Genomic DNA, 258,938 nt, shown 5'->3' on the forward strand with positions numbered 1-258,938 from the left:
AGGTCACGGTCAAAAGCATGCGCATTGTAAGTTCTATAGGGAGTTTGTAAAGTTATAAATTATTTGTTTTCAACCTCATTTGAGAATATTTTACTCATATTGAATTGAAACCAGATCCAAAAAAAACTTGAATTTTTCAAAGCCATTAATTACCGGTAAACTATGCATGACTGACCTTGAAATATTGGGAGGTCAGTCTGTAAGGCCCATAACTCTCACTTTTCATCTTTTATGTCAGTGGTGTCTTTTATGGATGAAAGGCAAACACTTAAAATGGTAACTAAATTCATTCTTATAATCATGTATATGTATCAACTTTTTACATGTACTATTTTGTACATGTGTAAAAAAATATTTGACTTGTAGGAGACTACAACTGTGTTTACTTGATTTACTCTATAATGATATTACATGTACTTCACAAAATATAATGAAATTACTGATAAATGATTTTTATAAAATTATAAAAATTATATAGATTTCACCAAAAATGATTTTGGTGAAATTTCCGCAGTTGAAAATATGTTCCTGTAGAACTAATAAATTATTTGTAAAATTGGTCTGTAATGAATTGAATTAAGCTATGGTTTATGTTTTTAGCAGATGTAAAGTTTAGCATATTTGCTTGCTCAAGGGTTAGGTCAGTAGTCAAAAAATTGAATGAATTTCGTTTGGCCATTACAGAGTTCCATAATTGCAAGCCAGTGAGTTCAGGGGCTTTTTTACACAAGAATTGAAAAGTTATAATGAACATTTGCCAAAGTGACAGAATATGCCAAAATAAGCACTTCAGAAAAAAAAGTTTTAATGTTATATTCATTTTGAGAGGAAGGGACATTCTAGTGAAGAGTTCTGGTGCACATAGGTCAATAACCTGTCTGATTGTCTTATTCTTTGAATAAAGGAAGTAAACCTGACCCCACTTATTTATACCTAAGATCGTAAAATATAAAGTTGATATGATATTACCAAATTACTACAAGTGCATATTAGATTAACGGTAACTTTTCAAAATAGATTCTTTACAAATTTGTAAAGTATGACACATTTGCAAATACAGTCAAACTTTGTTATCTCGAACTAGATGGGACTTTTTAAAAATTCGATATATCCCAGTTATTAAGATATCGAGGATAAAATACTTTTAAAAAATAAGTAGTTGGGACTTACAAATCACTTCGACATATCCACTGTATTCTAGATGTGCAAGATATCGAAGTTCAACTGAAAGTTCAAATTTCAAAGTCTGATTCATTTAGAGACACTTTACAGTACCGGTACTTCATCATCTGGCTTATAAAGATTTGCATGGACACGTATTCTGATTCATTCTTATTTCAAGTACTCACAGTTTGAATCATACAGGTACACATGTTTTACAGATATGTCATATGCATTATCAAAATACATGTACAGTGTACTATATTTGCTTACAAATATCTACTATATAAATATTTTGAATTTTATGAAAACAGATACATATTCTGACTAATTTTCAAAAGTGCAAGCACTTTTTGCAGTATTTGAATCATAAAAGATATATGGTTGTAAAATCTACCAAATAGTGTTATTTGCTCTGTTGTTTTGCTACACCTTGGTATAATTTTGTTGAAGTGCATGCTGGAGAACTCTATTACCCCTTATCAAGGTAGGGACTCAGAATATATGATTGATTTGTTCGGATGAAGGATAGGAAAGGAAAGAAAAAAAAAACATGGAATCCACATATGACATGAGTTGGCAAACACTAATAAAAGGGTGATTTCTGGCCTGTCAAGGCTTCCTGCTCAGATTTCATTTAATGAAATTTTTCGTGATGGATTGGTACCCGGTTCGTACTGCTGTCAGGAGGATTTCCTTTACACAAGCGCTGAGTAATATCTGCCGGTAATAAATCACTCAAGGAGGTGACAGTTTCTGTTTGATATGAAAAGATTTAAATAATACTTCCCCCCATGGACAGTGTAGAGTTCTCCAGCAAATTCGCAGGTTCATACAGCATCTGTCTTTTATTTTTTTTGTTCTTTATAGGCAGTGACCAATATTGGCAAATACATGTAATAAATTATTTTGACATGTTCTCAAAATATTGAAGGGGGGTAAACCAAGGGACTGGCAAAGCAAGATTGGAATGTTTGCAGACAGGGAAAAAAAATAGGATGAGCATAATCACAAAACAGAAATCCTTCCTTCTAATATCATGCAGGTGTCAGACAATTTGACATCAAGGAAGAAATATTAAATATGTAAATATTGAATTAAGTATTTTTACTCAATTTTGACAATTTTTACCCCCATGACACAGTAACAACTGCGTAGTGACTAGGCCTTCGACTGTTTTATATAGTACTGAACATGTACAATGTACTAGTATGAGTATTCAAATTTTTATTATATTTACCGATTCAACCTGCAAAATAGCTTTTGGTACAAGTTTTTCCAAGATTTCGTACTTAAAATTTTTCAAACTTTGCAATGACAAAAGATTTACAAAGATTTGCGGCATGCATTTCTATCTTATATTTAGATATTGTTTCAAAGTTACATACCATATTGTTTGCTTTACTAAGGTCTTTCTTCTTATGAAATTCAAATAATTTTGCCGGAACTGTTATAATTTAACTTTAAAAAGTCCAAGTTGATGATTTCAAACTGTCATTCTGTTAAAACCACATGTTGTGGGCTTAATTTTTTGTGGAAACTGATAAAATGCTTCTGTTGTTACTTTTAAATGGTAAACTTCAAAACCCCACAAAATAAAAAACTAACGTGAATTAATGTGTCATAAAAATCATGACGCCATATCTGAAATAAAGGGAAGCTGGTGTTATATTACCATATATTCATGAATACTGTATGCAGGAACATTTGCCCCCCCCCCTTTTATTTTCACTCCTTTTGCACTCATTGTCAGTGGGTGAATTTAAGAGTTGGCAAATTCCAAGGTCTCAAATCTTCTCTCTTTAAACACAACTGTGTCAGGGCAAATTCAAGAAGGGGTGAAACTGTTTGCCTGTGTAGAAGGGCAAAAATTACACAGGGCAAAAATAATCCTGTATACAGTGTGTACATTTTCACTGTTTATACTGCCTGCAGGCCACCTTTAAAAATTGTTTGTTTCTCCTCTCCCATATCAGTACCTTATCATTGTTTAGACATTTTGGTAGGAAAAGAAGTGTTAATTTTTTTTTTTTAATCATTAATAACAAAAGATAATGTTCTGTAGAATATTGATAAAAATGTCAGAGCCAGATATGTTTTTTTTATTTAGTCGGGATATGGCAAACAAACAGTTCTTAAAAATTTCAGGCCTTATATTTAAGCATGACACAAGGTTTAATGCTTAAAGTACCTGGAATGCACAACATGTATTATAAGACTTAAAACACAATGACGTTTTAAGATTGAAAGACTTCCCATCAATCAAAGTGTAAATACGTATTGCGTCAGTGGTGGCCAGGATGTAGCTTGATGCTATTTTAAAGAGTTTGTCACAGTGTCGAGGGCAGTGATTATTTACTGTAAAATACTGATGGATGGCGAGAACTTTTACGTGGAAATTCTGTCCTCCCACCTCTTCCGTGTATTTTTATTTCATTACGTTTTTTATTTTTCGCCAAAACTGTAAGACTGAAACTCATATAAAGTACATGGTAATCATGTCAGAATAATCTCTTTTTAAGAAATGAATTATTTGAACTGGGTTTTTTTAATATCAGGTTTATTTTAAAATGTCATCAGGAACTGTGTCAACAGGTTTTTTTTTAAGGAGGTATTGAGCTGCAAAATCTTCAGTGCAAGTGAAAGATGAAAATGCCCCCCAGTGTCCTGTGCACCAATGATTCATCTACTGTCAGAACTGTTACCAAATACATTTTAAGAACAGTACCTGGGTATTAATGAAATCACCTAATGTGTGATATTGTACTTTAAAAATGTGTATTTTGATTCGCATTCACATATTTACTGTTAAGTTTCAGGCTAGTCTCTGTCAATGGATTAAGTTATGTTTTTTTTAAATAAACATGAAGTCATCGATTCCCATTATTTCATTGAAATTTGAATGCTGTGTCGTAAAGAATACCATTTTTTTTTAATGTCATTTGCACTTTTACCTTGCTTACCTGATAATGAATTTAGGTACACCAGATTTATTTGAATTCCTGTAATTTATAAGAAAACTTTCAACTTAATCCAATTGATCAAAGAATCGTCAAGTGGTAATGAAATGCAATTAGATTTGGAAGCAGTAAATTTTCTCTCTGTCTCTTTGTCTCTCTGACATTGTGTGAATTTTCATTGAAGATAAATGCAAGAGTATATGCAAATTTATGGAAGATTTGACCTTGAATATCTTATAAATTACATGAAAGGTTCATTGAATATATCATAGGATGCTGCCTTTATTTTCTTTTGCTTTAATATATGCCGCATACAGAAAGTTGTTACTTATATTAGGGATAATAGCAACATGTACCGTAATTATCATAAAATACCAGATTTTACCAAAGACCATTATGTTTCCTAAGTACATGTAAGTGCAGAGCTGGTCATTTCTTTGAAATATCACTAAAATTTAATGGGAAGATAGATGGAATGTACTTTTTTCCTGTATATTCTTGAAATACAAAAAGCAGTAATGATTGCTTGAAGGAGGAAATTCTCATTATCTTTATTTATTTGTTAAGTCATATACCGGTAGCCATGCATTATAAGTAAAAATTTATGAAAACCAAACATAACCGTTTGGAAATTCCCTTTCTATTTTTAGAGCAGTGTATATTCTCCTAGAAAGTGAATTAGTAACATTTTATGATTTAATTGTTGAATGTTTGATATCAGCCAATCAGAGAGCTAGGAATGAATTACATAATAAAAGGCTTTATGTGTGGATATCAGGAAGCTAGAAATTAACTATCATTTAATATGATAATGGAAAACAACTTGATTTTCTTTTTCAAACTGCTATTTTGACAAGGATACAGTTATCATAAAACTCTAGACTCTCCATTTTCTGCAAGTAAAGCGACATTAATTTTTATTCTAAGAAAAGGATATCTCTACCTGTACATCCAAAACTCAAGGATAGTGATTGTTTTTTGGAGATTTCGGTCCTACCTTTCTAAACACTATAGATTGTATCTTTAACCCCCCAAGGTGTTACAAAGATTTTGAAAAAGTTTAACTTAATACCGTACCCTTCAAATGTCTTTGGCACCTTTGATGCAGACCGGAAATATGGAGCCATTATGTCAGCTCACCTGTCGCACAGGTTCAGTGTCGGCTTTATCTCATTAAAGGTGAATGAAAGTATATCTCCCGAGGTGAAACAATTCCATCAATGTTTCAACAATACAACAAATCAGATTATTTTAATTGTCTTCTATGGTACATTTGCTAGCTAGTTCAGTTTTCAACTCTTTATTTACTCACGACGACAAAAAGAGAAATCAGAAATCTCTTTAAGGAGTTTCTGTGACAAATAGAAGGACCTTTTTTTTTCTCTCTTTCCGGAACCCAGTGAGCATTTATTGACATGTAAGTTTCCTTGTTTGGCTTTGCGGACCCGCGGAACACTCCTTTTTCCGTCCCGCGGCCTGACACCTACTTGACGCTTTGATAGACAGCCGAGTTTACGCCAAATCAATATATCCCCGCTCATGGTCAATTTCTGTCAACCTGACTAATATGTCAAACTCTAAAGGCTTGAAGTTTATAACAGGTTGACAGGTGAAAATTGGAGAGAATTTAAACAAAGCTCTTCAGCCCTTGTCTCGCGGGTCCCAGGAGAGGACTCGCTGATTGACAGACCTTCTGTTCCTACATTCTTTTTCTACTCAGGCTCATTCTATGCAATCAAGTGCTAACTTATCAATTCTCCCACTTCTTTTTTTTTTTTAATAAAATCTACTCCTTCTTTAAATTTCATCTGCTGACAGTTTGAATTTTTAATTTACTTCTTAACATAGATCACTTGTACACTTCATTAGAAAATGGATTACATTACATCTATGTGGACTAGAAAATCTAAGTCTCACTTAACTTGAGAGAAATTTTGAAATCTAACCATTTAACTTGAATTCCATGAATGACAGATTATCTCTAAACACATTTTAAAATCAAATAAATTTTGAAGCCCTGTCAAAGAGGATTGATAAAAGGTTCAGTAGGATGTAATTAATTAAACCTGTTTATCAAATATCAGTCATGCCGTAATGAAAATATTTTTATATTTTGAAAATTCCACACCTAGCACAATAATTTATTGCTGGAAGCCGTGTTGGTTTTCTTATTATCCAGTGATTTATTTAGGTGACACATCATGTATTTAGATCTTATCCTTGAAGGGAATGGAGAGAGATGGCAAGTTAATGTTTCTCCTCCTATCTAATATTGTCTCTTTGAGAAGGGTGACTTCATCATTTTCCAAACAGGAGACCGTCTGTGCCATTTGGATGTTGAAGATTGTCATAAAAAAAAAAAAAAATTTCCTGTATAACATCTGCCTATCTTTGGCCCAAACAGACAAAAAATTAGTTTCACCGATGTAATGGTGCATACATTGTTTGCTTCGCAATCATTTATCTCTGGTTGATGAGTGGAGGGGCCCATCGCCTTGGATGTCTGGTGTGTAACTGGAGTCGTCTGTATCAGAGGGCCGGTCATACCTGGAACTCGGTACTACACCTGTCTATAGCAGTCGATCAATATTTCCTCATCAAATTTAAAAAACCTGTCGAACAAACGAGCTGGCTTGTCAGTTGCACAACAGTGATGCAGACGGAAAGCTAAGTGACAGCAGGCAGTAAGCTGAGACTCGTGTCGAGATCGTCTCGAGATGTGGTGGACTCTCACTTGAGATTGCACCTGAGGTTAGGGACACTCGCTGAATCGAGATACATTTTATTGTTGTGTGCATTGAGAGGCCTGTTAATGGTGTTTAAATTTATTCCTCTTCGGAGTTAGTGAGTGACTGCAGCTGTTTGGAGTGTCATCTTTTGGATTACACTAGGTGTATAAATTGTGACATCTCTTGAATTTTAACTGGAATAGTTCACAGGAAGTTTATGAATGGTGAGGGTCAAACAAACCATGCAGCTGAAAATTGTACAAGGTAAATATCATACACATGTGCTCTGAAGAATAAGGCCCTAGTAAATGGTAGGGCCAGAGTACTACTTACTTATTTTACTACATTTATAATTTACACCCCATCAGTTCATCACTGTGTCTATGAGATGTGTGTCTTATTAATCAATTTATCTGTTATTTTTTCCCTTAAATGTACTGGTAATAGAATTTTTAAATACGAGCAGGATGTAATTTCTGATGAGCAGACAAATGGAGGTTGGGGGCCACAATACTGAGTTGTCTTTATGTCAGGTCTGATTACTGGCTGTTCGTTCGTGTAGTGTTGACAGATTATTTCTGTAATGAAACGGTACGTCTGTCAGACTCGATCAAGACCAACGACCACTGCTGAAACCAGTGTGTCAGCCTCTGCAGTAGGCACACACTACTGTCAGACATCACCAACGATGTAAAGAAGATTTACCCCTGTGATGGATGTCAAAACATGCTCTGGTGGAGCACAGAAGTCAGGGAATGGAAGTTGGGTAATGTTTTGTTTGGGGGTTTTTTTGTTGTGAAAAAATGTAAATTTGCAGAGTGGGAGCACAGTCTGTTTGGTTAGAGTTTCGATGAAGTCCATCTGTGCATTCATTAGTGCCTGGATTAGTTAATTTTTCATATTGTCTATTGTGTAAAGAGTAATTGATTGTTGACATAGAGCCATCATTAATATCAGGAGGAGGGTGTCATCGCAAGGACTCTGGGCTGAAACATTTCTTTCTCTAGCTACTGTGGTAGTGGGTGAGGAATGATGGTGGGGTCAAAGGGACACATAAACAGTGAGCTACAGCTGGACACGGGGTGTCTTTGACGCTTCACTGTCACCTGTCAACTAACGCTCGTCAACAGACGCAGGTGTACATGCTAAAGGAGTCTTATCTCACAGCTCAAGGGGAATAACTCTTGCTTTTGTCTGATGGTCCAGTATTTTAATTGTTGCTGGTCGCCGGGGGAGGAAGGGACATGTTTATTAATAAGTTTGACAGGTGGACAGCGTTTTCATGTGTGTTTTATGTTCCAAAGACAAATGTGTAATCATTTGTGGTGCGTGGTGGGAGAGACACTCAAACGCATTACTTACCTGGTGTATAACTTCAGAATTAGGCTACCTTGTTAACTGAGTTTAAGTGAAAGTGTGAAATCTTTTAATGTAGGAGGTTGGATTGCATAATGATTTCATTGGTGACAGTTTATTTACATGCTGCCTACAATTCCACATCATATCGTAGTGTAAAATTGACATTTGTGCTAATTGGACCAACGCGAGACGTTTCAAAACAAATTTATTGTCATCTGTCTCGATGACGGATTCACCTATCACTCATTTAAATCTCTTGGTCTCAACCAGGGTAAACACTTTCTCTATTCAGACCTGGGCTTATGAAACAACACCATCATTTCTGTGGGAACTTTTATACTTGATTTGTCAAAGGATTTTTTTCTATATTTTTCTTTAATTCAAGGTAATTATTGATATATTAGAAGAAATGTTTTTTTTTATTTAAATAGTGTGGATATTCCTAATCATTTCAGATAAAACTTCCTGCTAAAAATTATTAATGATTGGAAATGAATTAAAATGTCCTTGTTTTAATATCCCCTTATTCCATGTTAATTGACATATTTTTTTTTCAGGAAACTATTTTACCAGGATGATCTGGAATAAGGAAGTAAATGCAATATCAATTGGGGAAATTACTGCCTTGTCAGAATTTTACCTCACTGCCGTCAATAAAACTATAATTCGTTGCTATTATCAGTGAGAGAAATTGGATGGTATTTGTTGTTTGTTTTTTTAAAGGAAATTTCTTTTTGATTACAGCCTCTGACGACGATCAAGGATCTGAAGGGGACAATGAGGATGAGGCATCAGATAATGACGGAAAGTTAGAAAACTTGAGACCCAATCAAGAGCCCACGTTTACATCGGAGGACGCAAGCGTATCCTCAGAAAGAGAACAAGATTCACCAGTCGTATTCAAGGAGGAGAGTTGTGATAGTTTTGTGAACAAGGAAAATTCATCAGAAAATACTCTGGATCTTAAGGAAAATTCAGAGCAGACGACATTTGAAAATTTGAGTGAAAATTCAAATGGTGATAAAATGACTCTCAAAAAGGAAGAGGGTTGCAAGAGTGATTCCGAAAAACGTTCGGAAACTCCACCATTAAAACGACTAATGAGGCAAGATCCTTTGCCATTGTTTATGAGTGAGAAAGGACCATCACCACCCAAAAAAATTTACAGAGACGAACTCTATTACAAAAAACTAGCCGTCCCGTACTTTGCAACACCATCCATGGTCAAACATGCACCCACCCATCCAAGACAAGCCATTCTGAAATCCAAACATTATTCCAACAAATTTCCAAAATATTTCAATCCATCTGTTCCATGTTCATTCCAGAAAAATCATTCAGAGGATCAGCCATTGGACTTGTCTACTAAAGGATCCAACAAATCCAGTCTGTTTGTGGACACAAAGAAATCGGCCGGGAAGTACACCAACGGATTCCTCTCCAACAGTTCTAGTCTTCAAAGTCTTCAGAGGCGATTTGGTGGGATGGCTGGATTCCGCTCCAGTCGCAGACCCATGAGTGGAATTCTCACTGGAATACCTCCCACGTTTTCTCAGAAATCTCATTCAAATTCTCACAAACATTTCAACATAGATTTTGCGGGAGGTGAAAGTCTTAAAACTGAAAGTAAATCCAAAGACTCAAAGAACGCAGACTCAAAGGAGAAAATTAAAAGTGAGGAAGAGTTGAAATCTTCAACTGAGAAAGATCAGAATTCAAACTTTACCAAGAAAACAAAAGAAAGCTCGGAGTATTTGGAGAAAGACGAAAATAACAGATATACTGTTCACAAGTGTTCATGTCAGAAGACCTTCAGCACTCTCTATGGTTTGAGTCTTCACCTTCAGGAATCAGGGCATTTACCTGCAGGGACGAAACAAACCAACTTAATGGAGTACCCAAAGTTGGTCAGGGGACAGGATATGTGGCTAAACCAGGAATCGGAGCAAACCAAAAAGATCCTGAGATGCATACAGTGCGGTGAGTCTTTTAAGTCCCTACCCATGCTAACTGTTCATATGATGCAGACACAGCATTACACCAAGATCGTCACATCCGAACATGGAAGGAGATCTCACAAATGCTCTGTGTATTGTGATCGGGATTTGGACAGGGAGTGTATTTTTAAGTGTAAAGTGTGTAATAGTGCTTACAGCGATATGGAAGGCTTGGCAAACCATATGGTGCTCTCTGGGCATCACAAAAAGAAAATGCACCAAAACTCGCCGTATTCTGATTTCAAATTGAAACTGCCGCAGAAAAGATATTTGCGTGAGGAATTCATGGATAGCTGTGTGTCACCCTTAGGGAGCACACAGGAGGAATCTCGGGCAAAAATATGCAGACAGAGTTCACCTTTGAGCGATCAGTCCAAGAGTCCCAGTTCACAGGGAACAACTGAGGATAGCAGAATCACGTGTGAAAACTGTACCGATAAGATAGAGACTGGGAAATTTGTTGATCATGTCCGAGTCTGTTTACTGTTGTCAAAATATGATGCAAACTTTAAAACTTCAGTCAAGAAAGAGACAGTAGAAAGAAAAGAAGATGGGAGTGTCGAGGAAGGCATTGAAAAATCGTTGCATAGCAACAAAGATTCAGAGAATGAATCCAAAGAAATGTCTGCAGATGAAAATGCTGAAGTGAAAGTGAAACTAGAGGTAGATGATGGTGACGAAAGTGCAAAAGAAGACGACAACAAAGAAGAAAAAACCGACTCTTCTTGTTTGGTGAAAAACGATGATGATTGCAGAGAATGCAAAAAGTTGGACATTATAGACCCAAACCATGGGAGTGGTGATGAAAATAAAGAGCAAAGTTCGGCATTATCCGCAATGGAGAGTTTTATTCAGAGGAGCTTCAAATCAGAGTTTAATTACAGAAGAGGCTCCATAAAAATGAGCTCTTTACCTAAGGCTCAATCAGCCCAAACAGCCCATTTGAAACCCTTGGAACGATCTAGTCCATCCATAAGACTGGAAAGATATCAGAAATATTTCCAGTACCTCTACCCCAATGAGCCAGATCAAAAAGTCTCTTCCTCAGAGGAGAAATTGTCTGGAGATATTGGAAAGCTGGAGAAAATGTGTGAGGAGGTGCACGGGGCAAAAAGTCCAAACCCCGAACAATCAAGAAAGTCTCAGAGCACCCCCAAACCAGAGATCAGTGGTGAAATCCTCAGTAGCAAATATCTCAATTTGGACGAGGAAGAGAAAAGCAAAGACTCCTCCCCTCCCTCCTCCTCCTCAAAATCCTCAGCCTTAGATTCTCTTAGCAGTTTTGTGTATAGCCAGTCGTTGACCAGTGAGCACCCCTTAGATAGTCTACAGAAACTCTTAACCAATAGTAACATTCCTAGAATCCTCCCCTCCAGTTCATTGAAACACTTTGATCCAGTCGAATCTCCCATGCCAACTGCTCCGTTGAATCTCTCCATAAGAAGGGAAACAAATGACGAGGACTTGGACATGTCCGATGGCAAAGACAGTTTCTCTGATCAAGAGAGCAGCCACAGCAGTGATAGTGAGGCTAACATGGACTACCGCTGCGCTGCCTGCAGTCGCCACTTTGCCTCCAAAGGCTCTTACAGATACCACCTTAGTCGTTGCCATCTCTCCTCGGTCAAAAAGTATGGAATCAAAGAAGCCTTCAATATGAGCCCTTACATCTACCTCCCTCTGGATCACACTGCCAAATTCTCCAAGTATTATGAAATGGCTCAGGAGCTCGCTAACAAAGGGAAGTAATAATAATAAGGGAGATTATCTGTCAAACGACTCTAAAATACAACCTCTTGGAAACCATAGATTCTCATAACTGTAACTGCATTTCCTTAAAGGCAGCACTGTAAATCAGATAGCCCTTCACTTAAAACTCGTTATGTGATAACTTTGACAAAAAGTAGATTTAACATTCCAGAAATGTTGTGTCATATTATCTGAAATCCCAAAGATGTACCGTAGATGTGGCCTGAATGTTTTGTTATGAACTGTTTTTGTTCTTGATCTTTGAGAAATATTTAATATTATAGCTTTTAAAGTACTCTTTGACATGACTATTAGCAGATATGGTCTGAATGTGAATGATAATTTTTTTTTTTTAACTTTAATTTCTTTGTCAAGTGAGTAAATTCTTGATTTAACATTTTTCTTTAGATATATGTACATGTGCAATGTAGAAAATAGTTTTTTGTTTGAATTTTTGTTTCTGTTGATTTAGGTAAAAATCATGTTAAAACCGTGAAATCCACCCAGAGAGAAAAGCTTTAATTTAATTAATGACTTTGTTTAGTTATTCATGATGTATCTCGTTAGCTAGTATGTTTATGATTCTCCCACGTCCCTTCTAGGTGAAGAAGAACTTTATAATATTTACTGCATAATATCATCGTTAAGATTGGGCAATTTTGGAATAGCATTCGAATTATTCCTCGTGTAATATTTTAGATACATAATTTACAAAATAGTTGGTGTAAATGTTTGTGCTCTGGGCAAGCAGCAATATAAATGAAGTCATTTTTTTTGTTCTCCAGTCAGACAAAGGGTTGCTTGAATTTTTGGGCTGTAATTTCGGTTGACAAGACATGGTGTTTTATGTGCAAAGATTAGGTAAATTGTAATCATTATCTATATCCAACTCCCTCGTTACTTGATGCGTCAAATCACGTAGCTGATGCCTTTTCTCCCCCCGATTTCTCTCGATTTCTCTCGCATGGAAAATAAAACGCCTAATCATTTCAGTGTCAAGTTCCTCAAACGCGGACAATAAACATTCCGTTATCTATCATGCTAAACAAAAATTCTCGCAAGGAGAAATTGATAAATTCGTGTAAGAACAGCCATCATACAAACCCAATTACTCAAGATTTATTTAAACAAATTGTATTTGTCTGCTACCAAATTACTGCTTTTTCTTGGTAGGTAATATGTATCTATTTGTTAAATATGTTTAGTTTTTACATTAATATTTTTTTTTTCATATTAGAAATAAGTCAAAATGACAATGCTGTAATCTAAAATTATAATACTTTGTTTTCTTTTCCTATGACGTGCAAGAACAAATTATCTATCAAAATTTGATGTGTTATTTGTACACACATTTCAACACAGTATTAAATATTACAGCGGAATCAAATTTTTTTGTATTAACATAGTAATTACAGGTATTTAGCAAAATATGAATGGCTTGACAACATTATACATTTTACAAGTGGACACAAATATTCTAGGTTCCGTTTAAGCGACCCACCTATAGTCCGGCTGGGTCTTGGATAAATTAACCAAATTTGCAAGCAATTCAGAACACATGACACAAACATCCATCAAACTGGGCAATCCTTGTTTATGCATTAAGGAGTGTTATTGAAAAGTTTTATCTAAAAGCACTATGATTGATAGCATGAAAAGTACAAGTGTGATTACACATATGCACGGCAGGTTTTTAGTTTTTTTTAACTTCTTATTAACGGCAATTTGCTCTTCCTCTCAAAGATTTATGGGATTGTTAACGTGCTTACTCATTTTTCTCCCATAGAAACATGTTAAAGCTTATTAAGCTGTGGTGCATATTTTTCTTTTTTTTTTTAATTTCCTATTTATGATAATTTCAGTCTTTGAAATCCATATTCTATTTAATAGAAATAATCTTATAAGGTTATGATTGTACATACATGTACCAAAGGTTTTTTTTATTCCTCTTTTTTATAGTGTTTTGCTTTAAACATATCATTGTTTTGTTATATAGTGCTCTTAATTTAAATCATGTTTTATATCCCTATTCCAAGTGCCAGCTTGTGCGTAGTTAGTATTTTATTACCCAATATAAAAACATTCAAAGGAAAAGCTACAAGTTATCTCATCTTTTAACTCTCTTTCATTGGTTGCATACTTTCAACAATATGATACAGGGTGTGCCCAAAAAGACAGGCATCACAAAATGTCTAATGTCACAAAACTTTGCCATTATTTACAAGTAACTTTGAAAAATCATCAGATTCAACACCCAAATAAAAATTGGGGGGGGGGGGGGGTTGGAAGGCTAAATTAAAAAAAAAAAAGATTTTTTGAAAATTCATCCAATATATGTAGAAAATGTTGTATATTTTGATGACATTTTAATTTGACAGCTCTTGTAAAACTGATGACATGATCATAAAAATGGCAGTTAAAGTCATGTATGTCAAATCAAGTGATTTGTGGTTACTCTTGTAGGCTGTCATTTCATCTAATTTATTGTACTTCCATCTTGATAGGTTCTCATCAGTCAGTGTTCATTACATATATGCATCTGTATATTTATGTTTTACCCATTGAAGGAATCAATTTATTTGAGAACACAAAACTTTTCATCCAATAAAACATGCTATAATAATAACTTGTGTTGTTTTGTTTCCCATGTAGACCATTTTAAAAGGACTTTATTTGATAAGGTCAAATATCTGCTCCCAATTTTGACCAATTTTTAAATGGTATCGTATCAAAATCAAATCTTCATCAACATTATACAGAGGATTACCATCAGGGGTAATCTTGATATTTGTCATCGTTCAATAGCTGTTTATCTATGAATGACGTCACAAAAATGGGCTAATTCTTGCATTTTCGCAAACATATGAAAATATTGTCAATATTTCTTCATATTTTTAAATTACCTTTGATAGTATAGAGTGCAGGTCTGTTCATGTACGATTTTAACATATTTTTTTGTTTATATCATTTATATACACGTCATAGTTAGAAATGATTCTTGAGCAAGTCTGTGCTTGATGTTTCCCAGTCAAAAAACTGTCGGAAAACACCTATACATGTATTTTGCTCCAAAGCATTCATTTATCACGATCTTCATGATGTCATTTCTACGCTATAATGTCTCAAGGATGATCACCTTTTCCACACTTACATTCATTAATACCATTTCAACTGTCTTTAACCTTATTTTTAAAGCTCATTATACAATGAATGAATACCGCATACTGAATATATCCAAAACTTCTTGAGAAACTGTAGGATTTTAGAAAAACTTGCTCACTAAAAAGTTGTTGCATTTGATCTGAATTCATGAGGATTTTATTTTCAAAATTACAAAATCAAAAAATTTTAATTTTTTGCACTTCAAATTCATATCCCATTTTGAATTTAATATCCCAAACAGGCTATTATATCCCATTTGGGAGATTGGTCCCTATCTAACTAATAGATTAGTTACTTTACATAAACTAAATGTATCTCGTTTTTGATCAGAAACATATGGAAGAGCCATATCACTTTTAACTGTTGACACGTCCATAATGCAGCTGGCTTAGTGAATTTAACCAAATCTAAAAGTATGACATAAATGCCTCGTGCAGTATATAGCTGTCTTAGTATTAGAAATAAAGAAAAGAGCACACATTGGATGAAAATACAGATATTACATAACCCTGTATTAAACTCAATCCATTTGTGAAGCCATCAACAGCTGATCAATCGAGCACATCAATTTTTCATTAAATAAATTCCCTACTGTCTATTTAGCAAAATTTATTTATATTTATTTACATTTTTCTTGAAAAATAAATCAATAAATCAATGTTTTTATTGTTTAGAATATATATATAAAGCATTCATAGGGTTTAATTTTCCTGCATTTGTTTGCAACATTTACTGCATAATGTTTTATATATTTAAAAATAAAATGCAGCATTCTTAATGAATTAATTTGAGATAAACTCTCACAACATTTTTTCAAATTAAATTAACCTACTTCAGTAAATTACTCCATGAAAAATCATGCTAGACGTTAAATTTGAAAATCTTAAACTGTCAAGCTTCTTAAAATTAATGAACTTCATTCAGACTGTCCTAGTTTGAGAAAAACAAGGCGACATTTGTTTGTACATAAAATTTTCATTAATGTCAGAACACAAAGCAATTTATATAAAAGAAAGATTACACATTCATCTTTTTGACTCCAGAGCATTTCAAATATTTCAAATTGTAGTTTTATCTTCTGTAAATTAATATTCATAATGTATCTTCAAGCCGTAGACGCAGCCCCATATAGATAATGGCGCAATGACTCAAAAGTGTCCTGCAACCAAAATATGTTAATTTAAGAACAAAATCTTAAAAGGGCATAGCTGTTAGCTTTGACAGGTGGTTGCAGGGATATATATAAACTACACAAAGAAGTCAAACAAAAGCTGATTCATCGGCTGATGTAAGTAAACTAATCTATTTTAACAGCCACTTAACAGGTGCACCTGGGTTTTGACCTAATTTATTGCATCTTCATCAGATGACCTTGGCCTTTCTAGTTTGACCTTTGACCCCATGTTATCTCTGTACGAGGTGGTGACAGACCCTGTATGGCATGTCTCATTATCATACGTACACACTAATTATTTTTAATTTGTTTCTGTGAAAGCTTCAGTCCTCTATGGCAACATTTCAAGTTTATTCTTGACATAAACATTTTTTCCCCCCTGAATATGTTCTGTTGAATACAGACAATAATGCTTTTCTGAATACATTATAAAATAAAATAAATAATTAATACAAATCCTCAAAATTTTGGAATTTACCAAATTCAAATTAGGGTGGCTGAGTGGTCAACAGATTAAGCATCAGATCTGATTTCAACTTTGGCATATGATATTTTTGGCCATCAACTAAAAAACAGTAAGGAATAAAAACTAAATAATTCAGTCTAAAAATATGTGCATTTTCCTATATCTTTATATAGAGCTCTTCATCACAAGGAGGTACATTTAGCCTAAAAATGGCCATGACCAGCCAGCCCTCTTAATTAATATGCTAAAAAAAAGCCAATAGTGGCAAAAGTCATCAGGGCAAAAATGTGTTTTTCTTTTTCAATGCACAGACTTCTTCGACATACTACAATTAATAAAACCTTCAATGATCAAACTGAGGAATAAAAGAATAAAATTGTTTATTTCACATGACTTTTACAATTTGTCATAAATACATCCAGAGACAAATTGTCTTTTATATGTACCAGGTATTTTATTTCAAGTATTTCAGGTGAAGCATAGCAACAAGTACATATTGCAGTTCACCTTGAAAAGAAATGAAGTCTTGCACATAAAAGACTACCTGTTTTTTTCATGAGGTAAAACTGGAAGCAAAAGCAATGGGCTAACTTTAATTAACTCTTTCTTATTTGTCATACATGATACTGATTAACAAAATCCATAAACTAGATTTGAATATTTAAACTAAGCAGCCTAAAAACTGACTTCATTTTTCCAAATTTCTCTCATTAAGAAAAGCTAGCCTATCACTTTTTTTCTCAAAAGTTCCATGATTGTTCTCTTTTCCAACATATTTGTGTACAGTGTGTGACACAAGTCACCTACACCATGAAGTTTATGCTTTTTTGCAGTTTTCCCCAGCATCTTGCATCAACTTTAAAGGCCCTGAGGACAACACGCTGTATTATTGTGGTTTGTCTATCTAAAAATCCACCAACACAATCCCTTGAAACTGACAGGTAAATAATGAATACAAAAACAATAAACACAGGCATATTATGTCAAGATTTCTGTTTTATTTTGGAAGCACATCAAATCAAGTTTGGAGTAATATTAAATATTAAGTTAAAAATTCATCATAAGACATAACAAAAACAGATCCGCTTTATACAACTTCCCTATCATTGTCCTCACACTTGTTACATTATTTCTTTTACACCTTCGAAGCAGACATTTGATAAATTAAATAATAAAAATATTTGGATGACTAGAATAACTTATTATGATCTGTCAGGCCCTCACGTCTCCACCAACCAATCACAAGATCTCTTCAATAGGAAGATCCTGGTTCTATAAAACGAATTCCCCGAGTATTTCCTAATTTCCCCTGGTTTTTAGTGGGCATAGACTGTATTGTACACAAGAACTGCCCCTTACACCCACAAAGGCCAAAAGCAACCTGAACACTGCCTTTTTCACTCACAATGGTCAACAATGACATGTAAACCCCTCACTGTGGAAACAGCTCTTGGGCCACTTGTTCAAGGTTAATTTGGTCCTCTTCTGCGGTGGACCCCTCCTCCTTGGCATTCATCTCCTCGTCCAGCCCTCCCGCTGAGGGAGGGACGTACAGTGTCTTTGGGAGGTTCATGCTGTGGACCATGTCCATGTGGTGGGCCCGCTTTATGTGGGTCTTTAGATTGCCTTTCTGAGAGAAGGACAGTTCACAGTAATCACATTTATGAGGTTTTTCACCAGTGTGTTTCTTTATGTGAATGTTCAAGGCATTTTTCTGGTTGAAAGCTTTGTTGCAGATCTGACACACAAAAGGACGCTCTCCTGAAATGCAGAAGAAAAATATTTTTATTTTTATTGTTTTATCTCCAAAAAATCTAGCTTTTACACTATCTAGGGCAGACAACCCTATATAGATAAAATCTCTCTAAGGAAATACTGGATAATTTCTTGCAAGTTTTAAGAGAATTCATTTTCAAATAACTGAAATACTGTAATGTTTTGTTTTATTCATATGAACACTTAGATCAACATTTTCTTTTCTAATCAATTTCTTTTACATAAATTCTATAGTCTGTCCAAAGATATTTATGCCGCATATTTTGACTACTTTTAATGAAAATACTCATACCTGTGAGAGAAGAGCAATTAAAAAAGATGAAAGGGAAAATATCCAAAATATCATTGTTGACTTATTATCATTCTTCCTATGAAAAATTCTTCGGAACAAAAACTGATTTTTTTATGGAGATTTATGATCATTATGGTAAATGTTTACCTCTTTTCTCCATTTGGAAACTACTCAGAATACCTTGCACAATTTTTCAACGTTATCACCCGGATAAATTTATCTCATTTGCAATGGAAAATCCCCATAAACTTTTTATTTTTAGGCTTGTATTGAAACCTGAAAAGCTAGAGGGGGCGTTTCAAAGGATAAATCTTGGGAATTTTTTGTAATACTAAATGAACATCGTTTGAACCAAGAGGTATTTATAAATATAGAATAATTTAAGAAAATGTGCGGCAAAAATATCTTGGACAGACTATAGTAATTTGAATTCCCTTTTATGTAAGATAGCAGTGCGGTTTTTATTCTTGGTTACCTGTGTGAATTCTGAAATGTCTCTCCAGCTGACTGGGTTTCTGGAAGCTTTTCTCACACTCCGTACACTTGTGTACTGAGGGCTTGGCTTGTTTGGATCCTCCACTGGGTGTTGTGTGGATACTCATGTGTTCCTTCAGATGACAAGCTCTTTTAAATCCTTTATGGCAAACCTGTTAATAAATAAATTTTCAATAAACATTTTTTCAGTGTTCTTGAAAGAACATGTTGGTTACTGCTGTATTGATTGACTCATCACTTTCCAAAATAAGTGGACACTAACTTTCATACCATGAGTTGGCAGTCATATAACACTGAATGTTTTAACTCTATACCCCACTCTACATAGAGAAAGTTAACAAAAACACAAGCAAAATATGGAATGTTACATTAATACCTTGAATAAATTTCCAACAATTACCTATGATAGCAGAGTCCTGATTAAGACAATATGAATTTATGTATTAGAGCTACCAATAAAGCAAATTCTAATCACAGAGGAGAAGGAAATATATAAATCTGGCCAACTCAAATTCCAACTGCAAATACATGTACAACTTTTATAAAATTATATTAAGATTTATAATTGAGTGTCTATGTACCAAATTAATACCAAGGCTTATAAGTGATACCTACCCCACAAATATACTGTCTGTCAGAAGAGAACTGCTTTGTTTCCTCTCCCTGCACTGCGTCGCTGAGGCTGACATTGGCCGACTCGCTCCCGTGAGTGAGAGTATCATTAGCATGACTCAGACTGTCCTGTTCATCAGTATTGCTGCCCGGATCATTCAGAAGACCAGAGTTGTCTTCATCTACTGTTCCAAGGTGATTCGCATGTTCCTCGTCTTCCTCCTCAGAATCATCCAGCCCTGAAAGGTCGTCATCATCCACCTCATCCTGCTGCATCTTCTCCTCCAAGGAGTCCGGGGGAGGGTCCATCTCTTGGTGGATTCCCGGACTGATGTTCTGGGACAGGTCTGGCGGGATCTGGGTCACCAGACCTTCCACTTGCTGCAAATCACCTTGATTTACTGTGATCTATAAAAGTTAAGAATGAGAAAAATTATGTGGAAGCCCTGATGTGTGAACTAACTTTTATAAGCAAATATACATAAAAAAACTGTACATGCAAATCTTCCATTTTTTCATTTTAATTCAAAATAACAATAAGAAGAATGCATTGAAGATTAAAACCCACAATTGACTAGCGCTACTACAATTATACCTGTTGATCTGAGGCGAGTGTCCCATCAGCAGTGACGACGAAGGCGTTGGGGGCACCATCCTGGGAGCCTGTAGGTATCTGTATAATGGACGGCTGGTTGTCCAGGCTCATACTGGCCTGGGACAGGACACCCTGGCCATTCTGGTCACCTACTGTCTGAATCTGAGGAGGAAACAGAAGTTGTGTTATTCATTACACACAGGCTTACACTAACTTCCTGACATGTTAACAGAAAAAAACATTCATTCAAGGCTTATCTGATTTCAATGCTTATATTATAAATGATGACTTTTCATGAACCTATACATTACATGAACTTCAATACTAATAGAAACATCTTAAGGTGATGAACATTACCTGTTTTTAAAGCTAAAAGTAACATCTAAACTGTACTAGTTAATTTGTTGACTTTTAATCTTAAATCTAACATGAACTTGAATACTCAAAGATCTACATTTTCAAAGTTACTGTAAACCAACTTTTATTCACATATTAGAAATATCTGCGAGGTTTGTGAGAGCCTCTTTGTCGCATATATATTTCTCGCAGGGAACTAGTCTTTGCTGCATGGGTGTTATATCAAAACAAGTGTGGATAAAGCGTGATCGCAAAAAATAGTCATCACAAAACAGTTTTTCTCCTGTGAATCGCAAACAAAAGCTGATTTACAGTAATCTAATGATCTTCAACATGGCATGTACTTTAATTCTAAAAGTAGCATCTACATTGTTCCAATGAACCCTGCATGCCAGCAGGATGACCCGGTCCTTACCTGTAGACCCTGCACCACATTGGGGTCAGCCACCTGCATGCCCTGCGTCAGCAGACTGGGGTTAATGGTGATGTTGACATTGCCCTGTTGCTGCAGCTGTTGCAGTAAGCTGGCATCGATTTGTACTGTCTGGGAGAATATACTGGGGTCCAGCCCACTGATCTGTATCCCGCCCTGCCCCATGCTCCCGGTCAGCTGAAGCTGGACATTTTCCAGCCCCTGCAGCACATGGGCTGCAAGCGTGCTCTCCTGGATCTGACCCATGCTATCGGTCAGTGACAGTGACACGGGGAGGATGTTCTGTGATTGGAACAGCGAGGGTTCGATGCTGATCACCTGACCGCTGGCTTGACTGGTGCTCATCACATTCTGGATGTCGGGGACGTTGATCATGTTGATCTGCTGTTGACTCTGGTTTGCCATGTCATCGTCCTGCAGTAGGGACCTCCTCTTCTTTGGAAGATCCGGTTTGAGGTGACCTACTATGTGGCTCTTACGATGACCTGAGGTCCTGAACCTCAAATCACAGTGTGGACACTTGAAAGGCTTGGCTCCTGTGTGAAGACGCATATGGACTTTCAGGCTTCCCTTGGTCGAAAATCGGGAGCCACAAATGTGGCAGCTGAATTTTTTCATGTCTGAAAAATAGCACATATCTTAATGAAATATATTTTCCTTGATGAGCATTCATTTCTGACACTTAAAATCAAAATCTTTACCCTTAACATGAATACTAGACATAGAAAGCACTAAAATAAATTCCAGTCTCCATCAAAATGCACCATCACAAACATGCAATCAAATCTTTGCTTGTTACAACTTACTGGCCCCATGGGTTTTCATGTGACTGTCAAGAGTGGATTTGACTGTAAAGGATCGACTGCAGATATCGCAAGCGAATGGTTTTTCCCCAGTGTGGATTCTGATATGCCGCACAAGATCGCTGGGTTTTTTGAAGGACTTGGGACAGTGAGGACACTGGTGGGCGTGCTTTCCCCCTGACGGCTCATCAGGCTCTTCTGGGGTTTTCTGTAAAATTATACAAATTATTGTAACTACATATATTCCAGTTTTAAAGTCAAACACTTATTTGATAGAAACAGTATGGTATGTTTGTAAATACCGTAATATTCCTTCATTACATACATAGTATTCCCTCTTGATATCTACCATCCTATTTAATTACATTCTGATTCACAGAGAAATAGCAATTAAAATTGTTTGGATACTCTATGGATCATCAAATAAAGGATAATGTTACAAATCAAAATAAAGAAAACTAGATACTCCTCACTGACTATTTCTTAAAAATTTATATACCAGGGTACAGAATAACTGCAAAAAAAACCCACCAATATAAACTATTCAACTGCCTCATTATTATCTACCTGCATAAAATTTTTATCATGTTTTTTTGTCATATTTAAAAACATTTCTTATACATACCTCTTCGGGGGTCTCTTTCTTGGCGGACTCCATGAGGATTTTCTCGGACAGGGACAGGTTTATCTCCGGCTCCTGGCCGCTGTTCAGACTCTCCCCTGGATCCTCGGATACCTGGATAACTGCTTTGTTCCGAGTCCTTGTAGGGAGCTGGGGCTCTTCACCGTAATCTGGATACATAGGTCAGAAATTGAAATTTTAAACCAAAGGAACTCTAAAATCAACACTTGTACATGTTATTAACTATGAAACTTTAAATTAGTGATAAAAGATGTTTCCTTAATATGACAAACCATAAACATGTCTTTATATTCCAGCTCATATTTCACTAACAAGGCAAGCAGCATTAAGATGGTGAAATATATTTGTACACATGTACATGTATGTTTTATATTATGTACTTTTATATCAATGTTGACATTCAGCATTTAGTTTAGGTTCACAGAGTTTCAATACATGATGCTAAAAAAGATTACTAACTGTATCAGATATTACATGCTTCATATTTTTAGTTTTTCTATTTACTGTACGTAAATACCTGGTCTGTGTTGCTTCTCGTGTCTCTTACACTGGCTGGCTGTACGGAACGATTGATCACACTCACTACACTTGAAGGGGCGCTTAGTGTAGGTTATGTGAACATTCATGTGGCGAGTGAGAGAGCCATTCGTCGTGAAGGCAGCATTACAAATCTCACACCGGAAATCCTTCGTTCCCATGTGAGTTTTCATGTGAGCTTTAAGTACGCCAGAAGACACGAATTCTTTTTCACAGGTGATGCATTTGTAAGGTTTTTCCCCTGTAAGAAATCAAAAAATAATTAGTCCAAGTTGGGGTTTGAAAAAAGTACAGTTAAGTTGGAAATTAAAAATCTTTCATTCTTGCAATGGAAAAGAGACCTAAGACCTAAATTGGCTGTAAAAAAGTCATTGTATTAAAGCGACTATATATTTCTATTCAGCAGATTCTCCATGTTTAAACAGGATAAACAGATTTCCTTCTAAAACACATTTTCCCTAATTTAACAACGCAATTTAGATTATCTTAATAGCAACCTGTGTGAGTCCTGTAGTGCTGTTTGAGGTGACTGAGCTTCTTGAAGACTTTGTTGACACAGACGTCACAGCGGTGGGACTTGCGGCCGTAGCCTGACATTGACTCGTACGGCTGCTCGGGCTCTATCCTCTGGCGGTGTATCACCGCGCTGGGCTGCTCAGTCTCTGACACAGACTCAGGTTCCTCCGCCTCAGGGAGAGACAACTCACTGAAATACAATGGCAAATAATAGAAGCTTGCCAATGGACATTGTGTTTAAGTTGTTACAACAGTGCTATGTGTGCACAATCAACAATAATTTACTTATTAACTTTAATTTGTGACAACTATATTTTGCAACTGACAAGTTATAAAAATATTTTGCACAGCAAATGTTCATGATACATAAATATCAAAACTATGTTTAAATTCATTAACATGTAAAAACTGTGAATGAATGTATGAAAACTGCTAATGAAAAACCCAGGGCAAGACATTGTCAAGAAGACATGCATGTCATGCTCTACAAAACAAGTTGTACAGACTGACCTTGTAGGCAGGATATTCTGCATGGATGTACTGGGGAGACTTGTGGTAAGGGAAGTAACTCCCTGAGAGCTGAATGTGGCCTGCAGATTGTTGATGTCCAGATTCCCTTGTATTGACTGGTTCTGTTTAGAGAAAAATCCACAGTCAGAGATTTTGAGTGGAAAGTAAAAATTCAAAAAGGAAAGAAAATTTATTACATTGCAAAACTTCACAGTATGTAAAATAACCATTTAATACACTTTTATACATATTTCAATAATTCTGCAGTCTTGAAAGTTTGAAAAATGGAGACGGACAGCATATTCTCAATATCTAATAATGAAATAATCACCTGCATGCTGAACTGGTTTTGGTTGAATCCTCCAATCTGTGTGTTGAGTTGAGTGGCCACCTGGGAGGTGACCTGGTTATTTAGGGGGTTAAACTGGTTCCCATTTGTCAGCTGGTTGCTGGATGCTGCGTTAATGTCATTGCTGTCCGAAGCTTGGGCGTGCATTTGGGAGTTGAGCTGGCTGAAGTTTTGCTGCCCTGATCCCAGGAGACTCTGGGTGAAAGTCTGTTGTTGTCCAAAAATCTAAAAGAAAAATAGAGTACAAGTCATTAAATCTTGATCAAAAGAGCCAGCTATCAACAACACCCTGACATGACAGAAGCTTAGTAAGTTGAAGAAAGGTTTCATAAAGGGACTTCAGTTTAGAATGAAAACAAAAGACATTAGAACCCTTTCAATAATGAAACATTCAGAACAAAACTACATACTAAATCCCCTCCCCCAATCTCAACTACATATAACTATATATACATAAGTGATCAACAAACCTGCTGATTCAAGGCTTGCTGGAAATTGTCCAGAGAATCTGCAGCTAAAATAGCCTGCTGTCCCAAATCTCCTTGTGCTCCGGATGTTGGAACGGACAACTCCTTAAATACATGTAGATCAAATTAAAGCATCCTGAAAAACCTTAACAAACAAGGATCATATTCTCAAACAAAGTAAAGTGTCAGGCCCCCTACCTGTTGGGTTAGACCCAGTTCTACCATCTGGTTCTCAATGACCAGATTCTGGTCTTGTTCTTTCTTGTGTTCAATTAGAGAGTTGTCATCCTGGTCACCAGTCTGCAGAGCCTGGATGGCGAGCTCATGTCTGAAAAAAAGATAATTTCATATTGACTGGCACTGTAGATTTATAACCTGTTTTGACTAGACTATTAAGGTTTGGAACATTATACATACTTTCCATTTCTTGAGAATAGTTAATACAATGCTAAGTTTTGTATCTTACTAGTGTGTCAGTATGACCTAAACTTCCATCAACAAGAATGTAGGATTTAGAACTTAAGCTTGATCATAAGCTATATACTCTAAATGTCTACTGATCAATATGTCCACATACCTGTGTGTCTTCATGTGTTTCTTGCAGTTGACACTGGTCTTGAATGTCTTCTGACAATATGGGCACATGAAGGGTCTGACCTCACTGTGTGTCGACATATGACGCTTCAGACTTCCATTGGTTGTAAACGTGCTGTCGCAGATCAAGCACTTGTAGGCTTTCAGACCAGTGTGTGTCCTAATGTGAGCCTTAAGAACACCACTGGATACAAAAGATCTGGTGCACTGAAGGCACTTAAAAGGTTTCTCCCCTATGAAAAAAATTTATAAAATGTCATCAAAAATGATTTTACCAACTTTTGTTGGCTTTATCAAAATCTCAGTTACAATTTCATGACATTTTGAAGAAATGTTTTTTCACAAATATAAACTCAAAGACTGAAATGATAAGGGAAAAAACTCTTATTGTTTGTTTCTCAGGCACTGGTGCATCATGTCAAATAATAATTTTTTTTTGTCAAAAGACAACTTCAATATGAAAATTGAGTATTCCCCCCTGGAAATCAAGCAATAAACATAAAAATATTTGCCTACCACACTCTATCTATAAATTCTTTGCTTGGGGAAAAACTAAAATAAAAATTGTTTAGGCCTTATCAAGAAATTTAAGACTTTACAACACTGACCAGTATGAGATCTGATGTGCTGCTTGAGGTGGCTGGACTTCTTGAAGCCCCTCTGACAGAAGCCACACTTGTAGGGCCGGTCCACACTGCCCGCCTCACCTAGGTACTGGTTAAACAAGTTGTGGCGCGAAGGCTGCTGTATGAGACCTAAAGAACCACAAAATTCATAAATATTTAACTCATAAGATCTTAATTCTAACTTAAAAAGAGTCCCTGTCATAATCCTTTGCATATTGATCAGCAGGTTGTACGTGAACATTCAAGGAATAAAGCTTTGAGCCAATGGAAAAAAATCATGGACAGTAAAACTCCAACAAAACAAAAGAGTGCAGAATTTACAACAAGTTGGGTAAATACACATGCAGATGTACATGCTTGTATAGGTACTCTTACCTGTATCAGTGATGAGTATTGGTTCCTGCAGTGGAATATCAGGCAGGTCTCCTGATTTGTGGGAGATTCGTTTGAACGCTCTCTTCTTGGACGTCCCGTCAGCGTCCTCCTGCAACTCTTTGAAGTGAGACTGGATGTGGGACTTCCTGTGTGCTGAGGTACGGAACAGCTTGTCACACTGAGGGCACTCAAAGGGCTTGGCACCTGTCAAATGTGGAGGAGTATGTCAAACAACATGAAAACCCTACAAAATCTTCATCTTTAAAATAAACATGTGAACTAATATTTAGCTTTCAGGAAAGTCTGTTTAAAATTTCAAATACCATAATATACATGTAAATGCATTCTAAGAGTCTAAGAAAAAAAATATGAATAAATTTATCTAAAATTTCCAGTGCTATTATATTTGTATATGCATGTTTACCACTTTGTGTTCAGGAAATACCGGTAAGATATTTTTTTAAAGATTTAAAAATCTCAGATCACATATTATAGTAAATATAAATGTATCATAATATTAATAGAGAATAAATTTATTTTAGTACTCTTTCTTCCCCATTATCTGAACAGCTTTATGACATCTATATTTTACCTGTGTGCATTCTAAGATGGACCTTAAGGCTTCCTTGAGTGGAGAACAACTTGTCGCAGGAGGAGCACTTGTAGTCCTTGACCCCCGTGTGGGTCTTGATGTGGGCGGTCAGCGTGCTTTTCACTGCGAAGGCTCGGAAACATTGGGTGCACTTGTAAGGCTTCTCGTGGGTGTGGATGCGAATGTGTCGCACGAGATCACTGGGCTTTTTAAACTCTTTACTGCAGTAGGTACATTGATGCCACCGAACTCCATTCACCTGTGATAAATCAGATTTACATTTTAGCAACAACAATCTCTAATTTTTTTTAAATAACTTTTAATACAGTATTATATAATACCGCTTTTATTTACATTAAAAAAATTGGAATTTTCATTAGATTTTATTAACGTCTAATCCAAAATTTTCTAAAACTTTTGGTAAAAATTTGCATATCACTTCTAATTCTCATAAAAGCAACTTGCAAAATATAGTTTGACAGATTATAAATAACTTGATAGATAATATTCATTCACTTATAAATTTACTAACAGCAAGCAAGTTTTCAAAAATGCGGCAGCCATATCTGACCTTTCTGATGACATGTCTCTTCACCATCCCTGTGGCTGTGTCATGAACTGTCATGGTTGAGAGGTTATTATGAGGATACTGAGGGGGTGGGCGGACCACGTTATCAGGCGCTATAGGAGTGGGATCTGTAGCTGCGGAGGATGAGGTGGCAGTTATTACAGGTGCCGTTGTGGTTCCAGATGCTGCCACATTCTCTACCCCAGATACCACTTCAGAACCACTTGGGAGGCCACTATTTTCGAGAGCTTGACGCAAAATGTCATCTGATGTCGCCATATCTTCAACCTGACAAAATATACAGACAATAATTTTTCACAAGTTATCTATCATTACTGCTCAACAAATCAGCATGCATATACTACTAATGTGACACACAGAGCAGATTTAATTTGTGATGTTTTCTTACACTGTTGATGTTGACAATATTGCCCAGTGGACCAGAAGGCTTGATTTCCACTTGAGTTGGAAGTGCCTGAAAATGTCAAACAATACAGTTTTATTAAAATTCATATAGATACCGGTAATTATGAATAGTTACATTACAACACTTATTTTCAGTGGGTGTACATGGAAAATTTGGTCAGTAGCTGGCAAAATAAAATCTTTATTCCCAAAAATTTTTTGATTTAGAACCCAACTTTGTATGATATCATACAGCTGTATAAAGTACTTTTTCTTCTCAATCATAATATAAAAATTGTAAAAAAAAAATGATCAGCTTCTCTCTTTACCGCTTTCTTTCTGACATCTATGATTACGCATGTACTCAAAACAAACAAAAATTGTATAAAGCTGCTATTCTCACCCCACAGTCCTGGTGGGCCCGACTGATGTGGGCATTCAGACTGCCCAGCTTCTTGAATACACAGCTACACTCCTCACACTGGTAGGTGGGCCCGTCCTCACCGTCCCTACCCAGGGTGTGCACTCGCTGTCAACCAGAGTCAGATACAGATATAGTATACTGCACAGGTCAAAGACCATTAAAAATTATTTTTTAATTAACTCGCTGCACATGTCAATATTCATTTTTAGTTTTATATTAAATGTATGACTTTCATTTTCATCATTCACACTTGTTAATACTTCTTTCATGCAAGTTGAAAATCAAATTTTGTATTCTCGTAAAAATTTACAATATGCCAATCAAAGATGAAATGCAATAAGATATATTTTTTTAACATGCATACTTTCAGTAACAGATTCATAATATGAGCATAAAACAAAAAGGCGATTAAAACTGTGTTTCACTGTACCTGTATATGAGCCCTTAGATTTCCTCTTTGGGCAAAAGACATAGGACAGAAATCACAGGGGTGGGGCTTCAGTCCTGTGTGCTTACTCATGTGAATCCTGAGAGCCCCCTTCTGATTGAATGCCCTGTCACACTCAATGCACTTGAATGGACGTTCACCTAAAAATAGGAAATTATCATGTTGGAGCGTATACCACATACAAAAATTTGATTTTACACTAGACTATTTGATAATTCAACTATTGACATATAGATGTGTACTTCTAATCAGTGAACACAGACCTGTGTGTATGAGATTATGCCTCTGTAGCTGACTGGGTTTCTGAAACGTTTTCCCGCAGTGCTGACACTTGTAATGGAAGGCCGACCTGTCCACATTTCTCTTGTATGGTCTGTGCGCTAGAGAGGATCTTTAAGACACAAAATGAATTCTGATGATGACAATATTTCAAATTTATCAATGAATCAAATTTTTGTATGCATTCACATCTTTCCTGCCCTTTTATATACACAATTGTATTGCAAAACATACAGATATGTGCATACCGGTAATATACTAAGAGCATACTAGTTGCACTCTCACTCTTCATTTCTTACAATAACCAATAACCAATGGAATTCAAAACTCCATAACACCATTGTTTACATTGTTTACATTCAAATTTCAATTGTTTACATTAAAATTTCAAAAAGTTATGCAAACACAAGTAGTAATAAACAAAATGCTTTGCTGACATACTTACTATGACATGCTGTTGCACATCATTAAATGTGCCAGAAGAACAATTACAGTTCATAAGCCATGATCATTGATCATTAAAAACAAATTTCATTGCTCAAACAAATACATACTTGATTCTGTAGTGCTGCTTCATGTGCTCCTTCAGGAAGATAGGCTTGGTGAACTCCTGTGTGCACTGCCTACAAGGATAGGTCTTCATCCCCTCCTGCTCCTGTCTGTGCTCCTGCATATGCTTGTCAAGCTGACTCTATTAAAATTCAAACACACACAATATAAAAATTTTGTAATGATTCCCAGAAGTTTAAGTTCTAGTTTTTAGTAGGTAATTTCTCAAAATAGTAGAAATCATATGTGGTTACTAGAGAATTTAAGAAAGAAATGATACAGTCAAATTGTAAATATCTTAATCAACTATAGACAAAGAAATAGAGAGTTACATGTATGAGTATAGAAATAGTCCTTGGCTCTTGACTTAATTTTTAATGACCAAAAAAAAAAAAACAGGAAAAGAAGAACCCCCTACTTGAAGACTGAATTCGTCTCCACACTCGGTGCACATTAGATTTTCCTCCTTCTCATGGAGCATGATGTGAGCCTTTAGACTGGCAATCCTGGAGAACTTCTTCCCACACTCCGGACATGTTGGCTCTCCGTCCGCAGGGACGTGGGTGGCCACATGGAGCTTCAGGTTGTCCACCACATTGAAGGACATGGCGCAGTGGGGGCACCTGAAGGGCTTGTCCTCATCGTGAGCTTTCATGTGGCGCTGATATTGGGGCCATTTGGGGAAAACCTTTTCACATGTGTCACATTTAAAAGGTCCCTAAAGTACAACATAAAGTGCTGAAAACAATATCGTGTTACCATCCAAATTTAGCAATGCAACTACATGTATTTATAATCTATAACACATTACTAACAAGACACTTCTAATATAGTAATTCAGCTCAATTAACAACAGAAATTATTTCACCTTGCCAACAGGTGGCTTGATGCTTGGTTGCCTTGGCTCCTTGGTTTTAACCTTGACCTTTGCTTGCTCTGCCTCCTGCACTTGGTCTGTGGTGATGATGTGTGTGATGGGAATGTGTTCAAACACCAACTGTTCCACAATCTGTCCATCTTCTGTCTGGATCTGCTGAACTTGGACTGTCTGCATTATAAAATTCAAGTTTGAGATCTATACACTTTATATTACTACACTGAGGTATAGTTTGCTTTAATGAAAAACTGGTCTGTTAGATGATATTAATATTCAAGTAAATAAATCATACTATATTATCATGTCATATATGGGCAAAAATACAAGTTTGAAGGCCAAAAAAATTAGGCAAATATTGAACAGGAAAATATTTGTTCCCTTTCTATTTTGAGCCAGTTTGTCTTCTTTTTCAGTAAGCAACAAAGGTGAGTTCAGCAGAGCCAGTGCTCGCAAGTGCTCACCAAAATTTGTGTTGTAGTTATTGGGAATTTCGGCAAGCGCTCGCGAGAACCCGCTCTGTTGAACATGCATCAGGACTAATAAAATAATTGAAATACAATACTAAAGAAGTGAAATTCAGTAATTTAGTTCTTGGTATCTGACCAGTTACCGTAAAAATTTCACTTGGGAGGTTAGATATTCACTAGCTGACTAGCACTAGTCGGTACTGTACCTGGGGGTCTATGTTCTCTTGCTGTGGGTCAAGGATGTGGGACTCCACCAGGGCCACGATTTCTCCCGTCTCCGTGACATGGGCAACATGGGAGATCGCCCCTGAAAACAGCTGGGCATAATCTACAATGGTCGAAGTTGAAATTTATCTCAGTGTGATCTGAAGCTTATATATCAGTAATAGACAATATAAATGTATGTGAAGTATTTAAAGCTGAAGACGTCTCGTTATAGACATTGTCCATCATGTGGAATAAAAGGGCAAAATCTAAGACAATGCGAGGAATACTGCATGTGATGTCGGCCACAAGTTTCATGTATGCAATTGGATGTAATGAAATGAAAGGGTTTATATGTGCAGGAGCCTATTAGTCGTGTTTAGGTTTAAATAGTAATTAATAGTTGTTAAATATGAATTTTCTGTAGTCAACAATATACATGGATATTAAATATGCAGATGCCTGATTTAACCAAACAAGAGTTTTGATCTTTTTACCATACAAGTGAGGTTATATTCCATGGTTTTAAGCTTACCGCGTAATTAGCATAAATTTTCCAAATGCATAAATAACCACGTTTACAGTATCATTCCTATAGGTTACTTTTAATGCATGGACACTTTCAGTCTATAGCTAAAGTCTTGAATCATTCAATCAAACATTCCATAAATTCTAAATTTAATTGAACAATTTTTTATCTCAGATTTTTGTATATTTCAATGGAATTTATGCATGAGTATAGGCTCTAAAATGAGAACCAGACTAGTATACCGTATATATTCCAGTGAATTGCAATTAATCGAATACAGGCATATGTTAACATGAATTTTAAAGCAAATTTTGTTATAAATATAACTTATAGATTTGTTACACAAGGTCATAGGTTGAATATTGACAGGACATATGTCAGATATGCTGAAAATGAACATGTTTCAGTTATTTTTGGTGTTTCAAGAAGGAATAAAAAATGTTCAATATAAATAAGAAATCAGTTAAGTAACTGTCACCACTTCGTACGTATTTATCTATGTACCTTTATATGCTGGTGTTAACAAACCAAACAAACTGACAGGATTTTACATCTGTCAGAGAATTTTTATGACAATACTTGAGTAGCCTAGACACTGTGATGTCTTGCAAGTGTCAATAATGACATCTTGCTAAGTCCTTGTATGCAAGTAAACTACCTCACAAGATATTACTACGAGGGTCTTGATGGGACTGAGAGCTCACGAACTTTACCAAGGAAACTTAGTTCTTTGAAATTAAGAAGCGATACATTTCGACATAGCAATGAAAACAACACAGGGTGATTTCTAATCATCAAAGCTTTGAATTCACTGCAAAAATAATAACAATACGCAAAGAGTATTCGAGAAATGTACATATTAACAGACTGCCAGTGTAGGAATACCACTACGAAATCAACTTGTGAATGAAAATATATCACTGCGCCCAGTACTCTTTTTGAGGAAACACGGACGCACTACACAGAAATTAGCCCGCCTGTTAGAAGTTTTCATCATAGTTTGGAAGTCAAAATGATTGTAAATTACATGTAATAGTATTCATAGATAAACAAATCTCACCAGCAACATTTTCTACTTGGAGATGAGTAGTATTTTGTCCATCAAAGGACATATTTTTCTTTGCAAAGTAATCAAAATGGCGGTGATGAGTTCGAAAATAGAAACGAGGGCATTTTTGCTTCAATACAGGTGCCCGTATGTAAGCGGAAAAAGCGCGCCATTTTCAAAATCGTTCAAGGGAAATAACTTTGACTTGGAGTTTGTCCTGATTAAGAATTATTACCTTTGAAAGTGATATGATTAATAAAGAAATATTTATTTCAGTTATGTTTTTTCCAATTTTACATATTTTCAGACAATTAATGGCAATTTAAATGCTTGTAATTTTTGGGTTTGTAAAATTTAAGGAGCTGCACTAGCTGTGCATGCATTTAAAATGAAGATAGAAACTTGATAGTAATTATTTTTCTTATGTTTTGAACTATTATTGTGTCCTGTTTAAATTTGTTGATCTACAGGTTCAAAGCTTTATAAATTCAACTGATTCACTCCAAACAATGCAAAACGACAACAACATATTGAACAACACATACAATCGTTAGATCAGCAAACCGCACTTTAAATAGACAAGTTAAATATTTCATTTAAGTGAAAAACCAGTCTCCTACATGCTGAGCTGTTTCCTGCAACAAGTTTTTGTTCTTTGCAAATGTAAATGTAATGAACATTGTTGCAGATGTGATGAGGAGCACCATGCACATGGTGCCGTTGCAGGCACCAACGGGACAGTTAGAAGTGATTCCGTTACAGGACATTTCTGATTTTTGTATCTGTGCAAGTGTACACTTCATGAGGACTTACACATCATATCAGTGCTGCCTAACAGAATTGAAAAGGAGTGAAGTCTGGCTGCAGTGGCATCACACTTGGGCAAGTCATGCAAGAAGTTCCATGTGGAAGTTTTGTAACTTTAAATTTGATGTTTTAAATCATTTATGAGGACTTTCTGCTAAAAATAACTGTTCAACCTCAGTGCTTCTGTGGACTTGCATGGACTGACCTCAGACTTCCATTTAAGGAGACTGTAGTTTCCATGGCAACCTTCACATTTATGGAAAATTGTCTGCTTGTTCTTTACAGTATATACTATACATAGTACTCCCTGTTCTTTATAAAATTTTAAAGCAATATGAGCTGTCTTTTTTAGAATTTTATTTTGCTACAAAAACCTGCTAGTATGATCAGTCTGCCTGTAACTTAAACTTTTATGATAAATAAGATTTGAAAAAATCATCAATTTTTGTCAGGAGAAAGATTTCACTTATAAGGAGTATATAGCAGATTTATTTTTGTAGAGGACGACAATAATTCAATTTTGCTCCAATTACAGGCTTCTTAATGGCTTTCCCCACAAAAGCTAACAGAAATTTTAAAACCATAATATTTTTTGTCATTTTAGTAGAAAATAACATTACAATAATTTTAATAAATTTACATACTTTTATAGGTTTTGACGAATAATTGATTAAATAATTCAAAGGTAGCTGTTAATTAATATAAACAACATGCTTTCTTTGTAGTGCTTCATTTGGGTTATAAAGGTATACATATTGCATCAAGAAAAAATTAACATAACCAATTAACATGTCCATTATGTATTTTTTCTGCTATGCATTTTTGCAACTGTTTTGCAATTATTTTGCAACATTTATGACAATGGGCACACAGCGGGTGTGACCGGTCAACAGAGGATGCTTACTCCTCCCTAAGGCACCTGATCCTACCTCTATCTATTTGGAGATCAGTGTTGCTCTGTTTTGAATTTGTATTTCGTTTTATGGATTTTTGAGATGGTTCACGGTTTGTTATTGTCATTTTTTCATTTTTTCATTTATTTGATCACATGGACTCTTTAAATCTTAGTTTATTATGTTGTTTAAGTATAATAATAAAAATATTAATATCTTCATTTATTTTGTTTATTATGGTATAATAATCTGATAAAAATAAAGTACATGTAAAAGTCACCTGTATGTTCATGTGAATTATATCATAAACAAGATAATTTGCAGTGATTTTTTTTATTTGAATCCCATTGTGTAGCATATTTTTTTAACAGATTTTATAGACATAATTTTGTGTAACTCGTCTTATACAACAAGAGTTCAAAAGCAAAATGCAAAGTTAAGTTTATTACAAGATTAAAAGTGAGTAATTGTACCAGTTGAAAAACCATATACCTAATGTATGAATTAACAATTAAGGAAAATAAGATAATACAATAGGTAAAAAAACATCAAAAAGAGCAAATGAATCTCTGCTCTAAAATTAAAAGAAAATTTAAATTACATGCAATGGTAAAGTGTACAATGGAAAAGTGTTTAATGTGAGTTGCTTTGCCTGATTTGACACAAGAATAATGAAATATTGCACATACTGTATACCGTAATACACAAATACATTAAAGATACAACTTAACCATGCAATAATATATTATATAAAAAATAAAAGACCGTATTTTTTCAGAAAAAGACTTATAATTGATTTGCACTCTGGTTGCTAAGTGATGTCACTTCCTGCCACTATAACCAATAGGCTGATGATGAAGGTTGTCAGTCATATCAGAGGGATGTTTTATCATGCAGATCTTGCAGTAGTTTCCCCTGTCTGAGGTCTCTTCCTCTGACGAACTTGCTTCACTGTCTTCTTCGGACGAAGAAATCTCTATAGGTAAACATCGCTTGTTTGCACAGTAGGACGGGCACTCGAAGGGACAACACTTTAAATCTAACTTTTTGCGTACATAATATTTTTCTTTGATGAATTCATTGTATCTAAGGTATTCTTTCATTGCATCTGGTAATTGGAGACTATCTATTTTCTTGATGCCAAATTTACCTAAATACTGAAATATACGGCCGCGACTAAGTTCCTTTAAAGATTGCACTTTCTGACATTTTTTCTCAAGCCATTCTACAATATCAGGCCTTCTATATATGGAAACTGGCCACTTTTTCTTTTGAAGCCATTTTTCATTGAGTAAAGTTGGTTTTATAGCCACCATGAATCTTACAACTTTCATTTGTTTTTCATTCACAGCCATAAAGAAATAGGATGGTCCTTTCCATTTTCCTTCAGGTACTATACTACAACCATAGTGTATCAATGTCACTGCACATTCCTCAGAATGAATGCTTATGGCATGCTGGAGAGGAGTCTCTTTCCATTTATACCTCTTGTCGATTCGGTACCCATAATCCAACAGCAGTTTCACCATGGCTGGAATTTGTTGTTCCACCGCCACAGCCATGGCCGTCACTCCTGATGGCGTTTTAGAATTAATTTTGATTCCGTTTTCCAGCAGGAGTTCACAAATTTCATACCGTCTGTATGCCACAGCATAATGTAAAGCATTCAGTCCACTAGTGGTTTTGGCCTGTAGTTTGCACAGAGAGTTTATGAGCAACTCGCAGATTTCCCTGTTATCCTTTTGAATTGCTCTGCAAAATGAAAGATGAGGAATACATTAATTGGACACATGTAGCTAATTCAAGATTTAGAAATAGAAATTTAACAAGACCATGGACTTTAAGTTTGATGGAACTCTCTATTACAACAGCAAAACAAGTTGAAATTGATGCTGATCTCAAGTGAAATATACACCATTACAGATTATGATGATCAGGATGGGTCTGAATAGAGTGGACAAATGTTGTTGATTTCTATAAGTAGCCATGCAGGAACTAAATAGTTGAACAATAAAAAGCTCATAGAAAAGTCTATAGCAATTGCTGTTAGATACAACCTACCCAAGGTTCCTAGTATTTTTAAAGTTGTTCATTGAAAATTAGTTGCTAAAATAATTTTACTAGTAAACTTATAGAGAAAAAGAGAGAGATGGAGAGACTGAGACCTATTCTTAGATTTATACTTTTTTTTTGGGGGGGGGGGGGGGGGGGGAATCTGGTAATGATAACAGAGAAAGACCTACTTGATGAGAGGTGTTTCAGCACCAACATTCAGACCCATGATCCTGAGGTTTATGTCCGCCCCGGCATGAATCAGGAGCTGGACTATATTGGCAGCATTAGACAGAATGGCTCTGTAAAGGGGAGCGCATCCTGAAACAAGAACATGTATTGTGAGTATATCTAAGAGAAACTCCAGTCTTCACTTACTGGTACTGGTACAAAGTTTTTTAGTGTTTACCTAATACAAATGTATACTGATTTTTTTGTTTTAATTCACACATTCAGTTCTTTTTCCATATGTTCTTAAAAAAACAGTATGTATTTAAGAACAAGAAAAATTGAAAACCGAAAGTGGCTAAAGCATTCCATTTACATGAATGTACATAAATATGATTATACAAAACTGATAAATCTGTTACATAGTCATCTAAAAACCTAAAGGTCAATCTATCTTCTCTTACAGAAGCAAGGTTAACCATATAAGTTGCAGAAAGTACATTTGCACTTGTCTTTGATATCATCTAACTGTTTACTAAGTAATACATATAGGGGACACATTGATAAAATAAAGACTCAGGGAATTTAAAGGTGTGATAACGGACTATAAATACATACCTGTCTCTTTGTCAACAAAGTTGACCTCGCATTTCTGTTTACTGCTGTTCAGCAGTAGATCTGTAATTTCCTCATTGGCCCATCTGGCTGCCCACCTACAGAAATGAAATCAGTACAATACATTATGATTGCATTTGAAATTACTTATGTCTAATAGCTGAATACCTGTTCAAATATTTGATATATATTTTTCTCCATAAAATTTTGTAAGACTAGCAGTATCAGTTCACACCAAATCAAACAAATTCATTGTCATTTTTTATTTACCATTTTTGGGGATATTGCATGAGCAATTCATTGACTAGCAGTTGAGCAGTTGAATATGGATGAACAAATACTTTTCAGTTTTCTCTTTTCTGATTAAGTTATTTTCAATGTAAAGTAACTACAGTACATCTAATAGCACTTGAAGTCAAAGAAACTGAATTGAAATTGAGAACATCACTCTAAGTATTCAAGTAAATGTTTACTGAATTTTAACATGAGTTACCAAATGGGTCTTCTTCCTTTGATGTTTTCATCATTTACATTGGCAGGTTTGGGTTTAGCTTTCAGTAGCAACTTCACAAGTTCCACATCGTTGAGTTCAGTAGCAATAAGTAGAGGAGTTGGGAGCAGACGGTTGTCAGTATCACGAGAGTTGACGTCAACCAGCCTCTCTTTGAGCATCTTTTTAACCTGGTCATACCTGCGCTCCACCATGAAATCAAAGAAGTCTCTTGTAGCAGGAGGAATGTCCGGGTTTTCCTTCAGAATTCGCTGTAATTCGGGGTTAGGGGGAGATTCCAGTGACACATCCGGAGGTCTGGGCTGTGATTTCAGGCTCTGTTTTTCTGGGACATGCGGTCTTGGAATGGCAAGCGGGTCCTTATTGATTGCTGGCTTGGTGGTGCCATTTGTCATTTTAGTTTTGCCCATTTTGGGTGGACCCCTCCGACTCGCTCCTGCTGACCTCACACGGCCTCCTCTACTACTCTGTGGTCTGAAATAAGAAAAGAAACTTTTTGTATTGATCAATAACATTGAATTTTTGCTTGCCTGTTTACTCTTCTTTCATCCATTTCAAGTTTCACGCATACTCAGGACCCCCCCCCCCCCCCATTCCATTGAAATAAAAATGAAACCAGAAGCTGTAGTAATTTAAAGCGTCGTTAATACAATGGAAATCTAATTTGGTTAAAATTGATTTGGACATACTGGCATTGTATTAAATGAGATTTTAATTAAACAATATTGATTTTTTCCTCTCGCTGCTGCACTGATCCAAAATTTTGTACATAATGCAATCATTAAAGGGTATCCTAAATGTTATGGGCTCTTACCGATATTTTAAAGATTCAAGCATACCAGTAAAATGACGTCTTTAGATGTTTACTAATAAAAAAATTTACCAAAGTTATATTCATACTTTTATCTCATTCAAAACATCATTCATTGAAGAAATTTTAGGGAATTAAAAAATGCATGCAGTTTACAGACACTTAAAAAGTTTCACTGTTTATATACAAAATTATATTTTCCTATATGCAAAATTAAAGATACAGGTAAAGTAAAAATATTCAATACAATGAGCATACCTTATCCACTTCCTCTAAGAATGCACAGACTAATATTTCATTAACATTGAACTCCTTTGCGAGTTATAATTTATCACCCATTCATTGTTGATTTGTAAAGAAGCCTTTATCGCCTTTCATCCTTCATTCTTAGCAGAAAGTCCCCCTATTAAAATTACAGACTTAATAATCACAAGCTTTTCTTATTCACTGTGGGATCGTGTTCATTGTGTGAATTTCAAGTCTGAGATTTCGTCACCCTGGGTAAAATTGACATTTATTGACAACGGGAATCACAGACGCCCGAGAATGTGTGTTTATGATCCTACGACCATTCAATAAAAAGATTCCCAGATTAACCATTATCCGTTCTCAATTTCAAATGCGTTCAGTAGGAAAAGGTTAATGTTTCTGGGATGAATAGCCGTAGACATGAGTATACAAAAAGGCAACACATACAGTATTGAAAATAGAGAGAAAATTTCCTAATTAAAACCATTCACATGAAATGCATACCAAATCTGCTTATAAGCACTAGAAAATTATATTCTTAATTATACTTGGTAAACGTACCGCTTGTCAATCATGTCTGCAAGCTCAAGTCAAAAGATTTCAGTTTCTCAATGTTCGTTCCTCTGCATTTGAAGCATCTACTATTCCTTGGAACAGAAGGTAATCTTTATATATGCACAAGCTAAGAACAATCTCTTTTGATTAAAGAGAGCAGTTTCATCAGATTCTGCCAAAATGACACACCCCCAAAGAGAAACACTTCTCACAGGCCCCTGAAGCCTCACCTTGAGAAAAAACTTAAAGAGTCAGAAAGCACCTTTTGCAGATTACAAAAACAATCCCATCGAGTTTTTATCAACACAAAAAATGTCCCCTGGATATTTTCACCACTCAAGGGTTTCCTTGTAACTTGTCCAATTCCATTGATTGTATTCAGATCCACTTTCAGAACTTCAGAACTTCAAAGTCTCAAACGACTGCCAAAAGCAGGGGTTTATTTCTATTCCTGTCAAAATTAAACCTCCTTTGACATTCTTTAAAGGTATAGTTTCATTTTTCCCATTGCACAGGTATTACCCATGCTGGAAGTTTAACGTGCATGGCGTCAACCTATATCCATTTACTATGATTACAACCTCAATTGGTCATCAAAATTTCCGTTGCTATGTTCTTACGAATTTTTTTTTTTGCCCTGCAGTTCGATACCGATCTACGGCTGTTAAAATGAAGGAGTAATATTGATAGAGATCCAAATAGCTCGAAAACAAATATTGACATAATATTATTTTCATAAGTTCCAAGTATTGCGTGAAGAACATTTTCGATGACGCTAAACTATCTTTTGACGCCAATATTTATTTAACACCCCATACTGGATACTTACGGGCCATTATATTCTTCCAAAGAAACTACTTGGGTAATATTTATTGTTAGTCAAAGTATTGATCTGCAATACTTGATGAAGAGTCAATATTTAGTCATGTTTTGAAATTCAAATGACAAACATAAATGAATTTGATTGTCAAGGAGGCAGTCCAAATCAATATTTTATTGAATTTAGAATACTGACCATTTTGGATAATGGATGCACAGGTAAATGCCAGGATAGTGATCAAGGTTCTAATGATAATGTATCTATTTCATGACGAAGGCGATTTTTCTGTAGCGAATTACACAGTATTCATTAAGTTCGCAGAGCGCACCCATGCAGAATACAGTTGATTTTATAATTTGAGGAGATGACACACTAGGTTATACCAAAGTCTGAGAGATTTTGCTTAAGATTCCATTTTTCAGAAATTCGAACCTTTTTGACTTTTTGTTACATGAGAGATGAGTTTTCTGCTCTTCTTAAACTTCAGTAAATTTTGCCAATACAATGGCGAGGTCCTAGATACCGAGTATATTTTATTCCTTTAACCATAAAATATAGATATAAGAGGTGGATGCATGGGTGTATTAAATTGTACAGATACTGTGAGGTCGAGGTTATATAACAGATTTTAAAAATAAATGAAGTTAATTAGTTTATAAATCAATCCCATGAAATATATAGAAACATAGAGAATATTAATTGGTTATGGTACTTTTACATTATGTAAATACACGATATTTATTTTCATTTTCATTAAAATTGCCATATTGCTTTGTTGCAAAGGCATGGTCAATGTAAAATAATATTTGTCATAAAAAGATTTGATTCGGGATAACTTTATCATGTGATTTTACTTTATACGTGTACCTGCTTAATTAGTAATATAGTTCTGGATTGGTGGATATATCTCTGGGATAAAGGACAACAATTTTTACTAATCTGACATTAAACGTTCTGGAGAAACAATCTGACATTTTTCTCCAAGGGAATATCGACCATTGTGGCTATACTAACTTTTAAATCCGATGAATTAATTTAATCTGGCAGATTAGTCAAATATTATTTTAGATTAATGGTTTAACTGTTTTGCATTTCCATTCAACAAAAAGTAAAATCTGTAAAATAGAGCTCTTAAAAACACCACATCCCATTTTTATTTCATTTATTGATTGCTTTATTCATTTTTCTTAGATAGCAATAATAATCCATATCAACTGAATATGAAATTTTTAATTGTTGATAGAAAAACTTGTGTTCTTGATAATGTGGCAGTGCTTTAAATTATCTTTGACTCGGTTTAATGACGTGCATTCCATATATTTTATTTAGAAACAATAACAGCAATTTATCATACATGTTCATGCACGATTGATATCTATGTATGAAATGACCAATTTTCAAATGAAATTGGAACTCTTTAAACGAAGGCATATAAACAACTACTACCCTATATACCGGTGTAATTTTCCCATCAATCTTGAAAGTTATATCCTATCATTGTACAGTATTTCATAGGAAGTTAGCGTTAAATTATTTATATTTACTCTCTTTTTTTCAAGGTAAGAAAAGACCCTTTAAAGAGGACAGCTTTGACGAAAATTTACTTTTTGTTGTTAATCTCATTAAGCCCTAAGCTGATTATGGGTAACCATAAATTCCACATTTTGGACAAAGATTATCGAGATAAGATTTTGTCAAGAAACAAAAACACAGAGCGGATTTCAAAAGAACTCGGAACTAGCCATTGTTGTTTTTGACTTCGGGGTTGCTATTGCAGTGTCAAGTGTTTTTAAAATGACCTGTTTTAAAGTTCTTCCCTCATGCTCATGTCCAGGGAAATAGCAACGAATATTTTTGATCATTGATTCGTGATCAGATATTATTATGATACATTCAAAGATATCCAATGACAGGCATCAAAGAAAAGATTAGATAAACGTACCAATATTCTGTGAATGAATTGTCTTGCAGATATTTACATGCTTGATCTTCAAATAGTATCATAATATTTTGACAGATTTTTTTTATAGTCAGAACTTATTTTCGTAATACAGAGATCAATATAAAATTTACAATCCTTTTGAAATTTTGGTTTTTAAAATAAGCCATTTTAAACAAACAACGCTGAAAGAATCATATACCAAGAAAGATCAATTTTCTACATTATAAAAAGTTGAAAATAACAAACCTTTTTCTTTCCATATCTCGTTGTAACAAGTGAAATTCGCCACCTGCTTCCTAGCTATATAATCCCTGCTTATATAATCCCTGCTTATCCATGTATTATCTCAAAGATTGTTCTGTCTTTTGGCAGTGTCCAAAAAACGCCAACAGTATCATCTTCACCGGTAAGAGGGTTGTCAATCATTCAAACTAACGCCGGAGTGGAACTCTTCTCAGCTGACTAGTAAATACTTATAAATACAAGGCTGACAGCCCATATATTAAATCCCCATGTCTTCTGCAGTTTTCCTATTGTTTTCCACAATGATCGTTTCTAGCGGATAAGAAATTGCCCCTCTTTTGTGTTTAGGGAAAGTCCATTGTGACAATAGATATATACACATTGCAACACCATGTTTTTTAAAAGTCCTATTTCAGCAAGCGGGCCTGTCAGGATCATAATATAGGCAAAATCAATCATCGAGAAAAGGCCTTTCTCTGCCAAGAAGACATGGAGACTCGTTAGAGAGAAAAATTTTCCTCACTGTTCGGCGATATCAAAATCAATTCAATTGATCAACTAATTTACATATTGCTTTTCAAGTTGTGATTATTTCTTTGCTGGGATTTTTTTAATGGACCTGCAGAAAGAAAAGGCGTAATGTACTTGAAGAAATCTGGGATAATTAACCAGTCCTAAATTTAAATGAATATATTAGTTCTTTTTTTCAACCACGATAAAGGGGTGTACCTCTTGTACATAATTATGCGATCGTGAATGGAAGACCCGAATGCTGCAAATGCTGTTTCCTTTAATTGCCATTTTTATCAATAGAAATATCTCGTGGGAGTTTCAGAGCAGTATAAGTAAATCGCATTAAAATATAAATGATTGTAAATAAAGTTTTGAAGATCGGATATAACATGAGAACAGATTTTGTACGTAAAATGAAATTTTAATTACGATGTTTTAAATTTGTGTACGAAATTAGTTTGAATATCACGTGTAGATGAGGTGAAACCAAGACTAAGTGAGAGTGTATTTGTATTTATGAAATAAAATAAAATTACAAATAATATTCTGTCGATGAGGAAAAAACCCACAACAGCATTATATCATACTTCAAAACAAAATCCATGCATGGCCAATGCCCGGCTAGCTCATTCACCCCCGTTCCCCAATCCCCGAGTGTTAAGTACAACCTCCGGCCCAGTTGCATCTGCATATGTGCCTGTTTCATTGGGGTTTTTCTGTTTCGTGCAGGCAAACCTTGCAAGTACATACAAAGCAAATCATTTCTTTTCATTCCAAACCCAATTATTGAAACGTAAAAAAAAATCTGTTATCTGATCTAAACTTTAATCTTTGTATATAAAACTAGAGTGAAGCTGCTCGATTCAATACGGTATTCACATTTTGCCACTTTCCGATTTTATAGGCAATGAAAGTTTTGAAAATATACTCCACTCAACGAATTATGATTAAAAGATAAAATAAAATGCTGCATGCTTGGTCTACTTTTGGGCAATTACCTACCTCTTCCTTTAAGTTATTTATTATTTATTATTTAGATTTCTAACTCATGCTCACTTTTTAATACTGTTGTGACGACTCAATATATTTTTCTACTCGTAAAAATAACATATATATTAAACGTGTTATTGTAATTGATCAGTCAAAATCTTACTCTTTTTTATAGATAAACCTGTAATTATCATTGTTTAATAAAAGGCAGCATGCAAGTTATTGCATGAAAATACAAAACTACCCCACCCCCCACAACCAACCACACCTCAAACAAATACTACATGTAGTAATCATCAAAAGAAGCTACGGGCTCTTAATCTTCCAGTAACTCAGTTTTTTTAAAAGCTATTTTCCGCATTTAGCAGTGATTTAGGATAAATTACAAACCGTTTCTTTTCATAACTTATCAGTTAGCGACTTTTCACACGTCGTTGCAGGATCGATATACCTTCTGTACAAGATGCCACCTCAGTGCTGCCATTCTACGTACCCCGTGACCCAGTCAACAAAACCCTAAAATATGAGCGTCTTGAAGTTGTCACCTGTTTAGTTCCATACTCAAGAATTACTTGGATACACATAAGTTAAGATGAAATTTTATGCCCCCCCCCCTCCCCAGTACATATTTGTGAATTGTCATGAAAGTGCAAATTTTGATTCTTAAGTATCAGCAGTATTTTGTATAAAGCGATAATTGTCAACACTTTTTTTCACTTTGTTAATTCTTGAAAATGTTGGGTTTTAATTCTATACTTGTTGGTAACTGATAGAAATATTAAATGTACATAAAATTGCATGGGATAAATTGATACCGCATAGAAATCTACTTATTTAACGAAGCCAATCTAAATCCTAATCAAAACATGGCGATAACTAACAGTTTTAAAGTGATGCATTAAAAGGTAAGTGTAAATCAAAAATGTACTTCTACCTGTGTGTGTTTTTTTACGTGTCAGGTGAAAATTCAGGTTGATTAAAGTCCCAACAGAGCGGAGATCGAGTTTTGATGTTTGAACATTAATTTTAATCCCTCGGTCGTTAAAATAAAATGTTATTTGAAACATTCAAGTTTCCAATAAAATGTTTGTACATAAATATAGTCTCCGCAAACATGTATCAATCATTTTATGAAATAGGTTTCAAAATCGTTGTTTACTTATTCTTGAACGTAAAATGTATAGGAAAGCCCTTCGGTTTCATTAAGGGAAATTAAAAGCATAACAATTGTCTTATATAAGCTTAAAGTTTGCTGATATTCGAGTCAATTTTTCTAAAACTTCGAAATATTTGCGTTTTAGAGCATATTTTATTTTTTGTGAAAATTCAATATTTAATTTGAAGCTTCTCGAGTTTTAAGTTAACCATTGTCGAAGACGTGCACTTTGAGGTGTGACTTTTTGGTCACCATCACTTTTGATCCATTGGGAAATATCCACTTACTGCATCTATTTGCTTTTATATTTTCTATGAGTTTATTCAATTAAATTTTATATCAATCTTTCAAATATTAAGGTGGGGGGGGGGGTCACATGTGACTTCTCAGACAAGTTTTATTTGGACCATAGCAGACATATGATGAAAAATAAATGCGATTCGACCAAGATTGCATTGTGAAATCACACTTAGTATTAATCATATACATGTATAACCTATTGTGTCAAATACTAAAGAAACTAGAGTTACTTATAGCAAAAGGACAGTAACCATTAGAGGCTAACTTTGACTTCGGACACCCCAATTGGACACTCTGTATCGTCCAGAATCCGTTGTCATTCGAGTGGTGCAAGTCGTATGTGAAGTTGCTGCACTAGCCGCCCTGTTTCAGCCCCTTTGAGCTTCCAAATACCCATGCAATGAACCCGATGGCACATGTTCTAGTTATGGCGAAAAGCGATATAGTTAGACGGGCCCCACTATAACAGTATGATAGCAAACGAACGCCAAAAATTGGTTTTGATCAGCTCGACTCTCCTTAATTAGCGCTGGGGACCCAATGAGGACCTCCTCTGGTGTCACCTGACTGACTAGTCCTTAGTTGTTTCGCTATGCTCCTTGTGTTTAGACCCCCTGTACTGTATGCCGAGGTCTACTCTTACATGTAGCTCATATTATCCAAAGGACTACTAGTATTCGGCGCAACAGCAATATGTGTTATTTTGGGTGAAACAAGCCTTAGCTTTTGACAAGGCGGTTTGTATAGATTAATTTGATCAAATTGACCCCACCCCTTCTTTTCATTATGACATTCATTGACGTTTGCAGGTTTCAGTGTGATAATTCCAGAGACAAGCACACTCTAGGTTTTTGCATGAATTGCAAATCATCAAGCACGAAATGAACACAACTTTTGAATATGTGAAATATTGCTTACGGAGTAATCAAAGCATAACTGTACATAAATCTGTGCAATAACGTTTGCTATATGACCAGTTTAAACGAGTCAAAAAGCGTTAACAGGGTTGATTGTTTTTATAAGGATAAGTTGTGTTCACTTCGGACTGTCAGTAGCAAAGTGAGTAGTGTGGACAGATCAACTGTACCTTTCCAGGTGAGTAGTTTCCAGTGATTTTGGTCTCATAAACCCAGTGAGTAGTGTTAATTGATCGGGATCTCCCTAGCCTAATGAGCAGTGTTCACTGATCGGGGTGTCCAAAGCCTAGTGAGCAATGTTCACCGATCGGGATCTCCCTAGCCTAGTGAGTAGTGTTCACTAATCGGGGTCTCCCTAGCCTTGTGAGTGAATGTTGTTCACCGATCGGGGTCTAGCCTAGTGAGTAGTGTTCACCGATCGGGGTCTCTCTAGCCTAGTAAGTAGTGTTCACCGATCGGGGTATCTCTAGCCTATTGAGAAGTGTTAACCGATCGGGGTATGTCTTGCCTAGTGAGTAGTGTTCACCGATCGGGATCCCTCTAGCCTAGTGAGTAGTGTTCACCGATCGGGGTATCTCTAGTCTAGTGAGTAGTGTTCACCGATCGGGTTGTCCCTAGCCTAGTGAGTAGTGTTCACCGATCGGGATCTCTCTAGCCTTGTGAGTAGTGTTCACCATTCGGGGTCTCCCTATCCTAGTGAGTAGTGTTCACCGATCGGGATCTCCCTAGCCTAGTGAGTAGTGTTCACTAACCGGGGTCTCCCTAGCCTTCTGAGTGAGCAGTGTTCACCGATCGGGATCTCCCTAGCCTAGTGAGTAGTGTTCACCGATCAGGATCTCCCTAGCCTAGTGAGTAGTGTTCACTAATCGGGATCTCCGTAGCCTTCTGAATGAGTAGTATTAACGGATCGGGATCTCTCTAGCTTAGTGAGTAATGTTCACCGATCGGGGTGTCCCTAGTCTAGTGAGTAGTGTTCACCGATCAGGGTCTCCCTAGCCATGTGAATTGTGCTCACCGATCAGGGTCTAGTCTAGTGAGTAGTGTTCACCGATCGGTATCTCTCTAGCCTTGTAAGTAGTCTTCACCGATCGGGGTGTCCGTAGCCTAGTGAGTAGTGTTCACCAAATGGGGATCTCCCTACCCATGTGAATAGTGCTTACCGACCAGGGTCTAGCCTAGTGAGTAGTATTAACCGATCGGGATCTCTCTAGCCTTGTGAGTAGTGTTCACCGATCGGGGTGTCCCTAGTCTAGTGAGTAGTATTCACGCATCTGGCTCACTCTAGGCCTAGCTGAGTAAGAAGTATCGGGTCACCTTAGCCTAATGAGTAGTACTTACAGATCAACTGTTCCTATCCAATGACTAATGTTTACCTAGCCTTGTACTTATCAGTATTGTTAATAAATTGTTATGTATCAATCTAGGCTAGCGGTGCTAGTTAAGTAAAAAAAAAATGTTTAACAGGTCCACGTTGGGTCAAATGTATTCTGGTAAATAGACACCTTAAAACAGTGAACACGTAAAGCAACTGAATAAAATGGAAAACTGATATTTATTGGTATCACGTAAGTACAAGATATTTGACGGAAGAGTAAAAAAGCTACTAGCATGTATAGTTTGGGAATAGGAACTGGCTCAACTCGTCATAAAAGAAGGATGTCTGTATTCTCATGTCTAATTGCATTGAGCAATAATCGTGTCAGCAGTCCGTGGATTGCCCCAGGTGGTGATTCTCCTTTATGAAACTTTGATGAATAAGGCATGGGTATTGATAAAGTAATATTTACATTTTCAACTGTCTTTGTCTGTGATAACATTACGAATCAATTTTGAAGCCTACATCCCAATAATTTGATAAAAGTGAGGACACAAAATGGGCGTCTTCTTGCATAACCGAACAAGAGGCCCATTGGTCACATTGCTCATTTGAACAACAATAGACATCATAAAATCTACTTTACAGAATCACATACAATAATATCTGGACAGTATATGTAGTATAACAGATCCAGTATCATTGAGCCCTTTTTGTCACAGGATGATTTTAGAGTCATTTCATATATTGAGCAGAAGATCTATAAATCAAATGGGGTATAAACCTACATCAAGCTTGTGAAGCCCAAGAATTTTTGTCCAGGGGCTAAAATCTAAACAATTTCAAAGATTCAACAATATGTCAAAATGCTTGCATAAAAGTAAAACCTTATGTTATAAAATTTGAGTTTTGGTGCAATTAAAATGTTTTTGTGAAATTGGAACCCCAAGCGTGGCCCCACCCTACTCCTGAAAAACATGATTTTGGCAACTTTGAATTTACACTATCAAAGGTTGCTTTCACAAAAGTTTGGTCTTTTTTAAGCAATTGTTTTTTTTTTTTGGATTGATAAAACTTTTAAAAGAATCCATATTTTGTAAAAAAAAAAAAAAAAAAAAAAAATAAAAAAATAAATAAATAAATATTTAAAGTAAAAGGAAAAGGATCTTTTTTGATTTATTATTCTTTTTGTTATATTGTGAAAAGTTACGCGTTAATTCTACGAAAAAGAGCTCGGATAGTATTTGTAAATATCATATTTTTTGGGAGTTGATTTTTAATCAACTCTCCTATGCAGTCACGCGGACAAACCGAAAGTGAAACAGTGTTTGGACCTCAGCACAAATCATTGCTCCTGACAAGACTTAGTTCTTGAAAATAATTGATGAATTCGATGTGATGTATGCTATTAAAGCATTGTTTTTCAAGGAAACTTATTTACAAATACCTTAAAAATAGTCAGATTTTAAATGGTACGAACAATTTAAATATTTTTTGTAGTCGTATGTATTTCTACGCCAGAGTTCAATATAGTCTCGTTCAACTCGACGCTCGGCTGTCTCCGTAAACCCTTGTCGGAGATTTACGATGTCAGCCGAGCGTTTGGTTGAACGAGACCATAGTCCAATATTGCTAGGATCCATACAATTTTCGAGAAATATTTCTACCACTGATACATACACTTTGATTTAATTAATTTTATCTTTAAATATTATTTAACACGATTCATATGGAGGTTTCTCGACATTCTAGTCGAAAAAGTTCAAAAATTCATATTATAAAAATATGCGAAATTCAAATTAGAAACTACGTATACGTGTACTTGTCATGCAAAAAAACATATCATTGATTTTAAAATAAATAAACATCGACAAAATCAACTCCCGTCAGTTCTTCAGTACTTTGATTTTTCTTTTTGGTGGGTTTTTTTTTTATCATAGAACGGTCTTTATTTTCAGGAGAGTTGAATCATGTCAATTTAGCCCCTTTAAAATATATGTGTACATTATGTATATTTAAAAATATACCTGTCAATGATTCAGATATACATGTATTCAATTTATTATAAATTGACAAAATATTCACATAATGTCTAATTTACATTAATGAGAGAATCGAATCGGAGATTGTCTATGTAGATACATCAAGGTAGACTATAGATCAACACATTGAATATCTCACCACATTACTTTTTTCTTGTATACTAGTATTCCCTTGTCACAGGCGTAGACTTGAACAAATCTTTGATGTATGTCATGTTTAAAATTATTTAATGTTTTTTTTCATCTTAGACTGATACATGTATGTGTGCATTTTTCTTTATTGGATTAAGACCGTCACTTACAAATTTGTCGTTCTGCACACAGACAACATATAATCACTCAGGATGAGGTCATCAGGTTAAAGTCAAACTAAGGTCAAAGAAAACCTTGATAAGGTCAAATGAAACCCGTCATCAAGAGGACATTTTGCCGACAAACTGAACAGAAAAAAAAACCATGCAAACCGAATCTCAATCATATAATAGCAACACACTCCCACACACTCCACAGTTCTTACAATCTCAAATCCCAAGAAGTATGATTGTGTACAATTACTCTACGCCACTATAAAGAAACAGTTGATGATGCATTTTGGGTAGAAAGGTGGGTTCTCTTATATCTGCATTTCAAATGGTTAAACGCGCTTTGAAAATTTACGCACTTTGAAAATTAAATCATTTCGTATCCAAGCCTGAGATTCCAGAGAAATTGTATGATCAGCTGTAGTTTTCAATCGTAGTGTTCGTAACAGATCGCACGACAGTGAGGACCTAACATATACCGACCAAAATTCTGGTGGCACGACCATCTGCCAAAATGTGACAAAGGAATAAGCGATCGCGAGACTGGTTGGGTTTCTAGTTATGGCAAATACTGATAACGAAAAATATTTTATTAAATTAGAGTTGGTATGTTTTTGTTCGTTACGTTAAATTTACCCTGGTCTTGGACCTGTACCATCTATAATTTTTTAATTTTGCTTGACCAGTCCCCCGAAAGTGGTTCATTTAATTCCGCACTTACGACATTTTGTATTAAATATCAAGAACATACGTAAAATCACGAGAGTTAAACTTTAAATAAAATTTGTACTTTTATTTAGTTTGTAACTGTCAGTAAAACAATAGCGAGATTTTAAAATCCCCACGGAGTTGCATTTGCAGTTCTACGAGGGTTAGTTCTGAATCCTCGCGTTTAGTCAAGAATCTACTGTACAAAGCATTGGGTAATTATTTTAATTTTAGATAAATATATGCTCAGTAGCCAGGGCATGCTAGTTATTCTAAGCACAGGCACCTGAATTTTTAAAAATGTCGTATTCATTATATAAATCTGTTTTTTGCTTAATAAGTCATATATCGAAAAATTCTACCCCTACTATATATAAATACACATATTATCGAAAAATTCTACCCCTACTTTATATAAATACACTATTTATATTTAGGCCTAGTAGGGGTAGAATTTTTCTATATATGACTTATTAAGAAACTGATTGATAAAAATTCAGGTGCCTGTGTTCTAAGTAACATTAAATCAGAGAACAGTCAAAAACCATAGTTTGCCAGACAACAACAAAATATTGACGTGGCAAGGCTGTAAGTCTCATGATTACACTGGGTTAGAATTTAAAATTACGGAAAATTGCGCGATTTTCGTACTGTGACGTCACATTACATTAAAAAACGTACGTCAATGTGGTATAACAGTAGAATAGTTTAAATACCATGTGAATGGATTACCTTTCACTTATTATAGGTAAGTCAGAAAATGATATCTATAGTCCATATAAGGTAATGACGGCACCCGTGCCTTTACGTTGTCAAGGGCGACGTAACGCTAAATCCTAGGAGCGGTTGCGTTGTGGTTACCGCGTTAGTTACTGACTTCGATCGGTGGCAGCTTGACGTGTTTTACGCACAGCGAAAAAAATCTGACAAAATCAGCATGAAACGAGAGCGATCGGACAGTAGAAAGCATGAAAGCGAGTCTAAGAGGGTACTGTCTTTCAAAATGTCTATTCATTTTAAAAGGAAAGGCTATTATTTTTATATTTACAATAGATTAAAATTTTAGCCACGGTTGCACGGGGTCTGGAGACATGCCATTTTCATAATTTTTTTAAATCACGGTTTATCTTTTTCACATTAATTTTATCCATACAAAAAACAGATTTATATAATAAATACGACATTTTTGGCTTACAAATACTATGGTATCCGCTAAAGTTATACAGTCTTTGGTATCGAATGGACGGGTGGAGGCTGATCGATGATCCTTTTATATCTTAATTCAGATTAAAATTAATGGTTATACATGTATATGTACATTAGAGCCATAATGTAATTAAAATCTAATAAGAAAATGAATTATGAAATGAAAATGATTTAAAAATGCAATTAATGTTTGTTTAATATATCCTGAACTACTAGTATATAATTTAAGGAATAAAAGCGATGAAATGCATGCATGTATCGCAACATGTTGCCTTACGAATGTTACCCTTATGAATACAATGTTGTGTTTTGTCTATACAGCGCTGTATAGAGACCTCTACAAATGAGTGTCAGTGGTATGAGGTGTTGCTGGAGCTTCATATGAAGTCTAGCGTAAGTCTCTCTCTCTCTCTCTCTCTCTCTGAGATATCATTTTTCCGTCTGTCTGTCTGTCTGTTTTTCTGTCATTACATTTTCTCATTATCTGTAACTGTGTATCTATAGCAACAGCCATCATTTGCTTCATTCCGTCACGGATGGAAAGAGCATGTGAATGACTGGGTAAGATACTCAGTACATCATGTTGGCTAATCTGGATTAATCATAATTTTAATTATGATTATAAACCATGATCGATACATAAAATAATCGTTACTTTTGCGCTGCATTCACACTTATTTTGACACAAGAACAATACACAAAATTTAAAGTTCTAAATGAAATCTATGAGGTTTATGTCAAATTTCTTAAAAGTTTGATTTTGCATTGCAGTACCGCCTGACTGGTGCCATCAACAAATCAGAAGATCGACGGGAGTTGCCCACCATCCCGCAACCCACCCACACGGTCAGTGAACAGCCTGTTTGATATTTGAAATATACTCATCAATCTCACAAATCTCTTGGAATAATGAATATTTATGTGGATTACAGATCGAATGGCTGGCTCGTACAAACGTCAAGCACCGCCCTCTCCGCCGCCATGACATCCCTCAACCCAGGAAGCACAAAGTCCCTAAGAGACACGTGCAGACTGATGACCTTAATAAGTCCTTCTACATCTACTGAAGGGGGGAAACTTTTGGGTTAGTATCTCAATCTGGAATTTATTGACTGACTGTTCACAAGGATGTAATGCAGATACAGTTTTTGTTTGTCTAAATTGTTTTTGTCAAGCGCATTTTTCCAAAGGTTTTACAAACTAAGTCGTATCAATTTTATTAAGATAGATGTTTAAAATTATAATTGATTTAAAAATGAAATTGTTTTTCTTTTTAGTGGATTGCTAGGACATTTCACAAAGAACAAGAGAAAGCATGCCAAAGCATGACTCATGTAATTTCTGTGGAAATATACAACTATGATTATCTTAGACTCCCTGAATGGACTATGCCGTGTGTAGCTTTGAGTTGGACTGCACGGAATCATTGAAGACAACGTTGATATCTTAAGAATGAGAACTGTGTGTCTGTGTCACGGACATTTGCACCATGGTGTTTGACTTAAGGTCAATAGGCGAGATTGACAATAATCCGGGACATTTATGTGCCAGCTAAGACAGTTTCTTTGACACATGGGCCAGTAACATGTGCTTCATTTCGAATCAACTAAAGTTGACTTTTAACTATTAGTTTTGTGCAGTAGCCTACATGAAAATGTGCATGAGTCATGGCGCAGATATTCCCTTTATACAACAGTTTATCGTTGTTTGGGACGTTTGTACTTCTAAGACTGAGATTTACTGAAATCACTATGCAAAGACTTTTTATGGCACACAGCGTACAACTATGCTTAACACATTTTGCATAAGTCTACAATAAGGCTTATCTCTTTTTTCACATACTGACTGAACTAAGCATAGGCTTTTTACGTCAAATCGTTTCTAAGCTTCACACTTTTTTTGCATACTGTCTAGAACTAAGCTTTTCGCCATTTTGCATCTTTAGGCTTTTAACATACTGTCTAGAACTAAGCTTAAAGCAATTTGCGAACTAAACTTTTTGGATATTGAGCTTTCTACATACTGTCTCCAGCTAAGCTTAAAGTCATTGCATACTTATCTTTTTACATACTATATACTACTAAGCTTAACACCATTTGCATACTAGTACACATGTACATAGCTTTTTCCATAAAAATTACAACTAAACTTAAAGCCATTTGCATAGTTTACCAAGTCTTTTGCATACTGTCTACAACTTAGCTTAATGCCTTTTGCATACCAAGCCTTTTTGCATACTGTCTAGAACTAAGCTTAATTCCTTTTGCATACCAAGCCTTTTGCATACTGTCTACAACTTAGCTTAATGCCTTTTGCATACCAAGCCTTTTGCATACTGTCCTGAGCTTAGCTCAATGCCTTTTGTATGCCAAGCCTTTTGCATACCGTCTAGAACTTAGCTTAATTCCTTTTGCATACCAAGCCTTTTCCATACTGTCTAAAACTTAGCTTAATGCCTTTTGCATACCAAGCCTTTTGCATACTGTCTAGAACTAAGCTTAATGCCTTTTGCATACCAAGCCTTTTGCATACTGTCTAGAACTTAGCTTAATGCCTTTTGCATACCAAGCCTTTTGCATACTGTCTAGAACATAGCTTAATGCCTTTTGCATACCAAGCCTTTTGCATACTGTCTAGAACTCAGCTTAATGCCTTTTGCATACCAAGCCTTTTGTATACTGTCTAGAACTTAGCTTAATGCCTTTTGCATATCAAGCCTTTTGCATACTGTCTGGAACTTAGCTTAATTCCTTTTGCATACCAAGCCTTTTGCACACTGTCTAGAACTTAGCTTAACGCCATTTGCACACTGTCTACAACTAAATGTGATAATGGATAGATCGATCTCTATCAGTAGAGATGCAGTATAGGCATTGTGCGAGCATTAGATTACAAATAGTGCAAGTATTTAGTTACACACGGTGTATATTGTCTTAATATACAGAAGTTTGAAATGAGTTATCACCATTTAGACACTACTTAATTAGTGTTGAAGTATTAGTTTATTTCTGACATTTCAACCGTTATGTCTATCATTAACGTATCTGTAATTAATCTAGGACGATGACTTAATCAGTCATACAAAACATTTGTAGTTCTCAGAAAAAAGAAGCTAGATTATTTGAGAGGTACACATTTTGTCTCAAAACGCAAAGAGCACTACATGCATGCCATAGTGGTTTTTTTTTTTTTTTTTTTTTTTTTTTTTACAAAACTGCATGCTCTTTTTTTATCAATTTTTTTTGCATGTAGAATTTGTTTTTTAATATGCATGTCTTTGAATAAATCATTTAAATTCACTGAATATAGGTTTATATCTAGCAAATTTCGGTATTGGAGTGACAAATAAAAAGTGGCGTTAGTTGCTTCTTGATTGATAAGAATTCAAAAGACATTTGTCGTTTATCTTCCTCCGTAGTAAAATCCGTATTTATACTTACACAATAGTAAAAGGGGGTTCAGTAATAAGTAGCACCCATCAGGTTTTTTTAGCATGGATACTACGCTAGAGGAGTGACGAATTGCAGTGGTCCACATTTGGGATATGAACGATGATGCCATCATGGAACTATCACGTCGTATCCTTAGTGAACTTCAGAGGCGAACTGGACGCGGACAAATTATATAAAGCCTGAAATTATCATTTACTTTACTGAAAAATAAACTACAAAGTGTATTACCCCCGAAAAAAGGCGTAATAATGCCTTTTCAACAGCCATAACAACGAAAAAATATTAAAGAATCGTAACACGAATAATTGCATAACGCTTTTCCAAAAGATTTTTAAAAAGGCGTTAAAATGCAAATAATGCGTTTTAACGATAATTAAATGTCATATTAATTCTCTGTAGTAGGGAACATCTTTCCAAATGACGTAATAACGCAATTTTGCCTTTGGTGAGCGTTATAAGGCGAAAAAGACTTATAAAGCAAATAAAGGCATTAAAGCGCTTTCCCCAAAAAGAAAAAGTGCAAAAAGACGATAACACACTTTCCTAAAAGACATCAGTTATAACCCAATTTTCTTGCATTATAGGACTGTGGCAACGCACTTTGAAAAAATTACGCACTTCGAATTTTTTGTTCAAAGTGCTTTAAATTTTGGACCAAGTTAACCCACTTTGAAATTTTTGTTCAAAGTGCGTTATGAAGGTACATCAACATATTTTAGTATCGACACTCTTAACGCACTTTGAAAAAATATTTTTATATCACAAATTCTGGAAATGAATTTCTAATTTGTTGATAGTTTGATGATTTGTTAACACTCGTGAATCTAATTTAACGTTTTTAGAACGGGAATAGGGGTGGGGGTTAACCAAAGACACAGGTCAAATATCAGTGCATTATTTAATTGATTACAAGAGGGTCCCCTACCCTTCATTTTTCCTTCCAAAACATGTTATTCAGCAACTTTGGGTAAACATTTAAGATCGGAAAAAGAAATATGTTTTGTATAAGTACATGCAGTTTTATTGAAAAAATGTGCTGGCCGAACAATAAAATTTTTTTTTTTCAAAGTGCGTTGACTTGGTCCCAAAAATAACGCACTTAGAAAAAAATAATTTCAAAGTGCGTAATTTTTCAAAGTGCGTTGTAACATAGCACCTTTTATCCAAGGCGTTAACACGGCTTTTTCACATCTGAATGCCTTTCGTTTTATTTTTCATATTTGATAACATAACGATACATTTGAGTTCCCAGATTACCCCGGTTAGAATCAGATTCCAATTCCAGGAAGCTGTTTACAACTTTTTCAATGCCATCTTGCGCAGATCGGGGGCACATCCTGTCCAAGCTCCACGGCTATTTTGAAGATCGCAGATCATGTGTATATTTTCGAATGATTTTGTAACTTTAATTGATGAAATGCAGGTTCAGCACTGCTCAACGTTTTATAGAGATAGGAAGGGACAGAATTTCTATCTCTCAAAAGTAAATACAAATCACAAACAAAATGTTGTCCTGGAAACGGATTTTTGTTTTAAAATAAAAAAAATCTATAAAATATCATGGTAACAGGCTTTAGTTATCATCAAATGTCTGTCAAAATATCACGAATGCTTGCATTGATTGTACAGTATGTTCTTTCAATGGCTACATGTAAATACCCCTATTTGATCCTTTAATTGGTTAAATATCACAAAATGACAGATTTTATGGCTACAGGATTCTCTCAAATGTCTGTCATAAGATTGCATCACATTGATTTCTTGTAAAATGAAAAAATAATCTACAAACTAGTTCTTCTTAATGTAAGGTTTAAGGTAGTCTGCTAAAATATCACAAAATGCTAGCTGCAGGTGAGAAATTCTGGTTTTCTCAAAAGCTGTTCCATACATGGTATCACAAAGTGCTTATCGTCATGGTTACTGGTATATGGTCAGTCACTTGGGCCAATCTGGTCACAAAGGCATATTGTTCAACTTTCTGTAATAAAATATAACATCTCTTATTAAACATACATGTATTTACCACAATATAATTGAGCATATTTTTTTTCTTCAAATTGTCATTATCAAATCTATTTTCTGTAAAAGCAACAGGCACATTACACCATCAATTTGCATATGAGGTCCATGAGTCGTTACCCTAAGAATGTCGGTCATTTTAATCACTTTATTAAAATTGTGACACTAAATTATTTATAACATACCTAAAGCACTTCTATTTCTGCGTAAAACTTTACACTGTTTTCATTATTTTTTTCATTTCATAAATAAATAAGTGGGCAGTGAAAGCACCAATGAAGCGGAGACGGCCATTTTGAAACCTGGTCCTAGAGTCGTGACGTCAGATATAAACAAAACTTTAAGGCCAAAGCAATCTAAACATTCGTTTATAATGGACAATACTAACAACAATGAATTGCACAGTATAAAAAATTATGAAAATACATTTAACAATATTTAAAACTCTATTTAATTATAACAAATTGAATAATTTAAATAAACAGTAACACAATAAATCTATAAAAATAAATTGATAACAGTTAATACATGTAAATCCATCTTTTGAATTGATATGTTCTATTTATAAAGTATAATTGACAACAGATTTAACAATGCAATATTGGATAGTTGTATTAAAACAATATGATCACTCTTCTGTACAGTGAGGACAGAAGAAGGAGTCATTCCTCCTAACAAATCTGACAGGTGAGCAGTAAATTAAATGAACCCAGTGGTTGCATCTGTCACATTGTGCCCATTTAGTAAACACTAAAGAAACACAATTTCTGATCTGTTCTGGCTGCCATCTGTGACAAATGCAACAAAGCTTTGACGGATCAATGTTCTCAGCGTCACTGTCTGAATCACTGATGGCATCATCGGAAATCAAATTTATAGCCGATGGTCCTGGTTGTTGAGTCTCGTCAACAAAAACAATTTTCTTCTTAGGTTCAGCTTTCTTCACACTAGTTGACTTTCTTTTCCCATGTGATCCTTTCTGATTTCTTTCATGCTCCACCATTTTTTCAATTACTCCATCAGAAATTTCCTTCCCTGCCACTATCTTACTCAATGTTTTTCTCTCCTTGGTAACTGGCTCACTCTTTATTTCCTTCAAGTGTTTCTCTTTGTTCACTAATTCCATTACAAAACCTCCATTATCTTCCTCATTGTCTAAATTTTCCGCATCTTCATGTGTATTCTTTTCACTTGGTGTTGTGTTTGTAATTGGGCTAATTTGTTTAAACACCTCTGCTGGAGCCAGATATTCCATTCTGATCGCTTCAGGATTCAAAGGGTAGATACCTGATTTCCTGAATCCAGACTGAATATTTTCTGGAGAAAGTGCTCTAGTGTATGCCTTGCCAGCAACCTCACATACATTGTATCTGGTAATGGTAGCAGAGGACTCCCTCATCAATTTGTGGCACAGGTTGTTGTATATTTTCTCCAAGGGACCATAGCAAGAGACATCCATGGGCTGCAAGATGTGACTAGTATGTGCAGGTAAAATGAAGATAATTATGCCCTGCTCTTTTGCCCATTCTATCAGATCAACAGAAACATGGGAGCGATGTCCATCCAAAAGTAAAAGAACCTTTTGATTGTCACTTCGTGTACAAACTTCAAGAAATGGTTTTCTAAATATTCGCGGAATATAACACCATTTGACCAACCTGTTTCACTCACAGTCCCACTGGTTCCAGGAGATGCCCCATTTAATAACTCTGGTCTCATCCGCTTCCCTGGGAAAATAAAAAATGGTGGTATGGCAACCCCACTGGCACTTCCTCCTCCAAGAATGGTAATAGTTTTCCCCCGACCAGATGTGACAGCCTGTGGGCAGTATGTTGAATCACTCACAACTGAAGGGGGTTTGTGATCAATTGATATGCCCTTTTCATCTACATTGTAAATCAAATGAGGCTTGTCATGCATGTTGTGTGTTGAAAGGGTTTTTTCAAGATTCTTAAAGTACCCAGCAACTGTTTCTTTTGATGCCATCTTCGCTCGGGCATGTTCAAGCCCTCTTGGCTTTAACACTTTTAGTTCTGGCCATCTTTTAAGGAACCCCCTCATCCATTTCATGGTAAATGGTTTATCCATAGTTCTCTTCCCAAGGTGTACAGCATACTCAGATGCAATATTTACACACTCCTGTCGGGTGTAACCATACCCATAAGCTGCCATCGTCTTAAAATGTTGAACTAGGTTTGCCTCTTCAAAGCATTCCAGCACTGGGCTCTTCCCAAAAACTGCTGTCTCAGGATCCACTTTTTGAAGAACTCTATCTCTTAGAGTGGTGTCTGGCACTTGAAATATTTTTGATGCCTTTTTCACTGACATTTGATTTTCTTTCACCATTCTATAAGCATTTGTTAGAGCTGATGGAGAATATAACCTGTATTTTTTCTTTTTTGACGTGGGATTAACCTAACAAAAACACAAAAACAAAATAAAAAGGCTATAAGGAACTTTACTTCTTGTAACTAAAAATTATCTTTGTTTGGCCTTAGACATTCCAATCAGATCACATTACTTTCATTGACTGGATGTCAACAAAGGAGACAACCCCTGTTATATTCTTAAATTTTGGGTTTAAACGTGTATTTGACCATTTTCATTTGTGACTTTATTTGGTATTAAGTGATCTTAGCAAATAGTTGAAGATAAAAATTAAAATAAAAAATATTACCTGTTTTGACCGCATTGTCGGCTGCTGTATAGTAAAAAGTGACGTCACATATCGTAGTAAATTTTTTCTCAAGAAATGCGCAGCCTCGAACCAAATCTCGCGAGATACGCGAAGAAAACAAAAGGGACACGACTCTAGGACCGTGACGAATTTAGGACCTCCGACGATACATCTGCTTATTTTTTCCAATCCTGGTCACACAAATTCATATCTATTCCATAGTAAAAACCTCCTTTGATACAGGTTAATATAGGCAGATTTAGACTGTTTTCATCATAAAATGCATCGACAGTGAACCCACTTATAGACACAGGCAAAGGATTTTGATTCAATATAAACATAGTTTGTTGCATTTAATAAGTAAAAGATACATTTTACAATTAAGGAGAAAAAAACTTGACTTCACTATAAGCATGAATTTGTTATAACAGTGTTTGCTATAACTGAGTTTTACTGTACTTACAACATTGACATCTTTGTTGTATAAGACATAGTCTATCCTGCGTTTTCCATCACGCTCCTCATTTACTTTCCCTGTTTTGGGATGAGCGTTGTACACAAGATTAGAGAGTGTGGCTACTTCAACGTCAGCATCAAGTATGTACCTTCTCCGTTTTGCAGGATTTTTTAGAGACACCTTAAATTTCTCTGGGGTTGAAACATCCGCCTCCCATAAACATGACTGTCTCATTTCTGTACCTTTTGAAAAGAAATGTTTTCGTGAACTTGATTATGAATGATTGGCTCTCACTTTTCAATCATGAATATTATAAAAAGTGTGTCTTTTGTGATGAAATAAAGATGAAGTTCCTGATAAAAACAGCGTATTGTTGAGATGAATCTGCAAAATTTTCAAAAAAAAAAATGATGCAATCCAACCACAATCTTGGTTGAAATGATCAGAATTTCAAGACACAGTTGGAAATAAATACTCTAATAGCTGCAAAACTGTTGCTCTATGGGAAATTCCAGTTGACAGACAGTAGAGCTACAGTTTCATTCCTACAAAAAAACTGTAGTGAATATTTATTACGGAAAAAAAGTTGCGTACGGTTTTGGACTTACCTATTACCTAATTATTACATTCTGTGAGAGTTTTAATAATAAAAATCCCTATGACATTTTACTTTAGATGTCATTACTTTACTTGCCTCTGAATATCTTTTCAACACCCCTGTAAAATGAAATGGTATGATTTGTTAACAGGTAAAAATGGCAGCTTTTGATCCCGTAAAGAGTTTAACATATCTTAATTTTCGAGGTCAGTTACAACGTTTAAGAAAATGTTTGACGAAAGTAAAATGTCCCCCTCATCCAAGCATTCCCCCGGATGTGATGGATGAGGGGCATTCTTGGAAGACAGCCTGAGGCTGAGGAGTATCAAGTAGCATTATTTCCTGGCTATTATGCTCGGGATCGCCCTTCAAAAAAAAAAAAAAAAAAGCTAAAAACCTACCTGGAAGTGACGTCACATACCGTATAAATAGTGCTTCCATTGTGATAAACACTCATAATTTTAAAGCAGATTTATTGTCAAATATGTATTTTTATTTGAGGTGGGATAAACAATTCTCAAAACCCATACAGGGAGGGAACCTTGATACTCCTCAGCCTCAGGCTGTCTTCCAAGAATGCCCCTCATCCATCACATCCGGGGGAATGCTTGGATGAGGGGGACATTCTTTTCATCCAGCCTTCGGCATATCGGAGTATCAAGTAGCATCTTCAAAGTATTTGACAATAAATAAAAATCCTTCCAAGTAGAGAAGATTCTCAATCAATGATTTAAATAAACATAGACCATTTTAATAAATCAACTTTGGTTTCATCATGTGGAAACACAAAATTGCTTTATCATCTTAGCCACAAAACACATCAAATGTACCCATTATTTTCCCCACCAATTTCTATAATAATTGTCCATATTGTGGCTGCATGATTAATGTTTTCTCAGAAAATAATGTTTTAAAACCATTCTGCCTCATTTCTCTGTGATATACCGTAATAAAATACATTGTTGTAAAATCCAAACTATCTAATTTTCTGTCTGTAAGATGTTAATAGAAAGAAGAATGAATTGCATTCATTGAAATGTCAGATTTTACTGTCTGATATATAGGGTACATTATAATAAACATATAGTACAGCTATAATGTAATTAAATGTATGATCTTCAAGCTTCCAATGTAGTGTAGAAAACAAATGTTTTCTTCCTTGAATATAAAGTACCGGACGGTATTATATTCATGCATGATTAAGTTTTGCAACATAACTAAGGTACAATGACCCTCTGATCAGAAAAATATTTACTCTTCATTAATTACTTATATGTCAATCATTCTTTTATAAACTAAAATCATATTTATATATGCATGTATGTCCTATTTTGTCTAGCTCATATAGCTATATATTAGGATCAGTTAAGTTTTCTTTGAAACTTAGATATTATCAGTAAAAGCAATGGTATTCACTTGTGTACAGAAGGATGTCAGGTATAATCTTGTCTGATGCCTTTGAACATCAACGTTCCTTCCTTTGAAAATTCTTAAATCAATATCTATGACTTTCCTGGTATGTGGTATTTATACAAAAATCAAAATGCTAATCTTTCATAACACATCCATTCTGATATATTCATACACTGTACAACCAAACTCTGCATGAATTAATTAGTTTTAAGAAAACTTATTTCAAAACTTGCAATCTTTTCTAAATTTGATAATTATATCTTCAATATGAAATAGGTTAATATAAATGACCTATGTTAAGATTTTAACCTCTAGCTAGGTACTGTTTTCTCTTAAAGAATATGGAATTCATATTTCATTTTCCATAAATCTAATATATGTATCATTATAAACAATCTATTATTTACATATACATGTATATTAATGGAGTATATATAACTTTTCCCTATAAAGTGGGAACATTGTATGACATTAATTTTCTGTGTATTAACAATTTATGACAAGACATGAAATCTAATATTAAGTTCTTTGTAATGTCATTTTTTGGTCGTCAATATATCTATATTCATGTAATCACAATAAGACCAACAATTGGGAACTGTAAACAGGACTATTTTTGCCCCATTTTATTTTCTTAGATATTGTAAACATTTTTGTCCCAATTAAAACTTGCCCAGACAAAGCTTTGTTTATAGAGAGACAATGTAGGACATTGTAATTCGCCTAGTCTTCATTAATACACCCACTGGCAAAGAGACAAAAAATAAAACAGGAACAAATGTGTTCCCTGTAATCGTTCTTGGAATTTATGAATGATCAGATATGTTATATCTATGGTAACATTATTTACATATATGCCAGCAGCTAAATATGAGTAAACATTTCTTCAATAGTAAATATTGTACTATAATATCTTTGTCCTTTGATCAAGTGATATGATTAAACACAATCACTATCTTGAAATAACTTATTATAATCAAATTTCATATTAAATGAAGTAAGCGAAAGTATAAATCCTGTTAATTCATATATTCAATCAATATGACACAATTAGAAAATACAGAAAAAGAACTTTCTCAATCTTTTGCAAAAGAAATTCAATCATCTTTAATATTCAAAAGTTTTTCCCATCATTTTAATTTTCTGTTGCAGCTACTACATAGCCTTGTGTTCACACAATGTCTTAACACATATATCTGTAAAGTTAATATTTTCTAATCTATTCTGATTCAAATTCTGAATAATATGTACCAGAAACGTTCTAAAATCTGTTTTAAATATACTAAACACCATTAGCAAGTAAATACATGCAACATTTGTCTTTTCATGAAGACTTTAGTTCTGATGATAAGTTCTGAAGAGATAATCAATAATTATTCACATATACTGGAAACCATTCCAATGCAACAACTAATACATATATGGTAAGTATATAATAAATGTATGAAAATCAGTTTGTTCTTTGCTTTTTCTCAATATGAACATTGTAAACATGGTGCTAGCTAGTGTATCGTAATTCCAAATTAGAGTTACTCATGTAACCCATCTTGTATAAAGAGAATCTCAAAAAATCAAATTTCAGTGTCTCTAAATATATACCCGGTAATCAAACATAATCTCATGTTTCATATCGTATATTCAATACTCTATTCAATAACTTCTAACTGTATATTGCCAATTTACCATTCAATTATATCTCTTCCATTGCAATATTCTATTACAAATGTATTTTTACATTTATAATCCTTATCACTGGATTTTACTGATCTCCATTGACAATTTGCCTTGGTATAAAATTGCTTGACATATGGTAAAAGTTTAATTCACCAAATTCTTAAGATAGAAATAAAAGATGGTCACATATAGTCTCTTTCTTTAATATATACTGTACTCTTTCATTTCAATCTAATTGAGCATGTACCATACTTTGGTAATAAGTTTTAATGTTTATTTTTATTTTTATAACAAATAGGGTTATAGTGAACATTGTATTATTTCTGGATTTTCATTCTGACCACATTGATCCTCTTTCACTCTGAACCTTTTCTTTTGGTATTATATCTCAGGATTTCAGCAATGTATCAAACAACTTCATTTCTTTATATCATACAGTGTCATAACAATATTTATCAAGCCTTAGTTTCCATGACGTCTTCATTTAAATTAGCTTAAAATAACTTCATGTATGGTGTCTGAAATCAAATCATCTAAGTCAATAAATGTTTGGTTCTTTGTTCCTCATATCATCCTCATTAATCATATAATGATGTGCAGGTTTATGACTTTTGTAATAATTATGGATGCAAAAGACAATTAAATAGTAAAACCATATTAATTATTTGACTGAATACATGTACATTAATTACCGGTGCATGTACTTATTTTAAAAGTACTTTTCAAGTCAAGTATCCTAATGTTTGTTTGATTTCTCTCTATTACAAACTTAGACATATATATGGCTTTCATTCAAATTTTTTAATCAATACTGGTACTCCTGTTTTCAACATTCACTGTCACTTCAGTCAAACTTTATAACTCTTAACTCAAACTTTATATCTGAATAAAACTGCACAAACAATTGATACAATTCAAAACACTGCATGGATTGTCTCTTGCACCCATTACAAACAGTGATCAATTTAATTCTCTAATATTTTATGAATCAGTTCGTCTTTCAAAAAATTCATGATTCTCCAAGATTTTAAGCTTCTTTCTTCCAAACTTCACAACATGCACAACTTCGACTGTACAATGTAATATAAATAAATGTAATGAAAACAATCATCTTTTCTGTGACAATAACTTGAAAACACCATATATTATGTGTTATAGAAAACATACGTATACGTAAGCTTCTCATCCCAGAATTAAAACTTTTCACAGCCAATGTATTGCTCCGAGAAGCAAAATAAGTTCCTGTTCATTGGTGAAATTTCTTGTTTGGTCTTCAATGACACCAAATAATATTACTGATATCATCATCTGTACTTATTTCAACCATGTGCAAACTGATGCCTTAAATAGGCTACTTCTTTTTTATCATGATCAATAAACCAACATTAATCACAGGGGCTCGTCACGAAGTTTTTTCAACCTTTTATATATTATAACACCTCTATACTATAAAATACACAAGGGAGGAATCAAAACTCGAAAAAATCGCTACCTCCCGATTTCGGTCGCCTCGTATTAATTCTTCTCGGACGTTAAACCCTGCACTCTTGGTATCATTAGATCGGGAAAGGACCATAGTTTTTAGGAATACCTGCAAAATTTAAACATCGGCAACAATTTTAGAAGTTTTCACGCATTTTCTTCCAGTTTACTCTCCGGTGACACTTTCTTCGATCAGATGTTGCGCACCAAATTTATTCATGCGCTCTCATTGGTTAATTTTGTTGATCAAGATAAATCGTACGTTGACTCGTATTTTAGAGGGATATTCAAATGATGAGTGAAGAAGTTCTTATTACGTGGTGAGTATATGTATTAATTTTCATATTTATGTAGAAATATTTTAACCATACCTCGGAGATTCGGTAGGACGTGACAATGTATTTCTTGCATCAAAGCAAAATTGAATATCGTTTGAAAATCCCTCTATAATACAAGTCCTCGTACGAGTTACCTTGAGCAACATTGAATTGACCAATGAGAGCGCGACATCTGATCGAAGAAAGTGTCACCGGAGAATAAACTGGAAGAAAATGCGTGAAAACTTCTAAAATTGTTGCCGATGTTTAAATTTTGCAGGTATTCCTAAAAACTATGGTCCTTTCCCGATCTAATGATACCTAGAGTGCAGGGTTTAACGTCCGAGAAGAATTAATACGAGGCGACCGAAATCGGGAGGTAGCGATTTTTTCGAGTTTTGATTCCTCCCTTGTGTATTTTATAGTATAGAGGTGTAAAATATAAAAGGTTGAAAAAACTTCGTGACGAGCCCCTGTGCATTAATTTCATGTAATGTATTGCATCAGCCTGTTCCGATGTTCTAAATTGACATCTTCTTTCACCTACGTGATTTAGTACAGTTGTATTATTAACCTGACTGTTATTTTGTTCAAACTTCAGACCTTTGGTCATATTACTATGAGCATTACATTTTGTAAATTGTGGGTCGTAAACCAATTATCTCCAGTATCAGTCAGCAGTTAAGAGAAATTCCATCTCTTGTCTCATTTATATCCCTGATATTGAGATCAATAAAACCATAAGAAAAATCTGAACACAGCGTGTTCTAATTGTACTGTACTATTTAATATATACACAGCGTGTATATTATTCAACTTGCGGTGTAAAATCTTTTATATAGTCCAAGTTCTGAACACAACGTGTTTTATAAACTTACTATCAACCAATACACAACGTGTACTGTAAAACTTGCGGTAAAATATATTCACGACAAAATTCTGAACACAGCGTGTTCTTTTCGTGTATTCAACAAATACACAACGTGTATTGTACAACTTGAGTTGTAAAACCACATGAACCATGTGTAAAACGAAATGCACGGATTATCAATCCTTTCAAACCAAGACTTCGTCATTGGTAGATTTAATTCGTTTTCAAAGGCTTTACAAACCTTGCAACTAAGACCACGTCTTAGAAAATTTATTAACACCGCAATAACCATATAACCGACAAGGGCTCATGTCCCGATGTCGCCAGAAAAAATATGAGTGTTTATCACAATGGAAGCACTATTTATACGGTATGTGACGTCACTTCCAGGTAGGTTTTTAGCTTTTTTTTTTTTTTTTTGAAGGGCGATCCCGAGCATAATAGCCAGGAAATAATGCTACTTGATACTCCGATATGCCGAAGGCTGGATGAAAAGAATGCTGAATTAGTAGTAAAATCTCACGGAAACTTTTTTTTTGGGATGTGAAAATAATTACAGAATATATTCCTGAATTAGTTTAATAAGTCTAAATGCGTGCACAACATTTTTGTGCACAATAAATATAGAGTTAATATTTGTATTGATGGAACTGTAGCTCTATGATCCAGCAACCTTAAATCCTGCACAGCTACAGTTCTGCAGCCATCTTACTTTTTAACACAGTTATATAAAAATTGTTTTATTTGCCTAGTACATGTAGTCTCAAATTTGCCAGTTGACAAAAAGAGCAATTAACGAAAATAAAACAGGGGCCTGTATACAGTACCCTTACAAATATTTCCCTGTATAGAGTACTCTAGCTAATGCCATTGCAAGTTTTTCCTTTGTTTAGCGTCCACCCAAAACTCAAAAACTTATCTTTCTATCAGGAAAAAAACCCCACAAACCTTTGAAAAAAAACACAACTTTAAAAGTTCAACAAAATAAAATTTGTTATATATTTTTAAGTATTTTCTTCACTTTGTAACAAAAATAACAAATACCTACTATATGATTGCCATTTTGAATGTTGTTCTATTTGATTTCTGATCTGGATTTAAAAATGCGATCCTGAGCCCGACATATGAAAAAGCGATCTAATTTTATGAACAAAAATTGTATTTTTTTTAATTTTTACATCTCAAAACCAATCCGTCCGCGGACGCTAAACATAGAAAAAACTTGGAATGGCCTAACCTGGTTAACTACCAGTAAATGTTGAAGTTGTTTCATTACCTACAGTCCAGTCCTGGTCCTTACCCACAGTTTTACGAGCTGGGTCGACATACATACTAAAGAGTCTATGTTCTGAGAGACACTGGTCACCTGATATATACAATATAGATGTATAAATATATCAGTACAGGTAAATCGCTGAAGTGTAAGTCACCTGAAACATACCAAATACATGTAGTAATCTCAGCGAAATTCATTGAAACTGAAAATTTTTGACTGAAGTCTCTTCCGAAGAGACGTCAGTCAAAATTTTTCAGTCTTGAAAAATCTTGCTGAGATTAAGTATATGTAATATTGGTACATAAAGATATCAGCACAGGTAAGTAAACTGTCACCTGAACCCAAAATATACCATATAGGTGTATAAGTATACAAGCAAAAGCAAATACATGTAAAGCACTGGTCCGCTGAAATATACAGTATACTTGCTATGTATATGATTATGTAAACATAAATAAATCGATCGCTGGTAAACTTCAAAGCTAATGTATATCCATGTATAAGCGCAGGTAAATAAAATAAAATAAGGTAAATCACTGATCATCTCATCAGATAACAAGCATGCATGGAGGTTTGCTTGTCAATGAAGAAAAATACACGTAAAAGCATGCTTGACGTTCACTCCTCCCTGCCCTTGTCTCAAATTTATACATACATGTACTATAAAAATATTGGCAAAGGTCAATTAGTGGTCTCATTGAATATTGTAAATTAGATAAGTGTAAAAATATACATGTATAAGCATTGGTCGGATTAGGTATATGTAAATTACCCAGTCTCCTTTTTATGGATACCTGTCGATATTAATGTGGATAAAAGTACATCAAAATCAAAATACTTTGAATTCACTGTTTTAAAATTTACAAATTTTACAAGATTTAACCAAAAATATATGTTTTTAAATTTTTTGGAAAGGTAAAAATTATGATACATAGCCCTATCGGAATTTGAACTTATGAAGTATACAGATTCGTAGTTAATGCTCTAACCCTTTGTGCTAAACTGTTAGATAACAATTACGGGAGAAAGGTTTATAAAATTATGCTTGGTTCTATTGTTTATTTTACCGGTAATAGGAAATACGTCACAATATAAAGGTGTCCCATACCACCTTAAATGTTTACAAGCAAGAGCACAAGTAAATGACTGGTCATCTGAAGCAATATTATCAAAGTATGCATAGATCTTAAGATTATACAAAGACTGGGTGATATACCTGGTGATATGTTATCAAAGTTAAAGTCCCCACACAGGATGTCAAAGGTCACTATGTCACCTTGACCACTGGTCATTGCACGGAATTCCTTTGTCCAAAGTTGCACTTCATCTAATTGTTTCTGAATGATCGGGGTTTCACCTGGAAGAAAAAGTCCTTAATTTTTCCCATAGACTTGTAGTATATTATGAAATTAATAAATGTGCAATACATTCTTACCTTGGTATGCCTGTAGGTGTGTATTGAAGATGTAACCTACTTTGGTACCTTTACTTGTTTTTTCAAGCAATACCTTCAAATAAAAGTCAATCAATTTTATAAGCATCTGATCTTCAGCTAACAAATTTCACTTGTCGTTAAATTAATTCATCTCACATTTTACAAATGTTTGAAGCATAAAGTAGATGTTAATAAATACCTTGACCATTAGGAGTCCTTTTCCAGAAAACAAACACTGTTTGCAAGAATGACTGTATGTTTTAAAGCAAGCATCAAGTATTTCATATTTACTGACAAACATCAATCCACTATTAAATAAAAAGTAATTGTTATATAGGTTCGAGTTTCCCACATCATATATGATCCAAGGGTATATCTTATGAAGCTCATTGACTAAAGATCTGCTGTAGTCTCTGTGCCATGCTTCTTGTATACAAATAAAATCCATCCCGGGAAAGTTGGTAAGAATATGCTCCCTAGAGCTTGGTGCTTTGGGTTTAATTATGGATTGATCTTGATCTGCAATAATTCGCCACCCTATATTTTGAGCTCTCCAGGAAGTGTGAGAGAGATTGTTAAATCGAGACAGAAACTCGGGCAACAGACAGATGTTCATTGTCGAGATATTGTATCTATGACATTTCTGATGACATGTTGAGGTATCTGCATCTGTTTGTCCATGATCTTTTAATCTTACTGAGAGAATGTAGGAATTTCTGTATAAATGAAGGAGACACCGCAAGAAGAAAGCAACTATTGCTGGGACTAGAAGACAAATCAGTATGCTCAGATACAGAGGTAGGAGGGACAGGTTTTGGAGGTAGTGCATTAGCCCTACTACATGATTCCGTTCATGGGTGGTTGGGATAAAAATGGACACAATTTCACTGAGCCTCAAGAGGACCGGCCTAAGGATGAATTCTGACAGATCAAAAGCCCATTGTTGGTATCTGTGAGGAAATGGCGTCTTGTGCAACATATTCCTATTTCTTTCTACTGCAACATTCTGAAACAAGTGACATTATCATTCATAAACATTTTTTAAACTTTCGTGCATAACTGCATGTGCAATCTATATTATTATTATCTGAGTATTGCTAGTCTGCGACTCTTGATCTATATACAGGGATGACATTTCTCCCTCAATTAGCTTAATTATATGTGTAGCATAAAAACCTTTTATAAATCATTTTAGATTTCTCAGAAGCCTACATTACGGACACAGGCACTTGTTTCTGAGAAAACTTTTACCCTATAGTATATATTATACTATTGGGTAAATTATTTTCTCAGAAACAAGTGCCTGTGATTACGGACACGAAGTTGCAAAAACTTGTCAAGTCTACTTTCATTTCGGTTAACGTTTTGGCTTTAGCCTGTTTTTAATGTTGCCTTTACTAACTTATTCGTTGTTTTTAATGGCATGAATATCAAGATTTTAAACCTATTAGGCTAAACATACCTTCGCTTGGTTATATCACATGCTCATATGAACGAACTACTGTACTTTCACTTTCTGTTTCGTAGCTTTCGATTTGTTCCGGTTGATGGCTGTATTTCACGAATCAACGTCTTGTGAAAAATTTGTTATGCATAAATAAGTAAACCTTTGTTTATATAAGTACTGAGACTGTCAATCGTCCATGCATTAATTCATGATTAAGATGATGATCTAGATGATGAACTGAAGATGATGTTCTAGATTTTATACGTTGAAACGTTTCAATGCTTATGAACAGGTCCAGGCATTCAAGCTTGGTACACTATCCTACAGTATGGCGACTCTTTTGGAAGGTTCAAAAATTGAAGAAAAGAAACTACAGGAAATTATAGCATCAGCTATTGATCGAGCCCTGATTAATGGTACATGTATGATTTAAAACGGTTAAACAGTGAATTTCGAGAAAATCAACAGTTGCTAAGATTATATTATCCCATAGTTTTGTTATTTCTGTATGAAATTTATTTCTGTCCTGTCTTTTTGGTTATATATTAGTAAAGCTATTATGGTAAGTGTAGACATAGGTACATGTGCATGTACCACTATATAAACAGTAAATATTTCGTTACAGGGGCATTAATGAGGACAAAAGAAAATCCTGGATCCTCCACTGTTGTCAATCATGCTCCTTTCACTCTGTATCCATCTGTCGTTCCTCAGAGTTTGTTGGAACATGCCAAGGGAATCCATAAGTCCTTTAACCTTTTGATGCATCGCGTTGCCCATGATCACCAATTTCTAGAGCAGGCTTTACAGAAGTATGAGAATGGTGCACATTAATTAAGTTTGGCAGAATGGTTACTTAAATATCTTTATTTTCTTTAACAGTCATTCCAGAAAAATGTCTAGTTAATGTTTTTATTAAGCTTTGTCCACAGTTTTATTTTAATATATTTCAGTGTAATCAAAGTGGATGACTTCACCAGACAATTGTGGGAGATTTACATCAGTGTGAGAGAGGAGGGCATTACTCAGGTACACTGTAATAGACTTGGTGAAACATTAAACAGTTCAACTCTGGCCTGCATGTCCAGTAAATATTACATCTGAAGAAATGTATCGTTTAGTTAGTCTTGTTATAAAGAAATAGAAATCAGAATCACACAGTAATATTGTCAATCTTTTGCATGTATCAGTGCATTCATAATACACTGTAGTGTGTAACGGGATGTGAGAAATAACGATCGACCAGACAGGGTACAAATGGGGGCCCTTTTAATTTCTAGTCAGGTGCTCTCCTAACTGAGCTACATGTATCTAGCGACTGTTCTCTTCTCGGATCGGTCTAACTGTCAGGAGTGTTTCCGCTCATTAATTAAAGATGTGTTTCATTGTTCTTCATCATAAATATATTTAAGTCTAGTATATATTCATTTTATGTGTTATAAACGAAAACAGAATGATATATGAAATCTATAAAATGGGGATAGTTTGAATTATAGTTGTTTTGTACAATTTCATTTTTCATCTGTAGCCAGTATCACTGGGCCTGTTTAGGAATGATTTCATGATGGACACAAAGAAGATGGAGAAGAATAATGACTGCTCCCTTTCTCAAGTGGGCGAGCATGCCAAACTCAAACAGATCGAGTTCAACACCATCGCCTCGAGCTTTGCTGGCCTGGTAGGAGCTCTGTCTGATGTACACAGGTAAACATGTAGGCTAGGGTGTAGAGTTAATAACTTATTGAACTGATATGTTTGAAAAATTAATTTTAGATTTCCTCATCATAGAATATAAAGGAATCGCACATCTCCTAAGGAATTTTCTAAACCAACATACTGTAGGTAACTGGGAATGCTTTGTAAAGAAAGGTTTAAAATTCAGGTTTTAAATTGGTAAAATGGCTTGGCTCTTGTAGTGATTGATAGTCTAATTAAATGCAATATTGCTTTTATTATTCATTACAATTTTTTTTTTATGAAATATTTATTCATTTTATAGATACACAGTGAAAAAAGCAAAGATTAAGTGCACAAAAAACCAGGTACTGTAGGAAATTAGCAGAGCCTTAAAAAAACAACATGAGTGTCTAACTGATAATAGATTTTTTTTTCAATTTCATTGATCCATTGATATGGTTTGTTTATGTATTTTCAGCTACCAAGGAATGACCCAGCTTTAGGACTTTGTCAAGGATTAGTGAAAGCGTGGCAACATTATGGGAACAAAAAGTAACTGATTGAATCATCATTTTTTTTAGTATACATGCAGTCTCATTACTGCAGCGGTGTATGCATACAAATTGAGTAACGTTTGTGACATCATAATAAAACTTGTCATTTTAACCTTTGAGTAATCAGTGATTAGTTGTTGCATTTAGAGGCATTTAAAGATCTTAATGGGAAAACACAGTAGAATGTAAATATTAGAAATTGTATTTCTCTGTCTCTCTCTCTCTCTGTCTCTCTCTCTCTGTCTCTCTCTCTCTCTCTCTCTCTCTCTCTCTCTCTCATACCTTAATTAAATGTAATCGTTACTGGGTATTATACATGTATAGTATTTATGTATACCAATTAAAGTCCATCATATATTCCAGAGCATCTCATTAGCTCACCTGAGCTGAAAGCTCAAGTGAGCTATTCTGATCACATTTTGTCTGTCGTCCTTCTGTCTGTCTGTCTGTCTGTCCGTCCATCCGTCCGTCTGTCCATCTGTCCGTCTGTCTGTAAACTTTTCACATTTTCAACATCTTCTCAAGAACCACTGGGCCAATTTCAACCAAACTTGGCACAAAGCATCCTTAGCCTAAGGGGATTTAAAGTTGTGAAAATTAAGGACCACGCCCTTTTGCAAAGGGAGATAATTAGGAATTTATGAAAATTTTCAAGAAATTTTCAAAAACCTTCTTCTCATGAACCATAAGACCAGGAAAGCTGAAACTTGTGTGGAAGCATCCTCAGGTAGTGTAGATTCTAATTTGTGAAATTCATGACCCCCGGGGGTAGGGTGGGGCCACAATGGGGGGTCAAAGTTTTACATAGGAATATATAGAGTAAATCTTTAAAAATCTTCTTCTCATGAACCATAAGACCAGGAAAGCCGAAACTTGTGTGGAAGCATCCTCAGGTAGTGTAGATTCTAATTTGTGAAATTCATGACCCCCGGGGGTAGGGTGGGGCCACAATGGGGGGTTGAAATTTAAGATAGGAATATATAGAATTCTAATTTGTGAAATTCATGACCCTCGGGGGTAGGGTTGGGCCACAATGGAAGGTCGAAGTTTTACATAGGAATATACAGAGTAAATCTTTAAAAATCTTCTTCTCATGAACCATAAGACCAGGAAAACTGAAACTTGTGTGGAAGCATCCTCAGGTAGTGTAGATTCATTGTTGTGAAAATCATGACCCCCGGGGGTAGGGTGGGGCCACAATGGGGGGTCGAAATTTAACAAAGGAATATATAGAGTAAATCTTTAAAAAACTCCTTCTCATGAACCATAAGACCAGGAAAGCTGAAACTTGTGTGGAAGCATCCTCAGGTAGTGTAGATTCATAGTTGTGAAAATCATAACCCCCGAGGGTAGGCTGGGGCCTTATTGGTTGGTTGAAGTTATACATAGGAATATATAGAGTAAATCTTTAAAAATCTTTTTCTCAGAAACTAATTAGCAAGAAAAGCTGAAACTTGACTGGAAGCATCCTCAGGTAGTGTAGATTCAAAGTTGTAAAAATCATGACCCCCAGGGGTAGGGTGGGGCCACAATGGGGGGGTCGAAGTTTTACATAGGAATATATAGAGTAAATCTTTAAAAATCTTCTTCTCAGAAACTAATCAGCCAGGAAAGCTGAAACTTGTGTGAAAGCATCCTCAGGTAGTGTAGATACAAAGTTGTGAAAATCATGATCCCCGGGGGTAGGGTGGGGCCACAATGGGGTGTCGAAGTTTTACATAGGAATATATAGAGTAAATCTTTAAAAATCTTCTTCTCAGAAACTAATCAGCCAGGAAAGCTGAAACTTGTGTGGAAGCATCCTCAGGTAGTGTAGATTCATAGTTGTGAAAATCATGATCCCCGGGGGTAGGGTGGGGCCACAATGGGGTGTCGAAGTTTTACATAGGAATATATAGAGTAAATCTTTAAAAATCTTCTTCTCAGAAACTAATCAGCCAGGAAAGCTGAAACTTGTGTGGAAGCATCCTCAGGTAGTGTAGATTCATAGTTGTGAAAATCATGATCCCTGGGAGTAGGGTGGGGCCACAATGGGGTGTCGAAGTTTTAACATAGGAATATATAAAGTAAATCTTTAAAAATCTTCTTCTCAGAAACTAATCAGCCAGGAAAGCTGAAACTTGTGTGGAAGCATCATCAGGTAGTGTAAATTCATTGTTGTGAAAATCATGACCCCCGAGGGTAGGGTGGGGCCACAATGGAAGGTCGAAGTTTTACGTAGGAATATATAGAGTAAATCTTTAAAAATCTTCTTCTCAGAAACTAATCAGCCAGGTAAGCTGAAACTTATGTGGAAGCGTCCTCAGGTAGTATAAATTCAAAGTTGTGAAAATCATGATCCCCGGGGGTGGGGTGGGGCCACAATGGGGGGGGGGTCAAAGTTTAACAAAGGAATATATATGCTAAATCTTTAAAAATCTTCTTCTCAGAAACTAATCAGCCAGATGATTCTTTATAATTGTTAAGACTTTGGCCCCAGGACAATTCTTTGGCCTCACAAGAAGGTTCAGAGTTTGATGTACGTTTATATCCCATATATAAACAATTGTTAAGGATCTTTTTGAGAACTGCAATACTCAACATATGATATGACTATAAAATCATCCTGTTAGAAAAGGGACTAATGATTATAAACATAAGAATATCCAGGGGGAAAATGGATTTTATTTATACAGGATCTACATGTATTATTGTACATTGTCCAGATAGTTTGTATTATGACTCCATTAATCTGATTTTATCATACCTATTGTTCCTCAGGTGAGCGATGTGGCCCATGGGCCTCTTGTTTTGAAATTGATATATCAGTTCACATTATTTTTAAGCACTGTATTAGTTAGAAAATAGAGCTTTACAATGTCAGCATGTAGTCAAACGGGTATTGTGGAATCATTAAATTTTGTGGTGGCTCAATTTTCATGGAATTCATGGTTACCTCTCATCCATGAATTAAAATTCTCCATGATTTAAGTAAATAAGGGACATATTTCCTTTGTACGTATTAGAGAAAACATGAAATTACGTCCCAGTGAACCTGTCAAAAATAAACAATCCATGAAAATTGCCCCCCCCCCCCCCCCCCAACAAATTTTAATGATTCCACAGTATTTAGATATACTGTAACACATCTTTGGGGTGTTTTCTTCCAGTGCAGCCATCTTGTTTGTGTCAAGCATCCCAGAGCGAAACCGATTGGATCACACGTGGATGGAGAAGAAAATCTTTGATTTGGACCAATCAATAGACGTCTTATATTGTAACTTGAAATCTCTGTCTTCACTTATGTCTCTTGGGAGAGACAAAGCACTTTTTCTGTGAGTATTGAGTGTTCTAAAAGGTAAAATAAAAAAAAAGTGATTTGTAAATGCATTCACAGTATTTACCATTATTCCGAAATAATGATAAAAAAAAAATCACAGATCATGATCCCCTCATCCCCTTATTCACAAAGATGATATTTTTCAAGTTACGTTTAGGTAGACATATATTCAGCCTGTCTATTCCAGGAACACTTTGTGTAATCAGTGATAAGCTGAACATTTCCTTTTACAGAAACAATACTGAAATAGCTGTGGTGTACTTCAGAGAAGGATACTCCCCAGATCATTATAGCAGTCAAAAGGTAAGAGTAGAATCACTTCACATACACAAATACCGTGTAGTGATGCCTTGTGTATTGATGCGCAAAATTGATCAGTTACATGATTATGAGCACACATTCTGTATGATTGTATGAACTATTTATTTTACATACAGTAAAAAGACATCAGAATTTCATATAGTAACATTTTTCAGTGTCTTTGTCTGTGGTGACACTATACAAATCGATTTTGTAATGTGGTTTACTGGGGTATACAATATGCATGTATATGTACATATACTTTCTACTACTTGTACTGTATGTATTTAATAACTTTAACATTTTTATTTTATTTTAATAGTACTGTTACTTGCATAATCTTTATCAAGTTAGTTTTGCTTCAGGAGTGGAGTGCAAGACTTGATATAGAAAGGTCCAAAGCCATCAAATGTCCCTCAATCCACTATCAACTAGCTGGAACTAAAAAAATCCAGCAGGAGCTGGCAAGAGAGGGCGCCGTAGAGCGGTTTGTCAGCGATGAGAAGGAGGCTGCCAAGATTCGATCTGTGTTTGCTGGGCAGTACAGTCTAGATCTGGTAAGCAAAGGGAGATAAATCACAATGTACATTAGGAAAAAAATGCTGGTAAGTAAAGGGAGATGAATAGTGTTGTTATCTATGGTTACGGTACATAGAAAACATATAACTTGTAAAAATAGAAAAACGAGTAACTCAAAAAAATACATATTGCATTTAAAGGAAAAGAAATTAATCAGGATATTGATTATGTGTGTTCAAGGGAGACAACTTACCATATTAAATTATTTTTGAAAGTGAAGAACAGTCCAGCTTATATGTGCTTAATATTTCTTTTGTACATAAACATATAATAATGATAAACTAAATCAGGTACATTAAACCAAATAAAGTTTACAATGAAAATAAATTCTCAAATCTGAATATTTTTAATCTTAAGCTCACCTCAACATTGACTGTTGAAACGATTGGATCTCTAGTATGTTTCATTTAATCTTATTTTAAAGTTCATTTAATAATGTAGATGCTAAAAAAGTGAATAACTTTTACTGATTAGGACCCTGATGGAGACAGAAATGCAGAGACAGCCATAAACAATCCTGGAGATTATGTGCTGAAACCTCAGAGAGAGGGTGGAGGTAAGAGAAAGGTCATCCATCTCATCTGCAAAGAATTGGAGCATTTATATAAAACTCTCAAGAAGTCCTTGAATTTTTGTTCATATAAGAATCTTACTGAGTCATTGAGATTTAGTTTCCATATTTTTGGTGCAGTATGGATGGGTGAGATTCACAAGTGTACATCAGTTAGTCGGACTGATATAAAGACTGGTGCTAGATAGTTTAGTTAGTAGAGCATCCGACTAGAGATTCAGGGGGCCTGGGTTTGAATCCCAGACAGGATATGTCATTATTTCTCCCATTCTGTTACACATGAATGCATGCAACAGCTGACTTTCATTTATATCTACTGTTTTGTTTGTGGTAGGCAACAACCATTATGATGATGAGATCAAGACCCTGCTAACAGAGCTGAAGGATGACAAGATGAGAGCGGGGTACATACTGATGGAGAAGATCTACCCGTGGGTCCAGAAGAACTACTTGATCAAGACTGGGGAGAGCATCGACCTGAGGGAGGTGGTCAGCGAGATCGGAATCTATGGGACCATCATAGGGTAACTATCGCTGTAATCTATGTGACCATATATGGTAACTACCGCAGTAATCTATGGGACCATTATAGGGTAACTACCGCAGTAATCTATGGGACCATTATAGGGTAACTACCTCAGTAATCTATGGGACCATTATAGGGTAAATACCTCAGTAATCTATGGGACCATTATAGGGTAACTACCCCTGTAATCTATGGGACCATTATAGGGTAACTACTGCTGTAATCTATGGGACCATTATAGGGTAACTACCCCTGTAATCTATGGGACCATTATAGGGTAACTACCTCAGTAATCTATGGGACCATTATAGGGTAACTACCACTGTAATCTATGGGACCATTATAGGGTAACTACCACTGTAATCTATGGAACCATTATAGGGTAACTACCACTGTAATCTATGGGACCATTATAGGGTAACTACCGCAGTAATCTATGGGACCGTTATAGGGTAACTACCCCTGTAATCTATGGGACCATTATAGGGTAACTACCGCTGTAATCTATGGGACCGTTATAGGGTAACTACCACAGTAATCTATGGGACCATATAGGGTAACTACCGCAATAATCTATGGGACCATTATAGGGTAACTACCACAGTAATCTATGGGATCATATAGGGTAACTACCGCTGTAATCTATGGGACCATTATAGGGTAACTACCGCAGTAATCTATGGGACCATTATAGGGTAACTACCACAGTAATCTATGGGACCATATAGGGTAACTACCACAGTAATCTATGGGACCATATAGGGTAACTACCACAGTAATCTATGGGACCATTATAGGGTAACTACAGCTGTAATCTATGGGACCATTATAGGGCAACTACCGCAGTAATCTATGGGACCATTATAGGGTAACTACCCCTGTAATCTATGGGACCATTATAGGGTAACTACCACAGTAATCTATGGGACCATATAGGGTAACTACCACTGTAATCTATGGGACCATTATAGGGTAACTACTGCAGTAATCTATGGGACCATTATAGGGTAACTACCCCTGTAATCTAAGGGACCATTATAGGGTAAATACCTCAGTAATCTATGGGACCATATTAGGGTAACTACCTCAGTAATCTATGGGACCATTATAGGGTAACTACCCCTGTAATCTATGGGACCATTATAGGGTAACTACCGCTGTAATCTATGGGACCATTATAGGGTAAATACCCCTGTAATCTATGGGACCATTATAGGGTAACTACCACAGTAATCTATGGGACCATTATAGGGTAACTACCCCTGTAATCTATGGGACCATATAGGGTAACTACCACAGTAATCTATGGGACCATTATAGGGTAACTACCACAGTAATCTATGGGACCATATAGGGTAACTACCACAGTAATCTATGGGACCATATAGGGTAACTAACACAGTAATCTATGGGACCATTATAGGGTAACTACCACAGTAATCTATGGGACCATTATAGGGTAACTACCACAGTAATCTATGGGACCATATAGGGTAACTACCGCTGTAATCTATAGGACCATTATAAGGTAACTACTGCAGTAATCTATGGGACCATTATAGGGTAACTACCACAGTAATCTATGGGACCATATAGGGTAACTACCGCAGTAATCTATGGGACCATTATAGGGTAACTTCCGCAGTAATCTATGGGACCATTATAGGGCAACTACCGCAGTAATCTATGGGACCATTATAGGGTAACTAACGCAGTAATCTATGGGACTATTATAAGGTAACTACTGCTGGAGCTGAATAAAATAATATGTTAGAAATCTATGGGACCACCATAGGGTAACTACTGTGGTATTTATATTCAAGGGTATCAATTGTCGTGGATGAAGTGAATATCACATTTTCAAGGATACATAAATTCGTGGCCAATGACCCTATCAATACAAGATGTCAATAGAGGTTATTTTTTACCCATGTATCTGTAATTTTCACCCTTTTACACATGTAAACAATTTGGCACCATCTTGAATTCGCCAAGACCCAGTATGTTTATTGCTGAAATTTGCCAAGTCTTAAATTTACCTGTCTGACAACAAAGGCAAAAGGAGCGAAAATAAAATGGGGGCTAATATTTCCCTGTATGCAGTATTTATTTTTTACAAAGGATTGTTTGAAATAAATTTTTCATACCATACAATTACTTGATTTTTTTGTAGAACGGCTGATGAGGTGATAGAGAACAACGAAGCAGGGCATTTGATGCGGACCAAGTACCTGGGGGTCAATGAAGGAGGGGTCAACACGGGGTTTTCCTGCCTAGACACGCCCTTCCTCATTGAGTGACCATTTACCAGTCATTTAGAGAATCTTTATATAAGTAAACAGATACCTCAAGATCTTGAATTATCCTTTCTTCATGAGAACTTATCTGCTTTAGTCAATGTTAATTTAAAGCATAGAATCTCCTTACTTTTACCTTTATATCTTTTATTGTTTTTCTCTTTAATAAGTGAATTCGATGACAATAAAGTACGGTATTTCTCTAAATCATCCCAAATATGTAGAGCAGAACTTTTGGTACATGTAAAAGAAAAAACAGGTTATAAATATGTTTTGTAAGGAAATTTATTCTGGATAAGTTTGTTGAAGAAATATCTGATAGGTGTGTGTACATTAGGGAAATGCATTGCGATAAATTGCATCATACTAGGCCAAAAGGGCATTTATTGTATTGTGTGATGGTTACCATCAGCTACAGTACATGCATTATATGTAGTGTTTATGGAGTTGATTTTTCACTACCAATTTATACGATTACACTGAATCTTGATACAGTAAAACACGGTTATAGCGAACATGCTTATAATGAATTTACACTTACAGCGAAGTGATTTTCATTCCCCTTTACTGTATTACATGTTGTAAACTTGACGGATATAACGAATTACGCTTATAACGAAGCAATTTCGCCCGTCCCTGGCGTTCGTTATAACCGTGTTTTACTGTATTGCAAAAATTTGTTGCAAGAAAACTGAATTGCATAATTTGCATAGTATGTTTGGACCATGTTTCTGCATTGATGTCGGGCCAATTCAATATTAACTGCCAATGTATATATTTTTCAAGTCTTCATTAGGTGCTTTGAATTCCTCTCCAGCAAAGAATCCTACTTGGATTTGATGGAATAAATGTTGTTTGCATTGTATGTACTATATACATATTTAGTTACATGATATTTTGATTGATGCTGATGTTACGAAAAGTAATGTTGTACCTGTGGGTTTTTTTTTCTTTGAAATTTAAACTGTTTTCTAGATTTATTTGTACTTTTATCATTTGATTTAACTTTTTTTACATAAAAAATATATGTATTGGTGAAATTTTTTTGACAATACACGTACGGTATATCATTTATTGTTTTTTAAAGCAAAAAAAAAAATTCTAAAATCAGTAAAAAGAAAATCGTGTGTATTTTTTAGTTTAATCTCATTGTCATATCTTGCAGTTTAGTAGCCTCCTCCTTTTTTTCATGAGGTACCTCAAAGTATTCAAACTAATTTTTAAAATTGCAATGTATATCAAAATACAGATTGTACTCCTGCTTGGAAGTGAACTTCAAAAAAATTGTTAACTCAACTGTTTTTTTTTACAAGCTAATAACTAATACAGTATACATATTCAATTACCATAGGTTTATATATGATGCATTATGTTCTAGCCCCTTTAAAGTGTTTATGAAGTTTGCTTTTAATTATGACAAATTTTGATGAATTAAAAATTATGATTGCCTTGTTATCATCCTTTAAACATGTATTTAAAATCAACGGCTGAAATACACTTTTTAATCATTTTAAGCATATCAGTTATTGTAATCATGATATATTTAATTTTGTAGAATCACCTACTTTCATTATTTGATACTCTGAAAAAAAAATGAGCAAGCACAAAAATTTTGAATCTAGGTTTGTGAAGTTAATGGGAACTTGGCATATACTGTATATAAATGAATTTTTCTGGCATAGATTGGGCCAACATCTTAAGTATTGAATGACATTATTTTACCCTGCATGGGTATTACCAGCAGAAAAATTATGTAATAATCTTTTTCTAATTACTTGCTATATTTGAATTACCAAAATAATGTATATGTTGTTTTTTTTTATTTTGGCATTTGAAAAAAAATATAGATATCAGAATTGTGTTCATGGCAAGATTTTTAAATCTGTATTGTATTGCTTTGATTTAATAAGAACAGTGTACATCATGCCAATGCCTGTTTTATTGATTCCCCACCCAAAGGATTTAATTTGCTTGTGTAAACATGACTGCAGGTTCTATCTGATATTAATGCTGAATGGTATTTATTTAATTTTCTGTAAACTTGCACTTTCCAATGTTTACAGAGTTGTGACACATCAGCCAGTCTGAGAAATCTATGGTTTGATGCCAGACTAAACTAATTGTTTGTCACGCACTCCACAATCATGAATACTGGGCAGCCACAACACAAGAACTATTACTTCTTCTACAAGCTCTAAAGGTGGACTTGGTAAATTACAATTTGTTGAAACTGTTTTGATAGAAAGTCAAGTATTTGTTGATGTTGTTGCTGTTACCAGTACCTCGATAATGGTTAAAAGTGCTACATATGTTTACCGGTGTGTTTTAACTTGAACCAAAATGCTAAGATTTTGATATTCTTTCATCAGAGTTTTACAGACTTTTCTTCAATCATCCTTACAATTTTGTGTGGCTTTATAACAGTCATTTGCATACAGAGTGTTTAAAGATGAGTTTTTCTCATATTGATCTTGGAGTTCACGCACTTGAACTTTGAAAACTTCTTTCATAATAACCTATCTTCCATTGTTACAGAAAGCATTGCATATAATTTATACATAATCCACAGTCTCTTATTATAAACCACAAGTTTAAATACAAAAAAAGGCAAGTTGTAGATTAATACTTTTTATTGCTTTGTAACATGCAGACAGTAGTACATTGAAATCCCACACATCTCCCCACCCTCCTTCCCGGACACAACTCAAAACCCGACGGAGATTGGTGCGTGTCGTCGGTGTAGTAACCTACATATTACATAATGACAGGTACTCTGCTAGTTTTGTACTGTGATAACAAGGTGACTGTTACAGACAAAAAAATGTTTTGGTAGTATTAATTTAGTCGAATTTTTATGTGACGAAATTACATATATATATATATACCCAATGTACATTATGTTGTAATGGAAGTATCACAGTTGTAATATGAATAGGAAAGATGATTCTGTCGGCATTTAATGAATTGAATTGAATGAATTTCTTTTTATGAGAACAACATGAGAATCTACCTGGTATAAAGAAGGCTGAACACATTAATCAATATTAATTGTACTTTGTTGTGGACTAAGGCTACTGCTTGGTTGCTTGCATATCTAATGACAGTAATGCTGAATGTGTATTATTAAGGCACATCATCTGAAACTAGTGGTGGTGATAACAAGAGTTGTTTCCCTTTGAATGCTTAGTATATATTTTTTTGGCATAGATACAAAGTGCATATAAGCTCTTCAACACAACAGCTATACATAAATAAAATATTCTACTCAAACACTTTTCAGAAGGTGTTCTTTATGGAAAGGAGATGATTTTTTTTCTGAGCACCATGTTGTACAGATGAGATCAATTGATTTACAGTGCAATATCATTTCAAAGAAGTGCTCTCAAAAGTCACACTTCATAGAAATGCTTCCCAAACACCATAGTATATAGAGCACAACCTGACATTTTGTTGGTTCATTCTCAAAATTTGCAGAACAAGACAAAAAAAAATCTTCTTTTGACATCATCAATTCTACCAACTTTAAAAAAAATTATAACCTTAACAGCAATTAATTAATAAAACCTCAACAGAGGCCAGCCAAAAAAAAATCTGAGTCGATTAACAGCCAGAGTAAAAGACATCAAAATAATAAATAATATTCAAAATATATAAAGCACTTATGGAACAATGATTTACAATGCAGATGCCTGGCCGATCACGGTTTTGAGTTCATACGCAGCGTGAGAAACGTCCACCACTCTGTCCACCATTTCCTGTACGACAGGAACGGAAGGGAACTGTAGAGCGGCCGTTTTAGTCGCTTTCACCGTCAATTTTAAGGCGTCACACAGGTGATTGGCGCAGTGCATGATTTTGGTCTTGACCTCATTGTGCATGAGATTTTTGTGAAGATTATCACCAATGTACACGAGTTTGTGAGCCGACACCACCACAAATTTACTGTGCGATATGAATATCTTTGGACCCTGTCCGCACTCTATACAGTTAAAGAAGGCATCTATTGCATTGTTTAGTAAGGTGGTATGGGTGTCTAACTGTCCAGAATAGAAATTCAACACTTGCTTGTCATTAGGATCCAGTTTGATCATGTTGGGAATACAGTTAGCAGGGTCGATCACAAAGTTTCGGTTCACTGGAGTTTTCACGCTCTCCATTTCATCACTTATATCCTGGTCCTCACTAAGGGAATTTTGAATATCTGTCAGTGATTTTAAGGGACATAACTCTGGAACAGAGGATTCTTTGACCGGTTTGTCATCCAAGTCCTCATGGATAACAGCTTTCCTTTTCTCCTGCTCCAGGTCTCTGAGGAGATTTTTCTGATGATCTTCGGCATCTTTCGCCTCCAAGGCCACATAGTCGTATTCATCCAATATGTCTTCCTCATTGCAACTTTTCTGGTCCTTCACTTCAATGTTCAGAGATTTCAAGACCTCCGACACCTGCTTAGCCTCATCTTCATTCTCTGTAACAGGTTTGGTTAGACCCTCCACGGAATGAGCAGTGGTCACTTTGAGAGGAGTTGGAGGCAGTGGCCTTTCCTTCCCTGGGGGTAGGGGTAAAGGTCTCTGTTGAACATCAGACACTCGCTCAGGGGTCAGTACTGGTTTGGGAGTACTGTTTAGTTTTTGTCTTAGTGGAGGTTTTGAGTGTGGCGTGCTGCAAGATTCTGGATGGCCATCCCGTTTTATAGGGGTGCCATCCTTCGCTCGCCTGAAAAGAAGAGATGAATTTCCGTGAATGATGGACACAAGTTTTCTGACATCAATGGTCAGGTCCTTTGAAATGTTTGCAATTTTTCCTAGGTCGTCATTTTTGGCAGGATCATCAGATACGAGTCTTGAAACCTGCCAGTTGTTCTCATCAAGATTTGTGATGCATATTTTGATTTGGAACAATGTTTGTTGTAGTGGATTTAACTGTTTATGAAGTTTATGAATTAGTTTTCGGTCTGGTAGACGGGCAGAATTTGCCAAAGTTCCTTGTGCAAAATCCAAAAACTCTTCAAAAGTCTGTTTGACACCATTACAGGCAATTTTTATCCCATAGAGTTTTGACTCCAGGTTTTCTCGTTTTCTCCAGGTACTGCTTACAAAGCTGGATAATTTGGTTGTAGATTTCTGCACATCCTGCTGAAGTTTCACCATTAGATCCATAGCAGCATCCAGATCTAAAGGAAGTTCATCATAGATCGGAATATCTGAATCTCTAGATCCAAGACTACATCCGGATACTCTCTGTCCATCAGTGCTGTCCGAGGAATCGGACCTGGAAGACAGAATTGAATCTCGTGTAACTTGTGGAGGAATGTCATACACACCACCGGATCCCTCACATTTCAGTAACTCCAGCTGATCTGGCTTTGAATTTTCCTGAATGTCACTTAATAGAGATTTATCACCTTTTTTCACAATAGCATTATTTTTAGGAACATCATACACATCGTCAATGTCATGTTCGATGGGTTTTCCATCTGGAACGTCATATGCACTTTCACCAAATTGGATAAATTTTCCGTTAGATTTTTTCGGCTTTGAAACGGGGGAGTCTGATTTTGGCACATCGTAATCAGGTAAATCCTCTAGCACTGTTCTCACCTTTGGTGGTGAATCGTAAAGATCTAATCCCGAATCGGCAGATGGCTGCTTCAGATGATACACAGCCGAAGGTTGAGATGGAGGGACATCGTAAAAGTCTTGTGGAGTTATGTCCATGCTTGATCGGGCAGAGTCGCAGGTACTGTGGGGTCCCGAATTTTTGCCTCCACGGCTTTTGTTTGAAGCACTGCTGGTTGAAACTGTCATGGTGGACTCATTTGAGAGATGAGAAATGTTCGATGCAATGCTAGATCTATTGGATGATGGTTGAGGTACATCGTAGACATCATCACCTCCAGAAGAATTGTACGACATGCTTCTTCCATCTTTTTGAGCAGACGGTGGAGTGTCATACACAGCAAACCCGGGCATGTTGTTTTCGGCGAAGTTTTTCATAGAGGGAGGAGTATCATAGTTCATCTCTGTTTCTGGTATGGTCCGATCGATGGAATTACCCCGACTGTGTCGTACAGGAGGGACGTCGTAGTCGTGCTGTGGTGGCGTATTAAACTGGAAAATATCTCCGTGCCGCACTGGAGTCACAACCTGCAAAACAAAATCAAGAGTTATAATTTTCATACATCATTTATCATCACTTTACTTCATGTAATTAAAGACACATCATGTTTCAATTGAAAATATGTGACTGACAACTTGATGGTTGCTCAGCCTCACTTTAGATCAAATTTTACAATTCCATCTGATAATCAGATTAGCTAACAATGGACACATTATGAAACTCAGGGATAATTGAAATAAAGAGAGATATTAGCTCCAAGAGGTTGCCTTCTTTTCCATTTTCTAGGTTGTATTCTTGGCAAGGAGATTCCCACTTCAATGCACAACTGAATTCAAAACAATAAACTGTCCACCCCACACATGTAGCTCCGCGACAATGAATAGAAATATGCTAATGAGGAATCTTAATGAACAAATCTATTTCCTGTAATTTTCTGCACTTTACATCAGATTACATCTGATGACTCAACTTATGGCAAAATGAAAAGGTCACAAATAGCTTGAAATCTGTGAGAAGCCTAATTCTCCAAAACACAGACAAAACACCCTACTTTTCGCCTTTGGTTTTCATGTTTTAAAACAGCTACATAAAGACTACTCCAATTCATCCTGAAGCCTCATGCAATCCGACTTTCGGACTAGCCGAGCAAATCGTCAAATCAGCAATGATGAAAAAGTTCTGTGGACTCTCTAATTTGTTTGGCTAGCAAGCAATGACTCACAAATCAAAACCCACAAAACATCAATATATACCCATATTGCAAGCTATTAATCATGTTTTATATCATTACATAATTTCAAAATTATTACAATTCAAGCTTTATCACTATCGGCACTGCACAACCATTGCATGCACATGTTTATCTTGGTCTTAAGCTCGCTCACAAAATCTATAATTACAGCAATTGTCAATGAAGCCTAAGGGGCACAGAACCTTTTGAAATTCACAACTTCAATGCGAAATTAAGTGTCGATATTGCAATATGGTCCCAAGTAAATTGTGACTATTACCACAGGCCTTTTAAAATAGCAGGCAATTGGACATTATGAATAGGCCAAAAATATTATTAAAACATTTTGAATGCAAATATTACTAATGGAATAATTCAATATGCCTGAAGTTACTGCAATTTTAACATTTCAACATTAAAAAAATGATTTTCACACAGTGGGGTGTTTGATAAGCTTTACCAAACCCTGAGTACATGTATAACTAACTCAATAATTCAGCTATGGTTTAACCGAGACTCTACGATACAATATTGTTGAATAACGACTTGTACTATGTTGTCTAAAAAATCTACCTGGATGTGTAAATCTAGATCAAGACGAACACATTTGTAAGGGTCGGAAAAGGTAACACTGCGATTTGAGAGATAGTATAATAAAGAGCAAAGTAAGCCGTTTTCTCATGCAAGCCTGTTTTGTTTAAATCTGATACAATTGTTTGCTTTAAGAATACCATCATACCCTTGGTGTCTTATCATTCGTGCCACCAAAGATAGAAAATACATGCTCAAAACAGCAAGAAATCCATTTTGTTCTCAGACACAAAACATGAATGAAGCAGCTGTGACGTCGTGCCCTATTTCGTGAGTGAGTTTTCCAGCTTAGATGCGTCTTGAGCACTACAACCTCAGAAAGAACACAATACAATATGTCGACTGTAATAATCCAACACACCATCGATGCATCCTGTCTATTCAACTGCTGATCTTGCAATCTTTTCACAATACGTCAAATACCAGGTATTTTTGATTGAATGAATATCCCCCCCCCCCCAAAATCTTTCACTGCATTGCCATATCAAAGAACTTTACAATGCCAACATTCATTTCACAAGTGCATTCATTTTGAAAATTTAGTGGAAGTTATAAAAATGAAAATTAATCTGCACTTTAAATTGAAGTTAAAAGCTAACTGACCAGTATACTTAACCTAAACCCAATGTATTTGTAATGACATTTTATATGGTAGATAGAAATAAGTTACTCTAGACCTTTTTTTTAAATTTGCAATTGACGAAGTGCTCATTTAGCCAATTAAAGTTACAAATTCAATTGATTAGAATTTTTTTTTTAATCAAATAAGTTAAACATACAAAAAATATCAGACAAGTTCATTTTGATAACTATTTCTCTGCACCGTAACTCTTATCTACAACCTCAGCTGAATTGAACAAGCACTTTATTTCATGCTACATTTGTCCAATCTCTAAATTGATTCTAAATTAAACACATGCACAGTTTGAATTTCTCATATTTAATTTGGCAGCCACTATTTTTTTTTTCCCAAGGAAGCTCAAATGCTCAAAAATAATTTTCTTTGTGAGTCATTTAAATGGTTTTATCACCGGATATGATGCTGCGTTTATCATCAGTGAACTATGGCATCTTGAAATGAATTCTCCGATTTTTTCGACCTCTAGTATCAAACTTCTACATGGTCCATCATTTAGACCATACATTATAACAGCAACTTTCAATCTTGATTACAAAATGTCTCTTCAAATCCACAATATTTTTAATTAAACATTTATTTTGAAAAATTATACCCCCGTACATATCCTTTAAATTAGAAAAGAAATTTGATATGATAAACTTGATAGAGAAGTTGCCACACCTTTAATTAAACCTATCCAGTTACAGATTTTTCTTTCATAAAGAAAAGTACAACCATCAGACACAATTAACTAATTAGTGAATGCATAATTAGGTTTGTCATTCTGGTCCAGTGCTTTTGCCAATAAACGTCTTGCACTCTGAAACTATTTGAAGTAAGTTTTAGTGTTTGTTAACGTCTCCTTAAAACTAAAATTACATAATTGCATTAAATGAAAAAGTGATTTATGATATACACAGAAAATTGCGACTTTGATGCGGAGAACTTGAAGCCTGTCTGTCTGGCTTCGAATAAAATATGCATGTCGTAACGATATCATGTGTCTTGCTCAAGAATGTTCACAAAGCATGTCTCTTTTTTTCTGTCTTTTTAGATTTAACATGTCTTCTTTTTTTTTTAGAATTTGTTTTTTGCATACAAGACTACTTTTGTCCTCGTAAAATGTCCCTTACAGTGTGAGCTGTAACATACATTATTTTACACCAATAAGTTCATATTATGATCTCGTTTTGAACTAGAAGCACTATAACTGAATGATTTTTTCTGTTTCAAATGTCAGGATGTTTTTTTTTTATATTTATCTCTATCCTGTGTCCTCACAGGGGGTCTGATATGATGAACTAATTCTATCACGATCTCTTTTTTTTTTTTTTTTTTAATCCAGTACGACTCATCAATGAATGAAATATATATGAAGTAAACACAAACTCAAGAAACATGAATGAAGCCTTCTTTCAATATTTCAAGCAATAATCAAATCAGGCATCTGTACCGATAGTCAAGGGTTGGAAAGAGCAGAACAGTTGAAAAGTAATTAATTCTGTGGAGGAAATTGAGAGGTGCGCTGGACAAGATAAACCAAATGGTGAGGAAATATAAAACATGGTTTTATGCCATACAGCTGTTTTTCTCTGAATCTGATATGTCAGAAATCTATTTTTATGAACTTCAATGGTTTCTCCTTATTTCGTTTTTATACTGACAGATCTATCTCTTTGTGAGTTTATAAATCTTTTTTCCCCTGATACAATTTAATTGCATGACATAGAACCACGGTAGTTCTGGTTTTATGTCAATAATACCCTAGTGGTTTCATGTCAATCCTGTATTACTGCAAAAAAAAACAAATCCTGAAATATGAGATGTGATACAGTTTAAAGAGGGTGGAACAATTTTACAAGGTTACAGAATATGACTATTAATTGAGTTATATACACAGACAAGTTTGTGTGATTGTTAGCATAACTGCAATATGTGTTTATAACATGTAATGAAAAAAAAGAGGCAAAAACTCTTAGAGGTCACCAAACTTATCAATGAAATTTCAAAACATATCACAGAAAAAGACAGACAAACATTGATTGAATTCTGCCTAAGTTCTCAGAGATCCGAGAGCTTATCGCAGGTATACACTGTAAACAGAAAACCAATTTGAAGACTGCCAAGCTTTAGGTTTCCTGCATTAATAAATCCAATATTTACAATGCCAGGATGTGTACAATATGGGTATATAAGTAACACTGAGATTGTTAAGTAAACTTTATCACATTTAGAAGGGTCCCACCCAGTGCATGCTAACATGCACTTGTCAGAAATGATGGTGTCCATGAACTCGTGTGTAAAGCTTCTACAATATAGTCACTTGGGAAAATTCTGCAAATTTTTCTAAAAATTGATAAGAGTGGTGCATGTTTTAAATGCAAGGTTTTTTTTTTTTTGCCTTTTCTTGAAATTTTATGCAGATCGTGAGTCAAATGACTAAGCGACTAAGTGACCAATAAAATCAATGACATTTGATCTTATTACCAATGCATTACTAGAACTTCCCGCTAATCGCCAAATAAAAAGTTTCTCTCAATCTGGCCAGAGGCTGACCAAAGGTAACAAATTACATTAAATGTCTGATTAACATCAAGACACAAGGTTATTGACAATGCTTTGTCCAAGACTCAATCAATTTCATGCACAAACAAGAGTTTATCGTGTCTCGAAAATGAAATGAACAGTTTGCTTTGGTCTGCCCATCTGTCTCTGGGGAATTAACATCACACGGTCTTCTGGCCCCTCTACACAATAGCAGTGGTCAGCTGATCGGGCCATCACTGCGGTCCAATCGCACTAATTACCTCTTCTATATGAGACTGTGGTCTGCTAAGTAACCTTTGTCACAGGGATCAAAACACTTAGCAAAACAAAGGGAAAGACAAACGGCTCTCCCTGATACAAAAGGACTTAAAAAAAGGTTGAATAAATTTGATATAATTTGGCTTTGATTGCTCATCCAGCCAAATAATACTCTGCCACTTCTTCAGATTAGAGGTGCTAGACTCTAGGTCAAAGCTTTCTACAGCCCGAACAATAGGGTATTCTTTGCCAAAACATTAGTGAACAGCCCTACTTTTTTTTTTACACATCTGGCTCTCTGAGTAACTAAGGTATTTGTAGCACAATGTCTACATAAATCTTCTACAATCAGAAGAAGTTGACATGCATTAACTTCTGTAGAAAACATTACATTTCACTCACAAAAAGCTTCATATTTCTCAAGATATGGGTCTGCTTCCCTCTTATCACATTAGCTGTCAACCTATGAACAGACATGACCCCATCTCAATGTTCCCCCTCCCATGAACTTTGGCATTCGGGGCACCTCCCAAAATCTGTAGCTCACTGCTAAAGGTATGTTGTCAATGTTACAAATACATATCAATGTAGCCCTCCCATTGATGAATTATTCATAAAACATGCAGGTTTAATGAAATAACTAACTAGCGTTTGACAGAATCTTGGTGCAAGCTCAGCACTTTGGATACAAAACCTCTAACATTAAGACCTTAAAGATAAATGACAACCCCCATGTATTCACTGAGAAAAAAAATACATTTCGAAAATGACAGATTTTATGAGCATTGTACTTGCACCATGATAGCGATTTTTCGTTCAGATTTAGAAAAAAAAATTCGAAGATCAAATTCAAGATACCTTTATCAAACCCAGGAAGGTGGAGTGTTTGTAAATGATGTAACTGTGCGAGACGATAGCCAAACGGTCTAAAAATCAGTGAGAAAAATCCAGCAGGGATGTGAAAGTTATAGAAGTATGTAACACTGTGATAAAAGACGGATATATTTTTAGAATTTTGATAAATCTGCAATCATGATCCTCCGATGATCCATTCCAAATTTTTCAAGTACAGCCTCTCATTCCCATGCTGTTTCAGAAATCTTGTAATGAATGCAAAACAACATTAACTGAAATCATTAGTAATGGACTGATATGCAAGAAAATGGCAAAATCATGAGCAAGCAGGAGAAAAAACAAGAGTTTTCTGATGTGTTCCATTAGGAAACCAGATTCGCTGTACTTCAAATCACAATACTGATAGATATCAAACTTGTTCAATTGAATTTTCTTGCTTTTTAGCCAAGTGTATGATTTTTATTGAGGGCCTGATAAAATCCCTACCGCATAAAAAATGTTTGAGGAATACGACCTAAGTTTTGTATGATTCATAGGCGAAAAGGTTTAGTCATCCCAAATCTAAATGGCCGCAAAAAATACAAGCAATTGAGAACAATTATTAGGTGTAGTAAATCCATTCGAACAAAAAAACAAAACAAATAGATTGGGTAATTCTATCAAATGTCCATAGGGACTTTCTCCCTGATCAACCAAGGGGGTTTGTAAGATAGAGGGCCGATCAATGAAGGCCTGACAAGTATTGGCGGCCTGGCATCAATCGTCTTATCAATCATCAATCTCATGCAACTGTTGCTTCTCTCCCAAACATAAAAGTCAGATCATCAGGTTGTCACAAAGAATTATAATTCATTTGGAAACAATTTCAAGAACTGGTGTCCTAGGTCAACACAGATATGGGGCAATATACCACACATCTTGCTATGTTCAAATGATCTCATAAACCGGCAGTTTATAAAAGATTCACTACATTTATCAACCAGGGAATCTGAAATATTCTTTAGGAATTTGATCATCTTGTGTTTTCTGAAGGCTTTAGGAACCATCATATGCATAGATTTTTACTACGGAATTTCATTTTATGGATCACAAGTAATGAAAAACATATAATGTTAACTAACCTGAATATTTCTACAATAAAAGGGAACAAAATTGTTACTAAGCAATAACTGATGTAGAAATTATGACACCAAGTATCCAGTAATTAATTGTACGAGAAGGCTATGATCATTTCAGTACTTTCATTTTGATCTTTATGATCACTGAATATATAGGCTGGTCTGTAACAGATGTAGGAATTAGTGTTTGCCTGATACACAAATCACTAAGGATTCAATGCCCATCTTCTGAAGCAGGTCGAACTTATAAACTGATCATCCTGTTATTTACTGCTAAAGTAAATAAACACAGTGAAAGATGGTTGCACTAAGGGTGCTAAACAGAGCACCTGTCAGTAAGAATTCTTATTACCAGATAGGGAATGCACAGAGAACCTAACAAGGGCTACACATGGGGAATACACAATTGATGGAGAGAGTGTGGGAGGCGAGAGGTGATGCCTCAAACTGACTCACATACACACCTGAGATCATCAAACAACTTGCAATACACAGATTAACATATCTGAACTGGCCAAGCCTTTGGATACCCTCTTAACAGACGAGTTTAACAAGTCTACAATGCTCTGGGGCCTGCAGGTACTTTATGACTAATGGGTATATAGACCAAACGACAACAGCCATGTGCAATATTATAATGCCTTTTGAATTTACACCTTTTAAACATTTTAAAAACATGTTATGCCAAACAGATGTTTTTAAAATGCCTCAATTGCGAGCTATTAAATCTTTTTGTCTAATGACAATGTGGAATGTCACCTAAGTCTTTCTATGGAACAATATTATTTTTTGTTTTGTAGAGGTTTATGACCCTCCCTAAGTAAAGATAACATGGTGTCAGGGTTTGTTTAAGACTGAAGAATGTTTCACGCTGTCTGCCCTTGTAATCATAAGCATGTGCTGAATTCATGCAATACATTAAAACATCAGCGTTTTTCTGGTTTAGGCTAGTTCAGATTTCATGATATATTTCTTGACATTATAAATGCGAGTGCACATTTACATATCTTTTCAATCTACATGTGTGTATTTGATAGATTTTGAGAACACAGACATTTTATGTATACCAAAGTTCAACATACATGGAAATTATTGTCTGTCTATGCACAAAAGCCATACTTCTTTCCAAAATGAAATTACTTATCAAGTTGTCATCAGTTTTTGGTACATAATTCAAAAACTGTAACACAAGAAGGACACAGATGGGCCAGAACTATAGAATGCCTATGCCGTCAACATAAAGAACCTTTTATCATTGGTAAAGGTTTTTGAGAATGTTATACTGCTGATTTAGGGGAATCGTTTAATAGAAATAGGTCAAGATTTGTCAATAGAAAGAGAGCCGATTTCCAGGTCAAGTTTGCATGATATATTTGCCTATAGACTCACGCTACCTGTATCAAGTCACAAATTCCCTGACACAGAGAAGCTCAAAGTGTCACATCTGCTATCAACACATAATATCTAGACTTTACTTCATAAAAATTTGATAAAATATCCTTTGTCAGATTCAAATCCAACAATAACATGTACAATGCCCTGTCATGATGGACTAATATACTAATTTATACATGTACACCGTTTTGTAACTGAAGGGAGATAGATATAGGACAAGTGGTCTCAAGATATAAAAAATGCACCTTCAAATTTGATGGTCTCTTGATAAGTTCTGTCAAACCATGCTACAATGCAGTTACCAGTAACCCACACAGTATCAGCTATAAGCCTACGAAGGCGTTCTATGACTAGTTCTACAGTACTGTTGGTATTTTGCCAATCCTTGCATAAAAATTCACACCTTTCGACGTTACCAATCATAATTAATTCCATACCACATTGCAATCAAAATGCCAAAAAACTATTTACATGATTTACATACAGTGTTAATTCCTAGACACTGCTTCCTCAGTATCAAGACTGCAAACTATATAGGCAAAGTGTTGCGAAATTAATTCGAAAATCATTTCACTCTAATTAGTGTCACCCTCAAGAATGATGGTCCATCAGCCACTGACATCAGAAGTTTGTTTGTGTGGTGGAGTGAACTGAAGCAAAAATAATTCATTTTTTTCCCTGATAATTCAATGTCACAACCATAATAGGGTAATCTCTACTTTATATAGTTGAACAGTAATAGATACCTGATCTAGATCTATTATCACTCTGACCAGATTACTTAGAACATCAACTTCTCAGTTAACAATAATGACACCTCCCTTAATGAGATCTGTAACAGTTTAATGAAATGGCGGAAAATTCAACAATTTTTAACAAAGAGACTCTTCAATGGACGCAACCAGCCAATCCTGGAAAGTTATTCCAAATCATTAACCACTGACTGGCATTTGGTCATCCAGAAAAACTAATTGTTTACGAAAAATAGGTGAGTCAGGAACTTTTTCAAAAGTATAAAATTGAAAAGAAATTGTAGTTCATGCAGATTTTTGAAAACCGCAGTGCAATCTAAACTTTCCTCCCAAAATATTTTGATGCTTCTCGTACATGTATTTATCGTACATGATATTAAAACTAATAAAGCATCTCTATTTTCATATCATCCAAATTAAGTGCAAAGTGAATTTGTTTGTATAGATTTTACTAAAACCACTCAGTGCAGCTTTGAATCGAATGTTTATGAACTTCTAAGCACTGAAACTTTCAGATAGCAGGATCTATTTTTATCTCATTTAACTCAGCTTTATGCAGACTCAATTAAGGCTTTGAGAGAAATACACATTTATATTATTTTGATATTCTCTACAGGAATTATTTTGAGATTGCCAAAATGCAGTGGGAATTGTTTGTAAAAAATTGTCAACCTTCCAAATAAAGGCCAAGCAAGCAGGTTTGTTTTGTTCACTGGTTACTGATAGCTGTTAACCTCTCCATGTTACAAATCTGGAGTTTATTTTGGCCTTAATTAATCGGCATTAAACATGTAATGATCCCTTATGGACTCTGATTAGCTGTTTGAGAAGTATGATCAGTAAATAGGCAACAAAAGAATTCCGATAACAAGAAGGTTTAGTAAGAAGATAATCTCAGATTAGCAGAGGATATTACAATACTAGAAACACAAAGATATACCATTCTATAGCAATTTGAAAGGAACGGCCAAGATCTACTGTACAGATGTACCAGACCCTCGCGGTGAACATTGGTAATGAACTACATGACATGGCGTATGCTTCAAATACCTGATTGCTGATGACATCCCAACTGCGGCGATGCCAGTTTTTGTTGGTCGATGGTGGCGTTTGGTACATGTTTTCTGGGTATCCATTCTCCGTCATTCCTGACAACAGCTTGAGCCGGTTTCCTGGGGCAATCCCCTGCTTCCCACGGAATGAACAGAGCCACCATCCCTCCAGACCATTAGCGTCCTGCTCCAGGATTGACAAGACATCCCCACGTTTGAATGCCAGCTCATCTGGAGTCTCCGCCACATTGTCGTACAAAGCCTTTGCCAGCAATGTCTGGAAGAGGAAAAGCAACTTTTATGTATTACATTTCAAATACACATGAAACATGCATTAACTGCTTTAACATACTTTTCTACAATTTTGTTTGAAATATGGTTTAATTACCTAAAACGACATTAAAGCACAAAAATTGTATAAAGCCTTTGCTAGCAATATCTGTAATTTCATGCGTTTTACATTAATATAATTACATAAATATATATAATAATCATAAATATAATAACCTGATGGATATCAAATTATATATGCATATTAACATCTCAAACATATCACTTTCAACTATTTCATGCTCAGTATTCATTTATATCTTCTTAGTTTTTAACAATTTTCATAAAGAACTTAACAAATCTTTGAATCAGTAATCGCATGTTTCTGCATGACAAACTATATGCATACCCCCAAAGACTTGTGTGTATTGGGCCCGCAGCACAACAGCCACTTATATTAAATACGACCCTTAGAAATATGATATCACATTCCATACATTTATTTCAGTCTCAAGCTTTATACAGTGGTTGTACCTTATTAAAAGCTGTAAAACCCTACATATATACATATAGGAGTAATAATATGTGCAAGTCAAGCCCCCCCCCCCCCCCCCCCCAATCCTATATCTTTTCCTACAAAATACGACCACGATTGCCAACTTTAACTTATAGAGAAGAGTATGTTAGCAACCAGTTCCTGAGGTCAGAGACTTGTCGAGCATGAAGTCATTGGGGTGAAGTTTTTTTTACTGCTGCTGTAACATTGACAGAATTCCAATCACTGTTTTCACTGAGATATTAGGATGGGTAGAAGAAACTGAGTCATATCTCAGAGTCGTATACTATTGCAAAACAATTATAGTTTCCCTACTTACACACAACTTTATGACTCATTGTCAAATATTATAATTGAATTTGTAGTGCTTCATAATAGCAAATAACCGAAAGAAATCAGGGACAAATATACATAAAATCAATATTCATATCAATTATTAGACAAGGCCAATAGGAAATATGAATTATCAGGTGCTAATATTTCGTAGTGATCGATTCATTTTTTACATGTAATTATCGACTTCAATGTTACAACTGATTCATCTAGAACATGTAATTATAGACTTCAGTGTAACAATCCAACACCATGCTAACTTTTTCCCTGCACAAAAATTGATTTTAACGGTTTTCTGAGATTTTGGTCATTTAATATTTGTCAGGCCCAAAATGTCAACATCTGTCACAGTATTCATGCAAATTTCTACCAAAAAAAATAACCAAACCAAAAGAAAAGTCAGAACGAGGGCTTCCTACCAAGGCCAATAACTGTATATAACAAAGTATGGAAAGTGTTTAGACTATCCACTGATAAGAAGTTGTGGCATCAGAGATATGCGATTACATGAAACAATTACACAATCATTACCTCATTGCTGTGTATAATTAATGACATTGTATATTGTCAAAGTCAGGCCAGCCCCCCATAGACCAAAGTTACAATTAACAAAGACCTCTCCCGGGACTAGCTGACTGCAGTGTCAATACTTTGATTCAATGTTTTTATCATTCTGTCATTTTATCGGCAGGTAGTCTATGGATTCCCCCGTGTAAACGAGTGGTATGAGAGAGTACACACAATCAGTCATCCACCCAATCAAAGGTCATCGTGGCCTTGTTTGATTATTGGTTAATTAGTCCCCCGTTTTTACTCATTGTATGAATCACAATTTTTCCAATACAAACACAAAACTTTCTCATTTTTTTCTATTTTTTTTCAAAAGGTAAATCTTTAAGATTTACATACCTCTGAGGATGTGGACATTTTTTTTTCAAATCCAGAAAAAAAAAATTACAACACAGTGAAATTAAAATTCCCAAAGCAAAGTTTTATATTCCCAGAGTAAAATCATTTTTCCAAGTTGGACAAAGAAAGAAGCCTCCTCCGTAGCTGATGAATTCTGAGCTAGCAGTCGACCGACCGAGGGCGCAGGCAATCTTCTTTTTCTTGTGTGATCTATATATAAATGTTTAACTCCAGACAAGACACTTCACATTCAGTCAGATAAATAATAGATAGTTCTGTGGTGCAGGTAGAGAGAGAGAGGGGTTAAGGCTCAGCACATACAGCCCTAAATCCAATTAGATCAGGTAGTATAGTCCACAATTAAATTAACATCCCTGGACAGAGTAAGTGCCCCACTATAACGGCAATCACACAAATACTGGCCACCCTAAAAAGTCTCCAGACTGATAAAATTATCTTTAACAACACCTGGATATGAGCATCAAGGTAACACCAACACAAGGTTCTTACACAGAATACTCCAGTTTAGTCTGAAATATCTCCAGCACTAACACTGCACGTATGTTAAAGTCCCACAAAAGTCTACATTCCTTGGATTGTTGAGTATTTTTTAAACAAACGTCCGATAAACACCAATGTTTGAACACAATGCTTGGCGCAATCGTCCTTCAGTAAAGATTACCCAGCCCACTCTTTGACTGAAAAGACTCTCAACAAAGATATTTAAACTTTTCACGGCAAGCTGCACACTGAGCGCTATAAATACATCCCCTAATGCTTTCTTTTCCCCTCTCCATGTGCTTTCTTACAGCTGTCATATAAGAACATATCAGCTCCCTTTCTAAGTCTGACTGTAGCTGGTCCCTTTGGTAGTACTACAAGCTGATGACAACTCACACCAACCATGTACTAGGCTGCAATCAGGGAGCTTTGTTATGAGGCCCCCTCGGGGGATAAAATCTGCTCTCAATCACCCTATTGTCAAGACCCAAAATACCAAATGGTATCTTCACATTTGTGGAAAGGCAAATGAAAAGGCAAACATTTAGTTTATCAATGCATTTTAAGATAGATTTTTTGGGGGAAATTTATAACACCATATTAGGTTAAACAATTCTCCCAAAATAAAAAGTGTTGGCTAATGTATGCATATTTGTGGTTTGAATGTTTTAGCTTGTCTATTAAAATGTATGATACCAGACTGAATATAAATGTGCAAGGCAAGGCTGTTATGCAATGCTTTTACTTTTTAAGTTCTAGAGGAAAAAAATTTATGATTTATGATATAATATGTCATGTACACAAATGCATGCAGCTTTGTCTATTTTTGAACTATGTACATGTACCACTTAAAATAAATCACGTACGGCAGTGTGGAAATACCTGTAATATAAAAGAGGAAAAGAAAGGTGTGTGAAGGATTCTCTTGGAGAGAGAGAGAGAGATAGTTTTCAAAATGCTTCTTGTTGGCTATATGTCACTTCTTATCCTTCAAATTCATCACCTTGAGTTTCAGCAATGAAAGACTTCCTTCATCTTGTTCAATTGAAAGGGGAAATTCTAGATATAAAAGTAGTTTTGCTATCTAGACTTTTGTTCCATGTCAACTGAATAAAAACAAATTAAAAACATATACAATAGAGATATGAATAGTGAGAACTTCATAGAGAATCCTGAAGAGCTCAATTTCAAAAGCCATCTATTATCATTAACTGTAGGTCTATATAAAATAACTGATATAATTAAACTACCCTTATTTCTATTGTTTTCTACCCAATAGTTGATGTTCAGCACAGTTTTTATAAGAATCAAAATAATAAGAAGTCAAGTGAACAATTTATTTGACAGTTTTATTACAAAATTCTTTCTGAAAATGTACCCAAATTAACTGATACTGCCAACTTGGTCAATGAACTTTGTAAGATAAGTTCTCTAAACATTGCTTTAGCCAAGTCATAAATGACACTTTCTACGTAGATATTTCAGAATACCTCTCTATATTCTAAAAAGATACAATACCCTCTGCCAGGCAATCATCTTGGTTGACTTTATATATACCGTACTAGTTTTTTAAAGTAATTGTTCAATTCCCCCCCCCCCCCCCTCCCCCAAATTTTATATGTATATTTTGACTTCCTCTGGATACATGTAACTCTGGTTTATAAAAGTAGTCACCCAGTGCTGTGCTAATTTTGAAGCATGTTTTAAAGTATCTAATTAACAGACACTTGGCGCCTGGAACCATTAATGGTACAGAATGAAATATAGTACATATGCCAGTATTTGTGATAATTTGACAAATTTCTGAACTGAAGTGGAAGTTAATCTTTTTAAATAAAATATTCTCTCTTCTCTCTCTCTCTGTGTTGCTAAGGTTGTGTTCTTGTATATGTACTCGGTCACTGCATGTCATTTGCTTGCAGAGGTTCCGTGACAACAACAGGAAGAGACAGAATCACAAAACAAGAGGCAGAAACACAACACCTCTCGTAGAACACCGGAAAGGAGGTACAAGGGGGCTAATTAACAGTTACAGAGGTTCAAAGACCATCTCCATCACTACTCCCTACTGTTAACTCCCCATGTCCAATGCATCTGTTCAATGGCTGGCCCTGTACATCATACACATCTTGGCTATACTCCTTTAGAATGACAAGGTAACCCTTCTGTTGATTCAGAAAAAACAGTTAAAGAAGTTAGCAGTTGTGTGTATGCCTCTCAACAAATGCTTAACAGAACCTGCCTTCTCAATTATGTCTCTGTGTGTGTAACTACTAACTAAACCCCGAAATGATTTACTGGTAAAGATGGCAATGAAGAAGAAGAATCAAGAGTCTGACTCTTCACTTCTCCTCAATGTTTTTGATGCTTGTCATTCTGATTGCAGCTTCATCTGAAGTTTTGCAACTACATTTGAAGTTCAGCAGATCTTCAATGTCTGTTGAGTTCTGGATCATCTATAGATAGCTCACTGACACAGTTACTCTATCTAAAGATCATTCTTCAACCAAACTTCAGAGATATATTTAAAGCGAATGTCTGGAGGATTCTTGAAAAACACAAAAATTATGAATAGCATATGAAAAACTGTATGGCGTTTGATACCCCAGGTGCACAAAAAGATGGTTAGATAAATAACTTCCTGGGCCATTCATAAGAAATGCCAGCCATTTAATTAGCCAAAAATGATTCAAATAGATACATCTGCATGATGGCTGTGATCATGCAAAGAGCCCGAAATATCGACTGTTACATGATTTGTACACTGTTGTCTTTACAATGGATGATCCTTCAACACTTGACGAGGAACTCTGCTTCTGATCTATATGTACATCATTTAAATAACTAAACAATATGGCATCCAGAAATCCATAAAAACATTTTATTGAAACCCCAGTGTTTGCAGTAACTGTCTTTTCTAAGGAATCGATTGACCTTTACAATATTCCTCTATCCTTGATCTTGAGCCTTTGAAGAGATATGTTGTTTTATCCCCTTACTGATAAAGCCTGTAATCAGGTTGGGCTAGTAGTATCCCCACAAATCCCTATCACTTAGCATCATCTTAAATGGTAATTATAACAACACATTTATCTCTACAGGGGAGATAAGCTGGGAGAATGATCTCAGGAAAGCCTGCAGTGATCTCCCCTGGAAGCTTACTTCTTCCTGTTTAACTAGGGGGTAATGCTCTAGGCACTGATGGAAGTGACGCAATTCTTGAAATCTTCCACAAACTCACAAATCAATACAGAGTTCTCAAAATCACAGTGTTATCAATGTTTCTTGCCTATCTTTCTTGCAAATTGACCTCAATGAGTAGCAAGTAAAACAAAGTCAGTCATAACTGACCAAAAACCCTATCTTTATGATTGAACTTTTCGAAAGTTCATTTCAACAGATGTCACTATAGATATCATCTTGAAGGGAATAGTTTCACTAAGACAAAGTCATTCCTATACAAAACACAAAAGCTGGTTATTTCTGTTATGAAGGTTGACAAATGAATTCTGACAGGGAATTTTTGTAACTTCTAAAGGCATTACTGCTTGTGTATACTTGATCCAAGCTTCCAATAAATCCCTGTCATATTACATTTGACAGAAACAATATTTAACATAGAAATAACTGTCTTTAATGCATTTCTGTAAATATCTCTGAAAAGATTAGTGTGTCTGCACAGATGGCATGAAGAACACTTTCCTATGCCTGCAGATTGAAATTCATGCATGCTCTAATGTTTTGAGCAATATAACTATAAACCTATTTTTAAAAGCAGATAGAAGATTTCTGAGTTGAGTTCCAAAAACTTGACACCATCATGTGTAAACTGACGTGATCATATATATTATTGGTAAACTAGCTGCCTTTGTACTTCTATTGTCTACTGGGGGTTCAGATTCCTTGGTCTTCTGAAAGAAGGATCTGTCAATCAATGCTCATACATGTATTTGCCTTTTATTTTATCAACCACACAAGATAACGTAACTGAGATTAATTTGCATTTCATAAATACCTCACTTTTTAAAAGTTTATTTTAGGTAGGAGTTTTCGGGTTGAAAGAGAACGCACTTTGATCAATATCAGTCTTAAAAATGCCAACCAATTCCAGGGAACCGTTTTTCTCCAAAAGACGACACTTGACGGTAAATTAATAACGAATGAACCAGATGAATTTCAAGAAGTGCTGAGTGTGATGTAGCGATGCACTTTTGATTCAAGGGGCACACATAAAATTTGTGATCCCCAAGGCTATATAGTGCTCTAAACCCCAAGTCAGAAGGAAACTGAATTACAAATACACATCCTAAAATTTATATGTGGATTTTTAGCAAAACTTGAGAGTATATTCCTTCATTTGATATCACATTTATACTAGAGACCTACATGGAAACCATAATAGAAATAAATCAAATTGGCATTGACCTGTAAATGATGCAAAGGTTTCCACATCCAACCCAAACACAATTTTAAAATACCGGTAGAGACAAAAAGAGATATTCAGCTGTTGTTTAGGGGTATTATTATTTCAAATTGATCATGAAATTGCATAACACATGTCAAAACAGCCCATTGCATTCAACGCCAAAAATAACCTCCAGAGCTCCTCATGAAAGAAAAGACGAATCAAAATGCAACAACAAGGGTCGATGAGGCACTGCAAATCAAAAACAATTGGCAAAGATACTTCAAGTGTGCCATTGTAGCATGTATGCCAAGATTTTGGAAATCTTAGAGGAAACAGGTAAAAAAAAAAACAAGCAAAAAACTCAAAATGTTACGTCCCAAGTCCGACGAGAGATACATGTACCGGTATATCCATTCTTTGATGTAATGTACATGTCTTGTTCTTCCAATTTTTAAGATGACCACAGTACATGTACTTTAAGCACGTGTAACAGAAATAAAAAGTAATGTTTATTTCTATTATCCTGTCAGGTAAAAAGGTTGCCCCACCGTGGAATGTCAGCAATGTCTTTGAAGGTTAGTGGACTAAGTGAATCACAAAGAGAAAGGTGTTAACATGGCTGTAAAACTTGCACATTGGCTGACAACAGGACAAAGCTCTAACTACACAGACTGGCCGGGTGACAAATGAAGGGGAGAGGGTTGTAAAGAATTAGTACACCTGTACATTTCTTCTACTAAAAGAACAAAAATCAGCTCTGGTTTAACTGTTATGGTGCTACAGTGTTATTTTACAACAAGAGAAAGACTGTATCTTTAGCATAAGCCTGAGCAATGGAGAGTTAGAACTATCTGCTTTTTACTTTTCAGAAAAATTACAAAACTGCTGGCTCTAAATGCATCACAGAAATTGTTCATTTTAGATACTGTGCACCATTTGGAACAAATTATCTCTGTAGAGGAGAGCGTAGAATTTTAATTGGCCTGCTATAAGTTGGTGAGGAATCTGACGGGGTCTGGGGGCACCTGCTGGGCTCTGTGTAATGGCCCCCATCATCCGTCAGACGGGGAGAGCTGTTTTATCTGTCTCAGTGCCACTCAGCCAGAAGATGTCCTGCCGCCTTCAATGCAATATGCTTCAAGCACCTGGCAACCTTCTGGCCCTGCAATCTCCAGGCCAGGACGAAGTGTCCTTGAACTGATCTAACCCAAAATAGTACCTCAAATCTGATTTTATTGAAAATCTCTAATAATTCTGTTTGCTGCAAAAAATGCAAAGACACATGACAGTGTTCTTATCAAATCTGACTCCAAAATAACACAGGTGTCCTATTTGGAAATCTTCTGAGGGTACTAGTTCACAAGGAACACTGACCCTCTTTTTTTCACAGTTCTTTGACCTCAGGTAACCTGATCCTGAGACAGGTATCTTACCCAGGTATTACGTTGTTTTTTAATTCCTTTCAACATCCAGATCAAATTGACCTGAAACATGATTGATTTAAAGTGCATTGCTCACGCTAACTTTTTTTTCGGTGTTTCTCAGTAACTTGTTTACCTGGGGCTGAACAATAGTGTAATTGATTAGTTAATCTGATAATGCTATGGATAATTCAGCAGTTCATGTCTTGAAACCCCCCTGGTTTTTGAGGGATTCATTGTACTGTGGTAGGTTTTGGAGTCCACAAGACAAAATCTACCCACCAGTGTCTGACAGGTTCCTTTGTGGGCTCTGTCAAACTGAAATTTATTATCAGGTTCGTGATCATGACTATCTCCTATAATCGTAGACATCACAATCTCAGGTTTTTCTCGCTATCTCTCTCAAAACATTTAGGATATAAAGAAAAGAAAAGATGGAAGCCACTGATTGTTGAAAAATTGATCGTTATGGATCACACAGCACCTCCACAGAAGCTGTTACAGAAACATATTTTGTTACAATTGTAAATTAATCCATGTACAACTTTAGGATTACTAAAGTTTTTGGTTTCTCAACATTATGGGATTAACGGCTATATTCCCTACACTGTTACACTGTTCAATATTGCACAGCCTTGATAACACAACAAAACAGTCAAATAAATATTTATCTTTTCAGAAGCTTCAGAAAACATTCCTAATCAATTGTTACATGGTCATTGATCACTCGTTTTGAGTTTTCCTAACTGGTTTTCACATTGCCGCTATTTACACTACAAGGGAAAGTTTAAATATTTGTCTAAGCATGTCTTGTCTGTGGCTTGTAGAGCTCCGAGCTCTCACAAAAAAAGAGAAGCCTTGAGTAAACTTTCTCGGTAAGTGAAGTGGTCAGTTTGTGGTCACTTCCCCCCCCAAATACTACCAGATTTAAATGTATGTACCATTCACTAAGTACAATGATGAACTTTGAAATAACTTGGCTATTTCCTGCAGGGATAGCACACAGCAACAAGGGGTCGTTCGATTTAACTAAACAGGCTGTGCTCCATGACGAAAAATATACCCCATATGTAAATATAAAGGTATTATTCCCAATCTAATATCACCGTGCAAATATGTCTAATCCAATTATAATTGCATTCATGACCACATTTTTGCATGGCTTATGAATTGAAAAAAAAAAGATTTAAAAAGGAAGGGTGCAGAATAGATGTGCATTAGAGGTTGAATAAGGTTTTGGGAAAATCTAGCCCTCAGTTTGAGCAAATGTGCACCTTCCTTCAACCTTTTTACGACAACAAATTCGGTCAAATATGTGTTTTACCTCTGAGAACACTTCCCTAGGTCTTGGTCCTAAATCACAATGAATTATGTAACAAAATGCCTTTACATATATATTAGAACTTTTAAAATTCCCACTTCAAACAACAGAGGAATTAAATTTGTTTTTGTGGGCCCCTTCGGGTATTATTTCGTTTAGGCCAGGTGTTAATTCGTTAGGAGGTTGTTAGCACCACCTGGTTATCAATCACAATATGTGCATATAGCTCAGCATGCAGTCCGAATACTTTGAATCATCAATTATCTTATTCTAAAACAAAATGCACCATGATAAAACAATTCTTGATTATTTACATCTGCACATTTCAAGGGATATTGAAAAGAGTTTGAATTTACCTCAGAAACTTCAATGTTTTTCTTCACACCCATCTTGCAGTTGAATTTCATCAATTATTATCACCCGACCATCCGAATCAAGTTAAAAATCAAGATCTGACTTTAGTCATTTTCTTTTAGATCTGAACAGTCATTTTTAGAGGAGGTTTTGAACCAATAACCCCACGAGAAAAAGGATCTATCCCAAGAGTCTTTATTAGGTACATGTATAAGGCTATGACATCAATGACATAGTCTGTTTGAAAACATGATATGGCGAGCAGATATGTCAACAATTTACGAGTAGATCACGATTTTTCTTATGTCTACACTGGACCACTTAACATTCATTGCCGCCTTAGTAAACTTTCTCACAACTCAGTACAGAATGCTTCCTAAATCAAGGACAATTTTCCTGTTTTGGTAAGCTCATATAAACTTGTTAGGTGTAACTGGAGAAAATTCAGCCCTTATAAATGTGCACTGATCTATATACGTGCATGATTGCAAATGATGGTAAGAGAAAATGTCAATGAATCAAAGCATGAAAATTCAAACCACAAGACTGACTAGGGTCAATCCATTCATAAATCTCAATGCTGATTCTGAGGTTTGCCAATGACGAAATTTCTGAAGATTTTTCATCATAATAAGTGGCTATTCTTTTTTGCTGTATATTGCCAAAGTTTGCCCGTCAGACATTTTTGCGGACATATAAATCTTAACATTAAACAAGTATTTTAAGTCAGTCTGGACTCTAAAATTAATTAGCATCTTGAAAATTGAATCATTCCTTTGACACATGAGATTTAAATTTATACATGCACACTCCAATATATGGGTAATTATAATGCAAGGACCACAATATTCACCACTGTGACGTCAATCATTTACATAATGGGAGTACTGATCGAAGGTTTCCACCGGAGACTCATATACCTGTGTTTACACCTGGGACGGGATATGAACAAGTAGGTTAGTGTACACAACAATGACTGTATGGTGTTTATGTCCTAGAAGTGACAAACTGCTTATTTACCATGCAATATACTTGTCCCTGAACAGGTGTGTCAAAATACCTAATCAGGTGTACTAAAGGATTACGGGATTATCTACACTGTACCTGTTGCTGTCCGTACAACGAAAGCTTTGTATACAAAATAACGCAACAGGATTCCATGGACAGAGATAAATTATGAAAAGTTAAACAAACTTAAAAGTTACCAAAGCTCTTAATCTACATCCTAAAAAACAACGAAGGCCATTTCCATACTCATGATACACATAAGCCATGGATTTCTGTCAAGATAGGGTATTCTTTTAGATGAAATCTGTACATTACATAGGCAAGTACTCTGATATATGTCACACATACTTAAACTGATCGGTATCAGTTGAAAAGTTATTTCACGGTCCATAAACTGAACTCATCATCAGTGTCATCTGTATATCTTTACTTATCTGTCAACAGGTAGTGAGGAGGAGTTGTTTGTGAAGCATATAATGCAGAAATCTAAATATTCTAAATTCCACAGAACTCAAGACCTGTTTCTATGCCCATAAATAGTTATAAACTATTCATATCTTGGATCAACCAGTGAATTAAACCTTTATAAAAGAAGATGTTTGCCAAATATCTATAAACATATTATGATTATGGTTAAGTTCAAAGACCTTTCCACCTATTTATTCGTCTTCACTACATCCTAGATATATTTTAATATGCTAGCTATAAATTTTAATAATTTTTTAAAAAGTTACCTTCATTTTCAGAATATGCACAGGTGGCACAATGAGTCTATGTTCTCTTTGACATTAAAAATCCATCATCAACTTGAGTAATACGTTTACACTACATAGGCGTCGGAAGCAAATTGAAAGTGGGGGGGCTAGACTAATCCTCAGAAATATTGAGAAAAAAGTAATTCCAAAAATCATGGAAATCCTAATCCGTGTGGGGGGGGGGGGGGGGGGGGGAGGAAGTATACCTATACTTCCAAAAAAAAAAATTACTTACCAAATTTTTTTTTCCAAAATCATGAAATTCCTAATCCGTGGGGGGGGGGGGGGGGGGGGGGGGGGGGGGGGGGGGGGGGGGGGGGAAGTATACCTATACTTCCAAAAAAAAAAATTACTTACCAAATTTTTTTTTCCAAAATCATGAAATTCCTAATCCGTGGGGGGGGGGGGGGGGGGGGGGGGGTTGTATGCTTCTGAATCTAACTTCTCAATCTTTCAAGGTAAATTTAGGAACAATAATCTTTCCTACGACAAAAAGTGGGGGGGCTGAACCCTCTATTATGCTATGTTTGTAATGGTTAGGTATAACTTAGCAAAAAAAGTGGGGGGGCTAAGCCCCCCCTAGCCCCCCCGGTTCCGACGCCTATGCACTAAAGAAGAAAAGTTTTACAGAGTTCATACAAAATGTACAGGGAGAGAGAGAAGCATTGAAAGGTCAAGGAGCCTAGCGGAGAGTGGTCACCACTGACCATTGACCACTTCCCTGCCTGTGGGGCAGGGCCTGATTAATGTGAAGGACTTGTCACGGCCTTCCACATGGCATATGCTTACAACAAAACTCATTTACAACTCTGTCACTGTCTCTGTTTGGAGATGATTTTATCAATCAGTTACAAAGCCTTGGTGGCAGTCCTAGAAAGAGTACAAGATTGACTGTATATATACAAAGATAAAAACTCCAATTCTTATTAGAAAGTTAGCACGTAATATGTTTATTGACACAAAGATTGGATTAAACATGTACTTAGAAGTTTCCTGCTCTTTCGTAATAAACTCAACTATTTTATTATTTTCATATTTGTTTAATATATTGTAGAAATATTTGCTCAGAGCTCAGCATTTGTGTTAGTGTTATTCCAGGATATAAAATTTTTGCATGCATCACTAAAACCAGGACATAATCCATATTTTCCTTATTAAGCCATTAAAGTAATGGGCAATTCCTGTGGAAGCACTGAAAGGGGACATAACTGAGCAATAAAAACTCAATCATGGTTGTCCATTTAGCATTCAGTCCTGTCCATCTAATACTGATTTATTGAAATGGTCAAATTAAACAAATGACAGCTTGTAATTGAATCTGATCACCTTTGCTAACATTATGGTCACCTTAATGCACATTAAGTGAATATCCCAAGGGGAATAACTGCAGGCACCACTGATATTCAATTTCTCTTTTCTTCATCAAATATATAGGATTACCCGTGACAGCCATTATACCTGTAATGAATTGCAATTCAGATGGAAAATGAATGATAATTAATCTTGTGAACACAAAAAAGTTTACATATACACTTCATTTTCTGAAGCAGGGTTTCCCATATCCTATTTACTCCCTGTCTTCTAATGCCGATGCAGTAATTGGTCTATACAGAACAGAAGTGTTTACTTAACCGTATTTTTATAAAACCATGTTTGATGTCACGATGAAGTACAGATGACTTCTAAATATAGGCAGTCTATTTATATGATCTATACAGAGAAATTAAAGGACAATTTTAGGAAGTGAAATGATGTCAAACCTAATCTTTCAGTGACAAAAAAGAGAGCTTTTTCATAGGTAACTTTTCTTTAAATTTTGAAAAGATTCCATAAAACAACCTGTTACAGTATTATGAACGCGCATTAAGCTATTTAGCTCTGGGAAATATGCATTAAAATAGTTAAGTTTTGTGCATTCAATTAATCAAACCAGCCAACAAAGAACTGTATTGGATAAGGTCTAATTTCTGATCCCATTTTTTATAAATTTGAAAAAAAACCCATCCTATTATATAAATATTTTAATTAAACATAAAACTCAATATGTAAGCTACAGAAATTTATAAGTTTTACAACATCGCTCATTCCTCATGCTTCTATGACGTCACGTAAATGGGCTTTTTTCTGCAATTTCTCAAAAGTATGAAGAATTCATCAGTTTTTCTTCAAATTCAATAGTAGAAAGTTTGTCAAATGTTGCTCCAATATCATTCTTTCATACATTATTGTTCATATTATTTTGCATATCATTCAAAAGTTGTGTTGGAGCAAGCACATACTCTCAATGTTTCCTTTTAAAAAAGAATGATAGAAAATACCTTAATTTTGGCTAAAACACATACTTTTTGTAATATAAGCTCATTGCTGATATATATCATTTCTATTAATATGACACTGATTAGACAATTTATTTTTACAAATTTAAATTAGATATCTTTTAATCTATATTTAAGGAAATTTCTAAAGCTCTAGCTTTCTATTCATTACTTTGAGTTTTGGGGCATAAAAACACTTTATCAGGCACATATATATAGTCCTCACGAATCAGTCCTATATATACAAAAACAGGTTTATGCAAAATGAATTCAAGAATTATTATGGAGAGATCAAAACATTTAATCATCTTGACACTTCAATTATATTTATGTAAAAATGAAAGCTGTCTGCATTACTGCAGCATGCATATACAGGTCTTGCAGGTTTTATGAATATTTAATTTTTCTATCTACTGGTATATTCTCACTACGCGTATTGTGTTAAAATAGGAAAAACGGGAATGGCTAAAATTATATAAATGATGGATTATCAAAGAATAAGAGATCTAATTTGATTTAATTATCTTAATTTCAAAGTGTGGGATTTACAAAAGAGGATTAACACTATTTTTGGCATTATATGAAATTTATGCATTGGAGGCCCGTTCATTGACAAAATGAACCTATTAAAAATGCTTTCACGTTGAATATGTCTTTAAGAAATTGTTTCTGGACACAAGTCTAAATTTAGGAAATTGTTTCATAGTATATTATTAGCAGATCCTAACTGAAAAATACAAGTATAAGTATAAAACAGTGCCATTATAACTTTTAAATTATTCTTATATCATTATGTGGAGTTACTTGGAATACCTGCAGACAATTCACAGCAAAATTTGTGAATTTCAGATTATGACATATTAATTGTTGTAAAGGTGCATGGTTTAATGCTATTTCCTTGAAACTAAGATTTTAAGAAAATTGATGGCCACCAAATAACCACATTGATTCTGACACGTGCCTTTCCAAACTGTTTCTTAATTTCTTTCAAGAAGTGCCTTAATCATAATAGCTAATGTATGAAGGCTACATGCAAAGGAGATTAGAGTCAAAAATGACATGTTTTGCAGAAGTGAAAACTTTTGTCCCCAGCTTGGAGTCAGTATAAATAACACACATGGCACTGTATATACAAACAACAGTCCCACTGGTGTTCTCACAACTGGTGGTCAAACTCCACAAACAAGCTCATTGTCAGGGTCTATCGATTCACACAAAATGATTTATATTACATTTGGTGCAGAGCTAGTAGGGTGCATATCATGCCATTCCCACCCTATGTACGCAAATGTCCCCGTGTATGGTGTATGTTATAAATACCGATTACACACCAAAACAAGCATCGGTTTGGTCCGAGCGGATCACGCTTTACCCCCAAGGGCTCTATCTATCGGAAGTGCCTCTAAGTAAACATGTCAAAGTTTACATGCAACTTTCAGGGGGAAATATATTTCACTGGTTAATGTTACATGCCCCTACAAAATAAAATTAGTTGTGTAACTGAAACCTACCTGGCGAGCTGTCATTGCGTTTTGATGATAAAAATTCTACTCAAATTGGAAGTCCTAAAAGCAGACGTTAATATCCATGTGGCAAACTTAAAACACAGGTGATCGCTTTAACTCGACATTCAACTACACACTCCCAAGAGTAGTTTTTTTTTTTCAATTGATCGGCCTGTTCGTCACAACTTATCTTAATTACGAGGTTAAACAGATTAGCTCAATCAGACCCATCTGAGTAGACCATCGTCACTGTGCCCATCCAAAAATGAAATCGTACACCTGTGTGACGTCACGACGACGAAAAAGCGCGCGAAAGTTCAAACATAAATTGCTTCGTCAAGCGACGAAGAACTGGACAGTGACAATTACTGATATATATATGATAGTGTTTAGACTTTCGGAATTTTGAATGTGATTTAATAAACTAGAAATATACATATGTATATATGATGATATGTTCCTGGTACAAAATTGCCGCCCATATACGGTTGCAAAACTTTTTTCCTGGTTCCCAACCAATTTTTGAAATTGGATAAGCCCACCAATAATAGCCGGGTGTACATGTATATATAAATGCATCTTGTCACGAGTATTCCATAACACGTACGGGATGAAATGAAATGTTTATAATGCAACAACTAGGACACGAGGAAAGTACTTGTAAAAAAACATTTTTAATTAAAAATAAATGCAGTATCTGACGGCAATATTATTCTCTCTGAAAGGAAGAATGACCCACACTAAAATGTTTCTGGCGCTCGTTTCTATTTTTTGTACAACCGGAATAGATGAGCGCCAAAAACATTTTAGAGTGGGTTGTATAAAAAAATCTGCATCCCTGTATATTTTTTTCCTGGAATGTCCAACAACGTGTATGTACAAGTACAAATTTGGTAAGACTTCATTTGTCAAACCGGTGTACGCCGAACACGCCGATTGACCCGGCTTGTTGCTTCATTTGATCCACAGGCACCTGTCTGACGTTATATATATTTTCTCATAATTATTAGGTATATATTTTTTGGTATCATGTTTGTTCGCCCTACATGTAACTTCCCGTTCGCCAAGGGTCTGGTCGCCATAATTAATGTTCGCCATACACATGTACCTTGTTGCTCCATATCCCGTTTGATTTATTGTACATATTATGTTCAAATATCGCATTGATTTTGTCACCTTTTCATTTGCTGTATTTATTTGACTGTTTTATATTTTAAGATGTACAGATACTGTTGTAATGGTTATAATTATACTAGTACAGTAAATTACATTGTGTTCACGTCATAGTTTGAAAATAAACAAATAAATAAATAAATAAATAAAAGGAAAATCAGCTCTTTTGATTTTGAGTAATATATTCAATTTTTTTTACCAGCTAAAGTATTTCATTCATCTTTTCCAAGACCATGTAGCTGGGTCAGTCTGGTCATTAGACTATGTATTGTATTCACTGTGTGCAAGTTTGTTTTTATATAAATAATTTGATACTGTATTTATAAAGACATAGCGGATTCCAATAGCTTAGGGTTAGATGATGTAATGAGATGAACAAATGTAGATATATATTTGTTAATAAATCGGCATATTCATTGATTGCAATTAGTAAACGAACGTACGTTCGTTCAAAACGTTATACATGTACAATATGACGTTTAATGAAAACAAGTCTATAGGTTTCCTGGTGTTATTTTGTCAGATTTTGAACAAAAAATATACAGATTACAGTCAGTTTGCCCTTTTTTGACCACTCATTTGTAAAATTGGTATTTCAAACACAACACTAAGATATTTTTCTCAACTATATATATATATATATATATATATATATATATATATATATATATATATATATATATATATATATATATATATATATATATATATCTTTTGCAATGTGCGAGCTGAAAAAATCGTACAATGGATTGTTAATACATGTATCAAATAATCACAGGAACGGAAGGTTGGATTTTTTAAAAAATATATACAATGCCCCCCCCCCCCCAAAAAAAAGGCTAGAAAAATTCTGAATTTATCAGTTCAAATCTCTTGAAAATTGGTCAAGGCGTTATTTTTTAACAATTCTTTGAAAAGGTTGATTTTCAATGAAATACATAGTGGAAAAAATTGTACACAACGTTTTACTTTGTCCATATATATATGCGAAGTAGACAGAGACTGCGTCTAATGCATAAATTACGTGTGGGCTATCATTCTGGCAGATTAAATTATTTGGTATTTGTTGAAAAACTACTAGTATAGTATGTCTCAAGCATTATAGTTTCTGTCACATTTGGATGAATTTTAATAAAAATTCACATAAATGTACTTTTGAAAGAAGTGGAATGGAAATCGATGAAAGGGACAAATTCCAAGATTTATTCACTGACAAAATATCATTTTTCTCAGTCGGAAAAATTCAGAGGAACTAAATCATACTTTTTATATAACAGTGATTTATTATGGGAAATGTTACACCTTTTCGCCATTCGGAACTTTAAAAAAATTGATTAACTCAACGATATATTTGAAGTTCAAGGTTTCAGGTAGTCATTATTTTTACCATTGGATATTGAAAAAGTACTAAAATATCAAATTTTTATCATGAATTACAAATTAACAAATATAATTCCATACTTTCTATTCATTTTATTCGATAAAGTAATTTAATATCAATTTTAAAAATGCATACTGTTGCCATAGTGTGGTCATTAAACAGATGTTCATCCCATAAAGAAACAGTCTAATGGGATGAATTAATTTCCTAATTAACAACATTTTCTAACACCAAATAAAAAAAATCATCAGGTATCAGGAAGGGGGGGGGTGTCATGGGAAAATTCAAATATTTGTTTATACAAATAGAAACCTTAAAATCCCTATCATTCACGGATCTTTTGAGCCGAGTTTAGTTGAAAATTGGCTCAGTGCTTCTATAGAAGTTGAAAATGCTAAAAAGTGCTTCTATAGAAGTTGAAAATGCTAAAACAGTTTACACACATGTACACATAAACTATGTTTTGTTCACAACATATAAATATTAAAATGAAGCTAATGGCCAATTCAAACGCCCTCAACATATCCATGTAGTCATTTAGTCTCGCAAACGAAATTTTCAAGTCTCCCTACCAAACGAAGTTTGGAGACTTATTTTATTTGCTCAGATTCTTCTGCTTTTTTAACCCTGAACTTGTCCATCGCGTTTTTCAAAATGACCGACTGGAATTTTACAAAGCTCTAGGATATGATAAACCTGCATACATGTATCTACTTGTGCACACTGGTGGTTTTTTTTTCATTTAGGATCGTAGGGTTAATGGCCAATCACTTTTTTGGGCAGGCACAAAGGAGGGGGGGGGGGGGGGTCATTGCAAAAAACATTGACAAGCAAAATAAAAAAAACACGGAAAAAGGAACTTCCCATGAAAATGCTAATCCCGGGTTGGGGGGGGGGGGGGGGGGTGGGTGGTGGTAGCGTAGTCTAGTTTATTTAAAACTTCATGTTTTGTCTTAATTTCGTTATTTCCTTTCAATATCTTACATACTCCCAAAAAGTGGGGGGGGGGGGCAACTCCATAATTCACATCTTTATATGTAAATTTTACAAAAAATCTTTGCTGCAACAAAAAGTGGGCTGGGGGTAGCCCCCCCCCCCAACGATGCTACGTCCCTGTGGGGTGGTCAATGGGGTGTGGGGTCTAACATAGCATCTTATATGAAAATCGTTGACTCTATTGTAAATGCTTAAAACTTGAGAACGGCCAGAGATAATGATATGGGGTCTTCAGAATCATTTATTTACTGTTACAGGCAATATAAGGGTCACATTGGATTTGACCCCTGGGTCATCCCCTACCCAAAGGATTAGGAAATGACCAAATATAAAAAAACAACCCCAAAAACGGCTAGGATCTTGACCCCTAAACAATCTATATTCTTGTTCTCTAGTTACAAGGTAGTAGGTATGTAGGTAATGAGCCCCGAGGGTGGCCCTGACCCCCCCCCCCCCCGAAACAGGAAGTGGCCCAATATCTTGAAAATGGTTGAGATCCCCACCCCAAAACTACATATATTCTTGTTCCTTGTGTCAAGGGCCATCAAATGGAACATAGGTCATGATGACCATATGGGATTGTCCCCATGTCTTGAAATAGGAAGTGCCAAAATATCTTGAAAATAGTCAAGATTCCCACCCTTAAACCATATACATTCTTGTTCCCTGTGTCAACACAATATACAGGATATGACCTCTGTGGGACATCATGATTTTCAAGAACTGGAAATAATCAGGTATTGAATCATTTTTATATGTAAAGTTTGATCCATGTGGGTCATCCCAACCCCGAATGATGACCTCGCTTTGTTTGGGAGACATAATCACCCAGATTATAATTACATCTTCTTTTAAATAAATGCATGATGTCATATAGGACAATCACAACCCAAATCAAACACATTCATTGAAATTTAACAACTTTATTTGTGAACAACTAGCTATCTGAATACAATTAAAGTAAAAAAAAAAGTTTATATTACAAATGCCATATCTTTGGCATTTGCCTTTTTGTTCATCTCAAACAAACTAAGTCACAATTCAGGTATCATATGACAAAAAAGTTTAATACAACAGAAATATAAAGATACAGACCCTGTATAAAAAAAAAAAAATTACGGTAATAAAAAACATTGAAACATCGAAACAACTTATTTAGTTCATTATAAAATAACTTGCACATGTTTGTGAAATTCTAAATAAAATGATATGCATACAAATACTATTGATCTGGACACTAAGGGGATTAGGGAGTAACAGCCTAATGTAGTTTGAAGGAAGACAACTCTGGGTGGACTTAAATCAGAAACATGGAAGCTGCTCAGAATAAAAGAGAAAATACTTTAGAACTGTTGAGACAAGAGATCAGAGCATTTTAAGGAAAGAGGGAATTCACAAAGAGTAAACGGAAAGGAGAATCTTATGACAGAAAATTCAAGAATGTTCAGGAATAAGAAGGAAAGAAATGATGAGTCTTGAAACCATGTGGCGTATCAATGTCAATGGTTAAAAAAGACACCAGAAAAACAATGAAAGAAAACTTGAAAGTGACAAATTCTTAAAAAGAATCTTGGAGAGAAAATAAGTGCAATTGCTTTCATGACTTTTGAGTCCTTACACACTTCAGGAAGTAGACTGCACATGTCTGATATACTAAGCTGGAAACGCAAGATTGGCATTGCTTACATACTTTTTTCAAAAGATCTCTGAGGTAGTTTTCAGCATATGAAGCTGGAAAAGAAACTAAGGTATTTTAGAGAATCTAAGATAGAAACTGAAATCAAGAGAGAAACAAGAGAGAATGAGAGACAAAGACAGAGAGATAGACACGATCTGGAACCAAAGGGACACAGAAGACGTTGAACAGTTACAGTTGAACAGTTAAAAGTTGATGGCACTGAGACAGGGGATAACACAATTATTTGGGATGGAGTCTTGAGAAACAGAGCACAAGATTGTAGATGAAAAAAAGTTGATGACACACAAGTAAATGACACATGTATTGAGAAATATCAATATCAGTAAAATCAGATTCGTTGATCCGCTTATGTGGATTGCTACAGTGGCAATATATGCGAGCAGATCAAGAAATCTGATTTGTAAAAATAAACTGAAGAAATATGGAGCTGACAGAAGATGAAAACATCCTAGAAAACAGACTTGAAATATTTTGAACACATTGTACCCGTAGTCTTTCTAATATGAGAACACTATATACATGTATAAAAAAAACCAACAATGGATTATTGATTTTGAAACTTTGATAACAGGCAGGATATGGCACTTAAAAATTTGTAAATTCTATCTAACCTGTATGGGCTATCTATGAAAACGAACACATGTGGCCTTTTGGTTGAAAAATTGAAAAAAAATTTGCATTACTGGGCAAAGATTATGAATTATGTCTTCTAGTTATGGAAATACCCAATCTCTTTATGACTATCCATAAACTGATGTTGAATAATATAGCTACAGCCGTTATCATACTTTTTACCTCCCATTGAAAACTATAACATGCACATGTATATATTGAACAAAAATTACAAAAATTGTACACGTGAAAAAAACCCATAAACCAATGTACATGTTATTTTGTACATTTAAATCTATAATGCCTTTATGTATTCTAACTAATACAGGTACATGAACAATGATCATGTACATTGGATTATTGCAAAAAGACAGAAAGCTAACAACCTATGACATAACATATAGAATATAATTCTATGTACATCTAGCAATATCATGAAATAGTATCAAACAATGGACTGGCCTTTCTTAATTTGTACAAAATCTTCTCGTGGCATAATCTACAGTACTCAACTGGTTAAACATTTTGCTTGTGCATCCACAATCAATTGACAAAAAAAATCCCAAGCCTCAAAAATTTCAAAAATTCGTTTTTTCTTTTTATTAAAATACAATTCAATGGCTTTTTGGATACCTCCCTTTCTTTTCACATTTAAAGATGAGTTGGAGATAATCAGAACATACTAGATTCATTAACCCTCTGTGATCAGGCATTTGTGGTGCGAAAACGAAACCATCAGTCGAGTGTTGTCTGGAAACTTGAAGTTATGCATTTCCTGTAAAGAGAACACAATAAATGGTAACTGTATGTCACCCATATAGGACAATGATAATTACAAGAGACAAAGAAGATGAATCTGAAAAATTGTCCTTAAAAATGGTAAATTTGTTAAGGGCAAATTTGTTCTCTGTTTTTAACCAACACTGCATTCATTTATTCAGTCCGAAATATCTGATGTTTTGCTGGCTTAGTTACTGATTTTGATATTTTACTTGCCAGTAAAATTATAATAATAGAATAGGATATGATTTCCCCCCGACTTAGTATCTACAGTCATTACAGCTTTGAGAACCTGTTATAAGTAGAGTGAACCTTGTTTGTCATAAAAGCATTGAAAACCTAACCCCAGGAGTATGACCTTACCATTATAGCAGTAACAGCCTACCTAACTTATAATAAGAGCATTGACAGCCTGCTCAATCGTAAACATTACTTACCATAATAGTAGAAACTGTCTGCTCCACCCTCCACAGTAAACCTTACTAACAATAATAGCAATAACAGCCTGCTCCACAGTCCATAGTAAACCTTACTTACCATTATAGCAGTAACAGCCTGATTCACACTCCACAGTAAACCTCACTTACCAAAATAGCAGTGACAGCCTGCTCCACACTCCACCGTAAACCTTACTTACCATAATAGTAGTAAATGCCTGCTCCATAGACCACAATAAACCTTTCTTACCATAATAGCAGTGACAGCCTGCACCACCCTCAACAGTAACCTTACTTACCATTATAGCAGTGACAGCCTGCACCACCCTCAACAGTAAACCTTACTTACCATTATAGCAGTGACAGTCTGCTCCACACTCCACAGTAAACCTAACTTACCATAATAGCAGTGACAGCCTGCTCCACACTTCATAGTAAACTTTACTTACCATTATAGCACTAACAGCCTGCTCCATTCTCCACAGTAAACCTTACTTACCATTATAGCATTGACAGCCTGCTCCACACTACAGTAAACCTTACTTACCATGATAGCAGTGACAGCCTGCTTCTCACTCAATAGTTAACTTTACTTACCATTATAGCACTAACAGCCTGCTCCATTCTCCATAGTAAACCTTACTTACCATAATAGCAGTGACAGTCTGCTCCACAGTAAACCTTTCTTACCATTATAGCAGTGACAGCCTGCTCCACACTACAGTAAACATTACTTACCATGATAGCAGTGACAGCCTGCTCCACAGAAGCGAACTTGAGCAGTGCTCCTTGACATCCTCTGGATCTGAAACAAAATAATGGATGAGAGTATTATAAATACATGACAGTGCAAGTCTCAATTTAGCTTAGTATAAAGAAATAAAAAAGTTCTTAGAAAGTGTTTCTTCAATATACTGTATGCATGAATGAATCTAACAGTCACCTTAGCCTAAACATCTCAAAAATAATCAGGAGTGGCAGGGCATAGAAAGGGATTGTACTATGTGCTACATGTATACTAGCACATGTGTACAGGTGAGACATGTATACTAGCACATGTATACCGGTTAGACATGTATACTAGCACATGAATACATGTGCTACATGTTCATGTATACATGTGCTACATGCAAATATGAGCTACATGTATACTAGCACATGTATACATGTCTGTGTGCTAAATGTACATGTATACTTTTGATAAATAAATGTAGTGCAATACATAATGGTGCCCTGGGTTATGCAGAGCATTTGTTTAATTCTATATGGTGACCACCAAACCAATCACCACATCAGATTCACAATTTACCATGGGTCACAACAGATCTCTTGAGTCTTCCATGAACAGAAAAAAAAGAAACAGAAAATTGAGAAAAAGCACATACTTGAAAATTTTCAGTTCCAACACATTTCCATATTCTGAGAATACATCGATGATGTCTTCTCTTTTGATGCTTTCTCTGAAAATAAAAATTTACTCATGAAGAGAAAGAACCCTGTTGAATTGCTTATACACTGTAAATATGCATGTATATGTATTGTACTTTAATTTGGAAAATACATGCAAATAAATTTTGCAATATACATGTATTTGTAGTGCACCAAGGGCTCAGGGTGATTCAAAAATCCTTTGAACCTTTTTTTTTTTAAATTAAATTTCTAAATAAATGATGATTATATGCTGTTCACTTCTTGAGTTAAGTACTAAACGTGCATCAGATACACTAAAAGACTTGTATATGGTGAAAAATATTCATGACAACTAAGTTTTTGAAAACCTTGTGAAATTTTCTTGCACCTAAATAAAAGTTCATTTAAAGGAAACACCCCACACAAAATTATAGTGTGATTTCTTACTGATGCCCAAAGGACTTCCCTTCCCCCCAAAATCAAAATTGGTTCAACAAAATACATGTACATGTATATACATTTTATGTAAACTATTTTATATGACTTTTAAAAGCAATTTGCTTTCCAATGAAATATAATTGAATCTTTGCAGTGAATGACAAACTTTCATGTTTCTGAACAAATGCTTTTGCTTAATGATTTTTGTTGCCAGATGAGTTAAGGTGGAATGGGACACCTCCATGTTGTGACGTATTGTTTATTGAAATGAATCATAAAATGAAGTGTAATTATATAAGTACCGGTAGTTTATTTCAGGATATTGTCACGTTACAGCGTAGAGCAGTGGGTTAGAGGGTTTACTACAAATTGGCAAGTTATGATTTGAACCCCGCTTGGGGTTTAACATTTTTTTACCTCTCCAAATATTTTCAAAAGCTATTTTTGTGGTTAAATATTGTAAAAGACCATTAAAAGTATTTTAATTATAATGTACTTAAATCCACATTGAAATCAACAGATATCCCGTACCACCTTAAGAATACTCATCAAGTAAGACTTACGGCAGGTGGGACATATGAATGACAGCAGATGGAGCGCAGGCCGTCATCACATAGTTGAAAGTGACCCCTCCTCTGTGTAGCTTACTTTTTCTGTAGTCGGCTGTCATCTACAATCGAGATACCTTTAAGAATACATTACCATTCCTTCAATAAAAACATTGCTGATCCTGAAACATTTACAGTGAATTTCTTATTGTGGATCGAGGCTGGCTTGCTGCATGAATATTTTTAGATTTAATGGATACTACAATTTATTTACAAGACCATGAACCTGGTACATATTTGCATTAACATATACAGACAGGCCACTTTGTGTTGCCACTAGTATTCCACAAATTTTGAACTTCATCCCCAGAGACTATTAATTGCTTGATTTCACACAAATATTGGTCTTGACAAAATAAAACAATTCCGCATTTAAATTGTCAATATTGAAACAAACCATATTGGTACATTCATCACATTTAATCATTTTTACTAAAATCATAGGTTATCAATGTGAATGCATTCAAATTATAAAAAATGATGTTAAAATTCAAAACTATCAGTTCCTTGATTGTTAATACATGTAATGATAATATTATGCAACAAATAACAATATAGTTTAATAGATCTACATCACAGGCACTTGCTTCTGAGAGAAAAATTTACCCTATAGTACAATCATAACACATGGTATTATTATACTATAGGGTAAAAAATTTTTCTTAGAAACAAGTGCCTGTGATCTACATGTATGCACTAGCTCATCCATATAAAAATCAAATCAAACTTATTGGTAAATATAAAAAGAATCAACTACATCAGCTCAAAAAATTAATTCAATTAAGCAGGCTCGGTGGACAACAAATTCACCATCAGATCTAGTTTAAAGTTTTAGAAATAATGTTTTAAGCTATAAACTTTGATTTTGTACCAAAAAAAAATCCATAAATATTAGCTTTAAATGTTGATCATTTTCCTTTATCTCTGTATAAAGCTCTTCTTCTTATTAAGGAGATCAATAGAGTCAAAAAAATAGCTACAACCATTGAGCCCTCTTAACTGATATAAATAATGTGTATACATTCAGACCAAGCATGATTACAAGTCCAAATTACATGTAAATATGTTTCTATAGTTGTCAAATCACTTACTTTGAAATTTTCATCAGTGTTGATTGACTTGACTCTAGAATATTGAATATGCAAAGTCTTGTTCTGCACAACCACCCTATCCAAATGTCCCAAGGCTGAAATAAAAAATAATAATAAATAAACATGAGTTTGATGAACACAGATGCTTTGAAAAGTGAATGATCTTAGGCCAAATCAAAATTATTGTTTGTTTGGAATTGCCTCTTGCCTCCTTGAAATATCCTCTGCTGATAAAATTTTAATAAAGAAGAACTTTTTTGATATTGAGAATTTTGTTTTTTACAATTTTTTAATTAGTTAATATTCAAGTTTGAAAAAAAATTCCCTCCCTCCCTCTTGGGTCTAGAAATCTACAGGTGGCAATTCCAAACAAACACTTTTGAAAGGATGACCTAAATTTTACTTAATTGGGAAGAAAACGAACCACTAGCAGCATGTTCCTCTGTATCCATCTGGACCAGGCCAGAGTTTTTCTTCTTGAAAAACAGCTTAATAATATCCACTCTTCCATACAAGCCTGCAAATACCATCATCAACCCATTTCTTTAGAATCACATGTATTTTGCATCTCTGATATTTAGACTGGTTTGGTTCACCAGCACTTGAAAGCTCAACTGGAAGAGTACCTGACTAGAGATTCAGGCCTGGATTCGAATCCCTGTCAGGTCCATTATTACTCTTGTATATTGGGACAAGATTTGTTTAAAAGTGTACCTATTTATTGTCATATTGCAATTATTTACAGTTCTTTAAAGATTATTTCTGACAATTAGATATTAACAGTTTTCAAGTTACAAATATAAATATATTTTCTTAATCATTTTGTTTATAAGAAGATTTCTAAAATTCTATCATAAGTCTTCTGAAAACCTAAATCTGGCTCCATCTTATCTAAGTTAACTAAGAAGAGCTCCCTTGTGATAGATATCAGTCTCACTTTTACAAAGGGAGGATATGGAAACTGTGTTGGAAATGTGAGACTGAGATCTAGTAAGTACTTACTGAAGAGATTGAAAAGTTTCTCTGTGGTGATACTCTGGAAAAGATATTAATTTCATATCAATCTAAATTTATCATAAATCTGTGAATAATATCCCAACAAATATATTTATATACAATGTATGAAAATCTCAAATTTAAAACAAAAACAGTAATTCCAACATCAATTTACTTTGCCCATATTGACACATTGCTTAATCATTATCAAAATGTGCTTTTAATGAGTGAATATGACTTTCAAAATTAGATGACAAATTTAGTTTCCAGAAACATGGAATTGTAAAGAGTTAAACATTATTAACCACATACTTCTTCATTAAGGTTGTGTATGAAGAGGATCCGTCCTTTTGCCTCCCTCCTACTTTCTGGGAGGGAAGATGCTGAGGAAGCACTGTGAGGTGAAATACTGGCTGACTTTTGGAAAGTCATGAGATCATCTTCATCTGTATCACCTCCCATAAAAACCCCCAAAAACATTATTATGAGAAGCTAATTCAAAACTTTAAACTTTGCTGAAGAGTATAAACTGGACGTATACATGACATCAGAGACATAAATAACAGAGATTGGCAACTCCGCCATTAGCGTGTTTTGATGTTGAAAAATATTACAGGACCAATCTTACTTTGAGAACTACATATTAGTAAAACTGAGATAATGATCTTAAACCAAAAGCTTATTGTTTTTATGAAAAATGTGCAGAGGTTTTAGACGTTTCTTTAAAACAAAAAATTGAAATACATGTATAAGATTAATAATAAAGAAAATATAATGGCAAGCTATAAAACATCGGCAAAATCTCGGACAACGGGAAGCCAACTGCCTCCTAAAACTCCTCTTTTAATATTGTTTATAAGACATAAACTCATGAAACTATAATATTTTGAATGTTTTGGTAATAGAGTTTAGCTGTTTATATCAATATAATTGTTTATTAGAAAGATATACTGATTTAAACTGGCGATATTTTACAATAGGGACCGTAAGATTTAGTGAGATTTTAGTCAGTTGCAAACCTCTGTTATTTATGTTTCTGACGCCATGATGGAGAAATAAATTTTAAAGTATATAAAAATTTGGGGATTAAAACGATTAAAAAGATTAAAACACTGCTATTTAAAGGTCATGCAGGCAGCAATGGTATTTACCCTCAAAAATTACTTCAGTCAATGCATAATGATCTAAATTAATTTCAAACTTAGAAACTGAATTATCTTGCTTTATGTAACTCAATACCTGGAGTAACAAGTGAGTCCAGAAAAGAGTTCTGGTGTAATTTGGTCTCTTGCTTAAAGGACAGTTTCTTTATCTGAGCTTGGAGACCTGAGGAACACTCTGGGCTTACAGTGCCTGTACCATTACGAGAAGGAAAAAAGTCATGGTTGACTTCCCATCCACACTGATCACAGAACATCTGATCTCGTTCGATCCAAGTTCCACATTTCTCTTCACTGCTCAGCACAATGTTTGGACAAGAGATGGCTTCTTTTGAGAAGATTTCAGGATCTATTTTCCATCCACACAGCTTGCAGAATTTATTTTTTTGTTCCAAAATATTAGTACATGGCCGGCCGTTTTTCTGAAATCCTGGACAAAGCACCATTCTGTCTGAACATCTAAAATTGAAAAAACACCATTTAAAAGTATATATTTATAGAGAGCAACAACTGAAAAAAAAATAGTGGCCTGAAATTCGAGTATGTTAGCACAGACACATAAATATGACAAATCACAAATAAATTAAAACACGAAAATTTCCATTTTTTTTTTTAATACTGACATGCAAAGCCTTTAATTTATCAGCAAAATGTTTTTGGCGTGTTCCGATTGAGAAGAAAACGTTTCGTGCAACTTTTTGCAGGAACTAAAAATCGAACGGTAAAATGAAAACCAAAATCGGAACAAAACAATAACCGGAATTATTATTATTTGAAACTTCTTCATTTTTATCATTAGCTGTATATTTGATAATATACACTATCATTAGTTTGCAACTTCACTGACTATATGTAATAAATAAAAAAAAAATCATTTTTATGTCGAAATAAAGAGTTGTCTTTTCATTGTAAGCTTTGCAGGTGCGCGCTTAGCAACCAATCACGGCAAGGGTTAGAACTCGGACAGTGGAAGTGGATGTAAATAATGTCGTTCAGAGCGATGCTGAAGAGTAAACACAGATAACAAGGTACAGCTCAAGTGTTTTCTATTTAATCTCTCAGCAATAGCTCTAGTTCTGATATTCACGTTCAATTTTTGTTAATGTACAATATGCATGCCATATTTAGTTACGACTGGTTAATATGCACTGTTCCTGTCGGCCTATAGCTGACACTAGCTCAAAGTAAAACAGCATGCTCGTTTAACTAAGAGTTAATAAAATTCCAGATTGCATTTGTTGGTAACATCATTATTGCAATATACAGTGACAACATTGCAAAAGGATAATTTTAATCATTAATAATTCACGCATTTCACAGGATTTTTCTTAATTTTTTTTTCAGTCTTTGTGACTTACAAATACATGTTCACAGATTAATATAGATGTATATATAAATTTTTCCTGCAGACTTATACATGAATATATTTTATTTCAATACATGTAGATTGTAATATGAAATATTCTTTCAGAGTGACAAGTTATAATTAAGGATGGGAAGCCGATCAGGCATGAAGTAATTAACTGTGTTGCTTACTATGTAATCACTGTTATATATATTGATTTGTATGTAAACAATTTTTGTATAATATATAGCCAGATGTGAAAGAATTCTCTTTACATTGAACACAGATTTCCTCGCTAATTCAAAATCAGTATTTACGTTTTTCAGGTATATATGCGTTATCTCTTTGCATTGCTTTTGATACTATTTTCATGCATTGGCAGTAACTTGATCAGTCTGGTTTTCAAGCAAATTAAAGTCAATGTTAATAACCAATTTGTGATAAAAACAATTCAATGGTAAAACAAATTTCCAGCATAAAAGCCAAGTTTATGAAATGAATAAGAATTCTCCGATTTAAAAATTTTGAATGTTGCTGGATCAGATTGGACACCGAAAAAAAAAAAAAAGAAGCTAGGAAAATTACCAGCAAAATCCATCCACTCTTCCATATAGAGCAAATAGAAACTATTGTACTATCAGCAGTACAGTAAATTTAGTTGTACAAACCCATCAACAAAGTATTTCTGCTTTACTCATGTTGCAGGGATAAGTATGGAATATATATACAGTATTTTTTATATGCTTCATACAGTGCCTTTAAAGTTGTTCTATGCTTAAATGTATCATATGGTACGGAGCTTTTGTCTGTGATCTGGATACCATAAACCAACTTTTATTCGCATCAACTTTATTTCACAAAGTTTTGGAGATATAATGAAGATACACTGGTTCTGAGTGACCATTTTTTGCAATCAGGATGTATATTATCTGGAAAATAACAGAGACAATCAATTTGCAGTAAAAAATATTCGTAATGACGAGGCTCTCACAAACCTCATTAAAATTTCTCGCTCGTGAATAAAAGTTGGTTTACAGTGACTTAATTGAACCAGCTTTTTTATCACAACCAATTGCAACTTCTTAAGCCTTTATGACAGAGTTCGGAAAAACAAGTTTAAAAACTGGTGTTGAATTTTTTCAACCAAAATATTTTCGCAATAACATTTAATAAGGTTATCTAGTAAATGTAAAAAATTTTCTCTCAGTAAATAAAAGTTGGTTTACGGTACACATATATATTCTAGTATCAACTAGCTTATTTGTGCATACATTCAATTGGCTAAACAGTGTATAGATTTGAAATGTTATATGGTATATATAATGTCTTGTTTATTTGTGGTATATAATGTCTTGTTTATTTATATATTCTGAAATTTTATGTGAGTATCAACATTTATCAGTTTTATAAAACATACGTAGTATCACAACTTTAAATTCAAACCACTGTTGTTTTTTTTTTTTTTACTAATTTCTCTCGTTAATTAATATGATATTGATATCTGATCGATCTGAAGCATACAAGAATGATGTATTGAAAAGAAATGTTTGAAATCTATTCAAAAATTTGTATTATTAAACAATTAAACCAGAAAGGACAATAGAGGCATTGTAATCTGTGTTAATTGACAACTTCAATGTAGCGTAGAATGTTTATTATTGATACTATTTACACCGACATTGAATTTAATATTAACACAGAATACCTGCCAATATTTCTTTGTGTGCCAATTAGACCCAGCTTCTATTTATGGCCTTTCCAACAAAAGTCTTATTTTATTTGCCATTTGGGAAATAAAGTCATAACCCTGTCATGAAAGGGTGCAATCTCCAGGCAATAGAAATCAATTGGAAAACAATACCGCCTTAGATAACTTGTCCTTGGACCCTATGAACTTAAAAGTCTATGTCAAATGAACTAATGTTTCAATTCATACACATGCTAAAATTAAATGTTGTATATGATGACAGTTCATTTTTAACAACCAAGATTTGCTGTTATATTTTGTGACTTTATATAACTCTTGCTTGTTTTATATAGGACAAGTGCCATCAACATGGCGGATGAGTTTGATGCCTCAGGGTGGGCCCAGATCCACCAAGCGGCCAACAGGGGCTACCTCAAATCGATCCAATTTTTTGTCAAAGATGACCCATCTCTACTGGAATTGGAGACCACAGATGGCAAGAATCTCACGCCGTTTCTGTGTGCAGTGGATGGTGGGAAGATTGAGGCTGTACATCAAATGATCGAGCTCGGCTCAAAGATTGATGCCATAAATTCCCAAAACCATGGAGCAGTGGAGATGTGTGCCATGAAGAGCTATATTGATTTGCTGAATTATTTCATTGAAAAAGATTTCGAAAAGATACCGGTGTGGAAGAATTTATTGAGATTTGTTACATCGGAGAGTGATGAAGAAGCAGAGGCTGCTGGGAAGTCTCTGCGAACATTGACCCAGGGTAGTCAGGCAGATGGTATAAACCCCAACTGGAAGTCATTTTACGATCATGGTGGAGTTCCAGTCATAATCAAGGTTGCCAAGTCCAGCATTGGAGAGGAGGCAAAAATACCTGCTTTTCAAACACTGTTAAACATCATTGAGCGAGAAGAAGTGAAAGAGCAGGTACTAAGTTCCGGGGGAATTCCGACATTCATCAAACTTCTGAAGTCTACCAATCATTTCCTGATTCAGCTGTCAGCTGAAATTCTAAAAGAAATGGCAACTGTGACGGACTATGCTGAGGCAATATCCCAGAATAATGGGATACAGAGCTTGATCAAGGTTTTGCAGACCATCCACAACCCAGAGGTACTTGTCCAAGTGTTAGACTGTTTGGGTAACATTGCAGAACATGACAAAAAGTACCAGGACTTGGTGGGACAACAACAGGGATGTGTACAGACCATAGTGCAGCTTCTGGAGTATGAGAAAGACAAGGACTTCTTGAACTCTGCTTGTCGAACTGTTGGTAAAGTCTGCTACAACAATGAAACCAACCAAAACAGCTTCGTTGATGCCAGCGCCATTCCACATGTTCTTGCTGTCACAAGGCTACGAAACAAGGACATTCAGGTGACAGCTGTGGAGTGTATTCGTAAAGTGGCAGCAAACAATCCTTATTCACAGAAACAAATGCAGACCGATCAAGTGCAGGAACTTCTCCTGAAACTTCTAGGCACAACGCGGTCTGAAGTTGTGAAAGAAAAGACAGCTTTGGCCCTGTGGGCCATTGCAGGTCGAGAGTTTGATGTAAAACGCCTCATAGCAGAACGCATGGGTGTAGGAACTCTTGTAGAATTCATCAACAGTATGTCAGAGGACTTGAATTTTATTGGCTCAGAAGGACTTGGGGTTCTTGCCCAAGGTCCACTGAGCTACCATTCCGATATAGCCAACGCTAATGGCATAGCGCCCCTGGGTAGACTTATACGCTCTGAGAAAGAGTACATTGTGTTGAGTGTGATTCGTGCCATCAGATTCCTGTGTCTTGGAGTGGGCTATGTGCCCCATAAAAAGAATCAGAACACCATTATGACGATACGAGGAATCAAACTGATCGTGGCCCTGATGGTGCATTCTAGGAACCAGATGATCCAAGTCGAGGCTGCCCTTACATTAGCGAGTGTTTCACTAGGTGAGGAGTCAATCTCTATGTAACTCTCTTTGTCCATCTGTCTGTCTACCTGTCTTATACATGCAGCCTTCCTCAAACTGTCAAGAGCTCCTAAAATTGAATTTGCAAATGCAATTTTCTATTCCCCCAAAAAGTGTCTATTGGAGTTTTGTACCCAATGTTATGTATATTCATACAAGTTGTAATGTAATGAAATTCTAAGACCCAACATTTTATTTGTATCAATTAAATGAATGACACCCTTGGGGTATGTGATGAAATTTAAAACTTCCATTAAGTGTAAAGTGATCGAATTTCTAAAGGTGGATGTAACTTCAAAGTTTCTATTTGACATATGAATGGCAACACATTAAGTAATAAACACACACTGTGATTGAGTGATCAATTTTTTTGTTGAAATACGCAGATATTTCAGCTTATATTTTATCTCTGTATTTAAACTCTATTGTCAAGATACTCTAAAAAAAGCCAGGATCAATTGGATTTTGGAAGATAAAATGTGGAAAAATCTTGATAAATCTTGCACAGAGTAATACCATTTTTCCAAGTTTATACTTATCTGTGTTATTTAAACAACCCCCAGGGCATTGAATTAACTCCATAATAAGAGAAAATTTCAAAAGAATTTAAAGGACTGTTTTCCAGAGGCTAATTACCATATTTTTACAAAGTATTGATATTATTTTGACAGCAAATTAACAGGAGAAATAAAAGATGTTTTCTAGTGTGAGAGTGTATTTAGCTACAACCACGACACATTTCAAAAGAATCAATAAACATACCGGTACAGATATACCGTGACATATGGGGGCAAATTGTGATTTCCTTGAATTAATAAAAAAAACTAAACAAAAGACCGATTTAAATTTGACGGAAAGTTTGAAGGACTGTTCGGTAGGGGAGTTAAAAGTATGTCCAGATTGAAATATCTATTGGCCTTCGGAGATCTACCGTTAGCTCTTTTATTTCTCAAACAATGGCAGCAATCTTTAACATTGTTACACATTTATTGAACAAGACAGAAATGTTTGGCAGATTTAAAACCTTGCCCTTTGTGGCATATGCATGATTCATGTTGAGATTAATTGAAACCCCTAATCCTAGGTACTTAGGCCACCGTTGATTATCTCGCTGGAATTAAAACGTACCTGACACTGTTCCAAATCTCGGAATGCAGCCTTATGAAATAATGGGACACGTTTATATCCTTATACATGTAAAAAGGGTTAATCCACTTCAATAGTGCACATGTATCAAGCACACCTAACACTAGATGGTGATTTCCAAACATTGAACCAAAAAAGGTTTGTACATGAAAAAATGTAGAATGTGTACATTGTAATCATTTAACTGAAGAAATACCTATCACCCATTGTACAAAGTTAAAAATAATCTACAATTCAGTAAAAAGAAAAAGGGTAGAAGCAGTGTATTCACAGTTAAGACCAGGATATTAAAAAGATATTTTTTATTTCAGTCATAAACTACAATTTCGCCAACCAAGCTTAAAACTTCCAAACCTACAATGTTGTAAATTTGAAGACCATAGATAGTTCCATCAGGCTTTCTATATAATTACATATATATATACCCACAGCTCAAATGTAGCATCTCTAGGTCTCTCCAGTGTCTCACCAGTTCTCCGAGTCCCCTCAGCATCTTCATTGCAAGTCTCTGTACTGTATCTTTCAGGGTTTCTGCAGCACAACTTTAAGTTGTGTCTCGTAATGGGAGTTATCTAAGTGTCTTTAGATCAAATCCCAAGTTCATTCCTTACAGGGTCTTTCAATCTTTAATAATACTGTGGAATCATCACTGTTCGTGGGGGACCAATGTTGGTGGCTTTTGTGGGCAAGCCTTGTCCACGAATCTACATCCCCACGAACTTATATATACAAACATATGTTTAATATTTATTTACAATGTATGAAAGTACGTCCCTACAAACAAGGAAAATCTTGGCCACCAACGAACATTGACCCCCAGGAATAAAAATGATTCCACAGTATTCAGTTACCTGGCACAAGTGGCACAGTATCACATAGAGAATGCCTATGCTACATTGTACCTGTACCAGGGTATTTAGTGAATTGGAAATGAGAAACAAACTTCAGAAGTAAAAAAATGTTAATGCATACATGTATATGTTTTGGAATTTATTTTTTCTCCAGTGGATAGTCGTTTTCTTAATTATATGATAATTATGAATGATTCTAATCTAAACTGTCATTTTTCATTGTAGGAAACCAGGCCATATTAGATGATATTCACTCAAACATAGACTTTAGTTATGTCAGAATCCTGAAGATGATGTACTCCATGGATCCTGATGTTCGACTTCTAGCTGGGCTAGCTCTGGCCACATTTGCCTACAACAACGTGAACCAACAGAAGGAGATCGCTGACCAGGGCGGTGTCCGATTTAACTGCTTCTGTCCATTCCTTCAGTCGGAAGATGAATACTACAGGTGCTTGGCAGCATTTCAGGTAAAAATGCTGTTTCAATATTTGACCAATGCAACAGAAAGTAGGAGGGACAATGTTCATAGTTAGACCAGGGTTACGGCCATAAAGATACATTAGCTCACTAGTCTCAATTTCCCCATATACAGTAAAACAGGGTTATAGCAAAGCACTATAAATGAGCAGTTCTGATTTGATGTAGCAGTTATTTATATTATGTACAGTTTATGGTACATTTTTAAAATTCTAAAGGCAACTTTGCTGGAATGTGAATTTGCTATAAGAATGTTCGTGTTTTACTGTATAGTCCTTGTGTAAAAGTGAGAGATAAAAAAAATTGGCTTGATATCTGACAGGTGGTTGTCCTTGCGAGGATTATTCCTGATAAAAAATTGGCTTAATTTCTGACAGGTGGTTGTCCTAGCAAGGATTATCCCTGATGAGGAGCAGGCTTTGTCCTCAGCTGCTGGGATCAAGCTCCTCGTGGATCTCCTCCAAGACTCCTCCAATAACGAGACCCTCTCTCTTGCCGCAGACTGTATTGCTAGGCTAGCCCACACAAGGGCAGGTGAGTGCAAGTCTGAAGAGGTGAAGGAATTGAAAGTCATGCATGGCCATTGCTATTGGTCTCACAACTGCCAATATGATTCATAAAAAATTCATGATATTTGGTGTGCGTGGTAAACAATTGGAATAATCTATCATCAAACTTTACTAACTTTACTTAACTAATTAGAATTGAAATTTTGGCATTATAAAAATAACTTTTAAATCTAAATCCTCATGTAGAAGTTATACAGTTGGTAAATCTTTTCTTTTTTAAGAATGAAAAATTCAATAAAATTGTCATGGCTATATAACCGTTTTAACTTAACATTTAAACATTTATAAATCAGTGTAAATCAAGATCATGCAGACTTGTTATAAAAATGATTTTTTCTTTTCCAACAGGAGTGCCTGCAGCCATGATTTCCATTAATGTAATAGAACATCTATGTAAACTGTTGGTGTCTACAGCGGAGCAAGTGAGGGGCTCGGCGGCCATTGCCCTGGGGTATCTCTCTTACAACCACACGGGGGAGAGACAACTTCTTAACAAGTGAGTAAAAAAAAAAAACCCACCAAAAATATGACCATCAAATAACTACATTGAACAAGTAAAAAATCAATAGAAATAATGAACAAGCAAAAAAAGCTGCATTGTACAAAAGGAAATCAATCCAATTACAATATGCTGTTCTGAAACTGTGACTGTGGATAGTATGACGACAGCTGATTTTATGGTAATCATGCTTTTAAAAGTAAAAATGTTTCATAAACTGTATACATGTGTATGATGTTCTTGATTCTGAATGTGTTCTTTGTAGGTGTCGTACTGACCCCTATTTAATGAGGATTCTCCTTCACTACACCAAGAGGAGCAAGATAAGCCCCTGTTTCCTGGAGGCATGGCAACATTATAAAAAAGTGGGACTCCCCCCAATACCGTAAGTGTAACTAACAAGAAATCTTACCCACTATAAAAGAGAATAGAAGAATTTCAATTGCTTTTGGTATTTAAATTTCGTCTCTGCAGTCATTTGTATTTTTTTAGAGTTATGAAATGTTGTCATTATGACCAGTTAAACAAAATTTTCAGTAGCAACAAGTTGATAAACGATGATAACTTATCATAAGTGGTTTAACACAGAGAAATTGGTTTTTATGTTTTATAGTGAAGGAAGAACCAACCTGATTGGTAATCATCCCTTAGGAATGGATGGAAACCGCCCAGTCACTTTCCTCAGCATTGACCCCGAGGGAGAAACCGGTAGCAACACTCGGAGTTCTACCTCAAACATTGGGGGAGAGGACGGAAGGATCACTGGGCGATCTTCTCGTGCCTCTGGGTCAAGACAGGCCACCACCCCCAGGCAGTCAGGGACCCCACTCAATGCGACCACACCCCTAAATGCCAGCCAGATTTCTTTGGACTCCCAGCATTCCTCACGCTCTTTACTTCCTGTTACAGCTGAAGGAAATGCATAACATGTCTTGTGAGACCATCACCCTCCCCCTTCCCTCCCCAAAAATCTTGTGCCTGTGCCCCTCCCCCCATTTCCAAAAGAAAAAAGGGCTGATGAACTTCATCGCAGCAGGCTTTCACTAGTCATCATTTTGTAGATCATTTGATAATTCCTATACAATCATTTCCATTTATCAATTTTCTGGATTATACATGTATAACTGTAACAGTGAACTGTTATGTCTCATGTTTTAACAGGCATTTCACTAGCTTATGTTTCTCTGACTTCTTAGCTGCCATGTTCTTATTTACTCCTGTGATACAATGTAGTAATTCACAGTACATTTGTATTTTGAAAGTGAACCATATTTACATGCATATATTTTTCTTTCTAAGCAATTTTACACAGATGCATGTATATGTACATATGTTTCTCTCCTCAAGTTCATGTTCTCTCCCAGAATACTCTGTTGAAAAAAAGTTGAGTTATATGCATTTTTGGAAAATGTAAAGCAGCATACATACATAGCATAAAATGAATCCTTCTGTCTCCACCCAACACCCAATTTTCATTTTTAAGAACACCATACCACCCCAAGACCTCTTTTTCAAAACTATATTTTTTCTTGTTTTAATCCTTGTAATAAACTGTAGTGGGAATTTTTCCAGAATTGTTAACATACTGACCATGGAGTAATTTGGTGGGTTTAGTGCTTGCACTGTTAGTGATTTTTTTGGTGATTATTTCTAGTGTGTATTTTTCTTTTAAGAGAACTGTCAATGCATGCTACATGTACGCTGCAACTGGCAAAGAGAAGCAGATCTGTGATATTATTTAACTGTATAGCTTGGTTTGAGGTTTGTGTTTGTTGTGACTGCAATATTTAATATTTATTGATAAATCTAAAATACATGTATTTTACACATTCTACATTTGGTAAATACATGCAATATTATATATTCTTTGTCTCTTTTAAATTCATTAAAATCTCATCCTGCTTTTTTTTTACACTGTTTTTCTCATAGTTGTTGAATTTTAGATTATATAAAATTTCATTTCATAGAATTTATTTCATAACTCTGATTTGGGTCTTTTGTATGTACCATCATTTAGTAACAAGAACATGACTTTGTGCCAAATACGGAAAAACATTGTGTACTGGTATTTTACCTATCAAATTGTGTTTACCAGTAAGAGTAGGGGAAAACTGTAATTGTTTAAGAGTAATCTCTGTCAGACACTTTCTTCTCATTCTTTATATCTCTTGATTTAATTTGTAATGAGGATATGTTGGTATCATATATATTGACAATAAACATAATTTTGCCATCAGATGAAGGGTTAGTTATTTATAAATTACGTATGATTTCCCGTCTGTTGTTGAATCTACCTACTCTATATTACTCTGAGTTCAAGAGATCATAACTGTTTTTTTGACAAAACTCAGTTTTAAACATGCATTTATTCGCAATTTTTGTGAATTGTTGATCAGATAATTGACCTGCATGTACATGTATGAGGAGTAACCTTCACAAAAACTGGCAAGAGTTAAGTTTAGCTAAGTAACACTTCAATAAAGTTACCATGCATGTTTTAAAAAGTGATTTACAATACCATGTATTTTATTTAATGGTACTCAATATATGAAGTGTTACATTTCGTAACCAGAGTGTCACATGATTTTTACCAGAACGTCACGTGATCACTGTCTAAAATTTGCCGTTGGAAGACCTAGATATTGATACATGTATATGATGGATATTAATCAATTATTTAAATCCACTTTTGGAATTTATATCTATTTACATAGATTCATATTTTTAGGTATACAATCCCATACCTATAAAATTATACATGTACATCTTTAAGAAATTATGAATTTGATCAAATGGTATATATGTATTTATTATTCAGGAAAAGAAATTCACAATATGACATCCCCATTAACCTATGAAAAAACAGGCAATCCAAGAAAAAGCGGCCTCAAATTGTGATTATAAACGCAGGTCGGGAAGTGTACATGATTGTTCTGCAAATATAAGTACCATCATCGCCCATGCAGGGTTTATGATCAGGCAATTCAGTGTTATATAAAAACTTGCCTTTTTAGCTCACCAAGACGAAGTCAAGGAGAGCTTATGCTATACCCTCGGCGTCGGTGGTGGCGTCGGCGTCGGCGTCCGGACCTGGTTAAAGTTTTTGTTGCAGGTCCTGTATCCAAGCTATTACTTGTCCTATCTTCACCAAACTTGCATGGATGATGCATCTGGACCTACTTATGGAATTGAAAGACTTGGATGCTGAATCTGGGTCCTAAATTTTAGATGCTGGAGGAGTTTAAGGTTGTTGGACCAGGTTAAAGTTTTTGTTGCAGGTGCCCTTTGATAGCAATATCTAAGTTACTGCTGGTCCGTACTTCACCAAACTTGCATGGATGGTGTGCCTTATGATACTGATGCACCAGACAGGCTTGAGTGCTGAATCTAAGCTATAGGTTTCGGATGCTGGAGGAGGTTAAGGTTTTTGGAGCAGGTTTTAGTTTTTGTTGCGGGTGCCCATTGATAGCAATAACTAAGTTACTACTGGTCCTAACTTCACCAAACTTGTATGGATGATGCGTCTTATGATACTGATGCACCTGACAAGCTTGAATGCTGAATCTGAGCAATAGGTTTCGGATGCTGGAAGAGGTTAAGGTTTTTAGAGCTGGTTAAAGTTTTTGTTGCAGGTGCCCTCTGATGATTATATCTTAGTTACTACTGGTCCTAACTTCACCAAACTTGTATGGATGGTGCATCTTATGATACTGATGCACCTGACAAGCTTGAATGCTGAATCTGAGCAATAGGTTTCGGATGCTGGAGGAGGTTAAGGTTTTAAGAGCTGGTTAAATAAAGTTTTTGAAACAGGTGCCCTCTGATGATGATATCTTAGTTATTACATGTCCTTACTTCACCAGAACTTCCATGGATGGTGTGTCTTATGATACTGATGCACCTGACAGGCTTGAATGCTGAGTCTGGTTTCGGATGCTGGATAAAGTTAAGTTTTTAGGAACAGGTCACATGTTTAATAGATGATAGTACTATTTCAAACTTGCATAGTTGATTTAACTGTAATATGAATGAATTGCAGAGGTAGCTTCAGATGCAGAGCTTGATCTCCATTATCAAGGATGCGAAAAAATAAATCTTAGTTATTACAGGTCCTAACTTCACCAAACTTGAATGGATGGTGTGTCTTATGATACAGATGCACCTGACAGGCATGGATGCTGAGCCATAGGTTACGGATGCTGGGGGAAGTTAAGGTTTTAATCGCTAGTGCCCTCTGATGATGATATCTTAGTTATTACTGGTCCAAACTTCACCAAACTTGCATGGATGATGCGTCTTATGATACCAATGCACCTGATGGACTTGAATGCTGAATCTGAGCCATAGGTTTCGGATGCTGGATGAGGTTTAGTTTTTTGGAACAGGTCACATGTTTTATAGATGATAGCTTGCATTGTTGATTTAACTTTATTATAAATTAAATGCAGAGGTTGCTTCAGATGCAGAGCCTGATCTCCATTATCAAGGATGCTAAAGAAATCTCCTACCTCACTCAAACCAGCTCGATAGATAGATGTGTTTGTTGATAAATGATATTACATGAACAATATTGTTTGATATGATACAATATGATATCATATGTTATATTATAAAAGTTATACGATACGATATGATATTGTATCATTTTTTATTTTATTTTATGATATTGTATCATGATATTGTTATGTATAGTATTGTATATTATGATACAATATTGTATAATATTATATTGTATTTTTAATTTATTATTTTATCACATGATACAATTACATAAGATATTGCAAAATATTATATTGTATCCTTTGATACAATATTGTATATTCTATAATATTGTATCATACAATATTGTATAATATGATATTGGTTTCAGTAATATAGAATTATATCACATGAAATTGTATTATATGATATTGTAATATTAAATAATATTGTATCATACGATATTGTATGATATGATATTGGTTTTTATGATATATTATCATATCACATGAAATTGTATTATATGATATTGTAATATATATTATTGTGTCATATGATACAATATGTATAATATAATAATGTATTTTATAATATTTTACTTTATCACATGATATTGTATCATTTGATAAGATACAATGTTGGAATCAAATTATATTGTATTACATGATATAATATCATATAATGTATCAAAATATGTTTCAGTGTCATTCAATATAATATCATACTATATTATACAATATAATATCATGTTTCAATGTTATGATGTATTAATGACAGTATTATGTAATATGATATTGTAATATAATACTATATTGTATAATATTTTATGATATTGTATTATGTGATCAAATACAATAAGGTATAACACAATACAATGTCATATTATACGTTACAATATCATATCTCATTATTGTTTATTACGGTTTTTATTGTAGTATATGATATATAATATAAATATGACATGATGCAATATTTAATTTTATATCATTGCATTGATTTACATATGAACATATGATTATCATAAAAAATTTTATCAGATGATATACGATATTTTGTCAAAACAGAATCCATGAATATCCAAGATCATAAAGTATGATTTTCATATAAAATGATAAAGGTGGTCTTATGTAGGTGATGTCTCATAAGGGTGATGCTCCGTCTCGGTGAGCTTAGTAATCTATGATTACCTATGTTTTTAATTATTGTCAATTATGATCTGTTTCAAGGCTATAAATATTTCATTTCTTTCTCTTATTTAGCCTTGCTGTGTGTATAAGTTAATTATTTTGAGTTGCAAAAAACTAAGTGCACTCTGTTTCAGAGAATGAATGCAATTTCATTTTATAATTAAATTGCCTTCATCTCCAATTCAGACAACATGAGAGCTTGTAGAAACTTACATGTACAAATATTCTGCCTCTACAAATAGATTGTTGGGTGAAAGTAATAGAAGATAATTGATTTCGATATTATTTAATTTCAATGTGTGTTGTACATGTACTTAATAGTATGGTAAAAAATTTCACATATTGTGTTGTATGTCAAAAGATCAAAAACAGCACTTTAATGGTTGCTCTCTCTCTCTCTCTCTTTCTCTCTCTCTCTCTCTCTCTCTCTCTCTCTCTCTCTCTCTCTCTCTCTCTCTCTCTCTCTCTCTCAATAACAGTAAAGTACTTCATTAGTTCCATTTATTAATGCATCAAGGCCAACAAGCATATATTCGTATAAATTGCAGAAACAAGTTTAAATTACCTGTACATGTTTGTTTTTTAAACGCAGTAAAAGCATAATCATGTAAAATGATGACTCCACGTATTAATTATTCAAAGCAACAAAATAAAAATATGTCAACACATATACAGGTAATAGTTTAGCATGTGCAGACTAGTCTTGTATTCTGGCTCATATGACAGATAACTGACAGTCGATTGTAAAAAAAAACAAAAAAAAATTACCATGTTTTAAAATGCACTCTGCCATTTGACCTACACTGTACAGAACATAACAAAACTGCAGTGGGTTTGTTTTCTAATTGCCAATCCCATATCACTATGATTCGTTCATGGATTATGACACTCCATCTGAGTGACATCACTTCCTTGTTGCTAGGCACTGGTTGACAACCTCTATCAGATGAGAGTTCTCCAGAGCTGCAGCTACTCTCTCTTTATCTGCCAACTGTTTGTTTACTGAAGAAATAAAATATTTTGTTAACTAAGCATGTTCAAAAGGTGCAAATGATATTTAAATTTGACACAAAATCAGACAATTTCTCTGACCAATTTCTTTCCAGTGGAGTGGTTAATTTTTTATTTAGGAGGAAAGTGAATTTTTATAGTAAGAATTAAAATATTTCTAAGGCTTGTACTTAATATGAGAAAGAGTACCTGCAACTTCAGAAGCATGAGTCCCTGGAGTAATAGAAACATCAACCTAAAACATGAATTAAGATCATTATTTAAGAAATAGTGAGGTAATGAAGGAATTGTATGAAATGCTGTGATCATTAAAGCCATATTTTTATGAGAATTGGTTTGCATGAAAAATTATCCGATAATGTAATGGACACAAGTTGGTCGGGCAGTTTAAAGTTTATGTTTTCATTTTAAATCTTTGATATCAAGTTTTCAAGGTAAGATATTAATTCTTCAATGTCTTAAATCTAGCCTTTGGTAATCTTCTAACCTTAAAGCGTGGTGGAAGAGATCGAAGAAGTTTGACTCTTATGGACAGCCCTATCAGTGTTGCCATACTGCAGTGTGGAATAGTGGGGGTGAATTCTATGCCAACATAGTTATTCTCATCATCCACCTTTAGGAAGGAAAATAGTTTATGCATACATGCATGCTTATTACACTAATAATACTAATTATATTTTAGAAGTGAACATTTGATACACTGTATCAATATCAATAGATAGCAGGTTTGTTTTCCTTGTAGTTTATTAAAATCACTCAAAATCAAATGCTTTACAAAAATCGAAAAAAATGCCTTGCACAATTAATTCAAGACATATTTAGGACTCAGTGCAAGACAAGCAGCTGGGTTTTTTTTTTATTAGGAAGTATTTCTTACTTTGACTCGAGCATTTTCTACCACATTGAGCTCCTCCAGTGTCAATGGATGTTCTGGGTCATTGATGTTTCTTATCATATCTGGAAAAAATTAATCCAAGTTATTATCCTCATCATCCTGGTGACTGTGAGATTTATACGATTAAAAAACATGCCATACAGATGCAAAACTGATATGTTCAGCTGTCAACACAGCAAAAACACTCATGTGTCTTTAATCTTTAACACTTTGGTTAATGATATCATAGTATGCTAGTATTATTTAATAATGCAATTAATATATGCCACTTATTCTCAGTTATCATGTTTGACATCTTTTTAACTGAACACACGCTTCTCAAGCAGTACATTTACTCAATATCTCGTGACAATCAGACCAGTTTAAATACCAGCGCCAGATAGCTCACTTGATAGAGCACCTGACTAGAGATTCAGTGGGTCCGTGTTCGAACCCTGGTCTGTCATTATTTCTCCCATCCCTTTACAATTTATTAGTAAAATATGGGATTCCACAAAGGTATTTGATTAAAACTAACATCAAACTTCAAGGTGTGTCCAAACTAGTAAATATGGCTTACATCATGCGAAACAAAGCAATTCTAAAATAAAGACAGGTGTGTTTTAATGGAGTGTTCTTAGTATGATTTAATGGTCCAAACTTGTTTACGCACACCAATGGTTTACGCACAGGGGCTCGTCACAAAGTTCCTTGTGTATTTTATTGTACAGAGCAGAGACATAAATAACTGTTATTTATGTCTCTGTACAGAGGTGGTAGATATGAAAAGTTGAAAGACTTCGTGACGAGCCCCTGTGGTTTACGTAAGGATTTCATGTGCTTTAACGAAGTCTATACAATGGAGTTTAGAGAGCACATATATTACCAAACACTTCTCTGTCGTCGATTTTATCGGTAACATCATCGTCTTCCTCTTCAGGCAAGACCTGTCGCTCCTTGCTCTGTTCAAAAATCACTGGATTGGCATTGTCAAGTTTTCCAGCCATGCCTCTACTCCGGATATTGAAAGTATGATCTAAAAAGAAAACCATCCAAGAGGTACTTGGGTTTTCGTGTTTTTATAAGTTTTCCGTTTCACCTGAAAAAAAAACATGATAATAGATTCGAATTATTTTTGGTTTATTAACTGCATTAATTTAACACAAAAGAAAAGGTTTGCTCTGTGTTTCTGACTCATTAAATCGATTTTTGTTTGGATTGCGTTTAAAGGGAAATAACTCTTTCATAGGTACATTATTTAGCAATGGAAAAACTCAGTGAAACTGGTTATTCTTTATTAATAAATAATTATTGTTTACAATGCGTCTTTGTTTTATTTGTTGTCTATAAAAAATCAAAAATCTAACCTTACACTTGATTAGGTATTCTTTAATTTTATACAATTCAGTGTATTATTTATGTATCTCCCTTCAATCCAATTTTGAACTCAAGAGACGAAATCTATGTAGATTTATCACAATTAAAGTGGAATACAATAAGCTGCAGGTCTGTAGATCCTGGCCTGAAAAAATTTGTATGGACAACAGGTTTCCAATCCCAATTTCTTCATACCGGGAGCTGCTGACCTCGAGCTGGAGTACAAAATTTTTCTGGAGAGAAGCTCTCGGAGATAAATCAAAATATCGGATGAAGTGACAAATCTTAGATTTATAGTTAGCACATTATTATAGCATGTCGCAAGCCATGGTCTAGAGTCTGCATAGCTGCAGGAATAGCTCTCTCTCCAGATGGGAGAGAATCTAGGTGTGGATCTATAGTTGGTCAATGGGTCCGGATCCCTCTCCCGAGAAAAAAAAATGTCTGGATCTAAGCGTGGGATCATACATATTGGCTGCTTGGTTTTGTGGGAAAGTTTGCAGGGAACAAGATATAAAAGAAGGGGGTTTTTTCTCTTAGGAGCAGCCCAGTGGTCCAGAAGTGAAGCCTTCGGGAACAAAACAAATAGATGCTCATAGATTTTGCGCATGAATAACAGAGTTAATTTAAACAAAATATTAAAATTGAGTAAATAACCTTTGCAAATCTTGCAATAATATCTCAGTATCTCAGGCTCTAGTCTGAATTTTTTGACTATGTATGTAAATTAAAAATTACATTTTTTGGCCTAAAGATTATATTCTTGAAAATGAAATCAAATTGTTTTTAATATATTGTCTTTCTTACTAAGATAAAGGAACCATGATATTGGGGTGCATCTTTTTGAGATAACTGTGACACAAGTGAGAACACAAATGAATCAAATTACCACATACAGCTTTATTTCTGAACATGTGAATAAAGAAAAAGCAACAAAGAGGGAAAATGTGATAACATATTTATAACACTGGTAAATGTAATATTTGGCAAGAACATATTAATTAAACCCAGAAGGAGTCATGATTTAATTGGATTGTAAAGGTAAGTGATAATAGCACACACAAGAAATCCAGTAATGCATAGAAAAGTCTTACTATAAATGCATCTACATGTATTATATATTCTGTATCACAAAACAATATATAATAGAACTCTTACATTGCATTAATTTGAAAAAAGAGTGACATGCGGTAAGGATACAAAATCTAGCTCCATTGGAATCTCAGACTGACAAAATTTTGACTATTCCTGGTACAAATACAGTTCAACTTTGATATCTTGAATACAATGGATATGTCAAAGTGATTTGTAAGTCCCAACCCCTTATTTTTAAAAGTATTTTACCCTTGATATCTCAAATACTGATACCTTGAAGTTTTTAAACAGTCCCATCTAGCTGGTTCCAGAAAACGAAATTCGACTGTATTTTTAAAATAATGTGGAATCATCATTGTTCATTGGGGGACCAATTTTTGGGCCTAGCCCACAAATTTTACTCCCCATGAACATATATACAATCATTTGTTTCACATTTATTTAAATTATTCCCATTACACTACCAACAAATTTACGTCTTCAAAAACCAGGCAAATGTTGGCTACTCATGAACATTGACCCCCAGGAATAAAAATGATTCCACAGTTATAATTTAATACTCAGTATAGCAAGTATAAATAAGCAATTAACAAATCAATATTATGTAGGCATTAGAAGGAATAATTTTGGAATTTCAATAATAATCTAACTGAACACTCTTTCAAAAAAAGGGGGGGGGGGAGGGAAGTACTCGTATCAACTTGTGGATAAATGGAAGGACACAACAACTATTAGACTCAATCACATTTCATAATAGATTAGATATGCACATAGATTAGTGGATCATAATTTTTTAAGAAAAAACTTTGTATAACATGTAAATAAACAGATATATAAACATCATTTTTTTTAAAATAGCAAATTATGTAATTACAATATCCATGCATATAAATGCATAGTTTTGAGTGCACCATATCAACAAATGTATAATTAAAGAACATGTATGAAAATTCAAGTGTAGCAAAGAACACAGAATATATTTGAACATATTTAACATGACGAGGAAAGAGACTTATGGTCAATATCACCAAGATAATATCAGCATATAAATTAACATACCTGGTAAATGTAAAAAAAAAAAATGTATATATTGGTACACTGTATGTATCAAAATATCATAAGTATAGTATAGGTAGTTTTACTTTGAAAAAGCATTTCATAAAACCTGGTTTATGTACAAGAATAAGTATCAATCAACTTTTGCAGAAATATAAATAAAGATCAAATAATTATTGGATATCACAACAAAGGAAAAAATATTTCTGTTGAGAGGAATGCCATTTATATTGGAAGCTGTTTTTAAGACTCTTTATTTTTCAAAAAAAAAAAGCTTATACAAGTAGCTTCCAACTACAATAATAAATTAAGTAGCAAACAAAAAGGTAAAAAAAAAAAAAATCAAGTCTATCAATTCCCATATAAATGTCCAAAACACATTTCCAGAATTTTCATGAACCCATTTTGTCACAGCAATTGTTAGCAAATTGCCATCTCTAAGTCTCTTGTACAGCCTAAATATATCCATCAAAGTGATTATAGATCATGTGAGGTTTTCATAAACACTTATCACAAGTTGCTGTGTTAACACCTCTTATTTTTTCTTCCCTATGATAAGTTCCTCATCAATATCTTCTAGGTGGGTCTTCAAGTTTGGGTGGTAACTGATTCTACAGTACGATTCACCAGAGTATTTCACTCGGGCTCCCTGAAAAAAAATAAGGCTCCATTGTATCAAACACAGGATTTTTTTTTAAATTTAAATTTGTACTATAATTCAGAATGATGCATCTGATTAATGTTTAATATTCAATTTCTCTTAATATAATTAACACTTAACTGAACTAAATACTAAAGAATTTTTATTTTAATACTGTAATTACAAATGTAGAAAGAAAAACCCACACAGTATATTTTACAGTAAAACATATATGTTAACACTTGAGGCTCCAAGACGAGCAATTTTTGATTCATTCTAAATGTACGGTAGTTCCTTATCTCCAATAACTTTAGAATACATTGTTAAGATAGGGAAATAAAACTGCCTTTGTTGTAAGTGTGAATTTATGATATAAAAGAATGCTACTGTTAACCATTTTTTTTGGTACGTTAAACCTCACCTGGAACTTGCAGTCTGGGGCCTTGATTAAAAGGTCCACCATTTTTTTCATGCATGGAATAAGGTCTTTCTCGGCATAGCGGGAGAAGTAGGACAGTCCAAGAGTCCAGCTGGACTTGTCAGAGACCAGGATTTTCCTGGCCAGACAAACTGCTGCAGAGGCCATCAGGGAGGGAACAGTGCACACAAAATCATCGGAGGTGAGGGTCAGGTCCAACAGGTACTTGGTCATCTGTCTCATCTACACAAAGGAGCAGGACTACTTCATGTAAACATTTTTGTTTTATCTTTTATATTTTTTTTAATAAAATACACTTAAGACTTCCTTTCTCTGAATTCTGTGAAGCATATTTTGGCATGTAAGGTATTTGGTGGAAATTGACTTTTCAACAAATTAGCATAAATTTTACATTGTGCATGCAGGTACTCATACAATTTTGAATGCTACTAATCTATCTAAATTTGTATGTGCTTAGCATTTACTGGTAAACTTGATTCGTTGCAAGAAGCTTCTTCTAAAGAACACTAAACAGAATTCAAAACCCAATGAATCATCTTTTCAAAACATCTACTTTATGGCCGTATAGTTTTTGAAACTTTTTTCAGAGAATTCTCCAGACTTTATCAACAACTCTTTGAGTGTCAGTACATTGAATAATAAAAAAATGCAAAAGCTGTTAAAATTTTGGAAAGACTTTTAACCCTGCAAAGATGAATTCTTAAATGTACTTCTTTTCCTGAAAGATTTTACACCTACTTCTTTTGGAAGGTCACTCTCAATCAAAAGAATTTTGTCCATGAAGACTGTGACATCTACAATGTTGAGGTCAAACCCAATGGTTCTCAGAATCTGTCTCTCCATCTTGAGGACCTGGTTCTTGTCATAGGTGTTGTCTGTCAAATAGCACAGGGTCTGCACCTGTCAATCATATTGCAAACTCTTACTTGCAAAATTAAAAGAGTTTCACTTTCTAATCCATCATCAGAAATTAAGGTGGTATGGGACATCTGTCAATATTAATGTGAAATAAAGAACATTATACTTAAAATATTTTCACAGTTTTAAATTTTACAATATTCAACAAAAAAATATGTTAAAATTTGTTTGGAAAGGTAAAATTTTAAAATCCCCAGCGGGGTTCAAACTCATGATTTACAGCTCTAACCCACTGCGCTACACTGTTAGGTGACAGCTTTGGGATAGAAACTACCAGTATTTATAGAATTACATTTGATTTCGTTGTTTATTTTGATAAATAGTATGTCACAAAATAGAAGTCTCCTGTTCCGATCCCCCTTAACCTATATCCTGTACTCTGTCACATGCGCACACTGATTCACCGATAGGGGGCCAACTCAATTAACTTCTTATATTTTAAAGTTTATGAATATTCATTCATTTCACACGTTATGCACAGTGCATGTATTTCTATTTACTCGTACAGTTAATCTTAATTCAGTATACTTAAATTTAGTTTTTTTCTATTTCCAACACCAAAAATGTTCATGCAAATATTAATGAAAACTGTGATCCATTTTAATGATTTATAAGTTACATGATCCTTGCATGATTTCTCTCAAATGTTTTCTGAATGCAATAAAATCATTGAAGCAATAATTTAATTCAAATGAAATGCCATAGTCTTGGAGACTCCATGCAATGCCTACCTCGGGAGCAAATCGTTCGTGATACTTGGCAGCAATAAGCAGACAGGTGATTCCGACCAGTTGGAAAGTGTTCAGGGGGATTCTTTGAAAGGTAAGGAACCGGTCCACCAGTTCAACAGTCAGGTGCAAAGTTTGCTGGGAGAGCTCTTGGTGAACCTTGAATACCAAGATAGTACGTTATTATGTACATCAATTCAAAACATTCATCTGTTAATTATTCATTTAACAAATGAAATCTTAATACTATACAAATATTGACTGGGGTTGAGGGCAACATTGATTATATTAGCCCCCGAGGGATGAAATATTGCCCGACGCGAAGCGGAGGGCAATATTTTTGTCCCAAGGGGGCTAATATAATCAATGTTGTCCGAAAACACAGTCAACATTTGTTTTGTTATATGAAGAAACAAACCAAAATTTAAGAAAGTAATTGAAAACAGATCGCCGTAATTTTCTCAGCTCAACAAAGAATTCACGAATTCAATTTCGTGCAAAGTTCATTTCCAAAATATCCTCAGCATCAAACGGTCACTGGTGATATTCCGCCGACTGTAGGAATTTTAAAAAATACAGATGTTCTACCTGATTTTACTTCACAGTAATTCGCAAATCCTTATATCTGTTATGATAGCAAACCATCGCATTGCGCGTCCGTTATTTACTTGCCTTGACTGACTGTCTCTTATGACGTCACCTTGTTTTGGAGTCGCGAAGAGTTATTTACGTCATCGTTTACGAATCAACTAATCGGAGGCGATTATTTGAAATAGAGGGAATGTTCTCTTGATATTATTCCAAGCCGGTCAATATAAAAAAAATATTGACTGGTCAATATTTTTTGGACGAGCTAATATTACAGTTATTGACTATTTGTCTATATAGAGTTATATAGTGAGAATATATATTTCTGAATATAACAAAGTAATATATAGACCAGTTGAACATGCATTGCCAAACTCGAAGATGATACCTAATGTGGTTCCAAAGTTTTTGTCGAAAATCAAAATTTTGACAGACAGACTAATGGAGACAGGGAAAAATATTTCATGCCTACAATCTCCAAGGGCACAAGAATAAACATGCTCTGGTACTTTAACTTTCATGAACATATATATTGCATTTAATAATTTCTCGAGTTCCTTAACTTGTGTGCACATTATTCAGTTTGTATGAACATATTTTATCCTATTGCTGATCGAGCTTTTGGAACCATATACAGTCAGACTCATTCATAAGAGCAACATAATGGAACACTTAAACTTTTTTGTCTGTCTGTATAAATTCTATTGATATGAGATTGTACGACGGAATAACAAACCTGAACTTGTATGAACCAGTCTGTCAGGATGCTTCTCATTTGTGGAGTCACTTCTCCATTGTTGCTAAGGAAATTCTCGGGGTAGACAAATCTTCTCTCCAAGTACTGTCGAAAAATTATAAACAAAAATTCTGATATACAATTAAATAATTTAATTCTGGTTGTAACGCGCTTTCTGATTGGCTAAAAGATTATTTTATATCGTATAAAGAATGTTGCCTACGTCATAGTAAGACTAACGTCAAAAAATGTATCAATACGCCTGACGTTACGTTTGAATTTTGTATAATTTTACGTCATTTTAAAGGTCAAATGACCGTTTTTATCTACAATGAAGAGTAAAAAAATTAAATTATAAGCAATGAATTCAATATTTATTAATTTTATACGATATAAAATGGTTTGAAACAGTTTACGCTTTTTTATAAACCGCTTCGCGGTTTATAAAGCGTAAACTGCCCCAAACCATTTTATATCGTATAAAACAAATAAATATTGAATTCATTCCTTAAATATTATCACAGTCAACAGCTTAAATTATTAATTTAAATGCATGCCTAAAGCAAAGTCACTTTAAATTCATGCTTACAGCGGATTAGGTATACTTTCATTAGCCTAGCTTTTCTTAAAATTGTGTAATAAACATATCATACAAATCAAATTATTGTTAAATCAGATCAAAATCACTTAATTGTTCCTGGCACTTCACCTCCATCTTTTACTGTAACCCAAGTCCATATAATAAAACAATGAATTATATGCTGGGAGCAATGTGTCCAGACCTGTAGATATTCGTAGATGTCCTCCGAGTATTCTGGACTGTTGAATGGTCCATCAAGTCTGCTAGTGATCTCCTGGATTTCCTCTGGGATCTTTACCTGGACTTGCCGTATCTTCTGTAGAGGGTCCACAAAATCTATGTCCATGGGAAGGAAATCTATAAGGCGAATAAGTTTGGCTCCACATGATCAAATGTTAGAATCGAGGGAGGGGGTGTTGGTTTAATGATGATTTTAATGAGGAAGTTACTATAATGAAGACTTTGATAAAGAATTGTTGATAATTTCAAAAGATTGTGGAAACATATGCCACATCATTTCACTATAAGCTTTTCCCAGGTTTCTGAGGTTTCTTAGTTTGGACTTAATATGGAACTAAATTCATTAAAAGCAAAAATTCAGAATCTTAACAGTTACTAAGGTACAGTGAATTAATTTCAAAGTACATGTACAAATATTGAAGTTTTGATAAATGTAGTATCAATATGACTATGAAAAAAAAAGAAGAGAAAAAGTTTTCTTATAAATCCAATCCTCAACCTATTCTGAATGGGAACAAACTTTAAAAAGAGGTATCGATTGTCTTCTCCCTACATTGAATCTACTTCTGGTTTAAAGTTCACAAGGTAAGCATTTTTGTTTTAAGATAGCACTCTGTGACAGACAGATTTGAACCAGCAACCATGCACTTACCATCATCCATCACAGCCAGTGGCTCCGGATTATTCACACTGAACACAGCCTTCTGGAGAGACCTGCTTTTCCTCAGCAACCCTCCTTTCTTAACCCATAATGAATCTACAAAACATAAAATTCATATTAAGAGGGTACCCTCAAAGCTAATACATGCATGTAATTCCAACCAACTTTCATCTTTACATTATTTCAAGAGAGCATGCATGCAGCTAGAAGAAAAATAGCTTCATTGATGCTTGATGGTAAAGTATATTTTAATATTCATTATTATATGTACATATGGGGGATGACTGTATTTATTGTATTACCTGATGTGGCCTTGATCTCACCTGATGTGGCCTTGACCTTCTGATGACCTCCTTTGAGGTAGGGCAGGGCATTGCTTTTATCCCTAAGGACTACCCTCTCCTTGGTTACCTGATCACTCTGTGTGTCATTCAGAATATAAAAGAAAATGTTTGTAAACAACAATATTCATACAACTTTGGAAACATAGATAATTACAGATTATACATCTCACAAAGAAGAATTGAAACATCTGTACGAGACCACCTTTATTAAATTACATGATAGTATAATATCATATGATAAAAAAATTGTAATATAATCATATTATTTTTTGTAAATTGTATACAATATTGTATTATTGAATATTTGTCAATACACTACTATACATTAATGTGTCATATGATTATTCATATAAATGTAGTGTATATAATAAATCAAATGATACAATATTAAAATGTATCATGATACAATATGATGTATCAAGATATGATATTGTATCATATTATAATATTGTATCATGTTATATAATTATATTGATTGTATCATTACATGATGTTGTATCAAATATAAAACTGTATCATGTAAAATGGTATTTTCATATGAAATGATATTGTATCATATGATACAATATCATTAGATACAATATTATACAATACCAAAACATGATATAACATCATATCATATAGTACAAGATCATATGATATTATTAAAAAAATGATACAATATCATATTGTATCAAATAAAATTGTACACTATTATATTATACAATACTGGGGGGAGTATAGCATAAGGTCTCCTGACTTCATCTTGGTGAGCTAAAAACTTATTTTAGCTCTCTTCATGATATTGTGAAACAAAACTATGGGAAAAAAAACTTCATTATAATTAAACCAAACATGGACACTGTCCTTTTTTAATGATAACTTTATTCATGTGATTCTTGCCCTCATCATATCAGGCAACCAAGTTTTCAGTACAGTCACAAAATGTTTTAGTATACAATGTTGGTGTATTCTCACTCACTAAACAAATTACTTGTAATTTATTCAGGTCTATTTTGAAAGGTCAACATTTTGGGGAAATGTTATCTCAAATCACCCCTTGCACCCACCTTTTTAAACATTTTGCTGGTTTAAGTTTTAAAAGATATGTACATTGGGTCATGGTGCATGATCCTGCTATAGAACACATTTCCAATATGTGGCATCAACAACCATTAGATCTTTATCTTTTACCATGGTCATTGTAATGCAATAGTATATGACATGTGTGTTGTCCTATGTATGTGCCTTCCCATGCAGATTTTACCTGAGACAGATTTTTACCCAGAACCTCCCCCCTGCTCTGGGGGCTGACATCCATCCCTTCCACATGGTTCTCCTTTCTTGTTGGCTGCTTCTCAAATGGCACATTCTCCTTGTTGCTCTCGGATTGCAACACGGTTTTCTGTTTACCAGAGTTATTTCTCTGTGTTCCTCTGAGGCCAAGCAAGGCAGCCATTTGTCTATTACGGGATGTAGCTTCAATTCAATCAATAAAATCGACATTGAAGTTCAACATTCATGAAAAGAATCCAAACTTTCATTTTAGATTTTCCACTCCGAGTTAAAAGTAAATAAAATTTCAACATGCATTCATAGAATTAAGTGCATATACAAAATCTATTAATGTGTTTGAGATTACATTTTCCGCGATAGACTTACTCTCCGTTGTTGCAATCCTTTTCAGCTTTTTGTCTCCAAACACTAAAACAGTGTTTACGTTTTCATTTGCTTTGAATACCCGGTTCCGGTCACGTGACGAGTGAAAAGAAGTCATGTTCGATAGACCATTCTTGGCCCCGGCGGCGGCCCGATATAATTATACTTGATCCTATATGTCCTTGAAAATTATAATTGCACGAGAAAGAGTAGCCATCTTAATTTTAAATCTTGGAACGCATATGTTCATTGTGTACACGTAGCTAGTGTGCATGTACACATACGTGCTTCTCTGAAACATTTAAACGATAAGATGCATTCTTTGGTGATTCATTCGGCAAATGAAGGTAGCGACATTGCAGAAAAAATGCATAACCCGCTACAACGGGTTGTAAATTTTTTCTGCAATGATCGCTACCTTAATAACCCGCATGAATCATCAAAGAAAGCATTTTATTGTTTATATTAACATCTTTCTTTAAACTAATTAATAAATTGATTATGAAAAGTAAAATTAACTAAATTACTGCCAATAAGTACATTAGCTACAAGACACAGTCAATTCGAATCCTGTAAGACTTTGAGTCTGACCTCATCATGAATATTTCGTGCAGTCCGTGAATTTTCTTAGGTTGCTGTAGGTTTCGATCAATCGATAAACAGGGCGTGTCAATTTCAGTCCTGTCAGTTACAGTCGCTGTAGATTTTGACCAATCGATACTGTAAGTTCCTAATTAAACGCGAGGAATTAATCTCCGCGTAAAATCGCGAGAAGCCCGTCTCGCGAATTCTAAAATCTCGCTTTTAAGTTTAGGAGACATGTGAACTACATGAAACTATGATGAAATTTCGCCATTCGCGATTTTATGTTCTCGCGATTTGATGGCAAATCGTTGAATCGCGGAATTAACGTAAAATAAGGAATCTACAGTAAACGGGGCGTGTAGATTTCAGTCTGGCTGTTTCTATAGAACTATGAATTAACTATAAATATATATACTATAATAGCTATAGTATATGTATATTTGTTCCTTTCTGAAAGTGACAGGTGACATTCGTAAAACCTCGGTTGATTAAAGGGAGATTTCTTTCAAGAAAGTTGTTTTAAAGAGGCATGGTCACAATTTTGGTCAACATTTTTTTTTCGATTTTAATGTTCACAATATTTCAGTGATGCATTTTAATAGGCAACCAAAATTTGATTGTCATTCGTTTAGTTATAAGCGAGTTACAGATCTTACATGCAATTCTTTGCTATGTAAACAAAGCTTTTGTTTACATTTTGAATGTTCAGTACAAAATTTCAGTTTTAGACCTTAATGAATGTGTTGAAGTTTCGCGTTTCAAAAGTTTCGCGTTAATTCTCGAAAGTTACGCGAAATATCGCAAAACTAACGCGTTTACTGGCGAAAGTTAAGCGTTTATTCGCGAAACTAACGCGTTTATTCGCGAAAGTTGCGCCTTTATTCGCGAAACTAATGCGCTTATTCGCGAAAGTTACGCGTTTATTCGCGAAGAAAATATTTTTTTTTTACCTACGAAAATGAGCTCAATGGGCTTTTGTAAGATAGAGTAAATTATATCCTGAATATCAAACTTTTCACGAGACATGTAACAAATTATATATTTGCATCTACCGAGTATGATTCCCTCTATTTCTTACAGAAGCTTAATATAGACAATTCATAGCTCTATGGAAACAACCAGACTGAAATCCACACGCCCTGTTTATCGATTGGTCGAAATCTACATCGAATGAAACTGACATGACTGAAATCTACATGTCCCGTTTATCGATTGGTCGAAGCCTACAACGACCTTAGAAAAATCACGGACTGCACGAAATAATCATGATGATGTCTGACTCAAATTTCTATAGAATACGATTTAGCTGTTTCTTATAGCTAACTTAATGATGTACATTAACAGTAATTTATTCAATTTAACTTACTTTTTAAAATCAATTTATGAATGATGTAAATATAGTGATGATCCATGCACGTTCTGAAGATAGCGATCATTGCAGAAAAAATTACATAATCCGCCTATGCAATGTCGCCATACATGCACCTTCATATCCCGCATGAATCACTAAAGAAAGCATTTTATTGTTTAAATATTTACATCAACCAATTATGATTCCCTCTATTTCTTACGGAAACTTAAAATTAATTTATAGCTTTACAACCAGACTGAAATCTACGCGTAATGTTTATCGATTGGTCGAAACCGTCTGCGAATAAAACTGACAGGACTGAAATCTACACGCCCCGCTTATCAATTGGTAGAAACCTATTGCGACCCAAGAAAAATCACGGACTGCACGAAATCATCATGATGATGTCAGACTGAAATTCGTACATTAACAGTGAGTAATTTAGTTAATTTGACTTACTTTCTACAATCACTTTATTAACTTGTCAAAAAAGAAGATGTAAATATAAACAATAATTTGCTTTCGTTGATGAAGCATGCGGGTTATGATGGTAGCGATAATTGCAGAATTTTTTTTACATAGCTCGTTAACGCTGGTTATGTATTTTTTTCTGCAATGTCGCCATCTTCATATCCCGCATGAACAACCAAAGAAACCTTTTTATTGCTAAAATAATACACAAAAACATAGAGCCGATGGCGAATTGTTTAAAGTGACAAAGAAATTATGCATGTAAATTCATAACATGCAATAGTTTCATTTTTATAAAATAATACTGAATTTGATTTCTGCGTACAAAGATTCTCTCTTCATGCTGCACAAAATACCTTAGTGTCCCCCCCCCCCCCCCCCCCCAAAAAAAAAACCAAACCCAAAAAGACAAAAAAACCAAAAACAAAAAAAAAAAAAAAAACCCAAAAAACCCCTGAAAAAGGCTGGTAAATATTGACGTATATCCATAAGTAAGAACAGTCTAACTGTAAAGAAAGATTGTCCCTCCTGCAGAAGCTTTGAACCACATCTAGTTGCAAGTTAAAAATACTGCAACTTTCATGACAGAAGCATATGTCTGTGATTTAATATAATTTTTTTTTTAATCTGGCTTAAGTTGCCATCGATTTACATGATTTACTTCGTGCGAAAGACAACACATTGATTATTGACATTTGACAAAGCCGAAGAAATATCATCTATATATATGGCACGCCAAATTCACAAAAATGAGCGAATCATAGTTTCACAGTCGATAATCTAGGTTTAACAGTTGTAAACTGTCTATAGTTTACGAATGATAATCTAAGTTTATCTGTCTACAAATAACGTTAACAATAGATTTTGCTGATAAATATAGATTCACATCTGTAAATTATAGTTTTACACTTCTGAAACATAAATGATCGCGTTAACAATGGTTTACAGATGTGAAATATAGATTATCGTCGGTAACTATAGTTTCTGTCCGTAAACTATAGTTTACAACTGTTAAACCTAATTTACCGACTGTGAAACCATGATTAGTCCATTTTTGTGAATTTGGCGTGCCATAAGCATCGGGTTCGGAGTTCAAGTTCATTGGATTGAGATGGCGCGAGAGTGAGAGAGGTACGGTACCTAAAATGATAAAAATCATCGTACTTAATTAAGGTAGCTCGCGGGTTTACCTGCTTGTGAGAAAACCTACCTTGAAAATTTGTCCACGTGACCCATAGGTTTCAGAGTTTTATTTCTAAAATTTATTTGAGATTCGTCTGCGCGGTAATAATGTTATCGTGTTTCAAATACAGTGTCATTGATAAAATCAAGCAACGCCATTTCAATGAAATATATAGTAAAATGCACATCTTACTCGAGAAACGCATTACAAAACAATACTCCAAACTTTTAAACGATTCAGACGAAATGAATTATACTCAACACAATAACAGAGGATATAATTATGAATCGATTCATAAAAAATAATCAGTATGTGTTCTCGGCCAGTTTTTTGCAAAACAACTTTAAAGATTTAAAAGATTTCTCAAAACCTTATATTTTCATTACGACGTTAGCCCGACGTCATCATTTCCTTACGTCTGAGAACCCAAAAATTGAAATGCATTTATTGACAAGACTAGCTGATTAACACATTTAAGAATTTGTAAATACTAATTAGACATTATTGTGAATGTTATCAAATGCACAAATGCAATTTTTGTAAGGCTGTAAAGATACAGAAAATTGCTATTATTTTTATGAAATTCTGAGTCAATCAATGTCAAAACAAAAATGCCAGGCAACTACTGACATAATAAGTTTGTAATCGTATAAGCCAAAAGAATTTAAAAAATTGATCGGTAGTTAAAATTACGGAAGGCATAATTGTAAAAAAAACACCAGATTTTAATGCATACGGTTCAATTAATTTACTTGTCTATTTTAAAACATGATTTTAAATGGAAGAGTTCCAACGCACACTCTTACTTTATAGAACAAAATGTGACAAAGTATGTGACATCTTTAAATTTTCAGCATTTGATATTATAAATGTTTGTATAAACAGTAATAAACTGCATTTAAACTTTTTGAAATATTTCCTTTTAAGCTCCTAAATATCTCATTTGTCATTTAAAAAAAAAAAGCATGTATGAGTTTACTATGATGGTCGACTCTTTACGTCGATTCCTATTGTGACGTCAGCAAACCCGCGAGCTACGTTAAGGAGGCTAATTTGCCTGAGGTTTTTTGTGTAAAAACTACAGTTGCAAAACTCTTTATTATTTAAGTATATGTAATTAACACCAACTCTAGTACATTTGCGAAGTTTCAATAAAATCTACCATCTGCATATAGTTCTTACTAGGGGCCATTTCAAAATCCAAGTACAATTGCTGTAGGTTGTCATTTTCCAGACTTTGAAACAGATTAATAAAGATATTTCATAGCAATTTTTCTCAAATTGTAAAACTATATTATGGTTTATAGTGGGGGTCATCACAAAATGTCAAAATGCACCAATTTTTACAATATATTTGGAGTACGTATTACAGTTGATTATTGGTACAATATATTTATTCAAAATTAAAGAAACATAACCCTTAGGATAACATTATTCTGTGTGTAAAATTTCAAAGCTGTACCCTTTTTACTTTTTCTTTTGTGCGATTTCTTATAACGTACGTACATACTCTTACAACTTCCTAAATCATTGTATAGAGGATGCCTATTATATTATTCAATCTTGATAATAGTCATCATTGTCCATTGGCTGTTTATCTATGACATCACCTAAATGGGCCAAATCCAGCAATTTTGCAAACAAATGAAAATCTTTTGCTTTAAATTTGGAAATATAGAGCACAGGTCTGCTCAACTACGATTTTTAAATTATAATGTTTAAATGTTAAGAATACACAACATGCTACAAAATTGTCCTTGAGCAAGCATGCGGTTAATGTTTCCCAGTCGGAAAACCGCCTATAACAACCAATATTTTGCTCCTAATATTAATTTATCAAAATAAGACCATATTTATGATGTCATTTCAATATTTTGACGTCACTGTGGTGATAACCTCTTCCACGCTTTTTAACTATTTTCAACCTTATTTTTAAATCATTACTAAATAATTAATAATTACAGAGGCAAGAAATGCACAATACCCAGGTGCGTAGCTAGGCGTACGCAAGTGCTTCCATATCATTTTTACCATAAAAAAAAAGAAATAAAGAAAAATAAAATTGAAATAATGCTGATTAATGAAAACTTTCTTTTAGGAATAAAAATTACACGGGTAAACTAAGCCGCTGTTATCTAAGAATTTGCTGAAAATAGCACAGACGACTTGCCTTTCTTTTTCAATAAGTATTAAAAAAAGATAATATATTGCTCCTCTGATATATTATATTATTATTTGCATGAAATTCTATAGCCTGAGTGATAGGTTGACAATGATTATGCATAGATTATTGAGATCGAAATAAAGGAATCTTAAAAAGTTTAAATACATAATTATCTTTTGAAATATTAGAGTATTTTTGTAGAAAAAAAAATGTTATAGACCATAAGGAGAGACAGCACAAGACTTGATAGATATGAATTAAATTAATCTCATTAAAAATCAGGCACTACTTTATGTTCTTTATTGTTAATTTTATGTTGATGTTGAAGTAAGCATTTTACTCATCAAAAACTGGGGTTATTTTGATGAAACTCCTTTTTCAGGATACTCAAAATTAAGTTTTTTAAATGCTGAAAACTTGCCAGCTTCCAAGAGCTGGGCCCCCACCTGGGCTTTGCTCTGTACCCATTGGGGGGCTCAAGGCGGCCCCCAAACCCCCTGTCTTAATTTGCTTCCACAATAAGGAAGCCTTAGCTCCGCCCCTGATACCACACATAGTCCTGATAATTTATTTGAGTAAAAAGAGATGATGGTTGAATGGAGAAATATCTGATTTTAAGGGCCCCATGCTCGGGCCCCATAGTGATCAGTTTGTCCGTCCGTCTGTCTGTCCGAGATCTCTCGCCTTTGCCCAATTGGGATCATACTTCACCTACAGAATGACTTTGGGTAATGAGTGTGCAGTGACCTTGAAACATGTTTCCAGGTCTAAGGTTAAGGTCATAGCAGAGTTATATATAAAATCCTTGTCCGGGGCATATCTTCTCTCCCCTTCCATACCGTATAACGGGTAATTTTTACTGCTGTAATTTTTTACGAATTTGTCTCAAAATTAGGTGTTTTGAATTTTTACGCGTTATTTTTTTACGAATTGGACATGTACGTAAAAATTAAAATCATATGTGGTAAAATGGGGAAATTTCACCGTGACTTTGTTACAGTTGACACATACATATACAAATCAGAAAATCGTTTTTCTGTTAACGATTCCTTATATTCATAGCTAGGGATGTCAAATTGGTCAATTTTTAGTACTCGGTTACTCGGACGTTTTTCCGATCGAGTATCCGGGTACTCTGTAAGAATGTTAATAAATATGAACAAGTACATTGATAACTGTAAAAACTTGGTAACTTTTGTAGAAATTCCTCCTTATGTTTAAGACAAATGTGATTTAACATGTTTGTCGTCCCCCCCCCCCCCCCCCCCGAATAAACTAGAATAAGCTAGTTTACTCGCACAGCTGATATTTATATAATAGTGTTGTGTTGTGCATGTACTATGCCTAAATTGTAGTCAGGGTTTGATACATGGTGCACGAGCCGGAGGCGAGTGCACTATGTATCAAACCCTGACTACTATTAAGGCATAGTACATGCACAACACAACACTATTGTTATTATTATGCCGACTGTTAAATATACTGACGTGCTTTGCTATAAGTAGCTCTGACGTTCGAGTGTTGACAAGTCCCTTAAAATAATCACCGGAAAAGCAAGCGTTTGTTGTTGTTTTTCAAATTACGTGTAATCAATTGATTTGATTGTTTATTTAATCAACAAGTTGTTGTACAATAAAAAGTCAACAAAGATTTATGTTCTTTTCAAGAAATAGAGAGACGTTTGGCCTTACCGAAAAAACTCAAAATGTTTAGCAGACGAAATCTCAGTGAATTTTTTTTCTTGAACAATCTTTATCAAGCGTCATTTAAAAAAGCGTTTTTGTGATTCTCATGTAGAATTTCTTTGAAAAATGTTCAATCAATTTGTTCAAAAGTTTATAGGAAACCTTAACTTTAAAATTACCGTCAATAATGAAGTTTTTTTGGAAAAATGAATAATTTTAATTGCTTGATGTCAATCGTACATATCTACGTTTTATATACCTAAATACCGGTTGTCATAATAACGGCTAATTTAGCGTAGCGGTAATGCGTTGGGCTTCATGCTAGATTCAATGATTTTAGCGTCGTGAGTTCGAATCCCGCTGTCGGCGCTTGACAGATTTTCGTTGAAAATATTCGCTGTGCTCTATTTCGGCATAGTATGCTTACGCCATATAAATCCTTTGATACTATGCGAAAATAGATGAGTATTGAATATATAGTGACAGACTGACAGAAGGCATAATAATTTACGTTTTTTTAATCTTCAGTTCTTTTAGAATATTTCCAGACATTTGAAGTTTAGGTCAGTTCAATTTCTCTACTGTGTGCTATCTAATTTATATAATAGACTATATGCACGACGATCTTCAGTGAAAACAAGTCATTAAAGTAAGCCAAAAAATAAGGGTTGAAGACAGCCAAAGGTGGGAAAAGCTAGGTAACAGGTGCTTGGTCACGATAATTACTGTATAATCACTGCCACAGGCGATAACGGTCATTTAGCATATTTAGAGGCATAGGAAATCCTAATAACTGTATGTACAAGTACAATGGACGTTTTAAGTTTTAAAACCGATGTTTTAATGCATTATTAAATAAACTTAGAAATATTAAAAAATATACATCCGAGTAACAGAGTACCGATTTTAGTATTCAATACTCTGACGTTCGATCGAGTACCCGGTTAACCGGGTACTCGTTAACATCCTTACTTTATACATTTACCTTTATTTCAAATGTGATATACACTTTACTTATTCCTATTTATCTGGGTATCATTATTGATGTACACCATGTGCTCGTCTCAGTTCGATTTACCAGGAAAAAAAGAAAGACAACTCCATTTCAAAAATTTTTTCTCTCTTTCTTTATCTCCCAACCAAAAATACATCTAGCTACTAACGTGGATTTATACGTAGTTTTGAAAAATACTCAAGACTGACTGAAAAATCTGAACTGTTATCACCACCTGACCAAAAACGCCCAAATATACCTACATGTACATGTACAGCCGTCAGGGATGAGCTGAAGGTCATGAACATTACTCTCATACGTACGATGTAGAAATTTACGTGCGGTGTTTTTTTACTTCTGTGAAAATTTACCCGTTTAATTTTTACGGATTTATATAACTCGTAAAAATTAGTAAAAATTAGCAGCACGTAAAAAATACCCGTTATATGGTATCTTTCTTATGGGGAAACATTGGAAGTTCTTACTTCACACAAAGATTGCTTATGACCTAAGGGTGTGTCATGACCTTGACCCAAGGTCATTCGGGCAAGGTCAAGGTCACTGGCAGAAAGAGTGCAAAATTCGTGTCCGGTCCATATCTTTCTTATGGGGAAACATTGGAAGTTCTTACTTAACACAAAGATTGCTAATGACCTAAGGGTGTGTCATGACCTTGACCCAAGGTCATTTGGGCAAGGTCACTGGCAGAAAAAATGCAAAATTCGTGTCCGGTCCATATCTTTCTTATGGGGAAACATTGGACGTTCTTACTTCACACAAAGATTGCTTATGACCTAAGGGTGTGTCATGACCTTGGCCCAAGGTCAATTGAGAAAGTTCAAGGTCATTGTTTCAAAAAAGCTGAATTCTGTCTGTGTCATGTCTTGTATTAATGGAAATATTAGAAGCTAAAAATTAACAGTTTTCAAAAATAAAGCAGTTGTTATTTATAGAAAATGGACAGTGAAATAGATTCATCTCATATTTTCTATAATAGCAAAAATACACGCGTTATGATTTTTTTCTTAGCGGGGGGTATCAATTGTGAGCTTGCTCACAGTACCTCTAGTTTAATCTTCAATATTGTCTAGTTTCCCTTATATTGATTTCAATTGTACTTCCTTGACAGGTATGTATTTTTGTTTGAATTGTCACAAAGTGACTGAATTCTTTTTTGCATCTTTTTGGCTGGTCAAGCTTTGGTTGAAGGTTGAAAAGAAGAGGAGTAAAATGCAAATACTTTGGGTAGCAGAGACATGTGCGTTTGTTTACAGGGGGGTTTCAAGCCAATTTTGATAGTTTTACTCTGTAAATTTAATAAGCTTGAATTACCAGCTGACCCAGTGCATAACAGATATGTAAGCATATGTATCTTGGTCAATAGGAAAGTGCAAATGAAAATTTGCAAAAAGGGAATTCAGACTTATATATACTAATTTGCATACAAGACTGAAATTGTTCAGTATTGGATTGATAAACAAATTTATTAAAGGCAATTCAATATTTAGAATTTCTTTTATTTGTTAAAAATCATGCAAACTGATCCAGATCAAGAGAACAATATTACCTGTAATATAAGTTGCTTAATGAAATGTAAAAACAGTGTTTAAATTTTTCAAAATACTTCAAATAAGATATTAAAGGGACTTCGACACGATTTGAGCTCAATATTGAAAATTTTATTTTTTCAATTTTTATGTTTAGAATGGTTAATATGCATTGGGTATTTTTAATGCTTTATCAAAATTTGAAAGTCAAATATTGAGTTATAAGCAAGATACAGAGTTTGAAAATCTTTGTTTTGTAAACAAAGCTCAAGCTTTTTTATGATTTACATTAGGGCTGGGACGATACTGTACTTAGCCGATTCGGTACATATCACGATACATGAGATGCGATACGATATATATCACGATACATTGCAACTAAATGAAAACATGAATAAGGGTTAAAAATTTATTCAATCTGTCGATGTATTACCGCATGTCCAAAGTTATTTTGATATATTTAAAATGAGCGTTGCACAATTTACAAATTACTTTAGTCTCTTATACACTACTTTTTCATAAACAAGTAATCCAAAAGTTGTCCACACTCCAGATTTAGCTTCCTAACAGTTTTGACAACTTTACGAGGTTTTCCGCATCTTTGTACTTTCATATTAGGCGCACAGACTAAAATAGCCGATATATGAAGCTCGGATATTTTTGGAAAATAAAAAAAAGTTCGCTTAGGTATCGTTGTATTAATGGTAAATGTATCGATCCAAATATCGTCAGTATAAATACCGTGATGCACCGGTGCATCGTCCCATCCCTAATTTACATGTGTGTTTTATTGGTATAAGTCTCAATCAAATGTTGCTTTTTTCTGTTTATCATATTATTTATGAACACATGGAATCAGTTTACCTTGTTTGCAAAGAGACATTTGGTCAAAGAAATGATAATTCCATACTTTACAATATTTGTAAACAAATATAAGACTCAAGCTTTGTTTACATAACAATGAATTCTTACCTCTCTGTCTCTTAAAACTTGACTTCTAAGGTTAAAATTTTGGTCAATCATTCAAAATGAGCAAGTAAACCATTTTTTATACATAAAAAAAGAAAAAGAAATTTTTGCTAAAATCGTGTCCAAGACCCTTTAACTAGAAGTGTTGATTGTCAATGCTTTCATTACATGAATTTTGTTTTATTTCAGTTATTTCAGAAAACCAGACTAGGTCTTGGAATAGAGAAGAGGATGGAGTTCCTAAGTAGATAGTGAAGAAAGAAGACAAATCCTTTGAAATCAATGGCCATTCTTGTCTCACATATTTTCATCCATAGTTACTAGTCAAAGATTTAATTAATTGTTTGTCAAAACCAAAACTTAATATAAAGTATCCATTTATAAGTACATGTACTAGCAATTAGGATATTGATAAGACATGGCTGAATCCAAACCAAAACTGCTTCGATATTATATCAGAGACTCGGTTGTGCCTTTTGAAGAGGATATGTATCATGAGTTCAAAGGTCACAGGAATTTATCTGTGGAAGAGTTACCTCCCTGGACCAAAGAATCAAGTGATGGTAGAGAGAGAGCTTCCCGGAGAGCAGTATCCAGGTACTATAAAGCAGGGGCATTCATCTATGTACTAAACTGAATGATGAATTGATATACCGGTAATGTTAAAAGTATTAATTGTACAGTAGAAAAGGGTTACACATTAACACCTACAAAGAATTCATGCCTAAACCGAAGTTGGTTTCAGTCCACAAGTTTTTGAAAGTTGTGAAAACTTTAGATATAACAAATTGCATTTTTAATGAATCAAAATCGTTAATCACTGTCTCTTTGCTATAAGCAAGTAGTCGGAGTACATGTATTTTAAAATGTCACATGTATTACCAATTACAGAAGTCTTAATGGATTTATCAACACTGGGAAAGGTGGCACTGTGTACCTGGGCATTATAGACTCTGGAGAAGTCCGAGGGCTGACCTTGACCCAATTCCAGGTCTGATTGATGTTTTTTTGAGAACTTTGATAATTTGATAAAGTGTAACAAATATATATTAAATTTGCTGTAAATGAGTTTGTATTATATTTTTCAAGTCCACGAACTTGAGATTTTTCAGAATGTCTTATATTTTTTTAAATTATACTGGTATATTTATAAAAAGGTCAATGTTTCAAAGATCATGTATAATGTTCTCTTTTTGGTCTGATATTGATTAAATTTAAAATTCAGATGCACTACCTATGGTATTTGTAATTTATGAATAAAATGCAAGGTATCTCTTTTGTTTTTTTTTTATAAGACAGTTACAAAGGGTATACAAGGAAATCAATAACTTATCATCATCGTAAGGCAGGATCAGTAAACTACTTTTGTAGAATGCAAACTAGTCTCAGGATGAATGCATAAGGATATTTTGTACTGGGTAATTCAAGTAAGTAGAAAAATAAAAACTGGAGAAATTATCCTTTGTAGAAGGACCAATGGTAGCAAGCCTGGGTGACAATGCATAGGGTCTCTTTTGTGTTTTTGATAAGACAGATAAAAGGGTTTAAAAGTAAATCAATAACTTATCATCTTCCTAAGCAAAGGGTTTTAGATCTCATCTGTAATCTACTCTTGTAGAATGTAAAGGTACAAGACAACTAGTTTTAGAATTGAATGCATCTGAATTTTTTGTAGCGGTAATTCAAATAGAGATATAACAAGTGGCCCATGGACCACATCGCTCACCTGAGGAACAATAGGTATGATAAAATCAGCTTAATGGAGTCATAATACAAACTATCTGGAAAATGTACAATAATACATGTAGATCCTGTATAAATAAAATCCATTTTTCCCCCTGGATATTCTTATGTTTATAATCATTAGTCCCTTTTCTAACAGGATGATTTTATAGTCATATCACATGTTGAGTATTGCAATTCTCAAAAAGATCTTTAACAATTGTTTATATATGGGATGTAAACCTACAGCAAACTCTGAACCTTCTTGTGAGGCCGAAGAATTGTCCTGGGGCCAAAGTCTTAACAAAAATAAAGAATCATCTGGCTGATTAGTTTCTGAGAAGAAGATTTTTAAAGATTTACTCCATATATTCCTATGTAAAACTTCGACCCTCCATTGTGGCCCCATCCTACCCGCAGGGGTCATGATGTTCACAACTTTGAATCTACACTACCTGAGGATGCATCCACACAAGTTTCAGCTTTCCTGGCTAATTAGTTTCTGAGAAGAAGATTTTTAAAGATTTATTCTATATATTCCTATGTAAAACTTTGATCCCCCATTGTGGCCCCACCCTACCCCCGGGGTCATGATTTTCACAACTTTGAATTTACACTACCTGAGGATGCTTCCACACAAGTTTCAGCTTTCCTGGCTTAATGGTTCTTGAGAAGAAGATTTTTGAAAATTTCTCAAAATTTTTCCTTAATTTCTAATTATCTCCCCTTGAAAAAGGGTGTGGCCCTTAATTTTCACAACTTTGAACCCCCTTTGCCTAAGGATGATTTGTGCCAAGTTTAGTTGAAATAGTTCTAGAGAAGATGTTGAAAATGTGACAAGTTTACGGACGGACAGACGGACGGACAGACTGACAACAGATAAAATGTGACCAGAAAAGCTCACTTGAGCTTTCAGCTCAGGTTAGCTAATTACTGGTACATGTAATATAATATTGTAATTTAAATTTTTAGAGAAATAAAAACTTGTAAAATGACTCTTTATAGAAAGACCACTGGGTAGCAAGCCTGGGTAGACAATGCAAAGGTGTCTCTTTTGTGCTTTTGATAAGACAGTTACAAAGGGTATACAGTAATATTACTAATATTATCATCTTCACAAGCCAAGGATTTTAGATATGTAATCTACTCTAATAGAATGCAAAAATACAAAGACAACTATTTTCTGGGTTGAATGCAACAGGATGTTTTGTAATTCAAATATTAAATTAAAAAAAATAAAAACTGGAAAAATGATTTTTTATAGAAGGACCACTTGGTTGCAAGCCTTGATGACCTGATGTCTCGCTACACCCCAGCTGTGGCCCCACATAGGTACAGGGTCAGATTTGTCCCAGTGGTGCAGAAAGACAGTTCAGAAGAGGAGAGATATCTACAGTGTATGCCTGATTCAGGGTGGGTGTCAAACAGACTGAGAAGCAAACGCCTAGCCACCTTGCAGTCAAATTAGCTAAACTGGAGTGACATATCACATAGACCCAGTTTAGAAAAAAAATGATTTTGTCAGTAAAGTGACCTAATGTATGTGGAAAAAATATATTTGATGGCTTTTTAATTTGAAATGAAAAGAGAGCAGGTCATGAATTGTACAGTGTCACAGTGAAGATAAATTTAAAATAATTATTAACAATATTCTTTGTGATTTTCAGGGAGGAATGTGAAACTGAAGAACGAAAGCGTCCTCATCAGTTACGCACTCACTTATACTGCTGGTGTGACAAAGAGTCCCTATCCCAGTACAGCTGTGTGAGTAATTATAAGCACCTTATAGTATGCGTTTGGGGATCTTTTGCCTCCTGTCCAGCTTTCAAAGTATATGGATACTAAATTGGGGGAGGGGGGCGGCAAGGAAGGGGAGGGGCAGAATTGACATGTTTATATAAATCCTTTTCTTTTCTGTCCTCTTGTTTGAAAGGGAAAGAGAGGGAGTGAAGTTCATTTGTACTTTCTTTGAATGCAAGGTATTTTAAGAGGACAAATGGTTTGCATAGAAGGGGTGCAGTGTGATAAATTTCAAAGTGCAAGTATTTTGTGTATACCATATCTCTATGTATATATGTAGGGAATATTGGCAACAGACTATGTTATTGAGATCACCATTAAGCCATGGGACCCGTCTGATACCAGGAACGCAGATGTAGCTTGTGGGACACTTGTCAACATCCACCCATTTCATGCTGACGAGGAAGGGACGGTGTACTTCAGAACACAGGCTAGCCTGAGACAGGTTTGTGATGCTCAAGAAGGGGATGGGGGTTGGAAGTAGAAAAGGAAAGAATATTGTACTTTAGAACACAAGCTAGCTTTAGACAGGTTTGTGATGCTCAAGAAGGGGTTTGGGGTTGGTGGTAGAAATAGCTGATTTCACCCAATTTTGCCATGATTCCTTATAACACATGGAGAGCCAAGGACATCAAAAATGCATTACTGCATATTCCTTATTTTATGCAAGTACCTAATTCCACAATCCAGCTGTTTTGTATTAAATGAAAAAAATATAGAACTGCAAATGCGGAACTTTTATCCTAATTTCATGTTGTTCTCAACTTTCAGAAAATAATAGGGAGATTTTAAAATCCGAGATTGGTGCTTCTTGCGTCTTTATGTGGATATTAATTCCTCACATTTAATTAAGAACCTACAGTATAGGAATACTTTTAATAGTGCTTGATCTGATGACATTCAAAAAGAATTGGCATGAAAACATGGAATATTTTTAAGGTAGTAAAGAAGGGAAAAGAATGATGCAAATATGTCTTATTTATTTTTATTCTAACAAAAGGAAGTACATCAGGATTTAAATTGGATTTTTTTTGGGGGGTGGGGGGCAGTCTAGTGCAGTGCACATCGTTTACTGACAAAAAATAAAAATGCCCCTATCCAAAAATTGAAAATATTAGAAGAATAGCAAACAAATTGCAGAATATGGAGTCCAATTTTCAAAAATTGATTTCTCTTTTCATAATACAGTACAGTATGATAGAAGCTGCACATCTTACTCGACAAGAGACTAAAGAATTATGTCAGCAGGAGGTCCAGAGGTATATACATGTACCTCTCTGTACTATTTTAAAAACATATCTTTCTTTTATTATAGTTCTCATACTTTGATGTTTTCAATTTTATGTGGAAAGAAAAGTTTTGCTTTGGCTATTTAATTATGATGTTTTTAAATATATTCTTTGTGTATTTCAGACTTGAAAATGAAGTACAATTACTGAAGGAGAAAATAAAGGCAAAAGAAGAATGTGGCGTTTGAATTTTTGAATTGCCACGGTGGGGAAGAAGACATCCTTTGTTGTTGTTTCTTTTTGTTTTTAAGGACTTATATGTTTACTTTTCTATTTGATAAGTTGAATTTTTCTGTTCATTTCGAGTTGTTCCATGTGTTTTGCTTGAGTATACATTTATACGTGAATATAGATTTACCAAGTTATTTTTGTAATGCACAATTTGATGTACATTGATTATCTTTTTCACTGCCAGAGGCTGGCAACACACAGCAAAAGTACAATTTTGATTGTTTTAAAGTTTTTACAAACAGAAGTTTGCTCAGGAAAAACTACTATTATTTACCAGCTTGAAGGCAGTGGGATGTTAAAAAAATAATGCAAAGATTTACATAGTGACACAAGTTAACAGTGTAATGATGTGCATGAACAAACAATGGACCAAACTTTCTACTGCATAATAAGAATAAATAGTATATTATATACACAATACAATACTAACTGTGCTTGAAAATACACAATGTGCTACATTGTATTTAAAAAAAAAACCAAATGTTGTGATATAAGATATTTCAGTTTCACTGTACTGGAGTAAAAAAATCCAGATATTTAGATTTTTAAAAATAAAACTCTGTTTTCAAAATGCTTGTATTGATATGTTCTTGCTAGCTGCAGTGTTTTTTCACACTTCAAATCAGGGGACTTGTCAGCAACAATTCACAGTACAGTAGATAAAAAAAAATTCCAATAATATTCCTGAAAGGTTTAAATGGGACAAGCTGATCACTATGTGTCCATTCCAAGTTCCAGTGGTGGAAATCAAACATATTGACGCAAGAATACTGTATATTTATTGTTGCTTGATGTCATCAGGGGGAAAAAAGATTAGAACATGCGACCAACAAATTTCAACTGCTGATAAGCTGAATCACACGTCGGCACCGTTTACAAACTATCCTTTATGATCACTTTTCACGTAAATTGCAAGAACAGTTGCGATTGTCAAAGAAACGCATACAAAAATGCATTACTTGACAGTAGAGAATATTGTTATTATAATATTTATGATTTTTTTTCTATAATAGTAGTTTCATGTATATACGTTTTGTGAAATATAACGCAAGCGAGGCTTTAGTGTTCATAAAGAAAAAAAATCAATATTTTATAAAGATGTCGCACCTTTTTTGAATTCTATTTTATCGCCAGATTCAGTTTGTCACATTTCTAGGACGCAGATTCTCTGGCCGAGTTGTTGCTACTGCCGTTGTTATTAAATGACCTCGCACTCATTGACCGTATGCTGATGTTGCCACTTTTGGCCCGGGTCTTGGACCTAGCAGCAGATTTCTTCCTGTTCCATCGCTGTACTTCCTTGCCGATGGTTCCCACGTCTATTGCTACAATGGCGCCTAGAATAACTACGATTATCACGACGCCAAACGAGCCTATGGCTTGAGCAGACGGCCTGTGGTCCTGGCGCGTCTTTGTTGAGTATTTGGCGCTGTCCTTGGCTTTTATCACCGGTTGGGGATCCTCGTTTATGGGCACCTCCTGCCTTGGTGTAGTAGTAGTAGTAGAAGTAGTAGTAGGGTTTTCATCTAGGGTTAAATAATGACATATTAAGATTACCACATAGATCACCATCGCGTTTGCAACATTCTCGATTTTCAGGACACAAGTGTGATAATTTGCATATAATGTTTATGATATCTCAAAGAAAACGGACGAAATACATCTATGATTTTATTCAGATATCATTGCAAATGTCTAAAACACAATTTGGCATATCGTTTACCTACAATACAACAATTTTTATCAATCATCACTTCATTAATTTTTTTTATCTAAATCTCAGAAACCCGGAGGTTATTTTCAATGTTATTTTGGCTTTATTATCTACTTTTATTTTTTGCTTTTCCGCTTTAATCCTACAGTTTTTCAACACTAAACTTCTCCAACTTAAATAATTTACAGTATCGTAAACGCATATAAAACAAGTCTAAGTTTAGAAAAAACAAGCATAAGAAACATACTCGTTGTTGGAATAGAGGATGACGTCACATGAGAAGAGGACCAATAGGAGCAGACTGACGATGACGTGTATGTGACGGTGGCAGTGATGTTAATAGTTATGATTTCAGTAACTGTGATGTTGACAGTTGTTGTAACGTTATAAATAACAGTGAAGTTATTTTGAGGAGTGATTGGGTCTGTTGTTACAACATTCTGTGTTGTTGTGTCCTCAGCTGTTGTTGTGTCCTCAGCTGTTGTGTATTCAGCTGTTGTTGTTTCGGTTGTCGCTTTAGCAGTCGTTGTAAATTCATCTGTTGTGGGTTGATAAGTTGATAGTGGGTCTGAAAATTGATTTCATTCTCTTTTGAATATTTTCGGCTGCTGAGTAAAATAAATGTAGTGTGCATGTACTTACGTGTGATTTAATTAAAGATATTGATAATTTGTTTTTGCAAAACCTCTCATAAAAAATTACTTCTTAATTGTTTTCCTTTTAAGTTTATGGAAGGTTAAACATACATTGTTTGCCCATTTTAAGCTTTAATGGAAATATCAATATAAGATTCTTTCACTTATTGTTTCTCGAACAACATATTGTATTAATAAAATTTTCTAAAGTTTCAATTTAAAAAAATCTATTTTCTTCTATAACCACTAACAATCAACGCTTGAACCCATAGTTACATTTTTAAAAAGCTGAGAACAAGTATATAGTAAATAATATCCAAATAAAAATATGACAAGGTACAAAATGGTCATTATGTCCTTGATGTAGAAATATAACCCCCCCCCCCCCCTGCCTCAACCCCCCTTCATTTACCTCCACATGTGACGATGGTGTTCTTAGAGTGATCGGTTTGAGTAGAGAGTTTTGCACCGTCAGCTAGACATTCCGACAAGTTCGCATAAACGCCATTACAATCGACCCTCTCATACCAGATCTTGCCCGTCCCACAACTCGCAGGGTCGGGACACTCGACGCCTCCACTGGCTCTGTCAAAAGAGAAGAGATAAATTAAGGTAAAAATCTAGTAAACGGAAGTGCTTACCACAGGTGTATGAAATTCAGGATCTAAATTCTTTCAATGATGCTTCATATAGATAGGGTCTTATTCAAGTTTTGGTATACACAATGAAAATTCATGTATTTAATTGCCTATTTCTATATCATATGAAGAAAGTTTGTAACAATTCTAGGAGGTTTTTTCTCTCCATTTTTGACTAATGAAATAAAAGGTCAACAATCATTTCAGGTTGATTTAAAATATTTCTTGAAGAAAGATATATATTGAGTTAAAATGCATAAGAACAGGGACCCCTATCCAAATAAAAAAGATATAAAATATTGTATTACCGCAATTTTACACTTTTAACGTCTGACGCAAAATTTCACGGATGAAAAGATGACAGAAAATGTGTTATTCATTGTCAATAATTGTAAATGGACATTAAGATGGTAGAATGCAGTTGAAAAAAATGATTTGGGGAAAGAGAATAAAATATATCAAATAGAAGTCTATCTATTTTATAAACCTTAGAATTTCTTCGAGAAAAAAACCCAGTCCGAACTGTTTGTCAATTATTGAAAAAAGCTTCTATCTATGCTGTAGCCAGATTTCAAGGAGAGAAAAGCTTCTTTACAGTCAATATTTTTATACAATTGCAGAAAGGAGATCAGGTTACATTTCGGGTGAAAGGCAAGTGTACCTTTCTTGTAAACAAAAAGTTGGATCGGACAGTCTAGACCGGAACTTCGGCATGCTAGGGTATTCATTTTGATCTGGGAATCATGGAGAAGAATGGGATAACTTTGGAATGCCAAATACTTTTGCTTGCATTTTTGGAATTAAAATTCGATTCAACGGGTACTTGAGCGCGTTTCCCAGCAAGATCACCAGATTGATTTCAGAACATAAGAATTAATAAGCAAAAGAAAATATTTATTTTACCACAAGTTAAAATACATTCAATAATGTATTCACTAAACTCATATTGACGCTAGATATATATTCTGATCAGGCATATCCAAAGATAAATGGCCATCGAGGTGATGCTATGGGCATTGGGAGGTATAAAGCAAGACCGTTTATGGTTGTGTTTTACGTGCAACAGGAATGTACAGTCATTTGGGGGGTACTTTTCATAACTTGGTTGCAAAATATGTAAATCGTATGTTTATATTATAAATGGATTTATTGTATCAAGTAAAAACAGATTATATAAGAAAACAAATCTATGTCACAAAATATTTCTGTAGCGACTTGGACAAGATTTCTTATGACACCGCCACCTGAGTGTATTGCGGCAATCGCAACTTCTAGGGCCTTTCCGGCAGGCTCGGAAAAACGCGTGCCGGTCCGGAAAGGTCCGAGAAGTTGCGATTGTGCATTGCGGGTCGCTTCTTGGTACGATTATTTCGAATCAGCAAGTAAATTGGCACGTACAAGAAAGCCCGACATAAATAATATTTCAACGATTAAGTTTACCTGACTTCCTCGACGTCCAAAATCAGTAAAGTTATAATCGTTTTAGTCAATGCTTTTGACTACTTTGAATTCAATATCACCCCTGTGCAACGCTTACGTATACATTGCAGAAACACTGAGGAAACGTTTCATCTGTGTTTCTTCAAGTAGCATGTATACCCACGGGTGATCGCGTCTTTTACTTATCACCCGGTTATAAGTAAAAGACGCGATCACCCGTGAGTATCCGACGATGACAAGAGCTTTGACTGAGTAGTTGTGGCAAACAGCAATGTGACGTAGGCCTATTTATTTCACTGCTCGGCACTTAGCCATGGATTTTTGAAATCAACAAGATTTGTCTGGCCTTTGAGTCAAGACTACGTAATCGGTGTATATTTCGCTTGAAACCAGCGTCATCTTCAACTTGTTTTGACGCAAGAAATAGTTAGTCGGACCTACCGAAAGTCCAAGGTCTTGTTAAAATGGTTCTAATTTTGGTATACATCAATTCAAGCGTGTATACATTGACCGAACACGATTAAATCAAACAATCAGACATTCACGATTTCTTTATTTCCTTAACTGCATAAATTAAAGTTCTGAGAAGAATCCAATGAACAATAATACATACATGTATATAATTATATTGCATGCATAAGGACTCACCACACTCGTATCTTGGATAATTGTCGTAAAATTGTTTTTTGGTTTTTGTTTGCAAAACTATGATAATTACAATGTCAGTGTTATAAAAGACGAACTTTGTATCTGGCTACGGATTAAATTTGGTTTTATGGCAAGTAAAAGACGCGATCACCCGTGGGTATCCGACGATGGAGGGCTTTATAAAATTGTCGATTTATCACCGTACATGTACAGGTTGACAATTTTTTTCGATTCGTTAAAGTTACAACCTTGAGGAGAAATATTGAACAGCGTTTTCATGCTGCAAATCCCCCATTAAGGTCAGCGAGTACATTTAATTAAGTAGCAAAGTTTTTCAATAATGTATATTATTTTCTATTAGGATTTTGTATATACAGTCATTTTACCGGTAACGAACCAGTATGCGGTTTCGTCGTACATGCGACTATTATTATCGGAAGTCCAAATGTTTTTATTTTTTGTTTAAATCAAGTTTCTTTGTCCTTCTAAACTGTAGTATCAAACTTACGAAAATATAAAGGATAAATTACGGAGATAGTAATTTCAACACCCCCTCCATTTTCCTAGTTTCGAATACGTTTTCCAGTATCGAATCAAGCGCCCTCTATCACTTCTGACCGAATATTTTTGGGCGAATTAATTTTAAAAAATGCACTACAGGTACATGTCAATAGACTTATAAATGAAGGAGGAAAAATAATTGTGGACATATGTTATTTAAACAAATAATATGATTGTTATTTTTATCGTACAGTTTTCCCGTCAAATTGAAACTGGACTGGAACAGTTTTCATTTTGCGTTACTTTATGAAATTGAATTTTCATGAAAACACTTTATAATAGTAATTGATGATAAGTAGTTGCCATTTGCCTTTGTTTTGCCCGTATATCTACATGTATCAATTTATCTAGCCAAATAATACTTCTGTCGCATTGAACCGATACTAGGAAAACTACACGTGGTTCTATCTAAAGTCGTAATTTAATTCAAAGCTCAATTATTATTTGATATGATGCATAATCTCATTGTACTAGATAGTTTAATTATACATGTATATACTGCCGATGCCGACTGTGATGGTTTTACTGCATTGCAGTTGCATAGAAAAAAGCGCAAATGACTCTGAAAATGGACTAAAACATAAGTAAATATGCTCTCGTGATTAAACCACAGGGATTCCGATATATCATAAAGATATGTCATCCATATACTAGCAAAACATTTTATAGCATAGGGACGCAATTTATAATACGCTGATTAAGATGATGAAAATGAAACATCATTTGTTGTAATCTTATTGACCAGTTGCTTTGAGTACTGTTTATGAAACATTGGTACCCCCCCCCCCCCCATTATGTGATTCACATATCAATATCAGGTGTGGGCTCCATTTGCTCGTATAAATGGGATCTGTCTGTCTTTTCGCCTAGTATTTACGCGACGCTTTGGAATTCTTGCTCGGTCCCTCACACTTCCGTTTTGCGCAAATTTCCGGTACAACCTTGCAATTGACGTGTGGTGCCTTTTAAACACTTTGGCTACCTTAAACGGCATTTTTTTTTTATTTGATAAGCATGCTGTGTCATGTTTAAGCAAATATCACCGGTAATCGTACAATTATTAACATTTTTTCTAACCTCACTAAAGGAGCATTCTGCAGAGACCATACCAACTGTCCTGCCACGCTCTTCTGCGATCAAACGCGCCATACCCCGTCGGGTTTTTTGTGAGGTTTTAGTAATGCATGCATCAGTAATAAGATCACAAAAAAGAAAGTAAAGATTTATCTTTCCAAAAGAAGTGTGAGCACGATTTGAGCATTTTTTAAGAAGAGTCACGCTTCGGTTAACATTGCATCCATTTATCCGTTTGGACATTTAAATGTCTTACTTATAATTTAGGTGACTTATTTAAACATTAAATATATCTTTAAAAAATTATAGGATGTAAATATTATTTTATTTCAAATGGTGCGTTAGCAATTTTGTCCAGTGTATACAAACACGTCGTTACTTTCAGTGGCGGCTATATGTATTATCAATGTTCTTCCTGTAAAATGATTTAATTTCATTAATAATGGAACACTCACGAATGTCCTAGGTCGTTACAGATGATGGCCACAGTGTTCGGGAACTCCGAGTCCCTCAGGGGTCCCCACATGTAGTTCCAGAAAATCTCCACTCGTCCCGACATAGGAGTAGCGTCTATTGGGATCAAAACCGTCGGAAGCTTCCCTGACGTGAACAAAAAAGACAAAAGTGAAATAAAGTGGAAAAAAAATACAGTCACAACATCTAATTAAAAATGCTTCATATGTAAAAATTCGGGACAGAAGTGATCATATAGTATATACTATCTACTACATCAATTAGAACTCTGACCAAATTGTACGTGCTGGTAAGGGAAAACTTTTATTTTGACTTTTATGCGGTAATCATTACAGTCGGGCACGTGGACAAATCTAACAAAGTCGAAGGCTTTTATGGTAAATTTAATCACGTGCCAACTGTAATGATCAACCCTATGCATAAAAAAAAAATAAGAATGATTCTTTGGGAGGGGGGGGGGGGGCGTTTACAACATGCGTGAAACTACAGATGTATTGTAAACGAAAAATAAGTTTGAATACGGTTATTTACAGGGCAGGGCGTGAAACATAGTTCCCAGCATTACTTACTTAATCAAATCTTTAACATGGCATGTTTCACAAGCTATGTAAAACCGAATGATAAATAATAAAACGCAATGAATGTCATACAAAGATAATTATCCTTTAACGTTGATATATGAACCTGGGGAGGTCAAATATTGACCCCCAACTATATCAATATAATAAACATCAGAATATGCCACAGCCATTATAAATGAAAGTGGTTATCGGCACACGTTTAATCTTGGTCTCACCTTGACCCAAATTTTTTTTAAAGCATCTAAAACTGATAATGGTAAATATAGTTCAGCAGTTTGTTTAGATTTACTACTGAAATCAATCTGGTTCATCAGAACGATTCTTTTTGCCACAGTAAAATATAATGAAAGTATTTTCTATAGAAATCGATAGAAATGCATTGGGTCGGGTACTTTATACCAACAATGTTGTCTAATGGTCACATATTCGACAGAATGTAGACAAACTGTCGATGTATCAAGCATTTTAAATTCATTTTTTTTTCAAATTAGATTTACAGATGTTCAGATCATTTTTACAATTAATACTCTTTTAAAAAAAGTTATCGCTACTCGATCTTAAAATTTTCTTGCTGTATTTAAACTCAGGGTCCGCGATTCAGTAATCCGAATATAACACCCATTACGCTACAGAGATTGGCATCCAAAAAATGATGATGAGTGCAGTTTCACGATGGGTTGAAATCGTCATCTTGTGACGTACTTTTGATTAAAAGTAAAACGCACGGGGTGTCGAGGACCCTTACAGTAACATTACGGCTGATGCTTGAAAAAAAAAACAGCCGAAAGAAAAAACTTATCTAATTTTTAGACCTAAAGATGATGCCCCTATAAACATTCTTTCACGGAGGAAATAAGAATTATACCCGTGCATCGATTGATGTTTCAATCCGGTGATATTAACCCTTAATCCTTAGTTCGTTATGAATATAAATCAAACAAACCAATCGTTACCAGGCATCCTTCGTTTCCGGAAGCCGTAGGACAGACGCAACTGGCAGTTTCGGAATGGAAAATAATCGTCACCAAGAAATGCTTCTCTGTTAGCCCAATCAATTAATGTTTCATTAAATATACGTTCCTTGCTTTGCTCTCAGTGTAACGACCTCTTTGCTTAAAAAATCTATTCGGATAAAAAGACCACTAACAGACTTTGTAATGGGTTTGACGACAATATTACCAGTAATTCATTCTATTTGTATGGCTAATACACGCTTTTACATTGACAACATTTTAAGGTTTTGAACATGATTTCATGTTCTTTGAGATACAATTCAACTGCTCGTTTCTATAATCATGATTGTTCTGCTGCTTTAATTGTTAACTTGTGATTCAAAATACGCTCCTATCTATTATCTCTGAGCGCCTTTCCAGATTTGAAGAATGGTATTTTCGCTAGCTATACTATTTTTATGTTTGTCATATAACAAACCTGAAGAACGTTTCGAGTAACAACATTAAAATGATAAAGAACATTTTAAAGAAACTCGCACCATAACTAGGTAAAATACCGAACAATGTATTATAAGAATAAGCAACAGATATGCAAAACAATCCTTTTTGAGTTTTTGCGATTCGATTTGTAAGGTTTGTTTTAACTTATAGCATTCTTACTTTTTAAGGAGAAGTTAAGAAGACTCTAAATTAAGCACTTGCTGTCCGAATAAGTAAACAAAAATATTTTCCTCTACATATCAACATATCTACATAGCCAACTTCAAAGTTGGAATTTCCAACTTTGAAGTTAGTTTTTACAACTTTATAGTTTAAATTTGATTGAATTTCCAACTTTAATCTTGGAATTGTTTTGTTTGAACTTAATTTTTGTAAACATAACGGTATATATCATATCACATGCAAACTGGGCACAAACATACAAGTGCAGTTGTTTATGTCTGAACTAGAAGTTTTTATATAAATATATAAGATTGAATCATTAAAATGTATTCGGTATCAGATATATCAAATATCGAAATTATTTTGAATGAAATAGATGTTATCTTGATATGTTAAACAAGAGAATGTCGTTAAATAAATAGAAAGATGCACAGTAAGAGACAATAAAGACCAAAATAAAGCAATGGAATCTGTATATTTTGATTATGCCTTTATCTACATGGCGTTGATAAAGATAACTTATTAAAAGATATTTGTCTGAAATTGAAAAAAAAAACTTATCGTAATAACAACAGAAGTTAAAGTTGGAATTTTCAAAATTAAAAGTGGAAATTCCAAAATTAAAGTTGAAAATACTTTGATTAAAGTAAAAAAAAAATTTAGAGATGGAAATTCCAAGATTAAAGTTAGAGTAAAATTGGTAATATGCAACACATTTTATCAAGGTCAAACTTGAAAGTAAACTGAGATTGATTTTTTCTGGTATATATTAAACAAAATATATAAAATAAATCTAACATTTCCCCTCCCCAACAACTGATGGTGTTTAAATTGCAGATGTTGACTGTTTTCCAATACATATTTTTAGAGTTTCTTTTTTCTATGTAATCAAACATTATTGTCTGAGCTATGCCCAAATACTATTGTTATAGTGCACCTATACAAGGAACGGTAAACACTGTGACAGGAAATACGTAAAATTTAATCATATGTATTTGAAACCATACAATGTGTCATCGAACTTTATCGAATGGGATTCTGAATGCAAGTTTGTTTAGTGCAACCATACCACATTGAACGGTTGGAAGAAAAATACAAACTTATCTTCACCTGGCGTAGGTACATTGTATATAATGACAAGGCTAGTCACAATTGTTGATGTGCCACACCCACTCCCCTCCCTCATGGGTGTACACAAATGTTGACTGATTTCCAAAACATATTTTCAGAGTACAGTTTTTATATGTAATCAAACATTATTGTTTGAGCTTTGTCGAAATACTATGATTATAAGGCACCTATACAAGGAATGGTAAACACTGCGAAAGGAAATACGTAGAATTTTATCCCATACAATGTGTCATGCATCGAACGTTATCGAATGGGATTCTGAATGCAAGTTTGTGTAGTGTAACCATACCTAACATTGAACCATTGGAAAGAAAATGCAAAATTGAAAATCTATCTTCACCTGGCGTAGGTACAATGTATTCACAGATGTAATGACATGGCTGGTCACAGGTGTTGGTGTGCCACATCCACTCCCCTCCCTCATTGGCGTACACGGTACACGTGCCACCTGTGACTGAGCCCCATCTGTCCCACGGTCCCAGAGGTTCATTATTTAGCTGTGTGAATATGTACTCTCCATTTACATCAGTAAGACCGGTGTAATATTCATGACCTCTGGAAAAAATATACATGTAGTAGATACTTTAAAGTCACTGAATTTAGGCACCATATTCAAAGAAGCTGCTAGAGTCGCGATTTCTGTTCTTTGTGGGGTTATTATTTTTTTCAATAAAACGAATGCTCAGATTTAAAACTAAAACGCAAAAATGTGATTAAAAACACAAAGAGAGTGCGGTTATATGTTTAAGAAATTACGCATATCAATTATCGTAATATTTGTCAGCTGTTCCGTCGAAATATTTTGAGTAAAAAACAATTCTTTACATGGATTTATGTTGACCGAAAGTTCAAGGGTTACTCAGGAAAGACACAACAATTTGAAAGAAATATAAATAAGATTTTCTAAATTCTTTAGTCCAGTGTTTTGAAATTATGTCAAGATAACTCGAATAGTCTTACACTGACAAAAGTCCACCGGCGAGAAAGTTGTGAATTTCCAGGTTATACACATTGGCCACCGTGGATCCATTCAGGAAAGCTTCACACCCCGCGGTGGCTGACGTGAAGATTCCCGCGGTGGTACCAACACGGTAACAAATGTTCTTATAGGACGGATGCTGGGTCCAGTTTGGGGGACAGGTCACATCGATGTTGATCATTACTGTAAAAAGATATAAAATAAAGAATTTCAATATTACAGAACCTACGGTAGACAAATAACGGAGATGGTAGTGAAAAAAAACCTCCTTCATTTTATATCAATTTGCCTCACTTATAAAGGTGACATGAATATAGTTATTAATAATGTCATGATGATCATGTCATGATGACGATAATGATGATAATCATCATCATGATCAAACTTTAATATAGTACAATGTATTAGTATTGATATATCAACCACGATATTGTTACTGTACACGAAAAGCTATATCGGATATAGGATCAGTCAGCGTTTAATTTTAGTTTTGATTTTCTCTTCTTTATTTTTTCTTCTCTTTATGAAATATTTAAAAATATTTAGAACAAAAATTGGAAGAGAAAGAAAACCTAAAGAAATATATAAACATGTATATAAACAAAAACTTACGCGCGCACCAACAGATACTAAAGAATCAACTGACAATACAGTGAAATGGGATTAAAGGATTTTGATGCCTAGTTGCAGTGTTTCTCAAGCAATGTTATGCCTGGTATTTGTTAAGAAAGGGAATAAAAATTGAAAACGGTAACCACATGATGCACATTTGGCAATTTACTTTCCCCTTTACCAAAATTGCACTTTGAAAAAGCAGTGTTGCTTCTTTTTACATTGATAGGAATTGATGCGCCGAGTCGACTTAATGAAATGCAGATTTGTTAATTAGTTGTATATGGGGCTAAATCCCTATCATCTGAACCTTCGATTTGACCCATTCAATAGTACTACTATCTGAACTTGTTCCTGCAATAAAGTATTTCGCATACTATAATAACAACAATGTATCTGGCTCAAAGTAATATGGAGGACCCCATTCCGTTAATTGCTATCATTTTTGCTTTCAACGGAATAGAAGCGGACAAGTGTTTTTTTGCTATTCTGTTTTACAATAATTTACATGTATCTATCAAACCATATATGGCATGCTTGCCTTTATAAGTTGCCATCTGAATTCACGCTATACAATGAAAAGTTAATATATTAAAAAATTGAGATTCATAAAATATTTTGTAAGCACGTGCTTACAGTGCTTTAATTAGGTACGTTACTGGACTTACAGTCGAAACATTTACTTCTTGGAGCGCACTTGGCGAGCGAATGTGTTTAAAAACAGTAGGATGTTTAGAGCTTACCACTCTAAAATGTATAAAAACATCTTGAAACAATAGATATACACCAAAGGGACTTGGGCCTGACATTTTTAAAAATTTACGTTCCTCGCAGGCGATAATTGCGTTTGGACCCAAAAAGCGCGCGGGCTTTTAGGCGAAAATGTTGATTTAACGAAAAATTGACTTAGTTTACAGTCAGTTTATCTTTCTTTTACATACTATTGATTTATTTTCATAAATAAATGGTACTTAGATGATAGAGCAAAACAGTTTGATCGAAGTCAAACATTAAGGTGCATCGGTCCAATAGAAAGATAAAAAAGATGAACAAAACTATGAATTAGAAAAATAACGGGGGTTTTTGAAGGAAATTAATTAAAACTAATGAGTGATAATTTCCTTAGAAAAAAGCAGAATACTGCTACATGTAGTTACAGTTGTTTGTCTCGCTTAATATCGGAAATTTAAAGACGGGGTTGTCTAGAGCCAAAGCCTCTTTTCTAACACTTGAATAAAAAAAAGACATGTTAGAATGTTATGTTGAAGACTCAGGGTCCACACTTGATGCGATTTTTTTAAAAAAGTTTGGTACTCTGAATTATCTGAATCCTTATTTGATATTTTCAAAATATTTTCCCCCTCAAAAGGGTACTACATGTTAGCATATAACGGAATGATATTAAATTATTTTTTTATTTTTTTTATGTAACAATTAGGTACCCTCTAACAAATAATGATTCGCGTTTCTACAGTTGTGATTTATTTAATTTTGATAATCGCCAGACAATATTATCTTACAAGGAAAGAATCCTTTTGTGAGATTGCTATCTTGGATTTTGAAGTATTTGAATATTACGTTTTACTGATAGAAAGATACATTCATGAATAATGTAGATATTAGTTATAAATAAAAGCTTAAAAAAGGAAAGATAAATGTAAGATATTCATTTAAACCCACAGTAATTCTTAAAAAAAGAAATTTTATACTTTGGTTATTAGGTTTATGGTGCAATATTTACATATTACGGAAACTTATAGTTTATAGCTCTATAAAAGCAACCAGAATGAAGTCTACACGCCCTGTTTGTCGATTGGTCGATTTACAGAGACCTAAGAAAAATCACGGACTGCACGAAATAACCATGATGATGTCAGACTCAAATTCGTATAGGAGACGATTTGGCTATTTCTTCTAACTAACGTACTGATGTACATTAACAGCAATTTAGTGAATTTTACCTACTTTTTACAATCAGTTTATCAATTTGTTAAAAGAAAGATATAAATATAAACAATAAAATGCTTTCTTTGGTGATTCATAGGGTTATGAAGGTAGCGATCCTTGTAGAAAAAATTACATAATCCGCTAAGGCGAGTTATGTTTTTTGGAGATGATTTTAATCAACTCCTCTGGCAAACCGGAACTCAAGTAAAAGAGTGTCTCGACCTAAGCACAAATCATCACCGCACTTGAAAATAATCGATAAATTTGATGTAGTGTTTTCAGAAGCATTGATTTCAAAGGAAATTTATTTATGAATACCTTAAATATAGTTAGATTCTGAATGGTATGGACAATTTAGATATTTTTGTAGTCATATGTACATGTATTCTTACGCCAGAGTTGTAGCGTATGGAATCAAGGACAGAATATCTAATATAAAGATAGCTGCAGGACTATAGCTCCCGGTCTGAAAAAATTCGGATGGACGACCGTCCATCCGAATTTTTTCAGACCGGGAGCTACAGTCCTGCAGCTAATATAAAGATAGAACCAGCACTGGGGTATACTAGACTTTATTATCTTTTGTTTGTTAACAATTGTTTTAATATACTTTTCTAGAAATATTTCAATTACTGATACATAATCCATCGTAGAGTTTGATGGCGTGAATTCTATCTTTGAATATAACACAACGTGATTCAGATGGGGTTTTCCGTCTATAGCTCAGAATTCTTCTCGGAAAAGCCCAAGAATTCATATTTGAAAAAAAAATTAGGTGTAATTATTCAACTAGAGATTAATAACTACTTGCCATGCGAAATAACATATCGTTGATATCAAAATAAATAATAGATCTAATCTTTTTATCAAAATCAATCCATATTTAAACAATAAAATGTTTTCTTGGTTATTCATACGGGGTATAAAGGTGGCGACTTCGCATAAAATCAAAGTACTAAAATACGTATACTGACGGGAGTTGATTTTATTGTCAGACATTTTTATGTGATAGTAATTTAGGGGGAAAAACCTGTCTTTACATTTTACACTTGGTAATAACAATAAATCTGACATTCATAATTTTTTTTTGCATAATTTGATAATTAATTTTGTCATTATAGATATCTGAACGTTGTCACTGGACGGAAAATGGGAGACGGAAATTCAATGATGTTTATACTAAAATGAAATGTGCTTTTTAAAATTTAAAGAGAGAGAGAGAGAGAGAGAGAGAGAGAGAGAGAGAGAGAGAGAGAGAGAGAGAGAGAGAGAGAGAGAGAGAGAGAGAATCGGTATGGTAAATAAAAGGATATTTTTTTTTACCTGAATTTGTGGTAGATGATGATAATATCACCATAATCAGGAGACGAATCCGTGACATCACTTTGTCTACTCCGAACGCAGCGATACCTCACCATCACTGCAAAACTAATTCCTATCAGCGTGTACAACAGAGAATCCATAATTTAAAAAAAAATGACGCACAGATTCGTTTAAAATTCACAATCATAACCTGTTCAATAATGCTTTAGCTCATACAAACACATTAGAAATTCCGCAAAAGCAAAGCGTTTAATATTTTTTTATAAGCTGTCCAACAATGCGCATGGAAAGTACCCACATGTCTTAAGAATTGATCTTATTTCATAAAGCATGTCATAATATTAGGCATGCATGTACTTGACATAAAAAAAAAATCAGTAACTTCCTATCCTTGCTATTTATCCAAACAGGTTTCAATTCTTGTTCTCATAATATTGGGACACTATCTGTGAAATTAAAATGGAATATACATTTATTGAATGATGGTAAGGGGAATATGAAAATGTACTCCCCCATGAAAAATCATATTTTTTATTTTTTTTAGAAGTTAAATAATATAATATTTAAGAAATAAACAACGTTATTTAGTGAACATGGCGTTATGAATAGCAATTGCTCTGTTGGCATATTCCATGATGCGCGCTAGCGCATCATGGAAAATATGCCAGCAGAGCAGTTGCTATTCATAACGCCATATTCACTAAATATTCGTTGTTTATTACTTATATTTGCATTTTACCACTCTCAAATACCTTGTATTAGCAAAGACCTTGACGTTTAGTTATTGCATCAAAAATAATCATGCAGACTGTAATGTATCATTTTAATTCACATAGATTTGTTAACAGAATCAATGATATGTTATAACAGTAATTCCTTTAAAATGTTATTATAAGACATGTTTTAATATCAAATAGGCTACATCAATTTTATGGAGTTGGAGAAAAACATATGATGTATCGTATAGTGGTTTTAATCTTTAACGCCATGGAAAAGTATATGACGTCACACCTTTATGACGTCATAGTATACAGACAGAGCAATTGCGATTATAGAAATATAATTGCAGTTCCTCCGTATGGACTTATAGTGGGAAATAACAATGGAAATGCAAATATAAGAATTTAAACCCATTTATTTGATTTTTTCCTCCCACTGGCAGTATATGATGTCAGATATGACGCTTTTTGTAATTTAATCAAAATCAGTCAAAGACTGACATTTTTTTAATATCGTTTTTGGAAAGGTGTTCGTCTTAGTTGATGTTATTATATATGTAAAACGTTATGAAAGTCATGATGACAAAATGAGCCTATGTTATCCATCCAACTGAATGATAAATGAAATGTTAGGGATGACTAATTAGCATAGCTGTGTTTGATTGCACGCGCCAATTACGGTAAACATCTATATAAAATATCAAATTAAAAGTGCACCAGTTAGTATCTTTGATGCGAATTCATGAAAGAATAGAGGTTGTAACAGAAGATCAAACATTCACAACGGTTCTGCTTTCTAAAAGTCGAAAAACCATTAGAACGACGTATTCTGCATAACTATATGTTCATGAGCTTCAGTACATTTATAATAAAAAGTTTATTGCATGAATATTCAGGATACATTTAGCACCCCCCTTTTTTTAAAAAGAAAAATCAAAGGACTATAATGATATGTAAGTGTCCGACTAACCCCTAGGTCTATGCTGTATTAAAATGCAGCAGCCAGCACTGATTTTTTAATTGCTTTAAGCTTTCATTATCATGTAGGGAATCACAAAATCTAAATAAAATATGTAAAATAGTCAACTTCTTGAAATCTTTTTAATTTAATTACTAGTACATGTAACATGTGCACGCAGTCTTCCAATATACAGGAAAGATTCATTTTTTTATTTGAAAATCCGAGAATTTTTCTTACTGAGTTAATTAAAGTTAATATTTGTCTACATCGTATGCTAACATCGGCTTTTCATATCATTGGATTTCAGAAGAGATAGAATATATCTTTTTTTCCTGGAGATCGCCCTGCCACGTGACTTTCTAGACCAATCAGGTGACGCATTTTATAGAAATATCACGAGGTTTCATAAAACGTTTGAAAATTTGTTTGAGCAATGGACAGCGTGTCCAAAATGCATTTTTTAATAAGATTAGAACTAGTAGTAGTAGTAGTGCAAAACTAAGACTACTGGCTCAGACTGCAGACCTTGGGGACTGTAGAATGCATGACGTCATAGGATTTTGAGGTAGAATACTGGGGATTCATTTTCATGTGTGGGCAACAATTTACGTGAAATTTGATAAAAGACATTTTAAAAGCCTTAATAAAAGACATGGGCTTTAATTGAAGGTAATCTTATTTTGCAGGAGCCAAATGGCATTATAAAATAGAGGTGTACTTTCTTGATTAGAGACGCATGTTTATATGTGGTTGAAAAATGACAAGTTCTGATTTTAATCTACATTTTTTCATCATTTTACCAATTAATCAAACAAAAGGCCGTCAGCAAAACTTCAAAAGTAAAAAAAAAAGTAAACGGAAGCCATATATCCTTTAGAATGTCCCCTTCATAGACGGTTTGAAACCCTCCTCCATAAAGGTATGTAATAGTTTGATAGTTGAGAACAATAATCATAAACTTCAAAAGAGAATGAATCTTGTTATGGCACGCCTCGCCAGTAATGATTTTTTTAATCACATAATAATGGTTAAAACAAAGGAACATGGAATCCATCACTTCTTGCCGTGAGGAAAAATAAAAACATATTGTTCAAATGGTGTTGCAATGATCAACCGTTAAACTCTCTCTTTGTAGTTGTATTTTTGTAAACTTAAAGTTGATTTCCCAATTGGATTTTTTTTTGTTTCCTTCCATTTCTATTTTTATGACAACAATTTTTTAAATGTTACTTTACGCAATTAACAGAGATGCAAATAGATTCATGGAAAATTGTTCTATTTGATTTTAATAATGATAATACACTGTAAATGATTTTGGGCATGCTACACATGCATGTATGATATCTGTCATTCTTTTATTTATGCATACGTACACATTCAAAATTAAACACAAATAATGGCAGTATAGAATGTTTATCAAGGCTTGATACAGGCACGTAGCATCGTTTTTGAAGGGGAGGGGGGGGGGGGGGGCCAGACTCATTCCAAAAATTTTGACAAGAAAAAACAAAAAAACAAACAAAAAGGAAGGAAATTTTGAACAAATCTTCAAAATCCTATTCCGGGGGGGGGGGGGGGGGCAAGGGAGGGGGGAGGCTGGCGTGGAATATCTATAACTTCAATTTCCCTCATAATTTCCTTATTTTCATACCAATTCTTTACATACTCCCACCAAAAAAGTAAGGGGGGGGGGCACTCCATGATCATTCAATTTTTTATATGTTATGTAAATTAAAAAAAAATTACTTCCTGCGAGAAAAAGTGGGGGGGGGGGGGCAGGTTGTCGTACCTTTAAAAATAAAACAACTTTCATATTTCAAACATTGAATAATTATTCATGCAATAAAATGCTGTCTTTGGGGTTCACACTTTATTGGATAGATGTAGCGACTTTGTCAAAAATAAATGGATAAAAAATATATAAAAATTCAAAAAGATACAGTAACAAAATTGTTGATTTGCATTAGTTGATAATTTTGTTTCTACAATTAACGCGACCTTCATAGTCCTAAAAAATTCTACTTTTTATTTGAAAAGTTCTTAAATCATTAGTATTAAGTAAGCAAAAATAACCGTAATTTTAAAAAAATCTTTACTTTAACGATAAGAAGTATTACAAAAGACGCAACAGCTAGCAAGTCGGCAGTGCGTGCTTTTCGCTGTGTTTATATACTTCTTCAGAAAAATTAGGAACCTCTAAAGTATAAAATAAGTCAACATCAATCAAATCCAGCTTTATCACATCCATTTGATACTCAGTCGAATTTACATCTTCTAATTCACTAAGGAAAAACGTATTCCTACGTATTCCTAAACGTATCAATATTGCGCTTCAAATGCGCATTTGTTTATCACTCAATAATTATAAAAGCAAGCAAATTTCAGTGGATAAATATTTTCATCGAAGACTACTATCGTTTGTCGCAATGAACCAAAGAATGCATTCAACTCAATTACAGTAACTATCAAATAGATGCTTTGAGGCAAGCCTCGTGTTAATGATTTAATACAACTACAGATATTCAGTCACGCCAATTCGTATTCACGTATGATTTTTTCGCTAAAGTGTTGATACTTATATTGGTTAACGATCTAATAGACGAAGGGGAAAATCTGGCAAGTTCTAAAGCAGTGTCGCTTTTATTCGGATCAGCACTTTTCTTCCGGTTTCTCTTTTTGCAAATACGACTGACTTCCTTTCCCAAAGTTCCCAAATCTAAGGCGACTATGGCAGCCAGAATTCCGACGACAATAAAGATTCCAAACGATCCAATAACTTGAGCAGACGGTCTGTAGTCTTGGCGGGTCTTCGTCGAGTATTTGGCACTGTTTTTTGACTTCATCACAGGTAAGGCTTTGTAGTTTAATTCAGTCTTTGTTGTTGTTGTTGTTGTTGTTGAAGTCGACGTAGATGTTGACAAAACAGAACTACCTGAGAAAAATATGAAGTTTTCTATTAATCATATCAATTCTTGTGTACAAAATTTAGAAAGACGGCGATAAAATTACGAAAAGTTCCACTAACTTGATGAAGAAGTGGAAGTCGGTGTTGCATCAATTGAAGAACTGAACCAACAAACTGCTGATGTTGTAACCCAAAGAGTTGTTGTGGCGAAAACTGTTGTAAATTCAGTAACAGTGACGTTCACTGTGGTTGTGACGTTATGATATATAACGCTGACGTTATCTTGAGGAGTGATTGGGTCTGTTGTTACAACATTCTGTGGTGTTGTCGTGTGTTCAGCTGTTGTTGTGTCTTCAGCTGTTGTTGTGTCCTCAGCTGCTGTTGTGTGTTCGGCCGTTGTCGTGTCTTTGGCCGTTGTTGTGTCTTCGGCCGTTGATGTGCCAACGACTGTTGTTGTATCCACGACTGTTGTTGTGTCTTCTAACGTTGTTGAGTGTTCGGTTGTTATAATTGGTGTTGTTGTTATATCTACAACAGATATTTCCTGGCATATAACCTCATAAAAGGAACACACTTATGAAAAACCGAACGAGTATGATAATACACAGCCTTTGCCGGGCCAAAGTTTCTAATTAATTAGAATACACTGTAATTATTTAATGTACCTTTCATTACACACGTACCCCCCCTCCCCCCCAAAAAAAAAATAAATAAAAAAACAATTCTGCACAATATTTGAAATTTTTTTTTTAAACTTCTTAGTTTATACATTTATAGATTGCTTTTGAAATTTATTGTTTTATTTTCAATTAATTTCATCAAGTATAGTTTTCTTAACGATATAATATTAATACATGTTTCTATAAATACAGTTTTGGAACTGTAAAATACACTTAACATGAGTGTAAACTTGTATGGTTTACTAGGTGTGTTTATTATGACGTTTATAATGGTATAATCACGATGCCCTGCCGGTGGTTACAGTCTGTGGTAAATTATCGTTAATTCGCTACCTTTGCACCGGATGATTGTGTCTTTGGAGTGGTCATCACTGGTATAAAGTTTGGCTCCGTCGAGGCATTCCGACATGTTGGCAGAATCTACGTTGCATTTGACCTTATCATACCAAATTTTGCCTGTACCACAAGTTGCACCTGCACACGACTCGCCTATATCTGGTCTAAAAATACGGACAATAAACTCCAATGACACACACGTTGCAGTCATTACTAATAGTACTGCCAGCCAAAAACTGGTGTAAAACATAAAGCAGGTCGTAAGGTAGTGTTAAAACAACTACTTATATACTAAGTACAGCTTTACAAGAACTCACGAAAAACCTGTTTTTTTACCCTCTCAAGAAAATTTACAGTTAATATATATATTAATTCTTCCAGTTTAGAAACATTTTTTTTCTAATAAAGAATATTAGGTGAAAATTCGTTTTGTAAAATTTTAAAAAGAGTTTAAGTAAGGGAGAATAATGGAATTTTAATCTTTAAACATATATTCAAACATGCTCCGATTTCCAGTAGTTGAAATCTTACACCGATTTGTTTTCCATTTAACGAACATGTAAATATGTACATGTTATTTGTTTATAAATCAAAATTTATGATTTTCGTAATTCGCGTTATTTGATTGTTTTGAAATCTGAATTTTACACTTATGATTTTTTTTTGCATGATACATGCAAAAGTAACAAAACCACAAATATCTGCTTGACGTAAGATTTAATAATTCTGTAAGAACGAATCGCAAATTAATATATGGTTAAAAAGTGTATAATAATGTTGAATAAGAATCGATTTTATACTTATATGAATTGGGCTTGAACACTTGGATTTGATGTTTTTAATGCATAAGATGCCCAACTTATCACAAACCCGCATAAATTTAGTGGCTGTTATCAATTCCTATATCCCCCCAATGATAAAAAACTACTGTTTGCAAGAATAAATTATTCTGTTATATAAAATACAGTACGGGTCCGAGTTACAATATACTGTGGAATCATTTAAATTCTTGGGGGCCAATATTTGTGGGTTGTGGGCTTTTTGCTTATTCCTGGAAGTGAAATTTCGTGAATACGTCGGTTTTTAGTTTCAGTAGGATTAAGATAATTCTCTCTAAATTCGTTTTCGTCGAGGATGTAAATTCGTGGGTGTGGGCTACCCACGAATACCACGGAACATTGAGCCACCACGAATTCTATAATTTTACAGTAGGTTGTATAGATAAAGTCCTCACAGATAACCTAGGTCCTGACACACCACGCCGACCGTTTCCTTTGGCCCTGAATCCCGGAAACCTCCCCACATGTTATTTATGAATATCTCAAGACGACCCGACAAAGGCACACTATCAACAGGAACCAGCACCAAGGGCAACTGACCTGCAATGGCAAAATGGTACTCACAGCATGGTTCCATGTCAAAAAATTAAGATAAATAAGTTCTTTGATTAAAGTTAGTAAATTCATATCTTTGTCTAACACACACAGAGAGAGAGAGAGAGAGAGAGAGAGAGAGAGAGAGAGAGAGAGAGAGCGCATTAATTTTTATAAGATTACAATGAACGGTAAAAAATTAAGAATTAGAGAAAATTTCTTAAATTTCCTTTTAATCACATTTAAGTGAGTAGCTTTTTTTCACTAATACAAGTTCAACGAGCATCATCATACCTGGCGTAGGTACAATGTATTCACAGATGTAATGACATAGCTGGTCACAGGTGTTGGTGTGCCACACCCACTCCCCTCCCTCATTGGAGTACACAGTACACGTGCCCCCTGTGACTGTACCCCATTTGTTCCATGTCCCCAGAAGTTCATTGTTTAGCTCTGTGAATACGGACTCTCCTTTTACTTGTTTAAGACCGGTGTAATATTCATGACCTCTGGAAAAAATGCATGAAAAAGATGGTCACTATGTTACTAGATAAAGTATACAACGAACTATTGTTTGATAACTCTGGTGCTATATTTCATATCTTGAAGACAAATATCGTGTATTTAAGAGAATTCTATTAACACATAAACAATATTCAATAGACAACATGCTGTCATACAGGATAAAATATGGATTAAAAGCCCAAAAAATCGCCAATATTATATCATCTCTGTTGCTTATTAAGCAGTATTTCGTTGGTTATCAAAACATAGTGACCTTACAGTGACAAAAGTCCATCTGCGAGAAAGTTGTGGATTTCCAGATTGTACACATTGGCCACCGTGGATCCATTCAGGAAAGCTTCACACCCCGCGGTGGCTGACGTGAAGATTCCCGCGGTGGTACCTAGACGGTAACAAACGTTCTTATAGGACGGGTGTTGGGTCCAGTTTGGGGGACAGGTCACATCGATGTTGGTCAACGCTGTCAGTGTACAACGAACGAATTTCAGTAAATAAAAACACATTGTAAGTTTGTACGGCATTATGTACATATACATTATTTTTAACAGATAAAAGGCAAAATACAAAAGTGTGCCCCAGCAATCAATATAGAGATACCTATATATTTTATTTTTTTACGTTAAAATCTTCGCTTCTTGGAATGATGAATAGTTTAATAACTTTAATTTAATTTTTAGTTAAACTTATCTTTACGTTAATTAGTACTCCGCATTTCATGTTTCCGACTTGATATATTGACGACAAGCAGTGTAAACAGTTTTGGCAGAATATTAAAAAATATGACGGTTTGATGGTATTTATGCTATGAAACTTTTGATCAAAAGTTATTCTTAGAGTTTTTTGAGTTTACAAGATGTACTATGAATGATAAAGCACAACTGCAATGTTCTTGAACTGCTGTTCATTTTTACGTATGAAATGAAATTCAACACAAACCAAAACCTTTAAAGATAATCTACATTTGATTTATTTCTCCAAACCTTCACACCCTTTTCAATTCATTCAACATATTTACTCGATAATGGAAATAGAGTATGAAATCTTATGTTGATGTTGAATCAAGGTTCAAAAAGTGATTTTGAATAAAAAACAAAGGAGGAATAAAATGGATATGTAAACACTATTTTACCGATTTTTACTGTTTTAAGTACATCAAGTCTACTAAACAAAGGAAAGTCTCGAATTTGTTTAAGTTTTATGCGAAGGAAATCAATCGTTAGACAAACCGATGTATCACTGAAGCGGAAGTCCGCGTTGCTTCAACGCTTAAGAGCATCATTGTTATTGTTTCTCTTTATTGATAGGTACATGTATGTCAAACACCGGGGTCATTCTATCACTTTTCGAAAAAAAATCTAAATTGATATTGATTTTCAATTGATCGTTATAATAGGGTATTGAAAAATAGATAATGCTTTCTTCATTGACATATTTCATTTATGCGTCTTTTTATTCAAATTAACAATTGTGATGCAACTAAATCGAAAATAAGTTAGCAAGGTTAAGTAAAAAATTCATAAAATGCAAAGACTTGCTCCTCAAGTTGGCGTGACAGCAGTTACAACTGATGTTTTGCCGTTATTTGCTCCTTTTAATCTATAGTATTTTAAAGGGTACGAATGCACGTATGTGCATATTGTTTCAGCATATTTCCATTTAATTTTGTTAATAATGGTAAGCCAAACAATATAATATTTATTTTTTCTCTTTTCAATGCATTACTCCTGAATTCCGAGAAGTCCTAAATTTTTAAAGCCAGTACTAATTTATGCTACCAATTTAATTTCTCCTAATCTCCTATCTCCTAAATGAAACACTTGTCCACCTTTATAATATGCGCATATTTCGCATGTGACGGAAAGAAAAAAAACGTCATCGGAATGTTGTGCTGTTAACCGACCGTTTTCGTACAGGCTGTTTGCGAAATTTTGTTTCACGATTAAGCGACATAAGCATTGTTATCTATTAAGGATGACAATTAATTGCAGAATTTTTAATCGAGTTAATCGCAATTCGATCAGACTAGTTAACCAGTTAATCGTATCAAATTTGTTACATATTTATTTATTAGCTTCCCCCATAGAAAACACAATTTGTTGTCGTAGACACAACTTTTTGAAGCACAACACGAATACTCTGTAATGTGTTCAGAAGAATAGAATTTAATTTTTATTTTATCAGTGTTATTATTTAAAAAGAAGCCGGCAAATGGGTATAGTATATTCTGGTTTCTCGGCCACATGACGCAATTTTGTTGTGAGTTAACGTAATTAATTTTAAATTGACATATACTCAACAGAGATCGAAAAAAGTTTGCCTATGACAAGATCTAGTTTTCTCGTTTAAAATATACCTCGAATCGTCATTTGTGTCCACTATAGAAAATTTATATATATATATCTAATTATAATTATGTATAATGGAGTGTAACATGAAAAGTCAAAGATACGCACTGAGAGAAGTTAAAATTGATACCCAATAATGCTCTTTTAATTCATGAAGTATTTAGGTAAAGCAAAACAGGTCCCGCCGTCACAAAAAGTTTCAAATCATTTAACGCAGACCTTAATTCACTCTAATACTTTAGGAGAGTGGTAAAATAAGAGTTCAAAACTCAGATTTAAGGCTGAATTCAGGAAAGTTTGTAACATAGGGGTGAGACCTAACAATGACGAGCTGTTTTGAACAAATTATAAATTTACAATTATTAAGCGATTACCCTCCCCATCTCAGCCTCGCAGTGTTTACTGCCCCCCCCCCCACCCCCCCACCCCCAATGTCTACAATCTTCTGTTATGAACACTGTTTGGTTATTTCGCATAAAAATTTAGATCCTCAGAAACAACAAACTATTATCTGATTTTTTACAATTTGTAATTTTAAAGATCATTTTTGTTGTAACAAACGTTAAAAATTCTGGACAGTAGAGCTCAAATTGTAGTAAGTAGCTTTGAAGAGAGAAACTCTTTTGATGTTAAAATATGCATCAGAATAAAACACTGACAATTTGTTTTCTACTGAAAAAAAAATCAAAATTGTCGATTTTATCAATCATTGCTTTTTATTACAATAAAAAAAATACCCGCAGCATTTCGACTATATTCACTTTTACATTGCACACTTTAAACAAAATCTGAATAATTTATCTGAATAAATAACAAAGTTTGACAATGCATGTATCACTAATTAATAATATACGGAATGACCTTACCTTGACCATTAGGACAAAATACCGATAGATGAACAAGAACGGCTAGTACAAGAAAAACCAGCATGGCTTTCCCTCAGTAACGACAACAATTTAGTATAAGGATTTCTGTTATTTGAAAAAAAAATCTATATACGCTTTTTGATGCTTATCAATAACAGTATCTGTAGTGTTCGCATTATTGATCTAGTCCTCCGTCAAGTGGGTGTGCATAGACACTGTCTTCATATTTGGCTCATGTTTGCATTATCAAAATCTGTACTATCTGTGCATGTACTTATTTACAGAAAATTCTAATGATTAACTGTATAACCATCCAGAAATTTAGACAGGTGCCTCTAAAGTGATTGTTCTTAAGTGTTTTGTGTTTTGTGCATCAAATACAAAGCTTGGAATACTCAATACATTTTTCCGGAAGTCGCATTGCTGCAAAAAATAACTTATTGAATTTAAGTAAACTGATGAGATCTCTGTTTTGTTAGTAATTTTTTTCAGCAGGCTTCAGTATGATTAGCTCCAATATAAAGGCACCGTCTTGTGGTCACGAAGTCACAAGTCGCGCTCATACCTACACGGACATAAATTTACAACGGAGTCTACTCCAAAAACATATAATTATAGTTATCTTAACTCATTTGCAATTTCTATTTAATGCCAACTGAAAGCCCTTAAATAAAAGACGAAAACTTATAATAATAAATGTAGACTAGAGTTTTAAGTAAAGCACATAGTTCAGTGGCCATGGGCGTTAGGCCAGTAACCGAAAGGTCGGTGGTTCAATCCGATGTGGTCTCTTGATGTTCTGCACTTAGACAAGGCACTTTATCTACACTGCCTCAGTCCATCCAGCTAAAAGTGGGTACCGACATATGCTAGGAGTTAACCTGCGATAGTCTAAGGCGTGTTCAACAGAGCGAGCGCTCGCCAAAATTCCCTTTACCTGTTTTTGCGAGCGATCCCGAGGGCTCTCTCTGCTGAACACGCCTCAGGTGTCGCACCCAGGGTAGCCAATGACTCCCATCAGCGTAGCACCGTGGAAACCGGAGATAAGCACCGGCCTTATGCGCCTAATGGCACGAGAAGAATTTTTAAAAGTAAAATTTAAAGATAAAAATTGGATAAATAAGTTTTATTAAAATAAAACCAAATAAATTATGTGCACATTCACAAAAAGAAATAAGAAACACGCATACACAAACTAAGGATGGCAACCAATATGGTCATACTTTATGCAGGTTTTTGTCAAGCAAAATAATTCGAGACAGCAGTTCCGTCCCCAACGAAGAAACGTCTGGTCCTTAAGGACAGCGTAACTCGCCACAGGCCTCGTGATGTACGTTCTTGGCGCCAAAGCCGCAACTCAAGGCTGTATTCTTCGTTCATACTGGTATGGTTTCATTGAAGTAGCATAGAGACCTAAATGAGTCCCATGGAACATTGTTTTTTCTCCTCAAATCCTATACACGCTACAAGATATCCGAGATCAACATACGCCTGTATGGCTGATTTCAATCTTATTGAAACTGCCTCTTCTGTAATTAATTAAAAAATTCAAATATCATTACATATGTATAACATAAAAAAAAATGATCTACATGTTAAAAAAAAACTCCGTACAATCGCGATTGTTAAACAATTTTTCTTAAATACCGTGAACTTCTGAAGCTTTTTCGACTAGAAGCAATATTATTTCGAGCTCTGGCAGGAAGGCTCAAGAAGTTGCCGCTGATGCCATTGTATTGATTATGAGAAGTTTTAAATCGCGTCATGATTTTAAAATTAGAAGAAATAAGAAAACTTACAAACAAGCGACTTTCTTGAGTGTGCACCTGTTGCGATACGACAGTCCGTCCGTCCCACACACTGGCTGGAGTTGTGACGGACATTTTCGAAATTCTAGACATTTTCCTTTCAAAATCGGCACACCTTGTCTTTGTTGAAAAGTTTTGTTTACTGTCATCGGATTTGCATTTTTGTACACAGCAGTGTTGGTAGACCTATGCTTGGTGAAAGAATACTGTTTTGGTATAACTGCTGCACGCATATTCAAAGTTTTCTTGTTTGGCCTTACTGCCAAAGACTTAAAGACCCCTTTCGCTTTTAGTGAAATTTTGTTTTGCAAGGACTTCTGTTTTTGTAGACTCCTCATCTTGTTTGGTAATGCGTTTGTCTCTTTCAACACAGGGAATCTAAATTGTCTTTCAGTTTTTGCGAAGCGATATTTTGGAGGAAATCGTTTTCGAAACCCTCCATTTTGTTTTTGTGCAGGCTGTTGTTTCAGAGTATTTTTGCTTCCTAAGATTTGTTGTCCAATTAGACTGCCCTTAACATTTTTGGTTTTTACCGTGGTGATTGTTTTAGGCGCTTTCGTTGTTGCGCTTTCCGCCTCTTGTTCTGTAGCCTGTGTTGTCGTTGCCTGCAGTGTCTTTTGTCCTTCTGATGAAGGCGTAGTTGTTCTATCTTCAGCTTCTATTTCCTCTGTGACAGGTCTTTCAGTTGTTGTTGTAAATTTGGCTCCTGGTACATTAGGTTTTGCTGTAGTCGTGATGTCTTCGGCTTCAATTCCACTTCCCCCTGATGAGGTTTTAGTCGGCAAAGAGGTAGTCATATCCTCGCTTTCATATTCTGGTTCTTCAGTAGAACTTACAAAGGTGGATCTTTTTTTCCCGGAATATCCGAAAGTAGGAGTTGGTGAGACTGTGGCTGTGTAATAATCGGGATAGTAGTAAAAGTAATCGTGTCCAAAGAAAAAGTTATGCAGGAATTGTCCTGGGGACATAGTTGTCATATCGTAGTAGTAACTGTTATCAGGCAATGGTGTTGTTGTTGCCGGCAATTTAGTTGTCGGTGAAACGGTTGTCGTAAGTTTTTGCTGAGGCTGAAAGTTGCTTTCAATTACTTTCCATTCGTAAACAATCGGTTTAGGTTTCACAACCTTGGTAGGTTGTTGGTTGTTCTGCACTCCGTTCGCCCGTTGTCTCAATGGAGCTGCTCCCCCATTTGAACTTGGGTGGATAGGAGTAGGAAACCGCTGTCTTTGGGTGGGCTTTGTTTTATTAGACTCCCATGGAGATATTCTATTAGGATTGTAATTCGGGTTTATAATGTCGTTCCACGAGATTTTTTTCTTCGGAGTTTGTACATTTCCTGTACCTTTGAAAATAAATTGAAACAATATTTCAATTAAAGTAATCATCTTCTGCTTATGAAATTTTTAATACAACCCACTTTATCATAATATCATTACAAGTTAAATATATTATTATAATAAATTTTCCTTTGAAAATATGTAATGAGCAATTCAACAATTAATATAATAAAACATATCATTCTTTCCAACTTTTAAGTCAAAATTCAAATAGAATTTTCTCTGCATCCGACTTGTTTATCAAAAAATAATTTATTTGTAACGCACTATTCTATTGACTTACAGTTTATTATGCATCTTTTGTTCTAATAAATATTGCGTTATTAGATAATTTATCAAAATGCGATCAAGACTTAAATATAAATTGTTAAATTATATTTGACAACTAGGCCTACATTGTTCACATTTGTGTAAACTTTTTTCCGGTTTAAAAACACACTGTCAAACTGATCAAAACTTTTTTTAAAAACCTATATCTCCGAATTAAAAAAAAATGAGCATATTAAGTCATCTTACTTGCAATTTTTAAAAATGAATTCATAAAAATTGAGTAAAGCCGTCAATTTGTCAGTTGAGTATTGCAGGACTGAACATTATTGAATATATTATTAAATTGAAAATAAACTTACATTGATTAAAATTCCAGAAACAAAGAAAAAATACAAGAAACGGTGATCTCAAAACGCCTGTCTTCATTTTAGCTGTTCCCGAATAGAGTCTACTTGGTAGAATAAATAAAGCAGTTTTATTTACAAAACACGTGTTGTTCAATATATGAATGTATAATCATAGATCAGGATGAATAATTCTGACCATAAATCACCATCAATGACCGGAACGAACGTCATCGTATCAAAGACCAAACAACGCGGAAAACACAACGACGTTTAGCGGAAGGTTACGGTCTGACTAATAACCTCACGGGACGGCGTGACACACAGGAGCCAAGTGGTCATGTTTTGGCGAAATGAAACAACAGTTTAGCATCAATGATTTGGAGTTTTGTACACAGTGAACCTGAAACAAAAAGGAGAAGAAATAAAGTGACAATTATTGTCAGGAATTCATGTAAAAGAAAATTACTACCTTTTGTGCTAAGAACGAGTAAAAAAAAAGTGAATTCTTTTATAGGCACATTCTTCCCATTCCACGCCTGTTTGCTATGCGTTGAGGTTAATTTAGAATAATAAAAGAAATGCTTCATTTAATTATGCGGTCACAAGACAATGTCATGCTTACACAATTTTTAAAAAACGTGCGCTCAATTCAAAATTAAATGTTATATATTTAAAATGACAATCATACATGTATTGCAACAAATACCATATGCATGATGTGTAAAAAAACTCGATTAATTTTAGAGACATACATATCATTTCATTTTAATTATTAATTTTCAAAAAAGATAATATTATTTTCATAAAAACAAATCTTCATCTATCGTTTCTGGGTTTCTATGACACAACAAAAAGCAACAGTGTGTGAACAATTATGCACTCATATAGTAAATTACAAAAACCTATGATTTTATATAACATGTACAATCCTTAAGAATATACATGTAAACACATGAATTGTTAGTTAAAAGCCGAACTACATGTACTTGCAAAAATTTTGCTCTCAGTATCTATAAATATAATTACTGGTATTACAACTTTAATTTTTGTTTCTGTTTTAAAAATTCATTGTGAGTATCACTTATAAAAACTCTCAGTTTGGTATGAAAACGCTTCTATCTTAATCAACAGCGATTCTCTGTTGAAGTCTGTAAATTTAATTTTTTAAGATGATACAAACGGTCCGATTTGGCTTATTTTTCTTTCTTTTGCTATGTTTATGTTTACAATGTTGATGAAAATATGACATTGAATTCTTTACAAATAAAAAACGAAACCGATTTGACCAATTGCCTTCCCACGTCCAGGTAAATATTTATATCTGTCAATCGTAACAAGGCTTGGTGGACGTAAACAGACCAACACTGGCTACAGGTTCGTCACAACCGAAATGACATCTTTATCGTGTCTGCGCAAAGGTGTAGGATTTGATAACTAGGCAATAATATTGTTTATGGTCAATTCAGACCAATGGAAACCCCACACAGAACAAGAACGAAACAGTGGCCAACCAGTGCTATGACTAGGGTAATACAAATAATATACAGTGTAGAGCGGCCAGCCATTACTATCGTACTACGTTTTCTCACGAGAGTTGTAATGCCATCATAGAGTTCTCAATGCTTGATTTACAGCATTATATATTTAACTTCAAGTCTTTGTAAAATATACATTTTACCAAATTTTTCGCATATATAAGAAATGATATGCAATGTTTAAAATGTGTTAGAATTTCAATGCTAGTTAATGATGAAATGTAGCCTTGAAAAAAAAAAGCGAAGTCGATCATTATTACTTGATAGTCAACATACTAATTAAGCAATATTAGTAAATGTATTTCAAACAGGCTTCTTTGAGGCAATCTGTCTCGTTGTTCATGCACGGTGCAAGATGAATGAACATTAGTAATTTAATCATTCAATTAAGTGACCTGAACATTCGAGGAAACAAAAAGGCATCCGTCTTGCACACGAAAAAATACACGCATCAATCTTGCACATGAAAATTACATCTACATTCATCAGCATTGCATACGGTAATTACTAAGCAATTTAATTAACCATAGTGATTCAATTGTCCAAGTACTAGTATCAAAATTAATGTCATGCAGTAGTACCTCAGCAATCATCGAACATACATGATAAGAGAGTATTGCATGTTCAGTTTTCAATTGCATGTTCAACTAATTTTCGCATTCAAAATCTTAGAGTCCTTTTGTGGATTTAATGGTTTATATTGAAATAAATATCACTAATATTATATATACTTATTACTGTTTCTAGTATTTTCTGATATATTACAAAACATTTTTCAGGCGTCGTCTCAAAAGAAAGACAACTCTTTATAAAATGAATATAAATAATTGAATTACCGTATGCAATGCTTTATTTTGCTTGATAATTGAATTTTCAACCGCCAAGTATGATATACTCAGTAGTCGGAGACATCGAAATTTATATTTTCAACGAAACTCTGTGTTATAATTTATACAAATTTTATTGACAAATTCAATGGAATTAGGCAAATTGTACAACCTGTATAATCCCTTTACAAAATACAGTCGGGTAGTGGAAATATTTTAACTCAAGATATTATCATGGAATATACATGCATTGTTATTGATTTACAGAGTAATATTTGAATAAAAAATTAAGCAGAATTCTGTATTCTCACGAATGTTTTTTAAAAAGTAGGAAAAACACATTGTTGAACATACATGTTATTTCATGCGGATGCAAAACTAAAATTGTAATAAAGTTAGAATTTGATTTGAAAGAGTTTCAGACAAACATTGAACTAAGAAAGACACCGAAAGCTTCTTAACTTAAAATTTTGTCTACAAAACGTATAATTTAAATAAAAAACCCCAATGGTATCTTATCATAGATATAAATATTTGTAGTAGGTCATTTTTTTTTTAGTGAGATTGTGTAATAAAAGTGTAAATTGAGGAATCCATGTTGTTTTTTTCCTTCGAGATTGTTTGGACTGACTTACTGATACTAACTATACTGTGAATAACGGCCTTTAATGATAAACCAAATAGCTTTGAAAACATATTTTTACATGCTGATTCCAAGTTCATTTGTATAACCTACCATTTCAGGGACAATTTTATACATATGAAGGACAACAACCTTCCGAATAATTATTAATACAGCATACCTCTCAGGAAATGATATTTCGTACATCATTTTATTCCTAAAAATATTTCTAGGAAACGATCGGAGAACAGCATACTTTTTTTATTCAATGATAATTACTTTCACATATCTAACCTTATGCAATCTGCACTGTGGAACTTTTGCCAGAATCTAAACTCTTTAAAAGCCAAGGCTTTTACAGCGAATTACAGAATACCGGTAGAGTTTTCAATAGCTTGCTAGATTGATCAATAGGGTATTCAATTTGGTCAGCAAGGTATCACATTAGGTTTAAATCTAGGTCATGTGATTACTCAGGTATGACAGCAATAGAGTGAGTTAATCTGGTTAACATTTGCACGTTTTGGGCCTTTTTGTTTCTCTCTGTTATCCTACATTACTGCTATAAAAGTCTGAACTAATTAAGCAGTCAGCACAAAAAACCTATTAGTGCTGTAAGATGCACCAGGAATCAGGGAACCAAAATGTTTAATGATTTTTTGCAGGGAAAAATATCTCCTTTTTAAAGTTATTCTTTTCTCTTTTGTTTGTTTCTTCAGAACTGCCTTTTGAATTACATTTTTTGTAAAACAAAATTCAAATTACTCCAAGCAGAATTGATGCTCTATAGAGTCCAGTGCTGTCCAGGTGAACATTCTGTTTAAAAGTCTATGAATAGAATAGCTAACAATAGGAGAGAGTGTTCTAGAGGTTTTCTTTGTGTAAAATGAATGGGTTGAGTGCAAAATAACAATCTACACTTGAGTAACCACAGGACCTAGATTTAAACCTGACTAGATGATACCCCGCGCAATCGCTGGATTTAACACTTTACACATTATTATCATATAATGCTTAATATGTAGAACCATATTTTTGTTCCTTTTAGTATTTTATCTTTGTCCCATTTTTCTTTAAAATTGAAATAAAAAAACCAAACTGCATTGCAGATTTAGAGGAACGAACGCGGATAAAAAATCAGAACTTCAGATAAAAGACTGTTTTTAAAAAACAATCGGGGGGGGGGGGGGGGGCATCCCTAATAATAATTAAACATTTACGTAGAATACAATAATCTTTTCAACAAATTTATGTCTAAGGTTTTCCTAACCAAGGTTTACATCTGTCGTGATATAAAAAAGTATAAAATTAAATTAAAACACGTTAGGTTATGCATTATTATCCATTTGCATACATATTATTAGCCAAACTTGTCAGGTCTAAAGTACCTGGCCGACATGTTAACTCGCCCTATATATAGGGCCATGATGTCAATTAGTCAACCCGTTTCTGGGCAACCTGTTCTGGAAAGTTCTTTTCATTAATACTAAAATCGCATTAATTGTTCCATTTTATTTATTAACTTTTGTGTTAATAGAAGTCCGATCCAAGGTATTTGCCCGCGATGCATGATGAACCCGTCCTACACTTTTCGTCAATTAGTCCATTCGCGTTCTTGGTTACCCCGTTCTGGAAAGTTCTCAAGCGAATGGGTATCAAAACTAAAATCGCCCACTAAAGAAACGAATTGACTCATTTTATTTATTCAACGTTTGTCAAATCTTAACTTTAATGTATTCTCTAAATAGGCTCACAGTAAATATATTCACTCTTTACGTTGTCATTCAATAATATTTCATTGCAATTATATATTTTGATGCAAACTATCCCTGACTTGGATCCGCCAAAGCGTGTCCACCACCTTACTCTCATTTTTGCTATTTCGGGCTTGTTTATCGAAAATGAAAGTAGGTTTTTGATTAATTTCACAATAATAACTTATCAGTTAAAATTCAATTATACCTTACGGACAGCATCACGCATGTGTTGAAATACCAAAGGTGTAAGCAAGTACTCTGGTGCAGGCGTTTTATAGTTTATTTGCAAAATGCCTTAATTTATAAGTATAGATGTGATACCTTGCTGACCAAATTGAATACCCTATTGAGCAAGGGGGCTGGCGTAGTATACAACTTTAATTTCAATCCTAATTTCCTTACTTTTCATATCAATTTTTTACATCCTCCAAAAAAGTGGGGGGCCAACTCCATGTTAAGTCTATTTTTTATATGTAAAATTAGTTGCTGCAAGAAAAAGTGGGGGGGCCAGGCCCCCCCCCCCCTGGCCCCCCCTGATGCTACGTGCCTGAGGAAAGCAGCTTAGACTAAAAACCAAAGGCTTGCAAAATTGAAAATTGGAATAATTGAATAGAAGCACACATTTCAATAAGCAAATGGTATTTTTCATTCGGATAATAATGATGCATTTATCCCTCATCGTTTTGCAATTAGTTGTCAGAGTTATATAAAATGTGTGTCCGAAAAACTGTAAATGATTTATTCTGAACAATATCAAACACAAAGGCATTTTATAGCAAACTGCAGCATAAAAATTAGTCCATTAACATTATATAGACAGTAGCAGGGCCCAGCGAAAAATAACCCCAAGACCACTTTTAATTATTTCTTTTATAAACTAAATAAAATATGGAAAATCAATGTTTTCCCTATACAACGCCAAAAAAAAAAAAACCAAAAAAAAAACCGCATTGTGCTAAAAGAATGAGATATGTTTCTTAATGTTCATTGGTTACAAAAGCACAAGCTGCTCATTTCCCGCCGGAGGCAAAATGTTGTATAACGCGCACTCGTGGCCATGACAGTTTGGTCCGTTTATTTCATTTTTGATTGTTTTTGTTTTGTTTGCTTAATTAATCTATTTACCAAATAAAATCTAAAAACTCATTAATCGAAAACCGTTTTTAATCATTGCAAGTATATTAAATAGAATTGTGACACCTAAGAAATTAGTCATGGATTTGGTACACGCCCTAATCTGTCCGACTGACCGTGATCACCATGCGAACGAATATACCGGAAGTCACAATTGTTTGAATAGTTGTGGAGGGAATGGTATATTGGAAACAATGGACAGACGTGAAAGGTATCATATATTGTTATTTAATTGCATATAGCTTATTAAGTATTTACTCATTATACTGTTCATGTATTTGTTTGAAAAAAATACAGTTGTTTTTAAAAACACAAGGTTTGACAAGAGTTGACCTAATTTTGCATAGCGTTCCCATCATGTGCAATTGATGTATGTATATCAAAACGTTGTAATTACCCCTCATGATTAATCAGGTCAACATTTGTGAACATGTGAACATAAAACTAGGGCACGCAATATTATGCTATTTATGTCTTCAAATGATTTCGTAAATCAATTGTAAATATCCTGAAATGTTTTACGGCGACATTAACGTGTGTTTTGCCTCGATCTTTGTATAGATAATTTATGGATGTAAAATCTTTGTTAGAATCATCTAATTGGATAATATGAATTAACAAAAAACCAGTAAATTTTTAAACTTTCTTTATTTAATTTGTTCAAATTAATCTTATAATTGAAAAAAAATTAACCACATATTTAAACATGTAATTATGACTTCAAATCTGACTGATGTTCTCTCATCATATGCAAACGATCAAAAACACATACCAAAATGCTTTAAAAAGATACCGTTTCGATCTTGTTTGAACATATTTTATTGCATTAACATATACAAAAGGTTCGAACACAAGTTCTTACAACTAACGAGGTTCCTACCAAGTATAACAATTTACAACTGTATAGTTGTTTAGAATGAAAAGTACATAGAACTGGATATTACTAAAGTGAATAAATTATTTCAAAAACAGTTCTGTTTGAATGAATTTGGTCTAGGCAGTAAGACCGTTCCGATCGTGACCCATTTACATAAATTATTAATAACAAAATAAATTTACATGCAAGTCTCTGCATTCGGTCATTTACATTTATTCTCCGTAATGTCAGTTATTTTTTTTTATAACTCATTTAAATTCTTTTTAAAAGACATTTTATTGCTAAATAAAAACAGGAAGAAAAAACTGAAACAAAAAGGATAATATTGTTAGTTTTCTCTCGTGTCGTAAGTGTAGAGGCATTCACTTGCATAAGTATATGCTCCATGGTTCCTTGATGTTAACATTACTTGATTTGTACATGTACTTTAATTATCAGACAGATTAATGGTATTCATTGAACCACTTCTGACGTGGACAGTTTTTCAAAATGAAATGTAAATGCCTCGGTCTAAAGATTCAACTCAGCAAACGTTTAGATACTTCAATTACTTTTTAGTACAAAATAGGAAAATATTTGTTAAAAATGTTTCTGGTCAAAACACGTGTACTATGAATCTTCATTTAAAACTACATTTCATAAAAAATAAAAAAAAAATTTAATACGTAATTCACCGATTTTTTTCATTAAGGATATTTTCAATTATATAAAAAGTGAAAGATTGTAATACATATTTTAAACGTTGATTCCAACATTTATTAGCCCCCTACTAATTCTTGTTAGAACTAAAATGTTATGCAAAGTGTACATTTCTATTAATAGTAAAACTATCATATTATCATTTTACCGCGTCTTCAAATGTATCTTTTATTAATGTTTTTCTCACTACTACTTTACACAAATGTGCTAGTGGAATGTCAGTTAGGGCTCATGTGCACGCATAAGGTGGTCTTTTTAAATAAGTGATTATAATGTTTGCATTTCCATGATTAATAGCTCATGATTTTAAGCCATAAATCTAATTAAAATCTTTAACTGGTTCGCCCAATGGCTGTATATTGTCAGCCCCTACCAAAATAAAATATCGTAAATGTATGCATTTTTTATGAGTCATTTGTTTCATAGGACTGGATTCTGCATTGAAAGAGGTAAGTTGCCGACAAGAAATGTATCAAGGAAAAAGAATTCGTAAATACTTAGGTGGAGAATGGGATATTTTACACGAAAAATTTTGTATACGTGGAAAGATTTGTTACATTTATATCTTATGTTGACCAGTGGAATTTTGGGTGTACGGTTGTATAATTCGTATGTTTATAGATGATAACCGGAAAATGTTGCTGACAACAAAGTCATTCACGTTTGACACAAACTATTTAACAATTGTGTTGTTGTTATTCATCTTGAGTTCATTCCCCTATCTCCATCTGAATTCCAACACGTGCTAATATATGTGTGTAGAACTTGCGAAACGATCCAAAAACTATGTATTTACAGGGTACAAGATCGAACCCAAAGCAATAAATGACACAAAAGAGACAGATGGATATATGAGGTTGAAAGAAAAAATGATTATGTAAGTAAATCTGAATTATGACAAACAGGTAAGCAGCGCCTTCCTCTTTAATCAATTTGATCGATGATAATTTAAAAACAACAGAAGATAACCAGAACGTTCACACCTGCTGATTAAGTCTTTCTTTCGATTCAGACGATGAACCATGTTTTTCCATGCACTCACCACTTCGGTTTTGTTTGCTGCTGTAATCCTCGCCAGGGAGCTCGGTTGGATGAAATGGGATGCCTTTGACGAGCTGGATCAACAATTCCAAAGCGTTACAGGAGAAAACTGCAGATCAAAGCGACTAGAAGATCTTCTAATGCCAGAAAATGTGGTCACGCAAATACCTCTGTACAATAAACTGCAGACCAGTATATTTTACAAGAATCGGACCAATCTCGTTCACTTGCACAATATGGCTCTGAACAGAGCGTTCTTCTTCGGATACATCCATCAAAGACTGAACACTTCCGACACCTTCAAACTTCTGCCAAACGTTCACTATTTACACTTGTCCGTTTCAGCTGACTTGAATGCGAACCCAACAGTCATAAATGGTAGTGCTTTGTATTTTGATAACGATTGCTATTATCCCAACTGGCTTATTAACTACAACATAAATAAGACAATCCCGTTGTTTGCACCCCGGGCTTGGAGATGGGACGATACATTCGATATGGATAACCATCTGAGGGAACCCACTCTGGACACGGCTTTCGTGTTGGATGCTGGCAGTGGATTCAACAAAAACTACACCGTAAAAAGCTTTCGCATGAACCCTTGGTACAACTTCTGGCTACCCGACAACCAACCGATATACGACTCTACTCACAAATTCACGTGGGGCGTGCATTTAAAGTTTACCAACAGTTCGGGAGTGTTCAGACAGAAAACGTTTGAGGAGTACAATTTTTTCGGTCCCAATAACCCTGGAATGCATGACACCGAGGAGAAACTCCCCGTGCGCTTTACGAGACCTTACTTTGACTGTGGACGGTCAAACAAGTGGGTGGTGTCTGCGGTGTCCCCAATCACCGACTTCATGCCGAGGTATAGCAACTGGACCCACTTAAGACGACCAAGGTGAGAAAAAGTTTACAGCTATGATAACAAGTTGTAATAATTTATTTGAAATCATTCAATCAATATCATGTTATATGAGCATCAAATACATATATAACTTCCATCAGACAAAGTACACAGACACCGCAACCTATAACTTCTTTTGATTCCAAAACTACATTTCTACTACTACTACATGTACTTCTTCTGCAACTAACTACTACTACTTCTTCTGCTACTACTACTACTACTTTTTCAGCTACTACTACTACTACTAACTACTACTACTACTTCTTCTGCTACTACTAATATTTCTACTACTACTACTACTATTACTTCTTCTGCTACTACTACTACTACTTCTTCTGCTACTACTACTACTAACTACTACTACTACTATTACTACTACTACTAACTACTACTACTACTATTACTTCTTCTGCTACTACTACTACTACTACTTCTTCTGCCACTACTACTACTAACTACTACTACTACTATTACTACTACTACTAACTACTACTACTTCTTCAGCTACTACTACTACTAACTACTTTTTCAGCTACTACTACTACTACTACTTCTAACTACTACTACTTCTTGTGCTACTACTACTACTTCTTCTTCTGCTACTACTACTACTACTTCTGCTACTACTTATAACGGTATTGTATTTATATTTCCTTTCCGATTAAAAGATCCAATACTTAATCATGTCATGATGAATTGTATACACTATTCGGTAAGTTAAGTGAAAGAAAAAATAAGTTACCCTTAGAATCTGCTTTGGCGACATCGGATCAACTTAAGTTAATCATTCCAAAAATGTGACAATGACTTGCTTGCCGTTTAATAAGCAGAACACTAGTCTCATTACAAAGGAGAGCAGCGCCAATTGGTTATAATTTTTATACGAAAACATTGCTTGTATAAATTAAGATAGAAATTTCACTCAAGGGAAAAACAAATGCATGTATATATTAAACACATGTATATATCAAATTATCACAAGAACACACATTTTTAAATAATATATTAACAATTATAATAGAATACAAATAAAATAATAAATTATTTACATAATAAGTAAACAATTAACAAGAACTGGAAACCAAATAAAAAAATATTAAGCGCTATCCTTAAATAAAATAAAATATAATGGGTTTTTAAAGGTTTGCGACGCATTTCAGGATTACACATTTTTTGTTAACTTTGTTACAAAGCTCTAACTCTTGCATGCCACAGTTATGTATTTTTAGAATGAATGAACTATATACTAAAAATGTCAACAATGTTCATTATAAAAAGAAAACCGATTTAAACTTTCTAATTTTGGATTATAAAATTTCTAGAGTCAAATCGGATGCGACATTTTGGTTAATATTTCTACTTTTTCTTTGCTTGTTCCAGTTTTTATACAATTTTTCAGCCTAAATGGACATTTATAATGCAATTATGTAAATATAGCATAAATATAGTTGTTTTTTAACATTGTTCATTATAAAGCACATATTTGTATCTAAACAGCACAAGGTTGTTGTGCCAACACATGCAATATTGTACCAAACCTTTTAAATCAAAACACCGTTTCATATACAGGTAGTCAAAACGATAAACGATTCACTTCGTGTTGTAAATTAGACATCGACATGGGTTCATTTGAAATAAAGAGTTCTGCATATATAGTTTTTCCTGCAAAAACTATATTTGTTAGCGAGCGATATTCTGCGTACTTATTAGTACACTGTAACTACACATTCGACAATTGATTTCAAGGTAATGATATTTCGCAGTTTTTTTGTGTGAAGGTTTATTGGAGTAGCTGTGATGGACACAGACTTCGAAAGAATCGACTTCAATCCGTGCGATGCAGGGGACGGGAATCCGGGACCGAGTTACCTGGCTGGCACCCACAGGTGTAAGAAACACTCGGGGGTAGGTTTATACAAGCGTTATCGAAAAAACCCACCACACCATCCTAATGTAATTGCTTCTTTATGAAAAGATAATATATTCCTAGTAAATGTATAAAACAATGCATGACATGTATACTAGATTTTTAAAAAAGTACGATTTCTTTCAATATTTGCCCAAAATTTTTAAAGTTGTTTAAATCTCATGAAAACGCAGATATACCATCTTGAACACGCCTGTGTATGAAATACAAAGCTATAAACTTTTATCCCGTTTTCAAAATTCAAAAAGACTTCTACATATTGTTAAATATCTAAGACGTGGTCATTTCTTGATATTTAGGTATTTCTTTTTGTAAATGAACATACGTTACATTTCATTTTTTTGTGATATTTTAAAAAGCCACTTTTAAACAATGCAAAAACATTCTGACCGAAACTGTACAAATTATAATATATGTAATTCAATTCAGCAGAGAACTTGAGTTTAAGATGTCAGTTGTTAAAAGGATAGCACTGCAAATGCAATGCGCAAACTGTTGAATACAAAAGTAACTAAAGCCATTTTAACTGGTTAAAGTTTTAATATATCAATTTTTATAGGGCATTTTAATTTTTAAAAAATGTTTCGCCATCTGGTCGCCAAATGCCATCAGGAGGGAATGACATAATTATGGTTTTTAAAGTGCATGTGTTTCATTGTTTCCACATTTTATTTATCCATTATCTTCAAATAAACGCTTTCTGTATACCTTAATTTCAATTATAAATGCAAATGAATTGCAGGAAATTACGTAATGTAAACAGGCGTTAATCATTATTCATTCAAAACATTTTTGGGTTAATCACTTCCCTTGTTTTTATTCACATGAAGAGTGAGTTTCTTAATTTATACACACCATCTTGTTTTACTAATGCAACAATGTAAACGACATGTTAAAATAAGATTTTTAAATAAAATTTGCGTTAAATTGTGAGAACAAAATTTTTTCTGCGCTGAGCAGTCTGACGATGAATCTAAACATAATGGCATAATATCCTCACATTTATATACTACAATAACACGGAATGATATACATGTAAAAACGGTGGATTTAATTTTTTACGATTAACATTGATACTTGTAAACTAGGAGAGAATAGCCCATTGTTTTGAAAATTTACATTTTGTAATTATCTGCATATTATTTTTTTTTTTCAATTTAAGGCCCAATTAATTTTAATTTTTTTTTTATGATATTCTTTAATTTCAATAGCATTAATTCAATAATTTCAACATCAAAATCGCACGTTGAAACGATAAAACGATGACTTATTTGCATATGTTAAGAGCAACCATGAATGTAAATATGAATTACAATTGCAAAGAAATATTTGGTACGTAAATCTAATAAAATTACAACAAAACTCGAGTGCACTTTAAATGGAATTCAAGCCAATAACATACTTAACAAATCCAACACTGACAACAAGTCTAGAAATGTAATCTAATTCGTATTCATAAGGTTACCTTTCTTTTGGTAGTTATGAGGCCAAAGTATTCTCTTAAACATGTTATATCCACCTACCTAATGTAAAATGTTAATCCTTTTATTACAGATAGAGAGAGAGAGAGAGAGAGAGAGAGAGAGAGAGAGAGAGAGAGAGAGAATCTATATTAAATTAAAATATAAATGTACATCAGAGCATACTATTTATTTTTCAGTGTAAGCATCTGAGAGAGAGAGAGAGAGAGAGAGAGAAGAGAGAGAGAGAGAGAGAGAGAGAGAGAGAGAGAGAGAGAGAGAGAATCTGTATTAAGTTAAAATATAAACGTACATAAGAGCAGACTCTTTTTTTTTCAGTGTAAGCATCTGAGAGAGAGAGAGAGAGAGAGAGAGAGAGAGAGAGAGAGAGAGAGAGAGAAAGAGAGAGAGAGAGAGAGAGAGAGAGAGAGAGAGAGAGAGAGAGAGAGAATCTGTATTAAGTTAAAACATAAACGTACATAAGAGCAGACCCTTTTTTTTCAGTGTAAGCATCTGAGTGGTTTTGGGTTCAGGCGAGGTGGCTACCGCTGTAAATGCCGATGGGGTCATCGTTATCCAAACGACATAGAACAGCCTTACTGGGGATACAATATCGAACAGTCCACCTTAACTGAATATAGGAAAGGTTTCAACTGTCCAGCCGTAGATTGTATGTATAAGTAACACGAACCTAGAATTTTCGCATTTCTTAAGGTTCAACGGTATCTTTAGAAATAGTTTCTCTGATTATAGATAATTTGAGACACTTTTTCGCTTTGTAGATATGCATGTTTTACCGGTGATTAGTCAAGTATCTAGCGTCTCTGTTGAATTCTTTGAAGAAGAATACAACACAGGAGTCTTTCAATCTCGATCACTGAAATCCGTGAACATTATAAAATCTCCAAGAGGTTTTGAAGAAAGGACAAACCCTAACCGCAAGAAGAGGTCCCTATACGGTAGACCTTTGTTTGACCCTTCGGCTTATGAAAGAGTTCTAAGAATTTACCGCCAGAAAACCAGTGTGACAAAATCAAACTGCAAGAAACTTTCTCCATCTTCTCTCATTCTTCCTGGGGACGTTGGGTATGGTGTGGACTCTCAGTTCAAGTATCAGGCTAGCACCGCCCTCAGACTGGCCCATTTCCTGTCCGCTTTTCTTCAGAATATGGAAGACATGGATTCGTTTGGACACATTAAAGGAGGAGGTCGTCTGCATCAAGAACATTTGTTTGGAGAAGTATTAGCCAACGTTATGGCCGATTTCAAAATATTGTCTAGTGGTATATTCTATGAACCGTACACTTTTCGAAATCCTAATGAAACAGTTCGTGAATTATTTGGACCCTATGCTTACAGAAAGAACGGAGGTTTTTATGCTCTTGACTCGGCAGGACTTGATAGGCATTACACACTTGAGCTGTGGTACCGAGAGATGAAATATCGGTGGAATACGAACACAGAATTCCTAAAAACCTTCAATATCCGGTCAATGATGCGTTCGGATATAAACGGATCAAGTAGTGTCCGACACGAACATTTTCCTGTGACCTACAGAGCTCCAACCATTGAGCAAGGTCTGTGGATGCCGCCTGTGTTCAAATGTGATGACCGTGTGGATACTTGGGTCATGACATATGTAGTGCCATTCTTTCGGGGAATCAAAATATCTCGAAAAGTTCAGTTCTCGTACGTATTGATCAAAGTTCATTTATTTGACTTACATTCATATTTCATGTCCAGTCATTGTTATTATATAATTACTTTCTCCAGCTTATCTTTTTTTTAAAGAGGGGTAGTAACAATTGATGTGCCACTCGATCTCCTGGAGATAAATCCTTGTCCCCAACCTTTCCATGTTCAGAATGCTTTCAAAAACACTGCCCGGTGCCATACAGAATCTACAACTGTGAGTACGAACACTCCCTTCTACAGTTTATCAAGAACACTTTTTTAAAAGTTTTAAAAAGAAAGAAACATAAGCAAGAGAAAAGCTGTCATTGTGACAGCAAACCGGGTTGTCCTGTGTGTGAACAGTATTCATTATTCATCTTCAACCCTGAATTGATTAGCAATACCTATCAAGAGAAATGGGGTACTCTATATGCAGTATTTTGCAAAAAATGACAAAGTTCAAGAGCTTTTTTTTTCCGCAAAATTGATCAAAATTCAATTAAAATATACATCTCCGAAATGTGTGCATTAGATCTGCAAACCAAAATTTCCCTATCTTGAAAAATGTAGGAGAAGTTATTCGTAACATATTCGGAACCCATATGCAATATTATGCCAAAAAGGGGTTTAAGCTGATATTTTTGTATAAGTTATTATAAATCAAAATTGAAGTAATGTGCACATCTCTGATATGATTGATCTTCGAACCAAAGACTTTCTATCTTAAAACTGTAAGAGTTGTCCGTACAATAGGGATACCCTTTTGGCAGCTGCCTTTTTTACCATTTCAGTAAGCTATTTTTTCCTTCGAAAAACCCGGTTTAAAAATGCGAACGCGACCACCCCCCCCCCCCCCCCAAAAAAAAAAGTAAAAAAAGAAAAACACTAAAAATTACCGGAGAACAAAAAACACAACAAATTAAAACAAAATTAAACAAAATATGTTTGCTACTATAGCAAAAGGTGAATATAAAGATTATACATACATGTACATTTCCAGTGTCGCCGGATTAAGGGGTTCCGGTTTTCTCGGACAGCGTATGGCTGTGACTGTAAACAAGGCTACGAGTATATATTCAAAGACAATAAGAGATGGATTGCTGGGGCGCTGATAGAGCTGGAATATCAGAAGAAACTAAGAGGGCTATTCAGCAGGTATGTAACCCGATGTACAAACTTTCCAAAGAGCACTTCCAAATGACTCAGTCCCATATAAATACAACTAGCTACTAGTATATGAAACTAGTTTCAAACATTCATGTTTACTTTTTGTTATTATTTACTAATAACATGTACAAATGGTAATATGACCTATGCTTTCAGGCGAGTATTATTATTCTATTGAAATAAAAGTATAATTTAAAAACATAATTATTACAATCGTCAAAAATCTTTCAATAGCAAATCAAGTTAACTGGTTGATTTTGATAAAACAGTACAACATGCGGTGGTTTTAAGGTTGAGATGGAGCCAACATTTAATAAATTTCCGTCATCAGTCAACCAAATCATTTTTTAAATGTAAATAATTATTTAAACAACACTTATTAAAGCTGCTTGGTCCGATTTATTTGTTATAACAATATCAAATTTTTTTTCATACAAACTATTTATCTTAGAAAGTTATGGACTTTCTCCTATTTACACCAGCAGAATCAGTCTCCTTTCAAAGTTAGAAATATTAAAAGTAAATAAAAATAATTTCTTTTAGGGCAAACGAAAAAACAAACAAAAATGCATCACGGGAATGTTTAGAAAAAGAAACCGTTTGGTTTCGTCCCCCGAATGATTGGGGTCATTTAACCCGCATGCTATGCATCGATTGTAAAGAAAGCAAACTTCAGAAATATTAGCAAATAAAACGTGCACATGTTTATTTGTAATTTGTCTGATCATTACGACCTTTATTCAAAGCGATGACAAAGTCGTAATACAACCATACCCGCCTCGTCGTCAGGGGTGAAATTTAACATGGGGCGAAATAACGCGGTACCCTTTTTTGTCGTTTGTTTTGTCAGCAAATTTTGTACGTATTTTTCTTTATTGAAATTTGGCTTAATTGACTGGGAAAACTACTGCAATGTCTAAAATTATACATATACTTAGCATAACCATCGTTTAAAAGCGTGCATAAAACTTGATATAAAATCGGACCAAGCATCTTTTAAAACAATCTAAAAAAATATAACATTATATCTGCATACTAGTTTTTTGTGAATATATATTGTACCTGTAATTTTTCCGTTCACATGACCTTCATTTTAATACAGCGATTGTTTTATAAAATCATTCACTAGAACACATCATTTCACTATGTAAGCTAAATTTTATGGTAAGCAAACAATATTTTCTTGGTCAGAGAGTAATGACTTTCGATAGGAAGGATACAGTCATGTAAATAACTTCATTACAATATGTTTAACGACTGTTCCTTATCTAAATTTTTTTTCAAAATTAGTTATTTTATAATTTTCTTTACGAATGCCAAGGGTTTTATCTGAAGCTAACATACAAATATGTTTTATCATATTTGTCCACGAAGATTTTGAAATCCTTTTCTATATATTTAATCTGTATTTCCTCTTTAAACAGTTAATTTTACATATTAAATTTTAATGATTGAAGTATTAATTTTTAATACAGGTTGAAATGTGAATTTCCATACTGAATTTTCGAAAATAAAAATATATAAAAGGTCTTTGAGGCAACTATACGCTTCAATAATATTCTAATTCGAAATTATATCTTTTCAGATACGACTCGCTGAAATGCAGAATTTCTAGTGATTCCAAGATATCGTATAGTTCTGTGATTGTTTTCGCTAACTTATTTATTGTATGTGCATTTCGTTATTTATGAGGACATACTTATAATCTGTATTATATTTAAATTTTAAATATATATCAAATATGGTCACACTTGTACATTGCACAGTTCTAGCTATTATAATAGTAAATTGAAGTATTTATGGTTGTATGTCATGTAATACCGGTATATTATTTATCTTTATATTCATTTGCTACACTTTTTATATTTTTAGAATTAATAATTTATAGTTTTTATAGTATTTTTATAATTAATAAATATCTTGCTTTCACTGAAATATATCTTTAGCTAGTTTTGTTTATGCACAGTTTTGTAAAAAGGGTTTTTTGGGTTGTCCAACTTTGTTCCTTATTGTAAATTTTTATTTTTTAAGATGAAAAATCATAATAGTTAATATTTCATGAATATTTTTATTTACACGTCCGTGCACAATGTTGTAAAAATTGTTAACTTGTTTAAATAGATTTCTTAATAGTAAAATTTACCAAAGTATGTATATTGAAACTACATTTAAACACAACAAGCACATATCTGTGTATACATTGAATCTCAACACGTGAACAAGTACTATTTATTGCAGAATTATAACGCCAACGTTCAAAGCGAGCTAACTAGCCCGTCTATATCGTCTTGTTACGTTAACTGAGACAACTTGTAACCTTTCGCCTAGCTATCAGTTTGCAACACAAATGTTTAGTATTACAATAATTGTTTATTACCCTAGAAATACCCCAGTATATGGGAATAGACGGTAGCTATCAGTTAGCAACACAACTGTTTAGTACTACAATAAATGTTTATTACCCTAGTAATACCCCAGTATATGGGAATAGACGGTAACTGGTAACCAGTCATTCTTAGAGTCCAGGAAATTACAGATTTTTCTGCAATGTTTTTCAGTTACATGTAACATTTTTCAGTTATCTTAAAATTCAACTTATGCTTGATGTTTTAGACTTAATACCCTAAAAGACTAACCCCGCTGCAAAATTTACGATATTACGAATGAAGTAACGAAATGGATAGGGACTTTTCATATTGGTCCATTTTCTTTCTTTACCATGGAGAACCTATTTGTTATTTTGTTTACAAAGAAGATACAGTACTCCGAACGAAAATAACTTCGGATAGGAATTTAATTTCCTTTTGGAATATACCAGTGTTACAAGCAATCAGACTTACTGATCAACTTATTTAAGAAGATGAAAGCACTAAGAAAGTGATAAAAATAATACTTGGTCCTCCTACAAAAAGCACGCCTCAGTGAAACCTATCCGACCTAAAGTCAAATATCCAATGAGTGCAAACTGACCACACCATTCTAAAACAAGAACCAATACTGCAAACTGACCCCATCATTCTAAAACAAGATATATGTGAACCATTGCTCACTAGAGATACATTTGCTCTGATCTAAATAATCGCATGCTGACTGACGGTTTTCATACTAATTGTTAGACCATAATTAATCACGTAATTGTATACAGACTTTCCGTTTTTCCCCTCCTGATTATAATAAAGAGCACACGGCAGGTCTGACAGGTCAGCAGATGATGCTCACTCCTCCTAGGCACCTGATCCTACCTCTATCTTTTTGAAGGTCCGTGTTGCTCTGCTTTGAATTTGTATTTCGTTCAATGGATTTTTGAGATGGTTGACGGTTTGTTAATGCCAGGAAGTTAATATCGAATATAATAATTTTACAATTTAAACCGAATAATTAAAAGTTTGTTTTCCAACTTTGGCTATCCCATAAATGGAACCATTATTGGAGAATTGCAGCATTTCATAGAACCTTTTATAGGCAAAGGGCTATCCATAAGTGATTTAATAAGAACATCGCTAAGGAAGCACTGTGCCTCAACTAGTGTTTTTAAAATCATTGCATGTTTCACCAAAGATCACAGGTGTGTTTCTTTTGAGGTATTGACGTATTTACAAGAGCCTGACGTATTTACAAGAGCCTATTATAAACGTTGCAATTGGATCAGCTACTCGCAGCTTCAGCCAATCATAAAACAACGCTTGTCGAGATATGTCAGGGATTAATGTGGGGTGAAGTGAACAGAAAACAATTGGCTAGCGAAGATGTGGTGGGATTTATTTTTAACGAATCTGACATTAGGTTCTGTTTAACCTAGTCTAAAATATCTGACGTTTTCTGGCTTTTCTTAAAACAATCTTGATATTTACTTTTCAGGAAAACGCCAGAACCGGCGCTATAATTACGAAAACTGAAAATTTCGCCACCTCCGATTTGAGGCGGCAATCTCGGCTCGATTTCAAATCCTTGCAAATCTTATCAGATATTTAACTCACAACTAAACAATAAGGGATGACTCATACAACTTAAAATAAAATATGACTCCATATTTTGGGAATAGGGGCAGACAATTCTAGTCAATAATTTTTTCATTGTCGTTTGGGATAACGAGTCATGTGACTCGAAACTTGCCGGAAGTCGTGGGAAATCCTTTAGACAAGTGACAGGAGGGCGCGAGATCCAAAAACTAAAAAATGGCGCCATAAACGATTGATGCGATATATGGATGTTGTACAGGTGAGTTTTCGAGGAAATACCCATAAAAGGGACACGTAACCCTAATTTGAGGTCTGGTTTTGTCAAAAAATGAAAAGTTTTCAAAAAGGTAACCCCTACAAGGACATTTTTTTATAGCTTAAAAGAACTGAAACTGCACAGTGTTACGATTTAGGCCCGGGGGATAGAAAAACCCCCCAAATAAGACCCTTACATGAAAAAAGTGTGCTCTAAATACGTTTTTTAAAGGGGAGGTATTAGGTGGTGACTTTGGAAGCTAAACTTGCTTACTGTTCACCGTTCAAACGTACTTCGGACCACGCGAAAACAAAAAAGGAGGTTAGGTATGGTAAAAGGGTTTGAAAAATAGAAGACATTCAATTCGCTATATTTTCTGCATAATGTCAAACCGTTAGAAAAAACCTCAGTCATTTTGTATAAGCTGTTGAAATAAAAGCTAACTGATAACAATTTAAACTTCGGCGACTTCTAATGTTCATTGTTAATAATCGAAAGAATTAATATAAAATTTAAAGAGTTGGCCTTTAGTGCTTTATACATTTAAAAAATAAACACAAGAGCTCGTTTTGTTTGAAATATTAAATTTCATAAATCAGTTGGCAAAAAACTATTTCAATGTACGTATCAAGTGCAAATTGAATCTACTTTATCACTCTGAGTTTCTTTAAAATGGGACAACAACGATTAAAAAATCCTTCAAAAAAATTAAGTGTTGTTTACATTGAAATATTTAGGAAAAAAAAATTGACATACTTTTGGCGCACGTTATACATATATGTACACGTGTATATATCTATATTTTCTTTATCAACATGGACTTTTATTAAAAAAAACCAAATTTATATTAGGCTTCACTATACTAGTCATTCTGTTGTTCATGAACGAATTTTTGTTAAAATAATTTGAATGAATCATACATTTTAATTTAATAGCATGGCTAATGTCTTGCTCAACCACCACAACCTATCTGTGACCCAAGGAAGGAATACATTTCTATGGTATTAATGCACAAATTTGTTAGCATTACTTCCTGAGAAAAAAAAAACAAGCATACGCAGATGTTGAGGAGAAACTGCGGAAAGTGCAGGTACCACCGTACCAGGAAGTTATATCAGTCAGAATATGTCCGGGTCCCAATAAGAAGTTTGTAGAGAGACATAGAGTGTCTTTAAAGACCAACAGGGTGCTTTTTACCACGGCAAATACTAGTATCCCATAAATCTTCTGCAGAGACGGTATGTTGATTAACATAACATTGTGACACAGTCATGTGAAAAACTGGTATAAGAATGACATTAATATTACTTATTAGAAAATGTGGAGGAAACTGTACATCAGTCATTTTAAAAATCTTCAGCTGTATCCTGTAATTACATGTGTTCATAACGTAAAAGAAATATCTTGAAATGGGAGGGGTGGGGGTTAGCGTTTAATGGACTCCACAATAATTATGTTGGTGAAAATAATACATTTTTGGCCACAAGCAAATTGCAGTATCAGTTAACATCACCTCTTTTGGAAGAGCAGTGGTTTCCATTTCAAAAGAAAAACACAAGTGTGGACTCAGAGGTCTGTTCAAGCAGAGCAGGAAATGCATTTTGCGACATCTGTGACAGTTATGAATGAATTGAAGACTTGGTCAAAAGAAACTGTTTAAATCCCAACAAGTTACATTAGAGATAGGCTATAATTATAATGATTAAAAAACCCCAATGTAAACCAACAGTTATTCGTGACATCTTTATTTCCAAACTTGTCCGGAAACGTACTTGCAAATATTTCTTGAATAACATTTGTTTTAAAATATAATGTTATATATAACATAAGTTGATTATGAATTTATGTACCTTTTTACTTTCAGATTGTAATTGGATTTTCTTGGGCACAGTATATGGTTCCATATTAAGAAGTCAAAAGGCTTTAACCTAGGGCATGTGGTTGACTCTATAGTATTTATCATTATACATGTACATGTATCTATACATTATGGGTGAAACAAGGGCCATTTAATTTCTGAATTCGAAGGCGTGCAGACGATAACGGAAAAAACTAATTGATTTGGGGTCATTTAATTTAAATGAACTAAGCTTCCACCCCTTCCAAGACCCAAATATTCCCTTGTGTCTCTTTTAGGGACAAAGTTTAAAGATTGACTGATGAGTTAAATAAGTAACCACATGAAAAAAATTGAAAGATATAATATGGTTGACTGGTTATTACAATTTCTTTACATGTAAAAAATGAATTCATTTTAATAATTTCATTTAATATGAAGTTTGGTAAGACATATGTCAAACTCTCCCCAAAACCTGTAGGAAATATAAAGATTTTTCTCTATATCTTCTTGTGTAAAAATTTGACCCCCCCCCCCATGTGGCCCCATCATACCCCAGGGATTATGATTTGAACAAATTTGAATCTACGCTGTCTGAGGATGCTTCCACTTAAATTTGAGCTTTTCTGGCATAATAGTTTTTGAGAAGAAGATTTTGTAAATATTTCCCTTATATATTCCTATGTAAAAATTAATCCCCCTATTGTGGCTCCAACCTACACTTAAAGACCATGATTTAAACAAATTTGAAGCTATACTACTTGAGAGTGCTTCCATACAAGTTTAAGCTTTTTCTGGCTAATTAGTTTTTCAGAAATTTTTTAAAGATTTGCTCTTTATATTTCCAAGTAAAACTTGATCCCCATATTGTGGCCAAACCTTACCCCCGGGGACCATAATTTGAATAAACTTGAATCTACACTACCTGAGGATGCTTCCATACAAGTTACGGCTTTTATGGACTAACAGTTTTTACGTTGAAGATTTTTGAAAAATATTAACAAATTTTTAATTATTTTAAATTACCTCCCTTTTAAAAAGGGTGTGGTCATTCATTTGAACAAACTTAAATCCTCTTTACCCAGTGATACATGTACTTTGTGCCAAGTTTGGTTGAAAAAAGCCCAGTGGTTCTGCAGAAGAAGATGAAAATATGAAAGTTTACAACAACACCAACAGACAACGGACAACTTTTGATCAGAAAAGCACACTTGGAGAAGGCAAAGGTTAAAAACTTACACTTACATCTAACTGAGTTATTATTGTGTTTTATGTCATCGAAAAGGTTAAAAACTTACATTACATTTCATCTCACTGAGTTATTATTGTGTTTTGTGTCAATCTTGAAGTCCTTCTGCATATTCAGGAAATAACTGAGAATGTGAAATTTAACTAAAAATATAAGGCAAGGTCAATAATGTTGGCAGAGTTCAGGTAAGTTTTCTGCAATCTAAGGTTCAATTTTAAGTCTGTATGTTGAAGGATTCTTTTCATGATATGTGAACAGTATTTTAAAGAAAATCTCCCGCGACAGGGAAAGTACAGAAGAAAATATTGAAAAGTTTATTTTTACTACGTACATGTAGATACGAGATTCACAACTTTTGTTGTGGCGGAGCACAATAATCAAGCATTAAGTTTATCTTCAAGTACTGTGGGAGAAGAGAAGATTTAAAGTACATTTTGAATTTTCACTGTATGTATGGCCATGTATATTAGTCCAACAATTGGTCTCAACCCCTGCCTTTAATTTCAAAATTTAAGGTAGATAGTTTCATGGACATTACAACCATGCAATTTTATTTTTAAAAATATATAACAACCATTGTGGGAGTTATAAGAAGATTTTCTAAGATTTAATTTTTACTACATGGACATATTGACTTCCATCCCAAAGACCCATAAATTTCAAGTTTTGATAAGGGTTCATAAACAACATAACTTTGAATTAAGTCTATTTTCACACATTTTAGGGAGCTACTGTAGAAAATTATTTAAGAAAATTTGGCCTTTAAAGCATAAGTCTTCCGGTCCATGAGGCCCTTATGGTCGTTGGTAAATTTTGATGATCCCTTCTATGAGTATCGACATTCACTGAATGTCTGGGGTAGTATGTCCCATCCAAGAATATTTCACTTGTTCTTTCTGAGTCACCAAACGCCGATCGCGATAGAGTAGGGTTCTTTATCGTGCCAATACCTGCTGTTTTATAGGTCCCATCCGAGAGACCCTCATTACTAGAGAATAAAATTTTATTTTTTTCCCTAATTTCAGAAAAGTTTAGAAAAAATTTACACCAATTTTGGCCTAAAATTAGCTCATTATATGCTATATCTCAAATTTTTAAGATGTGACCCCTACTTGTTTTACTTTTGAATAAGACATTAAATATATGTCTATTTGTATTCAACGTTTTGGAAAGATGACATTACTATATATTTTTTAAAATTTGCGTTATAGTTTGATTACCCCAAAATATAATTATATCTCTAAATGTATAAAGTGAAGATGTCCACAAAGTCTTCTATCTAAACTTGTGAAATTACCTCCGACGGAGCAGGGTTTATGCTTTTCATTTGGGGTGGGGTGACAAATACCGCCATTTCAACATTTTTTTGAATTTATGGGTATCCTAACACCGTTGTTCATGTGTTGTTTGTTAACACTTTTACATTTTTAACTTGAGCTTTAAAAAAATCAATGTCCTTGATTGCTTGTAGCAAAAGAATGTGCGTGTGAAATGTTTTGATATGAAACTGTGAATATTTTAAAAGATTGACAATTAAAGGTCTACCAAAAGTTTACATATTTTGATCTCTGAAGTCTTAACAAATCTCTAAAATGGTCTAACTGGTTTAGGGGTCAAATTGGCTAAGAACTGTCATCTCATAATCTTATTGAGTCTACTGAAATAAAATTTTAAAGAATCTCTCCCCAAAACCGAGACTCAAACACAACGCTACGACAGCTAATTGATTTAATACTAAATCAGAAAAAAATATTTGAAGGAAGCTAACGATAAATTTCTCGCTTTCCTGAATCCATTCAACGCGTTCACATATGCCGTGTTAGCTCACGTTTCTCTGTTTTTAAAATCTATGGAATAGTTGACGGTTAAGTGTTGATAGCCTTTAGATTGCAATGAAGACTTTGCCTTCCAACAATCTGACAAAATGATTGTGTCAAGTTCAACAAATTACTTGATGATCGGGATTAATGTATTTGCACTTCTACAAATGAATTAAAACAAAAAACTTCTTTGATTCTCTTTCTATCCCTTCGAATACCCACACTCCGTCTACTATCTTACCATGGTGGTACTTTTGCCAAATTTACTGTCGTCAATTTCAACGAGCTTTCCGGGTCCTCCGATTCTTACTGTCCTGTTTGGGAATGCAAAAATACGCATCCATGGCGAAATTTTACTATGGTATGATCACTACCGATCTTAATTTCTCTGGATATTTCATTAATCAAGTAATGTCAATTTTACAACCTGCTCCAATAGCAAAATGACAGCCGAAAACCACGATCTTTCTCTATCAGGAGTTTTCTTATTGCAAAGCTAGTTGCTTCACCGCCGTCTTTAGTGTAGAATATCTTCAACAAGTTTCACTGTTCCAACTTTACAAGAGTCACATATACCACGTGCACTAAAATTCGTAACTCCTGAAGACAATGAAAAATTGCCCCTCACGACAAATTTCATACAAATCATCATAAACAAAAGGCATGATACCTCATTCAGCTAATTAAATGCTTACATTTTCAGAACTGTCAAACATTTATTTTTACGTTACTTATCTCAGCAAATCAACAACCGCCAATAAATCACGTGCTTAGCAACATCATGACTTTGGTTTGCGAACGACAGAAGCATAGCAAAAGATTTGTTATTAAATGCTTCTTTTTTAGTTAAATTCCCTATTAAACGAAGTTTATTAACATAATTAGGACGATAGATTAAATAAAATATTTTTTTCATTTTAATGCTGTTTTAGCAAAATCGTCACGCTATAGCGTGACGCTCTTATATAGGAAGAAAACGTGCTACTTCCATGTATCTTTATGTACCAGTAAAGTGCCTTTGTTTTGTGCGTTTTAGGTGAAGAACTTTTTTAAAAAAGAGGAATTCCTCGTGATCACCATCACAAAGAAACCCCAATCATTTAAGAACACCTTCATATAAATTAGCACAATCATATAAAAAAATCGCCGTCACATAAAATATCACCATTACATAATAAAGCAATATCTTCATATCAAAAAATCACCCACTTCATATAATAATACACCATCTTCGATCAGGTAGGTCTTGGACATGAGTAAGGTATCTGGATACCGGTAAAACTTTAATTTGCATGTAACAGGTACATTGCTTGACCTGTTTGGTGATAGGGAATTGCATGTGAGAGACACAAACCTATATGACCTGTAACAGGTGCTGTACCTGTATTGGTAACATTATTGTCAGACTCTACAAAGTTTTGTGGAGTAGGAACTGATCTAGAATTATTTATACGGCTTGAGTTGCAGATATTGTTTTTATCCTTTTTAGAATGGACAGATGCGTCCAAGATTTGATCCCTACCAACCAGTATATCCTCTTCCGCGTCTATGCTTACAAGAGAATCCAAATCTTGACTTATTCTTGCTGCACGGCTGCGAGCCAATGTCAGATTAATGTTAATTGAACATTATTGTTTGTTTTGTGTTCGGAGTAAAAATAATAAAAATACAGAAAACTTCAACGGTATTTGTATATATACATTAGAGCATATAGTCCAGTTAGCACATTCTAATGGATAACGGAAGGGGCATTACTCTTGGAAAGCAGGGGAAGACAGGCGCAGTCGAAATAGTAGAGGTAGGCACAGTGGAGACTGGAAACAGGTACTGACACAGCTTGGGATGTCTTTGAGGATTTTGGCATCAGACATGGCAATATTGCAGAATGAGAAAGAAGAGAAGGGGATGGAGCGCGATGCATCACTTGGACAATGACAGACCTCCTCTTATTCTTCAAGTCATGTCGATAGTCTTCAATGGTTCACTGACGCATCATAGACAAAACGACTCTGCTCTTTGGACAGTTCTCTTCTTGACAATGTGAATGGAAATTGGTTACGGTGGCTGCCAGAGACTTGTGAATCTTGTTTCATTTTTACATGGCTTCTGAAGTTGGTGTAGTTGGTATACCGGTACAAAGGGCACTGCTATGAACAATCTTTCAAAGTTAGACGCATTGCGTACACGTTTCATTATACTATGTTGCCTACCCCAATATGGGCAGACAACTAAACACCACACACAACCTCGTCTCCCAGCTTTGGTCATCAGAAACATGAAAAATGACATGTAATTTATATTAACATAATATAGTATTGTATAATTTGTAAGGATAACTATCATATTTCTTTGAAATAGCCGTAGATTTCTCTAACGAAGAATACTCCATTTATCTAAACAAATTGTTATCCTTGCATCAGTTAAGTATGAATATGATAAGAACAACAATTCTTTTGTTGTCTTCATAAAGAAGTCTTTGACTGTAGATGGAAAATGATGCCAGATAAGTAACAAAGTGATGCGAAGTTTAAATATTTTTTCTGTTCATCTTTAGGGTGGACAGTCACCTCGATATGCTAACAGCTTGTTCTGACTGACAAATCGGGAATAGAGCAAATAGCACTCGACGTGAAGGCTTTTTTTTTTTTATCGAACAATGCTCTCCAGTTTATGCCATGTGAGATGAGTTTTACCTAAATCCCATTCGTCTTTGGAGGAGAAATCAATATAATTGAAGAGAAGGTTTTAAAGATCTCTTCTTCTTCCGACAATTTACCGGTACATAAAGACCTTTCGCACAGATCTGAGAATCTCTTTCAGTCTGATCATCAACACCCCTCACCAATTTCACCAAATTCTGTACGCTGGATATGCTTCCCGGTCGTCAATGATAAGACTGAGGCCATTTTCCTCCATGTTATCAGCCATGATGTTTTCTGTGAGCTTTAGTTGACTTGGAGCTTTCATGGTCTGACAAATAAGAAAATATTAGAACAAGTTCTTCCCAAACACATGCATGATATTTTAAATACAAATATTAAAAAATATTAAAAAGTGATGTAATTATACCTCAACTTCTGTCCTTCCAGTTGTTGAGACAGACTTCTCGTTGTTGTACGTCTGTACAACAACATCAGTGATTTTCAAGTGTTGGCCTTTACCCACTTCTTTCTCGGCAAACTCTCTCCAAAGTTACACTTTGCACTTGCCCGTCCCATCCTTGAAGGTTATAGATTTGACTTTTACATCTCTTCCTCCAACTGATACAGTTCTTGCGATTTCTTTCTACAAAACATATACAGCTACTAAGGCATTGTTTAAAAGAGAGGTTTAAAAAAAAAAATGCTAATTGCTATAATTGTAAAACGCAATCATTTACATTAAGCATGGATGTTCGATTAACTTACACAGCGGTTGATTCGTTTTTTCCGCCTTGCACTTCCGGCAGTTCATAGAATATAGAATATTTATTTTTGTTTAATAAATATTTAGCTAGGATTTTTTGAAACCTTAACTTCGTCTTTCACCAATAATTTTTCTAAGAATTATTTGATACTGGCAAATACTCGTTACCGGTAAAACGACTGTACATTGAATTAAAACACAGGGTAAACGATTATATAGCTTTGCAGTCTAGCAAATTCTTAACATAAATATCAAAGAAAACAAACCGTTATAAAACTGTCCAAAGTAAAATAAGGTTTAGAACAGATTATTATTAGATGCAATGACTTACTGTTGCACAGTTCTGACGATCTCCACTGCACTGCTCAGCTTGAAAACTTCTCCTCGTGATTCTATTTACTCAACAGCTGCAGCTTCCCGCGAAAAGGGTGAGGTGAAAATCATGAAAGTTAACTTGTTCGTAATATTATTCTGCGGGTGTTTCAATATTAGTTACATAAGCAAACTCAATTTCTTTTTGTTTACGAGAAAAAAAGATATAATATACACCTTTTAATAATCCAAAGCAGCGCATGTCTTTTATACGGGAGTTTTAAATTTGTTACAATTTCGTATTTTGAGATAACCCCCTTCATGTGCCCCTTCGCAAATATTCATCCGCATGTAATATTTACAATATTCTATTCACACTTTTAGGTGAACTTCAAGGTTATTGTGTAATAAATATGCAGGATAAAAGTTTCCAACACAATATTGTCATCAACTTATTCAAATTATAAAAATAAGGCTATTGCAAGTGCCTTATTTATCAAGATTTATTTGCAGCCAGTGAAGGAACACACATACGAGTTTGTGCTTCGGTGAATCCGCAATGAATCAGCGTTGACAACAAGGATCAGCTCGCTTCGCGAGCCGACTCAAAAAAAACACGTTAAGCTGTCCTGTTGTAAGGCAGGTGTTATGGTTGGGAGAGGGAAGTATATTTGTCTTGTTACATATATGTTATTTTATTCTGCTCAAGAATTTCAATGAAAGAAATGATATACCCTGTTAGCTCACATGCATGTGTATTTAGAAAAGAGAAAGAATAAAGCTGTGTATCAAAGATAAGATATTGTGAAAGTTAATTGAGTTATCCTCCCTTGCTTCTTCCTAACAGAGTTATCTTTCCTTGCTTCTTCATATTGGAGTTATTAATCATTAAATATAATGTAATTTAGAAGTTGATGAGAAAAAAAAACTATTCAAGTATTTTTATTTATTGAAACTAAAACAGTTCTTGAAGTCTTCATATAAAGACTTAGACTCATTAATAGTTAAATATTAATTAGCTAACCATAATCACTGATAAACAGTACATGTAAAATGATTTTTGTATAAATACCAGATGGTGTACTTTTATTGTATGAAGGATGCAAATTCGGAAGTTGGAACAGAAGTGTTGAGATATTGTTATATTGCTGTTCTCTTTTTAGTTTTTTTTGTTTAAATGCCCACAGGGAGAGTTTCTGTCTGCCCCTGGGGATGGGGAATTGGAGTTATTTTTATTAAGAGACAATGTCAGTAAGCATTGAGCTTCGCATGGAAAGTGAAAATTTTAAAAATCATTTAAAACCGTACTAAGTCATCAAAGGAGAAGCAAATAACAAATTTTGAGTGATATTTTTTTTTGCTTGATTTCCATGACAACAAAACAAATGTTTTTGTTCCATATTGTTTATTGGTGAACAAAATCCTTGAAAAATAGGGATCTAAATATACAAAATGGGCCACTTTAGAGTTAAAAATATACCTTTTCAATAGTTTACCTAAAAAGACAGTCATTTGTATAATATAATTTGGATGGAATTATTATTCAATGAAATGACATCATAGTTGCTATGACAACCAGAAGAAGATATGTTTTACTATATACAGTATTGTCATAAAACAAATACATTTTAAACCCTTTTTTAAAAAAAAAAGCAACGACCTCTGCAAAAAAAAAATTATATCAGCATAATGACAATTGTCAATATTATGTACGTAAGCAATAAATTTGGGTAGTTGGTTTTCCTAATTCTTTTGGCAGAATGATGAATATTTGCAATTTTCCACCATTTTTATTTCAGTTGGCCCTCTACATAGCCTATAAAAATTATGTATGCAAAAGTAAATATAAACTAAACATTCAATATGACTTGATTGTTAAGTTTTTTACTTTTTAATGCTTTTTCTTTGTGCTTTAGGTCCATAGCAACGCAATTTTGTCCATAGCAACACCTTTTTGACACATCAAGTCATTAATTTATTTACGTTTATTTAACTGCATGTATGTAGATTACTTTTATATTATTTTTTTTTAAATATTATGAGAAGAACATTTTATTATCATATTTTTCTTTTTATTCAATTAAATAATTTCCATAGCAACATAATTGTAACCATAGCAACACATTTTTTGACACAGAAATCAGACCTAGAATATGTTTTTAATGACTGTACGTATCTATATTTGATATTTTAAAAACATCATTATTTAATTCTTTCCAATCACTTCCATTCTCTTTAGTTTTTCTAAATCATGTCCATAGCAACATTATGTTCTCCCTAGCAACACATTTTTGCCATACAAATCAGACTCGAGATAGATTTTATAAGCCTTCACACACTTTATGTGTTACAATAATGAAATGTTTAAATTTTAAAACTCATAAAAACTTTACCAAAATAATAAAAAACACATTATGAAAAGGATTTGTGTGGTAACACTTATCTGTGTGTGTGTATATATATAAAGAGAGAGAGAGAGAGAGAGAGAGAGAGAGAGAGGACACACTATGACGGAGATACAAACTTTATAATTTTGATAAATTTAATCAGTGTTTTTAACAGATAATTACCATTATACATAACTGTAATTTTTCAATTGTTTGAATTTGTTTTCTTGTTAAGCAAAATTAACAGCAGAATATACTCTACCTTACTAATTTAATAGAAATGCAATTTTAACCATACGAATTTTTTTAAGGTTAAGTTTTGACTTGGTTACATAAAAGTTATTTAAATATTTCTTGCTTCTAACAGAAGGACATCATACATGTATATAAAAATTGTTCATTGCCTGAATTTGTTTTTCCTAATTTTTTTTTAACAAAATTATCACCCCCGTTTATGACATCTACAATGACTAAGCTCAACAGTTCAAAGGGAAGAGTTTCAGTTGAAAATATACATGATGCGTTCACATAGCACACAAACAATACTACATTTTACAAGCGGCCCATGGTTCTTATCGGTCACCTGAGTACCTGCAGTGTGGCTCTTTCAATGTATATTCATGTGCATTATAATTATAGGGCTATAATGAAATCATTTTTATTATTCCGGGATAGTTTAATCCAATAAACTTTCAAAATTCTAAAAAAAATTATTAAAACGTCATAGCATAACATACAGTGACATAATTGAACAAATCTTAAGAACAAAAAAATTGGGCAAAAATTACACCACCCTATCATTTACATAATCCTTAGAGCCCTGTCCTTACAAGAAAACTCCTGATCCAGGGGCCATGAAATTCATAACTTTGAAAGAGGCATTCTTCCTTATCATAACTATATACTTATTTCATCGGATAAATACCCAGGAGCATAGGAGAAGATTTTCAAAGAACTACTGCATTTAGAGCCCCACCAGAACACCTCACCCAGTGCCATGAACTTCCCAATTTTGGAAGAGGCACTCTTCCTCATCATAAATATATACCTGGTATGTACTTTAGTACATATTTTAACTTTGGTTTAAATTGGTTCAGTGATTTCAAAAAAGAAGCTAAAAATGTTCAAAAGTCTACAACTAATGTACAACGAATGATGACAGACAAATACAGATAGCAATAGGTTACCTGAGTGACTCGGGTGGCCTAAAGTAGTGAATTAGAAGTTCAAATAAAATGCTAAAGTGGCCAAGCTTCTAAAATTGTCCAAATCATTTTCAGCTTCTAGGTCCTTTTCTCCAACCATCTGATCACAACAGGAATCCTCCTCCTTTTTAAGTCCAATCTGCAGAAATAGCTGGGAACTTGATTTCCTGAAAGGAACTCATCAATTCTGAAAATGCGCTTTCTTTCTGCATTTCTCACTCTTCTCATCTCTGAGGCTACATCTTCTGGGTCAAGTTTATGACCACTGCTTTCTACAACCTCAAACTTTCAAGAAAGATTTTTGAGATTCAGTGAATCACTTAAACTCGCATTTTGACTTCAAAGCCCATCCTTTGTGAAGAACTTCAGCAGAACCAACTGGATATGTGTCTACTTCATTTTCCCCTTGTGTATTCTCCTTATCTGATTCCATCGTTTTTACAAGATGTTTTCTACAATTGGAACACACTCCTGTAAAAGTCGAAAAACTATTACAGTAAATGATGGAGATATCATCTAACAAATTCAAACAAGAGGCCCAGAAGCCACATCACTAATCTGAGCAACAATAGCTCATCAAATTAACTTCATGGTATCAGAACCAAAATATCTAAAATAACAATTAAGAGTATACCTTGTTTAAAAAAATCTTAAAAAATTTACTGCACATATTCCTATGTTAAAAATCAAATCCCTTTTTAAAAGACTTTTCAAAAGATTTTTTCTACTTATATTCCTTGGTTAAAACTGACCCAGTGATTCTGGAGAGAAGTCAAAAATGCAAAAAGTTTACAGATAGATGGAAAGACAGACAGACATTTGGATGTAATCAGAAAGTAATCAGAAATGCTCACTGGAGCTTTCAGCTCAGGTGAGATAATAAAAAGCAAATCAATTATTTGATTACTTACGTTTAATTTTGTGTAACTGTTTGAAGAGCCAACATGGCTGAAAGCGCTCGCAGTAAAGAATTTATTTAATTTGGACTGTAACATGAGTCATTACAAAAACTCAGTGGTCCGAAGACTGCGGCCAGAAATTTTTTTATTCCTGCCAGTGAAAATAAAAAATTGACAAGTATGATGGACTTCTAAATATTTTAAAAGCCAAATGTCTAAAACAATTTGTAATCAATTTTGAATGTTACACATATGGATATATGAGGGCAAGTAAATTTTTTGCAGGCCAATATATTTTGACAGACTACTGGTCCTAGGCTTTATTTATCAACAGAGAGAGAGAGAGAGAGAGAGAGAGAGAGAGAGAGAGAGAGAGAGAGAGAGTATAGAAATAAAGATTCTGTGTTTTTAATCTCAATGCCATAATAACCAAAATAATTGACAAACCTGAAGCAATTCTAATAAGACAATCATAATACTTCTTCAGGAAGAATGACTGCTCTTTTGTTATGGTTCCATTTGAATTGCTCTTGCTTTGATGATTACATGTCCATCCAAGGGAACAAATCCTACTTGACCTCCATCCAACACCAAGAACATATCTAAATAAGATGTTAAAACTCATTTGTAAATGTGTTTATCATTACTTGACTAATTTTTTTTCACAAATGCCCACTGCATGGTCAAGTTACGATGCAATCAAAAGTTTTTACACATACTTTTGATATAATCAATCTGGCAGGCATATTTTTTTAAATTCTACATTCCCAGGTATGTCTACTAATGCTTAATTTTTGTTCCACTGACAGTTTTACAATTGTCACTCAATATAAAAAAATATGGTCAAAATCTTAAAATTTACTTTGCAATTTCTTATTTCACGTTTTTTGACTTAGTATGAATCTGAAGACTTAATGCTGGTAAATTAAGTTTCTTGTGTATGCCAAACTTTTTGATGATCTGAAAGAATCTACCTCTATCTGCATTGTAATGATTGATTCACAGTAATGCACAGATATATCTTACAACATCAATATTAAAGAAGAGAAAGATAAGAGAGATGGTTACATAAGGAAATGCCCTTAGATAAATTCACAAGTACAAATAATTATGTCCACTTCAGTCAATTTATACCTGTACTTATTTTTCCTGATTCAAAACATTAAAAACAAAACAAAGCAAACAACATATGAATTTGTCATTTGCAAGCATTGTCAAACTGAAGGCACAGTTACTACAATTAAACTAGATGCTTTGAGATAGAGAGAAAATGATAGAGAGAAAATTCTAATTCACTATTAAGCAAAGGAAATTTCTATGGGTCATTTTTTCTGTTTTCAGAGATTTACAAGCAACTCTTTTAAAAACTAATCACATGTTCTTATTGATAAAGGTGTTTAATTTAAATTCTGCAAGTCTTTGAATTTAATTGTCTGATATTCATAACCATATTATGAAACATGATACATTCGTAAGACATGTCACATACATATACCTGTGTTTTGGACAGATGGTAAGTATTTCATCATCTTCACTGAAGAAACCTCCCCTTATTTTCAATAATTCTGATTCTGATTTTATGCTCCTACAAATTGAAAACTGTCGGAGGTTGCATCTATGGAAAGATTACATCATGTCATAGAAATAATATGTCTTGACCAGGTCTTTTTGTATATCCACAGGTATCATTCGGTGTGAAAAAGCTAAGCTACAGACAAACTTATTTCCATCTAAAAGAGAACAAGATATCTTATTAATATAAAAGCTTGTTACTGAACTGATATTGAGCATTCATGTATTTCCAAAACAAACATACATGTACTACATCTGAGAATCTAACTATGATAGTGTAATCTTATCATCATGGAGGCTTGATTTGGAATTAAAAATTGAAAATTAAAATTGCCCATTAAAAGAGAATGTATAATAAACATTCTGTCTTTTTAAATGTTTAGTGGGGGGGGGGGGGGGGGGGGGGGAAGAGAGAGATAGGGGTGGGGGTTATGTATTTTTCATATAAATTTGCATTAATTTATGAATGCTTTACATTATTACTGGTAACTTATTTGAAATCCATCCAACATACTGACAAAAATACACATATTTTCAAAAGATGCTGTTATTTCTCTGACAATTAAAACAATTAAGACAAAGTTCATGAGTCATTCCAATTCTTTCTAAAAATCTATGTAAAATTGGTAAAGAGTGTATATTTATTTAATTGAAATAATTCTAAATTCATCACATATGTTGACGGAACAACACTTACATTTACAAGTTGAATCAGATGTCATTCCTCTGCAATTTTAAACAAACATCAAGCAACCACAACTCCCTGTAAAATCAATCAAAAAGTCAAATTTTTTATCCGTTTATGAAGCAATATAGATGTTTTACATTAAATATTTTTGGCATAGATCAGACATATTTATAAAATATCACCTACCATTACAAGTTGCTGTAAGTCCTCTGCAAATTCAAGCAGACTACAACCAACTGAGCAGACAACATGTTTGGTTTCCACTTCCTGTTAGTTTACTTGAACCTCCGCCGCAGAAGAGTTCCATAAAGGGGGGTAATATTACATGTTCAAAATCAAAGTTTGGTTACTTTGCTTTTAATGTTATTTCTTTTATACACATTGACTACCGTTTTTCACTGATAAATCCTATAAACCAATGTAAGAATTTTTTATCTAATATAGAATCAAAACAAATTCAGGTTACTTTTCAGAGAAATTAATTTTTAAAAATACTTTAAATTTTACAATGAAAAATGTTAAAAAAGCAATTTGGGAAATAATACTTTGACATTCTGATTTCCAAATAAATGCAAAATTTAGTGTTATCAATTTTTTTTAAATTTAACAAAATTTTATGTTGATATGCATTGTTATTTTCACAAATTTGATGATTTGTTGGTATTTTAGTGTTTTTGTCTATTTTTGGTTGTTGCCATGGAAACAATGACCATGTGGCCAAAAATACCACATTTCTAAAATACCACTTAACTATATTAATCAACATAATATCTAGGAAAAATTTTTTTTTACACTTTCCACTTATAATATGCACAAAGCTCAATGATTACTGACATTGTCTCTTAAAACCTGTCTACTAGCCACCTTGTTTTAGTTTATCTGAAATACACATAAAAGCTATCTTTAAAGTTAACAAATATGGAAAAATTATTTTCTTTTTTCTTGTACCTTTTCAATATCAGGTCATGCACTCTAAAATGATCTTTATAAGTTTTTTGCTAAAATTATAGATTTCATAGTCCTTTTTGAAAGATTTCAGACAGGAAGGTGGTCGTCATTACAATATTAAAAATTATTTTTTTTTTTTTACTCCAGAACGAAAATTAAATGCATATATAGGACTCCTCGACAAGTTTGTGTATGGGCTATGGTACTCAGGTGACCTTTAAGGCCTACTGACCTCTCGTTTAAGAGAATCAGGGTTTTTTAATATGTTCTATGATTGTAAATATATATTTTCTTTCAATGCTTAAGTAAACTAAATAATATAAATATGTTGTTTTTTTTTAAAAGTTGATTGTAAAAAGTTGATTTTTACAATAAGTCAAACTTGGGGATGATGCAGAAGAAAAATAAAAACAATTATCCTGTATGAATTGCCTCTTTAAAGAGTTCTGTAATTTTCGCCGCGGAGAAAGGTGCCCAATTACGGCACATCTGTGTGACATTTTCAAATCCTAGATTGAACACTGCATGCGGAATGAAGAAAAAGCATTTACAGCCAAGATCGGCAAATTAAAAAGCATTAGGGTATTTTCTTGCAATCATTTTCAAAAAAATCGCACTGCATTTGAAAAACTGTTGTAGATTCTTTTTCATCGCGTTTTTAATAAACTTTTAAGGATAAAGTCATTTGTGATAAGTAATGAATATCAAATCATCATTTTTTCTGTCATACCGAGGTTTTGAATAAAATAAATGATCCTTCACAAAGGGGTAAAATACTACTTACATAATCACAAAGTAAAACGATTGTAAAATGCAATGACAGTTGCCAAAAAAAAATTGCAGTTAATGTCCTATATTGCAGGTAAATATACAAATATTACTACAATATTAAACTGTTGTTTTATATGTCTAAAATGCTGAACTACATTAGCTTAATTATGTGAAAACTTTTTCAACAAAAAACTGCACATCTGGTCAGATAAAAACTCCTGTAATTTACAAGAATTTCTACCAAACTCTGATTTTTTTTGAGTGCGTTAAAAAAGTATTGTTTTCGAAGTACGATGATTGTTCCTAAATTTTAATATTTCACTGTACGTAATATTTCAAAGTGAGTTGTATAAACTTGTAAATAACATACTCCGTATTAAGCCGAGTTTTAAATAATGCATTTTTCCTGTATTATTGATAAGCACAGACTATTTACATCACTAGAAAAACAAGAGGCCAATTGGCCTTAACGGTCACCTGAGTAGTATATAACCCATACACAAGCTTGTCGAGGAGTCTCATGTATGCATCTAATTAATTAGGTTTCATACTGGAGTAGAAAAATTATAAATTTGTAATGATGACCACCTCCCTGCCAGAAATCTTTCAAAAAGATCTGTCATACCTATAATTTTGGCGAAAAACTAAAAGATCTGGTCTACAAAATCATGAATTCAGTTTTCCTCTCAGGTGTGTGGGAGTAAAGAAGATAATTATATGCATTAACACCTATACATCCATTTTGGCCCTGCCCTAGAGTCAAAACCAATCCTTGAGGGGACATGAAAATTAAAATTTCAGTAGAGGACTTCCTGGTAAACATAATTATTAGTCAGTTTTTTATACAGATGTGTGAGAAAAGAGAAGAAAATGTTAACAAACACTATATTGCCCCCCCCTTTCATTTCCTGACCCTTGACCGAGGGGCCATGAATTTCACAATTTAGGTAGAGGAGTTTGTAGACATCATAACCATGTATTCAGTTTTTTGCCCACATGTGTGGGAGTAGAGAGAAAGATTTTGCCTCATGGACATCATCATGCATTAAGTTTTGAACAAATATATATGGGAGTAGAGAAGAAGATTTTTTAAGATTTAATACAGTTTTACTATATGGCCATATTGGCCCCACCCTAGAGCCTGAACCCCTAACCCAGGGGTCATGAATTTCACAATTTTTGAAGAAGGCCTCATGGACATCAGAATCATGCATTTAGTTTTTAACAAATATTTATGGGAGTAAATAAGAAGATTTTCTAAGATTTAATACATGTTTACTATATGGCCATATTGTCCCCACCCTAGAGCCTGAACCCCTGACCCAGGGGTCATGTATTTCACAATTTTGGTAGAGGGCATCATGGACATCATAACCAGGCATTCAGTTTTTAACAAATGTATATGGTATTAGAAAAGAAGATTTTTTAAAATTTAATACATTTTTACTATATGACCATATTGGCCCCACCCTAGAGCCTGAACCCCTGACCAAGGGGCCATGAATTTCACAATTTTGGTAGAGGGCTTCATGGACATCTTAACTATGCAACCAGTTTTTTCCTCACATGTGTGGGAGTAGAGAAGAAGATTTTTGAAAATTTGGCTTTTTTTTGCATTTTTGGTCCCACATGTGGCACCCTGGGGGTGGTTGAGCCATGAATTTCACAATTTAGATTTTTCTTACCATAGAGATGCCTCACACCAGAAATGGTAACAATCAGCCTTGTAGTTTTAAAGAAGAAGTTAAACATGTAAATTGTTAACGCACGACGCACGACGACGGACGAAAACGGATAACAATAGGTTTACTCAGGTGACCTAAAAATTTAAATATATCTGTGTGTGTGTGTGTGTGTGTGTGTGTGTGTGTGTGTGTGTGTGTGTGTGAGACAAAAATATGGTTGATAAAGTTTTGATAGTCCTATTTTGTGAAAAAGCTACAGTGTATTTTAAGGGGTGTATTGATAAGAAATGTAGAAATGTTTGCTTATTCCCCACGATAAGTTTTGCCTCTGATACAAAGTAAAGATTTTTCAAATTTTGATCATCACTGAGAGGTTTGAGTTGCATGTACAATTATATTAGCAGGTTTTAAAAAATCACGAAAGGAAAATCACGATAAATACATTTCTTACTGCTTTAAACCAAGATGTATAATTGACCTTCCAAAAGAGGTTATGGGGAGTCATATAAAATTTTGTGTGTATAATAATTCCTCAAAAAAATTTAAAAAGCTGGATTTTTTCGTCATTATATACAATTTTGATTACAGTTGTCACTGCAAAGCACCGCTGATCAACGGCGGGATCAATAACTAGACAGTTGAGTTGTTAGACAGAATCTTATTCCATTAACGTTAACACTCCTATGATAAGCATTAAATTTCTCTCGCGTGCTTTCAGCAAATGTATAACCGGATATACTGGCAAAATGTGAGAAATGATTGAAAGTAGATTACAATCTAGAACCAATCGCAATACCAATTAATTGTTTAAAACCAGCGTCTGTCTGGCACTTATTATAACAATATAACAACATGTAAGGCACTTTTATTCATTTTTTGATTGAGTTTAATATTTATATCTGACTATTATCATGTAGCAAACAATTGGGGAAAAATCAAAATTTAATTTATTTTCTCTCGGAAAGGGTTTATTGTATATTACCAAACAAACTGCGATTAAAATAAAAAAAAAGATTTTTATTGTTATGTATTATTTTTTATCTTTCAGTATGACAGTATGACTTTTGTCATTTGAAAATATAAAAGGAAAAAAAAATACACTGAAGAGTTTCTCTTTGAATTGGTGTTTATTACATGTATATTTTTTCATAGTAACATGCAGTTTACAGTTTGAGAAAAGAAACTAGCATGGTAATTTCAATATTCGGGCAAGGTAAGGTATAAAGTGTCCAATTAACATTAACATGGAAAAACACCGAAAAAATTAATCTTTAAAGAATGAAATTGTATTCTCTAAAAATAAAAGTGAGGTTGTATGATGGAAGTTTCAAGTTCATGTTGAACTCTTGACGGGATCGGGTTTAAAAATAATATTATAGATAAGTGTTGTAAAGATAATTATGTGATTCAGCTGTTTTTCAAACAATCACATGATATGCAGGGTTCTAAAGAAGCAAACTGGGTATCAACTTACAATAAAGTTATAATAGAAATAACTCATTCTGAAAAATAAGAGGTCAAAAGGAAATTTATATGAAAAACATTTTTGTAGAATTCCCAATTTAATTGTAATTTAGTTTCAATTTCATCCATCTGAATAATAATTCGAAGATGCTGAGCGTTCAAATATAATAATCAAGTACTGAAGAACTGACGGGAGTTGATTTTGTCTATGTTAATTTATTTTAAAAGCAATGATATGTTATTTTGCAGGACAAGTGCATGTATTTTCTAATTTGAAGTACGTACATTTTTATAATATGAATTTTTGGACTTTTTCGACAAGAATGTCGAGAAACCCCCATATGAATAATGTTAAATAATATTTAAAGATAAAATTAATTCATTCAAACTATGTAACAGTGATAGAAATATTTCTCGAAAATTGTATGGATCCAAGCAATATTGAACTCTAGTCTCGTTCAACCAAACGCTCGGCTCACACCGTAAATTTGCGACAAGGATTAACGGAGACAGCCGAGCGTCAAGTTGAACGAGACAATATTTAACTCTGGCGTGGGAATACATACGACAACAAAAAATATTTAAATTATTCGTACCATTTAAAATCTGCCTATTTTCAAGGTATTTATAAATAAGTTTCCTTAAAAAACAATTCTTTAGCATACATTACATCGAATTCATCAATTATTTTCAAGAACTAAGTCTTGTCAGCAGGAATGATTTGTGCTGAGGTCCAAACACTGTTTCACTTTCAGTTTGTCTGAGTAACTGCATAGGAGAGTTGATTAAAATCAACTCCCAAAAATTGGTATTTAAAAGAGTGAAGATTATGAAAAAGTGAAGGAAGTGTCGTTTAAGACAACTGTACACATACGAAGCGATTTTGGTCAGAGAATCTTTGGCTCAAACCCCACCCTACTCAAACATCACATCACATGTGCTTCTTCAACGTGTTTTCATCAACCGGATATTAAGGGCAAGCTGTGAGAAAACAGTGTAATTAACTATTAATATTCCATTAGAAGTACGTCTAAACTAAGCTTAAGAATATATTTTTCATATCGACCGTCTGTCTGTCACTTGAAATTCCAATACTCTTCAAGCTTTAGTTTACACCAATCATATCTCCCGAAAAATTTTAAAAGTCGCATTGATATTCAAATAGGGCTTCCCATATAGCCATGTAGAGAAAAATACAGGAAATAGAGTAATGGATCCCTGACTCATTGATGCATATTAATTTTGCATTGGAAAATATGAATGGAATCACTATTATTTTTTATTTTTATTACCATTTTTATAGAGGAAATAAACAAATAAAAAGCGGATACTGTCAAAACAATTCTAAGCGAATAAATCAGTTCAGTATTGTTATTACCTGAGATAATACTGATAAATAATAGTCATCAGAATCAATAGCTTGACATTATAATTGACCTGTTTTGATAGTTTTAATTTATATGAATCAATCAGAATAAAAGATTTGTCGTTTATTTCATTTCCCGTTTTCTTTCATGTCTTTCTAACGCCAATCCTTTAACATCTAGACCTGCTGGAACTGCCATTTTGCCTCTGAATAACAGGTAACACGTTCCAAACGCCTACCTGACTTTTATTGTATATATGGAGTATGTCAGGGGAATTTCTAAAGTCTAACATTTCATGAATAAAATTTGACTCGGAAAATAAATGATAAAAAGCTAAAAATTCTCAACGCTGAAGGAATCCATGAAGATTCCCTCACAATTAAGAATTAAACTTTATTCAGAAAGTTAAATTAAAACATGTTCGCAAGTTTGCCTATAATGACATCTTGAGTAAACAATATACATGTAAATATTTTTTGTTGTTGGAAATTTTGGCAAAGTACTGTAATTAGTTCAACGGGATGATGTAAACTGAAAGTCGAAAGAGATATAATAGTTCCGTGAAAAAAAAATAGACTTCGAAAAATTGTCATATAATTGAACGAATTTCTCAATCTGTTTAGCACAGCCTACATATATGGCCAGAAATTAGTCCTGACTTTTACTCTTTTTATTTGTAACTATGCAATTGTTTCATTAGTTACAATGTTTGATTATGAATAATTTACAAACTTTTAGGTACTTGTGACAGGTTACAGTCGTTAGTGGTTACATTATTTACATATTAGTTTAGGTTTGGGTCAGGTTTGGGCTTAGGGTTAGGTTAGGGTTAGGATTAGGGGTAAGGGTCTCAGTTAACCAATGTTATTCCTGTAACAAAATAAAATGAGACCCCCAGGCCTGTAAATCATGAAAATGACAGCTACCACTGTTACCCTATGTCACCAAGAAAATATACCTGTAACTATTGTTACCAAATAATATAAGACTCCACCCCTGTTACTGCTTTAGGTCTGTCACTCCGATTACTCTGTCATCCAACGGTAAGGAATGAACAGTTGGGTCATTAGGGTCTCCTTTTTCCAACGGAAGACCTTCTTCTTTTTTCTTCGGATTCTTTTCCATTATTATTTTTCTTCCTCTGACTTCCACTATATTAAAATAATAGACTCGAATTTTTGAGCTTAAATACCGAGAAATCGGAAGAGTACTGTCTTTTGTTTGATCTATTTTAAACATAATTGGTACCTGAAGATTACCAATTTGTTTTTAGTTTTTCTCAATCAAGCCTCGCTTATTAATAATCAACGAAAATTCCTCTGAACAATCCGGAAAATCGTCTGGATTTTTTGGATATTACAATCTTGCGCCTGCGCATTACACTCACGCCGAATCACAGGAGACTTTTAGTTTATGTTTCCACAATATCACATTTGCATGGATAAACTCAGAAACGATATTACAAATACGTGTAAATTTTCATTGAAATTTTGTCACATTCTGTTCATCAAAGGAAATACGGGAGATAACAGTTACTCTAATTCAGTGCATTTTTAAATATGAAAAATTCCGAGAGTTCCGAATGTCAACAATGGTGTGTAAATTCGAAGCGAGTAAAAAACGTTGGTGAAAATTTCTTCATTAAATTCTTCATTCTTCATGGTTCATATTTAAAGCAATATGAGCTGCAATTTTCATGTTGAATTTTTCTTTTTTACGAAAATGTTATTTTATACTAAAATGACATCAATATCATGGATTTTAAATATCTTTTAGCCATATTTTTGTGTGAAAAGGCTGTTTAAAAGCCTTAATTGGAGCATAATTGAATTATTGTCCTCCTGTACAAAAATAGATTCGCTATATATTCCTTAGTAGAGAAATCTTTCCACTGACATAAAATAATGATTTTTTTATAAATTATCCTAAAAGTTTAAGTTATGTGCAGACTTATCATACTAGCAGCTTTTTGCAACAAAATAAAATTCTAAAAAATACAGCTCATATTGCTTTAATATGAATTAAATTTTTAGATGAAAGGTATTTACAGCTTCAAAATGGTTTGTTATGAAAAATTTGACTGTTATTTTCAACGCAGCTTCATTAATTTTCTCCAAAATCGTTTCGGAGCGATTCTGCAATTTTTTGCTACATTACGGGTATATGAGATGCATTTTAACTGTGATGAAGACCTGTCCCGAGACACAGTTAGATTATTCTTACTAAGCAGAGTGTAGTGAAATTGATACCATTATTGTAGGCTTAAAGCTTGGTTATGTAAATGTCAACGATACGGTTTGTCGATGTATCTATTTCATAAATGTCCGATATCATATGCAATGTCAACGCTTGCACGCACGGGGTAAAGCCTAGTATCTCATAAACAATTCAACCGAATTCCACGAAATTTTCAGAACTTGTTTGGTGTCGTTTATACTCGAGGTTGTTAAACTTTGAGCTTATGACACTTCCGGTTTTTAATATTGACGATATTGCTACTTTTTATGGGTCATTTTGTCCACGCATCTCCCCGACACTAATCAAGATAGAAGCTTGAAATTTTCAGGGATTGTAGATGAATGTTCGTAGATGTACCCCATTGTCTTCAATTATGAAAATTACGCAAGGCTTCGAAGCTCGCCTGAACCTGAAATTTTATTTCAAGAAATATTTGCACATTTTCTGTTATATCTTTTGATGCAAAAATATTTTGTTAAAACATGTAACGCAAAAGTTGTTCATTTTTTACGGGCTTTTATTTGATATAAAAAAAGGAGCTGGTCCTTCAAATTAGGGCCAGGAGGGCTTTAAAGTCTTTTTGCAATAACTCTTTACTGAATAATTTGTGATCAATTATAGAAGCCAAAATTTTCATTATATAGCTGTTTATCTATACAATACCTAAGTCATGTTTTACGTAATTAGGGGTTTCAAGGGGCAAGCATTTTAAGGGGTATTTAAGAATCACCTTGTCCGTCTGTTGGTCCGTCCGTTTGGCTGTCCGTCCGCTATGCAATCGTGTCCGGTCGATATCTTTCTTATGGTGAAACATTGGAAGTACCTTCTTCACACAAAGATTGCATATGACCCGAGTGTGTCCAACGATTTTGACCCAAGGTCATTTGTGCAAGTTTATGGTCACCGGAAGAAAAAGTCCAAATTTGTGTCCAGTCACTGTAAAAACGGAATAGCGTATTCATGGATTTTTCTCTAACCAGCTCCATTGAAAAGAGGGATAATTCTTTGAAAGAGTTGCCAATGTATCCGCATTATCTTGCACAGATAGTGCTGCATTTATATTTTGCGTGTACATCGATTATTTGTATCGTTCATTCATAAAGCATATGATAACGTCTCCATCATATTGTTGACCCCGGCTGCACTACATTCAACATAATAATTAAGCGATCATAGTAAAACGAAGAAAGTACCAACTGAACAGATACAAAAATATTCTACATACTAAAATGACCTTGAATCTATAATCATCGCATACTCACATTCTGTGACACACGCCTAGAAGCAGGAGTTGATACTGTAGATTGGGATATTATTTAAATCATTTGTAAAACATAAACAGTTTTAAAAAGATTGAACATTATGAATATTATTGGTGGGAAAATGGCATTTAATATTTAAAATAATTTTTAGTCATGTGTTTTAAGCGAAATGTCTTCCTTTTTTAAATGTTAAGCTGTCTTACATTAACCAGAAGTGTTCCTGTTTACCAAATAACGGAACTTTTCTTGGAAAATACAGACACAATGTTCTTACAAGCTTATCTTTTAAAAAGATTGGTGGGCTATCGCTGTAGCACAAAAGGAGATTTCTTAAACATTGTTTTAATTTTCTGAATCGATTCATTTATAATAAGGCACAGTGATGCATTCATATTGTGCTGGGAAGAGGTTGAAGACTATTTATTTGGGAGTTGAGTTTAATCAACTCTCCTATGCAGTTACTCAGGCAAACTGGATGTGAAACAGTGTTTGGACCTAAGCACATAACCGCTGACAAGACTCAGTACTTGAAAATAATCGATGAATTCGATGTAATGTATTGAGAAGCGTTGTTTTTCAAGGCAAATTATTTTTAAATACCTTAAAATGGTCAGAATTTTAATTGTACAGATAATTTTGTAGTCGTATGCATTCGAAATACGAGAATATATTGAACTCTGGCGTAAAAATAAGCTACACCCCCCCCCCCCCCCCCCCCCCCCCCAGGATTAGGAATTTCATGATTTTGAATTTTTTTTTTAAATTTGCTTGTTAAGATTTATATTTCAAATATTCCGTCTAGCTCCCCCCCCTCCCCCTAAGTAGACTTTTTTATTTTAGAGAATCATGATTTTTTAAAATATGTTTCCATGATTGCAAATATATATTTTCTTTCAATGCCTAAGTAAACTAATTAGTTTAATATATATGTTGTTTTTTTTAAAGTTGGTTATAAAAAGTTGATTTTTACAAACTTGGGGATGGTGCAGAAAAAAATAAAAGCAATTATCCTTTGAAAATGCCCCGTTTTGTTATTTTCGCCGCGGGGAAAGGTGCCAAATTATGGCATATCTGTGTGACATTTTCAAATCCTAGATTTAACACTGCATGCGGAATGAAAAACAAAGTATTTACAACCAAGATCGGCGCATTTTAAGCATAAGGGTATTTTCTTGCAAATATTCGCACTGCAATTGTAGATTCTTTGTCATTGCGTTTTATAATAAACTTTTAAAGATAAAGTCATTTGAGATATGTAATGAATAACAATTCATAATTATGTCTCTGTCATACTGAGGTTTTAAATAAAATAAAAGATCCTTCACAAAGGAGTAAATTTACTGCATACATAATCACAAAGGAAAACGATTGTAAAGTGCAATGACAGTTGCCAAAAAATTGCAGTTAATGTCCTATTTTAGATGTATACATATAAATATCACTAAAATTTTAAACTGTTGTTTTATATTCTAAAATGCTTAAAGGACACGATTTGGGATCAAAAATTTTTATTATTTTTTTTAATGTTTAAAATGGTTTACTGGTGCATTTTAAACGATTGCTCAAAATATTCATTATTAAAGTCAAGTTACAAGCGAGATACAGAGGTAAAAATTGATCGTTTTGTAAACAAAGCTCGGGTCTTATAGTTGTTTTAAAAAATGTAAAATAGAGAATTACCATTTTTTAGACAAAATGACATGTAATAAAAAATTTAAACTAATTCAATATCTTAATAAATACTATTATCAACAAAAGAAAGATACATTTGAATGAAACTTACACCAATACAACACATATGTAAAGAAAGATAATATTCGCGCTTTGTTTACAAAACAAAAAATTATGAACTCTGAATCTTGCATATACAATGTACCTTGATATTTGACTTTCAAATTTTGACATTTAAACAATAAAATGCTTTCTTTTGTGATTCATTCGGGATATGAGCTAGTGACATTGCAGGAAAAATACATAACCCGCCTCAGCGTGTTATGTAAATTTTTCCTGCAATGATCGCTACCTTCATAACCCGCATGAATCATAAAAGAAAGCATTTTATTGTTTATATTTACATCTTTCTTTAACTAATTAATAAATTGATCATGAAAAGTTAGTAAAATTCACTAAATTACTGTTAATGTACATAAGTACGTTAGCTAAAAGAAACAGCCAAATTGTATCCTCTGAGACTTTGAGTCTGGCATCAAGATTATTTCGTGCGGTCCGTGATTTCACTTAGGTCGTTGTAGCTTCAGACCAATCGATACATGTAAACAGGGCCTGTCAATTTCAGTCCTGTAACTTTCAGCCGCTGTAGATTTCGACCAATCGATAAACGGGGCGTGTAGATTTCAGTATGGCTGTATCTATAGAGCTATGAATTAACTATAACTTTCCGTAAGAAATAGAGGAAATTATGCTTGGTAGATGTAGATATACCTTTATAAACTTCTATATTTATCATTATAAACATTGAAAATGGAAAAATAAAATTTGAAAATTTTAAGTCAAATCGTGTCCAAGTCCCTTTAACTACATTTATTTAGCTGATATAAAAAAATTTTTAAACAAAGAACTGTACATTTGGTCAGATAAAAACTCCAATGATTTCAAAGAATTTCGACCGAACTCTGTAACGTTAAAAAACTATTGTTTTCGAAGTACGATGATTGTTCCTAAAATTTAATATTTCAATATACGTAATATTTCAAAGTGCGTTGTATAAACTTGTAAATAAAATACACCGTACTAAGCAGAGTTTTATAAAAAGCATTTTTCCTGTTTTATTGATATGCAAAGACTAATTAACATCGCTGGTAAAAATTTAAATAATGCAATATTCGCGCTTTGTGTGCGTGTTTTTATATATAATATATATTTTCGTGACAGTTACATTTTCAATTTGCATGTGAACGGAGCCGTCCCGGATTATATAAACAAAATTATGTATTGATAGATATGCATTATTATTAAAAGTTATTATTACATTATCTAATAAGAATTTAATAATGATATCTTCAAAAGCAAAGTTTATAACAAATAAAACAATGGGGCTATATACCTAACATAAAAATGACGTTGATAAAATCAAAAACGTAACGTCGCAAGGTGAACAACGTCGTAATTAAAAAAAAAACCCTTCACTTTAAATGCCAAATAAAGATATTTATAGTTATTGGATCTTCATGAATCTTCTGACATATATAAGTATAAATCCATAAAAATCTGGAATGGTGAAAAAAAATGCCATAAGGACCCTTTTCTCATGGGCGCAATCATATATATATATATATATATATATATATATATATATATATATATATATATATATATATATATATATAATAAAAAACTTTGAAAACACTGTTTCAAAATATTTCGACCGTGTAACCGGTCTTCATCAGTCGGTGTTTATTCGGTAACACGGTCGAAATATTTTGAAACAGTGTTTTAAACGTTTTTTTTATTATTCATTGAAAAAGAGACTTTGTATATATATATATATATATATATATATATATATATATATATATATATATATATATATATATATATATATATATATATATATATATATATAATAAAAGAAAAAAAGCAACACTAACTGCAAAACATAAGCGCTTTCATTGTTAAAAATCTTCAGACGTTTTACAGTCGTTAAAACTATGACGTAATTACGTTTATGTTTTGCAGTTAGTGTTGCTTTTTTTCTTTTATTATATTTTTACCGGACACTGAGAAAATACTTTTGTGATTTGGATATATATATATATATATATATATATATATATATATATATATATATATATATATATATATATATATATATATATATATATATACACACTTCTCCATGTAGTACCGCACGGTACATATTCATAACGCTTAGAATCCGTGGATCGGTACTTGATAATTTTTTATTTCATCTTTATAAGCAACATGAGTTTAGAAATTATGTGTGTTCCAAGAAACTACTCAGTATTGCAATAATTACTGTTCGATTGTTTAATGATCGTCATATAAGAGAGAGAGAGAGAGAGAGAGAGAAAGAGAGAAAATATATATCAGTATGAGTTTAATTTTAAGTACATTTTACTTGTAATTCAGTGTAATAAGTTAGATTTATAGTTTCCATTATATTGAACCCTTTTCCCTAAAATTTCGATAGAATCTATGCAGTCAAAGTCCACGTGCTATCCCTGTCAATCAAATCAGCCCGCGAGATAGACCACGTGCTCCTCCCATGATAAGGGAAAAATGTAGTTCTATTGTTTTTAAGTCTGCAATATAGAAAAATGTTTAACAATGAAGTATTTAGTGTTTTAAATGTTTAGTTTCTTCATTCTTATACTGCAGGTATGAGGGTTGTAATATTGCGTTGTAAAATCTTTCTCTCTCTCTCTCTCTCTCTCTCTCTCTCTCTCTCTCTCTCTCTCTCAGTGTGTACTTTTGTGCAATCATTTTAGAATTATAAGAGTTCTATTTGAATGAATTTAATTTAGATCCATGGTTTTGATAACGATTTCAACACAATGACTAAAAGTTTGTAAAGTAAAAGTAGCTACTTCACATCATACATATTAGATTGGTTATAAAGTAAGTTAGGTTGTGTTTGTTCTAAATGCTTGCAAAAAGTTACCGGTATTATCTCATTCATCTTTTTAATCAATCAGGGTTTTTTTCGTACATACATGTATGTGTACCCGGTAATAAATTTCTTATCTCAAGTTAATAATTATGAAATTCCCGCATTTATAGAGTTGCTGAATTGTTCTTCGGATCCACGCGCCAATAGTCTTACGTGTATTTGTTTGTGTACATATCTACAGACAATTTTTTTGTCGGAAAAATCATGGAACTTACAAAGTAGAAGTAAGATATATTCAGACCATACACACGACGGGTTGTGATGAGTTACCAAACAGATGTCCGTGGTAAGGTGTGAATGACGGCGTCTTGAGTACACCTGTTCAGGCGTCCAATTAATATACACACAGTTAGTTGAAAATTACAATGACACCTAACAACACAGACAATAACACCTGTTGTGTATAGAACCCAAGATGAAAGACAATGTTGTGTATCTGATCAGCTTCCGTACATCGCACGAGTGATTTTTTCATGTGAAATCACGAGGCCATTACCAGCTATACGGAAATAAAATTGAAAGTTATATTATGAAATGCGCGTATATTTTTAGTTACTCTGTACATGTACAATGCTTGAATATATTAATTTACCAAGAGTTTGTACATGTATTTATCTATAATCTATGAAATAAAAGTGATTTTTTTTTATTGCTACAGAAATAGCTGAAGTCCAAATTATTCGAGTCACCGGTAATATGGGGTTGTTATATACTACAGCACATCAACATTTTTTTAAAAAAAACATGATATGAATTATTTTCATTTCTCATTTTTAATTGGTTTTAAGTAAGGCTGTAAGTTAATTAATAAATCAGAAAGTGTGTTCAGATAGCAGAAAATAAGACGTTTAAGCTCCAGACATTTTAATCGGATCGTCAGTTACAACATCACGTGTGTTTAGAAAAAAAACCACGATGAATTAAATTGATTTGAATTTTGATTATATATCAATTGATTATTAAATATATTTGGTAAATTTGTTTCAATTTATTTCAGAACAAATGAATTAATAGGTACCCATTCACATCGAATTTTCAGATCACAAAAAATTAACTTCACGTTGACAGCCCCAACATTTTTCTGGGTCCGTGCAACTTAAGTTGACATTCCTTTTTTAAATATGAAAAAGATATATATGTTTCAAGCCTTGCTTAGCCATAATTTATTTATTTCTAAACATACGCTATTTCTATCAACGTCTCAGATAACAATATCCACGAAGTAACACAGTGGCCACGGAGTTACACGGGCGGCCACGGTGCGACACGGTGCTTTTTCTTGAATTTTCCAATACACATACACGATGTCACACCGAGTACACTGTGCGAAACATACCGTTTTCCACCGTGTTTTTACATGGTGGGTGTCGGGATACTCGTGACATGTACTGTATATATATATATATATATATATATATATATATATATATATATATATATATATATATATATATATATATCAGGCTTGGGGTAATGCTAAATGTAATGGTAATGCATTGCAATGCATTACATGTTTTCAAAGTAATGCTAGTAATGTGTAATGCCACAAACTTAGCATTACAAGTAATGGTAATGTAATGCATTACTTTCCAAAATCTAGTGTAATGCTGGCATTACATGGCATTACATGGCATTACATGGCATTACTTTGCAGTACTATGCTTTTTTATGCATGCTCATGTTCATAAAATTGTGATTAATTGAATAACTTAAATTGTATTTGATTAAAAATTGTTTTTAAGAAGAAAAATAATTCTTGAGTTAAAAATATTAAGTTGTATGATTTTTTAATCACATAACTAAATAGTTTTTAAAATTAAAATTAAAATTCTATTCTTAAATTGTCAATATAACTGCATATAACAACAACATTTCATAACATTTTAAGAGTGTTGTTATTAAGCATTTTATATCATTTGAAACATTTGATCCAATTAGTTGTGCATTTAATAAATTCTTTACTTTGAAGAATGTGTCAACAACACACAATGGCCCCAGGATAATCTAAGTATCAAAACAATCCACTGTTTTAAGGTGCTAAACACCCCAATCCCCCACTCTTCTCAGGGCCATTAGAATAGAGAACAGACAGTTGCATATACCATTAAAAGCAAAACAAATTACACTTAAGAGAATGCAGTGTCCAACCATGATCTCTGTAAGCTTAAAACTTACTTCTCTCTCTCTAAATATCTGTGTTTTATATAAGTACAATAGTTTTGGACTGATAGAAAATAAAAGATTCATGTATTTTTTCTATTATTGCCTGAACACTTATTTCTTAGATTTTCAAACCCGACATAATGCAGTTAAAAGATATGAACCCTTGAAACTTTGATGATCATAAAGCGCAACAGCAAACTTGTCAAATTTGAACTCGATAGTGAACAGAACATGCACCTATAAATTAGTTTAATCATGTTTTAGATATGAAACGTTTTCCAAAAACCAAATTCAGCTTTTTAATCACTTTTTAAAAACTTATTGATTTTTTACAAAGTAATGGTAATGGTAATGCATTACTTTACTCATGTAATGGTAATGTAATGCATTACTTCAAGAAAATTAAGTAATGGTAATGGTAATTTAATGCCCAAATTCATGAAGTAATGGTAATGTAATGCATTACTTTACAATGTAATTCGCCCCAAGCCTGATATATATATATATATATATATATATATATATATATATATATATATATATATATATATATATATATATATATATATATATATATATATAATAAAAAATAACAGAAAGCCGATTCAAAACTTTACCGGTTTCATTATAATCTACAGGAGTTTTCTCCTGAAGATTATAATGAAACCGGTAGAGTTTTGAATCGGCTTTCTGTTATTTTTTATTATTTATTACTTGTGTGGATTAACTTTACTCATTTTGGATTATATATATATATATATATATATATATATATATATATATATATATATATATATATATATATATATATATATATATAATAAGCACAAACATTGCAATAACTCTCAAATTGACATATACCTGCCCATAGTGAATGATAAAGATATACATAAAGCACAAAGAAATTCACCTTGTTGGAGCTCCACCTCCGCCCCGGCCGGGGATTGAACTCACGACCTCTGGAACCCATTTTCCTAGCAGTGAGCGGCCACCGCGCTAACCACTGGGCCATCTAGGGAATGGGTTCCAGAGGTCGTGAGTTCAATCCCCGGCCGGGGCGGAGGTGGAGCTCCAACAAGGTGAATTTCTTTGTGCTTTATATATATATATATATATATATATATATATATATATATATATATATATATATATATATATATATATGAGACAAAAATATGGTTGATAGTCTTATTTTGTAAAAACGCTACAGTGTATTTTAAGGGTTGTATTAAAACGAAATGTACAAATGTTTGCTTATTCCCTATTCGATAGGTATTGCCACTGATACTGGCAAAATGTGAGAAGTGATTGGAAGTTAATTACAATCAAGATCCAATCGCAATAGTGGCATATCTCTGCCCCTTGTGTGCAAGTTATTTTTCTATCAAATATGTTGACATGCAAGATGAATATGTCAACATGCAACATAACTATGTCAACATGCAACATAACTATGTCGACATGCAAGATAATTGCAATCAAATGAGAATTATTAAAAATGTCAAATATCGCCAACATGTGACATCCAAGATGATAAATGCAACTTATTTATGTCGACATGCAACTTCGTTATGTTCACATGCAACTTATTTATGTCGACATGCAGTTTAGTTATGTTCACATGCTACTTATTTATGTCAACATGCAACTTAGTTATGTTCATATGCGAGATAAATATGTTGGCATGCAACTTATATGTTGCATATCAACATAACTAAGTTGCACGTCGACATAAATATGTTGCATGTCAACATATTTATCTTTCATGTTAACATAATTAAGTTGCATGTCTACATAAATAAGTTGCATGTCGACATAAAGAAATTGCATGTTAACATAAATAAATTGCATGTCAACAATCATCTCGCATGTTAACATAAATAATTTGCATGTCGAGATAAATAAGTAGCATCTAGCATCTTGCATGTCACATGTGGACGAGATTTTAGATTTTTTGAGATTTTATAAAAATTTTATTTGATAGCAATTTTCTTGCATGTCAACATAGATATGTTGCATGTTGACATAACTATCTAGTATGTCAACATATTTATCTTGCATGTCGATATATTTGATAGAAAAATAACTTGCACATAAGGGGCAGAGATATGCCACCATACAATACCATTTCTTGTTTAATTGTTTAAAACCAGCGTTTGTCTGACACTTATTATAACAATATACCCACATGTAAGAAACTTTTGTACTTTATTTGATTGAGTTAATGTTTATACCTGACTATCGTCATGTTGGAAAATATCGGGGGAAAAAATTGATTATTTTTTTTCGATCTGGTTTATTGTATATTACCAATAAACCGTGGTTAAAATGGAAAAAAAAACATGATTTTTATAATTTTTGTATTTTTTTATCTTTCAGACTTTTGTCATTTAAAAATATAAACTTGTGTTTATTACATGTATATTTTTTCAAAGTAACATGCAGTTTATAGTTTGAGAAAAAAAAACTAGCATGGTAATTTCAGTATTCGGGCAAGGTAATGTAAAAAGTGTCCTTTTTTACATTAACAAGGAAAAACACGGAAATCACTCATCTTTAAGCAATGAAATTGCATTCTCTAAAAATGAAAGTAAGGTTGTATGATGGAAGTTTCAAGTTCATGTTAAACTGTTGACGGGATCGGGTTTCAAGAAATTAATATCATAGATAAGTGTTGTAAAGATAATTATGTGATTCAGCTGTTTTTCAGACCATCACATGATATGCAGGGTTCTAAAGAAGCAAACTTTGGGTGTCAGCATTAAAATTTATAGAAATTACTCACTCTGAGAAGTAAGAGGTCAAAAGGAAAATTATATGAAAAATATGTTTCATAGAATTCACAATTTGATTGTAATTTTGTTTCCATATGATGCATTTGAAAAGTAATTCGAAGTTGCTGGGCATTCAAATATAATAAAAATTGGCACTTCAAAGAGTGAAGATTATGAAAAAAGTGGAAGAAGTGTCGTTGAAGACAACAGTATACATACCTAGCAATTTTGGTCAGAAAAAATCTTTCCCTCAAGCGAGACAAAACCCCACCCTATCAAACATCACATCATAAGTGACTTTTCAACGTGTTTTCATCAACCGGATATTAAAGGCAAAATTTGAGAAAACAGTGTAATTTACAATTAATATTCTATTAGAAGTACGCCTTCACTAAGAATATATTTTTCATATCTATCGTCTGTCTGTCACTTGAAATTCCAATATCCTTCAAGTCTACAACAATATTATCTCCCGAAGAATTTTAAAAGTCGCATTGATATTCAAATACAGCTTCCCATATGGCCATGTAGAGAAAAATAAAGGAAAATTTTATAGAGTTATGCATCCCTGACTTATTGATGCATATAATTTTGCATTGGAAAATATGAATGGAATCACTATAATTTTTTGTTTGTTTTTTTTTACCATTTTTATAAAGGGAATAAACAAATAAAACGCGGATACTATCAAAACCATTCTAAGTGAATAAAACAGTTCAATATTGTTATTAACCTGAGATAATACCGATAAATAATAGTCATCCGAATCAATAGCTTGACATTATATTTGACATGCTTTGATAGTTTTAATTTATATGAATCAATTAGAATAAAATTTTTGGCGTTAATTCCATTTCCCGTTTTCTTGTTTGTCTTTCTAACGCCAATCCTTCAACATCTGGACCTGCTGGAACTACTGTTTTGCCTCTGAAAAGCAGGTAATACATTCCAAATGCTTATTTGACTTTCATTGTATATATGAGGTACGTTAGGGGAATTTTAAAATTATAACATTTCATGAATAAAATTTGAAGCGCAAAATAAATGATAAAAAGTTAAAAACTCTCAGCGCTCAAGGAATTCATCAAGATTCCCTCATATCTAAGAATTAAACTATATTCAGAAAGTAAAATTAAAACACGTAGGCAAGTTTGTCTTTAATAATATCTTTAAGGGAAAATGAGTTTACAATATACATGTAGATAGTTGTTGGTGTTGCAATTGGAAATTTAGACAAAATACTGTAGTTAGCTCAACAGGATAATGTAAACTGAAAGTCGAAAGAGATATAATAGTTCCGAAAAAAAATAGACTTCGAAAAATTGTTATATATTGAACGAATTCTTCAATCTGTTTAACACAGCCTGCATATATGGCCAGAAAATAGTCCTGACTTTAACTCTTTTTATTTGTAACCATGCAGGAACATTGGTTTCATTAGTTTCAATGTTTGATTATGAATAATTTACAAACTTTTAGGTACTTGTGACAGGTTACAGTCGTTAGTGGTTACATTGGTTACATATTAGGTTAGGTTTGGGTCAGGTTTGGGCTTGGGTTAGGTTAGGGTTGAGTTAGGGTAAGATTAGGGTTTACGGAAAGGGTCTCAGTGAACCAATGTTATTCATGTAACAAAATAAAATGAGAATCCCTGTAAATAATGAAAATGACAGCCACTACTGTTACCCTATGTCACCAAGAGAATATACCTGTAACTATTGTTACCAAATAATATAAGACCCAACCCCTGCTATCGCTTGAGGTCTCTTACTCTGAGTACTCTGTCATCTAACGGTAAGAATGAACAGTTAGGTCATTAGGCTCTTCCGTTTCCAACGGAAGACCCTCTTGTTTTTTCTTCGGATTCGTTTCCATTATTATTATTCTTCCTCTGACTTTTTGGTGGCTTATATATCATAAACCATTCAACCGAATTCCACGAAATTTTCAGAACTTGTTTGGTATCGTTAATACTCGAGGTTGTTAAACTTTGAGCTTATGACGTCACTTCCGGTTTTTGATAGTGACGATAATCCTACTTTTTATGGTTCATTTTTTCCACGCATCTCTCCCGACACTATTCAAGATAGAAGCTTGAAATTTCCAGGGATTGTAGATGAATGTCCGTAGATGTACTCCATTGTCTTCAATTATGAAAATTGCGCAAGGCTTCGAAGCTCGCCTGAACCTGAAATTTTTTTTCAAGAAATATTTGCACATTTTCTGTTATATCTTTTGATGCATAAATATTTTGTTAAAACATTCAACGCAAAAGTTATTACAATTTTGAGGAGCTTTTATTAGATATCAAGAAAAGGAGCTGGTCCTTCAAATTAGGGCCAGAAGGGCTTTAAAGTCTTTTTGCAATAACTCTTTCCTGAACAATAGTTTGTGATCAATTATAGAAGCAAAATTTTTTATTACACAACTGTTAATCTATACAATACAATACCTAAGTCATGTGTTACGTAATTAGGGGTTTCAAGGGGCAAGAGGTCCACAATTTTGATCATTAATATCTAAAAAAGGATAAATATTTTGAAAAGAATTGTAGAACAAAATTTGCTCAGAATAATGTTTTCAACAATATAATACCTTAAATTTTTTTGTTGGTGGCCCCGGTAAGGAGTTAAAGGGCCGGCCCCTAAAACACAGTTGTTCGGATATTTCGAGAACGGCTAGCAATTCGTGCACACTTGTTGGACAAAATATGTTTGTATTTGCAAGACCTTTGATAGGTTTTGCCTCTGATAGAAAGTAAAGATTTGCTTTGTATTTTTTTTTCGTCATTACGTACAATTTTGATTAAAATTGTCACTGGAAAACATCACTAAACAACGACGGGATCAAGAACTGGACAGTTGAGGTGTTATCTGGATATCACTGGCTTAAACAAGACAGAATCTTATTCCATTAACCCTCTTTTGATAAGCATTTCTCTCACGTGCTTTCAGCAAATGTATAACCGGATATACTGGCAAAATGTGAGAAGTGATAAAAATTTTTGTTGGTGGCCCCGGTAAGGAGTTTAAGGGGTAGGCCCCTAAAACACAGTTTTTTGGATATTTCTAGAACAGCTAACAATTCGTGAACACTTGTTGGACAAAATATGTTTGTATTTGCAAGACCTTTGATTTGATATGAAAAAAGGGGCTGACGTCTCATATGAGGGGCCAGTAGGGCTACAAGGTCTTTTTATAATAACTGTTTTGAGCGTTAATTTGTTAATAATCATAGAAGCAAAACTAGGAGCTTATTAAGCTTAATTAAAATCTGAAATCCGTTTTAAAATCGGACGATGCATTTCAGAGATATAGGGGTTTTAAAATAGATTTTTCCGGAAATTTTGACTTCGCATTCTTGGTTAAGAAAATAGTGTTATGTTCAAAGTGAAATTAACTCGTACCTTATAATAATTCGAAAATTGCATTAGAAAAAGACGAAAATAAAACTCATGATTTCCACATCAAAAGGAAATCGCATTAAATTCATACGAACCACTTTTTCTATATATCTATCATATTGTTATTCAATTGGTGTTTATCATGTTCATTATCAGTTTCTTTGACGAAAGAGGTGCATGCATTCGGGATTTTCATAACCTGGAGTTATCGTTCATAACACGAGTTATCTCTCCATTAGAGCAGGTATAGCGCTATGTAACCAGTATAAACAAATGGTTGAAACAAACGTTTTTTGTCTTGTTTAATCGGTTATTGGTGTAAATTGTCAATATAGAAAGACGACTGTGCAATTGAAAGATGCTGTTATACGAAAATACAAAAAAAAAAAAGGAGAGAGATTTGACGAGCGCGCCTAATCGTACCTCGTACCATATCCAGGCACATACCGTGGTTTTTGAACGTGGATTGGGATCGAGGGGGGGGGGGGGGGGTGGGGGTGGTGGGCTCATAAAAAAAACTACTTAACAAACCAGAAAATTTTAAGAAAAAGAAAAAGAAAATTACAACATCTCAAATCGTGAAAATCCTAATCCGTAGGGGGGGGGGGGGGGGTGGGGGTGGTTGGGGGGGGGGGGTATAATGTACTTAACTGTACTGCAGACCTTAAATCTTGAATCATTTCATTCTTTTCACAGATTCACTATTTATTTATTTGCTCCGAAAAAGGTAAGGGGTGGTGGTGGTAACTTTTTTATTCACTTTTTTATATGTAAATTTATGAAAAATATATGTTGCAAGAAGAGGGGAGGGTATCCCCCCCTCCATTAATGCCACGAGCCTGCCATTTGCCAATAAATAATGCAGTTGCTGGCGGTGAATTGCGTGGTTTCAGGAGAGCGCTGTTGATACATATTCATTGTATTATATAGAGAAGTGGACATACAAAGCAATCCTTAAGACATGGATGGTTTTGTCTGTCCACCTCTCAAAAGAAAATATTTCAATCTATCAGTAGGTCGAAGTACAAAGATAGGCATTATACCTACGTATGTACATGTATGTATCTGCACTGAACATTGGTGGACCTTACTATATTTACTCTTGATGGATTTCATTTAGATAAATGAATGACTAATTTTAATTTCATCATCATGGGAATTTAAGAGATAATGGATAAAAACATCTGCAACCTAGCTTTTGTGCAATTTTTCGCATACACCGCTTGCAATCATGTTTTCATTTAAAGTGCGTTCCGATTTTGATTGACAACATTCACGTTTATATTTTTATATACATGTATAGTTCATTCCATCCTTAATTTTTCATGAAAAGTTTATTCCTAAAATGGTGTTTGCTATAGATGGTACGTGAATAAAGTACACTTCAATTATATAAAGGGCATTGAGATAATTGATAAAAGTAATTAAGGTACTAATATAGTAAAACAAACAAACTACAAAAAATTGTTTAAGCTGTCTCCTCAAAGACTTAAAAGAAAAGGGATCTCTTATTTCAAACCAAAGACAAATTCAAATTTCGATGAAATCTATATTTAAAAGCACTAAGCTCTATTTTCAATGCTGTCATTCCTCTTAACCATATAATACCGGTATCTATTTTATAAAACAAATCTGTTTTGTTGAGAAATTCAAATGATTGTCATCGATTAAACATCCTACATGACAGGTGCAGCTGCCTGAATTGATGACCGTCGTTGCCTGGTAAGATACCAATACCCACTGCGTGTACATATATATTTTTTTCATGAAAGCATGGCATTTCGAACGAATGCATCTCTACAGGCTAGCACAAACATCGTATTTTGAAAGTGTACGGGGGGTTAGAAGAGCAGACCGACCAACCGAAAATCAAGACGGAAAACAATTAATAAACTAAAATAATCACTTCAAACATTTTCAAAATCCCAGTCTGTAAAGATAGCGGGGCAGGGGGGGGGGGTATCTCGTTTATATAAATTTAATCAAAATTATATAAATGCATACTTTCCCTTAGGTCTATATTGTTTTTGCGTTGTCCTCAGAAGAAAAAAAAATAGGGACAGTTCGTTAAGAATTTTTATTTCTATATTTGATTTCTAAAGAAGAAAGTTGATTTTCAACTCCTGCCTCTCTAATATTTATAACATCTTTTATTTCTGTGTAACAGGTGGGTTCATTTTATCAGAGAAACCACAATACCACCATCCATCCGTTAGCACACAAAAGGAGTAATTGTCACCCCCAAAAAAGAATCGTCATGTCTTTCACTCGCAATGTTTGCCGAATAAGCAAAACTATGTACATCACGTTATACATTGTAATCAAACGCATTCTTTGCATTCATTTTAATATTTTTAG

At 34.1% G+C, this 258,938-nt stretch overlaps 16 protein-coding genes, 1 long non-coding RNA gene and 1 pseudogene across 33 annotated transcripts in view; 6 read left to right on the forward strand and 12 right to left on the reverse strand.

Moving 5' to 3' along the window:
• Nucleotides 1-14,581, forward strand: part of LOC128189050 (protein tiptop-like) — a 39,760-nt gene extending 25,179 nt beyond the window's left edge. For 2 of the 4 annotated variants that reach the window (XM_052860467.1, XM_052860466.1), the window contains exon 2: nt 8,954-14,581. In XM_052860467.1, coding sequence (XP_052716427.1) covers nt 8,954-11,955 — 3,002 coding nt within the window. In that variant the 3' untranslated portion in view covers nt 11,956-14,581. Of the gene's footprint in view, nt 1-6,343; nt 7,115-7,185; nt 7,617-8,953 lie in introns of those variants that run through there. The other 2 variants (XM_052860468.1, XM_052860469.1) reach the window with 2 other exon arrangements.
• A 3,154-nt stretch (nt 14,582-17,735) lies between these two features.
• On the reverse strand, nt 17,736-33,381 carry LOC128189048 (zinc finger protein 236-like). The gene is made up of 27 exons (XM_052860462.1): nt 33,140-33,381; nt 31,553-31,674; nt 30,871-31,050; nt 30,421-30,720; nt 30,008-30,144; nt 29,438-29,565; nt 29,157-29,314; nt 28,706-28,831; nt 28,307-28,372; nt 27,901-28,185; nt 27,330-27,588; nt 26,738-26,941; nt 26,345-26,491; nt 25,720-25,969; nt 25,341-25,470; nt 25,146-25,247; nt 24,658-24,900; nt 24,327-24,448; nt 23,798-24,006; nt 23,281-23,541; nt 22,746-22,912; nt 22,124-22,328; nt 21,300-21,937; nt 20,528-20,689; nt 19,936-20,340; nt 19,301-19,472; nt 17,736-18,518 (listed from the first exon to the last, which is right to left on the reverse strand). Exons 1-27 carry the CDS (start codon nt 33,189-33,191, stop codon nt 18,190-18,192), a joined length of 5,559 nt encoding a protein of 1,852 aa, XP_052716422.1. The 5' UTR covers nt 33,192-33,381; the 3' UTR covers nt 17,736-18,189.
• A 1,696-nt stretch (nt 33,382-35,077) lies between these two features.
• LOC128189051 (putative ankyrin repeat protein RF_0381) lies at nt 35,078-43,435 on the reverse strand. 5 transcript variants are annotated; one of them, XM_052860472.1, is made up of 6 exons: nt 42,797-43,435; nt 39,795-39,880; nt 38,156-38,647; nt 37,666-37,760; nt 37,071-37,200; nt 35,078-36,579 (listed from the first exon to the last, which is right to left on the reverse strand). In XM_052860472.1, the coding sequence occupies exons 2-6, from the start codon at nt 39,806-39,808 to the stop codon at nt 35,649-35,651; spliced, it is 1,662 nt and encodes a 553-aa protein (XP_052716432.1). In that variant the 5' UTR covers nt 39,809-39,880; nt 42,797-43,435; the 3' UTR covers nt 35,078-35,648. The 5 variants fall into 5 exon arrangements, with proteins under 5 accessions (XP_052716432.1, XP_052716433.1, XP_052716431.1 ...); XM_052860473.1 differs by lacking the exon at nt 42,797-43,435 and adding an exon at nt 40,019-40,502; XM_052860471.1 differs by lacking the exon at nt 39,795-39,880 and having other exon boundaries at nt 42,797-43,434.
• An 8,298-nt stretch (nt 43,436-51,733) lies between these two features.
• Nucleotides 51,734-55,440, forward strand: LOC128190464 (uncharacterized). Its single transcript, XM_052862531.1, has 5 exons — nt 51,734-52,024; nt 52,564-52,635; nt 53,014-53,088; nt 53,175-53,326; nt 53,520-55,440. Exons 1-4 carry the CDS (start codon nt 51,974-51,976, stop codon nt 53,307-53,309), a joined length of 333 nt encoding a protein of 110 aa, XP_052718491.1. The 5' UTR covers nt 51,734-51,973; the 3' UTR covers nt 53,310-53,326; nt 53,520-55,440.
• Nucleotides 55,441-57,350: 1,910 nt separating this feature from the next.
• LOC128190463 (sphingomyelin phosphodiesterase 3-like) lies at nt 57,351-71,498 on the reverse strand. 2 transcript variants are annotated; one of them, XM_052862529.1, is made up of 7 exons: nt 71,376-71,498; nt 70,113-70,919; nt 69,914-69,986; nt 69,695-69,835; nt 68,479-68,568; nt 60,854-61,089; nt 57,351-57,672 (listed from the first exon to the last, which is right to left on the reverse strand). In XM_052862529.1, the coding sequence occupies exons 2-7, from the start codon at nt 70,890-70,892 to the stop codon at nt 57,589-57,591; spliced, it is 1,404 nt and encodes a 467-aa protein (XP_052718489.1). In that variant the 5' UTR covers nt 70,893-70,919; nt 71,376-71,498; the 3' UTR covers nt 57,351-57,588. The 2 variants fall into 2 exon arrangements, with proteins under 2 accessions (XP_052718489.1, XP_052718490.1); XM_052862530.1 differs by lacking the exon at nt 71,376-71,498 and adding an exon at nt 71,090-71,234.
• LOC128190462 (glutathione synthetase-like) lies at nt 71,441-82,571 on the forward strand. Its single transcript, XM_052862528.1, has 13 exons — nt 71,441-71,514; nt 71,653-71,776; nt 71,986-72,172; nt 72,314-72,389; nt 72,889-73,064; nt 73,360-73,402; nt 73,516-73,589; nt 76,741-76,905; nt 77,144-77,213; nt 77,576-77,767; nt 78,264-78,345; nt 78,695-78,884; nt 81,060-82,571. The coding sequence occupies exons 2-13, from the start codon at nt 71,689-71,691 to the stop codon at nt 81,184-81,186; spliced, it is 1,470 nt and encodes a 489-aa protein (XP_052718488.1). The 5' UTR covers nt 71,441-71,514; nt 71,653-71,688; the 3' UTR covers nt 81,187-82,571.
• Nucleotides 82,572-83,795: 1,224 nt separating this feature from the next.
• Nucleotides 83,796-113,139, reverse strand: LOC128190465 (breast cancer anti-estrogen resistance protein 1-like). 4 transcript variants are annotated; one of them, XM_052862535.1, is made up of 3 exons: nt 112,883-113,139; nt 97,219-97,497; nt 83,796-87,329 (listed from the first exon to the last, which is right to left on the reverse strand). In XM_052862535.1, exons 1-3 carry the CDS (start codon nt 112,895-112,897, stop codon nt 84,858-84,860), a joined length of 2,766 nt encoding a protein of 921 aa, XP_052718495.1. In that variant the 5' UTR covers nt 112,898-113,139; the 3' UTR covers nt 83,796-84,857. The 4 variants fall into 4 exon arrangements, with proteins under 4 accessions (XP_052718495.1, XP_052718492.1, XP_052718494.1 ...); XM_052862532.1 differs by lacking the exon at nt 112,883-113,139 and adding an exon at nt 107,296-107,450; XM_052862534.1 differs by lacking the exon at nt 112,883-113,139 and adding an exon at nt 99,289-100,271.
• A 4,105-nt stretch (nt 113,140-117,244) lies between these two features.
• LOC128188191 (polypyrimidine tract-binding protein 1-like) lies at nt 117,245-126,399 on the reverse strand. 4 transcript variants are annotated; one of them, XM_052859088.1, is made up of 11 exons: nt 126,281-126,399; nt 125,737-126,116; nt 124,810-124,952; nt 124,504-124,537; nt 123,926-124,018; nt 123,502-123,596; nt 122,366-122,472; nt 121,340-121,414; nt 120,711-120,759; nt 119,881-119,898; nt 117,245-119,512 (listed from the first exon to the last, which is right to left on the reverse strand). In XM_052859088.1, exons 2-11 carry the CDS (start codon nt 126,101-126,103, stop codon nt 119,429-119,431), a joined length of 1,065 nt encoding a protein of 354 aa, XP_052715048.1. In that variant the 5' UTR covers nt 126,104-126,116; nt 126,281-126,399; the 3' UTR covers nt 117,245-119,428. The 4 variants fall into 4 exon arrangements, with proteins under 4 accessions (XP_052715048.1, XP_052715047.1, XP_052715046.1 ...); XM_052859087.1 differs by lacking the exon at nt 119,881-119,898 and adding an exon at nt 120,055-120,072; XM_052859086.1 differs by lacking the exon at nt 119,881-119,898 and having other exon boundaries at nt 117,246-119,512; nt 120,693-120,759; nt 125,737-126,108; nt 126,281-126,383.
• Nucleotides 126,400-126,552: 153 nt separating this feature from the next.
• LOC128188190 (ankyrin and armadillo repeat-containing protein-like) lies at nt 126,553-136,443 on the forward strand. 2 transcript variants are annotated; one of them, XM_052859082.1, is made up of 8 exons: nt 126,597-126,685; nt 127,129-127,172; nt 129,043-130,640; nt 132,883-133,127; nt 133,515-133,671; nt 134,055-134,202; nt 134,471-134,590; nt 134,819-136,443. In XM_052859082.1, the coding sequence occupies exons 2-8, from the start codon at nt 127,150-127,152 to the stop codon at nt 135,129-135,131; spliced, it is 2,604 nt and encodes an 867-aa protein (XP_052715042.1). In that variant the 5' UTR covers nt 126,597-126,685; nt 127,129-127,149; the 3' UTR covers nt 135,132-136,443. The 2 variants fall into 2 exon arrangements, with proteins under 2 accessions (XP_052715043.1, XP_052715042.1); XM_052859083.1 differs by lacking the exon at nt 127,129-127,172 and having other exon boundaries at nt 126,553-126,685.
• Nucleotides 136,444-140,358: 3,915 nt separating this feature from the next.
• On the reverse strand, nt 140,359-142,797 carry LOC128188952 (cytosolic iron-sulfur assembly component 2B-like). The gene is made up of 5 exons (XM_052860287.1): nt 142,643-142,797; nt 141,760-141,839; nt 141,370-141,495; nt 141,072-141,117; nt 140,359-140,873 (listed from the first exon to the last, which is right to left on the reverse strand). Exons 1-5 carry the CDS (start codon nt 142,761-142,763, stop codon nt 140,776-140,778), a joined length of 471 nt encoding a protein of 156 aa, XP_052716247.1. The 5' UTR covers nt 142,764-142,797; the 3' UTR covers nt 140,359-140,775.
• A 1,216-nt stretch (nt 142,798-144,013) lies between these two features.
• LOC128186583 (G2/mitotic-specific cyclin-B-like) lies at nt 144,014-152,929 on the reverse strand. 2 transcript variants are annotated; one of them, XM_052856410.1, is made up of 10 exons: nt 152,800-152,929; nt 152,405-152,616; nt 151,117-151,234; nt 150,806-150,910; nt 150,116-150,249; nt 149,334-149,438; nt 148,013-148,168; nt 147,102-147,263; nt 146,346-146,585; nt 144,014-145,933 (listed from the first exon to the last, which is right to left on the reverse strand). In XM_052856410.1, the coding sequence occupies exons 1-10, from the start codon at nt 152,912-152,914 to the stop codon at nt 145,820-145,822; spliced, it is 1,461 nt and encodes a 486-aa protein (XP_052712370.1). In that variant the 5' UTR covers nt 152,915-152,929; the 3' UTR covers nt 144,014-145,819. The 2 variants fall into 2 exon arrangements, with proteins under 2 accessions (XP_052712370.1, XP_052712369.1); XM_052856409.1 differs by having other exon boundaries at nt 150,116-150,270.
• A 3,316-nt stretch (nt 152,930-156,245) lies between these two features.
• Nucleotides 156,246-169,075, forward strand: LOC128190180 (uncharacterized). Its single transcript, XM_052862117.1, has 8 exons — nt 156,246-156,334; nt 163,935-164,342; nt 164,637-164,736; nt 166,732-166,880; nt 167,135-167,231; nt 167,548-167,712; nt 168,456-168,526; nt 168,681-169,075. Exons 2-8 carry the CDS (start codon nt 164,164-164,166, stop codon nt 168,742-168,744), a joined length of 825 nt encoding a protein of 274 aa, XP_052718077.1. The 5' UTR covers nt 156,246-156,334; nt 163,935-164,163; the 3' UTR covers nt 168,745-169,075.
• Nucleotides 169,076-169,423: 348 nt separating this feature from the next.
• Nucleotides 169,424-184,282, reverse strand: LOC128190179 (soluble scavenger receptor cysteine-rich domain-containing protein SSC5D-like). The gene is made up of 7 exons (XM_052862115.1): nt 184,161-184,282; nt 180,260-180,461; nt 179,640-179,854; nt 175,953-176,097; nt 171,549-171,721; nt 170,749-171,069; nt 169,424-170,313 (listed from the first exon to the last, which is right to left on the reverse strand). Exons 1-7 carry the CDS (start codon nt 184,216-184,218, stop codon nt 169,940-169,942), a joined length of 1,488 nt encoding a protein of 495 aa, XP_052718075.1. The 5' UTR covers nt 184,219-184,282; the 3' UTR covers nt 169,424-169,939.
• Nucleotides 184,283-187,971: 3,689 nt separating this feature from the next.
• LOC128187527 (serine-rich adhesin for platelets-like) lies at nt 187,972-194,879 on the reverse strand. Its single transcript, XM_052857949.1, has 8 exons — nt 194,871-194,879; nt 193,750-193,795; nt 191,918-192,119; nt 191,429-191,643; nt 190,996-191,140; nt 189,759-189,925; nt 188,866-189,168; nt 187,972-188,772 (listed from the first exon to the last, which is right to left on the reverse strand). Exons 1-8 carry the CDS (start codon nt 194,877-194,879, stop codon nt 188,363-188,365), a joined length of 1,497 nt encoding a protein of 498 aa, XP_052713909.1. The 3' UTR covers nt 187,972-188,362.
• Nucleotides 194,880-195,981: 1,102 nt separating this feature from the next.
• LOC128188968 (uncharacterized) lies at nt 195,982-198,791 on the reverse strand. Its single transcript, XM_052860316.1, has 3 exons — nt 198,645-198,791; nt 196,670-198,020; nt 195,982-196,399 (listed from the first exon to the last, which is right to left on the reverse strand). The coding sequence occupies exons 1-3, from the start codon at nt 198,709-198,711 to the stop codon at nt 196,351-196,353; spliced, it is 1,467 nt and encodes a 488-aa protein (XP_052716276.1). The 5' UTR covers nt 198,712-198,791; the 3' UTR covers nt 195,982-196,350.
• A 5,787-nt stretch (nt 198,792-204,578) lies between these two features.
• On the forward strand, nt 204,579-216,221 carry LOC128186719 (uncharacterized). The gene is made up of 9 exons (XM_052856580.1): nt 204,579-204,718; nt 206,882-206,960; nt 207,096-208,028; nt 209,816-209,942; nt 211,929-212,094; nt 212,207-213,113; nt 213,216-213,333; nt 214,099-214,253; nt 215,851-216,221. Exons 3-9 carry the CDS (start codon nt 207,106-207,108, stop codon nt 215,954-215,956), a joined length of 2,502 nt encoding a protein of 833 aa, XP_052712540.1. The 5' UTR covers nt 204,579-204,718; nt 206,882-206,960; nt 207,096-207,105; the 3' UTR covers nt 215,957-216,221.
• A 9,878-nt stretch (nt 216,222-226,099) lies between these two features.
• Nucleotides 226,100-227,708, reverse strand: LOC128190403 (uncharacterized). Its single transcript, XR_008244354.1, has 3 exons — nt 227,123-227,708; nt 226,456-226,671; nt 226,100-226,356 (listed from the first exon to the last, which is right to left on the reverse strand). It is a non-coding gene; the product is annotated as an uncharacterized LOC128190403 (long non-coding RNA).
• Nucleotides 227,709-229,574: 1,866 nt separating this feature from the next.
• Nucleotides 229,575-234,222, reverse strand: LOC128189356 (uncharacterized; annotated as a pseudogene).
• Between the last annotated feature and the right edge of the window lie 24,716 nt (nt 234,223-258,938).

The sequence above is a fragment of the Crassostrea angulata genome, chromosome 6 (assembly GCF_025612915.1).
Source record: "Crassostrea angulata isolate pt1a10 chromosome 6, ASM2561291v2, whole genome shotgun sequence".
NCBI lineage: Eukaryota > Metazoa > Mollusca > Bivalvia > Ostreida > Ostreidae > Magallana > Magallana angulata.

Excerpts from the sequence above, each read along its gene's own strand:
- LOC128190179 (XM_052862115.1), bottom strand. The coding sequence starts at position 184,218 with ATGTCACGGATTCGTCTCCTGATTATGGTGATATTATCATCATCTACC. Across the intron at positions 171,722-175,952 it reads TGTAACGACCTAGGACATTC|AGCCAGTGGAGGCGTCGAGT; the intron begins GTGAGTGTTCCA and ends CTCTTTTGACAG. Across the intron at positions 171,070-171,548 it reads CACCATCGTCACATGTGGAG|ACCCACTATCAACTTATCAA; the intron begins GTAAATGAAGGG and ends ATCAATTTTCAG.
- LOC128186583 (XM_052856409.1), bottom strand. The coding sequence starts at position 152,914 with ATGACTTCTTTTCACTCGTCACGTGACCGGAACCGGGTATTCAAAGCA. Across the intron at positions 150,911-151,116 it reads TGAGATCAAGGCCACATCAG|ATTCATTATGGGTTAAGAAA; the intron begins GTAATACAATAA and ends TATGTTTTGTAG. Across the intron at positions 146,586-147,101 it reads AGAGTGACCTTCCAAAAGAA|ATGAGACAGATGACCAAGTA; the intron begins GTAGGTGTAAAA and ends TCCTTTGTGTAG.
- LOC128188191 (XM_052859088.1), bottom strand. The coding sequence starts at position 126,103 with ATGGTGCTTTGTCCAGGATTTCAGAAAAACGGCCGGCCATGTACTAAT. Across the intron at positions 124,019-124,503 it reads GAAACTTTTCAATCTCTTCA|GCTTGTATGGAAGAGTGGAT; the intron begins GTAAGTACTTAC and ends TGGTATTTGCAG. Across the intron at positions 122,473-123,501 it reads ACACTGATGAAAATTTCAAA|ATGACAGCCGACTACAGAAA; the intron begins GTAAGTGATTTG and ends TCTCGATTGTAG.
- LOC128187527 (XM_052857949.1), bottom strand. Across the intron at positions 191,141-191,428 it reads ATACATTGTACCTACGCCAG|GTCAGTTGCCCTTGGTGCTG; the intron begins GTATGATGATGC and ends TTGCCATTGCAG. Across the intron at positions 189,169-189,758 it reads CACAATCATCCGGTGCAAAG|ACACAACAACGGCCAAAGAC; the intron begins GTAGCGAATTAA and ends CAACGGCCGAAG.
- LOC128188952 (XM_052860287.1), bottom strand. The coding sequence starts at position 142,763 with ATGGCTGGAAAACTTGACAATGCCAATCCAGTGATTTTTGAACAGAGC. Across the intron at positions 141,840-142,642 it reads CGACGACAGAGAAGTGTTTG|ATATGATAAGAAACATCAAT; the intron begins GTAATATATGTG and ends AATTTTTTCCAG. Across the intron at positions 141,496-141,759 it reads TAGAAAATGCTCGAGTCAAA|GTGGATGATGAGAATAACTA; the intron begins GTAAGAAATACT and ends TCCTTCCTAAAG.
- LOC128189048 (XM_052860462.1), bottom strand. The coding sequence starts at position 33,191 with ATGTCCTTTGATGGACAAAATACTACTCATCTCCAAGTAGAAAATGTT. Across the intron at positions 31,051-31,552 it reads AAGAGAACATAGACCCCCAG|ACAGTCCAAGTTCAGCAGAT; the intron begins GTACAGTACCGA and ends TTTATAATGCAG. Across the intron at positions 28,186-28,306 it reads ATATTGTCAACATCAACAGT|GTTGAAGATATGGCGACATC; the intron begins GTAAGAAAACAT and ends ATATTTTGTCAG.
- LOC128188968 (XM_052860316.1), bottom strand. The coding sequence starts at position 198,711 with ATGAAGACAGGCGTTTTGAGATCACCGTTTCTTGTATTTTTTCTTTGT. Across the intron at positions 198,021-198,644 it reads TTTCTGGAATTTTAATCAAT|GTACAGGAAATGTACAAACT; the intron begins GTAAGTTTATTT and ends TTATTTTCAAAG. Across the intron at positions 196,400-196,669 it reads CTCAAGAAAGTCGCTTGTTT|AAGAGGCAGTTTCAATAAGA; the intron begins GTAAGTTTTCTT and ends AATTAATTACAG.
- LOC128188190 (XM_052859082.1), top strand. The coding sequence starts at position 127,150 with ATGGGAAGCCGATCAGGCATGAA. Across the intron at positions 130,641-132,882 it reads ATTAGCGAGTGTTTCACTAG|GAAACCAGGCCATATTAGAT; the intron begins GTGAGGAGTCAA and ends TTTTCATTGTAG. Across the intron at positions 134,203-134,470 it reads GAGAGACAACTTCTTAACAA|GTGTCGTACTGACCCCTATT; the intron begins GTGAGTAAAAAA and ends TGTTCTTTGTAG.
- LOC128190462 (XM_052862528.1), top strand. The coding sequence starts at position 71,689 with ATGGCGACTCTTTTGGAAGGTTCAAAAATTGAAGAAAAGAAACTACAG. Across the intron at positions 73,403-73,515 it reads TTAAGTGCACAAAAAACCAG|CTACCAAGGAATGACCCAGC; the intron begins GTACTGTAGGAA and ends ATGTATTTTCAG. Across the intron at positions 78,346-78,694 it reads ACCTCAGAGAGAGGGTGGAG|GCAACAACCATTATGATGAT; the intron begins GTAAGAGAAAGG and ends TGTTTGTGGTAG.
- LOC128190464 (XM_052862531.1), top strand. The coding sequence starts at position 51,974 with ATGAAACGAGAGCGATCGGACAGTAGAAAGCATGAAAGCGAGTCTAAG. Across the intron at positions 52,025-52,563 it reads ATGAAAGCGAGTCTAAGAGG|CGCTGTATAGAGACCTCTAC; the intron begins GTACTGTCTTTC and ends TTGTCTATACAG. Across the intron at positions 53,089-53,174 it reads TCCCGCAACCCACCCACACG|ATCGAATGGCTGGCTCGTAC; the intron begins GTCAGTGAACAG and ends TGTGGATTACAG.
- LOC128190180 (XM_052862117.1), top strand. The coding sequence starts at position 164,164 with ATGGCTGAATCCAAACCAAAACTGCTTCGATATTATATCAGAGACTCG. Across the intron at positions 164,343-164,636 it reads TCCCGGAGAGCAGTATCCAG|AAGTCTTAATGGATTTATCA; the intron begins GTACTATAAAGC and ends TACCAATTACAG. Across the intron at positions 167,232-167,547 it reads CCCTATCCCAGTACAGCTGT|GGAATATTGGCAACAGACTA; the intron begins GTGAGTAATTAT and ends GTATATATGTAG.
- LOC128189051 (XM_052860472.1), bottom strand. Across the intron at positions 37,761-38,155 it reads AAAGGAAGAAGACCCATTTG|GTGGGCAGCCAGATGGGCCA; the intron begins GTAACTCATGTT and ends TCATTTCTGTAG. Across the intron at positions 36,580-37,070 it reads GCTGAAACACCTCTCATCAA|AGCAATTCAAAAGGATAACA; the intron begins GTAGGTCTTTCT and ends TTCATTTTGCAG.
- LOC128186719 (XM_052856580.1), top strand. The coding sequence starts at position 207,106 with ATGTTTTTCCATGCACTCACCACTTCGGTTTTGTTTGCTGCTGTAATC. Across the intron at positions 213,114-213,215 it reads TCTCGAAAAGTTCAGTTCTC|AGGGGTAGTAACAATTGATG; the intron begins GTACGTATTGAT and ends TTTTTTTTAAAG. Across the intron at positions 214,254-215,850 it reads CTAAGAGGGCTATTCAGCAG|ATACGACTCGCTGAAATGCA; the intron begins GTATGTAACCCG and ends ATATCTTTTCAG.
- LOC128190463 (XM_052862529.1), bottom strand. The coding sequence starts at position 70,892 with ATGTTGCACAAGACGCCATTTCCTCACAGATACCAACAATGGGCTTTT. Across the intron at positions 68,569-69,694 it reads CTTTGATAACATATCACCAG|GTGACCAGTGTCTCTCAGAA; the intron begins GTATATCACCCA and ends TGTATATATCAG. Across the intron at positions 57,673-60,853 it reads ACAACAAAGATGTCAATGTT|AAAGTTGAACAATATGCCTT; the intron begins GTAAGTACAGTA and ends ATTTTATTACAG.
- LOC128190465 (XM_052862532.1), bottom strand. The coding sequence starts at position 107,346 with ATGAAATTCAACTGCAAGATGGGTGTGAAGAAAAACATTGAAGTTTCT. Across the intron at positions 97,498-107,295 it reads AAAACATTGAAGTTTCTGAG|ACATTGCTGGCAAAGGCTTT; the intron begins GTAAATTCAAAC and ends TTCCTCTTCCAG. Across the intron at positions 87,330-97,218 it reads GGGATGTCATCAGCAATCAG|GTTGTGACTCCAGTGCGGCA; the intron begins GTATTTGAAGCA and ends TTTGTTTTGCAG.